Below are 231,807 nucleotides of genomic sequence, written 5' to 3'. Positions count from 1 at the left end.
AGGAGTATTCAAACGACGCACTTTTTTAAATCGTGTTTTCGATTGAAACTTGATTTCAACGCCTTATTTTTAAATCTTATTTGTTGTTGTTGTAAAAATTTATTGTTATCTGAATTATTTTTTAATTGTCTTACATGCTGTAGAAGGGATCGTGTATTAGATCGAACTTTAAAGTAGAGTCCGAGATTGTTAACAAACTGTCTCAAAATAAAGAGAAAATTTAAGGCAAGGTGATTTAGCTCTGAGAACTATTTTAGACTTTTTTTTATGATAGTTGTAACAAAAATGTGTATAATCACAGCGAATTCCGGCTCGATCGTTGTTTTTTTTCTTATCTGATATAGGTACGGTTGTAAAAAATTTTTTATAGAGTGGAAAGATACTACATTGTACTCTTATAAATAGTTACTTATCATTATTACTACATTATTACTACTCTCAAATATTGTATTATTAATTACTGTAATAAACGATAATTAAACTCATAGAGCTGTATTTTTTATCAAAAATTTTTTGTCATTTGTTTAATACAAATTAAATTAAAAAAATTATTTAACCTCTTTCATAGGATATATTGGCTATTATAAACTTGATTGAGGAATGATTGTGATTTGATAGAAGAGTAGGTACATATAATTCAACTATACACTCACCACTTGATGATTCATCAATACCTATAAAATGTCAATACATAACAAAGAAATTTAATTAGATTTTAGAGTCTTTTGAGATAATTTTAAAATTAAAAAGTAATTATTATACACAGTCAAATGATAAAACTTGTCATTTACATATGAATGTTGTTTCACAAACAAATGAAAAAATGACTTTAATGCTTTTCATTTTCACCATTGTAATCAGTGAAAGCCTGTATAAGTCCAAACTGACCTTTATGCATCCATTTGGAATCATCCTTTTTTAATTCCTCTACTTTTCCTGTAGGTAAACCGACGCATATGTCATTCTTTATTGTCTGAAACAAACCAAATTAGTAGGTTGAAATCCTCTAAGAGCTTGTTTGAAATTTGTCACGTATTTCCAATTAATATCACCCATGAGTTTAGAATAGTTGAGATCACCTTTGATTATAACTAAAATAGATACGGATAATTTATTGTAAAGTGATGGCCTTATGCTTTTCATATCTGCATAATCAAACGGCTCAGTCCAGAAAGATTCTTCCTGCAATGGAAAATTTTTTGTTTTTAAGGAGCGAATAAAAATCTTGAGCTTGCAAAAATTTACCTCTATGGCCCACGAGCCATTTTCCAAACACCCATTGCAAAATGTACCAAATGATTGAATATTTTTGTCGTCTGACTTGGTCATAGTATCAATGAGCCAATGAAAATCGCTTGTCAAAACATCACTAATGAACCACGGATAACATTTAACGTAAAATCTTATTTTACTGGCCAATTTTCTCTTAACAAAAAATGCTGCCAAGCAAAAATGTCTGTAAATAATTCATAGCCAGAATTATCTAAAACAACGTCGATCACTATTGATTTGTTTTCACATTTAAATTTCTGAAGAATGAGTTTCCAAACTCTTTTACTGACATCGATTGAAATATTTTTATTCAATGACTCCAATAAGTCTTTTGCACTACCATGAGAAGTTAAACCTCTGGCCAACAGATATAAGTCACTCCTTAAAAAATTATTAGTTTTACAATTCATTTGATAAAAACAAAGGAACGTACGATTTACTTGTATACCTGTTGCCCCATAGATTCAGTCTTAGTAAATTAATAAAGTCGCACTCTAGATCTACGACATCACAGTTTTTACTAAGTAGTAGCATCATATGCTCACACAACAGACTGATATTTTGTAGTGCTTCAAAGTACATCTCATGCTTTAGCAGTGAAAATGGATCATAGTTTTTTAAACGTTTTCTGAAATTTAAGATACCCTAATATTCTAAAAAAGTTTTTATTTAAATTTAAATACTTTGATTATTAATATAAATGCCTGACGTTAGAAAAAATTCCTGTGCTAGTCTTCTGTACAAGTAACTTTCACTAATAAAGAAAATAGCATTGAACCAAGTTAGTTTTTCATTCTGAACTTTTGACAAATTTTCCAATTGAGTATTCCAAAGTTTTGCATCATCATATTTTCTATCATTGATTGGTTTTAGTGGAACAAGGGGTTTATTTGCTAGCAATTGCTAGCTATCAATTCAGTTTTCAAGTTTTTGATACCTTCAACAACCTGCTTGATATCATCAATGACTTCCTAACAAAAATTGTTTAGCAATATGAAATATGTTTTCTAATGGATTTGTATTTCATTTCATTTTTTATCGTACCACACTATGAGCTTTTAAAATTTCGTCTTTATTTTGGTTCAATGAGTCTATTATTTGATCAAGTAAAACTGGAATCTTATGTTTAAATATTCTATATGCAAGGCTCCTATAAACATTGAAAAAACAATAGCTCGAATTACATGTGCACACTGGTTGTTACATTGGTTGATTTGTTGCAAAATGAAGTTTAAATTTAAAACAAATTTTAGGTTAAAAACAATTACTTTTTGTATTTTGGACGTAGAAAAGTATCAAAAGGTGTTTCTATATCTTCTACACCGTCAGTCTCTTCACAATCAAGTTCTTGAAAAACTTTTGACATTTTAACAGTTGTTTAATGCTTCAAAGAACATAAAACTCTTAAGTTTGAAAATTTATAAAAGTTTTTCAAAAAGTTTAAGTGCATACTGTGAGAGATAACACAGTCGTACAGTTTTTATCTATAAGGTTAAAGTTTTTGGTGTAAAAAGTGGGATACAATTTAAATAAATACAATTTATTTGTCCGCACTTTGGCATTTATTAGTTTTCACATTTTATCACAACTTGACAATCGTTCTATGTGAAAACTTAATTATTTATATGTATACTTTATGTAAATAAAAAGTATAGCCAACAATAAAAAATAACAGTCTTCTGATTCACTGTATTTCAATAGAAGCTTGTATCAGACCAAATTTTCCAATCTCCATCCAATTCGGGATTTCTTTTTTTAATTCCTCTGCTTTTCCTGCAGGCAATCCTACGCAAACATCAGCTTTTACAGTCCTTAAACTCAATAAATTTGTAGGTCTAAATCCTCTCAGAGCTTCACGAAAGTCTGTTGTGTATTTCCAATTCACATCACCCATGAGTTTTCTATAATTTAGATCACCTTTGAATATAACTAAAACTGCCTCAGATAGCTTGTTATAGAGAGATGGATTTGAGCTTTTCATTTCCGAATAATCAAATGGTTCTGTCCAAAATGACTCTTCCTGAAAATATAATATTTGATACTGAAAACTCGAAAACTTGAAAGACAAACATAATTTCTACTGTTTAATAGCTCAATACCTCAATGGTCCACGATTTATCTTTTAAATATTTATCACAAACTTGACCAAATCTTTGAATATTTTCATCATCTGATTTTGTCATCATTTCAACCAGCCAGTGAAAATCACAAGTTGTAACATCACTAACGAACCATGGATATCGTTTGACATAAAATCTTATTTTATTTGCCAATTTATTTTCCATAAGAAATATCGCTAGACACAAATCAGTAAACAGTTCATAGCCTGCATTATCCAAGACTATATCTACAATTGAGTTGTTGTTAGTTTTGCACTGCACGTTTTTACAGAGAAGTCTCCAAACTTCGTTGCTATTGTCGATAAGAATGTCGCTATCTAAAGATTCTAACAAGTTTAATGGATTATCATTTTGGGAATCAACGTTTCCGGTAGATAATGATAAATCACATCTGAAAAGTTAAATTTTATTGCTATGTGCTGTAGTATTAAATGGCATAATTTACAATAGTCATACTTGTTGCCCCACAAATTTAATTTGATCAAATTTATAAGAAATTTCTCCTGCTCTGCTATGTTGTGATCGTTTTTTGTGTCAATTAGATTCAGAATGTATTTTGATAAATGACTGAAACTTCCTTTTGCCTTGAAAAAACTTTCTTCCTTCTGAATGGCAAAAGGATCATACGCTTTCAAGTGTTCTCTAGAATAAATATGAAGGTGACATGGATTAGTTCTACAAATAATGTATGAATATTGCATCAAGCCTCAATGACTTACGTGAGGAAAAACTCTTGAGCTATCCTCCGGTACATGTAACACTCACAAATAAGCCATATAGTATTGAACCACAATTGCGTTTCTTGTCGTTCTTCCGTGAGTTTTTCAATTTTATCATTCCATATTTGTGCATCGTCATTATCTCTGTTTGACATAACGATCAGGGGGAGAATCGCTTTGTTCGTCACCAATTCATTTTTCAATTTACTAATACCTCCGACAACTTGTTTTATTTCTTCTACAGCTTGCTGCGAACATTACTTGACATTTGTTGATTCAAACTCAATAAGTGAAATTTAACACTTTCAACTCACCGCTCCATGGGTTTTAAAAATTTCGTCTTTGTTCCTACTTAATGTGTCTATCACTTTGGTTAATATTACTGGAAGTCGATCTTTAATCGTTGCGTATGCAAAACTCCTAAAGAAACGATTTTCATTAATACAATTTCATGGATCCAAAGTGCTCGTCCCATTAAAATCACTGCATATTTACTTTTTGTATTTTCCTCTCAAGTAAGTGTCAAAGGGAGGCTCGATGTCCTCCAGATCACTTATATCCGCGGAATCTGATCTCTGCGTTATTTTTGCCATTTTTGCAGAATCAAAATTACTAACGAAGAAAAAAAAGGTGTATGTCAAAACAACACAAAGGTCACCTCTGTACAGGAAAACACAACCTGTTTATAAAAACTGTTTCACCGACTCATCGCTCCGTAAAAGATGCACTGAGAATATCAGTAGAATTTTTCCCTTTGCTCTAAAAATTACGTAACGCGATAAGCGTTTTTTTTTTTTTTTTTTGGTGACAATATACACTTTTACGATTTAAATTTTTCGAGATATAAAAAAGCGCATCCCTAAAAAATTGTTGTCTGCTGCAGCGCTTGACTGCAGCATCGTCTGCTTGCCAAGTGTTGACACACCTATATATATATATACGTATAACAGGGGCGGATCGTGCGAAAGGAGGGCCCGTTCCATAAGGTTGAGTGGTACTTAGAAATCGCTTCAAATGCTCGAAAATGTTCTAAAACATTCAAATACAAATCTGTAGGTTCCGAAAACATGCAATTCTTTACGTGCATACAAAAGAATGTAGAATTTCTTTTGTCTTAGGTAAATGAAGTCTTTTGTTTATAAATTTTTTTATTATTATTTATGCAGTACTTACCTTATAGTAGGTAGAATTATCAGCTAAAAAAGTTAAAAAGAAGAATCATTTGTTGAAAAATAGAATTATTTATTTTTCAAAATAACTTAATAAATTAGGCTTTCACAAAATGATTTATATTAATAACTAACGATAAGTAATTCGAATCAACATTCAACAGTAACAAAAAAGTCCCGATTTGAGACTGAAAATAAAATATGATAAATGTTATAATTAGTTGTCATTAGATTATATTTTTTTTTTTAATTTTCGTTCTGAATGACATCTCAAAAAGTAAAAAAAAAAAAAATAAATAAATAAACAAAAACTGACATAAATTATTACTAAATGTAACTAATACCCTTCATTAATTATTAATTGTTATTTATTACTTTGAAATTTCCGAGTCATGGGTCAATGGTAAATATTTTAGGTCTCAAATCTAGATTTTATTCATTGTTATTATTTATAAGTTTTGATTTGTAACTTTTTTTCAAAAATAAATGAGTACTCGAAAAAAACAACCGTCTTATGATGCAAGTACTCGTTAGTTAAAGAAATAAATCTTAATCGGAAACAGAAGGGTACATTAATTTTTATTCAACTATGCTCGTAAATAAAAAAAATATCCAAACATGCAACAATATTTGAAAAGTAACTCTATTCCATGTAGATTTGTCATAAATGTGTAAAAAATAAACATTCTCTTGTTAACGTAAATATATACATATAAATAAATAAAAATGTTAACAGCAACAATTTAAATGTTGGAACGCGCTTGAAAATGCAATAGAGAGAGAAAAAAAAGAAATTCAAAGTGACGAAATATCGGATCACCAGGTCGTGCCCAGGTTGACCAAATCCTCGGTCCTGAGATAAGCAAGAATCTTATTGACAACGAGCTCCGGCATAACAATGGGCCTGACGAGCAGAGCCAAATTCACACCTCCGTGAACTGGGCACCCGTAATTAACAAATTAATTGATTGAATTGAGCAAAAAAATTGTGCTTCTTTTGCGCGTTCTAAATATGTTTGTAGTTTAATTGTGCGTCATTTAGTTTTTATTTTATTATGAAAAATTGTTTCGGGTGCTACTCAAAATTAAAATTCAATTTACACAAAAACTAATTGAGCTACATTCATTTTTTGGACGCCAATCGATTGCGCGTTAAATGTGGCTTGAGACTAAATACTTACTGCATCAATTGGGCTTATATTTATTATGAAAATTATAAAATATCGTATTTCTATTATTTGCATATAGTCATATATTTTGTATGGGCTGCGCAGGGTGCCCAACTTGCAGACTTGCACCCATTTTCAAACTGTCTGCTCAGCTATATTAGCGCGAAATTTAAACATAATAAGACCACAAATAATATAACGCAAGCTCTTTTTTTAATCTCCCACCACAATAACCTAATCGTTTAAATGCCATATTTCCATAGCTCAAGCATTTTAATCTCACAACTATTTAAGCTGTTAAAACCTGTAAATAAAAGTTGAATTAGTTAATAAAAAGTTTGTTTGTATCAACAATAATGGTGTTGGTACAAATTTTAAACTTTTGTGAAGAAAAGTCAAACACTATTATTACGAGATAAATTGTTTATTAACTAGTTCAACTTTCATTCCCTTGGCAATTGGGTTTAAAGAACTTGGGTTATATATAATTAGGTTTAGTATATTTGAATTTCCCTCCAAACCTGTAAGGGATAGAGTATGAAATAAATAAAACATATTTGAATTTCCCGCTGTGTACCCTATAGGTGTCTTCTTTTTTTAATCAGTTCCTGACATGTTTATGACATTTTGTACGTGTCGGAAATCGGAGTTATCGGAAACCTCCATTTTATGTCATTTACCCACCCATATTTATTATTTTATGCTGGAGTGCTCCAAAATTTTAGTCACTTTGTAATTGTTTGCGTGTTATTTCGCATATTTTTCTACGAATTATAAATATTTAAAAAAATGTTTAAACAAGAAATACTAGGAAAAACAATCACCATACATTACTTGAATTAAGTTAAATCAAAATTCAATAAAAAAAAACGTACACACACACATTTGATATCCTAACCTTAACCTGTAGACTTTATGGTTATCGTTTTGCAAAGGACAGGATTTATTTGGCTCCAAAATGGTAAGAGATGAGTAAAATTTTATATTTGTAAATAAAATTGTGCATATTATGACAAAAATCCGCATCAATGCATCGGTATAGTCAGTCTCTCAAATTTTTCTCACTTTGCATTGTATTTTTTTCTATGTAAGAATTATTCTGTAAGTTGCTATTTTATGTATTTATTTAATTTAATGCTTCAATATTTTTTTATATTTCATTCGTTGCTGCTAAATTTATTTTTAAATGTAAGTACAATGAATTTCCATTTTCATGCTTAATAACCTTTCTTTAGTTAAGAACAACTACAAAGAAACGAAGAAGGAAAAAGGAGTCCACTGGTGAAGAGATGCTGTGCACCTCAAAAGTATACATGATGATTATTTAAATGCTGTGGCTGCAAAAAATGCTTTCACACACAAATAACAAAAAAGAGGTATGTTAATACTTCAACATTTTAACAACTAATTTATTCTGCTGTATAAGATAAGTGTTTTTTGTAGGTATTATTGCGGGATTAATCATGTAAATTAAGAACATGCTTAAACATTCAGCTTGTTTATGGCCTGTAATAAACTTGGACAAAGTTTAAGCATTGACCACTATCTATTTAAAGATGCATCGAAGCATGTCAAAAGTGGCTAGTGTTGGTGCGTAATAAGTACATGTGTTCTTTTGTTAGAATAAAGTTATTTTTAAATTAGTATGCTTAAAATGATATACTACATGAGTACTCTGTATTAAATAATTTTATTTGAAAAAAAAGTTTACAATGTAAATACTTGATTGCTTATCAGAAAATATGTAAACATTGCACTTACAGGCTATTAGATGAGTAATATTCATATCTTACATAAAACTTTTAATGATATTGATTAATGATAATATTTAAATACATCTTAATTATAATTTAGCGTATACAAACAATGATATTTTTAAATTTTCAGGTAACTTGTCTAAGTAAAGGACGGTACTTTGAAGGTCATCTCTTTTTTCCCATACCCCGTCACTATAAGAGTATGACACATAGTGGGCCAGATCACCAGGTAAGATTTCAACTACTCCAATAATGGAGTAGTGTTTTTCTTTCACCGTTAATATGTATGGAAATTCAGTGTTAATTGAGATTCCTGCATTAGCTGTGAAAATACATTCAACTTCTATAAATAACAGTTCTGCGACATCACAAATTTTTTTCATTTCCCGTTTTTTACACTGAGTACAAACAATAACTTCTGGGTTCTCAAAAATTTCAGTTATACATTTTTGTAAGTTGTTGAATCCCCCTATATCATTGAGTATGTAAGGAGCAACATCAAAAGGAAGAATCAATGTATTGTAGCACCTATACTGTTTTTGAAAAAAACAATTTTCACAACTTTTTTTTGTTTCTATCAGGAAGCAATCTGAATCACCTAGGAGAGTATCAATTAATTGAGCTGCGTTGATTCTACAGTCAACAGTATTTTTGTTTATTTTTCCAATGGGATGTAGTATTTTTGCTCTATTTACATATAATTGTTCCAAACAGAATTCAGAATGCACATATGTATGGATTGAACGTAAATACTGATTTTGGTGGCCACTGTCAATATAACGTCTCAAGTTTTTGTTGTTATTATAACCGTGAGATAAAATTTCAGTTAACGAATCAAAAGCACACGTGTTCGTGTACTTTGTTTTTACTTGCTCAAAAGTTAGAGCGCCAGAAATCGATCCATTTTTTATTAAAGGGGACACGGTGGTCATTAATTCTTCGAATGATCCTTGTTTTTCAAACTGGTTTTGATTGTCAATGTCAGGTTGACCAAAAGCATTGGTCTCTCTCTCAATAAATGGCTGTTTGATGTAGTCGGGCTGATCTTTTATTTCCTCTATTTTTTCAAATACTTGTTTTTGCAAATTGTCTGTTAAACTCATATTGTTTGGACCTTGGCTGCAGACTTGATGCAGCTCGTTATTTTTCAAAGCTGCTTTTAAAAGTTTCATTCTGCCATCTAAGAGATCTAATTGACGAAGAACAAATTTATTGGCGCTTATCGGATAGCTTATATAATCTAATTTTCGAATTTCCCTGAAATGAGCTTCTGATCTTGCTGAAGTAGCTGCTTCAAAAGGGGAATTGTAGTATTCAACCATTATGCTTGTCCATGATGGTATTTGTGAAAAAAGATAAAAAATATTATCTCTAATATCTGGGCAATAAAACGGATTAGGTAATGAAAATAAATTTTCGTTGTTATTGCAAAGAGTCAGAGCCTTTTGATATATGTGTTCTATGTATTCTCTGATGTTATTTCCTGTCAATAGCTCAGCAGTCTCTTCTTCATTTTCAACATCCTCATAGCCAATTACTCTTTCTGTGTCATTTTCTAACATACTGTCCATATATGGTTCGTCGTCAAAATTTTTGAATTTATGTATTAACCATTCTTTTCGTTTTTCAATCTCTGACTCAGGATAATAAGTCGAACTCATAGATATGATGAATATAGCCATCAGCACATTTTCAATTATTTCAATCTTATCAACTTGAATGCAATATCCTATGCATCTCTTATAAAAATCTTTTACTATGTAATTTTTATTTTTAAAACAGTTCCATTTCGTAGTAGCGTGCATTATATGGGCCCTATCAGACCGAATAAAACAAGGTTTAGTTATTGGACATTTCTGAGTTAATACATCAAGACAGGAACATAAATACTCTTTATATGTGCATTTGTTGTAAGCCAAACAGATAGCATTGAGTAAAGCCATCGAACCGTCTGTTGTAACTTCATCTGGAACTGGAGCACAAGCAATCATTGATTCGTTTAAAGCAAATTTAAGAGTGTTTGTATCGTGTTTTTCGCTCAACAGTTGCCAAAGTGGAACAATTTTGCCCAAAGCTTGTGTAACCATGACATACAAAAATATATATCCTGTTTGGTCATCTGAAATTGTGACACTTTTAACAAATTTTCCTGATGCGTCAATTGATACGCACAGCTTATCTTTCTTTTTCAACTCTTGCCACAACATCAACTGTTCATCGGTCCAATACGAAACCACAAAAGGAAATCTACGGATTTCTCTGATGCCTGGGTGACCATTATTTTTTAAAAATAATAATGACTTAAAGACTGCAGTAGGACCTTTCAATTGCAGTGCCTCATCAATTGCTTCCTGTCTTGCTTTTCTAAGAGTCATGGATGTTTGCATAAAAGCTGGTTCAACATCAGAGTAATTTAATTGTTTGCCTTCTTCCTTTCTGTAACAGCTAGACTTTACGTATAATAATTTTTTTCCTGCGGCTTTCCTGGCTTGACCTCTTAATTTCCTTTTTTTAGAGTGGTGAATGTTTCTGGTGTCAAATGTACTTATTTTTATAGATACAGTGGTACTGTTCATCGAAAACTGTCTTGGACATTCTCCACAAAAATATGTCAAACATTCAGTGCAATAACCATGAAACTCAAAGAATGGAAGCGTTTCATCAGAAAAGAACTTGTTATTTTTAAAAGCATACTTACAACATAATTTCTGAGATTCCCAAAATTTTTTTACCATTACATCTGTCCATTCATTACTCAGAGTTGTATAAGTTCTATTATCTGCATAAACTACACTAACTGGTTTAATACTTTCCCACTCTTTTTCATTCAGATGAATTGAAAATTTTAAAGCCTTGCAACAATGAGGGTTTGGGTCTTGCGTAGTATGTTTAGCAGTGAATTCGGATTCGTCGTACTCATTATTTACTGAACTATCAGACTCGTTTTCTATGTCACTGTCGTTAGGAATAATGTATTTGAAAGGTTTGTTGATGTTGGAATGATTTTGTAATTGCAGCAAAATATTTTGTCTGTTTTGTTGGACAAACAAGTAAAGATTATGCCTTTTGATTTTGTGATCCAACAACTCACATGCTGTTTCCCATACAATATTATTTTCAACAAATAGTTTTCCTGTTTCATCAAAAACTTGTAAATTTTTTAGAACATTAAAAATTTTTTCAGCTTGAACTACAGCTTTTGCAGGCATTTTAGCTTACTTTTGTTAAAAACATTCAGTGTCTTATTCAAATCATATTATCTTGTTATTTTTTTCAACTTCGTGATTTTTTTAACTAGAGTAATAATAAACGTACATAAAATAACTACAGTAGCGATAACTGAAAAAATTGTTAAAAAGCAAGTACAAGTATGTTTAGTTTTCCCACGTGTTATTTACTAGCTCAGATAACATTGACTCTTTATTTTTATTGGCTTAGATATTTGCAAAATAATTTTCAATGGCGCTATTTTTTGAAAAATCAAAAAGTAATTTAATCGGTATAACAGCATTCTCATGTACCCAAAACTTCTTACTTAACTGGAACGGTTCCACTATTTTTATTACTCTATTTAAAAAATATAAACATACTTTTTTTAATAAGACTAAACTTGATAATCTGAAAAATATCACACAGCGTACCATTCCTTTTAACAAAATTTATTGTCTGATTGTACTCTGATTGACAAGGTATTACATTCAAATATTTTCGCCCAATAAAAATGGGATGGCGAGCGCCACCTTGCGGACAAGTAAAAGATTAAATGTAACTAGTTTGCCTGGCAGTCGATAAAAAAGATTATGTCATAGTTTTATTAGTGTGTTATTGTTTTTGTTTTTTTTTTTTAATTCTCAATTTGTAATTTACAGTGCTTCCTCCAAGTAGCATGCATTAGTAGGTAATAATGTAAGTTTAACAATTAACAATAGGAAAACGCCAACAAAATAAGAAAACAGAAAAATTCTGTCTTTAAGCTATAAACTCTAAAGAGTCGTTTTTGCTGTTATTGGTGTGTGTTACGAGAAATAGGTTAACTTATTGAAAAATTTAACATTATTCTTCCTTTTTTTTCTAAACGCTGTGTTACAATTCAGGAAAATACTGTACCTGTATTAAGTTCATTGATTAAAAACTACTTGAGGGATATAATGCTCATGTTACAAATAAAACAAATTCATTGAAACGTTGAATCCGAGGTTGAATCAACTGCTTAATCGATTTCATAATTTAATTTTCATTACAAAGGTGGTCATGTTTAGTAAATTGTAATCAATATTTTTTACTCATTCAGGACTATTGAAATTATTAATTAGTATTTCTATGTTTCAGTAAGATGTAATATTTTAATTTATTCCGGTTCAACTTTTCCCTGTACGATCCCACATAAGTTTTGATAGGGAAATTAGTACTTTGCCCATAATTATGTATGAATTTTCAGGAGGCATATAAATAAAATAAAGATGCTATGAAAATCTCTATGTCCTAAATCTTATACATGACGTCGTACCTGCAAAATATGAATACCAGTTAATTTATAATTTTTAATAGCACCAAATAGATATAAGAAAAATAACCACTTATCAGTATATACTTAATCATCTTTGCATTTTGCTTTTAATTCATCCAAAAGATAAAAGAACTTGGATGCTTGTCTCATCGTAACTCATGGATTTTTTATCCAGCGATAAAACAATAAATCATTAAAGTGTTTTTGATAATTTAATGTACAACATTATTCATTGTTAGTCAGTGATTTAATTATCACCCCCCACAAACAGGTGCCCATAAAAAAACTTAAATAGTGTATAGAATGATAGATAAATACAAATAAAAATAAATAAAAGCTTCTATCTATTCACTGTAAACATTTTATCCTTGCTAATTGCTATGCATGTAATAAATCTAATCAATACTAGAAAGAATTTTGTTAATTGCTAAGTTTGACACTACAGTTATTTTTTGTTTTACAGGTAAGCTGTAGAAGAAAACATTTTGCACGTGCTGCTTCGTATTCCTGGAACAAGATGTGTAGGTCTAATGAATCAAATTTTTAATTATAATGGTAGGACCAAAGCCAGTCGTGTCGCATGAAGATGCATTCAAGATTCTTGAAACTCTTTCCATTTTCGACGAAAATGGAGTCTTAAAAAAAGAAAGAAATCCAGTTTGGAGTACTGCTTGTCAATTATTAGAAAATAAAATAAAGCCAAAAAATCTCTACACGAGAGTTTATGAAAATAGACAAGGATTATTAACTAAACTGAAGTTATCTGCCAAACATAAAAGCAGCGGTAATGTTGAAAAGGACGATGATTCGATTAACGAAAAAGAAAAATATGATGCTAAAAAAAAATGCATCAATTTACATGACTCAATTGATGCACTAGATCTTTTAAGATCTGACATTGTTATTTTTTCAATGATAAAAGAGATCAGTGCAAGTCCGTTCCATTTAATTTATTGGCTACCGGATCAAATTGATATATGGAAACTTATGGTCAAAAATTTGAATCTTCCATTAATTTTTGTTGAATCTGATTATTTTGTAGACAAAACACATATATCTGGTACTGAGAGTGGAGTTCAAATTTTATTAACTTTATTAATGAAATATAATGAAATCATTGTTCCGGTTTCTCAAGTTATCACTGAAAGAAAAAATAAAGAATTTTTCGATTATTTTTTGTGTGAGATATTAAGAGAAGCTATTGTGGCTCCAAAAAAAGTTGTATCTGGGCCTTCCCAAATTATATTGGAATCCACGACTTTAGCATATAATCACTGTAGTTTATTAGATTATAACATTAAGTGTTTCCAATTTTTAAATGGCAGTTCCACTGAACTACCATACTGCACCATAAGTGTTGATATGATGCCTGTAATAAAACACTTACAACTAATGATTGACAAAATTTTCCACTCTAATATTGTAATAAAACAATTTTACTTGAGTTGCATTATAATGATAGCAACCATAACAGAATTTTCTGTGTTTAAAAATGCCATAAAAAGTTTATTGATTCTTTTAAACAGTACATATCAAAATGGTAATACGGAAGAGGCAAGAATGTTTCTATTAACTAAAATTGGAGAAGAGATAACGTATTTGTTACAAAAAAGTGACTCTTTCAGTGATGAATACAACAATGAGTTTTTTAACGACAAAGATGCATTTTACAAGAACTCTCAAGATTGCGATGAAATTTATGGTTTTATTGAAAGTATAAGGCTGGAATCCTTACAGTTGTGTTCCAATTCAAACAATGACTATTTTCATAACATAAATCCATACCAATGTATTGTATTTGTAAAACCTTTCACGCGTTTCTTATATTTTTTTCCTTTATGGACAAATCTAATATTACCTGATGAAACAAGAATTCAGTTTGAAATAGCTGATATTAAAAAAATCCATTTTAATAATTTAAATACTTTTATTAGCCAAAGTAATAGTGATTTGTTACCAATCGAAATTTTTGTCAAAAAACATACACAATTTATTTTGGATTCGGTTCAAATATTTCGAAAAATTGAGGAAATTGAAAAAAATTCAAAAAAAATTGATTTTCATGCTTCAACTCACAGTTATCTGAATTTTAAAGAAAACTGGATGAATAAAGGAGAAAAAAAGACTAAAAATTGGGATGATGTTTATGCTACCGCTGCTGCTGTTGATGATGATGATGATGATTATTATTATGATCATGATTATGATAATAATGGAACAAATGAAAATCAATTCTTTTTTAGTGGAAATAACCAAATTTCTGAAAACATACCAAGTATTCAATCAAGTACTCAAGCAACGGAAGAAAAACTTTCTTGTGAAGCTTTTGATAGTACTCAAAAAAACTTTGACATTAAATCCAAGTCTCTTAGTCACTCGACCCCAAAAAATAATTTAATGACAAAACATGATGGTAGCAACAAAGTTATCCGGCCGTCTCAATCAAGTAATAAGAATAAAAAGTTGTCAAAGTACATCGATCCTTGCGAGCATATTAATATAATGTACAATAAGCCTTCATCAAAAAGCTACAAAGACCCCTTAATAAAAAATGGTAATAGATTTGCTCCTAAAGAAAAAAATAAGATTAAATATACACAAAAAAGTTCATGTTTATTTGACAGTGCAGTAGAAATGTTATCTCAAGCAATAAAAAATTATAAAAATTTTAATAATTTTTGTTTGGACGTCACAAAAAACGAGTTAAGTACACCATTTTTAAAAATAGTACGCGATTATGTAAATAACGGAAAGTTACAAATCTTGTATACAAATAGATTTTATTTTCTTTTAAACTATGGGACGATTGACGGTTATACTATTTACTTGAATGATACGGTTGCGGATTTTTTTAGTACAATAATGGGAAAAAATTTTAGTTTTGAAGAAGTAAGTAATTGTCCTCAGTGTAATACTGAAAAAATAAACAACCACTGTACAGTAAATCTGGCACTTACTAATGATAACATTTGCGATATTCAGGGCGAATTATTTAAAATGATGTCCAAAAAAATAGGCTGCGATGAGTGTTCTAACATACTTGATAAAGTATACATTTATCATCACTACATCGCTGTAATTCCGAATTCAGAAATCATCCAATTTAATATATCCAAGCTTCAAGCGAAAATTAATCTTAACAGTAAGCTTTTTTTTTTGACCAGTATTATAGCTTTTACTCTACCACAACTTGAAACTAGTCCAAAACACTATGTAACTTTGTGTAGATCTATAAATGGTTACTGGCATATGAGAGATGACAAAAAGAACAAAGTTCAAGCTGTTAATAAAAAAAAAAATGTTAACATAGCATGCATTTTATATGTTAGTGACCAAATTTAATCGTAACATTGTATTAAAGGTAATTTTAAGTTAAGTTAAAATATTTTGTATGTATACTCACGCAGTAATTTTATACTTGTATTTATTATTGCTAAAATATCAATACCTATTAAAAGGTAATAAAGTTATCAAGAATAAGTTTATGTGACTTCTCAGTGTATCATTATTACCATTATTGTCATACGTACACGTATTCAATCACATTTAATTATTAAGCTTATAATTCTACAATTTTAATGCATTACTTATTATTTTAAATCTTTCATGAGATAATTTCTGAGTATTCTTATGGTAAATTCCACGTAAATATTAATTTTCTCCTACATAATACTTATTTACTTTTAGCAATCACTTTAAACAACTACGTTGATCAATTTTACAAATTGTGATTACCTCTTTTTTGGTTCATTATTGTGTTTTCATACGAGTTAGATCAATAAAATTTGAAGTACTGCAAATAAGGTCGTTTTTAGTTTCTAATGTTATCCGTATAATAAATAAGAAAGGAGTCTCTTGAGACACTCTTACAGAGAAGTCTAAATTTGAGGACAAAAACTCACAAATTAGCGAGTTTCGATAATTTTTTCTTTTTTTTCCGCCAATACAATTTAAGTTTAAGCGGAAAAAAGAGCGCCATCGAAAACATAAAAAAAAAAAAAAAAAAAAAACATGCAAATTGTCAAGTAATTCATTTTGATATTAAAAATGTGAGGGACGTTAATGGGTAGAGGGTAGAGGGTAGGTAGGCCAAATCGAAGGGCGGTGTCGGTATTTAGCAGTATGGTGCCAGACCTTACCGACGTAGCAGAGCGAACGCGCGCTTATGTATGTAAGCCGTCGTATTTATGTCAGTCTTAAACAAACGATTTATTTACAAATATTGTGGCAATTGATGTCTAATAATATTCGTCGTGTATTTTGGCGTTTACAAATGTGAATACTCAAGTTTTAATCGTCTACATGCAGTGGACCAGGCTCAACAAATAAAAATATTAAAGTATCGGGTCTCTGCTTCTGCTGGGCCTACAATGGGTTTTTTTTTTTTTAATTTATTAAAAAATCGGCGTAATCAAATGCATGTTATTCAAAATATCTATCTTGGAAATTTACGAAATTACGAAGAATAAAAAGTGGGCTCATGTTAACTAAAAAAAAAAAGGTTAAAACTGGTTAAAATTTGGCTTTATTGAGAATAAAATGTTCATAATTACCGATTCCAATTGATTACATTGTGATCCGTTTTCTGTGACAGGATTTACAGCTTTCTAAACTTTCAATTTAACAATTTGACAATGGATCACCATATTGCTTTAGAAAAATTTTTCCTTGTATTGTCGTGGGAGATTAAAGTAAGAGCATCGGTTATGTAGATATTTGTGGTTTTAGTATGTTTAAATTTCGCGCTAATATAGCTGAGCAGACAGTTTGAAAATGGGTGCAAGTCTGCAAGTTGGGCACCCTGCGCAGCCCATACAAAATATATGACTATATGCAAATAATAGAAATACGATATTTTATAATTTTCATAATAAATATAAGCCCAATTGATGCAGTAAGTATTTAGTCTCAAGCCACATTTAACGCGCAATCGATTGGCGTCCAAAAAATGAATGTAGCTCAATTAGTTTTTGTGTAAATTGAATTTTAATTTTGAGTAGCACCCGAAACAATTTTTCATAATAAAATAAAAACTAAATGACGCACAATTAAACTACAAACATATTTAGAACGCGCAAAAGAAGCACAATTTTTTTGCTCAATTCAATCAATTAATTTGTTAATTACGGGTGCCCAGTTCACGGAGGTCAAATTCACCGCCGACGGCTCGAGCATCCTCCTCCTGTGATCGGCCTTGTAAAACCTGTCGCGCAAAACGCGATAGTAAATGGGAAAGTCGAGCTCGCACACGCCCGACTCGAACACCCTCGACAAATTCTCATTCCTCGCGTAACCCACGAGCCCGGTGTTTATGTCCCGCGTGAGCACCCCGTGCATCGATATGTTGTCGCACACCTTGGCCTCCCTCATCCTGCCCATTTCCGTTTGGCAGCGCCTGTAAAACACCGTCAGCTTCTCGTTGCCGCTCATCACCCGAAAGTTCTCCTCGCACACCTGGCCCAGCATAGCTATGTGCTTAATCAGGAGCTCGAAGATGTTGTCGTCGCAGCCGGCTTGGGAGTTTATCGGGTAGAAGCCGTTCCAAGGGTTGTATATGCTCCTCATGTGGGCCACCTCGAAGGCCAGGGACAGAGGCGTCCTGCCGTTCTCGTCGGTCGCGTTGACATCCGCCTCGTACTCGAGCAGCACCTTCACCATGTTCTCATCCTCGACGACCACGGCCACGTGAAGCGCGGTCAGACCCTCGTCGGTCCTGGCCCCGATATCGGCTCCTCTGTCCAACAACAGCTTCACGATGCTCCTGTTGCTGTGCCGGATGGCAAAGTGTAGGCAGCTCTTCCCGTCAAAGTCCGTCGAGTTGACCCGAGCCCCGTGATCCAGGAACAGCCTCACGAGCCTTTCGTTGCCGTCGACTATGGCGCAGTGGAAGGCAGTTTCCCCCGAGTTTGCGCGGTCGTTGACCTCGGCCCCGTTGTTCAAGAGCAACTTCACTATCTTGTCCATCGTCGCTTCATCCAGGTAATTCAGTTCGGCTGCCAAGTGAAGCGGCGTTTTCCCGTCCACGTCCCTTGCGTTTGCCTTGGCGCCGTGGTTCAACAGCAATCTCGCCATCCTTTCGGCCTTTTGCTTCACAGCTTCGTGCAGGGCCGTTGTCCCGCATATCGTTCGCTCGTTCACTTTGGCTTGATTTTTCAACAACAACGCGGCTGCATCGACGTTTTTGTGCTCCACCGATATGTACAAGGAAGTCTTTCCGTCTCTTCTTTTGGCGTTGACGTTTGCCCCGTATTGCAGGTACAACTTGATCAGTTCCTTCTTGTTACTCGTCACTGCCCAGTGAAGGGCCGTTTCTCCCGCGTTCGTGCACTCGTTCAACAAGGACTGAAAGACAAACAGATTTTTTTTTCATTCAAAGTGCATCCTCTGGACCACTTGCATGTACAATTTTCTCAAAGAAACGTGGAAAATAACCGGACAGTCATTACTGTTTAACATTTTCGTACTTTTTTCTCTTTACTAATTTTCAAAAACATCATGGACTTTTGATCAACATGTATCTATAAACAACACGTCAAGTTCTCACTGTAAAGAGTATACATCCCACGTCTCACCACATTGTTCCTCTCAATCAAATTTTACTTTATGTGGAACTGATGGCAGGTTTCTTTATCAGCCTGACTTTTTCAAACAATTTTGTAATTACCTTGGGATCAGATGATTTGTCCAAAAGTAACTTTGCTATTCTTGACATTTTTCTTCTATCCTGACATCCTGGACTAGCAGTACAATGCAAGGGAGTCTTGCCAAAAATATCTTTTATGTCTATTTTCACCCCATAATCCAAGAGCATTTGAACATTTTCCTCATTTTCAAGCTCAATAGCTCTGTAAAGCAGATTAGTCATGTTCACCATAGTACTATTCATCTTAACATCGACTTGTAAAAACAATTTAACGAATCCTTTGTCGATTGGAGCTGTTGGTGCACAATCAAGCCATTGATTGATTTCCTCATTGGCTACATTGTAATCTTCAATCTGAAGAAACTGAGTAGTGTAATTTTCATCGTTCATCATTGATACGCAACATTGACGATTCACATCACCGTTGTCATCATAAAAATCAATTTCAGTCATTTTGTTTTGCTTGACAAAGAGTCATGTGTGCTGAAAAAGTTAGTGATTCTTAATTTTAAAGTAAAAGCAAGTAAATGTAAAAAATTATTTCATTTTCTGCATCAAGTATGCGAATGATAGAGTATTCATCTTTTTACTTTAAATTTTCATAGTCATCCATAAACTTACTGAACGTGCTTCAGGGAAAGAGTTTAGTATACGCCGTAAAAACGCTGCTATATCTTCGAGAAACTCGATGACCAACGAATAAAGTACACATCATGAAAAATATGTTTATTGAAATTCCCAAGTCTTTCTTTGTTCAGGAACATGTAGATGGGTACTGCGAGCAAATTGTTTAATTGTTCTCTTATCTTGAATTGCGACGAGGAATCCGATAAATGTAACAAAAACACTTTGACAGACAGGGATATCTTTTTGGAAGCAGGGCGATCCACAGGTAGTGCTAGGATATAATATAATACGATATGTAGTATAAGTTTAAACGCCAAAGCCCGTAAGTTAGATAAAGACAGATAATTTTGAACGGTCACTCGTGCTGTTGGTTTCCACTCTGGTCGCACGTAAGCAAACCGATCTCGTGCACTTAAAACTATTTGAGATCGAAAAATCTTTGATATCTCGGCTTCTGTGGGTCGAAGAACGACGTTTTTTCCACAAACTGAAATAACTGGTGCATGAAAATATATTACGGTCTGTGCACTTTATGTTACATTCTGAGGGCCTTTACCCACAACCATCACCTAATGGGCCTCTTTCAATGGTTTACTTTCAGTTATAATTTTTTTAAGCGTTTTTTTGCAGTTTTCATTTTACCTTGCCTCAGTTGCAAAAGAAATCTCAAGAGGAGAAAAACAAGCGCTCATTGGATACTGTTAGGCCAAAATTTTCGAGCAACAAATGAATTTAAAAAAAGTCCCGTTTAATGAGCAATGGTATCTATGCGAAATAGGTGGTGAAATATTTTTTTTCTACCATGGACGTTGTTTTTTTTTTTTTAACTTGAGACATTTGTTGCAGCCTTGGTAGGAAAAACAGCATTGGCTATTGGTGCCCATCCATACGGGACATATAGGCCCTGGAGAAGATAGGCACCACGTAAAAAATCTATTATCAGCTCGGGGTTGCGGTTTTCGCCTTAGAACATACTTTGATATGATAAAATGACAATTTTCAGAATAAATTTTTCATTCATACGCACACATTATATTTTTATCTTCACATTTATTGTTATAATAATAAAGAAAAATAGTAACTATGATACATTAAATGGTATAACAGTAAAGATGGTACATGTAGAGGAAAAAATAGTGTTTCATACTATATAGACGATAATATGAAAAACGTTGAGTGTATAATAGCACAAACAATATATTCAATGCCTCACTATCCGATCACTGGAATTTTTTTTATAGCGCTTGAAATAGTGTTTGTTATTTTTTCCTTGAATTTGTCTTTGACATTCGAAATCGTTGAGATAGTTCTCCCAGGGATACTTGTTATGTACTTGAATATGTCGCTCAGCACGCTGGACTTGCAGTCGCTGTAAAGAAAGTCATCAAAACACAATTTTTGGTACACTTCGACGAGTTCGTTTATTGGACGATCGCCTAGAGTAAGAGTCGTGTCGTCATTGATGTCCAAGTGGACTCCCTCGCTACCAGAGTCAGGCCATGTGATCCCCAAGAACATGTCTCTCTCACCAATTGGCGTGGGATTGCTATTTTTTGGAAATTATGTCCGTTATAATAATGGTCCACAGAGAAGTTTGACTTATAAATATCTGCGAAACCACTTACCCGTATTTGGCAAAGTTCGTGAACAATTTCACAAGTTTTTCCCGCATGATTGTGATCTTCGGGTTATTGAGTTCAATTTCCACATTAAGTTTGTAGAAAATGTGGTTCAATATATCTTCATATGCGATTTCTGAAATAAAATTAACAGTAGGATTTCAAATAAACAATTTATGAATTTATACTTAAACGAGATACGTTTATGCATGTTTACCATTCCAATTCTTCCAGTCTCCAGATTTGTCGCTGTATTGTGACGATTTGAACAGATAACGATAATAGTAAATCGGCGCGTCATTGTGTTCGTTGAGCAACTTTTGCTTCATGTCGATTCCCGTTACGAAATAAATGTCCGACAATTCCTGATAAAACAAATTTTATATTCATGTCTCATTCAACGATCACAATTTTATTAAATTTTCTCTTTTGACCCACACACCTCAATCAATTTGTTGAAAGCCATTTTTTCCAATCCTATGGTTTTTTCAAGAGGTGCGGTTATTACCTTCGGGACGAACGAAATAGAATTCAGCATGTCATTGTTGTTTATCGATTTCACAGCCTCTTTGTGGTACTGCATCAAATCGTCCGACGCTGTGGTAAACAATAAATTTTATTTATTGATATATATGGCACCGTTTATCATTGCATGATTAATTTACTTACATTGAACCAGAAGTAATATGTCATTGGGCGTGAAACCCATCATGTGGGGGCCTTTGTTGTAGTGCCCTTCATGGTACAGTTTTGGCGCACACTCTGTTATAAACTTTGGTTCGTCCACAGCAACATCGGCTTTCTCCAACGTCGGTCTGAAGGGAATCTACGTACCGAATATTCGATCATATTTTTCGAAAAGAAACGGTTATAAGAATTAAGGGCAAAAAAATATTACCAGTGGTAATTTACTGGCTTTTTTGACAATTTCGTAAGCAGCAACGTTCTTCAAAAACCCTATCAATTCCTCCTCGTCGTCTGCTTCGATGCCAAGCAGTTTACCCAGTAAGAAAGCTTGCGTGCGGGCCTCGGCGCGATTTTGGAAACCCCAGTATTTGCAAAGAGGAGATGCGCTCAACGAAATTGTTTGCTGGAACAGTCCAGTGGACATGTTCGATATCTTGTGGAGATCGACCGCCACTCCTCCCGCTTGTTGGCCCATGAGCGTTACTTTGTTCGGGTCACCTCCAAAGTGATGGATGTTCTTCTGGACCCATTTTAAAGCCAAGTTTTGATCTTTGAGGCCATTGTTTCCGGAAACGCTTGGGTGATTGATGTTCATGAAGCCTGACAAAAAGCAAAGTGTTGATTGTTAATGAAAATTTTTTTTTTTTTTTTTTTTTCCAACCAATACCATACCTAATGCTCCCAGCCGGTATTGTATGGTAACGACAACGACATCTGCTTCGATGAGGAAATCTGGCCCGTAAAGGGCTTTGCTTGCGTTACCTCGGGCGAAAACTCCACCATGTATCCAAACTATGACCGGTTTTAAGCTCGTCTCAAAAGCTTGATTCTACAAAATAATTGTTATTTGAAACACAGGTACATGCAAATACGTGTCAGCGAATATGAATATGTTACAGGTGTGTAAACGTTGAGGTAGAGGCAGTCCTCGGAACCGGAGATGTTGTTCTCGTTTGACTGGATGCATTGGTCTTTGTCCGAAAATGCGTACAATATTTTTCTCCACGGTTGTTTTGGTTGAGGAGCCTGGAAAATTTTTATTTATCGTCTTTCGTACTTATCAAAAAATATGGAAAAAAATGATGGGCCACATAAATTTGTTATACCTGAAATCTCAAGTCATCGACTGGAGGTTCAGCGTATGGGATTCCTCTGAACGATAGATATGGTACTGATTTTATGGCAGTGTATGATGACTCTCCGAAGATGAGGCCATCCTCCGTGTGTACCAGACGAGATTTGGCATTGACATTAATAGTAAATACAAAAAGTGAAACTAAGATGTATGAAAGTATCATGATGGTTATTTATTTTTTTACACTTATTTATCGGAATTATAATAGAAACTTCATTCGAAAACAAAGTTTCTTGACTCGATTACTTTTTATGAATTTTTCAAGCAACTGTCGGCTTGTGACCAATTATATTAACTGTTCACCGTAACACTGGTGATTTTATTCTCATTCGAGTATTAAATATCAACTTTCTTTTATTTGAACATGCTCCCAAATTTATCAATGTTGATTATGCATTATCTCCTGTTTTCATTAATTCACTTACAAGTTTTTGTGTTGTTTTTCAAAGGTCACAGAATTTTACCAACAAGAGATTACATAGCGAATCAAATTTAAACTGGAAATTCGATTCTTTTTCAAATTACTTTACGAAATACATAGCTCTTGTAGTAACGTATTATAAGACCTGTAGATCAATAATAGGAAAAATCCTGTTAAACACTATATCGTTCGTTTGAGAGCATTTGTAAAAAAAGTGACATTAAAGTACTTAAACTTGTGTAAAAATGGATATTGTCAACGATAATACTTGCAATACTCAGTACGTAAAAGTTTTCGATATTTTTATTATCACATTATCACACTATATTGCATAAACATCCAATATTTTTCTCTCCATCAAAACTGTTATAAAGTATCAAATTTTTATCAGCTTTGCCAATTTCAACCTGTTAAGTACAGCTACAGTTTTTCTCATAGATAATTATGTTGGTGTCATTTTTGGCACCCGTTATCAAATCTTGGATAAAGATCAATTTAATAGGTTCAGTGAATTTTATCCCAGCCTGAATCTAGCCTTATTATTACTCCATTTAATCGTTAGCGTTGGGCACTGGGTAAGGTCAGATTTTTTCAAAACTTTATTTCTTAAATTAATTTTTTTCATACGTACATTGATTTACAAACCTAAGCGCTTCGCGCGTCGTACCAATAGCTAATGGTACATTTGCAAATCTGTTACTACCTACCAATATCATATCTGGCCATACCCATCGTACCAACTAATCACAATCGTTTTTTTTTCGATTTACTTAAAGCAGTTTCGTATTTAAAGGTGTAAATATGTAATGAATGGATTGAATGCAGCTAAATATTATTACCGGTATCCGTCAAAAATTCGTCTACATTCAATTAAATCTATCTGTACTACTTGCGGCCTTCAAAGTCATATGCATATTAGTGGAACATTTGAGGCAGTTTATTTTTCTGTCCTACGTAATTATCAAAATATAATTATAAAATTTTATAATAAGTGAATATGAAAAGCTATTGATTATAATTGGGTTTCATTGTTGTGTATCTTCATTCTTTTGGAATTTTGAGCTAAATTATAGTTCTTCGATTGTTTTAGTAAACGAGAATAACTGATTTGATTGAAAATGACCAAAAATGTATTTAAATCCCTTTACTTACAAATCTGCTCGTTTTGTTAACTAAAAAAAAAAAAGATTAAAACAAAACTTAATCATGTTGTTGAAGAATTATCTTTAGCCGACCGGCGAAATTCATTTTGGCAATCATCTCGAACTTTAGCTTAAGACCTCTGATTAAGTTGGAGGAAAGTTCCAAATTATTTACTGTTTACCGCTACCCTGGGCCATGTTGTTTAATTATCGCTAACTGATTTGCATCAAATGATTGCTCATACTATTTATACCCATGCCTTATGTCTATTGGTCCGGATAAGGACTTGATTTACAAATATTTAACATTTCTCCATCCACTTTCATACCGCACTATGGGACAACACTTTATACACATTAACAAAATCATTTCCAATGACTTTATGCACAATATTTTTTCTGTTCACACATGTACAATTAACAAACTTTTACATTCCTTCCTGCATCTTGTAAATAACTCGGCATGGATTGTCAGAGCCCAATGCCTTCAATCATTTCGATATGGTGTCAGTTAGACAATGGGTATATGTATTAAAATATTTATTATATCAAGTTTCCTCAAGTCTAGATGATTAAAAAAAAAATATTTTGTACAGAAACGAATCCTCAAATCAAGAGAGTCAAAAATACTGCGAAAAAAATTTATGGGGTTCAAAGAACCATTGGTAAATAAAAAACGGCCCATTATCGACGTTCGATCAATAATCGTAAAGTAAAATCTGCCAAGGGTAAGTTTTTTTTTCAACAATTTTTGGTGTACCTAATTGGATCAATATTGCAAAACAAACAGTGATATTAAGCTACAGCTGCTATCGCCGTGAGATAAGATTAGCGTAGCGATAGGAGTCGCAAATTTACATGGCTGTATCTTTTGGAAGGTTTGTTTCTTGTCAACTCAATTTTAATAAAAATAAGTTTTCTGTTTTCTTTGTTATCACACTGATCGATGAAAAACCAGTTGCGTCGCCCAACTAGGGTTTCAGTTGAGATGTGCTAAAAAAACGTCTTGCAGGTTGTCTTGTATACCCGAATACATTCAACATGATGTAATTCAGGCGCAGCTGGCATGGATGTGAAAAAATTCGTCGGCACTTTGTACATAAAACTGTCAAAGCTTTGGATCCTGCACATGATGTGTGTGCAATAGGAGTGTTTTAGTCGACCCCAGAGTTACGGGCAAATTGTCGCAGCGGTACTCAATTAGTCGAGATAATTATACTTGGGTCGGGACAAAGTGGCTGGGGACTGTTTAGGCAACCGATTGGTATAAAGTTGTTTCGAGCTGCGGAGAAACAGTATAGCGTCGGGTAATTAGAGGATATTAAGAGCTGCTCTGTTGTAGCTCTGGCGATGATAATCATAAGAATGGAACTTTACGCTTTTGGACACCAAGTTCTTGCCACGACTGAATAATTGAATCGAAATTTTTTGTTTTTGGTGTTTCAATTATATTTGTTGTAGAGGTTTTTTTTTTTTTTTCATAATCATGTGTCAAAAATGTTATCTCTTAAAGCAGATAAACATTTACGATGTACAATGCATGAGCTTTGCAGGGTTTAACTTTACTTAAAGTAGAAGAGCTATTACAAGAATTCACTTGTCGATTACAATAGTGTAAAAACTAGAAAAACAGCACTTAAATATATTTCATGTGTGAAAAATTGTCAATTTATCATATTTTAGGTTCACATTTGATAATATTAATTAAACAACTTAAATAAAAAAAACAGAACAACTTGCTTCATTTAGTCTTAATGTAAAAAGAGTTTCCTCACTTTATAAATATGTGCAATCGCTTAACAAGAGTTTTCGCGCGTGCCCTGAATGTACTTTTGTCCGAAAAATAACTTTCAAATTGTTCATCATGACCCTGTGTGTAAAACAAGATGTACTAAATGATGATAAAATGTAAAAGAAAAAAAAGTATTAAACTGCGTATCCATCAGTAATCGACAAAATCCAAGCGTATACAGTACGGAGGAGGGAGGACAAAGCTTTCTTTTTCCCAACACAAAAAATAATACTCCGCTTTCGTACTTCATCGATCATTTTTTAAATAGATTCAACAATTAACTTTAGTAGCTATTTTGAAACAAGGCCTCTTCCTTCATGGAACCAGCTAAAAGAAAAAAAAAAAAAAAAAAAAAAAAAGAAGAAAAAAAACAAGAAAACATTAACAACAGCCCCTTACATTCCATTTCTATACAGACGCAGCGGGAATCCGAGGAGCGCGCGCGAGTTATGCGGCGCTCGCTTCGCTGCAATGTTGTAATTAGCCGCTCGTGCACGCGAACTTCATTCACGACGGGTCTCGCGAGGAATCGCACGCCACCACCGACGGGTTTTCCTACCCTCCCTACTGTTACTTCCGTGTTTATGGCGTGTTTATATACGTACATATACATACGACGTACAACGTGCGTGTGTACACTAGCTCAAAACTATAATGCAAACATATACCTCGAGAGCGGCTCTGTCTGTTTTGGCCAGTCCTCCCCGCTGCCGTTGCTTATTACGCCCTCCTTTATGCGTGCTCGTCATTTCCGCTAAAATAATGTCGCTTAACAAAATGCTTGTGACTCAAAAGGCTGGGTGACTCTGGTGGACCAATTAAGTTATAAAAATGGCCATAGTCATTATTATTGTCATTCGTGGGGAAAAAGTTCAGGCTGCCGTTGAACTACGACATGACGTTAAGTTGAATACTAACTATCTCTATGAATCATTAACGAAAATGAAATCAAAAGAACAACTGTTAAATTATTTTGAATTTTTTACAATTTTCACTGGCTATGGCGTATCAGTCTCATTGGGCCAGAATTATGGATAAACTATCAAAATGTACACGTCACTTTACTGGGTGCAAAAACATGATAATCAACATTAATTTCGATACAATAGAAACTACATAAATTATTCTATTTCACTTGTCTGGGAGTCAATTTTCTTCACGAGATTCGAGAATAATACTGACGGCGAGAGGTTACCAAGTGTGGTCACGAAAATTGAAAATTTACTAATATCAGCACTTAACATGCATGTAAAAGAAACTTGACTACTATCTACTTAACACTTTTTTCTCCGTATACACTTTTCTTTCAATTGTAATTTTAATTATTTTACAATAGCCCGGGAAAAAAGTCCATCCACGTGTTCTCCGTTTAAATTAACACGATGAAGTTGTCAGCGAAAATCACGATGATTCGGTATTCAGAATCCATCGATCGGATCAGCATAGCTCGAAATTTTCCGATTCCACAGTTCATTTCGTAACTCAAGTAACGGGTCGAAGCTAAGCGCCCAAAATTCTTCCTATCGTCAGGTTATACACACATTTGGTCGAGCGAGTGCGTAGCAGTCCCGCCGATTCCGTCGGTTGGAGAGCATAGTTTTCGTCCCTTACATTACTCCCCTGGGCTGATGATAATCCCGAGCCCTAATGCATTTGCCCGAAATTTCGGTCTGCGGAAAATCCCGGCTAACAGCACGAAAATTTGTTTCATGAATTCTCGAGATACCCTCAGTCATGGAATTAGTTGCCAATGAGATCAAAAACATCTAGTTTGTTCTCTCTCATCGTGGAAAACCAATTTTTTTTTTTTTTAAACTTATTATTCGTTTATTCAATCCTTGTAGGTGTATCATCTCCAATTCCTTGTTCCTTTTGTTCCTTCTCGGAGTAATACTCGAACGACGGGTACATGTACCTGAGATTCGTGTCAAATCCATCGAGCTTTCCTGAAAAATCTTTCTCCTTTCACGTCCGATAGAACTTGACGAGCGGTCAATTACTACCTCAAACGTGTCCCTTTCAATTACCAATGGCTAATGAAAACAAAACAAAAACAATATTACAATGCCGATACCGATACTTACCCTACTCCCTCCCTTTCTTCCAATGAGAAGATGCTCCACGTAACCAAATCCCTGGTTCGATCTTCTTGTCGGTTGGGCCAAATGAGCGCTCTAAATCCTGCTTCTCAGCATCGAGTTGAAGCGATTATGCAAATCGTCAAAATTTGGCGCTCCTCCTATGCTACATCTGCGGTTGAGCAAAACTTTCTCGCGCCGAGCAGCAGCGAGAGGCAAATTTGCAAGACGTTGTTTAGCGTTTCGCGGGCCAAAAAACGACGGAGCTGCGGCAAAAGAGAGCCGCCGTCGAAACTTTTGGCCGAAACTTCGTTGGGGCGTCGCGAAGGAAAAGGCGCATTGTACGCAAGGGAGACTATACGAGTCAGCGCTCGAGAGAGAGAGAGAAGCCGGTGGACAATGAAAAATTAATTATAATTAGGTTCCATTCACCAGAGCTCCCCCCCCCACCCGTGCAGCTCCGCTAATTAACTGAAAACTCCCTGGGGTTGTCTGAACTTGAAGCCTCGCGCCAAAAATGCGTCGATTTTCGGCAGCTTGACTTTTCATATGGGAAATCCGACACGTGTCCCGAGGTTTACTGGTGCTCGGTGCGAAATACGACGGTGATGTTACATTGTAGAAAAAAATCATTTGCGGTTCTCGGGGGAGGGAATTGAAGCTAATTAAAATTTTTCTTTTCAGTTAAACGTAGGATCTCTTTTCAGCCAAAGTTCGGAGGGAATTTTGGTGTGTCTACCGTAAAATAACTTGTGGCTGAGGGAGGGAGGGGAAAAAAAAAAGAAAAGTTTCCGAGTGAAAATCTTGGGCTGTACGTAATGGAGTAGAAAGTACGTAATTGAGGAGCTGGAAACGAAAAGGGCGCATAAGTTGAGAAACACGTAAAAGTATTGTCCAAGGAGTAAATTTTTCAAACTCACCATATCGATTTTTAAAAAATACTAGCTTGTATAGAATGAAAATCCACACCTTTTTTACATTTACAACTTTTTGAATCAAGTCGTACTTTTTTAAATAAGAAATAAAAACCGCATTTCTTGAAAACTCAAATTCAATCACTTTTAAAAACATAAATTGCTGTTTCTCAGTCAATTATGATCGAAATCGTTTGAAATTTAGTACGGGTACGTGAAATGCCTCAGCGCTGGCGATGAATTAATCAGATTTAGTTAAATTTTTTTTAATTAATTAATATTTAATTAGAAGTAGGTAGTGCACGGATTACGAAGGTTGTCAACTTCAATGAAATAAAGTGTGCGGGAAAGTTTCAGCTTGACAAAACTTTCAGCGACAAAGTTGTTCCTCAATATTCGAAGAAGTTTTCCTAAAAGTTTCAAATCGATTTATCAAAAAACAGCCGAGATAGAGAACTTTTTGTAACAACGTGCACGGATGGTAGGCAATAAGCTGTCATCGGCATGCAGCAGACGGCCTAACCTGATGGTGTTGTTGAGCTGGGCGACCGCCGTGGCTCAGTTATTGTCAGCTGTGCACGTTCTATTTATACAAAGTTCTCTATCTCGGCTGTTTTTTGATAAATCGATTTGAAACTTTTAGGAAAACTTCTTCGAATATTGAGGAACAACTTTGTCGCTGAAAGTTTTGTCAAGCTGAAACTTTCCCGCACACTTTATTTCATTGAAGTTGACAACCTTCGTAATCCGTGCACTACCTACTTCTAATTAAATATTAATTAATTAAAAAAAATTTAACTAAATCTGATTAATTCATCGCCAGCGCTGAGGCATTTCACGTACCCGTACTAAATTTCAAACGATTTCGATCATAATTGACTGAGAAACAGCAATTTATGTTTTTAAAAGTGATTGAATTTGAGTTTTCAAGAAATGCGGTTTTTATTTCTTATTTAAAAAAGTACGACTTGATTCAAAAAGTTGTAAATGTAAAAAAGGTGTGGATTTTCATTCTATACAAGCTAGTATTTTTTAAAAATCGATATGGTGAGTTTGAAAAATTTACTCCTTGGACAATACTTTTACGTGTTTCTCAACTTATGCGCCCTTTTCGTTTCCAGCTCCTCAATTTGATTCTGAAAAAGTTAATATGTTCGTCGGGTCGGATTCCCCATAAATAAGTTTTCGAGTCAAATTATTCATGAAATTGTATTACGGCGGGGGTCGAACGAGTTACAACAACTCAGTTGTGCGCGATCAGCATACTGCGAAACGTATACTTTGAAAGGCAACGGGATATACATGTATACGAATTTATAGATTTTGTGAACTCGCGATGTTTAATTTATACTTTCACCCGATACATCTGCGTAACGATAACTTTGGTCGAGCGTCGTTGTCGTGGATTCCATTCTTCTTTACTTGTGCGCTTTCAATCCACGTCCATCCGGGACGTCAGTTTTAATTTAAAAAAACGTATAGGCCGGAGCGCACGTGAGGAAAAACGCATTCCTCTCTCCCCCCTTTTTTTCCTCCCAACTTGGTTTTTTTTTTTTTCCCCCTACATCCGTAGAAGGGTGTTACCTCGGGTGTTTGGAGAGGAGAGGTTTTCAGTATTCTCAGCGCGAGTCCATCGAGTTCGGAGTACTTCTTAACCGATTCCCGGAAAACTTTTAGCTTCGACCTTTCTCTTGTCTGCTTCTTCTTCTTCTCTTTTTTTTATCTCTCTCTCTCTCTCTCTCCACCCTCTTTTTGTCTTTGCCATCTCTGCGTGCCACTGTCCTCCCTCCTTCGCCGATCGAAGTAAAACTTGGACCAAGGCTTTCGTAAAGTTTCTGCTCTCCTCCGCGACTGTGTCCGACTCTATCTCTCCTCCTCCCGGTTTTACCCCTCTTCCGCGACTTCGGACCCTCCCCCCGAGGCTAAGGGACGTGTCGGAGCCCATGACTACTTCTAATTCCGCACTTAATTCCAGCGAATTAAGGCCTTGGCGAGCTGTTTTAGGCCTCGTACCTTCGAAGAGCCTCATCGCCATCGACCAAGGACGCGTTGAAACTGAATTCGAGTGAGAATAGTAGTGGCACGTGCGAGAGCCACTGGTTTTCTGAGAAGGTGCTGCTTCCCCAAAGTCTTGGGGGTTTCAATTCTGTCGGGGAAGATTTGGACTTTGGATCCAAGCCGAGTGAAAGCTGTGGTGAAGGCCTATCACTATGTAAAAAGAGGGTCTTCGATGGTGATTGGAAATATTTTCCTTCGGATGATGTACTCCACACAGTCACGTGAGAACCAGTTGAAGGAATTGCTCAATTGTGTAAAAATATCGATACTACGGAACAATTACGTATGTCCAAAAAATATAAATGAAAATGATAAAGACTGCCCTCGATGCTCCCGAAATATGACCGAGCAAATATTTTCTTTTCATGACGAGCTCATACCCCCAATCTGTTCCTCATACGAAATAAACACGTCTCACCTACTTCGCGACTTTGGAGCCAAGAAATATTCCAATGGCACCAGAGACACGAAGAAATGTTTCGGATGAGTGTAATTTACGAAAAAAGAGCCATATTGCAAAAATGTCAAAATCTTTTTTTCTAGACGCTATACGATTATCGCATTGAAGAACAATTACATTCAGTGTTTTAAATTCACTTACCCTCCTCCGCTGTACAAGTACCCGACGTAAGAGACACAGAGCGTCACGTGCAGTCCTACAGATCTTTTATTTACCAGAGGTAAATTCGTCCATCGGATACGTGGACCCGCTGCTCGTGAATTCCGCGAAAGCAAGCCGCTTCACCTCGGCGTACGTGCAGTTTCATCCGGCCGTATTATAGCTCTTTGTAAAAACGAAAGAAAGAGGAAAAAAAAACAAAACAAATAACAGACCCTCCACGTCCATGACTGTAATATCATTTGCATACACCGTGCGAGAAAACCCCCCCGACGTCTTTTTTTTTTTTTTTTTTTTTTTTTTTTTACGTAGCCGCGTAAATAGGTCGAAAAAAATGGTACACGTAAATGAGGTACAAAGAAAAACAGAAAAGAGCCGGATACGGCTTGAGAGGCACACATGGAGATATATATGTATAGAGGGGTGGGGTGGGGGGAAGGGAGATGGGACGAGTGAGATAATAGCCGCGCGTGGAAGGAAATAGCGGGGCCACCCCGTGTATAGGCTGGCAAATGCCCGACGACTTATGCACATAGGTATATATATATGTTGTATATGTTTAACGCTGCGTATATATACACAATGGGCAGGGGGATAATGGGGTAATTGTTATGCCGGGGCACGGTGGTAGCCCCGTCACTTCGCGGGAGAGGATCGGGAACCGCTTATCACTGATAAGACACGGTTCGGCCCCGGACATACTTAGCGGCCCTAAGTCTTCCGAGCGGAGCTATACAGATATGTATGTATATAAACCTTACCTCACTGCTGTTCTCTATACCCCTCCTGTTGTGCGGGTGTATGTATGTATGTAAGTGCGCGAGTGAGTGTACAGCGTTTAATCCGATTTCGAAATTCAAAGCTTTGCATCAGCAAAAGCTCAATGGTACGCGCGCACGAGTGTCCCTCTAGTTTTTTTTTTTTTTTTCTGGTTGAATTTCCCTCTATTTTCGTGCGCGTTCTTTTCGGGGGTTTAAGCTGACGCTGTTTGTCGCGTTAATTATCAAGGGAGATAAACTAAGTAGTGCGCAGTGCCTCGTTTGCTCGGGGATTAATTTTGGGAGCATTTTGTTTTTTTCTTTGGCTCCTGGTTTGAGGCCAAAAGTGCTTTACCGTAATCGAAATGCTAATTGCATTGACTCACGGCTTACCCCCAGCCATTTTAGCGTGTTTCTTCGGACTATTAGAATCTGGACTCTTGCTTGCTTTATTTTTCTATTCACATCAACAGAAGTTCTAGTTGAGTCCATTGTTTAATCAATTAGGATAAAATCCTTAACAACGATGCGATTTATTTACTGGGCAGAGTTGACCAAACATCGAAAGATTATTGAAAATTGGTTCTTTTTTTCATGCATATTATACCAAAAACCGGCAAAGATAAAAAATCATAAAAAAAGTTTCTACTTAATTTTATAGCTTTGTGACGTTAAGCGTATGATCCGTTGAACCATTTTTTAAAAATAAAAACACCAAACTGGATGTTCACAAAATAAGTCATTCAAGATAGGTACACGTGCACGCGTAATTTCGGGGAATTAGAAGGGTACTCTTGCCTTTCACCCGACCCCCTTGTCCTCCCCCACCTCCCGTGAAGTAAATCGCGAGGTTAGCGTAATGGCGACTATTTGTAAAGGGCGCGACGCTGAAATTCCCTCTCTCTCTCCGTGGGAGTCTCCCCGTGGCATTTTCGAATCTGCGAGGGGACGGGAAAATTGCGTCTTTAAAGGTCGGGCTGGCCTTTACTGCCTCGCAATTACTCTCTCTCTCTCTCTCTCTCTCTCTGTGCAGACTAATGCCGCGTGTTTTGAGGAGAGCTGGAGAGATGCGTCTCGAGTGTCTTTGGCTATACATGTATATTGTAATTGGGCTCTCGAGGATTCGACAGTTTTGGGAAATAACTACTTATATGATGTGCTCGAACTGCAGATGTGATAAAAAAAAAAAGTATGCATGTTAATTGACCAATAACGTGTTTCAGCGCTAAAACCCATTGCTGTAACACAAGTGTTACTTTTAATTATAATTTAAAGGCTCAATAAACTGCTTTTTATGAAAAAATATAGCACAAGTAGCAAAGCGTCCAAAATGATGAGTATATTTTAGGCACTCGGACCGACTTAACTTACCATTGGTTGGCGACAAAGTTTTTTACAAAAAATACAGATTACTCGTAACATTGAATATAAATAACAACACAAGCGCATTTAATGAAAAAATCTTATGTACAGCCCTTTATGAAAATTAATATGATTAATGAAGCAGTTGCCATTTATTGTGCGATTTTATAAATAACATTTGTACGATATGCTGTCTCAGTGATTCCAAGTATATTTCTGCACTCAGTCGTCTTTCTCTACCGCTACTCGCATCTAATCTTTTCAACGAATAGGTAAGTTTTGACGTTTTGAGCCGATCATGAAAGGGAGGCTCACGTTTGCAGTGAAAATGCTCATTAAATGTACTTGGAAAACTATACTTTTTTTAAAACCTACACAAAATGTTTCATTCGGTCATAACATCTCGATACCTTGAAATATAAACTAATAAGCCGCAATTAAAATTTCGAACGAATCCGGTGGTAGTTGTCCAACAAGTAATCGATAAAAAGCGCGCAAGTATTTGGGGGTTGAAAATCGGGTGGGCGCGTGTTTGGAGTTAACTCCACGGCGATCGGCAGCCGCGTATCGATTTCCCGCGGAAATTAATTAAAATGGAATCCGAGGCGCGAGAAAGGGAGACCCCTGGACTCGGACGAGCCACGTTTACAATCCGAGAATGCGGATGTTCCGCACGCGCGTTTGGAAGGTCGATGGGCCGTGGTGGCCGGCGACAGAGGGATAGAGAGAGGATACGTAGGCGAGTGAAGGCTATACCCCACTGCTGTCGGACCGTTGGAATTCGAATTGTAATTTCCGACCGCGAAACTCGGAAAGTGCCTCCCACCCCCCACCCCTATGGCCCTTTTCACGTGATGCTCTCAACCTGTACCCACTATCAAACGATTGGTTGACTGGCTGATGGTGGCTAAGCTATGTAGTATTAGAAGTCTCTTATTGTAATAGTATGGTTGCACGGGCCATGCTTGTGGACAGATCATAATTGAGGTTCGGGGGGAGAAAGTCTTCGGACAAGGCAGAGTATTTTTTGGTCATTTAAAGGCAATGGAAATCTCTCCACTGAATAAACTCTGAGCTCCAAGAATAACGATGGTACTGGAAAACTAGTATGTAAAGACGAATAATATATCCTAATATAAATACATTGAGCTCTATAACTACAGTTTAAAAAAAAAAAAAAAAAATTATTTTAGTATTTTATTTTATTTTTCTTACAGCAAGCCAGGCTTGCGATAGTTCTGCTTTTTTTCTCTACATATTATAGCCAAGTACCATATTATAACGTCATTTATAACTGGTATCAATTCATATATGGTTACCATGAATTAAAGCATATATATTTTGAACTATGATTTAATCGACAATTTCGATAAATTATCAATGATTGTATTTAAAAATTTTTTTAAATAATTTACTCACCATTTCTTATTCTGTCTTTACTTTTTTAAACCATTTTTTCTCTGTATTTCAATTTCATATACTATACTTTTTCACTACTCTCTTGCCATTGTTTTTTAATTTATTATCCTTCTATTTCCTTTCAAATCTATTTAATTCCTTTAAATTCTTATTCAACACTATTTCTTACTCATCCGCTTGTCACTCTATGTGCATAGTCCACATTCTTATTTATCATTGCATTTACATTATTCTAACACAACATCAACACATCCTGGAAAATCTGGTGGTAATAGAATAGTCGATATATTTAATCTATTGTTATGTGATTAAAACATTTTGCCTTTTTGTTGATTGCTCTCCATACTTACGAACACCTGTGGTATATATACATTATGCTATACACGTCACACAATACTAAACTAGTAAACTAGTTACTTACTTAGTAAACTCTAGCCTTTTACAATGTAACGTTTTGTGCTATGGTAGTGATTTGAGTTATTGTATCGTTTCTTCCCTCCACCCCACTTTTCTGTCTTTTTACACATGTCAAAGCTCCTCCTATAGTGTACTACATTTCCCTAGATGTAAAGACAATAGATCGACACACGATAATTGTCATGTCCATTGTATAGAAAGAAGAAACGAAATGTGGAGGGAAGTTAAAAAGACGAGGACGACGACGATTCCGCGGCCAATGGGCGATCGCACATTGTGCGAAATCAGCGAAGCTTCACGCGGCAAAGCTCCTCGCTCCCTATAACTAGCGGACCGCTGATGAAAAATCGACCAGGCGTGCACACCAGCTCGGCTGTGGACGAGTGCTCTTCATTACGTCCGGTTGTATTTCATTTTTCCCTTCTCCGTATTTTTTAATATTTCTGATTCTGACTTTTCTCTTTTTTTCTCTTTATTTAGACTGGAAAAAATAAAGGGCAATGTTTCGGGGGTATGCACATTAACGGGGCGAAAGAGCAGTGCTGGAAACATCATTTCCGATCTTCGCACTCCGTGGTGCGAGGGAGCGTCGGAGGAATATTGCGGCACGAACCTCCGCCGCAGATTTCTTGATGGCTGGCTTTTTGCTCCCGCTTTTTTTCTGCCGAATTGAAAAATCGTTTGCTGCGTGGATCGTTTGATAAAGGCAGATGATGATGAGCCTCCTTTGTTTACGAACAAAACGAAAAATTAATGAGATTGGAATGTTTTACCTACAAATTAATAAAGTATAAGGATATCGTTACCGATTTTATGAGTATATATTTGAAAATCAAGAAGTACGGTCTGATCGTCAAAATATCTGAATTAAAAAACATGTGAATCTGTAATAACGTACATTACGTATCTTCCATTTTTTCTACATAGAAAAAAAAAAAAAAATTTGTTATTTTGGTACATTGTCACGTGAACGTAATAAAATATATTTTCTGAACCATAATGTTTAGTTTAGTTTGAAGTCATAATGCTTTATGATGCTGATTGCAGTCGGACGTATTCACCTTGAGGTATCAAATGATGATATTTCCTCCAACCATATAAATATAAAGTTTGACAGTTTTCTGAATAAATTTACAAAACTGCGTATACGAAAGCAACTTGGATTTTCATTTTCATTTTCAGCTGGCAAGTTACGTGATGATTCAAACGAGATTATGAACTCCATTTTTTCCCACCGGTTCACTTCTCTTCTAACCCACTGCTTAAAAAAAATAAATAAAACACATGGCACGCAGCATAAGCAATCGTATGAAAAAAAAAAAAAAAAAAAAAAAAAGAATAACAGAGCATCATAAAAAGTGTCACCCTATACGCTTGGCCGAGGATCTCCTTTCGCTCAACGATTGACAAAATTCTTAGGTACTCTATCGCTTAATCTTCACTGAGCTGAGTTCGACAAACCGCGGACTACACGCTGAGCTTTCAATTGGCTGCAAAGCTGCGAGGAAAAAGAACCAGCTGGAAAAACAATGAAAAAAAAAGAAAAAAAAAAAAAAAAAAGAAATCTAAAAGCCCTGTGGCAGTACGGCAGACTTCACTTTGAATGCTCAATGAAGAGAGGTAAAGGGAAGGAAAAAGAAAGAGATCGCGTGGCGCACTGTGACGCATTACAAATTAAATCCGACCGCGTTTACCGGCCTGTTGCCGCTGGCGCTGGCTAATACCCGTACATACATGTATACCCCCTGACGAAATCTGGCGGTGCCTCGGGGCGAGAAACCACCCTCCCCCAGCCGCATACCTTCGCAGAAAAGCTCGTCCAAGTATGCGCACGTATACACACAACTGCCCACCTTCGTGATGCGCTTTTGCTCGGTTTATTGAGTCTCGGTACGTGGTGCCGGGGCCGTATTTATATATACGTGACTGATGTACGTGTGCTGTTGTGGTTTCTGGAGCATCTGCGGCTGCACGGCTGCTGAGCTCCTCGGCTTCTTAGTGATGCGTTATGAAGGGTGTAAGCAAACAACCGCTGCCTCGGTTGCTCCTTTTCGGCAAATACTCGGCTCAAGGGTTTTTTTTAAGAGCTTCATTGTTGCAGGTCCTGAGAGAGACTTACTGTGCGATGTTTGGCTGTGGTACAGGGCACTTGGGATTGGCAGGCACGAATAGAGTAAATCTTTTTGCTGAATGTGTACTGCAGACGAGGGTCCTTAAATATTTAACTCTCCGCAATTGAAGGATTACAATTGAAGTTTACGCCACAACTGAAAGTTTCGTTGATTAACGAGGGAAAAATTATTTGATTCAACTATTAAATTTATTTTGCAAAATATGTCACAAATGATACCTTTTCTTTACTTATCATTTATAGAATCAAAAGAAAATATTATAAATCCCAATAAAATGTTACTGTTATCAACAATTAAATTTTTAGTTTTTAGTTTCTTGGATCAAGAACTAAATTGGGATTGTTGATTACTATGTAAATCAATTAAATAATTAATTTTAATTACTAATTCAACTGTAATCAAAAAACAAAATTATCAAAGTTTAGTTAAATTATTTTTAATAATCATTTTTAAACTTCAAATTTATTTACAAAGATGTTAGTGCACGTAGTTTTAAAGGAATATACTTATTCGAAAGCATTTTTTTAAACATTAACTGAATGAAAGTTGTTCGAATTTTTGGTTCTGCATTTGTTACTACAGTACTAAAAAACATTAATGTACTAAATGACCATGAATTACTAAAAAAAAAAAACACGTATGGTCCACTAAGTTATTTTCTATTATTTCGATATTATTTAAGCGATTTTAGCTGGTAAAATTTGTCAGAAGTATCATGTGCCCTCGGAATGAAGAAAAGGTAACCGGGTTCCCCAGCACTAAAGTATGAACTCATGGAAATTTGCTCGTCCAAATTAAATCCTCTTCCCCTGTAAGCAGACTTCCACGTATATATATAATCACCACCTAATCGCTCAACGTATTCTCGAGCACGCGTTGCGAGAAAATCCATCAAAAGTCAGCGGTGTCAATACTTTTATACTTTTGTTAATATCCCGCATACACTTGGGCGTACAAATGCACGCGCAGGTGCGATGCGAGTATAACCGATTGGAATTCCACGCAGAGTGGGCGAAGGGGGTTTCTCGAGGATCGGCCGAGTTCGCTCGTCATCCATTATTCGTGGCTGCCGTCAAACAGTCGGGAGGCATTATTTTCCCCCCTCCGTACTTTTCCATCTTCGCCGCTGGAGCTTTCAGGCGCGCGGGCTGCTGTACACCGAGGAGAGCTTTAACGCGTGAGCCAAAGTTCCAAGCTGCCAGCCTGTGGTGAACCGTAAGAGATTTGACGGGAGGAAAAGTTTTCCGCTGGCTCCGAAAATTTTGTCTCCTGCTTTTATTTGGTTTTCAACAATTTTTTCGTTACATGTCGGATGAATTTCCTATTTGTACGTATTTTGAATTCCTATATGAAGCTGGGTATGAATTCATCAACGAGGAGTCCAATTACAACGGATGGTTCATAGTTAGCGGTTAATCAAACTTATTAGTCAAGGTATGCGGGCGTACATTAAATTATGAAACATACAATGTCAACCTAGGAATGGTTAGGGTAAGGTATTTCACGGATTGTTGGATAATATTCCTTAGTAAATTTTGTTGTCAAAATATACAAACTTATCGTAAAACTTCTATTTGGTTACTTTATACAATTGATTTACTTGTAAGTAAATAAGACAACATTTATGCATTTTGAACACATTTAAGCTATAATCATTGCTTTATTTTATATGTGTACTAAATACATTATACAAAAAACAATTTTCTTGGATTTATTTTAAGCGTACGATTACTGCCAGTACGTGTCATTGTCTTTTAAAATGTATGTCTGACCATACTCGATTTGAACTACTTAATAAGACATAAAAATCTATCGTTTTCCCCTAAACCACACAAAATAATTAATTATTCATGAAAAAAATGTCGAGTTGGTATGTAAATTCCAACGAGTCATTCAATACAGTTAAATATAGAATTAAAAAAATTATGTGTATTTTTTGCACTTCCAAATGTTTTTTTTTTTTTTTAGTTTTTCATTGGGATTTTCTACTTTTGTCCTCGATGCTCGTATACCTAGCGATATTGAGGTTTTGGGTGGAGCGTCGAATCCTATAAAAATCCATATAAAAATCCCCGACGGGGCAACGTTTGACGACATAATGACGAGAGTCGTAAAAGATGTCGTGGCTCATGTACCTCCCGTATCTTCCATCCCCTCGGTAGACGCACAGCTTCCTCTCCCGGACCCGATCAAATTCGCGTGTACATGTATATTCTCGCACACGCGAGTCCGTCGGGTAACAACGAAACTTTACCCGATATAGAATATCACAAGGGAGCCGACAAGGCGCGGCATACCAATGTTCCACTAACAAGAGGGAGGGGGAGAAAAAAAAAAGGAAACAAAGGTGCGAGGGTTTCAAGAGCTTTGGAAATATTCGCAGTAGGGGGCGAAATTTGTCCTTTGATGGAGAAATAGATTAAGGGCCTATTGTAATGGCGGAAGGCTTGCTCGTCCTTAATAAGCGGTGGAGGGGGAGGGGGCTCTTGATGCGACGTCCTCCGCCGTAAAAGAAAATACGACTGCAACGTTGAGCTGCGAAAAAAAGACGTTAACCTCGCCCTCACGTCTGCGTACTAAGAATTTTATGGTTCTGTTATTAAAAACGTTGCTCAACATTGTTGGGCTACAGCTCTGTTAAAGTTAATGGTGCACATATTTTACAAAAGACACTTTCCGATTATTAGCGAAGCAACGATTTTTTCACTAAGATCAAATCAAACTTTATTACAGTTTTAAATACAAGCTAGAAGACCAACAGGTGACTTGGATCAAAAATATAGTATCTTTTGATTTTACGTTTCATAAAAGTTCTTGGTAGAAAAAAGGTAAGTACTGCTTTGATTTTTGCCGAAAAAAGATGCTTCATGTTCATTCGATACTAATAGTTTAATATTTTTCTTTTTAATTGTTTTTTGATTTGATAAAAAATTATTTTAAATCTTACTACTGTACTACAATATTTTTATTGTTGTCATTTTGTTCATCTTAGCAACTGGCTTACTGTTACTTTGGCTCTTCAATTGTGGATCTCACTACTTTTTTAAAAAAGAATTCGAAAAAAAAATTATAGTACTACAACTGGCATTACGTTTTATCAGTATAGATACTAATACCATAAAACATGTATTTTTTATTGTCAACATGGTGTTTTTTTTCTTTTTTTAGATTTAATAGACTATAAAAAAATGTATAAATAAATAAATTATTTTTGTTACAAGAATTTTTTTTTCAATTTTATCACGCTCAGATGACTTTATTTTTATAAACCTAATTTTTTATAGCTTGTAACTAGTTATTGGCTACACGGAGAGGGATTTCCACTGATTTAACTTGGGCTACCTATCGGCCATTTTTTCACCTACTGCATCACGAAATTTACCGATGCCTAGCTATATAAATAAGTGTATTAGTTCATATTATTGATGTACATGTAATGAAAAATTTCATTTTGTATTTTTTTCTCATAATAATCTGCGGTTGGATATTGAACTCACCAATTAAAGTATTTGGGTTCATATTTAAGAAAGTTTTGGCTGTACTTCGAATTGAGACGGACCCGTTTTTACTAATAATCAAAATTGTATCTGCCACAAATCAACAAGTTCAAACTTTAAATAGTACATCTGTCTACTAAGGCATCGAAACAATGCGAATGACTGCAGTGGACGTCGTTTATATAGTTTTAAAAATCGTTTCATATTTTATTCAACAGCTTAACGTATATGAAGTCCTTTTTTTTAATGATTAGATTCACAAATATACACATTGGTTTTAATTAAAAAAACACAATATCCCCGCAAAACTCCGTGGAACTACTTATCAGTCAAATATAACAGTTGATTAACTAATTGAAAAGTTATCAATCGACCTCCACCCTGTTACGAGCGATATCTTATAAATAAGCAACAGAAACACTCGGGGAGAAGTTAGCCACTCAGCGATCTGCATAAACTCGACTCGAAGAAGTGATCGTTACGATTCGGCAATTTACCTAATAGATTTGAGGAACGCTCCAGCGGTGGAGAGTAACGGAATCGCAATTGCTTCTTAAGTTAACAACTTCCTCGAGATGAAAATTCCACGGACCAGAAGGACAGGGCTGAAATGAGAGAGAGAGAGAGAGAGGAGCGGGACAAAGTTAACGATAACTCAATTTTAATCTGTCTATGTACTTTTAGAATTGACAAAATTATTAATTCCGAATGTCTGCAAAGTTGCGTTGTGCCTTCGTCTTTTATTTCTTGCGGAGTAATTCATCAGTGATGTCGCATTATTTTGATTGGCTGAACATTTTATTGAATTATTTTCATTCTAATTTCAGTAATATCAACTCGAGTTGCTGCACCTCTACTTAAATAACTGCTGTATAGCTCGAAAACTAAGCTATACGTTCGATAACCACATAAATCGTCTACCTGCCGAACCATGCCAGCCGAAACTAAATTATGATTGATTTTAAACTCGATATCCTTTGATTCTAATGTGTTGTGTATTGTGATTATTGCCGAGTGTAACATCGCATTACTAACGTATGATGGCAAAATTTTCGCTATTATATGCGATCAAGTGATTTTGAATATTCAAACGATAATTGTATATTTACATATAAACGAAACCACCGCGAGTGTACGCACTCGGTAATATTGAAGTGGATTTTGAGGCAGCTTGGAAATTAATTATCTATTATCCATGATGATTATTCGCTCGTGCGTGGAGTAAATTTGGAAACTGATCACAATAAAATTAATCTGCTCTCGATGCATTTAAAATATAATAAAAACACAGTCACTGTTGCAAAAGTGAGTTTGTCGCATAATCATGTATCATTGCATAATTTTAATCCCGAGTAAGATGGAATTTTGAGAGGTAAGTAAAATTAAAATTATAGAAAAATTAATTATTAAAGAGACTGTTACAGGTTTTGTATCACGAGTTTTGAGAGGAAAATTATTGCTTGAAATGAGATTTAATTTTTTGAATTTTGTAAAATGATTGTTGAAATAAATTATTGTGGGATGTATCTATAGATTAGCAAAGATTTATATGAAGTACGTCATTTGCTGTAAAACTATAATTATTATAAATGTCAATAGTAAATTTTCTTTCAATTTTACATCAGAGAAACTTATGTGTTTGAATTTATTAGTTTGAAAAAAATCCAAGTATCTACTTACACGTACACATTTATTTTGATTTCAAACTATAAGTTTAACATTGCAATCATAATTCCACTCTTTGGCTTAAATTAAATTAATAACAGGTAAACACCTATTTACTCCATGCAACCGCTAACAGATATTTTTTTTATATGCTCATAATAAACATTATTTTATTCGAGCCACTATAATCAAAGTATTAACTGTTTATGTACGCATACCTTTTCATTGGAATCCCCAGTAATTTTGAAAATAAAAAATTCCCTTGTTCGACAATAATATATACAAACAAAAACATAAATAGAATAGTTGCTCAGTGCAATTTACTATTAGCTAAAAATAACGAAAAAACATAATGTTAAAGTGGTACAAAATAGCTGGGTGATATCTTTGAATCATCACTAAGTCATATACATATATTATAATTATGATGATATACTCACACAAAGTAGAATCTGTTAGCAGGAAAATCTTCAAGTAAGTGGGAAACGGACATTCTTGGTGAATATATTAATCCGCAATTGGTATGCGCCGCTGGTATCGTTATTTTATTGGGAAAGAAGAGACACGGGAGGAAAGGTTTGCTTTAAAGGATATAGAGTATTAGTCGGACGGGGAATTCCAAAGGTGAAGGGACCAATCCGTGCGTGGCAGAGATAACGGAAGCTTTTTTGGGTTGATTGGATTATAAGGGGAATAGTGTCAAGATTGATACTTGGGCTTTATTTTTTTTATTTTTTTTTGTTTTTTATTTTTTATTTTTTTAGGGTGACATGTGACTTGAGCGACGTGATAAAGTAACTACGCTGGATTTTGTTGACGAGTTTAAAGCTGCTCTTTACGTTTTAACTGCGGATTTTGTGGAATTTCGTGGACTGGCATTAGGAAAACAATTCAAGGGATGACTTTACCAATCAGTTGATACGTACGAAGTAAAAAAATATAAGTTTTTGTTGATTGGTTATCTTGACAAATAAATTGATGCTGGTACTAGTAATCAAAAAAAAATTACGTGAAATATCTGACAATATTTTTGAACACATTTGAAACAAATCCACTCCTCATTGGAAGTAAAAATGTATTTAAGTAAAAAAATCAATCACTCCTAACAGATTAATTAACAAAGTAAATTCTCAAAATTACCTAAAATACTGGGAACAGGTGGCAGGATAACAGAAAAAAAGAGACAGTGATGTATAATTTTGTGAGAACGGCATTCTCGTATATTTTTTTTTGTTTTTTTTTGTTTTTTTATTATATATCCGATGTCGATTAATCACATATGAACCTCTTGACAAAATCTCACTCTCGGATTTCGGATAACAACATACAACTCAACGTCGCAAAAGCATAGATATACAGTATTTTTTCCCTATTTTTTTTTTCTTCTTTTTTTAATAAATACATCGTATGTAACGTGTAACATGGTGATATTTGTTTATCCAATAGTTTATTTTTTTTCTTCCTTATTCTTTCCCCTGTTAGTCTTAATCGTGTATATTTATTTATATATATTTATATTTCGCCGCTTGTATTTATAATTTATGTATACGTGTATGCATAATTCGTTATTGGGCAAAGTTTCTTATTTCTCGTTTCTTAAATCGCTTTTTACGCGCTTTGTCGTAGAAAATGGGAAATAAGAAGTAACTTGAGGATTAAAAAAAAATGAGATTCCGGACCCAATTCTCGTATCGCTTATAGTTTATAGATTAATTCGTTCTCCCTCTTACAACCTACGATTCAAAATAGCACCCCGCGCACGAGGATTTGTTGTCACCTTTGTTCCTCCTTACGACCTATCAACTTTTCGTGGCTTGTCGTACTACAAACACTACGGCTTTATGTTATACTTATATTTATATTTATTTGTTGTTGCGTTCTTTACCTTCTTTATTTACAAGTTTCTTTTTCGCGTCCTTTGCATTGCCACCATCCAACGTTTCATTTTCTCGACACTGATACTTATTTTTTATTTTTTTTTTTTACGGTACAATATTTTTTTTGTCAAAGTAATAATCAACAGCTTATTTATTTTTTTATGTATTTTTTTTTTTTTTTTTTTTTTTTATCATAAAATAACATCTGTTTGCATGAATTTGGAAAAAAGCTCGCTAGAAACATCCTAATGTCGCGTTTTTTTATGGTTCTGGCATTTTATTTTTCATTGTAATAATATAGTGATTATTTTGAATTTTATGACCATAAATTGTGCATATTGTATGATAAAATTATTTGACATATTAGAGAGTCAAAGTTAACTCTTTTTAACGAACCGGCAGTAGTTTTTTCGATGTTTCATTTACTTGGACATAATACATCGTTAATTATTGTAAAAAATACTATCTTCGTCGGTCACTTGATGCAAAGATTTTGAATTCGTGGAAAGAATGCTTCAACGATGGGAAAAGAAAGAAATCCAAACTAATCAAACACATGGATTTTCCATACTCGCTTTGTAAACCGATAACAGCTAAAATTGACCCTCACAGAGTTCTGAATCGTACACTTTCGTAGCTCATCAATTATTCCTCGATTTTTGATTCTCATTCGGTTCATAAAAAACTGCCATCATCAAACGTCACGTACCATCCGGAGTACCCATGGATTACCCCTTTAAACTCCAAGTGCTCAAATATCAACCACCAACTCTAGTATGTCATCGACGTCCCAATCTCGATCCCCCCTGTCGAGATTCTTCCCCAAAACAATTCCCCCAAAAGCTACACGTAAGACCCAAGCTCCGAGCAAAAAGCCCCCCCGAGCGCGATAAGACAAAGAAAGCATCCAAGCCTACAAATCCCGCGCCCCGGTAAATCTGTGTAAGCCCCGGAAAGAGGAGGCGAGTCCTTAATCCATCGCAAAGCCCCGCTTCCCTCCTTACGTCCCCGAAACCTGTTGCTCGCTCACCCCCGTTCATACGTACACGCGGACGAGGGACTCGCGGAGCGCATAATGCATATTTTCTGCATAAAAGCCGAATCCGTTTGACACCGGTGGCGCCGGGACACGTGTTACCCGCCCCAGTCCCCATAGAGTGGAGAGCCAAAGTTTGGCGGATTAAATTTTTAGCGGGACCTCGCGTTTTACATTGTAATAACGGCGCCCTGATTTGCATGAATTTGCGCGAGCCGGAAAAGCAATTTGTGTAAGCTCGCGTGTCGTCGTATTAAAAAAACAAAAAACAAAAAAAAAAGAGTAGCCGGGATATGAAAAGCAGTGCGGTGCTCTTATCGAAATTTATGCCTCGCGGAGGGCCCAGCAGTCGTCGTATCGAGGTGTAAGGAGTGTTTTCTCATTGTGCGCGCCGCGGGGAAAAAGAAGGTCGGTACGGAAGGGAAAAAAAAAAAAAAATCCCGCAGCCCGTCTCCGAGTTATCGAAACGCGAATCGTCTATCGGCCTCCGAGGGGGAGACTCTCGCCCCGGTTATTCTTACGTCTGAGGCTGTTATTATGCAATTCCGATGCCAACGAGGGCGAAGGAAAAAAAACGAGCCGAACGAGGAAAAGGTTATACCCCCTCTCTCTCTCTCTCTCTCTCTTCGGCACCGGCTGCGATATCTACTTTTTTTTTATCCGTTCGGGGCTATATACCCGGTACCCCGTTTTCCTCCCCCTTCGTTGGGGCTCCGTGTATATCGAGAGGACTTTTGCAAATTATAATATTCGACTTTTTAATATTCGCCGGCGAGACTGTGGCCCTTCTTTTCTTCTCCCGGAGCCTTGGCTCGAAAGATTCGAACAAGGAGTTGTCGCTCGAGTCTGACGTTTTAATCTCAAGTATCCAGATGGGATCTGCTGATTCTCGCTGTGAGTGTGCGTGGGTGAGAATTAAAGGTAAGGGTAGGGGGAGTAGGGGCATCGAAGAAAATGTCCTTTTTTTCTGTCGAGTGTTTGCTATTTTCTTTTTTTGATTCATTTCATTTTTCTCTATCGGACGGTACAGTGAGAAATATTATTATGTACGATCAGCAAATCCGTTTGTAGAGGTTTCTATTGATTTGGAGGACCCGCGAGACTATGACATTTTCAAGGGTTACAGTTTTAGTTGGTGGAGTTGATGATTTTTTTTTTTTACACCCCAAGCTATTTGGTATTACGAAATTTGTGAAATAGGTATCACCGTAGCTTTTAAATCTTGCGGTTGGTGTTGCGTTCAACAATGAAAATCCCTGTCAATGTTGTAGTAAAAATATTTCAAAATGTGTGTTTGGTTTGCTTTGTAAAAATTTAATCCGAACATTGTAAAAATTTTCAATTGAACAAGTATTACTTGGTTCCGTAATTTTTTTTCCGTACAAACATGCAAATGCGATTCACTTAGGCAGTTATTACCCTTAACGTTGGTTGTGGGATTAAAAAAAATTTTTTTCGTCAATGTTGCAACAAAAACTTAAAATGACAATTAAAACGTAAAATAAATTTTTTTTATTCGATCCATGAGACGATGCTTCTCATTTTAATTGTATAATTATTGTTACCATTGATATTATTACTTTTATTATAATAATAACAATTATTACGTCATTATTAGACAAAGAGTCTAATTATTTTCACCCTGTTGTTTATTAAAATAAACATCTTATCATAATAATAAAGTATACAATGAAGGATAAGGCAAAGTATCTAGTATTTGTACACAGCTCAAATACAGATGATTATTTAATACTCAAAATCAGTAACAGTGAGAAAATAATCAATCTGTGCTTTAAAAATTTTAAAAAGGTCCCTAAAAAATGTAATTTTAAATATAAACACAACACGTTAAAAGTTTAGTTTCGGTTAAAATACCTTGCAACAGACGTCCTGATATTGTTATCAAAATAGTTTATCTCAATAACATTTGAAAATAAGTCGAATCATGTACTCATATGAAATATTGGTGTTCAAATCTGGTTATTTCAACAAAATACTCTTTCATTCGGTATCAAACATCTACAACCATTAGCGAAAATATTTCTATGAATTTTTGCAGCTGTGTTGTTTAAAAAAGTACTGGATACTTTACCTTAAAGTGTTTCGAGAAAAACTTCATCTCAAAAGTATGACATACGTTACATGAGTCAGAAAACATCACTAGTCATATTCAGTTTGATGTACAACGAAACTGGTCAACTGTTGGTCGCTGTAAAAACGTCTTATTCATTTATAATTCACGTTTCACGTTCCAGCTCATTTTCAGTACTGGAGAAGTCCAATAAACAAAAAAAAGGGGGGGGGGTGACCTCAAAACACTGATTTTCCATCTCGAACCGTAGAAAAAAAAAAACCCAAGCCTGTATATAAGCGACGCCAAGGACGCGAAGCAAATACCACACATACCATGATATATATATATATAATATTATCGCTTTTATCGCTCGTTGCATAAACGCCTTAATATGTTACATCGAAAGCGACCCGAGAGATGCCCCATCATCACGGGCAAACGCCTGTTCCGCGTTGCACCGCCGACGACCACATCCCCCCCATTGTTCTACTTTAATAAAGGCTTCGTTTTCTCTTTCCCGCGCTCTCTCCTTCCTCTTACATCATACCATTGCCTTGCACCCGCCGGTATCGTTAGCACGACGCTGTTGCTCGTCGTCCCACAAAAACTTGGCACGCGAGCTCGAGTACGCCAACTGTACCCCGTAACGTTGCTAGCTACGTTTAAAAAAGTATTTCATCCCCCGATGACGTGCAACTCCCCTCGACTGTAATCGAGTCACTGGCAACAGCTCCTCGATTCCTCTTGTCTTGTCGTGTCGCTGGTGCTCCCTCGCTCCGTTGGCTCTCGACGCGACTGGGCTTATCGGAGGATCCAGCAGGCGTAGATCACCGGCAGGGATAGCAGTACCACGAGGGTTGTCGTCGCAGTTGTCTGTACCGCTGGAGCTGAAAGTAGAAATTGTGATTGTTTAGAAAAACTTGCGAGTCATTTAGCGTTTCGTGGGAAGTTTTGCAGATTTTTTTTTTTTTGTTTTTTTTTGTTTTTGTTTTTGTTTTTTTTTTTTTTGCAAGAAAAACTAAGGCAAAAATCGTACGAGTGTCGGTACAAGTACATCATAAAGTAGTGAACTTGGTACAATGTAGGTACTCTTATTAATTAATTTGTGGCAATCGCAACGAAAGGTGCTCTTAGAACCCACGATTTCACGCGGTAGGAACGGGTTCACCTTTTAGGTATACGTATTAAATAATAATCCACGTCATTTGAAATGGTATGACGTTAAAAACCTGGAATCTCGAGTTTTGCAGGAATATAATGAGAAACTTGTCAGTAAAGACGACGACGGCGGCTGTAAGCTTTGGGGGGTGGGGGAAGGGGGGTTGTGGATTCTCCTTGCAATTTGATACGTGTTCCGAGTGGTGCTCTTATTTCAAAATGAAAACTCCAGCAAGCGGCTCGTCCGAAAAAGCAAAGATTCTCCATGCGCAAACGGCCGTAGGAAAGAAATGAGAAAGCACCAAGCCCGTGCGCCGCGAGTAACTGCGCCCGGATCATTCTTCCGGCTGGCCTCCTCCTCCTCCTCCTCACGGCCATTACCGGTTGTTGACGAAGCTTTTTTTTTTTTTTTTTTTTTTATACGCTACGTACACTTCTGCTCCTCCCTCGGATCCTCGCTCCTAATTGCAAATAAGAAACAAGCCAGCAAAGCGAATCCCGTCGAGCAACTGCAAACCAAGGAGAGGGATCTGTTTCTCCCTTGCCTCGCTCATGAGCGCGTCGGCTGCCAGGTATGTCACGGTTCTGATTTCTTCGCAATTATTTTTATTTTCCAATTGTTTTCATGATTCAACTACCTAAATGGGGCTTGTTTTCTGCGATCCTCACATCCACAACCGTCCCAAGGATTTTACGGTTTACATTTACGAGATTTATTGCGAACCACAACCATTTACGATGTTTCTCTGTGTTCTCTATTCCATGGCTGTCTACACCAAGTTGGCTTATTGAAAATATTTAATGAGGAAATTTCAATTTCTGGAAAAGCATGTTGATCGTCTCATAAATCTATTTGTTCTTTAATTTTTATGTCCACCCTCTCATTATTCGTAGTTGTTCGTATAATCTAAGTAAACAACAAAAAGCGTTCGATTGAGATTTTTTTTCTTGCTTTTCTCTCTATTACTACCGCCTGCAATTGTTACGGAAAACAGTCGTCTACCAGATGGTTTTTTTATTTTTATTGCAGTATAAAAGTTTGCCTATTTCAACACATGAGCCCAGAAAATATTGGATATAAGCCAACAAAGTGTGCTAGATCCGGAAGAATGACGTACATCGTCTTCGCTCTGATCGGAATATTGGATGGGTGTGAATGAAATCACCGTGTACGTAAATTATAATGTGTAAGACACAGTTAAAACAACAATAAATCTTCATTTAAATCGAATCGAGCGCAAATCGACTTTCGCATTAAAAATACTTCACTGCTCAATCATTCACAAGCATATCGTTTGGCCGGGCTCCCTCGGGCTAGAGTGACTCCCCCTCCTCCCCGTCCGATCCTCCTCCAACTTGGAGCAACAAAAGCACGGAGAGGCAGTGCATTTCTGCTCTCGACGATTAATTTTTCATGGCAATTTCGCCTCCCTCCTCCCGCTCCTCCACCCCCCCCTCCCATATATACCTAGCTCACGTATCAGCCGTCGTCTTTTGCTTTTGTTGCGCGACTTTCCTACCATCGCTTCCTCCCTCCCATAGTGTTTTTTTCGCTCGCGACTTCCCGAATAGGAGCTTTTCTTTCTTCCTCCCGGTTTCCCTTGAATTTTCTCGCACATCCACTTTTCATCGAATGCCCGGGTGATTTATGACGTCCACGTGCCCATGGGCCGAGATGGCCTGCCACGGGCGTCGCGCCACTCCCCCCACCCCCATCTTCCTTCGTCTCTACTTGGAGGAAAAATTTGGCTGTCGGACAGTGAGCTACGTCGTTGAGGATGACGTTCACGCCCCTCCCTGTGGGGAAAGAAAAGCTGAGGCTCGCAGTTTTTCAGCCCAACTTAATTGACGCGTCCGATTTTTGAGGCTGTCGTCGCGCGATACCCCTCCTTCCCGTGTAGGTTTAACTACGAGAACGAGATTGGTTCAAGTCAGTTCATGAAAAAAATCAAGACTAGTGGAGCGAAAATATTCATTGGCCGCGTACTTTATCGAGATTTTCGCTTTGACGATCCATTTCGTTGGACCCACACCGCGAGTACTTTAACCACTGGGTAATATAGATGGTGGTTACTTTCAAAACGATGGGAAAGAACGATAGAAAGGAGAGTCTCTTCCATCAAACAATTGAAAAGCTGGTGGTAAAGCTGCCAGCGACAGTCGAGTTCTTCTCCCGTTTCCTCTTTGCTTGTCCCTTCTTGAAAAGCGTCACGCAATTGTTGGAGATCTCTCCGTTTATTTTGGCAAGAATAAGCCAGTCGATGTGCTCGAGATGTTCGAAAGATGAAAACATTTTCTTAACTGCAATATATCTACACGAGTTCATTAGCCTTCTTACTTGAACGACATTTGATATTTTATTTTATCTATTTTTTTTTTTTTTTTTCAACTCTTTCAAAGTCTAGAAATAAGAAGGAAACAACAATTTTATGCTTTTGAGTTCTAATTTCTTCACATTTCTTCGAACTAATAAAAAGACTGAAATGTTTTTAAAAATTCTAAAAATAAAAAGCTAACGTGTGCACATCACTGCGAGTGTAAAGGTGTTTCCTTCTCTACAAGATGATCTCTAATTTCTACTTGTTTTTGATAAATTATAAGTAATAAAGTAAAAAAGAGCTATTTTACTTGTCGTCTAAGGCTGGATTATCATTTGTCTGATGATCATATTTCCGTCGTGAAGGACGGCATCTCAAGGATCTTGCATACGTACAAATATTATAAAAAAATTAAATTATTAATGTTTTCTTTTCACTTCATTGCCATCGACACGTAATGTACAAAATTACACGTATCAAGCACCCAATAACCTATTCATTGGTCATTCCATTGATAAAATCTAATAAACCCACCCCACCGCATGTACCTAAACAAACTCACCCCGTTCTCCAGGATGGCTCACCTAATACGTATCCATATACCTTCCAGGTACTATATGTATACGTGTAAAATCCACACATACCAGCAAACAGTAGAAAAAAGGAAGGGAAAAAAGTTATCGAGGCAGCCACAACGAAATATCGCAGAGCAAAGCCGAAAGGGAGAAACGAGTGAAATTTTCGACGGGTTTTCCGAGCAGGGACTGTGGATGGACGTGCTGAGGATGTTCAAGTTCTTCCCTCCCGCTAATTTAAAGCTGGACACGGGAGCGTGGAGCAAAAATTCAGCCCATGGGTTTCCTCCTCGTTCGCGGCTGTACTCGTTTTCCCGGGTAGGGGAGCTTTTCTTTTCTTTTTGCTTGCGTTTGGTTTTAAATTTTAACCGAATGTTACGAGATGCGATACGCAGCCCGTAAAATGAGCTTTTCCCGTAAGTTTGAATGACTTTAGAGGTTTCAGCGAATACTGGATATTTCTTTGGAAAGAGCATAGGTGTGTGCTACATCATCCATGCGTTTTGGACAAGGGGAATAAATCCAAGGCTTCATCCAAGATTTCATTTCAAACATTACTTCGGTTGTTGTAAATATACATCCCCGCGACTTTACTATCATAAAATTTGCACCCGAGTGCATATCTATTTTTAAATAGGAAAGGACAATGATAAGGTGGTCGCCCAATTGCCAACAAAACCACAACACCGACCATTTAGTGTTTACATGTAAGTATTTTAGTAAATTTAACAAATTCTTTGAGTGTGGAACCATACCGATCTTTATTGTTCGTTAAAGAAGTTATAAGTTAACAAAAATTTTTTTTTATAGCGTAATCAAAAAAGTGTATCGGAATGAGTTACAATGGCTGGTTAAAAACAGTATTTACTACAAATAAAAGGTATTTTTTTCTAAAGTATAGTTATGTAAGTTAAAGCTGAAATTGTACATAGTCTGCTATACGTGAGGGATAAACATTTGTTTTTGTTTTCAGAAGTACAGTACTTGTATGGTTAGAATTGAATAAAATGAAGGTTTTCGTTGTATCAACTTGTTATGTTAAATAAATATGCTGCAATTAAATTGAATGAAGAAGCTCTACCTGTTCAATAATAATAAGAGTCTGAGCTCTTTCAAAGCAATATGAAAAGGTGTTAAAAAGGTACACTTACTATTGTTTGACCAGTCCCGACTGCGTTTTTTGTCTTGTTCACTGGCTTTCTGCTCTGACTTGCCAATTTCATTCAGATTTGAGTTATTTCCTTTAGTTCCTAAAAAATAAAAGAAAAAAAAAAACATAAATAATACTTTTTTTTAGTTTACATTTAATTGAATTACATTTACATTGAATTTTTAATGCAACCAAAAAATATTATTTGTCAAATGCGTGTAGATAAAATTTTATTAATTTTTACGCCTGTTTATTAGAAACTATTGTGGGGATGAAAACAAACACAGAAACCTATGTACCTATTGTACTTCTCTAAACCAATACGAAATCGATATTAGACTATTAAATGGAAGGTAATCAACAGAATACATTTTTAAGCGCCCTTACTTATTTAAGGGAGCTCTGTAGTTTATTAAAAGTCTTTCTAGCAAGCATGACACTCCTTTTACGCGTCTGGGGGACGTATTTGTTCAGGTCTGAAAATACGTATTCGTATTATCATCAAGACATAGCCGTTGTCATACTATTTTAAACAATTTCGGTTGTTAAATATTCGTAACAGACTTTTCTTTGTCAAAGTCATCACTTTTTTTTCACTTCAACACGAATGTCGATTCAATCATTAAAAAATCCATAAAAAACTTAGTCACCTGAGGAGCATCCCGAATTTTTCATAAACATTTTCACTGGGCAATTATTGAGTAACAATTGTAAATAAACTGTTGCCGTGTATGTTGGTGCAGAGCCCCTTTAGGAGGACAGCTCATGGTCATTAATGACCCGACGACTAAACCAGCCCTGTATGACAAGTCGCGTGACACTATTGGCCCAAAAAACCGAACAAAGAGATACCACGTGCCACATAACTTTCTGTGCAAACCCCAAAACTCCAGGAGCCGCTCTCGTGCGCAGCCTCACGATAACCAAAGGCAAACCTCGCACGAAACTTTTCTCGGAGTCGAGGGGAGGGAGGTTTCGACTCTTAATCCCAAAACGAGATCGTCACTCACGTCACGCGGTGCCTTCCCAGGGGCAAATTAGAAATCAGGCTGTGGTCTCGATACCCCCCTGCTCCTTTGTAGCCTATGTATAGGCTACTAAAAACATCGGCGCCAAGCCAAGGCAGATGTGTCGCGTCCCACCAACAAACGAGTACAAGGTAAAATACAAAGACCAAAGAGACGTGCGATGAAACTGAAGATGTTTACGCTCAGGGCTACCCTCTTGTCGCGTAACTAGTATGCAAATTCTGTTATGCCTGGGCGTGTAGCTTCTTGTGTATGTGTTTGCATGCACTGGAAACTCGGATGGAAACGTTAAAGTACAGAGAGTCATTTAGCTGCTCGATCCCTCTTGTATTTACATGGCTTTAGGCCGACGTACGCATTTGTTTGTTGTCGTTTCCAAAATTTTTTCGCCAAATCTTGGTTCGTCGAAATATGGAGGGTCACCAATGGCAGTTGTTCTTCATTCACTTTCATGAAGCATTTTGAGTACGCGACTTTAGTTGCTACTGCCGTCAACCAACGATGTACCGAGAATTAGATTCGTAAGTAGTATAACCTCGTTTTGGTCAGACGTGAAACATTCAATGAAACGCGTGGTAAGCTCTTCGTGGAGAATCGTGTTATTATTATTAAATATTAATTTGAAATTCACTGAGCGAGAAGGGATTATAAACATGACAGTGGAAAATCGATACAGAACTCATTAGAAATCAATAACTATAGCTTTTCAAACAAAGACAAGGTAATGTGATTACCTTACGAAATCAGCTTCGTATTAATATTCAAATGAAAATTCAATCAATAAAACGATAAAGTTTGTAATATAATTACCCATCAAGTGTACAAGATGTGATTCCATCGGAAGGTTCTTTATTTTCAAAGTAACGCTAGTAATAAATCATGAGTTCGGAATGTATTCTCGCTCAACAACAACGTCGAATTTCGATACTAGCACCTTTGGCATCTATGATTCAGATCCACGGGTCAACAACTAGGAAATAGAGGGGCCTCTCGTCGAATGTTCTCAAAATTAAAACATCGTTTATGTAAACAAAGTTGAGGTAAGAGTTGTTGTAAAACTGCGTGGCAACATCGCGTACACGCCGGAGCAGCCAGAAACAAACCTTAACCCTGCAGCTTTATTATAATGAAACCACGATCTACCACGCTGATTCTCGGCGAAGTGAAACAGCTAGAAGCCTGTGCCAAGGGCTAAAATCCTCACGCCACCCGGAAAACACGAGGCCAATTTCCATGGGGAAGGTAGACAGGGAGATCCAAAAAGTTTCCTAATTGTCGGCGAATCCGCAAATGAGCTCGTCAGTGTTTTGCCGCGCTGTATACATTGCTAAGCTGTTGGAGGGTGAAAAACTGGCTGGGTGGCCGTACCGAGCTAACTGCGTGCGACTGTATTATGTAACCGCGATACACGACAGTGCGAGTACACATAGTTGGGTGGCAAATGCTCGCCCAGAGAAACGGATATACGGGGCAAGAGAAGGGATAGACGTATGCAAATCCTGGCCAAACATTAGGCTGCCTCGTGCTATGGCGTGACGGAGAGCCACTGGCTTCTATTACTGGTACTTCCCGTGGACTGTTTATGCGTGGCTCATACGTACATGTGTACATGTACGCGCGTGTTTGCGGTGTCCCTCTGTCGCTCGAGGAGAACTCTCTATGCCCCGTGTACACACGCCCGGGAGAATCATCCACCTGCACGTCGTTAATTATTTGCTTTTAATCAACGCCTCTACCCCCCCCCCACCTATCCTCTAGTGCGTCGACTTGCTCTCGCCAATCGCTGATTGTTGCATCCGACGTGCGTGGAAGGAAGATCCCGAAGCTTGGATAACACCTCTGTACCTATACTGTACGTACACACATTTACGGTAATCGCTTGCACGCCTCGATTGTGCGCCGAGGGAGTACAGTGTGGATGGGTGTGCTGGGACTTTGTTTGGTGTTGCCTCACTCGTTCAGGGGAAGATGCGTGGACGGAGCTTTTGACGCCTCGATTGTTAATATCGGAAATTCTGGTGGAGCAATCATCCTGCTGATTAAACAATCATCCTACGATGCGGATGCCAACTATATGATGAGTCCTTGATTTCGTTAAACTCCAGCAAAACTCTCACGTTTTTTTGCGCTATAGGTGATTCAAACCAAACGGTTGAAAAAACAAATAACAAAAAAAAAAAAAAAACCATCGCTAATAGTCACGTTAACCGAGCGTAATGTATAATCACGTTCAGTCTGCAGAATGATGATTTATAAGTCGCGAGAAGCACGGAGAGATTCGATCGCATGCACGTGATCACGATAATTAAACTCTCGACCCGCGCAATATTCGATTAAACGGACTAATAGCCCACACCCCTCCTCTGCGCGCATACGGTATCATTAACACACTCTTCGCCAGGTTTACCTTTCGTGTACGGGCACGCACGTGTGCACCACTTATGGGAGGGTTATTACTGATTTTCTGCGTTGAAAGCAAGAGTAAGGAAAGACCTTGCGATAGGATATTGACGTTTGGGCCCTAATGGATGATACGGGGGTGTTCGGAGCTATTGATTTACCATCCCCGGGTCGCTGAGGGGATCCATGATGACGTGAGTGCATGTGTATTCTGTATATAGGTGCCCTGAGGCGAGTAATCGATACAGCAAATGTGTGCAATACAATTATCATGGGATTTCGAAACGAAAATATTATGCAAGGACGGAGAAGATGTGGTGTTTTGGACAACTCCTCCAGGTGAAAATGATCCAATTGTATTTTCATTTCTTTAAGTGACGTGACGTTATGAAGCATTCTCTGGTACACACATACCATATATTTGACTCCTGTGTTATAAATTCATAAAACAATCTCATTTTCAATTAATGTAATATCAATGCAATGAATATTTGTGCATCGTTTATTGTTACAACTGGAAAAAACTCATCAAAAAATTTAAGGTCTTGCTAACACTTACAACAGACAAGTAAATAGACATAAAGGTGCAACAACCCATGAAAGAAAGCCAACACGGCCCAACAGTGACCCAATATTGACACCCATTATTGACAGTACTGCTCTCAAATACTGATCCGTAGTTGTATGGTTGTTGAAATTATCATATCGGTCCAAAACTTACCATGCAGTACTGGTAAAGGATTACCAGCTGATATAACTAAATAGTTTATTACTGGATTAATCTTTGACCATAAACGGTATTCATAACATATATAGCACTATTTTCTCTAATTTTTGTCATATTTTCTTCATCGCTTTTGTGCTGACGTTTTTGTAAATAAGTGTTGAATACGAAAACATTTTTCCGGTTTTACTTAAACAAACTTAGGTTATTTTTTTTACTTTTCTTTCTTCTCGTTGTAAGACGAAGATTGCAATGCACAATCGTATTCAAAACTCACTATAATAAATTCAATCAAATTATTTATTTAAATCACTGGAATATCTTTAAAAATATTTGCTATACACTGAATGTTTATGTCCCGCACGGAGCGTGTGTTTAGACTACAGATAGTTGAAAACAAATGACATGTAGAACCTCTTGAGGTTGGAATCGTTATTTTTTCTTTAAGTATTGACTGAGTATCGGCAACGTATACGGCCAATACTTGGCAGCTACTATTATTTGACAGACCCGGCTAACATTCCTGGACCAATACAGTTTTGGAGAATTCGGTCCAATATGATCATTTCGACATTGGCGGGAGTATTGACCAACGCCTGGCATACAATTATCAGTTTGTCAGTACTTCACCCTAATTCGGCCGTATTGTCAGTCTTGGCAATTCTTTCATGGGAAAAGTATTTTTCCAAGCTTTTTTTGTTTTCATTAAAAAAGTATAACATAATAACCGGAGATTTTCCTGTAGGTTCGAGCAACCAAATCGCATGGACTTTATTTCCAATATGAATAAAAATGATTGCGTATCTACATGACGTAAAATCAATAAAGTAAAGTGAATCGATTGACGTGCCGTAATGAACGAGAAATAATCGTGAGGCATGATGCGTACAGCTGGTAAATAAAACATTTCTATGGATGAAATCTTAATTCCAACATTTAGCAAGATTTCCTGGTGTAGCGCGTCAACTCGAGCAAACGTCCACGAAACATCGAACAGTTGAAAAAAAGCGACCCAAGCGAGCAAAGTTTTTGCATCCCTTAAAAAGACAAGACAGTCCGCTCGCTTGAAACTTTTGTCCCCCCCCCTTCTCTAATGCCGTTCCCTCTAGCTGTGCAAGCATACACGTGTAGGTAAGAAGCTACAAACCTTGAAACAACAAAGAGGAAGGAGACGAGTTTGCTCAAGTACGAGCAACATTAACGCCGACCCGAGGGCCAATTACGAATCTTGGAGCCACCACTGTGGCTGTGGTGGCGACCTGATGGGGTATATATACTGTGTACACTCTCAGATGACCTTATATCGCGAGTAGTAGCAGCAGCGACGAGATCTCAACTTTCGCCTTATAATATATGCGACTAAATATAAGATGAAGAAATTGATGAAAATTAATTACAACTGGGAGCTTAGTATGTAGCACTGGCTGTAAAAAAAAAAATTTTTAGAAATCAAAGGGAACAGTGTCGAAAAAATCTCCAAACAGCCGTTCGATATCAGCCGTGAGATGGACAAATGTAAAGGAGTCACAGAGGTTTCTATTAAGAAAAAACAAATTGTATTACATTATTCGAACATTGTATTCTTAGCATAATTAAAATAACCACTATTTGTAAATGTTATCAAACTGATTTTATTCTTAAACAAAATTATTCCACGTGAAAAAGATCAAACTAGTAAGTTTGACTATTGACCAGTAAAGCAAATTACATCATAAGCTACGGTTCCGTTTTAAGCTCAAATATTAATTTTCTATTAAATTGCAAAGAAATAAATATTTCATTGCTGGTGCCTTTTATCTTGTAATATTGTGCAGTTGTGAGTCTTTGATTCAAGAAATTAATCTAAAATTTTTTCTATGAAATCCATACACTGTAGTACAAAATGTTTTCATCACCACCCACCAAACATCAAAATGTTAACGTGAAAAGAAAACTCCTCCATCCATGGAGCAAATGGCCATGATGCACTTCATCGTAGCCTCGCAGTGGCAAGTGAATTAGCGTGTCCTCGGAAGCATCGGACAAAGGGACGCGCTGGAGCCTAAAACGTGGCATCGCTGCGAGGGAGCGAAATTTCGGAAAAGGCTCTTGTTTTGGGGTGGCGAAAATTTAATAAACGAGAGGGAGCAAACGGAAGCGCAAGTGAGCGCCGCTGCGTGGAAAGACAGAGGCGAGGTTATTTCAGCGCATCATACGCGTCTCTGCGACACCCAACCTCGAGCATTATTGGATCCCTCCTGTTAGCACACCCATGAAATATTAATGCTGCGCGCCCCCCTCTCTCGCATTTGGGAGCAATTTTTATCTCATCAGCCTAATTTGCGATTTAGTCCTCGACTCGGGATATTGGCGAATGCATCCCTCCCGGAGTAAGCAGCAATTCCCAGTCTCCGACCCTCCCGCGTTTGCGGCAGTACCAAAGAGACAAGCGCGCTTTTCCTCTCCCACGGGACTTTTTTGCCCCTCCTCCTTCTCCTATATCGGGTGGTTTAATGAGTTGGAAAATTGCACCTAAACGAATTAACTTTGGCCGAGTCCCGCTGATAAAAAAGTTAATGGCCTGCCCACTCGGCTACTTTTTTCTTTCTCGTGGAGCTTACCTTTTTTCTTGCCGTTGTTGGTCAGCGAGCTCGGGCTCTCGTACACCGAATTGTTCATTTCCGACGAGGTCTCCCACTCTGTAACGAGAACGAGCGATTCATGTGCTTTTTTGTTTGGTGCGTTCAGTCGTGCGGTAACTTTTGCTTGCGTGACTATTTGTGATCATTTTGCATGCTTATGATATCTGTGCGTATGAAGGCACGTAGATTTTTCTTTTCAAAAGTAAGGGTGCAGGTGTTTAAGGCGAGGCAGAGAAATGTTATTGATTTTCGTATTGATTAATTACCAATAAAAGTTACTTGGTATTGGTTCATCCTTATGTTGAATAGTGAGGAGTCGCAAATAGTTGTAAACGTATACAACCAAGAAAGTCGTGAAAGTTAATTATTTATATCGTTTTTTCTAGTCGTATACTTATAACTTTGAATTAACAGTTTTTCGCTGTGTACGACTCGATTGGAATGAAACAGTCTTTAACTTTATTTTTTTAATTTTACTTACTTAAAAACAATGACTAAACAGCATTTCTGGAATCAAACAAAAATTGAAAAGAAAAATTTCTTCGATTTATCGGAGTGAAACCCAATCCAAGTTGGCAAATTAACGCGTATAGTACGCATGTCTGACCATACCGCGCTTTTACTACTTGTCACGCAGTCAAATCAGCATAAGTTTCGTATAACTTGGATTGCGTTTTCTCAGCTCGAAACTTTCTTTATCAAAACTGTATTTCTTTGATCTATACGTATCAAACAGACTGAACATCCGAAAATTGGATGTTTGGAAAAAAAAGCAAAAAAGTTTTTCCGCGAACTTTTTGAAAAAACAGTCCACCTCGATATTTTTAACGCATTTGTCTGTAAAAAACAAAAAAAAAAAAAAAATAAAAAAATAAACGTATATCATACAACTCGTTGAAACTTTATAAAACACATTTAAACGACTCGCTAGTCGAATTCGTGGCTCACAAACGGCTGGTAAATCATTTTTACTGCTGCTGTATTGTTTTGCCAGTATATACCAGAGCCATTAAATTATAAACTACGCACTGACCTGTTTGTCCTGGCACATACATGTGTATACACGCGCGTTCGTTAAATTCAATGAGAATTCAATTATTCAGTAAAATATCGTACTACTACCCGCGCAGCATCGGTACAGTATAGCTTTGCGCAAACATTTACATATGTATGAAAAAAAAAAAAAAAAAAAAACAGGGAAAAATGGAAAAAAAAAGAAAAATCAAAGCAAAACCAAACTGAAGAGCGGAAGCAATACCGAGCACGTGGGTGCAAATTTACCGAACTGCGGGTCAATGGGCACGTGAAAACAATGAATAACAGTGCACGTATACGTGGATACAATAGGACGCTCACCTTTATCGTCGGGAAGTTCCGTCGTCACGGGCCTTGGACTCGTGCTTGCTGGCTCAGACTCTGCAATAAGCCAAACAACAAACACGTTTTTTTTTTTTTTTTTTTTCATATATATATCATGTTTTTTTTACAATTGAACTCGTTCGTCTGCTCGACCTCCTGAGAGTATACTTATTCATTTACATAGTAACACATATAGGTGCGTATACGATTTTAGTCTCGCCAAGTGAATACAACAATTAAAAAAAAAAAAAAAAAAAAAAAAAAAAAAATTGATAAATTGTAGCTGTCTGTGAATCCCAGCACACGCGTGCGCACGTTTGCATAATTGTTAACGAGCGAACACGCGAGGGTGACAGCTACTTATGCATACGTTTGTTATTCGTGAGTGTACATTTACGAACTTGTACATATACATAAACATGTGGTACACAGGTATATACATATATAAATGATATTATAATAATAATAATAATGTGCTTGGGCAGAGCTCGCTATAGTGCGTGTGTTTGGCATCATCTACTTTTCAACGTGTACGTGTGTGTTACACATGACACAAAGTGTTGTTTATGCGACTGGATGAACAGACAAGTCGAGAGGAGAGTACCTTACTTTTCGCTTGAAGATCCGGCCGATTGCTCCAGTTATCGTGTTAACGTTCCACTCGACGTTGTTCTCGTTTTCATTTCTTTTTTACTTTTTCTTTTCAAGATCATCGTTATTGTATGATATTTTTTCCCCAACACAGTCGTACCAGAGTTATTATGTGTCCATATGTTACAGTAGACAAGTGCACGCAGACCCTTTTAATGACTAAAATTTCGAAGGGATGGATAAAAAAAACACGCCAACTTCATTCGTGCTCCTCCTTCGAAAAGAAAAGACCCCGTGGCAATAAGCGAGTAAACTTGAGTACATAGCTGTTGCGTACGTGTGCGCGCGTCTCGCTAAATATGCAAGAGTTTTTGCGTACACGCTGTTACCGGGATATTTCATCTGCATATACGCCTGCATGTACAAGCCGCCCCGAAAGTTTCATCCGGCGTGGGCCCAACTTACCCACGACTTCCACCTTCCCCGCAATTGTTCGACGTCTACACAAGCGCGCGAACACACGTGCATGTACGTACGTACGTAGCAGAGGAAAGGCATCACGCAGGAGCCATTACGGACAGCGCGCCACCTGTTACCATCACCACAGCGCGCCTGTATTAGCCGCGTTTAGGTATATATACGTGGTCTCAGAAGGGTGTGAGGGTTCTGCATGCAAAACCCCACCCCCCGCGAGCATATGCACTCGTGCGAACCATATTTTATCCTCTCTCTCTCGCTCGATTCGCTGCTGTGTATATAGGTACCACTGCTGGGCGTCGTCTAATCCGATTAGCGCTCTTTTGCCCCGCCGCCGTCCTCGTCCCAGTCGTTGGATAATTATTACAAGCTAATCTCGAGACTTAACGACAAGCGGCCCCCACCCTCGTTTCCAAGGGGGTGGGTTTCAATTATTCCGCGAGGAGTCGTGTCGCGCCGAGCCTGGGGAGTCACCGGGTTCGCGAGAAGAAAAGGACAGCGATTATTTTCACGGGGACGCTGACAGTCGGCCGTAGGTCTCAGTTTTCGCGACAGGCCAGCGTGAGCCATCGAGGGTGTAGGGGGTAGGATGTATGGTTTCGCCTCGCGACGTTCCTTCTCTCTGCTCGCTTTTACAGGTACGTATCGTATATTTAAGGGCTGTTTAATTAGCAAAGGTGATTCAGTGCTCGGTGTATTTGGCTTTTCCTTATTGTTTACAATATCGATAATGTAATTTTGGCGGTCGAATGAGAGGGTGGATTTTTTTTTTTTTTTTTTTTTTTTTTTTTTTTTTTTTTCGTGGTGCATTTTGATGATACAGGTGATGGACGGAACATTGGAACGTTATTCGGGTGCATTTCGGTATTTCCGTAAAGCAGAATTTTAATTGCCTATAGCGAGAAATGATCAATGCCAAAGTTAATTAATAATGTACACTTTCGAAAAGTTCAAAGCAAACTCAGTTGAAATAATGTTTTTTTAACCAAAATTTTAACCGCCTCTCTGATAATTGAGTTTACGTTGTATTTCATTTCTCATAAAATTCAATAACGTACATTCTTCTCTTATGTTACCTAATGATAACTGAGTTTACCGTGAAAATGTGAAAAAAAACTTGTGTAAAATGTTTCAAGCATAGTCAAAAATTTTGTTGTTTAATGTTAACACGTAAGACGTAGGTTTGTGTTAAACGTTTCAATAAACCACTTGTTTATTTACATTTTTGTTTGGGCACTGCAAGATTTTTCTCCTTTGATAAAACAAGTAATACCAAAGGTAAGCAATCAAGATTGATTATTGTCCTATGCTCATTCCCAAAATTTAAGCACAAACGAATTATTGTCATTTGAATTAGTCTTAAAAAACAATTATGCTTGCACGTACGTAAATATACTTGCACACACTATAGAACCAGCCTCAAATCCTTTTTTTTTTACGTTCAAAAAAATGTTTCCCAATTGTAATTACACATGACAATTGTCCTAAAAGAAGAAGAAGAAAAAAAAGAATTTGAACACTAAAAAAGTAGAGTGTTACTCAAAAAATCCAATATCAACGCTAATGAATATTACGTCGCGTCCGCCTCAAGTCACGACGGCGTACGCAAATTAGCCGGGTAGCATCTGAGAAAGCGCGCGTCCTTATACCGCTTCCACCGCATTGGCGGATCTATAATGAACGAGCTCTCGCTTCCAAGGCACTTCACTCTCCCTCTCTCTATATATCGCTGGTATCATCATCACAAGAGTACCAGGGGCGGTTATTGCGGTCTCTAGGACTAGATTTCGCGGCTGCATTAGTGGTCTTTCTATACCGTAGTTGTAAATTCTAAGAACAGGTCCAGTGAAACCAGGAAGGGTGAGCGTTCCTGTCGCGTGGGTGTCGAATGAGCCGGTCGATTGATTTCCTGCTAATCCCTTTCGTATGGGTGTACCGATGGAACTTCTCCAAAAGAACCGTATGGGAAATTGGGGGACGAAAACACCTACAGCCAAAGGGTTTTGGCGCGAAGAGCCGAGCGTCGGAGAGAAAAAGGAGCTACACAGCCGCGGACGTCGCGACTTTTCACTTTTGATTTATCGCGTCGACTTTTGTTTCGTCTCATCCCTCTGTCTTTGTCTTCCCTTCCACGCGCGCCTTCGTACTCCCTTTTCATTTCACCCCCGAGCCAAAGAGATATTAAAACTCGCGGCCCGGGTCGTTTAACTTTTGCCTCCCCCCAGCACTGATTGATGATTGGACCCTCGCGCTCCTTCTCGCCCGATCAATTCCCGCTCTTCTCGCCATAGTCTGCCGTGGCACGACACGGATGGGCAATATACTTTTGCGGGCGAGAGAGCACAGGGATGTTTGTGTATAGCCGTTAATTGAACGATTTTGCAATTATGTGTGAGCGACGTGATTTCACGGAACAGAGTCATTGGGGGTTGTTGGGAAATTGTTTCGAAAAAGAAAAAAAGGTTGGTGCATCATTCCGGCTCAATGAGATTTTCTGGTGTACGTAAATACCAAACAAAAGACGATAAGTCGATTCGTTTGGGTAACGTAATTGAGCGATCGAGTCTCAGCCGGGTAATCGTTGAACAATCAAGGGGCTTCGACCTGATCGGGCGTAATTAAAGCAGCAGACCCTCGTCGGGAGACATAACTGGTTGAGAAATTGATTATAGGGACAGGAGGAGGAGGAGGAGGGAGGGAATAGTCGACGATACACCAGCGGTAGCCAGCGTTACTCGCTTCCTCTGCGTTGCATAAGAGGGCGACGATGAGCCGCAGATGTGTGCCGTTCGCATCATGAGCCAAGTCTTTCTCTGGCAAACACGCACCACCCGAACCGCAAACCTGGTTAACCACGCCTGCATCATTTGATAGTGGTCTCCCCTCCATATCTAAATTGGGATGCGGGTTCACGTGAGGGACGACCATTGTTTACGTATATAATTGGTCGCGTTATCTTTGCCGTTTACAATTTTTCGTTTTATAGATATCCACAATTACGTTGTCAATTTTGTTCTTTTACATATTCATCACTAATCTGACTACTGGTTTTGCAACAATGCAGAAAACTATGGTTTTGTAGACAGACACCATGGGTTATGCAATTAATAATCATTATCTTGGGAATTATTTCATAATTAGTTAATTCAAATACGTTATTCAGACAGTTTTTGGTCGAACCATTGTTGGCCGGAAGTACAGGATGTTTTTACTAGAATAAACAGCGATATTTTCGATGCAGGACCTGAATTAGGGATGCCCTGAGTGGTATCTATAGTTATTGCTACTTATTGGCTATATCTGCATTACCGAGGAGAAAAAAATGTATTTATTTTCCCCATTTTCTAGTAAACAACAGTTTTCACTTTTAGGCCACACTGGCACACGAAAGTAAATCTTGTAACGAGAGGAAGAAAGAGAAAAATTTTAACGAGAAAATGTGAGAAACGCTTGATCATCAAAATTTTATACCAAAAATAATCAAACAACTAGGCAAAATACAAGGCTATGGAAATATTTTCTTGTTGGTGGTTATTGAACGCCACACATTGTCTGTTAATTCACTCACGTACGTGCTGGCAGAAACGAGGCTATTCGAAAAATTCCAATAAACATGGCTAGCTCTGTATAGTCCATCATCCAAAACGTCCGGCCCATCTCGGAATAGAACGACGCTGCTTGGGTCAGCGATAAGCTTGAAAAATGAGCGGACGATTGTCAAAGTCATCCATGCGAATTGTCGTCCGGGAACCAGTACCTAAGTCTACTTTGGACGATTTTCACATGCAGGACACAGCTCGCCTCGAAAACGGTAACTTCTTGAGAGAGAAAAAAAAACGATGAGTCGAGAGTTGAAAAAAAATGGCAGGTAGTGAGACAGCCAGCTAGACATATACATATATAGAGTCCAAACGGTGGTAACATACATTATACGTATAGGCTGTGCGCCCCGTTACGTATATACATGTAGACGTACACCCAGTTCTTCGGTGTTTTCTCAAGAAACGGTGTGGGAGGGAAGGGTCGGCGGTGCAGATTAGTATGCGGTGGCTGTCACTCTCTCTCTCTCTCTTTCCCTGCCCCTTTCCCGTCCATCCTCGCGAATACTCCGTCAGCTAGACCGTTAATTTTCCATCTCGTGACTCCAATCAATCTTACAGCCCGTCAGCGGCCCCATCTTTCTCTCTTTTTCGTCTTTTAAAGTCCCTCCTCGTTCTTACTACGCCGGCTTCCTTGATTCTACACCCCTTGGAACTACTTCTCTCCCCTTTTGTTTTCTCATTTCCCGGTGTACGTGTACAGGAAGGGCGCATCTTTTTTTTTGTTTATTTTATTATTATTGTTATCTTTTTTTTTTTTTTTTTTTTTTTCACCTCCCAATCGAGGTTTAAATAAATCCCGACACCGCTGTGTTCATTTTTTTTGGGTATTGGTTCTGCTTGCGAGGGATGAGTTGATGAATCATTAATCAGATCAGGGGAAAATGAGGGGCCGATGCCACGCGTGATGCGGAGCGTGAGTAATGGTATACATCTGTACGTCGAATGTACGCTGCTTGAATACTTTTAGGCCTTTTCCGTTGTTGGGAGCTTTTGTTTTTGTTTTCCATGCACCAATTATGTAAATATGCCCTTCAAGTGTGGTGGGTGTTCCTTTTTGAGGGATTTTCGCCGTTGCTTTTCATGGAGTAAGAGAAAATATTTTGGAGCAGAACATAATCTACGTAGGATTTTTTACTATAAAAAACTAGCTGCGAGTTGGAACGGATGAAAAATATAGGTTTAGTACGTAGCTTACAATTTTTTTTATGTTTATTAAAAGAAAAAAAAAAAAAAAATTGTATCTCATCTTGTAAATTGATTACAATTAATTTCATTGGCTTAGCTTACACGCTATCTTGTACGTTATAAAGGCAAATTTCTACTTTCAAATTTGATTTTTCAGAATTATGAAATCAACAAAACTTCCAAGAGAGTTTGTGGTATTAGAGCGAGGTCATGTGTCCACGAGTATATATATGTATAATTTTTTACTTGCTCTAACTTTTTTATAGTCAACTCAGAGTACTTTTGATCCTTGATTTTGTTTTTAGTGCTATCCATGTCTTAATGCTTGTAAAACTTTTGTAAAAAGACGGATGTTTCTCACTTTAGTGACATGTTTACTTGTACGGGAAGTAACGAAAATTTAAATCGAGATGTGTAAAATAAGTTACGAGCAAACATTTTTTCAGAGCCAATGAAACAAGACAACAAAGTACTTGCTATTCTAAAGACAAATTTCATACTGAAAGAAAATTTTTTTAGAATCAAGAGAAAATATTGACCAGGATAGTTCCTAGTTAATTATCTTTTGAAATAATATTGTACTCCCTTACTTTTTGTACAAATATTTATTTGATGTAAGAAAATATTTTTAATGCAAAACAGTATTGACCACACGTATACTGAGTTAAAATTCCGGTAAATATTTTCCTGCTTCTACGAAATTTTTTTCTTTCGGGGTATATTCAGGATCTACATTTTGTTTTGTGTTGCAAGAGTTACTCTTTTCCCGATTCCATTCTAACCTTGTACTGTTTCTTTGTACCAAACTCGCGGATAGTGCTACTTTTTCTAGACGCAGCGATGCAACTCATCAACTAGAAATTCCTTCGTCTCGAAGACAAATTGATGAAATTTCCATGATAGCACGTAACATACCCTCAGTAATTCTCAATTGAAAGCACAACACCGTACATTTCCACCCACCATTGAGTCTCATCGACGACGACTGTACAGCAAGCTGTTTAATCCTCGGTAGAGACGCTAACCGCACTCGTGTACACACGAACAGTCGAGGACCCCGGGTCGGATCCTTACCTCGTTGCACCGACTTTTGCTCGTTGGCCCAACCCCTAAACGAGCCCATACACACGTCAAGTCCGAACTTCTCATTAAGCGCCCCCCCGCGCGAGTTGTTAGGCGGTCCGAGCGCTAAGCGCTCCAGTTTAGCTGAAATTTCGGGGCCACCCCCGCGCAAGTGCGCGCATCCCCTCTCGAAACTCGCGCTACACAGCCTCTTTCCCGGAGCAAGTTTCAACGTTGGCTCGGCGCTAAAGAGCCGAGCCTCAAATCAAGCCACGGACGGTAGCGCGGGATCGGAGGGGGTGGTTAGTATAGACCCACAACATCTTAGCCAGAGTTAACGGCTCTTGATAAAGCCACGGACGCGTCGCTCAAGGGCGCTGCGAGAGAAGCTTGCCACTGATAACAAGTCGAACTTGACTTGCCGTGCGTTTTCGAGCTCCCAGCCCCTCCCCTTGCCGCGAGAAATTGGCAATGACGGACCCTCGGTTTGATAAAGACAGGGAGGGACTCGGCTTATCCCCCGCCAAGTGCGTCGAGTTGTCGCTCTCGGTGCAGAGTCTTCATCTGTATAATCACCGTGAGATCGTTACGGCGTGTTGCCCGAGCGAGCGGGAATTTGTGGATCTCGCCGGTGGTGCGAACGATGTTTCCGGATTTCGTTCGCATGTTTCGGGAGGGAGTATAATAATTCATCTCGTTGCTGGATTGTTAGCGAGCCGTGACGAGTTTCCAATGGAGTTACGTCTACGTGTTTTAATTAACGAAGGTGACGCTCAACGTAAAATTTCGTTCGCTCTGTTTTCGGGGATGCATATATACATACGACTGTCTGGAGTATTATTCGTTGTGTGGTATTGCGTTTGAATAGTGTAAATGTACAAGTTTAGGGGGGGGGGGGTACGGCACAGTTCGTGATTCGATTGTTCGAATGAGAAAAAAATATGTCTTGGAATGGTATAATGAATCGTTGATTTACATATAATGGAAGTAACATTGTCACTTAGCATGTTAATTTTTTTATTTTGGTTAGTAGACGTGACATCCAATGAACCTTAGAATTAAAAATTTGGACAATACCCGAGCAAATTAATTATCAACTCATAAGTGTTGCTTTTTTTTCATTTCATTGAACTTTTGCATCCCGTGACAATGAGATTACGAGGATTCAAACACATGAGAATTCAAAAGATGCATTCAAGTGGAACCATCAAATACGTGTCTTTTTTCATGTAATCACATGGATCCAAATTTCACCTCGCACCGCAGACATTTCTTGTAAAATTTCGTTCCTCGAAAGAGCAAGCTTATACCCTTGCATATTCCAGCCGATACGCCAATCGCCCCAACAGACAACTGTACTCTCTCTCTCTCTTTTGCTTTTCTTCAAGCTCATTGACACCGTACATACGCACCAACAGCAGCGCACATATTGTGGATTTTCACCTTTGCCTTGTACCCTGCTCATATCGCGACTCACCTATGCCGTACCACCAGACTCGCCCTTCTGCATACGTATTCCACGCGGCAACGCCGGTGAGATTGGCAAATTCGCACGTCTCACGCGCTTCGAAGCCACTCGCGCGCACGGAGATAGAGCCCCTTACCTATATATATGTATATACTGTACGTACACATATTCCCGCAACACCTCCGTATTCCTCTGTAGTATATGTATTCCGAGCGCATTTACTTTTTTCCTCCGTGTCTCGCGAGGGAGCATCCACCTCTCGATCTCACCCCTCCTCGCACGCCCAGACTCTTTCTTCCTCCACCCCCTATATATACGCCTTCGCAACGGTACAGTGGCGTGGTCGCTTGTATAATTCATGGGGCAAGCCAGCGTGGCTCGTGCGGTCCGCGCGGGAACGTCCGCCGAGTCAACGTTTCGTCCGTGGTGGAACCCTCTCGGCATCTCAATGCCGCTGACCGACCCAGGGGGGGGGGCTCGGATTAGCCCTCAGGAAATTGCCAAACTTCTTCGCTCCGGGGGCAGGACCTCGGCCTCGCGGAAGTAAGCGAGAGGAAAGTCTATTCTGCAAAAGTCTTTCTTTGGAGCGAGTTACCCCCCTCCTTGGCTCTGATGATCCGTGCATGCCCACTTCACCGGCCACATTGACTGCTTCCCTTGCCCTTTTTCTGTGGTTTGTCTTTGGTTACCGATTACTTTTTTTGTGTAACGTTGATCACATTTTTGTACAACGAAAATATACCGTACATTGTTTTCTTCCTTTACGCAGCCTTTTGACCTTCTTTTATTGATTACATTGTTTGTACTATATCAAACGTGCTGGGGACAATTTACATTTGATAATTTGACCATTAGTTAAATTGGACGTATGACTTTTATTTGCGTGTCTCTCTACCTTCCCACTCGTTGTTGATAGGTAACCGAGCCCTCACGGATAGGTGATGTACGTTGAAAGAGTATACGTTTCATCCGTACCGTGAAGTATTGTTCTGGAGATTGATCTGAGATTTTTGGCAAAAAGTATAATGGCAAATGATTTATAAATCAATAGTTTTCCATAAAGGGTAGCTATAGGAGGCTTGGCGCATACAGGTGAAAGAGTACTGCTCGTGACTGAGTGGATTCATGTTAGTGACCCAAGAACGAGGTGGCTTGCAATTGAGAAAGCGGCAGAGCCCACAAAACGTGGGATGATAATGATAAGCGTGTATTATAATTGTGACGTGGGTTGCAAAGCGTTTGAGCGCCACAAAATCCAGTAAAAAGCGATACGCGATGGATAAAGACGACGGAAAATGTTTAATGAAAAACATTTGGCTGTTGTGTAAGCATCAATAATAAGTTGCTGGTTATTTTTTTTCTGTAAAACTTGCCGAAATCGTACGAATATTTGGTATGTGCAACAAAACATAGCTAAAGCTATTGGCATTGATAATACTCGACAAAAGCAAGGCCAGACTATTATATACTTGCCGTGCTCTCATATTTGTACACAAAAGTGTAATATTTTACTGGAATTGATCTACTTCTGGTATCTTTCGTATACTTTTCTGTAATACAGTGAATAAATGAACATAACGAGTGCTAAAATTGGCTAATTTCTAACGAGAGAGAATTTATTACACACTCTTCAATAAATGCATGGTAAAGATATACTTACCAGTCTCTCTCATGATGAAAATTCACCAAACTTTGCCTCATAAAAAATTACACGATTAAACGAATTTGCTTTGAAAAAAAAAAAAAAAAAAAAAAAAAAAAACCTTTCAAGTGTCCAATGCTCAGTGCTTCCATCAATCAAACCCTCTGGCTCATTGCTCCGCAAAAGTGTAATTAAAAATTATAACGGTGCTTGACGACGATTAATTGCCTGAATATTTTAATGCGCGCCAGAGCCCATCTAAAATTGTAAAATCTTCCCGGTTCTCGATCAAAACAAACGCTCGGATTATACAAAACAATATCCTTCCATGAAGCATCAAAACAAAATCACCCAATACCGAATCCGCGCCATCATCATCAATCATGCGCGAAAACCTTGATCGATAAGCCAAGCTCTTGTATCATACCACCCCCGCGGAGGCGTGTACGTACTCGTGTCGGAAAGTAATTAGCATATTTGTAGTTAACAAAACTACCGCGCACCAAAAGACGAGAGATGAAGGTAAAAGATGTTTCTTTTTGATAACGAAAACTTTATTTTATTAAAACAACTGATCTGATCTTAACATATATCAAAACTGCAGTTTTGGTATTTTTTCTGAACTGAGGAGGACGCACACTTTTTTTTTGAAAACAAAACAACTTTTTTAAACATGACAACGCTTGTCGTTCGAATGCACTTGTAACTATATGCTCGTTTGATCCGGGGCAGCATACATCGCCCTCATTCTTAATGGTCATCGAATTACCCCTTAACGACGCCTCCTTGACCGAGAGTGTAATATGCTTGCAAGGAGGAGGAGGAGGAAAAGCCCGCACTTTTTAACAAGATTCCTGCTTATAACGAGCCCCTCGAAAAACGCCGAGGTTCCACCCAACTGTGCTTTACACAGCGGGGGGGGGGGGGGTGAGGCCTTTCCCGTCCTTGTTTCTCGAAAGAAAACTCCGTCTTGGGTGGCTAGAGTAGGGAAAAATTCGAGAGAGCGAGGGAAATGAATTCATTTTTCACGAATGAATTCCGCGGGGGGGAGGGGTGGTCATCCGTTCCCTTTCAATTAGCGTTTCTCGCCAAGGCGATCGCGAGCCGCGGCGAGGAGGGCCTTTGTTGGGGGAGTTGGACGGTAATTAGACTTTCACCCTCGGCTCTTCCCCTCTGCCCCCCCCTATCGTTATTCCCTGCGGCGATTCGACCGCATCGTGGCTTCGTACATCCTTTTTTTTTCTACAGCATCTCTGCGTTGGAGTAACTTGAAATTCAGGGGGACGTCCGGGCCTGTATAGGTATCGACTGCATGTATCGGAGTTCATTGTAACGGTTCCTCTGGACTTTCAGAAAAGTGTGCATAAATAAAAGGTATAAATGCTACGTCCTTTTGTGGTGTGACAGAAGGGGAGTTTCTGAGGCAAGGAAGCACCGAGTTCGCGAGTAATTAATAATGGATCGGATTTGGTCCGGAGAGTTTTGCGGTAATGAAGTTTGTTGTCGAGGCTCGGATGAGAGGAGGCTCTTTTGATGTCTGGTGAGACAGTTATTTTCAATGCAAGAGGGCACTTTTGTCCCAGAAGAGCTTTAAAGAATACATTTTATACATTATTGTATCAAGTATTTATCCAACAAAGTATACACCAACTTTTAATCAATATGTATCACATTATACCATTTTATCTGGGCCGTGGTATCCTTTTTTCTTGTTTTTTTTTTTTTTTTTTTTTTATTAATTATAACCCCCTGTTTGTCGTTTAGTTGCTCTGTCAATAGATAGTTCTGCGGATTCATCTCACTGTGTGTCGGGATCAGTCTGACTTTGTCTCACTTTTGAAACACAACTGCTCTACAGGATCAATTTGAATTAATACCTTTGTCTTTGTTACAAAACTTATGATTTTCATTATTGAAGGGAAGAACATTCCTAGTCTTTTTACTGCCGAGGTCAGAGAAAAATTTGCAGATCTCGATGAAGTACAACTTTTGTGTGTGTCGTCCGGAAACAGCTAAATCTGTTACCTGATACATTCCAGAACAAATTACTAAATAAAAAATTCGTAGTAACTTGTTTTTTGTAAAAAGTGACTGTTCATTACAATTAAAAAAAAAAAAAAAATTCCAACGATAAAAGTATATTTCTACTATCGATCAACCCACGATTAACGTTTAACGTGTAAAACCGTTATCAGTTGCAGCCATATACACACAACAAAGTTTAATTAACTCCGTAAGTGAAAATCATTCATAAAAAAAGGCCCAGCCGTCCATATTTTTCTGCGTGATTCTTCAAATGACGAGATCCACTGGTGCAAAACTAATTGCAACCTCGCAAATAAAAAACACAACAAAGCCAAGCCATAGAGAGTTGCTTTGAAAAATTTCAAGTCCTCCTTACAGTAAATTGCCGCAATCAGAGACGACAGCAGTCGCTGCGCAAAGCTGGAGAAAGTCTCACAGCAGCGAGCAAACGTAAACAGCGAGCTTTGCCAGCCTTTCGAGTTGTTTGAGCCTCTCCGTCGATAATTAAATCGTCCAAGTGACAAATGTGCCGTGCAGATACGATACAAATATACATTTAGAGAGAAAGAGAGACCCGAGGATGCTCGGTTGCGTTGTGTTACCCGCAAGAGAGACGACATCTCGAAGCACAAACGGCGGATTGAATGGGATATTGTCGTTGCCGGGCGATGGTGCTCGTTACCAAAGGCACGGGAGGCGGGGGGAGGTGAGCGTTTTGCGTCGCGCTCGGAAAACCAGGATAGCATAAATTAGGCGAGATTTAAGCGGCGAGCGAGATGGACTGCCAACGAGACGGAAAGAGAGGAGACAAAGGGACAAGGGCGTTGTTTGTGGTGGGACGTAATATCGAGAAATAAAAGGGAAGGGGGAAAGGGCCTCAAGCGCTTTCCTTAATCATAAATTCATATCTCCGCGAGCACGCCAGTTTCGTTTCCAACCCCCCGTCTCTCTCACTACTTTCCCCCCACCCCCTCGTGTCCCGTACACAAAACGCGTTTTGGACGCCGAGTGGTGCTTCTACCTCTATTTCTTTCTTTTTTTTCGGGGGTCTTGAATCTACTCTCCCCCACCCCCGTCCGCGGGACGGCCGGCAACGACAAATCTCTTTTTTGTGCCGCTTAATAAAACTCGCCTGACATATCTCTGACTGCTACCACTTAATTCCAGGAGAAAAAGTCACCCCCACCCCGGCGACCCTTTTTCGCTGTCTGATGGGCCACGTACTTTTGTCTCTGCATGGAACCTCCTTCTTTTTACCTTGAGAGAGAGAGAGGGTACACCCTCTCTTGGTGGGGGTGAAGTGAATAAAAAAGGCTTTTTCCACGTCTTATTGCGCTCGTGGTCTCCAGTATCTTATTTGCACAGCGAAGAGGAGTTATTGTACACGGTTCATTGGAATTCCCTTGGATGCGCAAGCAACGCGCGGATTAATTGTTTCGCTTGCGAGTGTTAGGGCTGACTCAGGGTGGGGGGAGAAATTTCCATGTCGATTGGGAGCGGGACGATTTTGCATCACTCGCTTCGGGATCCAACGAAATGCTCCTTCGTCAGTGATTATATAGGAATCGACTTGGTTCTTCCAACTTTTGTTTTTCCAATCGCGGTCGGGATAGGCTTTTGATCATTTAATTGAACGTCCGTAGTGAAAACCAAATCAAGCTCGGAGGTAGCCACTCGACCGTGAACCCCGTAAAATTGTTGAAAAAAGGCACGACTACTTTGAAAATTCTCTTATAAAAAACGCGCAGCAATTGATGTGTGTATGAAAAGGAAAAAAAAATCCTTTCTCGAATGTTGAAGGTACACCCAGTACGTAAAATCGCTCTTTGAAAATTCGCACGCGTCAACGAGAGAGAGAAGGAGAGAGAGAGAGCGCACAAAGATCGGATCGGATGGCTGCTGGCCATTTCCTCGTGTCAAACGTGAGGGACGCGGAAGAGCGTTTTTCCCCTACTCGACAGACATGGACGGACCTTTTTCCTTTTTTTTTTTTTTCTTCGTCCAATGGCGCAGGCCCTTTTATGCTAAACGACCGGTTCATTTGAATGAAGCTAATGCGAAAAACCGATGCGTGCTAATGGACGGCCGGGACGGGAAAAGCAAAGACCGAAGCTTTCCTCTCCACACCCACGTGCCCGTCACACGTTTGCTCGACCAAGTGTCCGTGTGTGCGTTGTTTGTGACTCACAGTGTATACATATATACCTTGGGATCCTTTTATTCTTCTGGCCGGGTCGTCGTGTTGGACGTACCCGTGTGGTCTGCGATCCTTTTTCTTCTTTCATTAAGCCTGTACTAATTAATAGTGGGTCATTGGGAAAACGTTTTCAACGACATTAGTCGCGGTACACCACTTTTGATCGTCATATATACGTGGGAAGACTTTAGAAATCGAGGGACGATCATTTTCGTATACGCACCCATACGTATGTGTAAGCACATCTCACAGTCCTGTTTTCGCGTCACCTTTTTACTTCACCTCGATGAATTCAAAAAAACCTCCACTCCCCCCCCTCCCCCAAAAAAAGTAAGAGATTCATCCCCTTTTGTCACAAAATGCATAGAAAGACAATTGTAAAAATGTACTCACTGTAGAGCCGAATCGTTCCCTCGGTCTCGCCTCTCGGGTTCTTCGCCACGCACTTGTACATTCCGTAATCCGCTTGCTGAAAGAGAGGACAAAAAAGCAGAGGTGCCCAATTAAACTCGCGGCATTCGAAATCGGGGGTGCATGTGTATCGGTGAACTGTCGTTTGAGGGCTTTACCACCACTCCGCCGGGGACGAGCAAAAAAAAAAACAGAGGATGTACGTGGGGTAAAAAAAAAGCCGGGCTTCGGGGAAATCGATAGCAACGTGTGTGTATACGCGGCACGGTGGCTTTACGGCTGGTCGTTAAGCGCCCGCGAGTTCTCGGGGATGCGCGGCAGAGTCGCCGGACAAGTTTTCGCGAATTGCGATCGTTTCGGCGCGCTACATTTATTTCGCCTTTGTGCCCCGGCTGTTGACCCTTTTTTCCCTCGCGGGTTTAAAGTTGCCCGCTTCGCGTCCACCCCCCGAACGTGAATATATTTTTCTCGTGTCGCTACGGAAAGCTACCGGCCCGCGAAGCTATTACGAGTAAAAGCATTCCTGCTGCCGCCGTTTCGTAATTTTTCGCCGTGTTCGAGCAGCGGGGGACTGTAAGACGCACGAGAGGACTTTCAGCATCCATTGTTTCGACCCGATTTTTTTTATTTTATTTTTTTTATTTTGGCATGCGGTCTTGATCAGTAATGGATGCTCGAGTCGTGCTGTTTACATTGAAACCCGATTTTCTCGGTGCGCACTTGCCGGAAAAGTAAATCGATGGTCGACAATATACACGGGATATTTGCATCGGTACGATACGCTTGTGTGGTGAGTTGATGAAAAATTGAGACTAGCGGTGATTAAAATGTTTTTTTACTTTTTAGCGAATATTCACTCATTTTTCGGTAAATCGCAACTGATGCAGAATTTTGATTCTATCGCTGATTTTGAGTGACCGGCATTTTATTGATTTATAGTAACTTAAATTTAACCATGCATTTTAATCAGTGAATATCAACTTGTGAATCAGTGAGATTTCACTTAGAGTAAGCTATGATAATCAATCTCATTACGATAAGCTGTTACAAAACATAATAAAAGCCCAGAAAGTCACTTTTACTGCAAAATCTGCGTATGTACTATTAGCAAATGTATCAGTAATTGATTTTATCAACTGTTGGCCTCGGTAAAATAGTAACTGATTCAGTTTAAGAGGATACTCTTTGTTTCTCTACTCAAATGTGAAAAAAAAAAAAAAAAAAAAAAAAAACTTATTTAATAACAAGAGCAACGGGGCTCACCTGGACATTGACGATCGTTAACGTCATGTTTGTCTTGTACGATGGCTTCTCGGGCGTCGACATGACCCTGTATTGGTCGCTCTGGTGGATCATCACACCGTCGTCCTTCGTCCAGTAATTTAAGGACGTCGGATGAGCCTCCGTGTGACACTCGAGGGTGATGGTATAGCCCAGCGGTACGCCGACCAGCTGATGCGGTATCCACAGCATCGGGGGAACTGAAACCACGAATGCATCGAGGATTAGCCGATATATATGTATAGGGGCTATTGCGGGGACGGGGCCGACGTGCAAGCTTTTGCGCGAGTGGGGGAAAGGTTGAGGGAGTAATTAATGGACTCATGAATGTCACTATCGACGATACCTACGTATAATACGCTGAAGGACAATAAATGTCTTTATTAATTGCCAACCCTTTTGGTCATTGTTCTCCTTACTATAAAGATATCGTGGAAGTACAAATGATGTACTATATGACTCCTGTAAATGATGTTAAAAATATTTTTGTGTCCGTTTCATCGGATAAAGACACAATTTGTGAAGTAGGTAATTCCCAGCTAGACGAGCCATAAAATCGTAACAACACAACTATGCGTGGCCTAACTTGTGTATTGACTTACGCAGGATGATATATTATGTATATGCCGAGGAAAAGAAAAAGAAGAGGAAGGGGACGCAATCGAAAACTTAGCCACTCGCGATTCTTGTTTGGATAAGACGAAACAAACGATCCACGGCGTAACTCGTATTTGCTATTTGGAAAAAGTACCCATATCTCTTTTTCAAATCCGTTATATGGCAGAGTAGTTAATTCCCAGGGATATCGGGATGGTATTATTATTTTTCCGAAACCTCGAGATTTCGAGATTCATGTAAATTCGGGAGGACAAAATAAAGTGGCTTGTCGTTGTTCGTATACCAAATCTGCCTTTTCGTTTTCACAGTCCCGAGGACGATGGGCGTGCACGGCAGCAGAAGAGAAAAAAAGAGAGGAGGGCAGAGCGCCCGTCTCGGATGAAGCAAAGGGGGACCCGACACCTTCTTAAAATGCAAAACAGCCGAGAATGAAGCACGACTCGAGGGAGGGAGAGACGAAAGGAAAGATATCGGGTGACGGAGTTCTTATTGCGAGAACGACTACGACGACGTGCCGGCATTGACTTAGGACCCATCCGAGACGATTTCTCCTCTTTTTTGCAGGATCCTCTTGCCATCTGGGGAAGGAGAATCAATAGAAATCTCGAGAATGGCGCGCGCGTGTGAGGTGTCGAAGCAACCGATCTTTTTTCGATCAACTTGCTCCACCGAAAGAACAAGTAAACCTGGACTTCCAGATTCTTGGAGCAGCTGAGGTGGAGGAAATCAACAGGGTATACAATATGGGAGAATTTGACTTTTTAGACGGCCATATCGTTTGTACCCCCTTGTGGATTCGTAGCAACCTTATCGAAGATAACAAAGCCCAATGCTATGGAGCCGGCTCGGTGGGTCGATCGAGACGAGATTTCTTCCAAACTCAGACCATAGGAGTCAACCCTCTGGAGTAAGACAGAAGCCAATACTAATACATCGTCAGGATGACATCCACAGGGCTGATCTCGTTATCCCGAGCTGCGATTCGATCTTACGCTTCGTTAGCCAACACCCAGTCTGTCAACGATGTACAGCTACTCGTTGCATTTGAACGGAATTTCGTGACGTTACTCGGCTATAATAGTGGCAAGGTACATACATACCTACTAAGAAGTCAAAGGAGAAAAGAAGAAGTGTACCCAATATACCCAGCGGGGCTTTGTTGAAAATTCACCGCAGGACAAAACGGGCGATGACGAAGGTAACCGTTGGCGGGCGACAATTCAGGCGCTGAATTGTGGGAAACAATGGGGGAGGGGTGTGGGGGGGGGGGGCGAAAGTTAATTCAGCCGGATAAGTTAAACACCATGTGGAGGTACAGGTACGCTCTCTTGGGTAATTCCGAGCGAAGTAGAGCCCGCCTCGGCAATTGCTCGCTTTGTGCGCGCGAGACACTTTTGCAGGTGCAGAGTGGTGACATACTGACGACGGGGACTCTTAAATTTATCACGTGTACCTACGGCTCGGGGCGTTTTGATTTGCACGTGAACGCCAGTCGGGGATAGCTCAGCCGTACAATTGCAAATCGACGCTTGAATGGTGATTTTTTCCTTTTCGTCATCCGAACTATCGTAGGGAACATAATGGGTCGAAGAACAGGAGAAAAGCTGAATTTTTGGTTTTACGCTTGAATAAAACTTTTGCAAAGCGCACTTTTACTCGGCTACTAGAACGAGATGGTAATGTGATGTTTGGACGGGAATCGTTTGTAACTGTAGATCATAAAATGGATTTTGGAACACATCGAGGTTACTCGGATTACAATAATAGTTCCATTATAAATAAGAATTTCGCCCATACTAGGTTTCTTGCTCATATTAGTTTTACGAATATGAAAGCACCAAGAGTTGTCTTGAAACATTGATATTGATCCACATGACTATTGATGATTTCATCGGTTTACATACATCGATTTCTCCAGAAAAGAAATGGAAAAACACAAGTGGGAAATCGCTAGCCTCAATAATTTAGTTTACATAGAGGTTTAAATGGATAAATACTGTCTGGGGAACAGTGAAAAGTGAATAAACTATTGATTATAACTGGTTACAACTTGGATCACACTCTTTTTTTCCAAAATGGTTATTTTACAAGGGGTAGCCGTATAAAATAAATTAATTAAACTTCCAATAAATAAAATGGACTTTGACTGGATTTACGAGAAATTGATAACACTTGACAGACGGCAACATACGCAAATAGTATTAAGGTAGTTGTTTCCCAATATATAAGTCAATCGTATACATAGATATACAGTACTAATGTTATGTTCATACATCATCCCGTATTCGTAATATCAGAGAGAAATGTGAATGCCTTTGCATGTAACATAAGCACATAAACATATACATATATCTACTTGTACTCATATGACAATATGCCGTTGCCACATACGCGATACTTACTTGGTTATCTTTAAAAATCAAACGAAGAGCACTTTTTTGATTACTATTGCTTTAAAACTGTGTGGTAAAAAATTCTCAAAAAATTATATGTTACTTTACTGTCTGAGGTAGTTTTCAGTAGTTTTTTAATTATTTATAAATATGGGGTAAGTTATACTTTTTAAAACAATGGGGCTATGTAATATTTACACCATTGCTCCAATGTTGAAAGAGTGATTTTTTGACGAGAATATTTCAATAACGACGTGGTAAATCGGTCTCAAATTTTTTACACACATTTCTCGACGCTTATATTAGTTTTGCTGAAAATTTCGTACCTTTTTAGATACTTTCAATTCATTGAAGTTGAAAGAAATCAGATCGATATCCAAATTTTACGCAAGTCTCTTATAAAGTAAATAAAATAGTTCAAAGCTCAGTGGTAGGTCACCAAAAGTAACTCTGAGCCTTCGATGTATTTATCGGTAATTCAGACATGCTGCACCTACAACACTGATTTCGGTGCTTTCAAAGATTAAGTGATTTCAGTAGCAGACAGCCAGAGCGATCAAATAGTTAATACACTCGCTCGAATTCACCCTCGTATGGGAGGCAGTGTCGAGGTGTATGTATACATACATACTGCCTGCGTGTACCTACGACTACGACGATTAGCTCAAACTTTCAACGTTTCCTGTCTGCCGGGAATTCCGTTGGAATTTTAATACCATCTACCTCTCGCGTTCTCGTGGTGAGAAAATGTACTCTTTTTATACATCCCTCGCACGTGCGTGCCCGTGTGCGAGTATAAGTGAAAAGTTCGACTCTGAAATTCATAAGTCCAAGCCAATTTTTTCAGCGACTCTGAGCTAATATCCAGCCGGGAGGGAAAGAAAAAGTACTGCCGTGAACGTGTCCTTACGACTATAGGGAGTACATCAATGATATTCTGTAATGTACGATTGTCCATTATTTATTCATTCTTTCACGATTGTTTTTCTTTGGACTTCATAGTTGTAAATGCCACGTTCAATATTTTCTCACGAATTTTTTCATTTGTTTTCCTCATCAAAAAATGAAATGACAATGAGTGATAAATATCGACATGGTAAAACTGAAGTATATTGACACGATATGATTTTCAGGGTAAATATTTCTCGAATAAATCATAGTATGGAACACACTTATTTGAAATGTACAAGCACACGAATAAATCAGCAAACAAATGATGTGTACGCTCTCTTACATGCACGTACAGAAGATTTGTAATATTAGATGAGAAATGCGCAAAATGTGTTTCATCGTGCAATTAGGAAAAACCACCCTTCTTTGAAGATACGTTTATATGCATACGAGCACAAGCTTGGACCGTGGCAACAACTGAAAAATAACATTAGAATCACAGAATATGTGAGCCAAACAACCAATCCCGGCTACGTGCACTGTTGCGAGGGCATTAAATGGTTTTTGGAATAGTTCAAAGGCACGAGCAAGTTATTGTTAAAACATGCACGTGCAAGCTCGCTGACCTCCCAGAGCTTGACCCAAACGCTGGCATTGGCGTTTTCATGCAGTGCCCTGGAGCAATGAGCTTTGGGACGATTGGTATTTAAGGCAGCTTTTCGCCACTTTGTAATAGATGAGAAATAATTAGAGGCAACCGATCAAAAGTGCAGGTACGGAATACCATTATGGATTTGACTAATTCCTGTGTATTACGGGAGATTTTTATAAATAAGATATACACTTTTTGATCAACATTCAAGGATACGAGCAATGATTTATTCACACCAATGTAGGGGATGAGCTCCATGTGTTCCAGATTGTGGACGTTGGATTTTGTACTTTGAATAGAAGCGTTGATTTGGTGTTTACTGTAATTTTTCTAATAACAAAATCAAAGTAATTTTCATACAAGTGTTCCGATTAAAAATAACTACAAGACAAACTTGGTTATTGCCGTGGTTAGAGTTTTAGTGCGCCTTGATAGCGAGAGCTCGTTTCTCTGGTAATATAATTATTCCGACGTAACCAATATTGGCCAAAGCTATAAGCGACGTCGCACGAGTGTTATAAGTCATTATTAAGAGCATTCTTGCTTTGTGCCAACCAACTGCTACCTGCTGTCTTTTTTTAATTTGCACGACATTCTGAGGATTCCTCCTTCTTTGGACTATACTCCATCATTTTCTTTTTGTACACCCATTCCACAATTATTATTAATTTTCGAGGGCCGTTTTTGTAACATGCATGCCAAAACAATTTAGCTCTTAAAAGTTATTTCTCTGAATTGAAATTTACATGGTAGAAGAAGTAAGTGTAATAACGAGATATGATTTTCTTTGTAGGTGCAAATTAATTTGAAAAATCTTACTAGAGAAAATTAAAATTGAATTTGCTGTTCTAGTTCTAGACACATCCCATGGGTTACTGAGTAGAGGTGTATTTGAAGGGAACTACCTACATGTGGAAAAAACATCGCGTCGATTATAAATGAAAATAAATATTCAAAGGAAAAAGAGAGGCACGTCAAAATAGAGTTAGCAAAGACATGAAAGGTACACCTACATGGAGTGCTGTAATGCAAAAGAGAGAGAGTGGGTATCCCGAGGGAAGGTGGACGAATATTACCAAGTCGTTTCTTTGCAAGCTTTCAGCTGCTTTGACTTGTTTAGGGCAAGGGCAAGAAAACAGAAAATAAAAGGTAGGCACAAAGCGAAAAGGACGTTGTTGCTTATTACCATTTTTTTTTTTTTTTTTTCTTCTTATAAAAAATGTGGTTAGAGGCGACGCTTTGGATTTGATGACGCGTAAATCCATGTAAAAAATGAGGAAAAAAAAACACATAAGAGCTACCTACGATGCTTCTAAATGTTGAAGGGTTGAAAAAAAGGTAAAAGAGAAGTACGAGAAGAAGGTGATGTAAGCTTAAGAACTAATTTATAGCGGGCAAAGGAAGAGCCACGACTTGATTGAAATAGATTAGCGTTTAATTGCGTTTCAGCTCCACGATTGTTTTGCCATTTTTTTTTTTTGACCCGTGTAATCGAAACGTTAGCTACGTGCTTTGGCAGACTATGCCCAGTGCACACAAGAATCGTGCACATTTTTGTCATGCACAGTTTGTTACCATTTTTGTAATTAAAAATATTCTTTGGGATAGTAATTTATTTGGGTACTTGCAATGCTTGAGAAGCATGATTCGTTTTGTTAAAAACATAATGCGATTAAAGTAATTAGAGCTTTGACTTTTATGGAGATTTTTAAATTTCTCAACGGCACGGATATGCTCCCACGCATGTATGTACATTAAACAGAATTTCACGTAGAATCCAAATGGAGTACAAACTTTGGCAAACGCGAGCTTGGCTCTCAGCTCTCAAGGCTTCGCAAATTTTATCCTCTAATTTCTGACACGCTCACGTGTGTTTATAAACACTTTACTTTCAGCTTGGTATTCCCCACTTTTAATATCAAATTCAATATAAAAAATATCCTCGTTTTGTGATATTGAGATGACGTTCACCATTCACGTATGTGTTCATTCTCAGTAATCTTTACTACTTTAGTACATATACTACCTTATCTATCCTACTTACAACATTTCATACAGTAATTGCGAAGAAAATTGGCTCTTGTGGCCATGTTATTTTTTTCTAAGATGTTTAGTTTGTCTCTTGTCTTGGTTTTCTAATCTTGAAATGATTTTTGCTTATCTGCATCGTGTATCCTCTTTATGCTTGTTTCACATTTTTCTAATTTTTTGCTTTCTTTACTTCGACGTATCGTTGTTAATTTTTCCCACTGTGTATTTTTCCCGTCTTTTCTTTCCCGAATAGAGGGGATGAAGATCTAGAAGAACAGTATTTTTACCAAAATAAGATTGCACTACAAAAAAACTTTAGTATTAATGGATTAACCCTGTGCACCTCGCACTGCAATAAGGTCGATTCCCTCGTACGAGCGGGCCTCCAAGAAAACTGTCCATTCCACAAGCCATTCGGAACTCATCCCTCGTCCAAACTCGTTTTCCCGCAACTTTCTTTAATACGTATACATGTGTGTATATATATATAAAGTTGCAATGATTTCTAATCAGCTCGAATCCGTGCCAGCAGCCAAAGCGATAAACTTTGCCGAACTCGGGTGCAAGGAAAAACCGACGAGAATGAAAAACCGTCTTCGGTGCAGGCCCAAGCCGTTCTCCCCCTCCGAATGTGTACACACGACCACACGTATTACACACATACAGAGATATCGAAAGCACCACGGAAAATTCGCCGATAGCTGCTGCCATTACTATCCAACAGCAGTAGCGGCAGCAGTTGCGAGAGCTAAAAAGATCAAGAAGAGCAATACCACGTATAGGGCGCCGCCCTTCTCCACCACTTCCGTCCCCCATACCTATATATATATATATATAACTCTTTCAGTCAAGTTGTCGCGTAGGGCAGAACGAGAGAGAGGGAGGGAGTCTGTGTGACGACGCTTGACCCTTTGGCTCCATCGTGAAACTGCTATCGGAGCACGTGCGCGTCGATGGCGTAAGGCCAAAACTTTCCCAACAGTGGCAGTATGGGTGATGCTGGTGGTGGTCGTTCATGGTATTTTGAGGAATCAGGGAGGGGGAAATTGGAAGATGAATATCGATCCATAACGCCCGTGGCCTCGCCAGACTCGACGTGGCCGTGTATATATATGTACACACTAATATACCTCCACGTCAAAGCTTTTCATGCTGTCTACCCTATGTGGACACTATCCAAGTTCGCAGGTGGCGTGTGCGTGTGTACCGAGGTGATTGCGCTTCATGTATTGTGCAAACACGACCGCAGGAGTGATCAAATCTTAGAAATCCAAAACTTGTCGCAGTTACGGAATGACCCAAGCCTCTACCTGCATATATATATAAACTCAAATGGAGGCTCGGATCTGTCCAACTTAGTTAACGGGCTATCGGTTTGATGAACCTCATTGTCGTCGATTAGACGATACTGCCTGTGCATCCGTAAACTCAATCTTTGTCTTTTTTTTTTTTTTTTTTTTTTTTTGTTGATTGAGCCATTTTTGGGAAACTAGGCCCATATTGGCATACTTTATTGAGTAAAGTCTTACATTGATTTTAAAGAAAATAATAGTTTACAGTTTGATATTACATTCGTTGAAAAATAAAAACATAAACGTTATATCTTGCACAGAAGGTGCTGAGATAATCATATCGATGCTGCAGGGAGGATACAAGTTAAAGGTACCTGCATTGAAAAGCGCCTGATTCTTCCAGTTCTGCACTGATAAAAATTTCAATTAACCGCTCCGCTTACCCGTTCAACCGTAAAACATGATTCTTATTCTTTCAACTGCATGAAAACAAATTCCAATTTTAAGTGTCGACATTTCAGTCCGTTGATCTCACCCACGCTTGTGCATAAATGCCGTCACAACCGGGTTATTAATACCCTCGATTACAGCAGTTAAAGCCTTTTTTATAGGCTGAAGACTTATTGGTGTACGTGTATACGGTCGAATAAAAGATGGCAAGGGGAAATGGGGAGAATCTATTGCCGGCCGATCGAGCCATTTTGTCACTCGGAATGGGCCGGCGCGCGAGTTATGTCGCACCCGCGGGCAGTACATAGCTCGCGGATGCGTGTGTAGTTGCGCGCACGATCGAGGCCCCCGATGGGTGCGTATATATTCCCTTTAGCCCTCGGTGTACCAAATCGGGCTTCCGAAATGTATTACGGATGATAGTCGTCCGGAGGGAGATAGAATTTGACGCCGATTCAGTATAGCTTCCCGCGATTACGGGTACGAACGGACGGACATGGTATTTCCATTCTCTGTAGTTTACTGATTTCTGTATACCGTTGCGAGCGATCCGCTGGTTACTTGTTTGGTTTTGTTGTGAGGATAAAAGGCCAAAGTGATTCCTTTGAGAGTCTTGATGAGGCAGGTTTCAACATTTATCGACAGTGGCTTTGTTTGGCCAAAATTTATGCTTCACACCGATCGATTTTAACATTGGCGTAAGCTCTCGTGCGGCAAAAAAAATGGAACACCACATTTAGATTTTTGTATCGAATGTTTTAGAAAAACAACAGTCAGGTTTTGACAAATCGTAAAATATTAATGGAATAGAAAAACATGAAAAAATACGTACACCCATTGCTTTCATCATAAAAAGAAAGAAAGGTATAAATTAGTAATGTACACTGTGCCAATTTGACCATTAAACCCACGTTACTCAAAAGTTGAAAAATATTCATGCATACATTGTAGATTTTTAAGAGCAATAGATTAATAAAACTTTCTTTCCCCTACTAGAATTACCTTTCTTTAAAATGATCGCGTTGTCACAAAATTGTCTATACAATATTGCTCTAGCTGAAAAGTTTTGGTTATACCGATCGCAAAATCCATCAGACTCCCAACTCGTGATAACAATTGCATCGATTTCCCAAATCGCAACGAAATGTGCACGCATACATAGTAAACTCCATGTTTTTGTTTGATCAAAAAATTCTCACAAATTATTTGTCACGCAAAAGCTACTAAGCCCCACAGTGAGTCACAAGCCCCAATCGCCGTCGATTACACGTTCCAAACGGGAAACGCACGAAAAGCGTAAGCCGTAATCTCCCAGCCTGCAAACCCGATTCACGAGCACGAGGCGTGAATTACGTACAGAAACGAACTAAAAACGCGTCGCCCCAGTCCTCTGGTCTGCCCATATACTTACTTGCACTACTGAAGTGAATGAAAATTCAAAAGTTCAGCCACGCACGCGCAAAGGAGGGATATAATATGTCACGGGGACGTGCGGGGGCGTAGAAAAATGAAAAAAAAAAGAGGAAAAAAACAAACAGCAGCTGAAAAAGACGGAATAGAGGAAAAAAAGACGAGGAATGGAGGGAAAAGGAAAGACAAGGCCGCGAAGATCGAGGCGCGCGTATTTATTTGAATACCGAACGTGCCGCGTAACGCGCTCCTTTTTCCCGTGTGTATGTAAATATACACTTGTGCGCGCACGTATAAACACAGTTGTATTCGAGTCCCCGGAACGACGTGCCATTACACCGTGGCATCCCCCGAATACCAAATTCCTCGGCGATCCGTGTACGCGTACCAAAACTATCTCGGTTTAGGTGCAGGGTAGACGAGCAGAGAGCAAAAGAGACTCTGTGCTGCCGTTGCGTTCGTATACGTATATATACACATACACACGGAGGCAAGGGAAAAAAAGGAGGTGGGGGGGGGAGGGTATGAAAGAGCACGCGGGTGCTGCATAGGCAAAGAGAGTAGAAATCCCATTGGGCGCGCGAATCACGCGCTGGAGATCGATCTTCCTCCTCTTGTTCTTCTTTTCTTTTGCTCCCGTCTGCGCGAGCTTACATGCTTTCCTCCTTGGCTTGTTCCCTCTGTTTTGCCGTGCGAGGGTCGAACGGCCGGGACAATGGATCGGGGGGGGGGACCATTACCATTTACAATTAGACCTCGCGCCGTTCTCTAATGAGATGATGAAGAACCCGGCGTTGCTGTAGCTCTGTGTGTCTATGTGCACTGCCTACGTCGGCACCTTTCGGTGGGTCTGATGGTGCCGAGGATTGAAGCTGATGCGGTGCTGGACGTGAATTCGAAGGTGAAATTACAGGTCTGGTGAGTGACGATTCGTTCGTTATTTCTTTTTGTATTTTTACGTGACGAGGTGTAGCTGAAACTTACCGTGGTGATTTTTTTTTATTTCAAGCCAATCGTTGGTCGGATGGTGTTTCTTTTGATGTTTGGAATGTTTTTTTTTTTTTTTTTTTTTTTTTTTTTTTTTTTTTTTTTTTTTTTTTTTTGTCAAACATTCCGTTGTGCGATTGCACGTTAAGACAGGTTGGTTTTTTTTTTTCTAGTTTTGTAATGACTCGAAGTGATGATAAACGATTGTTTATTTGTTAAAATATTGTGGCGTGCGTACGGAAAATTATCGTAAAAAACCACTTAAATAAATAATTAGTAGTAAAAAAAAAAATTGCATTTATGAGATAAAAACTCACCTCATCTAAAAATCTTCACAAACTGAAAATTGTAAACTTAAGCCATTGTAATCATTGCCACAAGATCTTTTCAATTACACCGATCGTGTATGCCCGCAAATCCCAATATTATGCTTTCCCTGCTCGTACGCATCAGATATAAAACGGTATTTTTTACTCCTCATTTGTAGCAAACCCTCTTCTTCACACCCCTACTATTATTATATCATAAGCTCGGCTTTTGGGGATAGAATAAAGAAAGAACAAGGGCAGCGCGCAACAAAGGGAGAGAAGAAAAAAAGGGGGAGGATAACGTTATATCAGCCTTATTCGACAGTAATCTCATCACACGCTTCTTTTCATCTCCGGCTGATCCTCTTAGTCTTGCGGGCTGCTAACTCCACGAGGATTATTTACTTTGGCCCGGTCAGGTGCTTTTATTCCCCGATAAGCAAACATTTGTTTACATTTAAGTAAATTATGTTTTCAGCTTGCGTCTATTTTCATCATATATCTCGACCGGCTCGTCCTGGCTTACCTGATACTAAAGCGAAAGTTATGAATTTTGTGAAAAAATGTGTAACAGAAAGTTGTTTCTGATTATTTTCATAGTCATTTCAAGGGACTTCTGCGAGACTCAATTTTTATAAAATTTTCTTACTGTACAACTTTGATTAAACTTTTTCAAGCTAACTAACTAACTAACATAAATTATTTAAAACTAAACAAAGTTATATGTTTGATTTCATAACGTTCGTAGTTTTCTAAATTTTATCAACTTCAGTGTGAATTATAACTAAAATCATTTGTTTTAGATGCTACATAAAACTATTATTATTAACGATAAAAGAAAATACTATTTTTTTATAAACATTATAATATTCGAAATAGTTACAAATTTTTATAAACAAATAAAAAAGTCTACGTTAGTTTGTTTCATGATGGTTTTAAATGTCATTTTTTTTAAAGTTTAGCTTTATTTGCGAAAAAAACTGACGTTTATCAATTATTACGCATCAGTTTATTTCGTACAGGTGCCCGATTACTGTCGTACAAAAATTAACTGAGGGATTATGTTAATATTTCCGTTCTGTTTACAGTCATTTGTAAACATTTCATTTCAATGTGGGGTGAAAGGAGTATTTTTATTATATGTGTTTTGACTGTCCATGTTTTAATGGAGTTTTTGTACACCAAGCTGCAATTTTAAGATTTAATACGCCATGATATTTTATAATGGGCAGATTAACCATTAGTGAAAAAAAAAGGGTTTGAGTCCACGGAAATCTGGCGTACATTTTGCGCTCAAACGAAGTTGGAAAAATGAAAAAGCCGGGATCTATCTCGATACCAGGCCAAAAGTAAATGAAAGAGCTCGATGCAGATAATAAAAATACGTGGCACTAAAAAGGAAAAGAGAAAAAGGGGGGAGGGAGGGAGGATTGCTATTCTCCACCGGAAAAATGTTTTCTGCCTTTTCCTCCGACTTTTTGCCGATTTAAAAATATGCGCCAAAAGGTCGAGAAGAGATGAATGAAGCAACAATGCGCGCGCGACTGTCTTTCACTCGTCCCACTCGTTTTTTTCTCTCCCCTTTTTTCAGTTCGTCTGTTCGTTTGTCTACGTACCTATATATTTATTTGCTTCCCAATTACCTGTGAATTGTTTTTCTTGCGTTGTTTGAGGAGAAAAAACGAGAGCGAGGAAAAAAATTAACCGATAACGAGAAGTCTGGTGGCAATACAAATTATATAAGAAAACAAAAAATAAAACGGTAAAAGAAATAAATCAATTGTGCTGTCAGAAGTTCTATTTTTTGTGTGATTACTTGATTAGCAAAAGCTTCATCAATTTTGTGGTTCTATGTAGGCACTTTGGTAACTCTACGTGATTTTTTTCAAACTTTGTCAGTTCACCAGTAAATTGGAGAAGATTGTTAATTGAAATCACATTTTTTCAGAAATTTCATACCTCAACGAAAATTGCTTTCCACGAAATTTTAAATCTCTGAGCGACGGATTGTTAAAAGAAACTACCAATTCAAAATTTCACCAAAGTAAAAATGTTAACTGGGAATTGTGGGAACAGCTCACCTTGAAAAACTTTTTTTACAATTCTAAAGTGACAGTGTTGCTATATTATTTACAAGATGACTAAACGTTAACTTAACTATTGCATTAGTCTCAGATTCAGATAATTTATTTCTTGTTCTCATGAAAACAGATATATGTTGCAGGATAACACCAATATTGCACATTTTTTCACTTACGTAGATAAAATACTTTCTTCATTTATTATTACTTGTGAAAAAAAAAATTTAGTACACCAAACAGAGTCGAGAAAGGCACAAAAGAATTCCCTCGTCAAAAGGGGCTCTCGAATGATGATTTCAACTCCTTATGATTACTTGCTCTATCGTGCGCCAGCTTTTCTGTAACCTCACATCTGTTCTGGCCATTAGCCTTGGCCGAGGCGCTGCAGGGAAATTTCGCGTGGATGAAGGAATTTGCGGATTAAACGGCACTGACGTTACGTTTGACGTGGCCAACCGGTCACAGACCGCGGATAAGCTACACCACCTCCGGTTATTTGTAAAATTTAGTTCAGCCATCCTCTACCACCTTTCCGGCTCTCTTTTCTGCGTGTGTTATTACAGTCCCTGGGCTGCCGGGCTTGGCACGACCATTTGTTTTCATTCGTCAACGTCGCCGCTCGCTGCTTTTATACATATCGCCGATTTATCGCGTATTATAAGTTTTTGCCGGAAACTTGCTGCTTTGGGCTTTTAGTACGTAGGTACTACGTCAGACTTCACTTTAGCACTTTGCAATATCAAAAAATATCAAAGAATTACAAAAAAGTATTTTTTTTTTTTTTTTTTTTGTGTAGTCATCTTTTTTTCTTGTTTATTTATTCATTTTTTCGATAATACAGACAACTATTTTTCAGATTCGTCGCAAAACTAATAATGTATCAATGTTAATATTGTATCCAGTTTTCTTTGATTCAAGTATTGATGAAATAAACTTCAAAAATAATGAACTTGGTCAAACCACGTGCAAAAATACAAATGTAATAGACTTACATAAAACATGCCAAGGGATATAGTATTAACGAGTCTCGTCGATTTAAGTAGTGTAACTCGGATTTGGTCAGACACGTCATGATAAACTCTATTTAAAAAAAAAAAATAAATGAACGTATTAAAAGAAAATGTAAATCTTTTATTTATTCATTTATTTTTTTGATAATACACTGAAACATTTTTCAAATCTATCGCAAAATTAATATTTGATGTAAATATTGCTATTCCGTTTTCTCTGATTCGAGTACTGATCAAATCAATTCCAAAAATAATCGACGTAAAAAAATCCTGAGGTTAAAACAAAAAAGCTCACTTAAGACATGCCAAGGGATATAGTACTAACGAGTCGCATTGATTTAAGTAGTGTAACTCGGATTTGGTCAGACACGCCACGATAAACTCTATTTTTAAGAAAATAAAGAAACGTATGAAAAAAAATGTAAATCATTTACTTATTTATTTATTTTTTTTTTTTATGAACTTAATTATTTTTCAGATCTGTCGCAAAATTAATATATCAATATAAGTATTGCTATCCCGTTTTCTCTCACTCAAGTACTGATCAAATCAATTTCAAAAATAATAAGCTCAAAGAAATCCTGAATTTTTTTAAAAAAGCTTCTAGTTTTCTTTATATTTTTTTATCTCAAAAATTTTTGATATAAATTTTTATTTACGTTTTTCAAATTGCATATCAAAGCTGAAACATGTGATTGGATTTCTTGATATACAATTTAACGACGCAGGTGGTTAACAAACAAGTAATGGACTAAATAAAATTGTTTGAATCCTGACCATACATTAATGTATAAAATTTTAAGAAAGCTATAGCATTAATGAAATCAATCGAATAATTATCCCAAGGACTTTGAACCCTCGAATCTAGAGAGGAAAAAAAACATCAGCTTTCCTTACAACTGTTTCAATTCTTCAGCTAAGGCTTGACTTTTCTTTTAACTCAATCAGGAGAATGAGAGAAGTCAAGCTCGTACTTCTTCGTCAGTTTGTCACGGAAAATGTTAAATTGAATGTCGCCATTCGCTTTTAAACTACGAAATTGCGTTTGGAACAAAATCCCCAACTCCCGGCAGTTCAAACAAAAAATAGCCAGCACAGGTCAAAACGAGGACCGGACACGTGCGGAGCTCAGTCGGACCGTGACGAGGTGGCAACTCCAAGCCAAACGCACGAGAGCCGGATGGATAAACACGGGAAAAGAGTGAGAGAAAAAATGAGCGAGTTAAATAGAAAAAAAATAGGAGGAAGAAAAAAAATGGAAGATCCAGGCGAAGGTTCGTGGAAGGAAAAGAAAGCAAAAAAAGGATACGAGGAGGGCAAAAGTGATGGGAGGGCCTCGTGGACACCCCCGGGGACTACGTGCCTGGATTACGTAGTCCCCGGTACTTTTCAGGTACCCGGGAGCAGGTTAACTCTGGACTCGTGTCAGAAATTTTGAAATTGGCCCCGGGATCTGAGCATGCTTCCCTCGCGCTGTTCCCTGCATCATCTTCGTCTCTTTTCTCTTGTCTTCCTCTTTTTTTTTTTTTTTTTTTCCGAGGCTTTGCTTTTTATTTCATTCTATTTCCGTGCATTTCACGACGGAATCCTGCTCCTCCTTGGGGACTTTGACTTTCATTTGCGCGATGCGGAACAGTCATGTAACACGTACCACGATGGTCTGGTGTGTAATAAGTCACTCTCAAAATCTTGGGAGCGAAAAGACTTGGAAAATTTTGGCTTGAAGATTTTTGTACATCTGATACTTTCACGTTTTTATGTACGTAGGGATCATAGGATTTCTCTTGTGATACTTGACTTAAATTATATTGTAGACGAAATATCGAGTTACGTACCAATTCTTTGCAAGTGAATTGAAATTCGATTCCAACGCAACTCGTATGCCAAAGTATTTATTTCCATAATGTATTTTCAACTATTCCGTCTTGGATGATGTTTCGATGTAATCCCGTGTAGCCTCGGAAATTTTGAATATGTGGGTTACAAGTTGGTAATTTTATTCCAGCTTGCTCGCAACTTTGGACGAATGAATTAATCACAAAACACGGCATTGTAATGGTTAATAACTTGGTTACCGAGGTGAGTGATGAATTTTTCAGTAAAGTAACGGTTTTGGCATTTTCAATGCATTAGTTTGGTAATTTGAAGGGTCGGAAAAGTTGCTTGATCAAATAAAATAATCAGACTTGGTGAGATAAACTTTTGTAGACGTATAGTTGTACAATAATAGAAGAGAGGAATACCTCGATTGAACACTTAAATTATTACACTAATTCACGAGACATAAATACTTAATGGGAAGACTCATTACTGCATTCTTGTAAAACCAAATCTTTCAAACGCGAAATGTAAGCCCCCAAGGATTTTCTTGCACGCAATAATCAGCTGCAAACCCACCTATCCGTAATTATAGCTTGGCTTGAATTTTTCAAGGCCCCTCTTGGAGTACCCGGGGCCGTACGTGCGCGCACGAGGGTGCGGTGCAATTTTCACGAGGGCTCGTCTTGGGCGGCTCTTTATTGTAAAATATACATCGGGGCCAAGACTCGAGCTCGGGAAGTTCGCGGGCGTATTCATAAACCCTGCGTTGTGGAACATGTGCCAGCCCTGAAATAAGTATGTGACGCGTCGCCGGAACCTGGCGCAAATCAGCGCTTAGCGCGCCTAACGAAAATGTATGTGGTCCGTGAGTATGATTTACTTTTTTTTCTTCTTTTAATATTCCAAACGATGATTAAAATGTGCTTGGACATTTCCAAAATGTTAAAATAAGCTCTCAAGTAGAGTAGATCGAGTTTAGTCGGACAATGCAGTTGTACCTACAAAAAAGGACAACATATTGTGTTTAATTTAATATACACGTATCCATTGTAATAACAAATTAGTAATTTTTGACATTTTTTAATGAACATTTTCACTTTAGTAATTATTGCTTGTACGTTGTGTAGCTTCTTGTATTTTTTAAAAATCTCACACTGTTTCTTTATGTATAAAGTGACGAGAAACAATATAACACGTCATAAGAGATTACTTCACGTTATTAACATGTTAAAACACGTGAAAAAATACAAATGTAATAGATTCACTTGAAACATGCCAAAGAAAGTACTAATGACGAATCTCATTGATTTAAGTAGTGTAACTCGGATTTGGTCAGACATGCCACGATAAACTCTATTTAAAAAAAAAATAAATGAAAGTATTAAAAGAAAATGTAAATCGTTTATTAACTGATTTTTTTTTTTTACATTGCACTTAAATATTTTTCAAATTTATCGCAAAATTAATATTTTGCTGTAAACATTGCTTTTCCGTATTCTCTGATTCGAGTACTGATCAAATCAATTCCAAAAATAATAAGCTTAAAGAAATCCTGAATTAAAGAAAAAAAAAGCTCACTTAAAACATGCCAAAGGATATAGGATTAACGAGTCTAGTCGACTTAAGTAGTATAACTCTAATTTGGTCAGACACGCTGCCGTAAACTCTGTTTAAACAAAAAATGTAAATTATATTTGCAACAGCACGTCAAGTAATAGCACAAAAAGCTTGAAGTGATGAACCACAGACTACGTAGAGCGACGTGTCGCAAATCGAATAACGCCGACAAAAAAAAGAGGGAGACGAGAGAAGATGGGAGCTGATCCTTATCGGCTGTTGTCGAGATTGCGGGTCGAAAGGCCCGTAAAGCGGTTCTCACGGCGCCTTTGACCGACCATGAAACACCTCGACGACGTGCTCAGTGCGCCACTCCACCTTTACAAGCGGTCATTTCCCACCGCAAGTTTACCGCTGATTCAAGAGCGCTCTCTCCTCTTTAACAACCCCTTACCTCACTAGCTCTTCTTTTTTCATCATCTTCTCCGACTTCTCCGAGTACAAGCACTACCCAACAGAGCCTACGACTGTCTCTTTTCGTGCTCCCTCTATGCACACTTACACACACATATATATATATATATATACACATAGAGGGTAGCAGACACTTTTGTTTCGCATTTTTAAATGCACCACGTACGAGTTTCCCTTTTTCTCCTCTCCGCGAGCTGTTGAATTTTTATGAGCTGGCGCACCGCGAATTAGCCGCGACCGACGCCGTCGTTGCACTTCTTTCCACGTTTTTTCGCCTCCTCCACCGTACCCCGTTCCTCTCGACCACTCGGTAGGACGATGGCCACGTTTCCTTTTTTTTTTTTTCACTGCTTAGCGCTACGGTGTTGTACTTTATTTTTTTTTGTCTGCATTCTTCGTGGTATTAATAACTTTTCACTGTGGCTCTAATGAGATCGTTGCAGGAAGCTCTATTGCTCTTTATTCGTTGACATGTTTTTGATTTGAGGAGAAAAAAGTGCCAAAACGATGTGGGGCTCGATTACTCGGGACAGAGATTTCAATTATTATTCAATTTATGATTACACCACAATTTGACTTTCTTTATTATGCTAGTTTTTTTTTTTTTTTTTTTTTTTTTTTTATTCTCCACCCAAAAGAAGGACGATGTAAACGATATGTGATATGCAACACGCATGCAGCTTCCCAATCCACAGATTCACCCGAGACTACCAACCATCGTCCTTTTCCAGGGAGCACGGCTTATCTGGCCGTAGCAGCTGGTCCCCAAAGCAGCCCCTCGCACACTGTCCTTGGCTCATCCACAGGGAGGGAGGTCGCGAAAAATGACGAGGCATTAGTACCACGAAAAACGGCAAAGCTCGGGAGCACCCAGAGAAACCAGGATGGGCCATAAATCATCGAGCCAAGCCGAGATAGAGACGGAGGAGGGTCGCGACGAGTCTCCCGAGACGGTGCACTTCAACCATCCCCCATACATACACCCTGCGTGTTTTCGGGATTGCATGTTTGCGCCGAGCACAAGCGCATGCGTGGCAATAATCATGTCGTAACACGTATGCTCCAGCGCCTCGTATACCTTCTTCCCACGCTCTCTGTAATTATTGCCCCGTGTGTCAAGGACTTTGTGCGTTCTCTCCACAAACGATTTTCCTCCTCGCTCTCTCTTGCAGCGGAGGAGCGAAAGAAGCGTGTTTTTCGAGCACGCGGCTCTCAGAGCGGGTTTTAATTGTCGGCTTTTGTGCGCCGAGTTGTTTTTCCCACCCACGGGGGAGAGGCTGGGGTGGAGGGCGCTCGTTGGGGACGCCCATGGGCTTGGATTGTTTGCCGGGAAGTCTACAAGGGCAAACGACTCGTAAAGCCATTTGTGTCATACAATATAAATGCTGTACTTTTAATCAATTTCATGATTGTTATTACAAGCTTTGCACTGTTAAAAAACCATTGTATTATATACCCTTATATTGGAGACAAAATCGAACATTCGATGTAATAACAGACTTGGAATTGCAAGAGAAAACATAACAATTTATTAGCGAAAGGCGTGTTCTGTATTGCAAACCAAATAGTTGTCCTTGTTTATTCATCCCGATGAAAATTAAATCTAGATAATTGCCTAAAATAGAAATGTGTAAAGTGAGTTGGGTACAAGGAAAAAAAAAAAGACGGGAGGGTGGGAGAGGAGCAAAGGGATATTGAAAGGGAATAAATCAGAATAACGACGCGACGTGAGTGGAAACCTCGGCTGGAGCCGAAAATAAAATCACATCTAAAGAAGAACAGAGTTCGAGTGCCGGCTGGAAGGGAAAGGCGCGAGCAAAAGGAAGCGGAGGAGGGAGAGGATGGGTGCGCGTTAATGAGTTTTTTTCTGGAGGAGATGGGAGGAAGGCTGGAGAGAGGACTGCGTGTACTTACCAGACGCTCTTTTCCAGCACATCTACGTGGGGGGGAGGGAGGGTGGTGCCGAGAGACAGGATCTGGGGGGGGGGGTGTCAATCGGCGCGAGCGTTGAATGCCGAGAGTGAGGATGTTGCCTGCACGGGCGAAGGAGATCGATTCGCAGCTTCAAATTTAAATAAACGTCCTGACTGAGGAACCACTTTCGCCTGTCCATTGATGTGCTATTGCTGGTTGGTGTTCGGTTCTTTAATCGTGAGAATCGGAATCTCTTGTAAGTAGAGTATTAGTGCTTGACGAAAAAAATGGAGAAAATTTTTTGGTTTTTCTTTCTAGTTCTCTTTTTAAGATGAGATTGGACAATCGTATGGATTTTTGAGTACTCGAAAAAATTCATGCTAGCAACCGGGGTGGATCTGAGTATTAGATCTGAGCTATTTCATTGGATGTTGATATTTGAAGCGTTTAGCCGGTTGAGACTCAAGTTTTAAGTTGGTAGAGAAATTTATTAAAAGGATGTCGCTCAAGAAAGAATTTTTATTCGATAGACTGTACCAATCATTTCCAATTGACTTTCAGTCGCTGAATCTGGATATTTCGTTAAAACATGAAGTTGAGCTTTAATTTTTTTTTTTTCAATGGTAAGAAAACTCAGTAAAATTATACTTTATAAATATTAAATCATCTTCTGTTTATTACTTGTACATTAAGCGATCCAAAATACATTGAAAATAATGTATTTACTCCATCGAAACAGTAAATTTTTTTGTACCATCATCCACGGCAAGTGAACCTAAAGTTCGATAGCACACAACTATGAATTTTTCAATTTATTGAATCCTGAAAGAAAATTTCCATTCTTGAATTTTTCATTTCCATTTCCTTAAGGCAACAAGAAAATATAAAAATTTAATTCCTCCAATAATGATATATCGTTGCTTTCTACCAACCAAAAAAGAACCTCACCCATCAGCTTAACAAGTCAAAGTGTTAAAAAAAAATCTTTTTACTTAATCATCAAACAAGCAAAAATAATACACTAGCAAATGGGATTACGGACGCTGCATAAACTTGAAAAAATCTCTTCACTCCGATATTGGGAAATAACAAAATGTTTTTTTTCCACTTTTATGCTGTTCTCTTGGGCTTTTTCATTTCATTCAATTCGGTACACAGATTGCACTCTGCACTACCAACGCTTCCCTGACTCCAATTTCAATTTCCTTGGTATTCAGCAATTAAATCATAACAGAATCAAGGCACCACGACGTACAAGAACCACCAATTATTGCGCATTGGTGCAAACAGACATCACCACACTTTTTCTCATACCAATGAAGGATTATTGCATCGTTTGCTGATTAAGTTTCAATAGAAAAATAACATCTTCAAAAAGTTTTAACAGAATGAAAAAAAGTAGAAAAGTTTTTAAAAAACACCCATCAGTTTAATTTACATCCCAGCCAAAAAACATCGTGGAGCTTGGACAATTACAAAAATGGCCCAGCTTGTGAAAAAAAAGAAAAAATAGATACAGCCGAAGAGAACCGTGGGGGGTGAACGATGTTTTTGGCAAGAGGTGGAAAAAGCAAGAGTATCGCAAAACTTTGGTAATTTCACGAGTCAACGTCACCACTAGCAGCGCGCACCGAAAGAGGGAGGATCTCCTGGAGGTGGCTTAATTTTTGCCGTAACACGTCTGTCGAAAAGCAGGCAAAAGGGAAACAGAACGGAAAAAGGGACGGGAAACTGCTCGCCGAGATACGGCACGGATTTTTCTCGTCGCTGATTTTAATAACAGATTGCCACTGCTAGGAGGTTAAGGAAGAAGAGGAGGGGAAGGGGTCGAGTCCCTGATATAGACGAGAAGGAGGAGGGGGAGTCTGAGTCACTGCCTATACGTGACCCCAAGAAGCCTTGGCTCCCTTGTCTGAAGTCTCGCACTCTTCGGTCCGACACTGGCTCTCCTGGAGAAATAAATTAAAAGGATTCTTTATTGCAGACGCGAAAGGACTGCCGGGCGACGATTTTTCTCGTTTGTTCTCCTTTCCCTCACTTTTCAAGCTTTTCATTTGGCTCACGCGGCGTATTGTAACGCGGATTGGAATTTCCAGTCGGGGATGAATAATTGCATTTGATTTCTCGATGACTCGTTGTTGAGTTAAGCTCCGACTTGCGAGTGCACTGCTACTACAGCGCTGCAGCAGCCGGTGCACTCGAGTTTTCGATATTGAAAATCGACGCGTGACAACTTTGAGCTTGAACGAAACGGGCCTTGAGTGATTTTTTTTTTTTTTTTTTTAAGGTCGGAAAATTAAAAACGGAGGGATTTTTTCATTGGCCGCTCGAGTGATGCGAAGATTGCATTTCGAGAGGATCGTATTTTTGCGTAATACATTGATATTGGTATCGATATTTGATATTTCATTGTAATTTCTGGACCATGTTCCAGTTGGGGAGGGGTATTGTTTAATTTGAACGGTATTATGGAGCACGTGAGCTTGCGAGCTTTTGATTTTTATGTAAAATTAATGAAAATTGAAAGTTTAAGTAAAACATAGCTTTCGCTTTAAGCGAAATTCGATTGAACGTGGAGTCCATTAATATTTTGAATGTTCGATCGTTGTATCGCTGGGTTGGATTACCTTTGGTCATTTGTAGCACGAAATTTTCGTAATTTACATTCAATTAATTTTAATATTTTTTTTCAAAGGACTTTCAATAGATATTCATCATTAGAGCTCAAAATTGATTTACACCAAAAAATTTTCCAAGAAAAAAATTTTTCGTATTTTCAATATCTTACAATTTATTATTCGAAACATAGCTCTCAAATGTCATCCAAAACTTTGCATTCAATGTTTTGGCCTGGAAAGTAGACTCTCTAAAAATCAACCGCTATTAAACCCTTTTTTTGGACAATGAAAAATTATTTTCATCGCAAATGAGACAATGCAGAGGCCCGATACAACAAGATATAATATTGTTTGCGAATTTCTTAATTCAAGATATAATGTTTGCGAAGTTAATCATGCTATTTAAGCAATGACTAGTTTACTTTCAGAGCCACACTATTGTTTCGTACTGTATACTACACAACAATATACTATTGTTTCGTACTGTATAAGGCCCGTAATGTCATTGGCCACACACACACACACACACACACACACGCACACGCACATGCAGCCCGATCGTTCGGCAAACGGATGTAATCTGTCGGCACAAGTTTAATTAATCTCCACGTGTGTTTACACGCTCGTGGCTATTGGTTTTAAAAACACATTGAAAATGCCGTTGTCGTCGGTCGTCAGCGTAAAACGCTCATGTATATATATATATATATATATATATATATATATATATATATATATATATATGTATATGTATACGTGATAACTCGCGTTTGTTTAATTTTTCATCGAATTAATTCCTTTGGAATGGCGCTTTATTTCGTACATCTCGTGCGCGTGTGTCCCCCGTCGATCGTTTTTCGCTTCAATTTATTTTCACTTCACGGCTCTGATTGAAAATTTCCGAATCTCTCCACCTGTCTCCTGCCTATCCGCGAAATTGAATTAACCGAGAAAAGTTTTGTTGTTGTGTTATCCGCTTACCCGCGATTTGGGGTCTGCTGACCGGGAAAAACACAGCGGCAAACAATCGCTCTTGATACTTTACGCTGCTTGAACATTTTTTTTTTCATCCCTGAAAAAGCAAAGTCAGGAAGTTTGGGAAACGAGTTGTGTCACTTGACGCTTTTTTTGTATAATTTGTTGCTATTGTTTTTTTTTTGTTTTGCTACACAACAGCTTGGACTTTAGCCACTTGGAAGATGAAATTTTATTTCACAATTCACCAAAATTCTCCTTAATGCGAATACAATGCTTTGCAGAAGCCACGCGCGTGTATGTGTTTATACTGTACCTCAAATGCACGCATAACTTGATAACCAAGCAAGTCCAATGTTTCGATGAATTCGCACTTTATGGTGACTCCACGAAATATTATCGGAACGTCAAACTTGCTCGGAATGGAGTCATGTATGGATATGTGGATGGGGTATAATTATACACTCGGTCACGTAAGGTATATGATGTACGTAATATATAGAAGTAAATGTGGCAGATCGAATTTCACAACTAATCAATAACGAGAGAGTAAGAATGTGACTAACATTAATCACGGAAAATTGTTTGATAAAAAAAATGCCCTTAGCTCATTATATGACACGAGTTCAATCATTATGTGTAAATTGTTTGAAACCTCAAATCATAAGAGAGTATACAAATACGTGATTTTTTGGAATAGTCGACTGTTGAGAATAACTGTATGAATTAATTTGACGATACCATTTACAGAAATCCCAGTTTATGCACATTTACAAATGATTTAAATTGATTTCTCTGTAAAAGTCGAAACGATTTCATTGACTCACGCCTCAGATACAAAAAGTTACCTCCAACGTGCAGTAACTATTCTTCTGCCCTACAGTTTTGCCACGCTATTGTCGCTCGCCAAATGACACACATAGGATGTAATTGTCGATAAAAAATAAACCTTTCCTAATTCGTGATCATTGCAAGTGCCAACACTGAAAAATAAGCTTCAAAATGAGCATCCACAAGGATAGTGATTAAAAACGAAGCTAAAACGAGAAAAAGGAGAAGCAGCGAAACAATTAAACAAGACAGAAGAAAAAAAGGAGCGTCAAGCCTATGGGAGCTTTCGATGCTCGCGAGAGATAACCACACGAAGGGAAGAGCGGGCAATTGAAAAAAAAGTGGGCTAGCGCGCTTTGTCCCCGTCCTCGTAAAACAGCGAGTAGGTGACAATACGGCCGGGGGGGTTGGCTGGCAGTGAAAACGGTAATGGTGCGTTACAGTTGGCTCGGGCTTACTTTTATGTCTCCAGCGGCTTTTCCACTTTCGCCACCCTCGCCATCAGCTATCCGTCTCTCGGCCCTCTCGCTCTTTCGCCTCCACGAGAGACCGCTCTGGTACATAAAAGCTTGGCCTCGAGTGTGCGCCCGTGTGGAGGGGCGACACTTGGCACGGGACGCTCCGTGTGGGGCTGGAAGAGCAGGAAGCTTGTACCGCCAGTGAAATAGACAATGAGTGTCCCGGATGGTTTTTGTCTTTCCTCCGTCATTCTTTGTCGGAGGTGGAGCGCGCACAAGCGGGAATCATCGTGACGCCGGCTGGTGTTTTTGTGGCCCGTTAAACCACGTGTGTACACGTGTTTCCTCGATTCCTCGCTCGAACTATTATGTCCGTGGATACTTTCACGGGCTCGAGTGTTTGCCTCCTTTTTTATGTCCTTCTAATTGGGACACGCTATATTTTTTCATATCACAAGTATGGGTAATAGTTTGATAATTTGTGGTAAAATGATGGTTCATCAAAGAAAAAGCAAAAATTGAAATGAAACTAGTTAGAGTAGTTCATTATATTTTTATGGAATTGCACTACGTATGTTTCGAACTCTTTATTGATGGATAACAACCATCAACTGTAATTATAGTAGAATAAGTTAAAAAATAGTAATCCAATCTGAAAATTTTTTAGAAGAAAATGTAGGCTCAAAAAACCTCGAGTTAAACTTCTCGTCAATGCACGCAGCCCTTTAAGGTTCGAGATAGTTGTGAGATGTAGAAATAAGGTTTTTTTTAATGTCTCCCATGTAAGCTTTTATATTGGTAGTCTAAGGATTATGGTCAAGGGATCCATTTAAAAATCATAGGAGAGGTGGAGTAATAAAAAGAATAACGATGGATTTTCTCGTTTTCCTAAAAAGTTTCCTCTGATGCTCCAAACTTTCTGGCGATAGAGTTTGAAATACGGTTTTAGAATTTTGTGGTTGAAAAAAAAAAAAAAAAAAAAAAAAAAAAGGTCAGATGAGGTAGAGCACAGTCATGCCACAGCTTGAAAAAGTTGTGAGGGTCGAGGTGAAAAACGATGATTTTTTCATAATCGTAAAAGTTTGTAAAGTTTACAAATTCCCCGTAATGATGGATTGGATGATACCATTTGGAAAATTTTGAGGTATGAAAAATCGCTTTGCATAAAGTAGCAAGTTGTATACCCTGCCTCTGTAAAATCCACGGGTCAATAAAGTGATTAATCCTTTATTTATACTACTAAAATTTGGTACACATATAGTCTAATTGTATTAGAAAACAATAAGCTTTGGACATGTATAATATATTATTGTGGTAGCGAATCTATACACAAACGAATCAACAAACGTGTCGCAAGAGTCTATTGTAAGGAAGTGATGACGGAAGAGTTTAACCCTTTATCCGCACACTTCTTCGTCCCTCCTCTCTTTTTCTCTCTTACCACTCGGAAGCCAAGCCCTCAAGAAGTACTTGGGAAGCCCGTCTCCAATGCCTCGGGGAATATTTGCCGAGAAAGCAAGAAGGAGGTACCAGCAGAGCACGAGGAAGGTAAGGAGGGCGAGGGTATCAAAGCTATCCAGGGGTTTATTTTGCGGAGGAGGATAATCTCGCCAAGGAGCTTCATTCACGCGGTGAGTGTACATACACGTACATCTATACGCGTAGAGAGGTTGGCGGTAAATGATCAACAAGAAGTGGCCTTAGGTTTGTATGTGTGTGTGGGTGTGTGTATACTTACAGTCTACGGACACCTTGATCTGCTTGCTAACCGATGGTGGCACGCCGTTGCTTGCGATGCAGAGGTAATTGCCCATGTCCAGCCTCGAGATCTTCGTCATCTCGAGGGTACTTCCAACCCACTCGCTTACTATAATAAAGATGATGAGCAATTCGTTTGAAAAAAACAATTAACATTCTTTGGCAATAAATGTCTTGGTATAATTGTTGATACTAATGTTTTTCTATGTAACGTTTATTCTTCGGTTCATCGAATGATAAATGATAGTCTCATTTTAACGTGTACGTTTCGACTAAATAATTATGATACTGTATTCATTAGTTCATTGATGAAAAAAAAGACAAAGCCATTAAGCAGTAGGAATATACATTTAACTGTGACAGGTTAATATCAAGTATAATTACTGAAAGCCAGGGATCACGTAAGAAGAAAAAAAAAAAAAAAAAAAAAAAACTCACCAGAGTACGTCCTGTTGATGGAAATCTTATTGTTGTCGTCCCTTTTCCAACGAATGCTGGGTGGTGGGCTGCCAGAAGCCTTGCAAATAAGTGTCACGTTGGCGTTTTCCCTGACTATCACGTCTGACGAGCTCAGCGAGTCGTCAATATTAGGCGGCACTGTAACACACAAACAAAGGGGTTGGGAAAATAAGTACCACCTGTCATCAAAGTGAGCCTGATTAACGACCGTTTTTATTGTTTCGGTCACCCAATAGGTAGTCTCGTTTGTTTATGAACCTTCAAAATTACTAATCGTTGTGTACACGTCGATTGTCATTGGAATACGAGATAGGTGTAATTACACAATTGTGAAATATTGACGATGGTTGTTTAAGCTAAAGATATTTTAACACCAGTGATCAGTGAAAAAATGTACAAACATTTGCGACCTAGTGAGATTTTTTTAAATTACTTTTTTTAATTGTATCTAACAAGATTTTTTTAATGTTCAAAGTTTGTATTATACAAGTATAATTATACTCACAAGCTCTCAGTAAGGATATAAATTAATGCAGCATGTCCTTGACACGTAAAAAATTTTTTTAATTTACTAACTTTACGGTAGGATACAGATTTTTATTTATTATAAACAACGCTTCAAACCTTTTTTGAGTTATTGCACATCTTATTATTACAATGGATATCATTAAATATCATTTTGTTATTATTATTATTTCAACTGTTGCATTTTAAGAATTAGTTTTGGCGTTACTAGATTGGTCATATGCAGACATAAAAGGAGGGTCGTGTGTAGATTATAAACTTACAACAATAGCGTTATCTTGTGAGAAGTTTGATCTATCAAACGTCCCTTGTAATTAGTTAACAATTAATGTTGGCTCACTCCATATAATTTCGTGTACTCCCTTTATTTATTTTTATAATTAGTATCCTTGCAGTACAAAGACTCCACGTCCCGAGATACCAGATTTCACTACTAAATCGTTTGGTAGTCCGGTATACTCTATACGTGTAGTAATTATCCAAGGCAGTGTAACAACAGATCAGGTGTATCAAAGTCTTCTCAGTATTCTTAAATAACAGGTAGTTACTGTGATTATATATGCCTAAAATCCAAGTATAATGCCCTGCCACGCAATAGTCTACGTCAAATGACGCCTACCTGACTTGACTTTTTTTGGCTCAGAGGAGTCTTCGATTCCAATCTGTGAGCCAGAATCTGGAAGGATCATACATCAGTTAATAATAAAATAAACAATCACCGCTCGAAAAAACTGTATTAACACTTTTTTTATACCTGATTTAGTTATTATTAATACGTTGTACTCGTTATCGATAGTCTGTCTACAAATGGTAACCTAATGATTTTAAAAATGAAAGGAATTGTCTCAGACGACGAAACCAGGTAGAAAGCTGGCAAGCGGACAGAAAAGGCGTGTCTAGTAACGAAAAAAAAAAAAAAAAAAAAAAAAAAAGGAAATCAGATGTAAAGGAAAAGAGAGGGATTGAGGGGGAAGAAGAGCGGCAGGGTGGAACGGTTGGAGCGCGGCAGTCGGGGGAGTCAAGTAGAAAGACGAGCACGCATGTCATTATATGTATATCCAGGCTCGTATTCCATAGGGAAGGACTATGATGGAATTTGCATCAGAAAGTGCGATGCTGTAGCAAAAAAAAAAGAAAAGAAGAATACGTGATGCTCACACCTTCGCATCTATTTTTACTCGTGTGTATGAGCGTGTGCGGCTTGGTAATGGCAGTAAGAAGGAGAAACGCGCTCTGCCTCTGGATACGATTTCTTCTTGTTTTCCAACCAGGCTTGCTACCTCAATTTTGCATTGATAAATGACTGAAAAATGCTATGTCCACAATTGCGTTAAATCAAGGATGTTAGAAATTAACATGATTTTGAATGTATAAACAGTTGGCTATTGAATCATAAACGACAACAGTGCTCAAAGTGTGCCTCTGAAGGAATACAATAATTATTATTACAATAACTCCAATCACTGATTTTTACGAACCCCCAGTGATGAGGGAATTCGAGGATGCAAAAGGGATAGGTCAATGCACTTGAAAAACTGTAAAGAGTATTTTTCAAACATTTAGTTACGTATGGATGGTTGATAAAGAATTTGCTTATACAATGAATCCATCACTTGCTCTATATGTCAGCTCGATTCCGTAAAAGAAGGTGGCTGGATGGCGCGAGTACTCTAAATTGAAGTTTGAAATGATTATAAAAAGCAACGTTGATTAACGGACAATGAGTCGATCCATCAGAAATGAGTCTAATGCGGCAGTCGATCAATTACCACTCGTTCTAAAAATACGGTCCGCCGTTGTCCACTCCGAGTGGACTTTTTTTTCGTCCCCCGAATCAAGTGAGCCTTCAACATCCTGAATAAGCAATCTTAATGGGAGAACCTATCGTTTGGTCGGCTAATTATAACGTCCCACGTTCGCCCGCCATACGCTAAATCTACGGTGGGTGGATGAAAAGGCTCGCGAGAGCAGAGAAATTCAACCAAAATCCACTTATCGATACGCGTCGTGTGTATATATTATACCCTTTGAATTAGGGAGTACGTCGGGGAGGGGATTACGCTCGTACGAGAGAGAGAGAACTAGTTGGACGACTGACAGGTGTCGGGTCGATCTCTTTCTCTCATTTCTCTCGTAATACGTCCCCGTCCGTCTCTCGGAACGAAGACTAGGCCGGGAAAAAAGGGCGAACAGGCGAAAAAATTATTTGCCGCTCAGTGGACATTGACGCACGCGCGGGCTGACGCTTGTACACATTCGCTCCCCAGCTTTTTTTTGTCATTCCCTCCCTCTGTCTCCGTTCGTGCTTTGTTTTGTTTTATTTATCTTTTCGGCGAAGGGTATTTTGCGCTTGATGAGACGGATTCCCATTCATAAACACCTGACAGACGTGTGCGTGTGAGCTTGCACGGAAAATCAGGGGACATTTCGGACGAGCTTTTTCCACCCTATCTCGTTGCATTTTTCGATTTCGGTGCCGAAGCTTTTTCTCCTCGCACTTTGGCTCTGGGGTTTTTTTTTTCAAGGTGACATAATTGACAATCGCTCGGATGGAAAAGAGATTCGTGACTTTGATTCATTCCGTCGCGAAAATAAAATACGAGCTTTTTAATTTTCAACCATATACGATCGATAGCTTCAAAGGGGTTTCAAAAACTTTATGGTTATTTTTAATAAACAGTAACTTAAATTATTATTCCATTTAAACGAAGGGCAAACACAATGGTCTGGATTTTTCGCGTCCAACTCTTGGCTGTTACATAAAATATTTTGGTATAGTGATAAATCGATGAATAAAACCACCAAACTCGAGATACCGCAGAGAATAAAGTACAATTTTTATCCAGCTTGAAAAGACCAAGCATAATTCCACCCAAGAGCAAACAATCGCTTGTCCACTTTTCCTCTTTCTTGAATGAAAAAAAAAAAAAGAACCATTCAAACACTTAACATACGCACACACCCCTTCTCACATAAAAATAAAAGGGGTAAGTATGCCTGAACGCCACTCATTGTCACATGTAACATGCACGAGTCCGTGTATAACGATAGCAAAGCGACGAAGAAATCGCCCGCTTCCAGCGAGTCGAGCATCGCGTGAGTTATCGCAGTGCAAACGAAAAGAAAGAGATGCACACACACATACAGGGGCAGAGTTTAGCGATCGCGGAGTCAAGGCGTCTGTTTAACCCCCCCTGCGTGTATGTATCCAAGCGTCACGTGTGTGCAAACAAACAAGAAAGGAGAGCCAACGTCAACTCGTTGCCCACCCGTGCGTCTGCTAATATCGTAGCGTGGAAAACGAGAGCTATTTCAGAACGTGCCTCGGCTCCCTTTTCTCTTCTTCTTCTTCTTCCCTGGCCCACGTTCGCGCAACGGCTGTACCGTCGAGTGTAATATTCCAACTGTCGCGAGGATGCGGTGAAAGGAAGAAGCAGCGAAAGCTCCTTACCCGCGTAGGCCGGCAACTAATAAGTCAAGATTAATTCATACACCGTTTGTTATTCCTTTTCGCCGAAGCCCTTTCCTTCCCTCCTTTTACCTCCGCTGGCACGAAAATCTTTAGTGGGGGAGCTCTTCGCCTCGAAGCAATTTTAGGTGAAATTAAACTCAAAACCCCCTTTTTTTCCCTACCCCGTACCTTATGGATTTATTTTGGTGGCTCTTCAAGTCTTGCTGTACAGCTCGCTGGGTGCTTGGGGAAGGATAATTAAAAAATTACGTTTTCAGGACGATAGCTTGTGACACGATTTTCGGGGCAACGGAAAATAACCGTTGAAACTAACGACTTCGTTGATGAGGTTCGTTGAAAGTTTTCGCACGTTTACGTATCTGTTTCGTAACTGCATGAAACATGGTTGGTTGGAGAGCACTTTTTGAAGCACCAAAGAGTCGAAACGCTGTTGCATTTACAAGAGGAATGGAAAAAAAAAATATATCACGTTTCTTCCTCATAGGGCGTAAGCAAGGGTATCCGATTTTCATTAAAATCTTTCACTGCCATCAACCCACTCATCCGATGCCCTTACGACTGACATTTATAATTTCAAATGACACATTTTCCTCTTGACTTTCGCTCGTTAAAATGGCAAAAACAGTGATATTCCAGTTTCGAAACAAAATCCTACCAACGTGTGTCTTTTCAGTTACGTCTCAATGCTGCAACGACACAGTGTAACTCGAGAGCTTGGCGGAAATACTAGCTTTCCAAGACCAGCCAAATACCATCTGCCTTGCATAGCAACCCCCGGCAACAGCAGCCGAGTCAAAGACACAACACGAGTTGCGAAAAGATTCGTCCGTCTTTTCGGGTGGCAACACCCGAGACCATAGGAGAGGAGGAACAACCCTCTTGGGGGGATGTGGTAGAGAGAAACAGAAAGCTAGATAGAGAGAGAGAGAGAGAGAGAGAGAGAGAGAGAGAGAGTCGTCCTATGAATTACCACAGGTGTTAGCCGATATCCCGTATTAATGCTAATGCCGAGAGGTGTCGCCGAATTGCTTAGCAAGCGCAGATTGAACGGCGAGCCCGTACTGTGGCTCTGTCTTCCTCTGTCTCGCGTTTTCCCCGAGCACGTGACGTTGCCAGGAGTGCGCTGCTGTTAATGCATTATTCAGGCGCAACGCCACGCTGCTCTCTGCGTACACCACACCATAGTGTACGTGTGTGTGTGTGTGTGTGTGTGTGTGTGCATAGTGTCGCGCTAACTTGTGCTAAACTCAGGGCTGTTCTTCCTCCTCTCCCTCTCTTTATATTCTCGCGCGTGTATCCATAAGGAGGGTAGACAGCGGTTTTCCAAGGTGTCGCAACAACGCGTGTACGAGACCCTCTGCCGTGCGAACGTTGGAGTATTGCGTCGCTCGTCACGAGTGATTTGCATCGGCTGTGTATACAGTTGCCACTGTCGGTGGCACGCGCAACTTTTCTCGATCGTCATCTTATTTTCTTCTGTATATTTTTTTTTTTTTTTTTTTTTTTTTTTCCTCCCACGACACGAGTGTGACGAGATTTTTTTGCCCGATGCGGAAGGCGAGCACCGGAGAACTCGATTTTCGCGTTTGATGGGTGTCGGCAGTTGCAACCTCGAGGCAGCTCAGTTTGGGTGGTTGCGCAGTTTGTCAGTAGTCGACAGCAGTGCGTAAATTTGTCGATTTGAATAATGATGCCTTACTTTTTTTTTTATCTCGATATCAGTCCGTTAAGGGATATAAATATTATATACGTAGGAAGGAAATGCGACAAAACCGATCTTCGTTTCGGAGGAAAGGCTGCCCGCCCTGCAAGTCATTGAAAAAGAGAACCTTCATGTTATTTGCGGTCTTTTAATGACTACAAAAGTCTGGAATGGATTTACAACTACTTAATATTAAGACTTTCAAGTGTACAATTCTTCGATTTCGGATTTCGTAAAGCAAGGAAAAGTCTTCTCTTGACGAAGAAAGGCGTCTTTTATTTTCTGAAATCGACGCATAATGAGACATTAAGAACATTAAGACATCGACTGCCTTTACTCTCATTTTCTTCCCTTCCAATTCGACTTAAGAGGATTTACTTTTTTTTGTGGTTTTGCAAGGAAAAAAAAAAAAAAAAAAAAAAAAAACTTCAAATCCTAATTGGCTATTCTAGAAAATACTGTAAAAGGGAGCCTGTGAAAGTCGTGCTTTTATAACAGAGCAGCAGAATTTCATGCCGGAGGATCATTTTAATGCTGCACGCGAATTCCAATGAAGCAAGGTACGCATGACTTTTAATGAGATAAGGTTTCTTCGAAATTTCTCGTTCAAGCACGTTCATAAAGACAAACGTGTTCGCCTTTGCAATGATGCCAACGTGAGCACTAAAGAGAGAGAGAGAGAGAGAGAGAGAGAGAGAGAGAGGAAACAGGTCACCGAAAACATAGGAAACAGGGAAAAGGTGATGCTGTTTCATGAGGTCACTCAATGACTCGTAGTCACACGCTAAGGGTAAGTTTTATTGTCGGAGAAAGAACATACGCGTGTGACGTGAGCTTTTCATCCACGACTGTTTACGCAACAAGAGTGCCAATCGTGCGAGCAAAGTCAGGCTTGGCTTGAAAATCTCTCAAAAAAAAAAAGGGTAAGGTACGACTCTCCCCTTGGATATATTTTTCTCAAATAAAACTGAGCTGATTAAATTATCTCGCGTTTTCTTTCTGCCTTTTCTTTTTCCCTTGCAGCTTTCAAACTACATGAGCCAGCTATATATTTTTCCACCCACCGTAACCAAAAAACCACGGCACAGATGTTAACATCTTCCTTTACGCGAATCTTCAAAGTAGGACACCTGATGGTGCATCCAGGGCGCAACGGCAGACAAAACATGTACAACGCACTACTAATACATCCCCAGTGGCAGGTAAGTGTAGGTGGTGCGGGTGCATTACCTGTCTTGTCTTTTTCCGCGCTCGTACAGCTAAGGAGAAAGCGACGAGAGAAGAAGATAGTGGAAAAGAGTTTGCTGAGTGGCAGTGACAGGCGCGCGCCCGGGTGTGGTGGCTGCTCCTCGTCGCGGCTTATTTTAGAAACACTGTTTGCAGTACGACCCATGCGACTGACAGTTCATCGGGTCTTCAGTGCCGGCGCCTATATATGCACACCCACTGCGGATGTGCCGCGACTTACTCTTTCCCCCATCTCGCCGCGGGTAGACTCCTGTCAGCCGCTCCCTCAGACGCGCTCGCGGAAAAAAACTACTCCGGCTTGTACTTACATTTTCGATGAGGTATCCTCGGCGCTTTTGCCACGGCTGCTTCCCCCCCCCCTTACCTATTTGGATCCTGAAAATCGATGGCATCTGTTCGAAGGACGATGCGTCGTGAAGTTAAATAGAGGCACTGTTTTGAATAACAAGCTGAAACCAATCGAGTGCAGCTTGAAACAAGTGTTCTGATAATCATCGCTGGTATATAAAACAGATGAGATTCCAGACGAAGGTACCATACACTCGGTTGTGAAACAAATCGAATAGAAAAAAAAGCTGGATTCGCAGTTATAACTTCTCCAAACGCATAACTGCAGCACTGAAAAACAGAATAGTACTTAGAAAACGGGGACTAATTGAAAGTAGTTGTGGCACCCCTTTACGGAAAAGAGAAAAAAACCGCCCTTTTTTTCCCGAACTGATAGAGAATTTCTTCAGGGGATTCTTTCTCGGTCGATCGCAGCTGAGCATCGCATTGCTATTCGGCTGATGTACCGCACGCAAGGAGAAAGTAAACCAGTAGGGGACTGGCCATTCGTCATCGACGGAGATATCCGCGTGGATTTGCAAGGCTCTTTGCACCGCTCTTGTGCACAACGTGGGTCCGGTAGTAGCATTATACACGCATGTAAAGCAGTGCGTGCGCCGTGTCGTAAAATGTAAATCGACCCGGCAACAGCAGCGGTGCCACAGCAGTAGCACTAGTAGATAGGTACGAGCTTCTCTCTCGAATAATTGCGCTCTACCCGCTACTGCATGCCAGGGGAGGGTGTGTGTGTGTGTGTATGTATACATATATATACGTGTACGCGTTGGAGGATGAGAGAGAAGGGGAGGGAGGGGGAAAGTGGATAGTGCGAGAAAGGAGGAGCACTATCTCCCTTTGAATTTCATATGCGCAAGCTGATATACCGTGTACACTATTATCCTTGCGCGGATTTGATATTAAGAAAATGATGGTACTCAAGCTCGTAGAGTCGCGTGTGTGTGTGTGTGTGTGTGTGTGTGTGTGTGTGCGTGCATACAAGTGGGTGGATTGTATTTTACAATAGAGGACGGTTTACCGCGTGTAAAGAGGAGAAATGGAAGTTCCGTTCGGTTTCGGGTGTTTCGACCGACCAATTTATGCAGATTTTATTCCGTGACTTATATCTGGTGATTGATATTTTATGATTTTCACGCTGTTGCACGGTTGGGTAAATCATGTGCTTGGGTTCCTGGCACTATTTTCTTGTTCAAATGATTCTTGGAATACGTCAAAACCCTCAAGAGTATCTCAGATCCGGGTACTGAAAATTTTAAGTAGTACAAGTAGCCGAATAGTCAGCCGGACGCTTGTAACAGCTTTGCTTTGCAATAAGTAAGGCAAATTCCATTTTTTTATTGCTTGTACTAGGATTTCAGTATCACAAGCTCATTCGATATGCATTTCGATGATTCGCTTTTACTGTAGAATAAATGATAGTTATACATTAACTTCTTTTTTACGTTTTGATGTCTGAGAAAATAAATCCCGAAATTTCAATCAAATAAGTGACCTGCATTCATAGATTTTTCATGAATAACAATAAATTTCATCAAGATTTCACGTAAATTTGGAGATCATTCATGCTTTCAGCAGATACAATTATTATTTCTAATACTGTATTCAAAAGTACTGGAAAAAATCCAACTCTACGGTATTTGTCTCTCGTTAGCCTGTTACATTAATTTGTAGTAAAGATAGCTAGATTATTACTCGTTAATTACGATTGTGCCTGGATTTATAAATAATAAAATGTTGATTGTTCCTGAAAATATTTGTGTGGCTTTCCACAACCATTAGTATACGAAAAAAAGACAGAGTCAGCAGGTGCGTCTATCTTTTCAGCTTGGAACTCTCAAGAGCAACGTGCGAGGGAGTCCTAGACAAGGGAAGTCCAATGAAAGTGTCATTACCCGAGGTAAACACGATTTCTTGCTCCACACTTTTTAAACCCCAGCTCTGTCAATTGCTCTTCTTTATAATGACGACTTTACGTGCAGGCACGAAAAAGGTGAAAGGGCTGAGTGTATATAACCACGTGTCACTGGAAAATTCGTCGTCGCATCAATAGCTTTTATCGTTTGCAGACGAATTTTTCTCTCTTGGTTCTACCTATACTACATGGATTTATTGCACCCGGATATGCTATAGCACGAGCTCGTGTCAATGGAGAGAGATACTCTTAGTGAGTTTCCTTTGGTCGAATCGAATGAAAGTCATACAGGTATCCTCACTACCAGCACTTTTTTCTCTAGCTACGTTCTCTTCTCGATTTTACTTTGTGTGCCATTAGGAGGCCAGTTTAAGTATCAACTACTACAAAATCTTGTAGATTCCCAAGTGACACAGAATATCTCCAGATATTTCGTAATAGTAATAGTGAATATACAATATTATCTTATGTTTGCTCCAAAGCTCTCATCAAACTTTGACGTTCATATTTTTACATCTTTGAAATAATCACTAGTCACATGCTTGTCGATTGTCCCTTTTTAAGGTATTTTAATCATTCTTTCACTTCGAGCTTATGTAGTATCTGGTTATGATTTGATCTATACTTTATTTTTTACCATATCTACGGTGCTGCATCTTGTTCTCCCTATTAGACTGATATTATTAACCTTTTTTGCTTCAATTTAAATACTTAGAGATTTTTGGTTTTTACAACTTTGTGTTACTTATTATACTTTGCACTTCCTACTTTACTTTCTATATTTTGCTGTTTTCCACCTATTAACAAACATAGACGTTTGATAGCGAATGGTATTATTTATACAAGTATAGATGGATAAAAAAACGTTAGGGTCTACGTACGCGTACGTGTGCTGATGAGGGAGGGAACGAAGGAACCTTTTACTACGTGGCGAGTCCCGTGGAAACAATTAATCTAGACCCCTGATTACTCCTTGCCAAGTCTTCTGCCATTCTCCCCCGACTCCTACTTCTCTGGTTCTCTTAACTTGCGCAGCCCTTTCTCCTACGTCTATATACCCGTCCGTTTGTGTTTGTGTCTCTCCGGGCACTTTCTCCCAACCCCTCTCTTTCGTGGAGACGTCAAAACTCGAGATATTAATATGTTCTGCAGAGTCTCTCTCTTTCTCCCTTTTCTAATTAAATTATTAGTGTCTCTACTCTTCCGAACGTTGTCGGCCTCTTCTGGTAGTGGAAGTGGTAACGGCGCTTTTCACCCAGCAACGAGATGAGTTTGGCTATTCGGCGTCAGTAAAAGCTCGATTCGATTATGTCAGTACCCTTCCGATGTTTTATAACAATCTTCCATTCGTCAATTCATTTTTTAATTAGGTACCTATTTTTTAATAAATTATTAAAATCTCTTTTTATTCCACTGAGAAAATTACATTTTTAATTTGAAAATTAATACTTACGATTCAATCATTCTTTGAGTTAAGATCATTTACGCGATTTCAGTGTTAATTAAGTACTTTATAATACAGTCAATAAATTATGTAAAGATATTCAAGTATTACAAATAATATTGATTATTACGAGGTTTCATTATTTTTATTCCCATTACAATTAACATGAGTTTTTATTTAAAAATCTTAGAATGGCATCATAAATTTAGATTAGAATTTACATCAATCAAGATGTACTGATGCTTAAGATGATTCAGCTACTAGTGTAAGTTTAATTACAAAATGGCTTCGATAATAAGCTACACTTAAATTTTTTCATTGCCTCAAAAGTTTTCATTATTTTTAATGAATCTGTATCACCATACAATAAACATAGCATAAGGTTCTGAGGAAATAATTTAGACTCTCGAACTCACCGACAACATGCAGGTAACCATATTGCGTCTTTGCCGTGGCAGTATTAATTTGGCACATGTACCTGCCCTTGTCCTCCTCTTGCACGTCGTTGATATGCAGATACCAAGTTGTATGCTTGTCATGCGATACGGATATTCGCGGATTTCTCGTTATAACGTGAGATTGCACCGTCAGAATGGCACTTTGGTCGAACAGCATCCACGCGACCTAGAAATCAAACATTTTTCAAATTATCATTACTCGTGATAAACAGGTGAAACGCACAACCAAAAATATTTTCAATGCACTTAAAATATACTTGTACAGAATTGTAAGTGGTTAGATGATAATAAGTGAATATTTTAATTAGTGGAATTAAAAAATCAACCTATGGTTTTTCGAGTAATTAAAAAAATTATTTGCCTCCTTATTTGTTTCGTTAATAAAATATCGCTATTTGAAATTAATTTGGAATGAAAAAATTGAAGTTAAAACAAGAGATCACGTTAAACTCGATGTACTTTCTACAATCAACACAGTCTACAAATGATCAGGGGAAAAAAAAACTTCCCCATAAAACCAAGTTGAGCTCGAATGGGGGTAAAAGCATCGCCGAGAGGGATACCAACTTATCCCCTCGGAAATCAATAAAAGTAATTCAACCCGACAGGCGTGCAGGTGGTATGGCCGGGTGAGGAGCTTTATAGGTGTAGCGGCTCTACTAATTCGACGAAAGATCCACCGAACTTTCTCTCCTAGCCGCCGAAAAAGGCATTATGAAGGTGATACGTATACGAGAAAAAAAAAGGGGGGAGCAGTATCCAGACGCTTCAAGAGATAGATTCAACGGGAAAGAAGACGCGAGCGAATGGGAAATTGCACCGAGAGATGTCAGGGGATCCCATGAGGTACAGCAAAGGAGGAACGAGGAGACGTAGAAATGATCCGCGGAGTCGGAGGAAAGGAGGGCGGCTGTGTAAGCAAATGGAATCCCTTTGTAACGAACGATATCTTCTTAAGGGATTATTGTCGTTACGCCTTCCCATCGGCAGCACGAGTTACCGTGTTTATTTTCCTTTTTCGTTTATTTTGTCTTCTTCTTCTTTTCGTCCGCGCGTGCTTCATTAGACACGAGTGGGGGCGCGCGCGGGCGTCGGGAGGAAGCGGGAGAATGTTCTGTTATTGCTTTTGTCGAAATACTTGAGCCACGCGCACCCACGGCTCGTTGATTGTATTAGCTTTAACGCAAAATAATTTTAATTGAAGCGCACCTGCCCAGCCGCGCGTGCGTTTTCATTATTGGCGGAACAATCAAATTTTAAGTTATTAAGGAGTGTTGTTTTTACGACGCCACTGGCCTTTGTTCGATCACTGGAATTTCAAACTTTCAATTTTGTAAAATTACACCGTTGGTAATAAAATTATTTATTCGTGAGCCAATCGTTGGTTTGTTAGCTGCTGTGTCCCCCTTTTGTTGTGATTTTGCAAGTGTTCGGTCCATAATATTGAAAATTATAATTTTCCTCACTAACGATTCCATTCGATTAGTAATTAAATATTTTCTTTTTATCGCGAAATCCTCATATATATATCGAGTATTGTTCATTCTGCTAAAAGCTTAATGAATTAAAATTCATGTGTCTAATAAATTGTTTTAGCGACAAATCGAAGAAATAATGTCGACAGAAATCTAGTGTAATCGTGAACAATGAAATTTGTAAATTCTGTAGGTGCCAGCTGAAATGAGTTTCCAGTACTGTAACGCTCGCTAATAAACATTGCACTCGTGAAATGTTTCACATCCATCTCTATTGAAAAAAAAAAAAAAAAAAAAAAAAAAAAAAAGACAAAGTTTACTCTCACAGTTAATTATTTTCTCATGAGTTAAAGCCCGAGTATACACAAAACACCTTCAAATCGATCGTAAAGCTCCTGAACATATCCATACCCCGTGCAGTACCCCAATTCATGTTAAGCAGAAAGAAGAGAAGAGACCGACACGACGTAACAGCTATTCATAAGGCTCGTCTGCCGCGCAAAAGTTGGCCCGAGCGCGTATATACACTCGTACAAGCCCGGAAAACAGTTTGGAGCCCCGCAAACTTTCGGATGCGATTCGCGGAGCCATGGAATATTTATGCTTCCCTCGCCAGCGCGAACCGCCGAAACTACCGAGACGCGAGACGGAAGCATTTTAATAACGCGCCACTGCGGATAATCGTCATCCCGCGTGCACGCCTCGCTAATTTTCTTTCCATCAACCATACCCGAGTGCCCGTCCTCACAGATGCAGGACACGGAGAGGTGAAACGATGGGGGAAAAAAAATCCAGGAGTTGTGCACTAATAGTGATGGATACGACGAGGAGTCAATGCCACCACGCGATGGACTCTAATGTGGATTGATGCGGATGTGTTATTTAATTACTCCTCCCAGTTTTGAAATTGTGAAAACTCACCGGAGCAACGATCCCGCGAGTCCTCAATGTCATGTATAAACTGGACTATCGCTCATTTTGAAAACGTAAAAAAACAGTTTGTCCAATAGCGAGGACAAGCGTCTTTTTTCTTGTCAAGTAAATAATTAAAGGAGACACATATATACATGTACTTACGTATTATTTGAAATGACAAAAAACAATAAAGTTTTTAAAACAAAAAAGCCCAACAACTGGAATTACCGTACCTGAAACCCCGTGAATGGATGTTTTTCACGGTAGACGGGGCAATCGGCGCAACTGCCGAATACCTCAAACCACCCTCTTCCCCACGTAATAGCCCGAGCGCGCAAAACATCCCAACCGCGAAATATGAAAAACGACGAGGCATCAGCGTCAGACAAGAATAAGAACAACCGCTGTCGCGCGGTCCCTCCCTCGTGGATATACACACGCGCATACACCTATAAGACGGAAGCACGTCAGAGAGAGAGAGAGAGAGAGAGAGAGAGAGAGAAGAGCGCATGCATGCAAAACTAAAACGGCCTTCCTGAGAATATGGATACGGGAGGGGGGGGGTTGGGGGTGGTAAGATGGATGTCGTGGCGAGGAGTTCGTTTTCTCGTCGCGAGCCAGAGCGGAGGAGGAGCGAGGGGGCGGCGCATTGATTCGTCGTCGTCGCGAGAGTTACAGCTTTGTTTACTACGCTGGAGGGCCCGCGCCGTCCAGTCTGGCTGGCTCTCTCTCTCTCTCCTCGCTTCTGGCTGCATCCCGCTACGCTTATCTCCCTCGCTCCTCCGAGGACGCCGGCAGAGCCTCGCCCTGGGATATCTTTTCCCATCGCTCTCGCTCTTTCCTTCCCTTGCGACTCTCAGCTTTGCTGCTCCTCTGTACCTTACTGTACCCACACACACACACACACACACACACACACACACACACACAAGGTAGACAGGCATAAAATAAAGGCTGGGACTCCCGCTGTACTCGCACGTTTCCGATCTTTCATTCGTATTCTCTTATCGCTTTATGTTTCGCAATAACTTTTTCCTCTGGCCTCTTCTGGTTTTTACTTATTTTTCCCGCTACAACGAGGATTGAGCAACGCAAGAGGAATTCTTTTCGGACGATGGATTCGGTCTCCGTGGTTGATGTGTAGTATGGCCCAAAGTTTTCCGTACGTCGACGATTCTGTAGTAGACCACGTGATGTGATAGTAGAGTAGTGTTGGTTGAGGCTTTGGTTCAATGCAGTGCTACTATTTAGTAAACGTAAGTTTTTTCCGTAGGATGTTTTACTCTAGGATATCGATGGTACACTTCTAGCGAGTCGTGTATAATTAAGTAATGTTGTAGATCTTGTCAAAGTAAATCAGGAAAAATTTATTAAAAAAACAATTTATTCACGCTATACAAATGTCCTTCAACTCTATTTGTAAGAACATATACGTGCTCCACAAGGAAGAAGCTGGCTTGTATACGGTATTCATAAAAAATTTTTTTGTTAAAACGTTTCATTTGTGGTACATCAATCTAAAAAATTTTAGGAAATACATTTTATATTATGTACATAAGTTATAAAAGCAGTTGAGCCTTGACTACGAAACAATTTTACTCACGTACTCGCGATTTAACAGTACACAGTATTCAAAAAACTTTTGTGCTCTCGTGCAGTGGTATGGTTACGTAATTTTGTATTCAAATAACAATGCTGTAACCAACATTCGAAATTCCATGGAATTCTCCACAGCAATATACCTTTTTTGAGGTAATCAAGACCCAAATTTACGAGAACAAGGTGTTGAATGTATATTATGATCGAGTTTTTAAATACAAATAAATGTTCAGCAGCTCTATTAAAACATGTTGATCGAAACGTAAGAACATTTCGTAATATCTTATTAAAAACGGAATCCAGCCCCATTCGAATGGATCGATTTACATTCCTTTTTCACGTCCGTCTGACCATTCATCTACTTTTCCCCTGAATCTCTCTCTCCCTAACTTCATCGCGCTCATTACGCCCGTACGCTTTACTGCACGTTCTCAACTTTCTTGCAAAAAAGAAGGGGTCATAATGTATACTTTGCATCAGCTCCTAAACTGCTTTAAACTTTACTTCTCCTCGGAAAACAAAACGCCGGGCCTCTCCAGCGACTTGGCGGCAAATTGCTTCTGACGGCACTTGCCGGCATTAACATACGGCATTAAGTTCCTAAGATCTGAGAGTATGAAGTTGGGAAACACGAGCGGCGAGCGACAGTGGTCGCGCTCTGATGGGAAATCGTGGGGGGAGAAATCGCCAAAGCCCGATGTATAAATAGAAGCACGGGCGCGTTCGTAAATGTGTCAACGGGTTTATTGATCTGCTTTTATGAGTTGAGTACACATCGGAGGGGTACCCGTTTATCTGATTTACTTAGATATGATTGCACGATCCCCGTTTGGTTAGCTTTGATGAGCTTACCCGAAATATAATATCATCGCTATATTTTTTTGTCCACTTTTCGTTGTGGGTGTACGGATTAACGTGGATTTCATCGTACGAGCGATCTATCCGTTTCTATTTTGGTGCTTTGGATGGAATCTATACTGCTCGTACGCGTAGATTTATGGAGTATTGATCAGTAGGACTTGACTCGTTCCACTTGTTAACTTGTTCATATGATATTTTTGTGCAGTTAATTTGGAATATTAGATTCAGGGATTAACATAAATTTTTGATCCATTAGAAGAGCCATAATGCTAAATGCAAATTCAACGAGCCGCAAATTGTCAGAATTTGTGATGATAAAGGTAACATTAGTTATCGATGCATTGACTGAAAATAATGGACGATTCAGTTTCGTAGGTACATGATTATTTATCAAATTTTCAATTTCATACTATTGTCATCAACTGTCACATTACACAAACACTAAGAAAGTAAAGGAGTCTACCAAATACATAAAAAAATTTTGAGATAATCTCCCCTAAGTGAGTACAACCGTTTTTTTACCATCACAAAGATAATATGAGGTGGAGTATCCATCCATCGATGGGACACTTGAATACACTTGGACACTGTAGTATGTGAATTTATTAGAAAAAATAGAACTATGCCAGGTCAGATAATTATGCCCAGGTAATATGTCAGATCACTTAGATGGACCCTATGATCAGTGAGCGGAAAATTCAATTTTAAATCTGGCATGGTTGAATTATGTGACTGAATAAAAAATAATAAAAAATACTCTGAATCACTGTGTAGCTGCCCGACCTCACTTGTAGTTCTAAATAACATCATCAATTAGGATTCCTTGCATGTATTTCCTGGTGCAAATAACAAGTGTTCATTAGATCTTGAGGATCCACATTCCACCATGCCAATAACATCCGCGTATTATATTAGGGATGGTTACTCCAATCTGTTTCTCTCACGGTACGTATAACACACATCGACACAACGCATTAGCATCGTGAAAGCATTATTGCATGTGTATATAGCATCCGTAGGAGCCACTGAGGAAACAATGCGGGGAAAAGGAGGCGGGGTAGCGTAGGTGGAAGTTTACGGAGAGAACCCGAGTGTTCCCGGCTAAACGCATTACAACCACTTAGCCCACAAGCTGTCGAGTTTCTACCCTACCTTCTCAGATTCTCTCATTCCCGTTGGGCGCACTCTTAATTGGCATACGATGCTCGCATTTCAAGCCGGCACAACTAGCGGCTCGAGGGGCACGCTAACAAATACTTGCTAGTCCCCGTGTAGTGGATGATACAAACCGCGAAAGCGAATAATTTTTGTTCTGGTGTCTCTATTGATACTGGAGTACTTTTTTTTTTTTTTTTTTTTTTTTTTTTCTTTTTTCACTGATTTTGCAGTGTTCAATATTAGAATGAACTTTATTGTACATGGATGTTTTACGAACAATGACAGATAGTTTGTGTACTAATGTACTTCAACACTGGGACATTCAGTATTTGAGGTTCCGTTTCTTATTGCTAGGATGTTAAAATAGCAATAAAAATAATATTTTTTTATTTTTTTAGATGAAATGTTTGTGAATAAACTAGTTATCGACTATTTTATAAGAAGGATACATCAGTTAAATGTGTGTTCCTACAGCGGTAAATAAACCTTAATTAATATGAACTTGTCGATTGTCCTTTGTGTGCTGTGGCATGGTACATCATCAATTTCATTTTGACTCATGTGATTACAACCACAAGCATAAGTTTATGTTTATTGTCTGTAACTAGATTTTTTAAAATAAGGCCAGTATTTTCCTTGGAAAATTAAGTTTATTTATTCAAATGGAGAAATTTTTGGTCCTATCATCGAAATAATTATACATTTGAAACTGATTTAGATTGTTCTTTGGAGCAATCATGACAAATAAAATTGATTGTTTTCAAAAAAAGTATGACACTTTGACAAAAGCTTGACAGTTAATACAATTAAGAACCTAGATGGAGTGCTTGAAATGGATACATCATAATTGTTTTGTCTGCCGATCGAAATAAGGCCAATTGGATTAAACTGATTAGAGATTACGTTGAAGCTATCAGTACAATGTTTTCTTTATTTAACATTCTTGTTTTAGTTCACTGCTAGAAAAAAAAAAAAAAAAAAAAAAAAAAAAAAAAAAATATTGTACCATCATATTTATTTAAAATCCATAGACAAAAGCAGTTTCATTAGTATATATAAACCTCAAAAGTTGCCCACAAAGCCATTGTACGAGTATTAACTTCAAGTATCATGTAATCCTAAACCAAATAATTGCTTATGACTACTTTATCATCCCTTACAATTATTAATCGTAAATTCATGAATGATTGTTATTGCTCATTGTTGTTCATTACGAGTTATGATCCATTTTGTACATCGTTACACAATTACGTGTGTGCAGCCATTAAGAGGGAATACACAAATGCATTGTGTGCACTCGAAAGTACACGACCGATCGTCTGTTTACGAGAGGGAAATAAGTTTTCCAAGGGAGTCGTCGAGTTACTTTCACCACTAAAGTCCGTCTCTGCGAATTTACCTACCGCACGCGAAATCAATTCTCTGCTTCTAGATCGACTTTTTACGCGAAGCAACTAACCGACCGAAAATTGGCCACACTATGGCCTCATTTTTTTTCCCCCCCGACCGTATCCATGTATAGCGAGCGCAACTTTGCGGCTGCCGAAAGTTCAGTCCGTGGATGGGATTGTTTACGCTCGCGTTCTTTTATACATTCGGCTCGAACGAAACGCGGCTATAGTTTTCTCTCTCTCTCTCTCTCTCTCTCTCAAATGGGTAAACTTTCGTCCACCGCGAACTTGATATTTTGATGAACGTGTCTTTGTCCTCCTACAATATCCTTTGGGTATTTTTTCGCGAGTATCTCATGCATGTATCTCGCAAAGTACTTATTTTTCGCGTATAGTTGCTGAAACGTGAGATATGGCTTTGTTTATGCAGTGTCGCGGGCGCGCGTCTTTACAGCAACACGACCCAGGAGAGATTTGTACCTGTTTTGTACCTGTTATTTTCAAGTTGTGTGTTTTATTGTTTTACGCTTGACAAGCAAGATTTTGAGGTAATAGACCAGTTGTTTTGGATTTCATGGTTGCGACTAAATGTCCTTTCAGAAGTGTACCGGAAGAATTGACGAGTCTTTGAAAAGAATCCTTATAAAAGTGTGAAAATTGAGTACGGCAAACTGGACTACTGAAGTCATAGTTATGTAACTCGCAAGTGTTAAGATTTTTTAATTCGCTACAGAGTAACCTAAAAAAATATAAACCAAACTTATGCTGTAGTCTTCTTTGCAATTTAGTAAAAGTATTTACTTTTTCATAAAATGACCATCACTTTTTAAATATTTTTTATTCGTAACATTTAATTGTACTTGTGTTAGGCTTTTTTAAAGAGGCTCTACTCGGAAGTGACATATCAGTCAGCTCTCACGTTGGTACCTACACCCCCTCCCCCTCTCATCTATTTAATTAATCGCACATGTATAAACACACATGATTAGCTGATCGATTTTGTGAGTGCGCGAGGTGGGTCTGGTGACGTAACTTCAAAACACTCCAAAACAACAAACCAGCTGATTAATTATGTTTACTATTCAAACACACACTCGGTTGGTTCAGTAGAGGTGGGGGTAGGTGCAATCCTGAAAGCTAACTGGAACACTATTTCCTAATAGAGACATATATTATATTCGGGGTTTCACGTTAAAAAAAAAGGTAATGCTACAGGTACCCTTATTCTCTTGTATAAGTGATCAAAGGCCAACAATACCCAGATAAATTATTCGATTAGTATTTTGTATGAAGCAGGTTATTTGAAAATGTTTGAACAGCAAATGCATGCATGTTTGAACTGTTGCTGATAAAATAATATTCTTCGAATAATTATATTACAATAAAAAAAGAATACCATCGAGATCTTCGTAAGTCAAATCAACTAGGGTTGCTTCGCTTTGATCGTAAGATTGACGCACACCCGATGATTATTTAACTGTAAAACAAATACGTCGTTTTCCTCTTACTTGACGAACCGAAGCGCAGAGTGATAAAAAAATGGATCTACAATGCAGCAACGAGGACAGAGAGGCGGACGCAACACCCGTCGAACGGAGCAAAGCACCTCGGGCTTGTTTCGTCCTGCTATTTTTTCTATATTTACGCCCCGTCGACGCCCCGTTTGCTCGAACAACGAAACACGAGTCTCAACGGGTGGGCAGCGGTCCTATGGCGAGGAAACTGATTCAATTTAAAAATCATTTGCTAAGTGCTGCCACTACTGTTGTCGACCTTTTTCCGTCGTCGTCGTTGCGCTTTGTCGGCGATTCTCTGCCTTTGGCCGGTCTTGCGTGCGTGGCAGCTCCTCGCCTTTCCATTATTCGCTGCTCTGTTGCTCCCCTCTTTTGTACGCCGCATCTTGACTCTTTTTTTCGTTCGAGAGCTGGGGAAGGACCGAGTGTCTTTCTGTGGTTCTTGTTTTTTCTTGTCCTTTGTCTTGGGATTCTTTCCCCCCCCCTTGCGCTTTTCCGTTTCTTGTTTGTGTATTTCTTTCTTTCCTGCGCATTTTTATTCGCGGTCAGTTTTTCACATATTTTTTTGTCATACTAATTGAGTGTTTGCATAAAAAAAATTCATCAAGTGCCTCCGTACAGAGTATCACAAAGTGGTTTTTTCTTCTTTGATTTGTAAAAAAAACTGAAAAGTAGGTTACGTCCAAATTAGTTACGAGTAGTTGAGATGTATGACGTCAAATAAGGTATGAAAAAATACCTGGTCAACATTTTTCAAAAATCTACTCCAAAGATCTAACAAAGCGATCGTTTTTTTTTTATTTTTTAAACAATTATATCTGGATAATCTGGATTTTCATTGAATTTCTCGTCCATTGTTTTAAAAAACAGAAACTTACAGGAAACCCCTGAATAAACGTCAATTGTGTGATAAAATTAAAAGCAGTGACTTGATGTCCAACCAAGTCCACTGCTTCATAAACGAAGAGTACCATCGACACCTTTTTATCTCTATTTTTGGCGGTGCTGGGTATGATTTTCTGCTTTTTTTTCGTAGTCTCATTTAGCACGTCCACAGTACACCCACGTGCCTCGTCCGGCTCGCATTCGCCGAAACTATTTGTGTACACCTACGCGAGAGCGTTTATTCTTTGTACCACAGGCGTGAAAGCAAACGTGATAAGCACTCGAAAAATACCTCCAATGCTCATGGCACATTTGATAAAAATATAATGAGAGTGCAAAACAATTTTGCGTGGCCGGCTGATGTGATTAAATTCCATTTTCCCAGCAAAGGAGAGCGACAGTTCCTTTGGCGATTTTTGGGAATTAATTTTATTGAAAGTAGCGGGACACGAGTAGATTTACTTGTTTTTCTCTCTCAGTGTGGGTGATTCGACGGGAAACAACTAAATGATTCGTTATTCACTGATAATTTTAAATAAAATTCCGTCTTTGATTTGTTGAATGAGTATTTTTTTTTTTTTTTTTTTCATCAATATAAATTTAACGTTTCTTCCCTATGTATTTAAATTTAATTAATTTAATTATCATTGCGAGAAAATGATGACAAAACATGCGATGAGAGTGAATAATCAGCTACCTATACTCGGTGTATTAAATATGACGCACGTACATTCGGCAATGTATTATTTAAATTTGAAGAAGTATTGATTTTATACGATTTTTTCACACAATTAAATATAACAATATATCACCCTGCTTTCAACGACAGAACGGTATAGGATATAATTATTCAATTTACTCACAAAAATCGGTGGATGGCAGAACGAGTAAAGAAGTAAATTAGTAAAAATAATGATAAGTATACCTATGTATTAATTGTATACGGTACAATATCCACTAGGAGCTTTTATTCAATTCAACTTTCTTGAAACAAATTTGGTGATCGATTTTTGGATCATTGGAGACATCAAATCAAGTTTCAACTTTAGAGTCTCCTTCTAATGGAGTGGAATGTACAAAAATATGCCGAGATAAAAAACATTGAGCTATGACATGAAATAATGGCGATAATAGCTTGTTTTAAAATACTTTTGCCTTGTTTTGATTTACTCAAGAGAAATGAAAATATTCACCGAAACAAATCAAAGTTACTCCTGAATAATGTGTCGAATAGTCAACACAACGAGCTATGTGAACAGCATTTGGTTTAAGTGCACAAATTTTAGTAAATTTAATGGATTTTACGCCCGTGGCTTTAGATGAGCCTAATGTACAGGATTAGCGCGCAGAATGTGAAACGAGCTTTCAGTTTAATGGAAGCTTATTCACATTTTACTCGTTGTTTATAAACGACTCGGTATTAAAGCTGGTGGAAAAATACAAATGGCGAGGGGAGAAGCCCCGTGCAAATATTTCAATACCACAATACGGTAAATCCGAGCACTTGCCGAACGCGGGAACAGTTTGCATACTGTGTTCGGGAAATGACAAAATAATGTAAAACTTGCTTGGAGCATTGAACCTTCAACTAATGTTTTAGCGGCTCAATTAAATACTTAAAAGCGTCTAGTTAACAACCTATATGTAAGTATCATAATAACCCCGCATGGCTCGGAGTAAAGCGATGTTTACTCGCAGTTTTCGAAACGTATCTGACATATAGAGTCACACTAATTCAGCAAACATACAGTTCAAACGTACAAAACTTACATAATCTAGGAATTTTCCACACTTATGTACATACAGCATTCAAAGGTAACTATTCACAGGTGATTGAACTCTAAGAGCTACGGATACAACCACAAAAAACGTAGTTGCGAAGCTAATTGATGAATTAAAAATAGAAACGTTACGCTACAGCAAGTTTTATGAGTACAAAGGAAATTTACACGTGTAGATATTATATATTAGGTAAATACCCAAGTAACAGTATTAAAGTCCTTTGAAACAATACTAGCGTGCATACAAGATATGGACGTTGAAACGAAGCTTTGAAATTTCTTGTTTGGCCCAAGCACCTCCAAGTAAATTTCGTCACGCCAGACTATAGAGTGGCACCAGGAGCTTCGCAACTATCAGTAGCTCATCCATCGAGTCAGCGTTTAGCTATGATTCCCTTGTCGCAGCGATAATCAGACGCGACCAAGAGGACGTACGTATAGAGAGATAGGAACAGGTAGAATCTCACAGGTGTGCGCGAGTGACGGTCGGAGCCCAGCACGTAGCCGAGCGTAATTCAGGCCTGCGTGAGCTTACGCGAGTGTGTACAGACAGTGAGTCTCACCCTCACTTTCCTCCCCCATTCTGGTGTTTGGCAAACATCGACTGGCGGCCAACGATGAAAGTACACGCGATGTGGAACCGGTGATGTTTGATGGCTATAAATGAGGGGAGCTATCGAGCTTGGCTGTGTGGGAAGGCCCGTGAACGGATTGATGCGGAGGAGAGTCAGCCAGGAGCCGTGTAGTGCACACACACGAGGGGGGAACGACGCGCTTGTTTATCCGGAGGATTGCTCCCGCGTGTTTGACCAAGTACTCGTTTCTCGACGATTTTTCAGACCCGGCCCTGCCTGTAGCGCGTATACTCGCGATCTTTTGATTGAAATCCAGCAGTCAATGAGTTTGCACGATATTTTCCTACGCCGCGGTATCAAGCATTGAATATCGCGAGCGAGTCGGTCGGGGAGCATCGACCAGTTTTTTTTATTTGACTCTTCGGTCCGGGAAAATCCATGCATGCTTGATACAATTTTATGGACCCTTCTGGGCAAAATCACGTCAATTCGCCATCAAATACGGAGCGAAGAGATCAACGGAGATTGGTGGGAGGGTACAATCCATCACGGAGTCACATGCAAATTAGCGTGTCATTGAATTAGGAGTTGAGTACGTACATGCAAGGATAAGGGACGAAAAAAAAAAATAATAATGGATTGTACGGAGGATATGCTCCACGATAGATATACATACCTTAACCTCATGAAAATGCATCGATACGTCAAACCGAAAAAGGATAATACAAACGCGGGGGTGCAACACTCCCGTACACGTGAGAGGCAACATTTCAATTTTCTCGTGTACAGGCTGTAGCAACGGAACAAAGGAAGCGGGCGATGACAATGCGGTCGTTCGTTTTAATTCGGTGAAATAAAAGTTCGCGCGCGCGCGCGTTGTTATATTGGACGATTCATCTTTTTCGGGTGGTAGGCGCGCGCGCGCGCGCGTGTACGTACGTGTAAAAAAAATACGTGTATATACACGCGGGCATCGATTGCGGAAACTCATATGGTGGTTATACGCGGATGCGTGTATGCGCGTGTCGACAGCCGCAACGAGAGTAATTGGATACACAGGAGTGCCGCGAGGTGAGAGCGGCGGCGAATGATTTCATTGGTCGAATGGATTTTGCCCGGTTGCGTCATCCCCGGCTGCATTTTTATTTCACTTTTTTTTTTTTTTTTTTTTTTTTGGTCTCCACGTGTGGGTTTTATACGAAATAAAGAGTGGGTTGCTTAATCACTTAATGACGAATTCACACTGAACGGCTCTCTACGCACGAAGACGAGCGACGACCGTGCGACACTTGATCATCCGAGTGGGATTGAGAGACGCACTTGATCCATGTATAATGGGGGTGCTTCTATGCGGAATGCAAACTGACGATAAGAGAATCTTTAATAGAGGGTGCGGATGGAAACCCACACGTGAGAGTGAGTACAATACAAATTTAAGTGTGTAATTCAGATGTAAGTATGTTCTAAGTGAAAAAAAAATCCCTGTAAGTAAAAAAAAAGAAAAAAAAAAACAAAAAAAAAAACAAGATTTTCATGTATAACTGAATCCATCTGTTTAGCTCTACGCCACGTTGTCCTGGAACCTTTTTTTTCCTATTACTTTCCTACCAATTCCTTTCTTGATTCTTACTTCCCGAGTAACCCTAATATGCAAACCGATCAATATGTTTGCACCCCAAAATCCTGAAACTTCAATCAAGTTATTCGCTCCAACTTCTTAAGCTCAGTATTTCTAACCCGAAAACTATTTATGACCTCAAAACACCCAAACTTCGTGACTTTAGAATACTGTAATCCTGAAATGTCACAAGTAAGAGACTGCATAGGTACGCTATCTGACCTCGTATAAACAAATACTGTACTCATTAATTATCGATTCACGAGCGTTTGTTCACATTGGCAGCCATATTCGTTGAACAGTTACCAAGTATGACTTGAATACGCGAGTGGTCTTGTCTATGAATGTGTGGTAACAGCGAGCAACAAAGATGTCCTGACACGTTTGTATTTCTTGACAGAATGGCTCGTACGAACTAGCAATGAAAAAAAATCTCAATCTTACATAAATTGTAGGGTCTCAGGGTTGCATCAGGTATCAAGTATATTGGTAATAAACTGCGACACCCTCCGAGATTTTAACTCTTAACAACGCAGCACGTGAGCAACAAAGGAATCCACAGTATGCTAGACACAAGCTTCGCCAATCCAATCAAAAGCCCACAACTTTCGAAATGAATTTTCAGCCGGCCGTCATTAGGCTTGCCCTGCAGACACCCACACGCGCGCCAGCCTCCGTCGGGCGCATGACAATAAAGGCGGCCAGGGTGGCAGGCGGTTAGCCGTTCGGTTAAGCTCCGCAGCATCTGGCAGCATCGGGCCCGGGAGAAGAAGTACGTGCGGACGTCTGGACGTCGATAGGGACGAGAGGGAGGGGCTATCCTGCGAGCAAAAGCTTCGAGGGAGGAAAGAGGAGGACAGGGAGGGCGGCGTGGGAGGAGGGTAGTTACGGTGTATGTTTCCCGTAGTCGAGGCACGCGCGGCGTAATTGTGAGGGCTGCAGAGGAGGAGGGAGTGCTCTTGCCTAGTCGAAGGAACGCAACTCCCGATGCTCCGTGTGTGTGTGTGTAAGAGAAATAGCGAGAGCGAGCGGCTGGAAAGTTGGGGAAAACCGAGAGGCTCATTAAAGCAGCCCCCGACGACCCACGTGGCATACGGGATCAGCAATAAAATCATCCGCCGATCATCCCCCCTCTAGCTGGCGGGCCGGCTTCTTCGCCGAAAAGCGGGAGCGTTGCTGCGAGAAAGGGAATACAGGAGAAGTGGGAGGGAGGACCGGGAGCGTGCGGGCACTGGGACGATTAGGGTGGTCGATTGAAAATTAAATGCTGTCGTTGGAGTACTGGGTGTATCGAGTGTAAATGTGTGTTGCTGAAATATATATTGGTTGGAAGGGAACGACTGAAGCGATCGAGGAATGTATAGTGCTGTGAGAGGTTTGTTTTTTTTTCTACATTTTCATGTAGGTATCAATCGTCATGGATGTTTACTCTAATATAATGATTGCTTATTACCTGTGTTCAAACAAAGGAGAATTTACGCTTGACAGGTACTATATATCTTGATAGAGTATAAAGAATTGATTGTTATCGAGTAGGTTTGACAATCATGGAATTGTGTACAACTCTTCAATAACGAAGAAAAATGGGATTTAACAATTTTTTGTGAATCTTCATCAAATGATCGTGGTTATCTGTCTCGTAACGATGACAAAAATAGCCGGCGTTTCTTGTGCCGGTCCTGCGCGCTGCTGTCCTGGAACTTTCTTCCCTTGGCTCTACGGCCGCCCTCTTTCTTGTCATTTCCTGAGTAACCCACTTATGCAAACAAAAGCGTCCTTCTTCTCGGTCTCGACCCCGTTGGTGGAACACCGTAGCGTCGAATCCACGAGATGGAACGAGTAACGCAATCGAGTAAGTCTCTTCCTTGTCCCTCGAGCAACCGGGGGCTCCCCCGCCCTAACTTAATTTGAGGATGAAGTGTTGAATAAATAGTGAGCCTGCAGCTCCCACGAAGGAGAAGAAGAAGCGGGGAGAAAAAAAACTCGTCGCTTCGTTAAAGAAGGAAAGGAGCCAACCGGAAGATTTAGAGAATAAGCAAGTCTCTTCTCGCGGGTGAGAAATAAAATCCGATGTGGGGGTAAGAGTCAGCAAAAGTCGGGGAGCGCATTACGCAGCTATCAGAGCAAAATGCGTTAAATAAACCCGGATGGCTGAAATACGAATCCTCTGCAACCTTGTTTGGTAATCACGTAAAAGTGTTCCAGCTAAGCTGGGTAGTTATCGGAAAAGAAAGCAGTGAGACGATTATTTTTTGGAAATTCCTCTGATACTTTGCATGTACATGTTTTATCTATACGTAAATTTGAGTGTACAACAACTTTTATGCATGATTATGTTTTATGAGAAGAAAACAAGTTGGTTCTGCAATTTGGAGAAATAAGTCTTGATACTGCATGAATAAAAATTGATTAATTAGATGTTCTTAATAATCCTTCACACTTGGAAAATCATATGAACCCAATGTTTTTTCATCTACATTAAATAGTTTAACTAGATTAAAAATTACAAAAGTTCTAAAAAATGCCTTTAAACATTGATTTTTATCACGAATCTGTTTCATAACTTTAAAAGCTTTAAATTTTTATAGCAAGTAATAAAATAGGGATAAAATTATTTTTTAACGCCAGTCTAACATTTATTGTGCTGGTTTTTAGCAATATAGATCAGATAAATATTACATTCGTAAAAATTAAATTATAAAACTGATGATAGCTTCCAAGTACCATTTCGTTCCTAAATGTGGTCGGTTTATAATCAGTGATAAAACAAACATATAGCACAATAACGAACTAGATATAATACCGGGCTAACAAAAAAAAAAAGTAATATACAGCAGATACACTGACTCCTCGATCTTTATCAATTTAGAGTCACGTTTAACCGTAAAAAACACGATTTCTCATTTCTCAGCCCGCAGTGTAAGCGTATCGTTCTTTCGGTTGTTTGCCTTCTTTCATATCTCGAAACGCCTAATGGAGCAATTTAGAATAGACAGAGGGACGTAAACGGAAGAAGAGGTCGCACATAAGCGTAGGGCTTTCAATCACTGGCCGAGGACGGGGAGTCGCAATTTGTTTAGCCCAGAAAATTAGGCCTGTCTCTCATAACCAGAGAGAGGAGACTGTCGCCCGGGGTTGTCCTATATACTACAGTACACGTTGTGTTAGCTGCGGCAGTGGGATGATCCTGCCAATTGCCTTTGGCTACCAGAGTCGAAACATTCTCCAGCTGACAGGTGACAAACGATTCGGCTGTTTATGGATGCGTAAGCGTGCGTTTACGTGTGTGTCTGACCAAAGGCTGACTCGTACTACTACTGCTGTGGAAAATAGATGCGTGTGCGGTATTAACACGGTAGTTAGGGTTGGTGGAGGATGAGGTAGGTGTTTGGGTATGTAAAGGAGGTGAGCAACGGGTGAACCGTGCAAGGAATAATTCAGTGATACTTGCGGCGTATATCACGGGAAGGCGATTTTCGAGTAGCTCTTACATATAAATATACTTTTGACGCACCTGCAAAAGCAACGTATACACTCGCTCACAAACATTCACATCAAGGACAACCTTTGCATTAAAATATAATGCAGATTGCAGCGGCTCTTGATTGCTCATTCATTTGCAGCTATACTATAAAATCACACTGTCCTGTATGCACTCAAGGAATCGTAGATTGTATTTGTCCGAGAAAAAGGTCTTGGAAAATTATTGATCACATTAATCCCAGCTATAATTTAAAATTTTAAAAATCATTTTGAGAACGCTGCAAAAGAGACTGAATGGAGTGGAGCACTCGGTGCCAGTGCTTTTTAATAGTATTTTTTATCCATCGTTGTAATAAAAAAATAAAAATAAAAACTATGCAACCTAAGCCAAAATGACAGGCAAGCCATTCTCACGCGTTGGCTTGGTAATATACTTTATTTTTGTGTTTTTCAATTTCCCCAGATATAACAATCGATTTTCTGCTGAAGTCGAGAGCACTGCTAAGTGCATTTGCCTGTCAATTTGTCAGCCATTTTATTTTAGTAGGCAAATTTAGAAGCTGTCTCGGTGATGACACACTGAATGCATTGTTATTTTTAAGCTTATATTCTCGCAATTCAAATTGAAATGTTACTATTGAGTTGGTTTTCTTCACATTTAAGAAAAATGTACCTAACTAATGTTACTTTAAGATACTTTTTGCTAGAACACTTACTACCTACTTGCTAATTAGTTAGGGTGATTAAATTAGCTGGGCGTACACCGTCAAATGCATTGATTTTCGTCTGACTTTTAATTTATCTATACATAAGAATTGATTTGCATACGGTTTTCTTATTCATCGTAAAACCAAAACTAAGTGTAATAGTTGGAATTCGACTCCCTGCTACCAACTCTTTCGTCATTATAAATCTTCTATGATTGTCACACCATCGATTTCGACACAAAGCAAAGTTAGAAACCCATGTGTCAAACATCAGTACGAGATACCGAGAGTTTCCCCATCCATCGTTAAACAAACAAAGACGCAAACGAAAAAAAGAAACCCAATGGTAATACACACCAACAACTCCTTCATTCATCTTTCGCTTACAGCCGAAAAACTTTGTCCGCTGTAAAAAACAACCCACTGTGTTTAATGAAAGACACCACCGGGGGCTGTTAGTAAAAGGCGTCGTCGTCGGTGTCACCCTCTTTTATTCACAGGAGCTAAAACAATACCACGGCAGTTCAAGGGGATGCAGAGACAGGTACAAAGAGTCACGCCGACGACAAGGAGCCGGCGCCTCGTAAGCGAGGCCGGAGATTGTCGAGGTATTTATATTGGCTTCTCGCGGTGTGACAGTGATCTACTGGGAATTCTGCCCTCCGTCACTCCGCCCCTTCCCACGCTCCCACTCTTTCGACAAACAGACACATACTTTTCTCCTGCTCTCCACTTTCATTGCACAGACACGCGCGCGCCCTTTCGCTTGATCATTCTTTCCATGATGGGCTACTACTCGGAGAGCTCCCACCTATATTCCCCTCTTTTTTTTCCTTTTTTTTTTTTTCTTCGTGCAACGGATCTACGAGCAGAGAGAAGCCTCTCGTCGAACTAATAAAAGCTGCAGCGCGCGCCCAATCCTACCGGAACATCTCGGGAAGGGGAGAAACAGTGTGTCGGGGGGTTGCGAGCGGAGCGGGGAAGGACACACACGACCGAAAGAACAACAGACGAGGCGACCAGAGACTCTCTTTTTCTCTCCCTCTCTCTTTAGCTTCACCCTTATTTTTCCGAGAGACCGAAATTAAGAGGAGCCCGTAGACAACGCAAAAATTCGCGGGAGTGTTATTTTTATCCGCTAATTGATCGAGCGCGTTGTTTGGCTCTTTTGCTCGGGATATTGTCGGCGCAATAAGCGCACGCTCTCGAGCCCGGAAAACAGCTAGGAGCTTTTTAACTTCCACCAAAGTGAGTACGGGCTTGTGAAACTCTTACCGATGCCGATCGCTTTTTTCGAATTGGCTTTGAGTTAATCGATCGGGGTGAATGTTTAGCATAATTGAACTGATTGGATGGTTTCTTTTCTTTTTATTTTACTTTTTGTGTGATAAAGTAGCTATGCAACGAGATGAACTGCTGTATCAGCTTGATGTAGTCAGTCCTCAACTTGTATTCCAAAGGAGACAATCATTTCACACTCTATGATTATTTATTGAAAGAAGACCTCTAAATGTACACTGTTTCCATTTACTAACTTTTGAAAAGTATTTTTCCATATAATATTTTTGCACGCTCTACCAAAATAAACTACACAATATAAAGTCGTGCGGCCGTGTCATTGTAAAAGCCAAAAAAACAAGGCGTTGCAGGATCGGCTTTTTTTCACCGTAGCTGCAAAATGCGAACGAGAGCGCACCGATGAAAATATTAAAATCGAAACGAGTGGGGCTTGAAAGGGACACGGGGGAGCTCTGATTAAACAGAAAAGACACATCCAATGCTGGGTTGAAAGGGCGCCACCGAAAAATCTGCTTCGCGGGAGAACGTGATTAAAATATTTAATTGACGTGCACGTGGGTTGCCCATTTTTTTCTCTATTTGTCCCGCAATTGAGGTACGTCGACTTCTTTGGTAGTTAACGACATGCACGGTGTATTTTTTTTTTTTTTTTTTCATATACTACCTGTGATCTTTGATTAATTAAAAATAATTTCAAAGCACGTGAGCAATCGTAGCCCCATTTTTATTTTGTCAAGACCTTGTGTGCTGCCATTTTATTAATTGCATGCCTGTTCGTGTTTACTTTAAATAAATTGATGTATTTTATTGATTCAACAAATCGAAAGCTGTAATTAATAAAGCTTGTAGAAGAGTTGACGCAAATGAAAACGAGGCAATACGCTATATTACCAACCGGCGTAAAAAAAATCAAGTTTTAAAAACTTTAAAAACAGTTTTTTGTTCTTGTTCAGATAAAGTTTTTTAAAAGTTTTTTCTTGAGACAGAGCGAAACTTGGTCAAAACTTGAAACGCAAGTTTAAAAAAAGTTTCTCTGTACTCTGTAAAAAGTTTTTTGCTCAATTTAATAAATTCTTTTTGGCTTTTCGTCAATTAACTTTGTTTAAGTTATAAGTAAATGTATCTAAAAAAAAGTTAAACAAATTTTTTATAAATTTCAAATGGAACATATTAAAGCTCATACTATAACGTTACTTAAAAAAAAAGTTTAAAAAAATTTATTTATAAGTTTATTCAAAGTTTACACTCAAACTGATGAAATAAACAATATATTTATTGCATGTGATATATTTCATTAATACAGTATACAATAATTATTGTGCAAAATGTGAATTTTAACTTTAAGAATTATAAATTACATACATTCAACGAATTTAATTGCGCGATTCATCTGCATTTTTTCGTTTTAGATTATTTTAATTAAATTAATTAAATTTACTTTATTTTAATTATTATTATTATTTTAATTTAATTTAATTCATTAAATTTAGAAAAAAACTTTTCACTAAGTTTGGAGAAACTTTTCTAAAACTTGCGTTTAAAGTTCTGACCAAGTTTCGCTCTGTCTCAAGAAAGAATTAAAAAAAAACTTTTCCTGAACATGAACTAAAAAACTTTTTTTAAAGTTTTTTAAACTTGATTTTGTTTACGCGGGAATATCGTAAATTTATTTACTTTTTAACTTCGGCTTATTCGAATTGATAAAACGTACTGTAAATGTTTGCCTTTCATTCGACAAAAACTGTAAAAATACGATTCGCAAAAAAAAGTAAATTCATACGGACAAATTCATACCAGAATAACAAGACCATAATAGGCTCCAAATATGTCCTTCGCCTCGACATCTTACTTGGCAATAAGCCTAGAGACCAAAACGGTCAAGTCCCTCGTAACACTGAAGAGCAGAATCAGTTTATGGAGGATAGTTAGGAAAAGAGGGAAAGAAACAAAAAGCAAAAAAAAAAAAAAAAAAAAAAAACAGGAAGACCAACCCACCATGTGTGCGCACACAAGGGGTACCCGTGTTATGGAGGGAGCGTCGAATACGTGCGGGATGTCGCACCCCGCAACTTTGGCAATAACCAGACAGGCTTTGTGAACGAAAGACGTTGGATAGTGCTGTAAAACACCAGTCCTGGGCTTTTTAACTTTTTTTTTTCGTACACCACTTGGGATGTTTTCCGATTTTACACGTGTCTTTGTTGGTACTATTATGTAGTCTGTAGTACTCTTGAACGATAAGTTATCCGGTTATAGCTGTTGTTTGTATTTTAAGAAATTTTAGTGCCTTCTAGATATACTGTAGTAGTCACACAGAGTTTTATTTGTTTAACATACATTATTTTCATTAAAAAGGGTCCCGATAAGTCACCGAAGCTACTACCGTGGCGTAAAGACAGGGAAGTAATCAAAACATCGAAAAGTATTAATACTAATAACTTCACAGAGAATTAAATATCTCTGCGTTTGTTTTGAATATTGCCTTATATTTGTGCAGTGAACAATAAAATTACGATTTTGTTGCAGCACCGATACAATCCCGATGTCATGTTTCTTCAATAAAATATTAATAGAGTAAACACTCGTGTGTAAATTTTATTTAATGAAATATTATCCAGCCACCCTAGAGGTTCCAATTCCACCAAATGTACTTTGTGTAAAACGTCAAGTTACTAAAAAAATTCACCACCTATTCCAAACGGAAATTGTAGTGTAACAATAATCTCATGGATCCAGAGGTCGCCGAATCTTAACGGAACAAAAATCTACCCAGCCAGTCCGTAAGCACCAATACATTTACGCAAGACTAGAGTAGTAGCCAAAAGCTCGGAATCGACGTCGCCGCTGCTCGCTGGTAAGTTATACCGTGCGCTCCACCCAACTTCTTTCGAGGACTCGTTTTCCACTCCCCCTCCCCTCTCGTAGTATTTCATCCTTTGTCTTCCGTGGATTTCGATTACTGTGGAGTACAGTGTGCCGAGCTCTGTTGTGTCGACGTAGTTGTTTCGTACATCCGCTTGCCCATTCCCTCTGTCTCCCGAGTCTTTACCCGTGCATGTTCTCTATGTACGCGCTCGCGAGGTTCAAGCGTGGGCTCTTTTCTTTCATTTCCCGTTTTTCTCGATTTCCCAGCACTGTTACGCTCGATTCTCATTTACCATCGCTACTTTCTTTTCCGTGTTGATTTTTTTAAAACTTTTGTAGCACTTTTGGTCGATCAAACTGTTAGGTTTAATGTGGATTGTTTGCGGTACTATTCTTAATCACATGTTACTTGAAGTATATTGCATGTCTGACCAAACATGAGCCAGACTACTTGTTTTTTTCTAAACGTTACAGTGGTGCCTGACTTCATAATGCATACACTGTAATATCAATACGCCTGACAAAACTTGACCTTCACTACTTAAATTCATGACATACTGGCTCATTACATGACCATCTCCTAATTTATCATGGTACGTCATCATTATAGTCAAGCGTGAGCACTTTTCTTTCATTTCCCGTTACTCTTAACTTTACAGCAAGGTTTCTTCCAATTTTCATTTACTGTCGCTACGTCCCTTATAACTTTTTAATTTTTTTCAATTTAGATTTTTTTAAACTTTTAAAGCACGTGTGGTCGATGAAACTATGAGGTGTAATGTAAATTTCGCACGGTAATATTCTCATACGTCACGTATTATTTTAACTGAGTGGTATGGCTGACCAAACACGATCTATACTACTTGTTTTTTTCTAAACGTTACAGTGGTGTCTGACTTTATAAGGTATACACTGTAATATCAACACGTCTGACAAAACTTGACCTCTAATACTTAAATTCATGACACTGGCTCATTAGACAATCCTCTTCTGATTTATTACCTTATCGTTTATTATCATTATCCCTTTTTGTTGTTCACGATGCTATCTGTTTAGATATGCTTGTCATACATTTGTCACGCAGATACGCAGTTGCTTATTGATGTCAAATACATTCACAATTTTCCATGTCCTTGTAAACTATTAAAATAATCTATGACTATGATTTAATCAAGGGTTATTAACTACCAGTAATAGCATCGTTCCAAATATTGGCTTTTCAAAATCTCCCAGAAACAACAACAACCTAAACTCCACGTGAATAGGCCAACCATTACACCGGCAACATCATCACCGCGTCTCTCACCTTTACACGCACCTACAAGGCTAACTTCGCAACGTCAGCAGCAATCGACTGCAGCCCAGCCCTTCTTCCCCCTCCCTCGCAACGTCATCAACGCACCCTCTGTACACACACACTCATGGAGGCTAACATCGTTCTGTGACAATCAGCAGCCTTGATTGATTTCGGTCAGCTCGCGTAAGTACACACGCGCGAGCACACAACAGCGACTCCTGCTCGCAAGGCATCCTCCCGGGGCAAGACAATAACAGAGCCTCCCGATACTCCCCGTCATTCGATATCGTTGTCTCTTGCCCGGCTATAGCTCATATACTGTACGTACCGAACGTCAAGGGAGGGATTCCATCGCTCTTGTTTGCGTGGTACACTTGAGTGCGACTTTCTCTCAATCACTGAACGGAAATCCGCTCGCCGTTGTACACGCGTGAGGAAAAAGGAGCTGCACTTGTTGGTGCCATTGTTTTCTCCCGTGTTATTCATTCTACTGTTTTTTTTTTTTTTTTTTTTTTTTTTTTTTTATACGTATGAGAGACGGAGAGCATCTGTCGTTACTGTACGTGAAAAATATAGAAAAACGGACTCAATTAGAGTGACGGAGAAAGAGGAAAGTCCTGATTGGGCGCTGATATGAGCGTTTCTGCGTGGATTCAAGAAGACAGAGCTAGCGAAACTTTAGCCAGATGTGCTGTATTTTGCTGTGTTTTTTGATGCCTTGCAGGGGCTCAAATTTCATCGTGTCTGATTGCAAGAAATGTGTGATAAAAAGTTGATTTGCACAGCTGAAGGAAATTAAATTTCGTCGAGTTATGAATGATGGTAGGAACAAAGTAGTCGATGAGATTAGAAAGATTTTTCCATTATTGTTTGTTGTTTTATTCGGCTGTAAAGAAAAATAATTTCAGTGCAGACACTAAAAAAAATCCTACCTCAGTGTTGATCGCCAAGTGTCTTCTAACTTTGCATGTACGTACAACACGTGCTATATACTTTAAATTCTAGAGCTCATTTACAACTGCTTTCACAACTTTCGACACATTTGGGATCACTTCGTATGAGATTTCTTTCACAAGTTTATAAAACCCAAAATGGATCATATGAATTTTTACTCAAATACCATGTTTGGACATTGAAAAATACCGTGCGAATCTTGATAATGCTCTGAAATACAATCATTCATCAGTTTTATACCTAGCCGTCTGTGTAAAATAACAACATTCACAAGAATCAAAAAAAGCAATGCTCCTGATTTTTACTCTATGATTGTACTTGTTGGGGACTAACTTTCAACTTCAAAAGGTTATAATTGTCCGTAGCGGAAAAATCTAACAAAACTACATAATCGTCAGGATCCAATGACTTTGGCATAAAAACGCATTCAAATACAACAAGTCTGGTATACACATTCCGCAGACAACAGCACGCGTTGGATCGTGCGAAAAGTCTCCTCTGCAGCCTCTAGTGTAATGAATTGGGCGACAAACGCCCCTACACGCATTCATACACGAGCCTGCACGGTACAGCTCCGACACGCGTAATATCTCCTCTCCCGCGTTTCCGCCTCTTCGTTATGCGGCGCACTTGCCTATTTTTCCGACCCAGCGTGTGCTAAAAGGTTTTTAATGGCCAAAACGCGCTCGATGCACGATCCGATTACTTGGACGAAACGTGTTTGCAGAGGAAAATATCTCCCGGGAAAAATGGATGACAACTGGAAATAAGTTAGACTCGGAGTTTGACTCAATAGCAAAGTTGCCACGGATAACTAACTCCTGATCAGTGGGAGCTAAAAAAGAGATGGGGTCCCGGAAACGATATTTAGAATGGGATTGGTAGGAAGGATAGCAGCGGTACAACGAGACGAGTGGGGTAAGGTGGATATAAATCCAGTCGTTCATACGTGAGGGTGTTTATAAGTAGAATGGATCTTTTCGATGATGCTGTAAGATCACTTTGGCTGAGAGTGGAATAGAGCCTGGATCAATACTGTATTTTAATTCCAGTGCTGTCAGATTGGAAGATTGTCAATTTTTATTGAGCTATGAATCTCTGAATTGGTAAAACGATTTTTGCATTGATTCTAATGGTATGCACTGCTTTTTATTGTCTGGTTTTCTTACGAGTTCTATATTTGTATGATTGTCGATAAACATCAAAATTTTTGGCCTTGCTGCCCTAGCACATGTGGATTTGTATGTCAAATATGTTTCTGACCATTTGTCAAGAAATGGTCAAAGCCTTGAAACAAAACAATGTTATATTATTTAACAAAAGCTAATGGGATACAAGTTATCATACATATTTAGCATTTTACACCAAATAGTTGAACAATTCACTATTTTAATTAGTTTTACATAAAGAATTACAAGAAAAATTTCCAAAGTTACACTTTAAATTAATGTTATTGAAACTTGTCATATGAAATAAAACTATTCATTATACTTTTTTTTGACTGACTCTCACTGTCTTTACAGGGGCTAGTTTGACCTTAAAGACTCATCTATAGTTAATTGATCTTTATGGTCGGGAAATTGAGGATTTGTCAGGTAAGATTTATTATGCATCAATCAACCAATATTCTGATCAACTCACAGCACTATGTTCGAGCAATTTTATCACTCACTCCCCCCTGGAATTTAACAGATTTACATTGGTATGGAGAACAAATAATTGCTGACGAGCAAAAAAAAAATCAGTCGATATTCCAAAACGCCTCTGGCATTAACGCCAAAATTATTCATTCCCACGCACATTAACGTGAATCAAAAAGCTCGGCACACGCGACATTAGCGTCAAATTAGGAAGTCCGTCGAAATTAATTATCCGTCACTGAGTGCTTTTGTCACTTACTCGACGTAAAATCCTTTTTCAACCAACTGACATCCCGTCACAATCTCGATAATAAAAATTTTATTAATCCCAAAAGCTTCGCTTTCGTTTCGCAGTTGGGCGTTACATACCCTCTCGCCCGACCCCTTAACGATGCGTATCTCAAAAAATCAATGTAAGCCCCAGCTTTTCCATTAAAATCCACCATTCACAGAAGTAAAAAAAAAAAAAAAAAAAATCTGAAGGATCAAACACACCAGGACAGAAAACAATGAGAAAAAAGCATTCGCAAACACGCTGGTCGTGATGAGAAAACACTGCCACATGACCGATGAAAAGAAATCTCCCTGGACAGGAACCGTAATAGAACCGACGCCACAGAAGACGCCACATGGACACAGTAATAGCGGGACAGGCGCTATACAGCAATGGAGCAAAAGGACGAGAGAGAGAGAGAGAGAGGAAGGGGAAGAGACATCGCTCGAGGCTACCGCAGCAGGTTAACGCAATCAGCATTCCACATTTAATGAGCCCTCCGTATATCTGGGCTCCCTCTCGCGCTGCTTATCACTTTGCCCGTCCCCTCCCTCCACAAACCGCTACGCTATCCTCCGGCTCTCGAGATCCTTTATGAGCTTTTACGCCCGCGCATCCCCTTTTTCCCCCCAACCCCGCGTCTTCTTCACCTTTTGACTGCACTCGCGCGCGTGCTCATTCTTTCCTTTTATCTTTCGCTCTTGACTTTATACTCTGCTCAATTCTCTCCCCTTCCCCTTTTTTTTTATTCCACTCCAAGTTGGGTCTTCTCGTGTACGTTTGTCTCCAGTTCAACCCCAACTGGTACAACTTTTGCGCAGTTTTTTAAGGCCCAAGCTACGATTGTTCTTTCACCTGGTGTGTCTACCGTTTCCGGCTTCGGCCACGGATTTGTGCTTGTGTTTCCAGTTGGCGATTCCCGTTGGGTTAAATTTCATACGTGCGTGGCACTGATTGGTCAGCTCCGACCGAAGAGAGGCAAAGGTCGGAATAACGAACGGATTGATCTCCCTCCCCTCCTTGAGATCTGAATCCTTCTAATATCGATTCACGTTGATTACGCTAATGGTATAGTTGAGAGGATTCCATTTTCAACTATGTGCAGCTGTGATAATGTACGGAATACCGAGGCAATTTTTGATCCGCTACTTTTTCCTGACATGTTACTCTTCACATCAAGCAGCAAAACATTACTTACTGAAGTACGATAGAATTTTTTTGTGACGATGATTGCCTTGAAAATTTTCAGTAGGCTAATTAGCACTTGTCTTCGTGGCAGTGTTATCAGTTATTACATGCTTAACAATATCTCTCGTTGGTTATCGTTGCCAATCATGATACAATTTATCCTCGTCGTTGCTCATGGTTTTATCATTGGTTTAAAAATTATCATGTACTTCATTTCGGTCATAAATAAAATTACACGAAGAATAATGTCAGCCTTTATGAGATTAAGAGTCAAATTCAATAATATAGATTAGTTATGTGAAAGCAAATTAAAAGGAGATGGGTTCCTAGATTTTTGTTTGTTATCACGTTATGATAATTATACGTAATAATTACATTTTTATCAAATCAGTGTAGCTCTTTGAATAAAAAAAAATCCGAAGTACATATACTTCTGAGAGATTCTACTGAGAGCTACCTCTCTTTTTGTGGAGCCCTTCTCTCCTCGCATTCCTTCATTCCTTTTATTTTCTACACAACTGTATAATTTAAAACATTCACCTAATTAGAAAAACCACGTACAGCATGTAATCGATTAAAAGTATCCTCTTACGTAACAGCCCAACTGACCAAGTTAGTAACAATGTACGAGTAAGCTATTCATCCCTTCCATATCTACAAAATCTTAATTACACTCGTAGGTATTGTATAAGTAACGCAACGCACAGCCAACACTGTCGAAGCAATTCGGGCTTCCATAACGCAGCTTGAGTTACGAAACGGCGAGTACACAGAACAACACACCCAACTGCGGCGGTGGGCGCATTATAAAACGAACCATCGGCTGTAGGTACTATGAGGACGAGGAGGGAGGAGACGCCGGAGGTATCGTTCGGCTTAGCGTGGGAAGCGCCGCGCATCGATTCCGAGGTAATAGCCGTACGCACGGCCTTCCGAGCCCAGTGCAGAGTTCATTGGCGCGCGATAACACTCCGAACACGCTATCCTCCCCCCCCCCCCGATGCAGTGTACACACAGCACAGGTGGCGTTGCGCGTATAAGCCTCGACGGAAAAAAGGTCGAGTGGAGCGCGTTTCGATGGAAAAGCCGAAAGTGCAGAAAAGTGTTTCGACCAGTCGGAGCGTTAAAAAGCCACCACCCCCTCATCCACGCACTCCCTGCAGACTGTTCTCTCTCCATTTTTGCACCACCTTTGGGGCTCTCTTTCTCTAATTTCAAGGATCGGGCGTCCGTGTTTCCTTTCAGACTCGGCTTATCTTGAGATTTCCTGCCTGCGAGAGGCTTTTTTCCCTCCGAGACGCCACGAGGTGAGATTTTACCTCGAACAAAGCGTCGGTGTGTGCAGGGCTGATAATTTTATTTTTCAACGCGCTGAGCATGCTATTACGTTGTATGGGCAGCCGTTCGTGTCCATCGCAATACGAGTGAGCATCAAGATAGCTGGTGGTAGAAAATTATAAGAGGGTTGGTGTAAAAATTTTCCCAGTGTGTATTTTTTCGGGGTTGGAGAGCGTAGAATCAAGCAAAGCCCGGGCGTGAGATTATTTTTCAGGGCCCACTGTAAGCCCGTTACTTTGAGCGGACACTGTGTGGAAAAAAAAGAGAGAGTGAGAGAAAGCGTCGGGGCTTAAATCGGAAATGGCTTCGCACGTGCTGCCAAAGTGCCGGGGAGTGTTTTGCTGCAGCCGGCTCGGACCGGCTAATCAATGCGTTCGTCGCTGATTGTCTGTTTTTTCCTTCAATCGCTTTTTCTCCCTTTCCTCCCTCCCCCCCCCCTTTGAATTTGATTTGCACGGGTATTTTTCTAGGGCCTTTGACTCGCGCTGCTTTCACACCAGGACTTTTCAGAGGTTCGTCGATGCAGTTACTAATTTTTATCGATGCTTGGCCTTCTCGTGTTTTTCGTCACAAGATGCAAGTATTGAGAGCTTGGATTTTCTGAACGAATTTTCTTCTTTTTTTTTTTTGACAGTTTGAGAAAGTCTTTGCATCATTTGGCTCAGTATGTTTACACTTCTTTAGGTTATTGAGTTACGTAATCTTACATCCATCGATCTAAAACATGACAAGGAAAGTGTGTATCAACCATTAAGTATAATATTTACACTTGAAACATCACGTGTGTTATTTCAGATGATGACAAATTCGGGGTATTCTCATGATGCCATCCAACAACAATTCACGACATTTATTGTCGCGAGCAAGGGACAGTTCGTGAAAGGAGGAAGCAGCCAGCGGGGCAGGATTGCACCTATCTCTCGTGATGGAAGCGCGACGCAGGATTTTCGCTACGCCCGGGCTATCGGAGCAAGGACGAGGAGGATGAGAAGAAGGAGGAGAGTGTACCTACGCGCGGTGTGGAACCGAAACTGGCCCACAAGGGAATATACACGAATATATTATATACCTACACGTATACGTACGAGAGAGAGATAGAGGGTGAGAAGGTGGAAGGGAGGGAGAGAGAGAGAGAGAGAGAGCCCGTGCCCGGAGAATCCGGAGTCAACGGCCGGGAAAATGAGTGTCGTCTGTTCCGGAACGCGCGCCTAAGGATTCCGCTCGTCCTCCTTCTCTCGGGGTTCTTCCTCCTTTATCCGCGAAAGGGAGAAAGGGCAGAGTCTGCCGAGGGCTGTGCGCGCAGTTATTGCTCGTGTTTTTTGGCTCCCGTTCGTTACTTGGCTTGTCTCGAGTTGCCAATCATGCATTCAATATGAAAGTATTTTTTTTTTTTTTTTTTTTCCACGGGATCTTACTGCAGAGGCGTCGCTTTTTTCTACAAACTTTTTGGTTCGTTACAAACACCCCCGCTTCTTAATGCCTGGCATAACAAGCTTTGTTATTATGGTAGTTCAGGAGTTTTCACGAGTTATACTGAACTATATATAATAGTTGGAGGATGAAATGATAGAATGGCCCAAAATGGGTTAATAACGAGAAATTTTAGGTTCAAGCCGAGCAATACTTGTTCAATCAATTGTTCGGGAGTTGCTACTGTCAGATATTGGTTTCAGCTACAAAGAGAAGGAAAAACAACGATATGGGCTAACGAGACCGTGAGATGTATGACATTGGACCGGAGAGGAATTACGCAATTGCTTCTTTTTTATTAATTTTAATGAAAAAGTTTATAGGTTTGACACTCATTTATATAATAAGTAGATATAATAGTATGGTATTCTATTTATTTCAAACGATTATGATTTATACCACGTTTCTCCACATTGAGCACCAAACTGTACACTATTTGTCTTGATGTTCTCTATTATTGTACAGTTTTTCTTTTTTAAATAATTTTGGAGACTTGATCAGGACTATACCTATTATACGTAGTCGAAACGTCTTTATTTATTAATAAATAAAGATTCGAATGGTAAGGCTCTCGACTTGTATTACTCATAACTCGACAACTAGCGAAACCAGTGGAAATGCAGAGAGGAAGCATGGCACGCCCGAGAAAGTGAAAAATCGAGAAAGAGAGAGCCTAATTTAATTTCGGTCATTCCGTGTGCTCAGTCGTGCCCCGACGTTCTCGCATTTGTAAGACAAATCAGCGCGAGCGCGCTTGCATTATAGTTCGGAGGGACGTAATCGGCTTCTTGAATTTTATTAAAAAAAGGGAGAGAGGAGATGATAGATGCAGCAGGGCCAAACTATACGTACTACCCGGGTTGGAGCTCACGGCGCGTGAATCAAAATTTTTATGAACCATCTTTGAGTCCACTACAATGTATTGATTAAAATTTTTGCGTAAGTACCCGGATGAAGATACATTTTCCTCTTTGTTGAATCTCAGTCTTTTTTTGTAAATCTAACGTTCGAGGGACCCAAAACAACTTCTGCCGCAGCCTTGTTTACGTCCCCCGAATCATCGATGACGGGGTTGTTTTGGACATGGTCAACTTTTAGGGAAAATTAATTTTTTTCTTTCTCATCCGAATTAAATAAAAACAGAAGAGCAGTGTGGGAGAAAGTTTCCGCGGTCCCGGAGCAAGAAGTAGCACCCCCCTACCCCCGCGTTCATAACTTTGCAATCGGATCGAGAGAGAGAGAGAGAGAGCTCTCTCGCGAAAGCATCGCAATTCAATCCGGTGCTTTTTGCCACCCACCCTTGGCTGTATGGATGTAAACACGGAAAAAGACTCGGGAGCGGCCCCTCCCCCCCTCTTCGCTCTCATCTTCGGTAACTTCGTAAATCCGGGGACGGAGACAGAGCGGAAAAAGAAGAGCGAGCAAGAAACCGGCGGCCGGGGAAAAATAACTTATCCCCCGCCATTAGCAAAGAGGAAGTCGGAGCTTTCATCGGGGAGCGGTGTAGGAGTGGCCGACACTGCGATGGGAATAGGTGAAAGGAAAACAGCTAAAAAGGAGGAAAGGCACGAGAAGGTTCTAATAGGCTCCTCTGGCTGTGCTAACGTAGTTAACGACAAGTCGGCGAAAGAAGAGGATGCTCCGAAACTTGCTGTCATAACAAGTGTAATTTCACGTGTAGGGGACCTTCTTTCTCCAGGGATATGCTAATTGGCGGTGATTGAGGGTCACTGTGGCAAAGATGTATGTTGTCGGGGATGAATTGTGTTTTGAATGCAATTTCTATTTATACATGAGGAAAGGGGAGCTCGTGCTCGCGGTGTGGGTTTCGAAAATAGAAGGGGCTTCGTGCTCGTCGAGTGCAAGTTAACGATAATGTTTTACTCCGTTTTATTTTTATGTTTGGCTTGCTTATTAAAATTTACTTGCAACGTCCGGTGAGTCAGTGCAAAAGAGAACATTACTATTTTAGACGCAGTAACATGAACAATCATAATAGTGCAGTTGACCATATTATTTTCTTTTCCTAAATAAAGCGTACTTTTGCTAACAAAATCTTTTATTTATCACTATTCGCAATACAATATTATTGGAAATTTTTTTTTGGTAAGAAAGTGCAACAAATTTTATACATTATAGTTTATTGTACAGTGTTTGAAATAAAATATTTAAATACTTTTTTAAGTACTTTCACTCTTTTTTCTTCTAATTTCTTTCTTTTTTCAAAATGTGATACACTGTTTTTACTACAAAATTTTTTTCAAGTACTCTATTACAAATTATTAGTGCCTTATTATTGTTCCTAAAAAAATAATTTTATTTTTTAAAAATTCTGCTTAAAAAATTTTCATCTCGTAAGTTAAGAATATGCATCTAATTTTATAACATTCCAGTTTTTAAATAATTTCTTTGGGACTGATTTACAGTTCATGTTGTACAATGAATTTCTTTTTACAATTGTTAAATAATGATTTTTTTTTTTCATTTTAAATGGTATTAAAAAACACCTCAACTCATAACTCTCGATTACACGACGCAAATTCTGGAAGACGATCAGAAATGTTAATTCATTTTTTAACGAGCATCAAAACTCACGCACAAAGAGAAAGTAACAGGGAACGGAAAGGCCAATGAGCCAGAAGGGAAATACTACAGTTGTACCAACACCCGAGGACGCAGACGACTATAACTGCGGAAACTTACCAGCTACGCGAAATTGCTTCCCCTCTCTCTTTTACCTTCTCCCCTACTTTGTTTGGCACGACTCGGCGAGTCTCCTTCCTCTCCCTATCGGGACTTCTGTCTCCTCTCACTTTCTCTCCCGACCCAGCGCCATTAAAATCATAAAATAATGTTTGCGATGTTAAGTGCCACTAAAGCCTCCTGCTACTTATACCTTCCTCTACTTCTTCTTGGTAAGCGTAAGGAGGAGTGGGGTATGGTGAAAAAAAAAAAAAAAAAAAAATAGAGAGAAAAAAAAGAGGGGACGAACGAAATCTGCTAACGTTAAAAATGCTTTTAAAAAGCCAATGAAAGCCACCACGTGGCTCAAGAGATTTTTTTCGAGGGAATCTGATGTTGAATAAAGCAATAGAAGAGTGAAGGATGAGAATATTTTTACCTTTCATCTTTTTTTGCTCTGGATTATTTCAAACGAGTAATTTTTTTTCAAAAGAAATAACGAGCTGATGGTGATGATACATCTGCCGCGTACTTTTGCTTGAGCATTTTTTTGATGGCAAAGTTACCTCACAATACCAAATTTTGCCTTGGATTTTGTTCTTGACATTATGCACTGATATTTGAGCGTACGAATATGTATTGTTCATTTTTACGATATTTTCAAAGCTGCTAAAAATGCTCGAGAAGACGAGTTCACCTTGAGTTTGGAGGAATCATGTTTCTACTATTGTATTCTAAAAAGCTATGATTCACAAAAATGAAAAACATTGAAAAATAGTAGAACAGCCATAAACTGGTAAACTCTTTAGGTTTGTGCTTGGAAAAAAAAAATTAAGTTAACTTGATCTAAACACAGTCTATTTCATCAAACAATAATATTGAGCGATTAAAATTTTGCTGTTTAACGTTGCACAAGAGATAACTGTGATTTCTTTAAATTTCGCAATGTCACTATTTCGTAAATTTTTATGAATCAAAATGACACATTCAAGAAATAATTCCTTAATTTGAAAGTTAAGACACATCCGTAATAATGGAAATTGCTGTAATATGTGTCAATAATCGTTTAATGTGAATAAATGACAAAAAAAAATCATCAAAAACTTTTTGACCATTAGTACTGCTAATTTATCCGGCAAAATCACGAATATCCCTCGATAGGCGAGTGACACGCAAGATTCCGATGTTTTAATCCATATGGACATGGAAGTAATAACGTACGAATGTATGTATGTGTACACTTTTACCTTGAATCCCTAAATGATTTGCCGCGGGAATCCTTTGATTCCAGATCACCTTGGAATGGACAAAGGAATTTCTTCTGGAAACCATCATCCCAAAACTCACCTCGGAACAACTTCGCAAGCTCGCTCGCAACGAGCCATCCCCAAAAGTATCCGCGAGAACTTGCACACAGGAACGCAAAACGGAAGTAGAAACCAAGAAGCCTCCAGGTAAGTACGTATACGTGAGCAAGAAGAGCCGGCGTTCTCAAGCCCGTGTAGAGAAGCGCACGCACACGCTAATTCCAGCCCTCCGCTGTACTGGCTGTTGGCTCTGGTTTTGGGTATACAGATCGAGGAGGGCGGGAGAGGAGGCAAAGTGTCCACGGCAGCGCCAAGCCGCATGTTTGCGGTTTTGCTGTTGGGTGGCACCAGCTCGCTCCCCCGCGCACCACTTGACTTCCGCGCGTGGAAGGAAGGAGCCGCCACCGCAAGAGCGCCCGGACGGAATGGCCTTGGGCCGCTGCGCAAACTTCGACGCCGTGCCTGTGATCGGTTCTCACCGGCGAGATGACTGGGGTTAATGAAATGCGATAGCTCCTCGGTTATGCGCTTCGGCGTCTTGGAAAGTTACTCCGAGCGTCGATGTACAGTCTGTGTGTGTGTGTGTGTGTGTGTGTGTTTTGCGTACTTCGCGGTACGTGTAGGACCGCGGAGTGAGATGGCGATGGTCTCTTGCGCGCCCAGCCACGTACACGTAATTAATACACAAGCAACTGCACCATCGAGCGAGATAATTATAAAAGCTCGCTTTGAACTGTATTTGCCGAGGTAAGGAGTTTTGGCATTGAAGTACAAGCTCTGGGAAAACCAACAAAACCCTTGAAGTGTAACTCAATTAGTGATGTGTTGCAACCGTCATGTACCCTAATATATTTTGTTAAATCAAGTTTAATGCATATATAATTCAACATAATCAGAGCACAATAAGTTTTTTGACCATTTATTCGAACTAGTGCCTCTCCACTTCATACCAATACGAAGATGTAAAAAAAAATGCTTTACGGAAGTAAATGTTAATAGTTAAAAATTATAATCACAATCGACAATCGATAATTTTTTTCGATATTTTTCAAGGACAGTACAACGCTGGTCTGAATCTCGAATTTGTTTTGATAAAACGAAACCCTTAGACAGCAGGAGCCTCAAAAACGCTCTTAACATCGGCAATTTTCCCACCCTGACAAAGAAGCTGGAAAATATGAAAAGGCAAAAGTTGAAAATCAATCCTGCGATCCTCTCCCCTGCCTCGCAGAAAAGTCTTTCAAGGGAAATCTTGGGCAACTCAGCCGAGCTACCGTAGTAGTAGTAGCAGTCAGTAGTTGTTCAGACGAGAGTGAAATTCATAGCCATCGCTGTTGTGGTGGTAGCCGAGCTTTGGCGCACAAGAGAGTGGAAGGGGTCGACTTCGACGGGAAGCGACGTCTTAATAATACAAGCCGCTGTGCGAACTAAGCCTGGCCCTGAGTTCATTACCCATTCCTGTCTGAAGAAGACGAGGATAACGGAGCTTCGTCTTTAACTCGCCCTCTAGCTCCTCTTTTCTTTGCCCTGGCATTGGTGTTTTGTTTTCACTTGTCTTCGAGGTGCGCAATAAGAAAATCGATGCATTCTTCCACGCTGGGAGATCGATTGGAAAAAAAAAATAAAAGAGACTAATTAGCTCAGGGAAAATAATTAGATGAATCGGGAAGAGGGTATCGACTCATTGCCGATGTTGTTGTTTTGGCTTTGTTTCGAGGGAGCTTCTTAGTTTCAATGGTTGGGCTCTTTAGTAAAACATTTTGTTTTGTTTCAAAAGATACAATAGAGATTTAACTCGATGCGATTACCTGTCGTAACTGGAAAGTTGTGAAGTTTGTTTGTTGTTTTTATACAGCTTTGGAACCCAATAGTCGAGTACTTCTTTTTCGACAGGTTGGATCAAAAATAAGCGAAAATAAGCTCACCGAGAAACACTGGGTTGATTTACATTTTATGATTCGTTAATTGAGAATATTACAAAGTTAACGTGGTCCAAGTTTTCGAAGATCAATTTTCAAGTAGGTACAGCGATGTAGTTCAAATAGTGGTGAACAGACACGCGAGTAACATTACAGCACGTGGAAAGTTTCTGCAGTTCTGGCTTTACATGAACTTGAAACTCGTCCGAGACATGGAGGATCCTAACTGTGTTATCGCTGATGGGTTACATTATACCAAAGTTAACGTAACACGTTATTATGCAAATTCGCGGCAGAGTATATGTAACTTTGATACTTAATTTTTCACATTATAATTGTTACCTTGTCCATTAAAGTTCTGCAAAGATCATAAAACGTACAGTATACAAATGAAGAAGCCACATGATACACAAGCCACTTACAGATGAATTAAATAGAATTTCTTCCGACAGCACGTGAATATCTTGATGTAATGATGATCGGCTGTGTATTTAAGTTAAAGTAGCTGTAGAGCTACTATTAAAGATAGGAAGTGAAACAGTTTGCGTGGCTTCGCCTTCCCTGAGTCCCTTTCCTCTCGCAAACTCCCAAGAGGAGAGAAAGGAAGGAAGGGCGCAGAACTCTGGAGGCAAACGCGACAGGGAATCGGTAATGCCGAGCGCACCTCTTCGGCCATCGACCCATTACTTCTCTCGGTACCCCTCCGATGATTACCTTAATTGGTTTCGCTCTGATAGCCCAATAGCTTATGTTTCGAGGTAGTAGAGTTTAGGTTACAGGGTTTTATTATCACTATTTTTATTTTTATTATTATTATTATTTTTTTTTTTTAATTTGTAAAAATATGAAGGTGAATGAAACTAAATCATAGTTTGTCCATAAATAAGTCATTAGTAGAAATGACGATCAAGTATAACTTACCATCTAGTTCTAGTTAAATACGAAATTTTTATCGCAGTGTTCACTAGCTACAGACAAAAAAAGTGTATAAATTTTTTACGTCGGATATTTATATTTTTGATAGCGTTATCAAAAGTGTTGTATTTTATTTTTTTTGTTATTATTGGTGGTCTCCTATTTAAATACCAAACTTTTATAAACTGAAGTACAACAGGCCAAAGCTACCAAAGAATGCGCCAACATTTGCGTTTTTTTTTATTTCAAGAAAATCTGTCAAGCCAGAACGATAACTATGATTTTTTGTTCATCCTCCATACAAAAACATTTTTGTTTGTATACAATGATTAGATCGTTGATTTGTTAAATGATTAGTTTGTTTACGGCAAAATGATTTTTTTCGCGGAAAAAATTGTATTTTTGTCAGTTTGTTGATTTTCTCAATCGTGCACTTTCTTCCGGGAGACAGCAATATTGTTAGATAAGTGAATCGTAAATCACAGTAAGTGAGACTTTTATTCATTGGGTATAGGTGAAGAAACTGAGGCAAAATTATACTTGAAAGTTTTTTACTAGCGACAACATGAGGCTTTCCGTATAACGTTCCTGCCTAAAAATATCATGAGGCTGACTAAACGTACTTTGTACTACGGAATTTCAGTGGTTACTACAGGAAAACACTACATTTTTTTTAAAGAGAGAAACGTAACCACATACGAATAACTACAACTGGAGTTCAACAAATTAAAAACTAATTTGAGAGTTTTTCGAGTGGTAACCACTCTGTGCATTCATGCATGTACACAATAGTCTTTCATATAAACACATCTGAAAATATTTACTTCTGAATGGATATCAATTGGGTGCATCACTTCCACAAGCTGTCCTCCTCCAACTAAAAACTTTAATTTTGAAACTAATTGTATAAAGAGAGTGTAATATTTGAAAAAATGGTATTATTTTTTAAGTTTGTCTGACGAAACTTGAGTTTTACTACTTAACTCTTAAGCTATTGAAAACAGCGGAAATAACTTTGTTTTTTAAGAAGTAATCTGAAATTTCTTATTGTTGCATATATATTACGAATAATACTGTCAATCTTACACTTCTCGTAAATGATACCATCATAATTTAATTGGTAGAGTAACAGTTGCTGTACAGAAAAAAAATCTGTAAATTTAATGCATTTTCGCCTATCGATCAATGACCACAGACAAAAATCACCAGTGATGTATGAGATTCCGTTTTATAGCCAAAGTTATCGAGGCAGTAAAAAATATTCAGTGGGAAAGTTGTGCAGTGACGATTTGATTGTTTGTAAATGGAAATCAAACGCTTCCTCGTTCCGTAAAAGTTCAAACGAAAAATTTCAATTTTTAGTCGATAAAACGTCAAAAAGCCCACCGAGCGTTGAATACCAAGGCAATTTCAATTGTGTCGATTGTTAGTATTTTTTTTTCACGCAAAATTTATTTTACAAATCCTTTTTACGAATAACTTGACGTTCATTCATCCACAATATTTGTACCGCGAATAAAAAACGAAAAAACTCCAGAGTTCGTTAACAAGGCTCCGCACATCATTGGAGCAAACATCAAGACCTACATATTTCCACTCCAGTGGCTCACAGCAAACTACCCTCGAAAGAAACCAAATAGCTCGACCAACACCTGTCCAGCACGGACATCCAAGCAAATTCTCCCGACTCTCCACCACGTCCGACAAACCAAAACCCGACCCAATAAAAGGAGCCTTCGCCTCCCTCCTCCACCTGAAAGGGAAAAAAAAAAATTCCTGCAACTCCCGCTCATCCTCCTCAAGACCTACTTCGACAGGCGAATCCAATCTCGCGTGACTCCTGCATCCCTGTATCTCGGCCCACCAAAAATTTCGCTCTCGAGTCCCAGCCGACCCGGCGAATCCGAACGAGGGAGCGAGAAAAAATGTATCTCCGCATGTAAAGTCCTGCAGAAGCTCGACGTACGTACACACGAGAAGGAGCCAAAAAGGCTCTAGGAGCCAAAAGCCGATAGTAGCATCTCCTGGCATGGGTCCAAGCTCCCTTGCGCGAGCCCGCAAGTGGGCAGGCGGCCCCGATTCAATTTTAGTCGCTCCACGGTGTGTTACGCCTGTGTTCGTGTACCATATGAACATTACGCGGAGCATCCACTTTTTTTGTCGTGAGACTATTATCAATGCGCTTCTCGATTGGTTAAGTCTCAAATCTGCGAATAACCCCGGCGAGCGTGGCAGTAGCGCGTTGTCGTCGTCTGTTTGAAACGCGAGATGCAATGTATTCCCACATCGATCTCGCAAGCACAAGGGCTGTGTGGTAGTCTCTTTTTCGGATAGGGTAGGTGGAACGCAGCGTCCCCTTCAACCCGGCGTGGAATCTCTTTATCCCTACCGCGGGGGCGTTTTAATGAATGCGATTCATTGGAGGGTCTCATTAAAATCAAGCGTCGCCAGCGCGCACGAGCGATTTTCCACTGCTTCGCTTCCTGGAAAAACTTTGAGGCCTCCCCCCATCCTTCCCTGCCTTCATTCCTTCTCGCCACCTCTACGCGGGTGTGTATTTACAAGGGGGCTCTAGGGCTTGCTTTGACACTATCTTTTTTTCTTTTTCCCGTCGTATCTCGAGGTCTCTCTTCTTTCGGGCCGCGCAAAGTATGCGCACGGTTTGCCAGTAGAGGGTCCAAGTGTGTGAACTGACGTTAATGGCACGCTGTAGGGATGATGTTTTTGAGGGACCCCCCGAGTCACGCGTGATTATCAAAGCTTCATCTCGGGATTCGCGTTGATCGGAGTAAAATGGTTTGCACGTGCATTTTTACTCACTTTGTACGTTCCCAAGTCCTTGACGGTGCACGCGAGCTTGATGCTCCGGCCAGCCGGTGCCGTTATGTTGCCGATTTCCTTCACAAATTCGGGCTCCATGGTTGTAGGGGCTGAAAGAATACGTGAATTATCAAATATTTGAAGTTTGAATCTAAGTATTGGAATAAATTTGCTTTTTATCTTTATGTCTTTAGTACATTAAGTTGATGCCGATAGAGTTTTTCTCTGACATGGAAATTTCTGAAAGACAATGCTTATAATAAATGGAATTTAATAATAAACAGAGACAAGTAAAATTTTCTTGAAACCATAATAACAGGTCTTCCAGAATATTCTTTTATTGATTAATTTGCAAAAACTGCGAGCACTAAGTAATTAAGGTGGGAAATCAGTAGTAAAGGTCAACGTATGGGACGGCAGACATGTGGATCGAGCATTAGATGCTCTAAAAATTATTTATGGCTGTTGTTTCAAGTTCTAATAGTCTTTTACCTCCTTGACTAAAGATTTCAAGTCCTAAAAATAACCATTAAAAATTTAAGAAATCCTTCAGTCGTAAGATATTGAAAAACTCAAACACTGAATCAGTAGTATTTCAAAACTCGGGTTGGGGAGTTATTTGGCTCAACAGCACTTTTTTCATATGACTTCTTTACGTTCAGACTTTTCTTATGTAAATTCTAACATCTCTGAGGTTAAAAGATAGAAGATTCTAAATCTAATGGTGAAAAAAAAGGTGAATGACTTTTTTAATGCGGCTTCTTCAAAGTCTTACATTACAGGAATTTCTAGAATTATTTGAGTTGGAGTTCAAAGGTTTTTGAACTAGACAGCTTATGTTAAGCTACTCACCGTATCCAATACAATCCATACACAATTTTTTAAGACGTTTATACATTGCTGATGCGTATTTTTATGTCTGTCGCATCATACGTTGACCTGTACTACTGATTTTTCAGATTTATCTCACTTTAAACCGCTACCATGTGTTTTTTTGAACATGAAACGTAATTTACCCAAGTATATAAATAAATAAGATGTAATCCACACTGATACTTACACATCTACTTTGTTTTAGGAAAAAAATATCAAGTACATTTTTGATGATCAATGCATTAACCAACCAATGATTACTTTAAAATAAATATATTAATATAACATGTAATTTTAACAACTGTTGTGGAGTTTATTGATTTCTTTGATATTTTTAAGTTCAAAAATTTGTTGATTCGACAAACCCAAGGGGTAAGGAACTTCTAAATTTTCTGGAAAAATACATTATTTAGACTTTTTAATGAATAAATATGTAGTAAAAACGTACTAAACCAAAACATGTACAAATAATCTCATTCAACTGTTTAATACATTTAAAATTCAGTTTAAAAAATGTAGAAACGTTCCTTAACTTTTTTTGTTTTTGACAGTTAATATCTTAAATCAAATAACACTATTTTTTTTAAAAGAAAAAATTGTAAACTAGAAATGTTTAAAACGCCAAGCTTCAACAGGTTAAAATCTATTAAAAAATATGTTATTTAAAGTACCAATTGGTCTGTCATGCAAAAAGCTATTATTCTACTAGTCGTTTTCAAATATCCCAAGAAAATTTAATGTTATAACTTGACAGACATTAATGACATAGCACTCAAAATCAGTAAAAATCTCTAGATGTCTTTCAGAGAGAGTCTTAATGTCTTGAAAATTTATCTTTCGTATTTTACCCTGCATTAAACTTTCCAAACTCCAAGATTCCAATTAAACGTAACGATAGAAAGCATACACATGACACCAGCAACGAAAAAAGCACGATCCCTGTAACCAGCGATGCCAAACCAAGCAAGAGACTTGCACCTCGAATAAAAATCACTCGCATACATATTTATGCCAGATCAACGCCCTCCTTGTTTCAACCCTCTTCCCACTCAATGGTACGTACAACAGCGGCTGTCTGCTTTCGATGCACGACAAGATGCGAACGAAACAAAGTGCACGTGGTGCCTCCATCGTACATACGTACACGGGGAGCATAGAGCCGTATAAAAGGGTCCAAAGAGCATAAAAGAGTCAAACTGGAGAGAAAGAAATTCGATGGTATAGGGAAGAAGATGGAAGGAAGGAAAAAGAGATGCAACTGGTGTAGCTTCTCTGCGAGTCACTTTAAATCCTTTCTCAGTTACATGTATATGTGTTTATAGGAAGGTGTATAAGTACGCACGTATACGAGTGGTTCCAGTAACGCCTGCCACTGAGCTAAGTCGGTGCGCGTCGGCCGTGACTTTTGAGGCGGATATGAAGTAGAGGGAGAGCGAGTGGGTCTAAGGCTGACGACTGCTATGCTACTCCGGTTGGCAAGCTGACTCCCTACCTACTCGGAAATTCTCTTTGGGACACTGCCATCGACTTTACTATCCCATGCCAGCCCGCCGCTGCTCGCCCTCTCCTCAAAAGAAACTGTTGGAGGTGCTCGAATACCAAGGGTCTTACCCCTCGACTTGCACGGGTGTGTTTAATACTCGGAAGGAGCGCAGAAAGGGACTTTTACGGTGGAGGAAGGATGTGTGCGCGGGAACGTTGGTATGTGATTGGCATTCTTTTGTGCGAGTGATGACGGTGGGCAACCCGCGGAGCATCAAGAGCAAATCTCCGCGGAAGTGGTGAATTAATAGTGCGCGTGGTGTGCCTGTGCACGTTGATAGCGCTAGCTCTGATTTTTCAGGGTCTCGGATGAAATTTTTGAGAGCTATTAGATTTATATTTTTTTTTTTTTTTTTTTTTTTTTTTACTTTTATTTCACGTGCTTTTGTGCCTGACAGTGGTGAGATGATTAAAACTTTGACAAAAAATTTTTAACCTACTTTCATAATAAGTACAGATCAGATGAAGTTATTTTTTTTACACTTTGTCTGCCCATGGCTTGTCTTGCCTTAATCGCCTGTTTCTACTTAATGTTTGCTGGCTATTAAATTTTGCAGGTCAGATAGAAAGGTATCAGTTATCATCCAAAACATGCAATCTTATGAATGTTTACGAAATTTTATATAAAAAAAAAAAAAAATTAAAAAATTAAAAAAAAATCATAATAATACACTCTTGTAAATGAACTAAGAAAAAGAAAATAATTATTCATTGTACGGTTAATAGTAAATATGGCCAAACAGAAAAATATGATATTGATATCATTTCAATACAAAAATAGAATGCAGGACAACGAAATCCTGAAATACAAAGATTTTCCATGCTTCGCCAATGCAATTATGCTTGTTAATTTACGAGACAGTCGATACGGTCGTTTTTACGTCACTCACCAGTAACACTATTCTAATCGTTTTCATCCGTTTTAACCATTACGACGTATAAATAAAGAAATTGGGCCAGAAGGAAGCGCTGACTCAATCATAAACCAAACAGCACACTCGACATTCGCTGATGAATTGATGAAATTTTCAATCGTAAAAAAAAAAAATAAATAAGTACATTTCTCGAGAAAAAGATAATTAATTAGACGAAATCTCTCGCGCATGTACCCACTCTAAGTACACTAAATTCCTCTCGCGGGAATGTAGAGCATGACCCTCGAGCGCACAAGTTTGAAGCAGCGGACAGAGTTAATGATATACACCGATCTCGAAGCCGACTCGGCACCTCTCAATATCCAGCTTCTTTAGTCTTCTTCGCGCAGTTTCAAGAACTCCGGGAGAGAACCCTCGACCGGCCCCACGCCTTTGGCTCTCGTTTCCGAATTAACAAGCAGTGAGGAAGCGCTGGGTATAAGAAGAGGCCTCGGATCGAAAGAGTTCTCGTAAGTGCACACGATTCACCCCCTTTTTCCCCAAGGCGCGCGTTTCACGTTGAGCGCGAGTCTCGTAATTATATGGTACAGACGAACGGGCACAAAAATGTATGTAACACGCGACGAGGAAGCATACGCAGGGCTGGTGATTAGAGGGAGAGACAGGAGGATGGGTGGATGATTCTCTTGGAACAGCGGCAGGTTCTTCATTAAGTGACGAGACGATGAGTGTGCGTCGAGCGCGCGAATTTTAATTACTACGCGCTGCAGCTGCAGAGAGGGCCGTGGCTAGCACTCGCGGGGACGCGACTCGAATTCAAAGATTCCGAGCCAACGCAATTAAGATACCGTCTGCCCCTTCCCCCATGGCAACCTCATTTAAGTATTAATATTACGTTTTTTTTTCCTACTCTGCTATTTCTTTTTTACACTTCAAGAGGTTCCCTCAGCCTTGCTCGAGCACCGAGATGGTTATCTCCGATTTTTTTTTCAAGTTTTTTTTTTCCTTGGTACACGTGAGAGCTTGTTGCGCGTGAAACGAGGATGCACGCGAGAAGGTGATTATTGAGTTTTACGGGTCGATGGGTTGCTTATTCCTCTTTTTACTAGGTCAGACAATTCTTTTTAACGATACGTCGAGATCTCCCGAGACTTCTACGTGTTTTGTATTATCTTATCTTTGCGTGTGTGAAAAAAAAGGAACGTCACTCAAATGAGTTCAGCTTTGGATGCGGGAAGCGTGTTTCGTACGGATTTTTTTACTTGGAAATCTAGATTTTGTTCAGGACTATCTTAAACTTGTCCGATTGAATTAAGAACAACGTTGTATTTGTTAATTTTTTGAAAATCACATAAATTACTTTAAGGAAAATTTTCCAATGATTTTTTCGTAGACATCAAAAATACGTGTAAATATGGGAAACAAAAGGTTTTCTTTAAAAACTTTATATTTCAAAGAATATGTTGTCTATTACCGCTTTTGTAAAACCTGTAATAATTGAACCACGATGATTATATAAGCTTAAAAGAGTTTTAAGGGTATGTTTTTGTAATAAAAACGTCCACCACCCGTATTCTAAGAAAACGAATTACCGCAAAACGTAGACATCATCTCCCGTGATTCTGACGTGTAAGTGACCAAAAAGAAAGATTCGTAAGACTTCGCAACATGCAACTCCCGGTGAATAATTACTTGGATGTAATATTGAAAAAATTACGAAAAATCTAAAAATGAAGTAACCCACGATCCACTTGCGCAACGTGAGATAAGGACACTGTCGAATTCCAGAGCTCATCCCCTTTGTCCGTGGTAACAACTTTATAATAACCACCCCCTCCCCCAAAAGTGAAAAAAGAAAAGTCGAAGGAAGAAATCCCCGACGAGGTGGGGTAATCCCCAGCCGCAGCTCTGTCACCGTATTAACTCGTTATTAATGCAACGTCGATTGTTATTCTCTTTCCGAGCCCGGAGAGAAAAGACGCCCAATCATGTTGTTGGGAGCTCGTGGGCGAGAAAATCGCCGAAGGGATCTCGAGGCCCCGGAGAAAAAGGCTCCTCAGCGCAGTCAAGGGGCGGCGAACTTTTTTACAGAGACGTGTATTAAGGCGTTATAATTCCCGAGAAGAGCATGCAACGTTATCCCTCCATCCTGCTCCTCCATAAATAATAAATCTCCCGAGAGTCCCCAAGAGTGGCTCTCCGCGCGCGGGAAAGGAGACGGGCAGCAGTACCGCGGCGCCAGTCGTCGACAGGCAGCGTCAGCGATATTCCTTATGCACGGCGTTGGAAGCAAAAAAACAACGCCTCGATCCTCCTATTCTTCTTTCTCCTCCTCCTCCTCCTCGCGACGGATGATGCTGGACGAGCATTTTTCGCGGAGCGATATTCTCTTGAGTAGGCACATGGACCGGTGCTCGTGTAATTAGGGATGCATTAACTGCACTGAAGGCCCAGAGATACGTATATACCCAGGAGGTTCTTCTGTTTTCAGAAGAAGAACGAGATTTTGAACGGCAAGCTTATGAATAGTAACGCAAGCCCCAAGATCCTTGAGCTTCCTTTCTCTCCTTCCAGCACTATTCGATTTTTTTTTTTTTTTTTTTTTTTTTTAAGGATTAGACGGCCAAGGGAAAATATTTATGTGCATACTTAACATGATAAATACACAAAGGATAGAAAAAAAAATATATTTCACGTCTATTCGGTATTCTTTGATCTTCAGAATATACTTTATTAGTAGGTGTGTCTGACGGTTTTAACGCAATCAATGTTTTACTATCAATGAAATATTTTTTATTTTCTCATATAGGCTTTTTGATGCATTACACTTGGAAGCCCTAACATAATCACGAATCAGTCTTTGGTTGGGATTTGATGGAGTAATCGATATCAAACGTCTCCGTACTTAAAAGTTTATTGGTTTAACCAAGTACCAAATAGTTTTTAAAAATACCGCTTATCACTTGCCTCAATATTACCTAGGATTTTATTTTTCTGCTTTTGCTTGAAAAAATACTAAATATTGTTTCCTTGCGTTTTTAATTATCACCATCAACACTAAATCTCCCTCTGCTCTCTCCCAATCATCGAGGGTTCCACTTACCATTATGCAACATTAATTATTATAATGTAATTTGTAAGTGAATTTTAGTTTTTACAAAAGTTAAAGTTTTCAACGACTCGATTGATTTTTACAGAAAGGCTTAATAATTACACTAGCTTCATTCATATAATTATAACTGAGACCCTCGATAATAGGGACAGGGCTCGATAATTAGTCACCTACTTTACTGAATAGTGCCATTTAAAATTTTTTTTTACATTACAAATATACAAAGAATAATCAAAAGGGTTTTATTCTGTCTGTAAATTCGTTTTTACGCGCCTTGACAAGACAGCATCATACCACTAAGTCCTTAAAAATCTGGTTGTGGAATTGTCACAGGTAGAGAAACATCCTTGTCACACTAAATTAAAAAAAATTTTTGTACATAGTTGACCAATTTTCAAAGAGACATTTTAATTTTTCAGTTAACAATTTAATAAAAAAAAATGTGTCATGGGTGACTAACTTACGAATGGTCAACATTCCGAAAAGTTATGACTGTATACGTGTGAGTGTAGTGTATGTATGTGTGTTTTTCTTATATTCAAGCGTACTAACCGAAACGTTTATACATTACCTCTATGCACTGTAGATATATTAAACCTATTATCGCTGTAAAGTCATTTTGATATTTCGACGTATCTTAAATGAGCCACTAATGATAAAATGTACTCGTAAAAAAACAATTCTATTTATCTCAAGTCGTTAACAAGTCGTTAACATGTGATAATTTACATTCTATTCGGAATCTTTACTTTTCTTTAAAAAAGTACTCACCCACATTGAACATTGTTCAAAATACCTTTAACTTCCTTTATGTATTTTGTTTTATTGAGACATTTTTTGTTTGTCACTTCCAGCACTCCTAGTGACTATCAATTCATTATAAGTTTGCAAAAAGTTTCTAGTTAAATTCAGATTATTTTTACAAATGTGGTCAAAACATAAGATTGTATGTATAAGTATAAAGATATTAAAAAATAAAAGATTAAAATATAAAAATTACAAGCTACTTAAATATTTATTGTTAGTTAAATCGTAGAAAATATTTAAAAATTCGGTATTAATATTATAACTTGATGCTTTACTAAAAGCTTTATTATTATTTCAATGCTACTATTTTTAAAATTTATTCTTTCAAATAAGGTTCAGTACAGTATAATTACAAAAATTATCATAATTCTTCTTGTAACGTAAATTTCAAAAACGACTGAAAACTTCTTCATTTTCATATTAACAGCATTGATATGAATGTACCTCCCACTGACATCTTTTCACAAAGCTTTTCTGGCACATAAAGCACTGAAATCCACCCTCGTGTATGGAAGTATATCTGCCTTTAGTTGAGTAGCTGCTTGGGTTGGAACAAAGTGGAGACGTTGAACAACGGGATGGCTTTTCCTCATCTGTTTGATGCTGTATCAGTTCATGCTTAACAAGATCACTCTTGTCACTAAAAACTTGATCGTGAGGCTTTTCACCATGTGATTTCCGCTCATGGGAATTGAGGTAGCATTTTCGGGTAAAACTTTTGGAGCATTTGGAGCAGTGGAACGGCTTCTCCCCTGTGTGGGTGAGCTCATGAGTCCTGAGATTGATTTTTTGGGTAAAATTTTGAGAGCATCTAGAACATTGGAATGGCTTTTTCTGTGTATGAATACGCTCATGCATTGTGAGACAGTCTTTTCTAGAAAAACTTTTGGAACATATGGAGCAGTTGAAGGGCTTCACTCCAGTGTGGGTCATCTCATGCTTTATTAGATAGCCTTTTTTGGCAAAACTTTTAGAGCATCTGGAACAGTGGAACGGCTTCTCCCCTGTATGGATATTCTCATGCGATATGAGATTATCCTTTCTGGTAAAGCTTTTGGAACATATGGAGCAGTTGAAGGGCTTCACTCCAGTGTGGGTTATCTCATGCTTTATTAGATAGTCTTTTTTAACAAAACTTTTAGAGCATCTGGAGCAGTGGAAGGACTTCTCTAGGTGGATGTACTCATGCGATGCAAGGTAGACTTTTCTTGCAAAATTTTTCGAACATTTAGAGCAGTGGAAAGGTTTTTTTTGTGTATTACTGCATATGTGTTTCATAAGCGTACACACAGAAGAAAAAGTTTTTTTACACACTTCGCAGAGGTAAGTATTAGGCTGGTGCTGTTCGTGATAGTCGTCCATATTATCACTGATTTATCGTGGAAACCACAGATAAGTTGCACTTGTGACTTTTTATTTTAATTCAACAACATTTTTCTTTGTCATTGATCTTCAATTTTGTCAGACGTATAATGATACACTGGATATTCTACAAAACATAGGCAAATTTGATGTGATAGATTTTTCGTTTTTAAAACAATTAATTATTAAGGACCTCAAAGTTAATTAAGAAATTTTTAAAATTGTATCAAATACATATTTAATTTGAATCTACGAAACTTACCTCATGGTTTCTAGGATCAGTACTAGTTACTTTTATATGTACAGTTAAGATTTGTTGTTCAGCAGTACTATTTATCTTGTTTACTGATAAAAATAACAATCTGATTTTTAGTTTTAGTTTTATAAAAATATGTTACATTGAACTGAAACACTTTTCCATCTACTATTCGAAAATGTGAACAATCAGCTACCGCCTGTGAGTTAAAACTGACAAAGAGCAGATACTTTCCAAATAAAATCGACCACATATTCGTTATCAGTAAGTTAGTCACAAATCTTCAATAGATATTTAATAGATGTTCTTCACTGGTTAGCTTTATTCAATGTGTGCAACTTTACTTCAATATTCTCAAAAAAGTTGAGTGTTCCCAAAGATGTCCGTTTGGACAAGTTGAAAATTAAAAAGCGATTTTATTCGTTCACATTATATTTGTTTTAGGAAAAAAAAAATTTTTGAACTATTAAGTAAAATTCGTTAGAAGTATACAGCGGTTTCTTTAACACGTCTTGTTGCGTAGAATTGCAGAAGATTCTAATTAATATTTAAACGAAAAACCTGTATATTTTATTTCGTAAGTATCCAATGGATTAGATAAGCTCATGCTTTTCGTTCCTGATGATGACTACGTCGACTATTCTAAGACAGTGTTAACTGCAAGACATTCGTGCGTACATGTCTTTTGAAGCACAACGAAAAGCGTCAACTTGTTACGATAACCCACGTTTAAGCTCCGAGCCTGATTTCTGCGTGGATAAAAAAGTCATTAGGTAAGAAATACTGTGAAATTCTCACGTCTACTGAGTTGATGAATCCCACTGCTTTTATACACTAATATTTTTATTCATCAATAACCTTAGTAACCCACGTTGACTTATTTATAAATTATTCCCGGTCAATTCTATTTTGTATGATAACCGTAACTCTAGACATATTCAACCAGATTTTCACCGTATACTTTCAAAACTGAATGTCAAACTCTGGATACGAATCTCTTGAACGTGTCATGTCTTGGCCTTTAAGAATTTCAACCATGTATCCATGGTATTATTCATGATACAGCTAAAAACTATTCTGACTCAGGCTCTCTTAAAAGTATATTCCTCAAAGAAAATAGGCAATATTTATGTTGCCAACCGATGTAGCAAATTTGGACACTCAAGCTGAGTAATTCAATGCATCACTTTATCTCCAGGAAACAACTACTGTATTCTGGTTAAGTGCAGCACATGATATTGTACAATCACTGAAATACAATAGCTTTTATATTTCAATCAATCATACAGATGATGTATTGATATATAGAGTTGGCATCATCCTACGTGAACAATAATATAATTGTATCTACCAAAGTAGTATAGAAAACCAAATTGAGAACAAACTCAGCGTTTTCTTAATTAAAATCGATAATTTTTTATTTTATCAAAACCTGCACTCGAAAGTAAAATTCAATCGAAAGATCCACGCACGAAGAACCACGGAGGAGGAGACAAGTTCCATCTCTGGAAAAAAAAAAAAAAAGGATTTATTAATCGGCCGAAATATTCTCCCTCGAATCCAGCTCGAAACTTTCACCGGCAATAAACGGTAAATCACCAAACAGCTCTCGGGAAAACAATTCCCGTGCCCATCTCCTTCCTCCCCTGCCATCGAAGCCGCTGGTCACGGCCATTAAAAACCGAGAAGTCCAAGAATCTGGAGGAGAAAAAAAGCGAAACGATTTCCAATCATTCGGGGGCACGGTGAGCGGAAAAAGAGCCCCCAGACTCGGATTGTTTCAAAACAGAGTGAGTCCAAGGGGGAGGGAATCTGAAAAACGAGGAAAAAAGAGTCGAAAGCAAAAGAAGTTCGGGGCGTCTAAAACAAACCGGAAGACCGGTCTATAAAAGCGAGAGGGAGGGGGTGCGTACAACGTCGGCGTTTTCATTAAATTGCGATGGTTATCGCGTGGGAATGCGGAAAAAAAAATAGAGAGAGATCCTCGGCAAGATGGCGGGAAAGCGTTTTGGCGAGCGTTCATCAGAAATGCATGGGCTTCTCATTCCGTCGTCGCTACCCCGAGCGGCAATCCCCGGAAAGGCCGCCGTCTTCGATAGAGAGCCCGGCTCCGTCGCCGCCGAATCCGAACGAAAAATCCCAGATAAGAGCGCCGGCCACCCGTGTATACTTTATCTAGATCCGCGCGCCAAGAGAACCTTTTCCGATCCCGCGGTTTCTCTGGCTTTATTTTTCGGGAGGGGCAGCTCGACGGCGGAGCAATCGCCGTCCCCCGAAATGCGATCCGGAGCCAAAATACCTTTGCTGAATCTCGATGTGTGGATATATCGTGTTGGAGGAGGAGAATCTTCAATGTACCACGACGACTATGGCGCGAGCCGCGATTTATCGGCACTGCTGTCGCATTCAAATTCCCCCGTTTCGTTAGGAATTTCTGCTCTCGCTGCCCTTACCTCCAGCTTTGAATTTTCCGTGCCACAGCGGTGACGTCAGTCTTCTTTTGTTAAGGATATTTTTCCCTCGCTCTCTCCCTCTTTTTTTGGGTGTATAGGTGTCACCCACGCGTCATCTTCGTCTTTCTATCAAAGGGTTGAAAATAAAATTTTTTATCATGTATCGTGTACTACAAAACTCTATATCTGAATTTACCTTATTATACAATTTTTTCTCGAAATAATTGTACCTACAATTCCATAATATCTGTACAAGGGTGGAGGTTACTGAGAAACTGTAAGATTTTCTATTGCCATCCATACAAATGTAGCGTAATTTTATTATTAGATAATAGATGGCTATTGTTTTAATAGAATAAAACTTTTAGTGTACTTCTAGTGTTTGATTGAGTTGTACGCTAATATTTTCCGAATAGTTTTTCACTTTTTCAAATTATGGTTTATCATTGTCCATTACAAGTTCTCCGATTATAACTCGTCATTGTTCATTCACATGAATAAAAAAAAGATTGATGATGGCAAAAAACGACACTACGTACTCTTACACTGTTTATTATTACATTTTTTATTACAACGTATTACATTTTTTTTGGTTGCTAAACACGTATTTTAATCATCTTTCTCCCATCAAATCATGATTTTTTTTCAATAAACTAAAACGAGTCTGTAAGCGATGAAATTGTGACGAGATGCAGAGATTCAAACTTTATCATGGAGTTTAATAGCCCAAAAACGTACAGAACATCCTCGCATACCACACTAATACGAGTGTTTTTCCACATCCATTGAGGGTCGAGTTCTATTAGAAAAATTATTACAAGACAGAAGAGAAAAATTCTATTTCCCGCTCTAATTGATAAAATCATCCGCACCCATCTGTAACTTTATTAATTTCGACGAAGGGGGGAGCGCATCGAGCGTGAAATGGCCTGTTGAACAGCGCCACCGATCTCACTCATTTACCCATTGTCGCGTGCGTAAGGGCCCTTTTCTCTCGCTTTGATGCCTTTTTTCCTCCTGGAAATAAAAAGAACCGGCTGACAAACGACGCCAGTCCGTCAATTCGGAGGGCAATAAGGTGCTGCGTGCCTTATCACCCTCGGACCCTCACTTCTCCCCCCCCCCTTTTTTGTCCTACCCTTCGGTAGAGACACTGAATAGAAAAAAATGAAGGCTGATGCAGCACCAACTTCGTGTCCATCGTTTATATCTCCTTTTTTTGCCGAGTTACGGTTGCACAGGATCGTTGGCGGAAAAATAAAGGTAAATAAGTGACGGTCTGATAAACACATCAGTTGCCAGTTAAGGGGCCAGTTTGACAGGGTTAGAACATCATTTTGTATCTATTTTATGTGCACGTGGGTGTGTGATGCGTAAATTAAAAAAAAAAAAAATTAAATTAGGTTATTGTGCTACCAAGTTAAACGAATCGGGCGATCCATAAGATATGACAAAGTGTATTTGCCCTATTGTTTAGCGTTGATTAATTAATCACGCAGTGTTCATTGAAGACACTATCACCAACGGTATTCAATAAAGTCACCGAGCCGTGCATTGTATTTGTGACATAAATTACCTCCTTAATAACTTGGATGGATAAAATTTCATCGCAAAATACCCTCCCGTTTGACAAATTATCCGGTACGTAATTTACCTTGGTAACTCGCATTTTCCTTTGCAACTATACATTAATGCCCTTATCGCAACGTAATTACCTTGCAAGAGCGCGAACGCTAACAAAAAAAAAAAAAAAAAAAAAAAAAAAAAACAAAGGGAAAAGATAAAAGTGAAAAGCCCGCCTCCACTTGAAAAGGCAGTGGTCCCAGACTGAAGGAGCTGGCTAAGCCAGCAAGCCCATTCCAGCCAGCCGTGGATGATGAGCCCCCTTTTCTTCTCACGAAGCTCTAGAGGGAGTGAGGGAGTGCGCGAGTCAAGTGACTCTCGTAAGGTGATGGCGGCACCAGCAACGTTGTCGTCTCCTCGAGAAGGGACGAATGTAATTTTACCTGCACGAAAGCCAACGCAAACACTTGCCATTGTTGGCGCCCAACTCGCTTAAGCTCACGAGTGACTGCGGCCTTTAAACTTGCCAAGGACCTCACGCACGCTTTCCCTTTTTTTTTGCTGCGCGCTCCTTTTTTCATTAGCCTTTTTTTTTTTCTTCATTTTTTTCAGCGCATACATAATGCGTGCTCCAGAAACCAGCTACTTCAAACGCACTTGTGGTACGCTTTTGTGGCCAAGTCGAGTTGAAGTATATCAAAGTGTTATGGGTAAAAAAACAATGTAACTATTTATTGCCACCAAAGAACATATTTTTTACATCCATTTACACAAAAAAAAATCTTGTTACTTTATTTATTCATATAGATTGATAAAGGAAGTATACGTTGTTTTTGTTTCGTAGCTATAAGACTTGCAAAGTTTTTGCCCTTGAACTCTATCGATCTATTTTTAACAATGTGTTCTAATCTGAAAAAAACCATCTTTGTGAAAGTTTTACACATACTTGTTTAAAAAACATCCATTTTATGAAATTTTATTCGGAAAACCTTTGTTCTCATGTACCCACTTATTTATCCTAAAATTCATGTTCACAAATCAAAAAAGCAGATGGTAAGCTCTTCCAAAAAAGCTCCCCTCAAATAAAGACACTTTTTCCCTCGCACATTAATGCAAGTTGACTACCGTTAAACCTCACAACGGATAATGCCTTGGTATCAGAAAAATCTCCCGTTCCATCATCACGGCAAATCGCTCCAACATTTAAACGATAAAAATCTCCCGTGATGTTGCTGCCGATTCAGTGGAGACTACTAAATTTATCCTCTATTAAAAAAAAAAAAAAAAAAAAAAAAAAAACTCCAAAATTGCCCCATCCCAAACCGAGACGAGATATTCATGGTTGTATCTATATCTGTTACACTTGACATTATCATTAACCACCAGATTTTATTTTAGTATCGAAATTCTTTAACCTTGTGACACATCGGAGCTCGGAAAAAAGAAGAGAAAAACCTCAAGGTATCAACTCTCACCTTCGTACGCCCAAGCTTATCTGTCCCACGTGATCTCATAAATTAAGCAAAAAAACGCGATTAACCGAGCCTCCATCCCCCACCGTTTTCTTCCACACTCCACGTTCAATCTAAGTATTCAAATGAGCGCTCACCTTGGTCCCCTTCGAGTTTTTCTCTCTGTTGGTTTTTTTTTTTTTTTTTTTTTTTTTTTACAGCCAGTACCACCAAGGCGATTGTTACGCTCGCGCCTCACAAAGAGGCGTCATGGGAGTGAATCAACGAGAGAGCGAATTTTCCTTTTGCTGGTTCGCAGCTAGAAGTGGTAAAATGCTTTCCTCGCAGGGGTAAGACTCTCGCCGCGATCGGATCGTTTGATTTTTAAGAAACGGCGCTTTCAAGGTTATGGGGCCGAGAGAGAGAGAGATATCTCGCGTTTCTCTTTTCTTTATTTCAGAGCCGATAATTCTTTTTTTTTTTCTCCTTCCTTCGAGCGCTTTTGCATTTCGTTTACTTTTTCTTTTGAAGCTCGCATGCAAAATGAATACAGAAATGGTATTCATACGGGATCGGAATACGATATCCGGTCTCTTTGTATTTGACTTGAATATTTGTTGAAATTTTTCCGACGAACATTGACACGAATCGTCCAACAAGAATTCATCGCGAATGTCGTCAAAGAGTAAGATTCTTGAGATAACTACTGATGCACTGTCCTTTGATAAAAAATTTAAACATGTGCTTGACAGCCTTCTTGAAAAAAACGATAGTTTAATTTTTTTTTCTTTTTTTTTTTTTTTTTTTTTTTATACCACAAGACAAGTCGACAGTTCGCTAAAAGTAAATTCTTTGGCTCTCCTTGTGGGCAGTCATGAATAACAGCCGAAGGCTGTATCTCGGAGATGAAATAGTCGACTATGCACGAGAAAATCAGTCTCCAAGGGAAGGGCATGAAGTGAGTCATATACAAGAGATAAACCAGTAATAATCCTCCACCTTTGTAGGAACGACTAAGCCATGATTAGGGTGTGCCGGAAAGAAGATAGGCTCATTATTGCTCCAAAATATGAAAATAACAAAAAGGTAATTAGGCTGTTGGGAGGTACAATACTTTTATGTCCTGTGTCGCAGACAAAATCTGTTGCGCGGAGCAGTTATTTATTTTGGAAAGATAGCCTATCCAAATTATCAATACTAACGTAAAAATTATAAATTTTGCAAAAACAGTTAAAGAGAAACTAATTATATACTCGCAATTTATCAAGATAGCGTACGTACGTGACTATTTCTGATCATTATAATTATTTTATGAACAGATTTAAATAATATATTAGTTTCTTAACGCTCATGCAGTGAATTTGATAGAGGTCTTATTTTAGAAATCATAAAATCGGAGTAAACTCTCAAGAATATAAAAATCACAAGCCAGAAATTCTATAAAAAATGCAACAAGAATGAAAAGAATCATACAACAAATGTGCCATTATCCAGTTCTGAGGCAACGGTCATTCTTATACATGGTTTAGGTAATATAAAATGATGTTGCATTTTGCAAAAAATTATTTGAGACAAAACTCTAAAAAATAGGCTAAACTTAAAATTGAAGTTAAAGCTCGTTTAAAGGCAAACCGTCAGATACAGAACCATGAATTCATTAATTATAAAATCACTGCAGTAGATGAAATTCATGGTTATAGTAGACTTTTAAATTTCCGTCAGCGATCACGTGCGCAATCACATGACCCATCGTCGACGTTAACGATACGTCGTATCTTTTTTATGATGAACATAATCTCCGGTTTGTAAGAGAATTGCATCCCCACTTGGCTCTACTGAATTGATCGTTAAGTAAAGAAATCTTGATGGAATTAATATCCAAAGCAACAATATTTTATTTGCATCTAGGAAATCAGGATGAAAATCAAATAATTACTTTGTATTTAGTAAATCAGGATAAAAATCAATCACATCACTTTTGTATTTATAATTATCATCGAGACGCTAACAATCATTTTAGTTCAAGAAAAAAACACGTACAGAAACTTTCATCGGTCACACAATGCAAAAGTCAAACAAAGATACAGCGTATTTGATTAAACAATAGTTTAAACTCTACAAAAGCGTCGCTTTGCCATTGAATCACAACTGTGTCAAGGTCTGCTGGAAAAACTCTCGAGTGGTAGAAAAATCCAGCGAATGAAAAAAAGTTCTGTAAAGAAAGAAGCGTCATAAAAAACTCATGACTCAGTCGTTGGTGGGTACTTGACAGGTTCTCGCAGCCCATTGTCATAGTTCAATCCTCCATGAATAACATCTTAAGCCTCCTTTTCCGCTCCTTCGTCCTTTCCGTGGGTCTCGCGATAAGAGGAGCCAGCGCGTTGTCGTCGGTGGTACAACCCGTGAAACATCCCCCTCCTCTTCACCATTGGAAGGACTACAGGACTTTGTTTCGCATGTTGATGGAATCTGAGAATATCCTTTTTTTTTCTTTCGCTCAAACGAACCAGTCGCTTAACTCTGTATGTGAAATCTCCAAAAAATCACGACATAGAGGAAACGAAAATTTTCTCATTGCACACTCTGCAGATTGGAAATCTCATATCGTCTTTGCCTGAGTCATGCTGCTTCGATGCTGGATCTGGTTAAAGGTATTACGTAATTTAAATTCTATATTGGCAGTAACAAAAGATTTTAAAGTGTACTCAACAATCGATCAAATAACTGGGTTTCAATTTCAATTGTCCGAGATTTACTATTAACATTTTTATTTCATCAGAGCTCAATTCGAATTATCGCCTTCCAATCGCGTTTGATTGCTTTTCGAGGGAAACCTCTAATTTTTCGGTTATCCAGCAATAACTTTACGCAAATTCAATTATTCTTGTGTGGTCGCTTTGGTTCTAATATTGACTTTCTCTGTCTCGTAATTTTTGTAGACCTCAACGTGTATGGTACACGCAGAGGAAACGAAACAGGAAAGGACCAAAATGGAAGTAGAATCTTATCTTAATGAACTGTCGGGACTTGGCTCCGTAATTTGGAAAACGCCGGTGCTAAGTGGCCGATGGAGCGGCTTTTCCACCCTTTTGTTCTTCTTTTTCTCATGTATTCGTACAGTTGGAGTGAAAATACGCCAATGCATTTCTAGATCTGAATTATTGCGCCAGTACACACAGTTGTTTAAGGCTTCCTTTTCATTGATTTATTCCTAGTGATATTTGTTATCGTCTCAATTTTTCTCTCACCTTTTTTAGGATTGGTAACAAGTTTTTTGAAAAAACAACATCTGTTTTCTCAATGATTTTCCAAACGATGTATGTCTGCTTTTTATTACTTAATTTGAAAAAAATACAAAGATTGGCGCTGGAGCCATCGATTATAGGGACGCCATAACTAAATTAACGTGAGTGATGTTTTGAGTATTGGCTAGACGAATGTCTTTTTTTCATGAAATTAAGAATAAACATCAAACATCAATGCTTATTTCAATTATTCCTACGAAAAAAGAAAAGGTTACTTGTAGAAAGTACAATAAAAAATATCTATGCAAAAACCAAAACTTGTACCAAATATGCATGGGAAGAATCGCAGCGATTTTAAGTTCCATTGCGGCATCTCGAGAATTTCACCACTTGTATGTAAAGCATGCGAAAGGACGATAAGAGGAACGAGGTGACGAGGAAAAAGGAAAAAAAAGGTACAACGAGCGAGAGAGACAGAGAAATAGACCGGGAGAGGCGTGAAAATAAACTGCATGCGCGCAATCACGTCGAACATCGGGGGAATGCAAGTGCGAGAAAAATAAGTGGAATCAGAATGAGAGGAACGGAATTTCCAACTGCCGGCAATAGCTCTCACGCACGCCCACAATCCCCCCCTTTTATTTTCCGTAAGGCTCGTGCACCACTTCGATATCCCGAGGATTTTCCTTGCCGCGCTAATATTAGCGTGGACTTTTCCCCCGGAGCGACCGCCCCTGTGCCGCCGTTCAATGCGATATATTGCCGCAGTGATGGAATTCTCAAATTGGAATTGTAAATTTTTAGATTGGAAACATCGGTATTTTTCTATTCGTTTATGCAGATTGGCTGCACGTATAAATTGCGGCTGCCCCAGAATACGATGCATCTCTCTCTCTCTCTTTTTTTTTTGCTTTTAATCCGTACAATATTGGCGCTCTTCCTGTCGTTATAATCGATATGACATTGCGAGCTTGATAGGATTTTCAACTTATGAGCAATTTGTAGCTCACCTTTTCTTTCGAGTTAACAAGTTTATCCCTTGAATATAATATCTGATTTCATCGGGACATTTTTCGATTTTTTTTTTAAAAGTGCGATATTCCTCTGTACGGTATAACATGAGTATTCAAATATTGTTCGAAAAATGAAGATCAGTCATGAGTTATAACATTTTTCAATGATTTTATAACGATTTTGTATCACTTTTTCGTAGTTTTAAATCGTCGGTCTTAAAAACAAAAAACCATAAAAGTACTCTTTACATTAAAGTTAAGAAAAGAGAAACTTTGATGCTGTACCTAATATGTTTCATACAAATAAAACTGTATACTGAAGCAAACATAATTTAATCACAAAACGCGTTTGTTTTCTTTCATTGAGGCACAGGTCATTAAAATTAGATGAGGAGGAAAAACATTTGCTGAATATTCCCTACTTAATTTAAATGCGCCAAGCTTTTCCCTGGGCATTTTTCATGAGTTTGCGGGTTCAGGAATGCGAGAGGATGTAAAGTTATTGCGCGCGCGTGAAATGACTTTCTCTCGCTGTTTCGTCTTTTTCGAAGCAAATGCTCTAGAAATACAAGCGTATATATTTCCATGCGTGTCTGCTCTGTAAAGTTAAGGCATTCTTTCATCGTTTTAATGATGTACACATGAAACAGCATCACAACAAAAGTAATACAGAATTAATTTTTCGGTTGTAGAAATTCGCATATCCCTGAAACGCAACACGCTAAACATATTTTTTCGAAAATCGCAGAGTCATGAATTCAGTACGCTGCAATCGTAAAAGTCCACATGTACCGTGGGGCAGAAAATTTTTGCATCGCTCGAATTTATTGCAAAAAAGTTTCCTCCTCTCTTTCGCAAGAATAACATCTGCAGAGCCAAACAAGCCGGGGCAAACGAAAGACGAACGATCAGCAACAAACACCCTCCCTCCCTCTCTCTCTCGCTCTATTCCAAGAGAATCAGAGATGCGCAGGGGCTTTTACATCTCCGTAAATTGTCGTGAGCCCCCCGTAGCCAAGCGTGTGCGTTTTCTCTTAAGTGTCACCGTAGCTGGATAGAGGAAGAGAACGGCCGGCACGTCGTAAATCCCGGAGCCTTAAATCCCATCCAGCTTCCTCGCTACAACCTTTCCACTCGTTTCGTACGCAGAAATAGAATTTCTGTGGAGCTCTTTCGAAAACTATCCTCTCCGTGGGTCCATGGGTAAATGATTCAGGTGTACATCAATGTACGAAAAAGTTTTAAACGCGAGTCGATTGATTTTAATTTTCTGTACATATGTTTCCGGCAATTATTACGTGGACTGGTATCTTTATTCTACCATAGATACATCTGACATGTTTTCGAGATGTAAATGAGATACTTTCATCGAGGACATTTTTGTACAAGAATAATTAACAAATCGATCGTCTTGTGTTAGTTATGTTCAATTATCAATACTGATGAATTTAGTGTCTTTATGTACCATAAATAACATTTTTATTTTTTATTTCTTTATTTTCTTTTTTTTTTTTGGACATCGATCACATCTTTTCTAAAAATTAACTGTAGTACTAATGCACAAACTGAAAAAAATGTACCCACTTTTATTTTTTCCTCTAGCTAACAGTAATATTATAATTTCAGTAGTGCAAGTCGCCTTTAGTCAGACATTTCACTTACGACACACATGGAAAGCCATGCTTTGTAAATGAACAAAAAAAATAAGCAAAGGCTCTTTTAAACTACAATTTTTTTAACAATACTTATTTAGTTACTCTGTAAAAAAGAAACAGTTACAAAAACAATTTTCTTTTTTATTTATAAAATTATTTATTTATTTTTTTTTTTTTTTTGGAGATCGATCCCATCATTTCTAAAAATTAACCGTAGTACTAATGAACAAACTATCACAAATGTGCCCATTTTTTTTTTTTTTTTTCCCTCAAAGTAATATTAGAATTTCAGTAGTGCAAATCGCCTTTAGTCAGACATTTCACTTACGACACTTGTGGGAAGTCACGCTTTGTAAATGAGCAAAAAAAATAGGCAAAGGCACTTTTAAACTACAATGTTTTAAACAATAGTTATTTAGTTCCTTTGTAAAAAAACAATTTATTTTTTATTCATGAGACAATGTATTTTTTTTTTTTTTTTTTTTTTTAGATCCACCTCATAATTTATAAAAATAAACTGTAGTACTAATGTACAAAGTGAAAAAAAATGTACCCACTTTTAATTTTTTCCTCTACCAAAAAATAACATTAGAATTTCAGTAGTGCAAATCGCCTTCAGTCAGACATTTCACTTACGACACTTGTGGGGAGTCATGCTTTGTAAATGGACAAAAAAAGAGGCACTTTTAAACAACTATTATTTAAACAGCGATTACTTAAACAATAACTATTTAGTTTTTCTGTAAAAAAGTGAAGTGTATTATATTTTTTAGCGAATAAAATATAAAACACTCTTCATACTCATACATAAATCGTGTTTTTTTTGTAAGCTGAGAACAATCAAAGTAATTGTCACTATGTATTCAACTAAAAGAATTTAGTTTTTCGTGTGCAATACTTTAAGTAAATATTTAAAGTCCATTACCAGTCCAGAAACACTTTTAACCTTTTTTAATGGACCAAAAAAGTGATTTTTATACCCTGAAAGTTAAAAAAGAGGTGTTAAAGAAATTGTAAACATTTAATCTGAAGTAAAAATTCGTAGATCTTAAATAATCGTGTTTCCTGTTGTTTAGTTGATTGTGCTACTCCTATGATTTGCTACCACAATTAACGTTAGTTTATTATTTTTATACTTTGAATATGACAGACATGCAGTTTCTGTTACGTGTACCAAGTAAAGTATACAAACGAAATATTTGACACGAAAGAAATAAAAGAATTAAATATTTTCGTAAATATAAAAGTATTCTGACAAAATAACACATTTCTTTCTAAATTATCACTCCAAACAAGTATATTTACGGTGTTATTGAGGAAGAGCCCAGTCAGAGTCTACAGAAAACAATGGTCATTTCAGTCACGCCTTAAATCTATTTATCCAACCGAAACAGCAGCAACAACGACCAATAGAAAAATTCACCAGTGCAATTGAAATCCGACGAGATAAGTGATCAGTAAATTACGAAAACGATCCCTTATTCCGAGCTGGGGAAGATTCCAAGCGGCACGAAAACAGCAGGAGCAGACGTCAGACGGAAAACTAGCCTCGGCAGAGGGGCACACCACCAGCCAGCACTCGAGCGGCAAAAAGAAAAATAGCAAGGAAAGAAAAGAAGCGAGCAAGGGGAATCCGGTTTGTTTTCTGGTCACATATTTGTAAAGTAGCCACTGGCTGCGGGGGCCTCCCCGGCTCTATTCATTCCCCTCCGCCCCGGGGCCTCCGTATTGCCTTGGCTCCCGCCTTCGCGTTTTTCCCATCCTTGATGTTAGCGCGCCCCTGTAGGAGAGCAGTCCCACGGGGGGATCCGCAACTCGAAGCATTGCTCGTCGCATAAATTCCGGTCACGCTCTTTCTCTTTCTACCGTCGTGTCGCCTGTGTCTGTGCTTCGGGGGGGAAAAAGGATGGGAAAAGAAAAAGAGGCAGCGAGTGGGGTAAGAACAAGGAAGCGCCGCGCTTTCTTTGTCTCTGTTCCTCGAATCAACGGGATGTATGATAATAAGGAGAAATTTTATTTGCCCATTTAGTAACTGAGGCTGCTTGTAGATCTTTTTTCCGTCATCTCTTTTTTTTCTCTTGTTTGAGTGTCTTGAACAACAGGAACCGTTTAAATGCCTTTTTACCATTCATTTTTTTGCAATTTGCACTCCGTAAATGTAGAAACGATTGTCATCGTAGTGCGAGTTTTTCATTTTTAATGAGTTTTTCAAGATTGAAGTGTTTTATTAAAATGTAACCCGCTTTTTTTATTGACTTCTGCCTCTTACTATAAAAAAATTTCAAAGAATTTTAAGTTGCATTTATTTCAACTTGAACGAGTAAGTAAGTTATTTAAATTAATCTGTTTGGTATTGATTTTAGTGAAAAAAAAAAATTGATTATTGATTTACATGCTTTATATGCTACGATTCTACCTAAGTAAACGATACATCGTCAAATCAAAATTTTTTTTGATAGTTTTCAGGAAGCACATGTGCTGCAATTAATCTTTTAATAACTACAGTTTCATAAAGCTTTGGAATTAATAAAAAAAATATCTGGGTCAATAAAAAAATTTTTTAGAACAATAATATCAGCCCTTATACTTGAGATATTGCTCTCTTCAGTTGATGTATTTTTTTATATTATACGTATATAATATGAAGATATTATTCATGTGGACAGTTGAGCTACAGTAAGTAATGAAATTTTTTCAATTGGATTTAAGTGAAAAGCTTTTACAACGGCTGTTCTTAGAAAAGTCATGGGATTAAAGTATGTGGTGGTGGTAATTTTTACACATTGATAAAATTCAATAAAATTCATTTCTTTAAATTCATAATATACTCTCCTTGTAATCTAATAGTTATGAAAAATCCACACCTGTTCATACGACATATTTTTAATTTTACAATAATTTACAGAAATACCTTGCAATATCTGCTATGATGATAACTCGGGACTTACCTGTAAAAGAAAAACAAGGTTAAATTAAATTATTGTTCAACATAATTTACAATAAAATATTTAAAATATGCTTAACTAAAAAAAAAGTATTAATCGATATTTATGCTATTTGATATTAAATGATTTAACACAAAATAACAGTAAACTAAACATCTCCTGAGCATTAAGAAATAGCAGTATCAAATGCAGAGAAACACTCAATTATAAAACACGAGGTTGATTTTCATTGTATCAAAAAAAAAAAAAAAAAAAAAAACTCTATTCGTATACATGTACACAGCTTCGAAAAATAGACAATCTCGTCGGCGTGGCAGTTCTCCGGGTATAAAACGCATCCCCTCACGACAGCAGAGAGTGGAAATATAATGACGTGCGTGCACTCGCAGTAGCAGCCGGTGGCAGTGGAGCGCCAGTGGACGATCGGATATACCAATTTGCGACAACTAATCTAAATTCAAATTGCCTCGAACAAAACTAATCTAGCCCGTCGAAGCGCGACGGTCTTTTCCCTCGTCCCGGTTTTCATTGCCTCGTATGTGCATGTGAGAATCCACGTGTGTACCTTTCTCTCTCTCTCTCTCTAATTCTCTCTCTTGGTTTTCTCTGCCTTGTGTGCACTGGTAAACCCATGCTGGCGACCATTTCACTTAAACTCGTCACAGATTGATTCTTTTAAATGCGCTTCACATGAGTTTTTTTTAATTCTGCATGTGCGATAGTTCATTTAAAACTACGTAATTATTATTTTTTGTAATTCAGTACCAACTGAGAGTGCGATTTTTAAATAATCGTCTATTCGTGTGTTTTTGTAGCTCAATGAAGAGGATACAAATAAATTTTATTAAAGTGTACTCAATTGCACCGTAGGTGCACTTTGGACTAATTTTATTGAGTAAATAAATAACGTATTGAGATTACATCAGATATTTGATGTAAAATTAGTTTGAGCCATTGATAAATCATTTACGTAATTTATTTATTCAAAAACTGCTATGTCGTGAAAGTACACAAGCGCGCGTTGAATAAGATGTCAAAAAAATATCGTGTCATGCTTGTACCACAAAAACATCTTTCTATACAATTCATTAGCGTTTCGCTATCGATTTCAAATCTTTTGTGTGGTTATTCCATTCTCTGTTAAAACCGAATCTCATCTCGTCATCATTATCATCGATTTTCTCAGTCGAGTGGAAAAATAGCTGTTTGTTACTTATAAGAACTTGTTTATCAAACTTAAAATATTTAATAAATTGTATTGTTTAAGGCAAAAATAAATAGATTTATAAAATGTTAATTATTTTATTCGGCTTTTTTTAGAGAAAGAGCTTTTTAATGTTAAAAAAAAAATCTAATGTTCTGATAATACGTAGCACATGTGTTTTCCTTGCGTTATTATCATCGTATATTACTCTATACAAATTTCTATATCTTCATCGATTTTTTACTAACTAGTTCAATTTTTTTTAATTGATGCTTTTTTAATACGTCAATGTTGCCATGGTATGATCAATGTATTATTTACGTCAGTTTACAGTGGGATTTAAATTTGGATTTAAAAGAAAACAAGCGTTTCTTTTCTCATTTACATGGATTGGACTCGTTTCAAAAAACGGTGAAGATGTAATATAATTTTCATAATTTTAATATTAGAATCAAAAATGAAGTTATAATGTATCAATATCATACAAGAAAATCTTAATTGTTGCCTAGCCTATCAGTTGATGATGAATGAGGGTTCTAGTACGAAATAATTAATTCTTGATTTTCATTTTGATGGAAATCCATAAAAAAATTTTTTCTAAGTTTGATTAAATTATCCATTATTAAAAAAAAAAAAAAAAGAAGCTAAAACGGTACGTCTCTGCGTACGAAAGCTTTAGCTAAGACTGAGAAAACGATGTCTACATGTACGTGGAAAAACTGCTTCTCCCTCGCATTAGCTTCGTATAATGGCAGCGTCAACGTAACCACATATTTTGCATACTTTGCAGATTCCAGCACCGAAGGAGCTACCCGGATTTAACGCATGGCTCTTCCCAACGCTGTCGTGATTTTCATCCTTCTCACCTTCTTCAACTTTTTTCTCCACCTTCATGCTCTGTACCCTTTTTTTATCTTTTTTTTTTTTTTTTTTTTTTTTTCTAAATGTATATCCATGTCACACGCGAAAAAAAATTTCACCTCTGTTGCAAGTTTAACAGTGATTTATTTGAAATATGAAAATTACGTTGTGGTCTCGTAGTTTTTATCACACAGTTCAAGTGTTCACTATTCATATGAGAAGTAGCAAGTAAAAGACAGGAATTTGAAAATGACGACATCAAACTCAAAAATTCATCATACTTCATTCTTGTTAAAGCAAAAACAAAATTCAAATGTCCAAGTGAACCGAAAATTCTATTTTACGTACCCAGTAATACGTAAAATTAGCCTCTGAAGCTCTTAAATCAAAAAATTTTTACAAAACAAACAAAGTGAAGTCCTCAAAGTACAGTTAACTAGTCATGAAAGAATCTTAAGTATCAAGTAACTATTTATTCATTGAATAAACATAATCAAGGTTACTGCAAATTAGTACCTTTTTGCAATTAGTAGTATTTTTGCTTTTTAAATTAAAAGCAAAACAAAAGTAATACAAATATAAATTCTGCTATCGTACGTAACATAATAGTATAAATGTAAAAAATATAAATAACAAAAAAAACCAATTCAGAGGTAAGACTAAAAATGAATGTTGTAAAAAAAATCACAACAGAACAAGATATACGCTTAAATGTTGAAAAACTTTTTTTTTGTCAGCATCTATTGTATCAAAAACCTTTAAAAGCTCATCCCTACTATATAGGCTACGGCTTCGTTAAGCTTTTACTCTTGCCAGTCGTACTTTTATTTTTATTAAATTTTTTTCCCCACTATTTTTGCAAGGGGCATACAAAGTTGTGGGTGCGAGTATCTCGTTAGGGTCCCCTCCGAGGGTAGTTGTATACAAAAGCTCGCAAAAAGCAGTAGCTGGCGCGTCACGCGTGCTCCTTGCTTTTTTTTTCATTCCACCCTCGTGACGTGTACCGTTAAAATGGAAAAACATAACGGCATCGTTACCAACGAATTCAATCGCTCCGTAGTCGCTTCTGTAATCTGATCACGATGTGATCAGTTTCATACGACTTTAATGATCCTAATACAATTGATACGTATATCAAAACAACTGCAACGATTTTTTATTGATGTATCTCATTGTACAATGATCAATTAAGATTAAGGAATCGCATTGAACTTGATTCATATTATTTTTAATTGCATCATAATTTTTTTATCTTTAAATTTTCGGGATGTTTCATTATTAATTTCGAAAGGTTACCATCCTTGTGACAGAAAATATCTGCGTCTAAAAGCCGTGCATGGAAGAATGAAGAATTCTTGAAAAATTATCATAGCCAAATTTAATTGTTAGTTCCAGTACTTGAAGTACTTACTACTTTTCTTATTTTACAATTTTTATTTTAAATAAAAATTTAAAAATATTTGGTGTTTGTTTAAGTTTTTTACCATCATTTTACATATTTAAAGAAAAAAAGAAATTTACTGCCGTTTTAATTTGTTAGCTCCTCGATCTTATAATGTAAATACGTGAATAAAGTTTTTTTTTTTTTAACCAAGAGGAAAACATAGCAATAACGCAGCCTTTGAGCCCCTCTTCCGTTTGAGACTGAACTTGTTGAAATTACCTAGCTGAAACCAAAACTTAAACACAATTCTTCCCCTTCTCCTCCTTCAAAGGGCGAAACTCGGGGATCTAATAACACCATCGTCATTTTGCTCTTCAAAAATGTAATTTCTCATAAACGTGAGCTCACAGCTGATTCTCCGGTCGGTAAAAACATCGAGGAAAACCTGACAGAGCTCTCTCCTCACCGGATTATTAAAGCCCTCGCACTAATCAGACAAGAATTTCACCCCCCGGATCAGGGCAGCTTTTCTCCAGGAGGGGCAAAAAACAAAGTCAAATTTACCTTTACCACGCCCAACCCACCTCTGGGCCCAGCTTCCACACCCTCTAATCATACACACTCGCTTGCCCAAAAAGTATGTATATGCGAATGAAGACAAACGCTGAAGGGAGGAAGCGAGAATGGTCCTCAAGCGCATCTTTTATTCATCCCCAGGGGCGCTTATTGAAGGTAAACCCTTGGTCTCTACGCGGCCACGTTGCGCGTGATACAAGTCAGCCATCGCTGTTTCGCCGTGTAGGTACTACCTGTGATGCAGTTTTGAATCGCCGAGAGGTACACTGCGCCGATCCCTTCGCTTGTTATCCTGTGGATGCAATCCTAGACACGTGTATCATATGTATATTATGTGAGGGTCCATTGTGCTTGCACGAGGGGTGAAAGCTTCTTACAAATTAGCCGTGAATATTCATACGTCGACGGCACGTGAAATCGTCCAGGTGTGCATCGGCTTTCCCTCTTCCTCCCATGCTCTCGAATTCTTACCTTCGCGCGGAGAAAGGCGACTCTGGGAGGAAGGAGACATCACTGCCTTGGCTCTGGGAGGAGCCATTACGCCGACCAAGTCGAATTTTCTCCGGGTACACACTCTATAGGTAACGGAAACTCTCTTTGTCGAACAAGTTAAGGACTCTTGATTTTTATAGGATGGAGGGGGGGGAGGCTTCTACGACAGGGTACGTAATGTTGGAGTTGCTGGTCGGTTCACGTGGAGCGTATAAAGAGCGTTCAATGGTTTAATAATGTATTGAGTTGGATAGGAGTTCGTGATTGAGAACAATGTATAGGGAGACGTCGAATAATGAAAAAAGCAGAAGCTAATTTAAAATATCAAGCTAACAAGTTGAAAATGAATTTTTTTCTTTTTCTAGAGTCACCTACGTACGACTATTCGTCCAAGTTTGTGAAGTTAAGTAGCATAATTTTTTATTTTGTAGTAAATGCATTGCGTGTTGTCTTTCAAATTTTTTCAGTAAGTAGAGCCGAGAAAATCGTTGCACATTAATACCACGTAACTGTTTTTGATATATCTTTTGAAATACACGTTACTCGCTTTTGAATAATGTAGCATTTTTTAAAAATGACAATTGTTTCTGAATATCAATTTACGTACATTTGTAATATGTAAATATACATCTATGTATTCTTTCAAGATTTTCTCTTAATCGGAGCAGACGAGCACGCAAATTATTGAAGCGCTCAAATTTTCATGAAAATCCAACTTCTTCTCAAGTTGCGTCTACTATCCTTGATTTGGTATGGTTTGTTAAAATCATTTTATAAATAACTTTCAGTCCAGGATCTGCAAGGACACTATTCTCTGCTAGTAATCAAAATTTAAAACATATAAAAAAAGTGGTAGTCCTATTACTTATCCACTTTTTTATTAATCTAAAACTAAATTTGTTGCAGGCATCCTCTAAAAATCTTGATAAATTCCGTACAATAGAAATTAAAAAATGTAACAAAATACTTATTCTTTTTTTTTACACTAAATTTCGGAAAAATCTTTATTTAATCCTCTGTAAAATTTATTAAATTAACTACCCTTTTTTTGTCACTGCTACATTGCTTGCAACTATTTATTAAGTAAAATACCTGAATTACTACTCCAATAAATAATTCCAATACTCTAGAGTATGAATAATCATATTGTGCCTATAGAACCTCGTAGCACTACCTCGATGCACAATGATTTCACAATACCTATCTATGTATAACGACGATAATTCACGGTACAATGACTTTTTGTCGCGAAAATGTGAAAAAAAAAAAAAAAAAAAAAAAAAAAAAAAAAAAAAAAATCAAGTATGGTCAGATTCAAAGAAAAGAATGTACGGGCGCATCGCTGGATCTTCTCACCCATAAACACCGCACGAGTACAAAACATTTGTTGGAGCAAAACTAGTGATGCAAGTTGTGATGCGCACGAGAGGAGGATCAAAATAGCAACCAGTCAGTCGAATCGAAAGAATTTTGCGCCGAAATTCTATGTCATATATGTATGGTGATACGTGACACAAAAAACTGGGAGAAAGCTAGTCAAGCTTTTCAGCGTTTTAAAACAAAAAGGGGCTTTACGAGCACAATGAAATTGACAACGGAAATCAAAGGACAGACGCAGAAATTCATCTAAAATCTGGTGGAAGTAGCATTTAGAACACAGGTTGATTTTGGGATTCGTGGAGTGACAATATCAGCTTCTGGTTAATAATTGACATCGGAGGAAAATTCTTATTAAAAAAATAATGAACATAAAGTAAGATAAACTTGCATGTTACTTTGAATAATGTATTTACCAGACGTGATGTATTTATTAAAAAAATAAAAACAAATAAATAAAACAATGAAAATTTGGAAGTACAAGTTGATTGCGCATGTGTGCATCGTTTCAATAAACTTTAAATACCAATAGAAAATTGACTTAAACAGTAAAAGGAAAAATTTTAAGCTACAAATGAAGTTTAAAAGCACGAATGGACTAGCAAGCCGTTGCAATAGCCATGTAAAACAATTGACTGGACGACGTGACGGACATGAAGCGTAAAATGTAATGTAGGTATGATGTAGGCATTCTAAAGTGATATGTTTTACCTACACTCCGACGCACGGTAGGGATAATGGATTGACGTTATTACGGAAATGCGCTGTTTTACGAGAACAAGCTTTTTTCATTGTACCCTTCTGCCTAGCTCGTAAATTTACGTTTTGACGGAAAATGTGCAATTTTTGAAAATACGTGTCATGTCTGCACTGTATGAAATATAGCTTTCAAAGTGCAGCAATGTACTGCACATGTGATGAATCAAGTAAACTTTTCAATAAGTATTACGTTCGGTGAAACATAAAAATGGTTGAACATTCAATTGACAACTTTTTGGCCCGTTGAGAATGTCTGGTTGTGACACGGCCCTTCTACTGCGACAAAGACTCCCATCCTCAATTCTCATTAGTGACAATGTCACATAGACGTCGGATGTACCGCGTACGGGCATTCCGTTTTCGTCGATTGCTCGCCTTCAATTGGTGTGCCTCCCAACTGATCTCCGAACGAGCTTTCTAATGAATTCCAATCTTCGACGCAGGAAATATCGATAGGAAAAAGAGCCTTGGATTATGGCGACGTGTTGGATCAACTACGGGTTGAACGTTTATGATAGCGTTTACAGGTGTTAGCTTTTGTTGGCAGATAATAGTGAGTCGTCGCTTACGTTTGGTTGGTGCTGGGTTTGACTTTTCAAAGATTTTTTTTATTTAACCAAACTAACACTAAATTCGTTGAAAACATGACCTATTGAATCATACCTATAGATTACTATAATTCACAGTGACACAGTCGGGTGTCATTATCCTGGGAACGAATTTCCCAGAGGAATGAGAATCTTCGATTAATTAAATTTTTTTTTTTCTTTTTACGTGGAAACAGGAACGTCTCGCAGGTTTTCATCGGACCTGTTTTTCTTAATCTCTTAGAAATAATAAAAACTATTAATTGTACAGAAATACGTCTACAATGACCTTTTGCAATTCCGAACAGATACACCAGTTTTTAAACAATCCGGCATTTGTAAGGGAATAGAAAAACTCGATTCCGATCTCTGCCTCGTAGCAATTTAAAAGGCACATACTTACATAGTTCGACGTCGAAATGAAGAAGCGCCAGAGCCTCTAGATGAAAGGGGAAAAAACGATTGACTCGTAAGAGGAGTAAACCGATGGCGAATTTTCGAGTCTATTGGTACAACATAAAGGAATAAAGAGTAGTCGGGGTTGAGAAGAGACAAAGGCTCAGCTGAGACCGGACGATGGATGGATAGATAGGTAGATCGCGAATGGATCCGAGCACGTGCGAGATGAGGTAACCTCTGGTGTCCAATGACCGGGGATCCAATCAGCCGCTCGGCAGAATCGATTTCCGTATAATTAATCGGGACTCTTCTATACCGTTTCCTCAGCTCCCACTGCCATCGAACTCCGTCGCGTCTGTCGACTACATGTAGTGAGGGCTTTTGTAACTTCTCTTGATGTTTTGTTTTTCGTCGTTTTATTCATTTAATAACCAGAAAAAAAATTTTTTCAGAAAAAAATGTCCTCTCGTATCGATATCGATACCATAAAATTAATAATCGAAGAGGATGCAATCAAATAATATTTAAGACAATAGCTGTGGCAAACGAGTGTTAGAAACAGTCAACTAAATATTGCAAGAAAGAAGAATACTATTTAAAATGAAAAATTTGTTACGTTGCAGGAATTTTTTATTTTAAAATTTTGTTGTAGCAGTACTGCTATTTTATTTATGAGCCAAGTAAATTCAGACGTGGAAACAGCGAAATTGGTTTATGCTCTTCTACAGTAGAAAGTGCCAGACTGTTAACCACGTGGCCGTACAGTACGAATTTTAATATTTTTTTTGTTCATATTCCACAAAATTCAAACTTTTCGTCAAAAAAAGTGATATTAAAATAATTTATTTCATTAATACCAGAGAAAATCGTCTAAAAAACTGAAAATTACCCCGGTGTACCTGCCTTCACCTTATTTCTTTGACCGACCCATCGGTAGGTAAAGATCACAAAATTAATCACTGACGGAATCACCAAAACACACTGTAAAATTCAGAGTGAACGAGCAAAATTTCAAGTAACGAGACACCCACCTCAATAGTCATCCTCTCTTCCATACATTTCGGCCCAATAAATAAGTACAATCAAATCCATTTGAGCCAAAACTGCGCACCATTCAGTGCTCTCTCTGAGTCCAGCATTGTCTTGCAACCGTACAGCTTACACATCACAATGACCCGCTGCTCGCACTTTCCGCTTCGGACTCATCCCTCGCACTAGGTACAGTAGCTCCGCGTGATGGGCGGTGGTATCGACTTTTTTTCGTCCTCCCGAGCCTGGTACACAGGCGCCAAATGTTGGACTGTTGTGAGAAATCCAGTCATGGTGTCAGGATTAAAAGCGATTCAATCGTGGGAGAGCGAGCGCGAAGAAATAAAAACACGTCCAGAGGCTTTGCTTTTCCTCTAGTCCTGTTTGAGCTTTGTTCGGTCGAACGTGCGGGCTTTGTTAAGCCCCCAGGGTTTCACGGCGAGGTTTTAAACGCTTTCAAAATGGTAAACCCAGAATTTGTTTAACCAATTCGCCAATTTGGGATTCCACGTCGATCAGGAGAATGTTTACGCCAATTTTCAAAAATACGTCCAAAAAAGGACACGTGGGACGATTCCTCGATTGGTACGTTCATCACGTTCGACGTGCCGATAAGCAGATCTAAATATTTTTACCGATCATCCGAATACGTGCCCGCATTACGAACGAAAGTCAAATTTTGAAATCCTCGTCTGCCCCACCCCCCACGAGTAATAAAAGCCGTAAGAGCGAATCATGCGATTCGAGGGTGCGGGGGACTTATCAATGCTCCGTAAACAACGTGTTCCAACTGCCAATCGAAGAGCCTGACAGACGCGTTCGAGGGTCCCTTTACAAAACCGTCGTATCTCCGATCTGAGTCGGATACCCAAGCGCCCCGAGGCCGACTCAAAAGTGCCGACTCCTCTCGCTCGCGTTCTCCGCGGTGTGTGTACTTTTATCGGATCACGCGCTCCTTCGAGCAGATAAGGGGCGCATCGTTACGGCCACGACCCTTGTTTAGGCCGGGATCTCGATCTGGTCCCTCTGGCCCGAGTGCCTCTTTCGAGGTGATTGGAGCAGCGGTGGTGAAATGCTAATACAGTCTTGTAGCGAAATTTCAGGTGAGGCTTAGTTTGCTGGGGTTTGTGATTTTTTTTTTTTTCATCCTGCCTCGTAGTGACCGTCGGTGAAAGTTTCAAGTGCCATTTGTAGGCCATTTTCAGGCTGATTGCACTTGCAAAACTCAGATGTCTAAGGCCAATGTGTACTTCCAGCAGTAATGGAATTTATATATATCTTTGCATCTTACATTATCCAGGCTACTCGTAAAGTTACTATAGTGAAATTACCTGGCAGTAGGTACCTACTTTTTCCAGCGAAATTTGAAGCTGGGTGTTTTGTGCAAAGTACATATTTACGATAGAAATCTAAGAAAATTGCAGCTGCTAGCGTTTCTTTGAGATTTGCTTACAAATATGAGGAGATCTAATTTTTTTTTTTTTGTTCCTTTCTCCACTCGTTTTTCCCCAGTACATATCGTTATTGTATCAATGGTTACCGAATTTTTAACCTTCGTGTAAAATTTATTGACACTTTTAATGCATGGCGAGTAGAGACAATTACTGGATAATTGATTTATACTTTATTGTGCTTGGCAATATCAGGTCTATCTAGAATCAGTACGTGATTATTGAAATCTTTTCAAGGTGTAATACAATTTTTCTCCAGTGAAGACATACCATAGTCCACGAAGGGACCCAATCACCAATTAATCCATTTAGTTTATACCTGTATTAATAATGATAAGAAATGAAAACACAATTATTTTCAAGAAATTTCTTCAATTTGCAATTTATTATCATTTTGTTAATTGTCATTATTCTTTGAGCCATAGTCAACAGTTTTATAAAATATTGAACGTCTTCGTTATGGAGTTTCATTTTGATGAATCTGTTTGTTACCCAATTTCAAGAGAATTTCCAATACTTCCCATTACGTATGATTTTCATTTCGTTACACCTATACTCATTAACAGTATTCATTTTCATTTGTAATATTTTGGATGCTTTTAAAATGCTACCACTTTACAGGTACATACGAAAAGTGTTTGATCCCTTCTTGCCCCCACGCTCCTCCTCCATGAAATCCCCCCAAACTGTGCCAAACGTATGCACAAACCAGGAGTACTTGCTAATCATCGTGTGCAAACAGAAAAGCAGCCAACAACAGTGGTCCCAGGCCTCGCACTAAAATCCCAGTGCCAGCGTCGTAAATCCGAGTATATAGATTCGTTACGCGACACCACCGGAATCCCAATACACGTATCCACATTGTGCTACGTTTCGCAATCTCCCACCTCGTGGCCCTTTGAAAGCCCGTACACGCGTATACAAACGTACATGCGCGCGTATTACTTACGGACAGGGGGATGCAAACTCGCCGGGGCCCAGTGTCTTGGTCGTATCGAGTGAACATGCATATGTACCCTCTCAACGATGCAGGTGACCGGGTAATGTCGAAAGCTGCCCCGGCGAGACTACTCAGTATGCATTGCGGCCCTCCGCCGCAGGCTAAAGAAACGGGGGAGGGGGCTCGTACCGCAGCCGGTGTATGATGCGCTCCGTCTGCGGCCGCGATCCGAGTGTACATATGTACGTAGCGCCGAGGTTTTGGGTGTACATGTGTTCTTTCCCCCCACCCCTTGTTCAAACCGATGCTCGGGCTCACACGCGGTATGGTACGGAAACGCCCCATACGAGGCGAGCATACGAAGATGCATTATTCGAAGCTGGGAGGGGATGCTGCAATTTTGGGGGTGGATTGCAGCTGGGGGAGCTATTTTTATACGGTGATGAGTTTTTTTTGCAGAGAAGCATGGATGGTACATTAATTGCTGACTTCGAAACGGAAAAGTATCAAAGTACTTTTGTGTACCGTACTTTTTTTTTTTTTTTTCTTGCTGATACAAACCGTTACCTACTACTGCTTGTTGAATTTTTTGATTTGTCGATATTAGAAATCTCATCGATGTTACTTGTGGCGTACGCAGAAAGTCAGGCGAAACATTTTTACGGAGCAGTGATGAATAAATTATTTACAATAAAACAGTCGATATATACAATAAGGCAATACTTTCATTACTTGGAATCCAAATTTAAAACATGCAAGTACGAGTTTCAGTGGAGCAACTAAGACATATTATGTATTGTTTCTTCACCAAAAAAAAAAACAAAAAAAAAAAAAAACGTATTTTTATGTAAAGGATCATTCCATAAGATGTCGAATCATTTGGAACTTGTACAATCATATGGATGTAAATGGCTATTTATTTTCGTTTCGTTTAGAGAAGCAGCTCTTTAGAACTAATCAGAACTACGGTACTGCTTCAATTCAATCATTTAGCTTTTGATGAACAAGAGATCTTGTGTTAAAGTATCTGTTTCAGGGTCCCTCCTTTTCCTTTTTTTTTTTGTCATTCGAAACCAATACATCGTTATTCTAAAGTACAATTAAAATCCTTGACAGAACTGATGTAGTGGTTGCGTTTTGCAGAAATACATTGGTACAAAACGAAACATTTTGTTTTCCTCATCGCCGATTCCACGAAAAAATTCATGTCCCTCCACACCCTCTTTCTTTTTTTTTTTTTTTTTTTTTTTTTTGCCTCCTTCCCCTCGCAGCAGCAGCAACAGCAGTCACGTCGCTCACTTAATTTTATTGTTTCACCACCAAGCTCGTTCACCCGTCGACCAAGTCGAGAGCACACGGAAAGGGGAAGCCGAAACAAAGATTTCTCACCCAACGCGTCGCGCGCGTGTGTCATAAGTGCGCATGCGAGTCGTACTTAATGAAGCCGCGTAGATTTTCGTTATTTTGGGTGTCACGGGCCGAAATTTATGGGAACCGGCTGGCACGCGCTTTCTCCCATTCTTCTCGGGGTGGGTAGCATTTTTCGGGGCTTACGAGATATTTCACGCGGAGTTCATAAGGGGCCTTGAAATAGAAAGCTGCCGAGGGTTCGTTCGGTCGGAGCGATACCTGATCGGGGAATACATGTTTGCTGGGATGAAAATATGCGTTTGTTCGACGAGTATCGGGAGCCCACATTTTCAGGTCTAACTTATGAACGATAACGAAATTCGTTCCAAACTACGGATTACTCATTCGGAATTTTTAACATAAATGTCATTTTACAGGCCTTCCAAGAAAAAACTTTGGACTATACATCAAGATCTTCTAGTGCACGGTCTCTAGGTTTCAAAATTTTAATCCTATATATAACTTACTACCGGTATCCTCATCAACCAAATTAATTTGATAAAATTATTGTCTAAAAATGCTCCTCACCAACGACTGCAATGAGAAAATGTGCAATACTTGTATCCTGAGGTGTATGTCACAGTTGCAAGATAGAACTAAGTTACAGGTAAGCTCACATCATCGGGCATCATCGAAACATCGAAGCAACGAATTTCCAAAACAATCGTGAGTTTGGCATAACACACAACCACGTGAACTAGAATCACCTCGTAGTCGCAGTAAAGCATCAGATTACCCAGTCAGAGCTAATCCGCAAAGCAATCAAAATCTCTCTTCTACGGTGTACAGGTGTATATGGTACGGTATAGCAGCAGTCGTATCGATGGTCCGTGTATATATATATATATGTTTCTTCGGGAAAGGATACCAGAGCCATGCTCCTGCGAAAAGCCTCCAAGCGAACGAGGGTAAGAGATAATGGGAGGAAGAGGAGGTGATATAGGGAGACGAGTCGGCAAATTCTATGGTCGGACCGTTTAATTCGATTTGATCCATTAATGCGTATTGTCCGGATAATGGACGTGGCTCCTGTACTGCGAACTCCTCCCTCTAGTTCCACCACCACCCGTAAGACTTGATGTCTACATGTTGGGGTTCCTCTGGTCCTTCCCCCCTATCTCTCGAGGTATTGGTATAACGCTATACGGCATTTCCATGCCAACAACTCTTACAATTACCTGGTGGATTTTTCCATTTAAATGTGGTCAATCGTGACTCTAAAGCCACCTATTTTCATTTGCCAGACTGAAGAATTCATTACTACGTGGATTCTTTGACCTATCCTGCATCAGCGGGGATACTTTGTCCAAAAGGAATTAAAATTTCCTCTTGGACTTGCAAAAATCGAAATCTCTCCATCAGCGTCGACGAGAGGACTCTCGGGATCTCTTTTTGCCGCGTCGTCCTCGAAAAACATCCGAGACAAGCACGCCGGCAATAAACGCCGTTTTCGAGATCCTTGGCGTAATTTTAAGTAATTAGCGGTGCTCTCTCGGAATAGTCGGGATCAAAGGACTCCAGCCCTGCGTTGTAATTCTCGCGAACATTGCTTTCGCAACAATAAAAATCATACCGAGGATTTACACCGGTACGAGGGAGCCAAAGGAAATCGGTTGGAGGGCACGCTCGTCTTTGAAGCTCTTCTTTTATCCTCCCTCTTTCTTCAAACGAGCCACTTTTTCATCTCGCCCCTTCCTGTATACGCGTTGGCTACTTTCTTTCTGTGTGCCGGGCATAACCGAGCAAAAAATGTTATATTAATTGCAAGTCGCGTTGCTACACGATGTTATTAAATTCTTATGGAAATGGAGAAGGACCGAGATGGCTGGAAACAACTTCAAAGGGGGGTGAGTGGGGTCTCATGATACATACACACACATGTATATATACATGCAGGGTACGATGGTAGTGTACAGGTACATGATGGCGGTGAGAGCAGAGGTGAGGGAGAAAGAAAAGCCCGAAAAGGGGGAGGAAGCGGCGGGAGCGGCCTGACTCTCGTAAAGTTGGCTATTGTGTTATAAAATCTAAATAATTTCAAGTTCTCGGCAGGAAACCGCAGCTACGCGCTTTCTCTACCCTTCTTTCCTTCCTTATCTTTTTTTTTTCTTTTTAGCTTCGGGGCTTCCGTGGTTGTACGTCGAAGACAAGCTCGGGAAAAAGAGATGGACGGAGTACAGAAGTAAAGATGACGTGGAAAAAAGAAAAATGGCTCGTCCGGCTGCTGGTATACCTGTGTGTAGGTATATGCATAACGAGAGGGAGCTAGGGGGGGAACTTAAGCGGGACGGAAGAGAGCCGGGCAATCAGATATTCAAATTATGTTTACTAAATCAATGCCCCACTCCCCTCCCCCCCCTCTTTCTGTATCTTCCGCTCTAATCCCTTACTGCAAGCTCTAGATTTCATGGATGTGTATTCACATTATATGTAAAAAGGACGAGTTTTTCCATTTGTAGAAAAAGTTATATGAGTGAAATACTAAAAAATGAATCATTAAATACATTGCAACGTTTTATTTCTAACAAAATAATGCATCACAGTTTACAAACGTTTTCAAACAAAGTTTTTTGTGATCATAATGTGACTGCAGGTTCTGATTAACCAGGGAATATCCGAAAGATATAAAAAAAAAAGTATATTTACTGTTTTTTTATGAACATTTATTCATGATGATGCTCCATCCGAAGTGACTACCACGTTGGTTTATATAGTTAACCAAATACAATGTCATTTTGGTAGTTTGGAACGCTATTTGGAACTACTTAGAAGAGACAAAAAGGATGTTTATGCGTTGAGTGATGATGGATGAGGTATAGATGTACGATTATACTCTATAGAGTCAAATTTTATGTTATTTGAGTGAACATACACTAGCAAAAGCTGTCTAAATCGATCAAAAATCGAAAAAAAAACTACTGGAAAAGGTATTTTGGTATGCGTAGGGTGTGACATCAATTGACTATATCTTCAATAGGTAAGAATAATCGCTGGTTCGTAGAACTTAGCAATAGCAGTGTACATAAGGGTTTAACTACTTGAAAACTTGAATACTTCTATACAACAGAAGCCCAAGGACAATTTTTACCAATAACTACGATCTCACAATTGACAGCTAGGGCGATGTTCCAAGAGTGTAGTAAGCAAGCGGGTGAACTCGGAATCCCTAGGCATTTCATTTTCTTGAGGAAAGAGGAGGAAAGGAGTCGGAAAAGGAAGCTGCAAAGAAACGGATCAGTGGCGCACCTAACTCTCGGACCTATAAATATGATAATGCGAACGAGGGCGAGAAGAGCGACACATGCACTCCAGATCGTCGTCCTGTTCCTTGCTCTCTGTGATCTTTTTTTTTTTTTTTTTCTGGCATCAATCGCTGGGCTCGTTCGCAAGCTCCTTCCGCTTGATATTGGAAATCCAAAAAAAAGCACACTAAACCATCGAACTTTGGAAGGAGTGGGAGGAAAGAGACCCCTTTATTCCCGCACAAGTCGAGAGGAGAGAGCACGAAGGCGGAGAAGAAGGTATTCATGGAATTTATAAAAACGAATATCTCTCGGATGTCGGACTCGTTTTCTAAAAGGAAGCTAACAGCGCGCCCCGCAACGCTCAACGCCCCTCTTCATCCCTCTTATGTGCTTCTGCAAATACAATGCCTCTCTAATGTCAAGAAAAGATATATCATAAAGGTCGCAAGGTGATTCCAAAGATTCGATGATTTTTTTGTTCCTTGTAGCTGCACAGTATGAAAAAAAAAAAAAAAAAAGTAAGGAAGCTCACGATGGTACGTGATTGAATGGCACATTTGGTGGATGACTTGACTAGAAGCTTAGCTCCTCGTTGGGCAATTAACCAATGACAGAGTTAATGTCATGGAACCATCTAGTAGATGAATATTTGCTGACTGAGAGGGAATCGAGTACACGGTGTGTAACACGCAAGATGTCGGAGCGCATTTTGCACAGAGGAAAGCCCGAGTTGCGTGTTTCTTAGTCAACATTTGCGAGAAAACACATTATAGCTAGTTGCGCATTCGGTTTGTTTGTCAATACTGATCAATCGACATGATTAACTGGTAGGACCAAGCCTACTGCTTCTTGGTTTTTTTTTTTTTTTTTTTTTTTTCTTTTAACTTGGTTTGGTGGTACAATAATGACACGATCCGTAGCTCCATGGCAATCGTTAAAGGATGAAAACCGTATGAAAGAAAGTATGGCAAACCCTTGTGACGCGAGCCAATGACCGGCACTTTTTCTGACCCGTGGGGGGATGGATTGTCATTGACCATCGCGCGACTGTGCGACGCATCGTCCCCCGACGTTCTCTTTGAAGTGCAGTCGGAGGGCAACAGAAAGATAGAGATCGAGCCAGTGCAACTGCGGAGATCATAATTTTCTCGATCCTTTGAGGGAACCTGGGACGTGTGATGCAAACGAAACCCACGTCGGTGCTCCATTAGGGTAATTAGCCGCATCGATGAAATCGCCGAGGTGGTCCCCCCCTACCGCGAATACAGTAATTATGCCGAGTGGAAACACGGAAAGCGCACCTGTGTCTATAATAATATAGTTACACTCGACTCTGAGTAAACAGCTTACGCGTTGACCGATCACCTTTCTGTGGGTGTACAAATGCGAATTAATCATAACAAAACTAATGTCTACATGGAAAAAACCATTTTGACGCTTTCGTGGTAATTGATGAGGCTTCAACGACCATTGATTTTTTCCAAGGCTAGCAAAAATCTGTACTTTGAAAGACATTGGGTACACAAAGCCGGGGACATTAGGGCTCCAATCAGTGCTGTGGAAATCCCTTGAATATGTTTTCAGGATTATTTGAATGGAAGGAAAGTTCAAAAAAAAAAGAAATCTTCAAAGCACACTGTACGACAAACTGAAATAAAGAGTGAAAGAAAAGAAGAAAAAAACTACACCGAATTTTGCCAACGTCCAGGCTAATTGCGACAATTATCCCGAAGGACTTTTGCAAAACCCTGTCTCTTCCTTTCGAGTTCGCAGGCGCTTTCCCTTGAAAAATTTGGAGACGAGAAGTAAAAAAAAAAAAAAAAAAATCAACCAAAGTCAAATGAGGCTCTCATATATACGAGTCTTTTTCCCCTTTGGCCGCGCACACGTGAGCACGGAAAAACGGTGGGTGCGCACGTGGTACGCCGCTAATCCTTCCTTTCGCCGCGAGGCTCGCGCGCATTTCAATTTCATTAGTCCGGCTTACGGTCCCTGCCTTAATATTCCCTCGCTCTCCACCTGCACAGATGTACCCTCGCCCCCCCCCCGCACACACGTTCATTTATGAAGTCCTCCTATCTCTGTTTCCCTCTTCTCTCTTGCCCGAATATCTAGCCAACTGTGTACGTGTATATAGGTGCCCTCCGCTTATTCAAGCGTGTAATGCACAACCGGAAGCTGCTCACCGACCGGAAACGCATACAACCACCTCCTTGCCGCACCCCCAGGAGCCATTGTTACGACAGGCTGTAGCAACAGACCTTGCGGCAGCCAGTGCCAGGTTTTCGCGCGCCAGCTCTTAATATTGTTCGCCGCTTCTCATGCGCTTGTTTTACCACCCCGTACACACTTTTTTCTCTCTCCCCCCCCCCCTTCTCTCTTTTCTCTCATTGCTCCTCAGCTTCCTCTCTCTTCTTTTTTCTTGTATATATACTTGCTTCTTATCTTTTGGTTGTTTTTTTTTTTTTCTCTTTTTGTTGGGGTGGTTGGGTTGATGTTCACGTGCTCGTTTTTTCTTTAATCTTTTACTTCGTGCCTTTTCGGGCTTTACTTTATCGTCCCTTCGCCAGGTACTGCTGCCCCTGCATGCCGATACAAGCAACGTCTTTTCCGAGTTTTTCCCGAGTTTTTTACCTTCCCCCTTGGCTGGATCGATCTGTTGCACTCGCATGTGTGTGTATGCGTTTTGCACTTTCGCGCGGAGCTGTACATACCTCGGATGGATCACCTATTTTGTATCTTTGTTGATTTCATTGGGAAAATTACAAAAGTTTTACATGTAAAAATGAATGCCTTGTAATTACCACTGCTGTTATAAAAACTAGTGAATGTAATCTTTGATACTGGCCAGTTAGGGTTTTACCTCATGGCCCGATAAATGTAATCTAATTTAACCTAGCTGTCCGTCTATAAGTCGCATGCCTGTCTGTCTGTGTATCAATGTGTCTGTTTATGTATATATCCTTTCAATTTCCTTTAAACCTAAGAACCTCGACTAATAGTTATGTATAAAATACCCAAATTGATATTATAAGACATATGAGAGTCATTAAGGATTGCAAATAATTGTAGGTATTATTTTTTTTTTTTTCACTAGACTATTTCTAAAATAGAGACGTAAGCACGACCCATCGGGAAGTACACACTTGACAACTCTTTGATCAGCAAGAAACTACTTTAATTAACTTTTTCCATCCCCTTTTTTTCCTCAAAACATGAAAAAAAAAAGAAAAGAAATAAAAAACATACGCGTGACATACGCGTGTCTCCCAAGATTCGCGGAATCTCCAAAGTAGCTGCGGATATTTCCGTCTTGCCGGAGGGTACGTCCGACCAGAGTAATCTGGCCCGCAGCTGTTTTAACCAACACTCGGCGCGCCGATGTAGTCTTGGTGCATTTTATTGCTTCTTTTATTGAGACACTCGCACGCGGCGCCACATCGCTCCCCTCCTTGGATATAACGTATGCCGATGAACACACCAACGGACAACCAACGAAGGTTCTTACACGCCCGTACATTAGCGCGAGAAGTCGAGGGGACAATCAAGTGAGGGACTCTTAATTTTTTGCCCCTTGACGGTGTACATATGAGGGATGGCTTTACTCCACCAACTTGTCAAGTCGAATCGTCTTTAATGAATCGAATCATTTGCAATGATCCAAATGGATGAAAACGTTCAAGATTTTATAGACAGGCATGTTGGTCCCGAAAGCTTTCAAGCTCTATACTTAATAGATTGTGGGCCTTTAAATTACTGTAACAAGATATGACACGTGTAAATAAAAAGTAACGAGTATCACATACGTTAACTTGACTCGCAATTAATTGAATCGCGTAAATTATCCAAGCATCTTTTGTTCCGCGAAAAGGAGAGGGGTAGAATTGCCTTTCTGGAAGCAATTTCTTCTCGTCGCCTGGCGATGCACGCGCTAAAGATGCGAATCGCTCGCCAAGATCGATTTAGGTTGGAGAAGCCTAATGCACGGTGGAAACGGTATTTGGATCGCGAAGAGAAGGCGCTGTGCTTCGGTGACGGGAATAGAATATGCACTACCTTTGGGGCACCGCGAGCGCGGCCGGACAGAGATGCGCTCGCACTCTCTTTTTGCTCTCTCTACTATCTTGGTAAAATTAGTTTGACGGAAATAGTACTCGGACCATTTGTCTGAACGTTGGAGCTCGCGTGTGGATCGTCATTTTTTATTCCAAGTAATCGTGGAGCTGTGTCGTGTTTTTTTAAAATAAGTTTTGACCAATAACTAATTGAAACGTGTTTTGGTTACTATATATACTCTGTGAATAATTACTCAGGAATGTACGAAGCTTTTGAAAATTCTCTGGAATCGGGTACTTGATTATATACGTTATAAATCCAAGCAAACTTTAACTTAAACTTTACTCAATAATTCCGTTGCTAATTGTAACTGAAAATTGTTGAAATCACATGTGCGTTTGAGGTCGTTCATTTATTAACAAGATCATATTTGCCATTAGAAGAAAACAAAAAACTAAGTTTATTGATTCTGTATGGAGCAAGTGTTTCAAATTATACGTTGTTCAATATTCTTGATGCAAAATGGATATTTAAAATGTTAGCTCCATGTAGAACAATCATTCTAGACCTTATTTACATTATAGAGTTAAGTGAATGTCATACCTTGCATCTACACTTGGTGAGTTAATTGAGTTCAATCTGTCAAATAACATCCCTTTGAGGTCTAAAATTTTTCGATGATTTTGAATTCGGAAATCATGTAAAACATCATTTGATGATGCAAACTATATAATCACGTGTTGTCGTATTTGAAATATCTAGATAGCACTGACTCCTCCACAATTTTTGTTAAAATCATTGAAATATACACGTATCAAACTTACAGTAACACGTTGAAAGTTACTACATATTCGTGTACGTAAAACACAAGGTTTGAATAAAGATATTTTGCACTTGTGTGTTTTTTACGAGCTGGACCAAAGATAAAATTTTTACGGAGTTGATGCATTTTAAAGATATTTTACTATTAATCATCATTATTATTATATAATTCCATATTGGGTCGATTGTTCTAGTGCCTTTTTTTGTTTCGAAAACAATTATTTCTCCTGGAATCCTATGAGAAACAGCGGGAAGTTAACAGAGAATTAAAAAAAAGACACCTTGCTCCTCATCACGAAATCAATCAACAAATAAAAATGAAAACCCGAGTTCCACGTCAATGGCATTCTTCGTCTTTCATCGCCGGCGAACGTCAAAGCCTCGTCTTGAAACGTACCTCCACCAAAACAATGGGTGGGGGGGGGGAAAGGATACATCTCTCTACCAGCACACCCCAACTCTGATGCACACAATGCCCTCGCCCCGCGAAAGTTTGTGCTCGGCTGGCCACGCACACTCGGCTCTCCCAAGCATATTTCTTAGCGAGCTCCGGCAGACGTCGAGTTCAAGGTACCAGCCCTCGGGGCCCTTCCCTCTCAAAGCTCGAAAGCACAAGCGACTTTCGAAAAACACAGAGAAAAAGTATGGTAACGGAGCGTTTTGCGCCCACAACGAGAAGGGAAAAAAAAAAAAAAGGAAAGTCAAACGTCACGAGCTCTTGGTAGCAGTGGCTGACCCCCGCGTTGGAATGAACTCTCCATAATTAAACGGCGGACACGGGGAATTAAAACGATAAATACAACCGAGCCCGAGCGCCGTGGTGCCTAACGTAGCGCTACAACGAGACAAGGGGGTACGCGTGGTTGTGTTTTTGTGTGTGCGCGAGCGGGGCAACCATAGGCGTTATTTTCCCCCGAGTACGTTGCAAAGAGGGTTGGGAGGGCATCGCCCTTTGTTTGGCCTTTTGAATTTATTAGTATCGCGCTGCACCGCTGCTGCTGTCGAGGATCGGCGCTGTGTTTACTTGCGCGAGACTTTCTCGGTTATTTTACATGGTTGTGCTCTTCGAACACACGCCTGGTTCGGTGCTCGGGTTTTGGGTCTAAATTTTATTTTGAACCGGACGAACGTTTCAGGGTTCCGATGAATCAAAAATTCGAACGGCTGAGGGAAAATTACGGGCCAATTTTTGGATGCTTCGTTCGGTTGGCTTCTTTTTTCTACCCCTCAATCGCATTGATATTACGATGGTATTCGCTATACTTTTAAAATAATTAGAAACCCGTATCGATGTACATCATTAATAAACCCTTCGTCGGAAACAAAACAGATTTCAAATTGATCGGGTGTAGGACATGAGTTTGAATGAAATTTTTGAACATGGTTTTTTTTGTTAAAACGTGAAAAAGTCACAGTTCAAGATTCAAAAATTCAACTTGAATATTTATAAATTTGGAACTGGATCGTATCCAATTTTTTTTCAATTTCCAAGGATTCTGAGCTTTCATTTTTGCCTCTCAAACAAAAATAAAATAATTGCACATAGCCGAGCTAAAACTCTGGAAGTTCACTCGAAATATTTCGTCGTATTCCATATGAGTAATCTACCCAAGTGTCATATTTAAACACGCAACGAATAAGCTCTGTAGGTAAACCCATTTGTGAGATCATTTGTAGTATCTGACAAAGCTTTTTATCACGAACTAATGTTGTCGGTATGATTATTACTTGAACAGCAACTTACTTACAACACGACTTCAATGCTCTCCATTTCCCGAGTAATATTTGGATGTCGCAGCGAACGGTATCCCCCGATGCTTGGGCAAATGATAGCCAGCCTCTATCAGAGGCTCAACTTTAGGTCATTAATTGCTGCTCCCCATTCAATTATCGATCGCCACTCTCTACCCTCGCGACGCGCACGGCCGGCACATTGAATACAAGCGCGCCTAGAAAAGCCAACCAGCCACGTACAGTCGTACTGCCTCGTGTGTATACATTCCCTCGGCATCTCGCCCGGTACACAATGCGAATCGCAACCGGAGAACGAGGAGTACAGGAGCCCAGAGAGGGGGGGATTTGGAATTCCAGAGCAGGTTACTCATTGTCAGCAAATCCCCCAATGTTCATACGCGGGAGCTCAGGGTACCCCTATCACATTTGTGGAGGAGCGGAGCTTTCAACGGAGGAGGTGGTATCCCCGCGAGTGGGAGGACGGATCGGAACCGCTATTAGGTACCATTACGGACTTAAGGACAACAACGCCCTGGTCCACCACTGAACGATCATCTCCTTTTTGATATTCTCTGCCAGTTCCTGATTAACAGAGGCTGTTGTCCGTTCGTGGGAAGCTTTTTTGTACCTCAGTAGTGGATACGCGCTGATTCGAGGTGTCGCTTTCAGTTTTATGAGACGTGAGTTCAACGCAATCATTCAATACATGATTGTGAGTATACGATATTACGGACTTTGGACCAGTAAAATATGCTATTACACTGGAGAATGATTAATCCTTCCTTTAAACGAAATTTCATGTTGCGCCAAATTGGTCAAAATCAATCCGTCAAGTTAATGTTTGTTCCTTATAAATACTCGATAAAGGCAGTTATCGATCACCGAAACTGGTGCTAATTGAATCCGAAGAGCGTTAAAAATATCGAAAAACTGGTATCGACTGGTATATAGCGTATTATCCGAACGGATGCTGTTCCCAAGGATTCCTTTGAAAAATCAGGTCAAACGAATATCGAATGGCTTAGCACGGAAATAAATTCAACCCGACTGTACTCCTTGCACCTGTTTCCTCTGTAGGATGTGCGTGTACTCCATTATCGACTCCTACATTATCCCCATCGTGTACCGTAAATAGGTGCAACCGGGGAGAATCATTTGGAATTTATTGAAGATTTTCGATACTTATTTAAAACAACTGATTTAACGTATGTCTTTGTAATTTTTTTAAAACGATATTCGTTTAAGAAGCAGCTGGAATTAATTTGTAAGCCGAACAACAACAATCAACTGATTCATACAAATTTTGAAAAGCGTCTAAAGGTTTTGTTCCATATAATGATAATGTGTGTGCACATAACTCTATTTTTTTTTTTTTTGTCATTATCGAGTGGCAATAAGGCCGAAACCAATGATACCAATACCAATCAAAAGGTCTTACTGATACCGGTCGATATGAAAAAATTTCTGCACTCCTTTGTTAGGCATAAATAAATTATACACCAAACGTAATATTTGGATTAAAATACCAAATGTTTTTAACTATTCATTAAATGACTTTAATTAAAAAAAAAAACTCCAATTAGCGGAACTGGTTTGAATCCTCGGTTGTATACAGGTAAACACTAACAACGGAATAGGGTCCTGTGTATCTGTATATGCATAGCATCCTCTGTCGTGCCCCTGCGATCGAGACGTTGGGCACATGTACGTACACACTCGCCCCATCCTGCCTTACGTCCCATGTCGCGTGCACGAATTCCTAGCGTTAGAATTCGCGTGGTCCCTTTCACATCATCCCTCGTGGTCACACCGACCCAGGAATTTCGAGATGAAGGGCAGGCCGCAGCTTCCGTCACCACCACTCCCCCCCCCCCCCCTCTTGACGCTCCCAGCCGGGCGACACAATTAATAATTACCAACCTCGCGCCCGGCAGGCAGCTCATGATATCCTCCCCCGGCTGGAATCCATTTTGCACGTGCTCTTCTCTGATGGCTCGTTCGCGCGCGCGTTGACGTGTCACGTTGGGGAGAGGCAGCGAGTTTCACCGGAGGATGTCGCGTATTACGCGATTTTGTCGGGAGAGGTGTGAGTGTGTTTCACGAGGGACGATACGTGTATCAACGCACGGGTGAAGATAACGGGTTATCGATCTCGCGCACCCCTCCGATACACGCGCAAAGTTAATAGTCCTGCCGGGCGCATTGTCGCGTTAACACTCGCCTACTCTTCGTCTTCTCTTCCGTGGACGCGTGTTACCCATGTATATGTGGCGTATTCGTAAATAAGTGGGTTGTTCGCGTTGCGTCACTGCTTGGCTGCCATTGGACACGTTATTGTTACATCAGCTATGCCGCCAAAGTGGTTTTGTTCTATAAGATTTGGTGACGAAGTTTTCTGGGATGTTTATTCGTGTAGTAGGATATGGGACTTTTCGTTGAATCGGCGGACAATGCTTTTGTCTCGTGGTGTCGTAATCGATGCGAACTCGAAGTAAACAATCACTGATAGATTTGTCAACGATGCAAGAAACAGTGTTCCAGGTGCCTTTGAAAATATTTGGGACATTGAGACGTGATTTCAATTTTTTGTGAAGAAAATCGGTAGGTGGGACGAGTTTTATAGCATAGAGAATGGCGAAGCATCATCGTGAAATTGAGAAAGGAAAAAAAAAAAAAGAAAAAGTTGCAAAAGCATTTAACGATTGAACAGCTCATCTCGATGAAAAAAAAAAAAAAAAAAAAAAAAAATCGGCGTCGTTTTCCACTCGGCGCGCACACGTATGGGGTCCTCTCGGCTCTTTTCCATCTTCTTTTTGTTTGCGAAAATTTTTTCAATTTGTTTTTAAACGTGTTCCCCGGCTGTGCACTCAAGCTTTATTTCCAGCGAGCTTGATCGATTGGATTAACGATTTAGCAATTTAAAGCTTAGGGCCAAGAGATGGACTGCGTTGGCCAGCCGGTAAATGCAGTTAACGAAGGCTTCGATCGAGTTTGCACCGACTGCGTTTTCCCACCTCATCCTCTCTGAACGCCGGTACATTTTTTTCGCTCTGCTGAAATCCTTTCGCGCGCAAGTCCTTTTCATACTCTGCCCCTCCTTTTTTTTGGTCCGTTGAATGCAATTTGCGTGTCTATACCCTACATTAGGACTTTTTGGCACCAAGTATTATTAAATTAACAAAGTACAAATGTACACATCACTGTCTAATTACGTACTGTTATACCCAAGATTATCCGTACAATATTTTGAATACTTGCCCCAATTTAACCTGTATACTATAGCCACTGTGACGTACGACTTCAAAAGTAGATACTCGAAATCATTTTTACATTTAAATACTGTCGAACACTGATACTTACTTTTTTTTTTTAAGGAATCAATAATTGGCTGATGGTCGGATCAACATGCTTTTCGAAAGATTCCTAGACGTCGCTCTTGTCCTCGGCAGTGGGAGGGATAATCAAGGACAGGCAGACCAAGAATTTGAACTGCTCTGTGAAATCAATTCACATCCCGTGACTTATGAAAGTTTGTACTGCAATACTAAAGGGACTGGAATTTCTATAATACCTGGAAATCAAAAACTTGATTGCGCACAACGTTTATGCCTCAACAATAGTCCAAGTTTCCAGGGCACCATCGAGAAGGAGATCAATCAATAGAACAATGGGATGGGGTTTTAGATTCACGCATATCTTATGAGTTTGCCATGTTGAGTCACAATTGTATCCTCTTGGATACTATGTAAGAGAATCGGACTGCTAATAAGTGGGTAATAAAGCAAAAAAGTAATAAGGGATGCTATCCAAAGAAGATTTGTCGAAACAAAAGCGGCTTTTACCAAGGGACAAGCAAAAACGTGATATAATAGAATGCCAGTCTGGAGTTAGTTATTTATCTATGCTTCATTAAACCCTTACGTCATGTGTATTTTTTTTTTTTTTTTTTTTTTTTCATCCAAACAGGGTTTTGTACGAGTCGAAGTAAAACAATACCAAACAGGTATCGTGTTGGCACTGCACAGTGCATCAGTTCAAATTGCTAGAAGTGCGTTAGCGGATTGCGAAAAGGTGTCGTTGAAAGAGATAGATGTTAATAATTCATAACTCGGTCTTGACACTTCAACGTACATCGGAAAATGGGTTTTTCAGCCGCGTGTGATATGGGGTTGAAATTTGTCCTGTAGAGAGATGAAATTCTTGCGACCCGACAACACCACATTACAGATCGATACTCGCGATGCTATGATATTTTCTGGCATGAAGCTGATGTGTACCAACGCGAGCCGCTGTTTTTTTTTTTTTTTTTTTTTTTTTGATACAAAGTTTTTTTTTCCATATTTTTTATATTTCGATACCACGAAAAACAGGCTTACCTTACCCCGTGTACCCGACCATCACCGATACGTTTTTGTTTACTCACCGAGATTTTTCTTCGTATTGGCGTTTCAAAAAAATAAGTTTTTCACGCAGAATTCAAACATTTACCTCCACGCCCTTCATTACAAAAATCTCTTCCAACCAACGTTACCCCACAAATCTCATCCAAATAGTCAAAAGCCGTTCACTCGAACTCCCAGTGCAAACCATCGGTCAAAGGCTCGCTTCCGCGAAACAAATAATTGCGTGTACATTTGTACACAAAGCTCCGGAGTTACACGCAACACCCGTCGAAGGAAGGGAAGAAAAAGCCAGGTTGCTGCGTGTACTCACCCGCTTGCACGTACATACACACACACACACACACACACCCCTCGGATCGGGAGGACTTCGCGGAGCGTAAGAAAATTCCAAGTGGATACCCGGGGAAGCAAAACGACGGGGGCCCTCGTCGCGACAGCCTCAACCCACCTACTCTTCTTCTTCCACCGAGGGAAAGTCGTGTTTCATTTCCAAAAGGGGGGGGGGAGAAAAAAAATTGTCTCCGACTCTTCTCCAAACTCCGTCGCACGGATGTAAGGAGTCCGCGGCCCTCCTACAGCTCTACGAGATTAAGAGAATCTCCCAAGTGACCCCAGACTCTCTTTCCTGCCTCCCTCCGGTGCGAGCAAAGAGAATACACACCGACTCGCAAACGAAAAAAATACGGAGGGGTGGTGGAAAAGACTACCAGCAATGAGCGAGCGCTGATCAAAGATAATTCCCAATATCGGAGATTAGAGGGATTCGTCCCCGGAGGAAAAAAAAAAAAAAAAGGGCCGCACCCCTAGCCGGTTTCGGAACCAAAGCCGAATATAAAATGCATGAAAAGCCCGGGTCGCCGGAGGGGTGGCGGCGCGTGCCTTGCACCCCTCGGGTCTTTCCTTGGCGCGCGTGCGTGTCCCATCCTTTTTTCCACGGCTCGTTCGTGCGTGATTACTTGCCCTTGAAATTCCAATGACACGCGAGTGACACTCCACTAGTGGACCGTCATCCGCGTCGGCAGAGACCTGGAGTGTACGGCCTCGCATCTCGGACCAAGAGTTGTTTGGAAAAAAAAAAAAAAAATCCCCGACGCGCTCCCGCGACGTTGTACATGCGTGCCACTCCTCTTGGAAGAGCCTATACGTGCGCGGTGGGAAGGGTCACGGCTTATGGAGGAATTTTCGGGTGAAATGGAAGGGGTCGCGTCGATGAATTGCCAACGAGGAGATGCATCGTGGAAGGGGAGAACGGAAAGGGGGAGGATGCAGGGTGATTTGTCATTTCGAGACGTCGTCGTTTCGGCTCTGCCGTGCTTAATTGTCCAGATGGGCTCCTCGCACACCGCGTGTTTGATTTCTTTTTGATTTCGCCCCGTTTCTTGCGTTGCTCTCCTGCGATCGTAATACGCGTTTGTGGGGGCTTTGTTGGAGAGCGACTGATGCGTTGCTCGGGGCTGATTCGGGTATTAAAGTTTGATAAAGCTCGGGAGAGACGGAGATCAGATACGACTGGGGGAGGGGGGAGCTTGGTGTCTCGTAAAGGACGTGAATAATTGATCAGAAATGCTTTTTTTGTTGTCTTTGGATGAAGGGGTATCGTGAATTATGACTAAATACCATGACTTGGCTTCTACGATGGATCAAACGATGGTTTTCTCGTCGAACGTCGCAGATTAATTTTTAGTTGACCTTTTCTTGATCCTCCTTTGAAAGACCTCGTTGCTCATGCACACCGCGTTTTTTACTCATGTAAACATGTAAAAATGACTCTTTGAAATAACCCTCGTTTTTCTTGCTTATCTCGTTGTCATCTGAACGGAAGAAATCATCATTTCATTTTTAAATTTCATAGTCGTATTGTCTCGTTTTTCGAGTTTAACAATACACCATCTCATTTCTAAAGTGTAAAAACTGTCTGGTTTTTCAATCTTACAAAGATACATCTCATTTTTGATTTTCAAATACGTTTCTTCTACCTAAGTTAATGTAAGAAGATACGTGTTGAAAATTTACAAACAAGATGCTACGTTTAAAAAATTCAATAGTTTGATGGTACATTTTTCAACTTCAGACATAAGATGACACGCTTTTGAAATTGAAAAACCAATACGTTTTGAAAATTCAGAAGTAATATCAAAACATTAGTTGTACAAAGAACTGTATTTCCATGGATTTTTTTGTTATTAAACAAAAATTGTTTTGGCTCGAAATTACGATAAACAACTCATTATTATTACTCGTTAAACTATTCACAAATAGAATTACTTTTTATTATATACATGTAACACCACACACTCACACCTCAAACCCTCTGATAAAAAAACACCACGTAAACGAATTCAAGAAATTAAATCTCGATAGCAAGCCAAAGAAAGAGGAAAAAAAAAAAAAACGTGCGAAAGTTTTCTCCTTGCTCAGGGCAAATTTCCTGGCTATTACGGCGTAAACACCCACAATACAACGGTGGCCCGCAGAAACAGCAACGCGGGTAATTTTTAAACAAACAGACCCCAGCCAATGTTTGCCGTGGCTGCTGCATGCGCGCACACAATGCTGGCCTCTTTAGCTCATCTCACCCCGTCCCCCACTTGCACCCCATCCACCCTTCGACGGAGGGAAAAGTTAAAGTTGCACATGGCACGGATAGCCGCGGGCGTGTTGTGGCTCCTCGAAGTTTATACATACATATCGGCACAGCCAAGCAGGAACAAGAGAGCAGTGCCGTGGGGCGATTTACGACACGGTATATAAGGTATACGTATACGATTTTACGACTCACAGGCGCCACCGCCTTCTTTCGACGCCCGCGCGCACCATAAGCTCCTCGCCGGCGCGTGAAAATTAGACGTAATACCCCCAGCCACTTCGCCGTACAACTGTCGTCGGATTTCCCCCCCCCACCCCTCGTGACCCTTATTTCTAGGCGTTGCTCTGAACGCTGCAGCCCTTGGGGCTGTCGCTACAAAGTCAGGGTCCCCTCGGCTGATGCCTAGTGTGTGCGTGCAACTTTTCCCGCCTCCTTCGCCCCCAAAAGTGACACGCGCTTTTGTGTCCTCGTATTGCACGGGTGATGCGTGCAGATGCTCGGCGGATCGATTATTGACGTGAATTATACAGCCAAGGCCCAGGCGATTACACCCTGCATGGTAATGACTGCTGTCGCGCGGTCGAAGTTTCGGGCGTGTATTGTTCATGGGAATACGTTGGGATGCATTCGCTGTTTGTACACGTCACTTGTAAATGTCACGACAATGATATGCTTTTTTGAAAACTTTCGACGTAGTCTTTTGTATTATCTAATTAAAAGTATATGATATTTGCAGGTACGAGAGTCAGATAATCTGGAAGCTTCTTTGAACTGGCGAAATTAGTTTGTTGCTCTGGAAAAATAATGATTATTATTTCGCTTTACTACGAAAAACTTTCAAACACATTTTTCTTTCCAGTTAAAGAACAAAACGAGACGGGGTAGTTGTTTGCCACACACTGCTTTTTCAACTTTCACAGATTGTAATCGAATTTCTGATAAACGTGCGTGTATGTATACATCCATAAAAACTTTATTGCATATTTTAAACTCGTAACAACTCCCGGTATTGTTTCTTTTGGTGTTATTGTAAAAGTTTTTGTAATTGAATGTTTTACATGCATTCCTGCCTTTCTAGTCGTACAAGCTAAAATAAAAGGTGAGTTCTTATGATGCAAACTTTTCCACGTTTCCTGATAATCGACAGATAAAAATATTTTTATCACCAAATTCAGATACTTGCCCCATCACTTGCCAAAGTAATCTCCAGACCATCGTAGGACCGATCGTTTTATTGTTACAACAAAATCCAAGATTCCAAAAAAAAACTACAGCATCGTCAAGAAAAATCACGGCGTAGGTATACAAGCGCCCCGTAATCAAGAACGAATAATTCACAGAAAGCGCTAATCCGCTGAAAATCTCCCCACGACGACGCTCGAAACAATACTCCCTGGGCTTGGATGGTAATCGCAGTACCTATACACATACACGGAATACCCCGTAGTGCACTGTACTTGCTGAGATGGGCAAAGTGTGTCCCGGCACGACTCCGCTTCGCGTATATTCCTCCGACTCCCAGTTGTAAGCCAACGACGACGACAGTACACGTATACATATGTACAAGCAAGGGCGCTTCCCTCCAATCCCAGCGCCATAAACATTTATGAGGGCACGTTTCTGGCTCTTTCCCCACACCCCAATAACCCATTCGTTCGTGTACACGTGTTGGCTGCTCGTTCTCGCTCTCTTTATACATACATTATCTGGTGCGAAGCTGTGGGTTGTTGCGCTTGTATGCAGAAATAGCGTATACGCACGAGCGATAAGTGCAGGCTGCGCGTGCGGGGGTCTACAGGTACAAGTTGATCGCAGCTCTTTTATTGGCTGGTCGATCGCTCATGCCCCCCCCCCACTCTCACACCTCACTGCTCGAGTCCTTACTTTGCCACCCTCGTGGTAACTGTACTCGAGGGGGTTCCATCCTTGCAGCGTACTTTATAGTTTGGTGTTGTATTTGGTCCGTTACATGAGCAACAATGACTGGCAACGAGTGTGAAAAATAAAGGCTTGGAAATAAAAAAATAAATAGAAATATACATTTAAGCCATCGGACCTTTAGTCGCAAGACATAGGCACATGTTACAAAGATAAAGGGATGGTCACCGCGATACTGCGACTGAAACACAAGGATATGGAAGTTGAAGGACAGAGGCAGATAAAAGTGTAAGGATGTTCCTAAAAGGAAGAGCAATAAACAAATTTGAGAGTCGATCGTCATAAAGTATTCCTTGGGTTTATCAAAACTTAACGACTTCAGCCACCTTATTTTCAACATATCACCTGACACTTGAAACCAACCACGGGGGTGAGGATGAATACGTCTCGTATTGATAAATTTCGACACCATAGGAGACGACTAAACATCATGTCTTGGTATCAAAAGTCCCTTGCACTCGTCCCGGGTCGTCACTACACTCCCTTCGACACCGTCCGACTCTCCCTTTTCGCACCCACGCGTATACTAGCAGCGTGTATACGCCGCACGAGAGGACGCATTAAGCGTCGTATTAGATTTGTTCTCCGACAACTGTCGCCTCTCCGGCGGCTTAATTAAGGGGGTCCGACTCTCTTCTTCCCGACGAAACAGATGGCGGCAGCCTTCGGGCCATAATACGCGCAGATAATGCCTTTTTGTGGCCGCCCTCGGCGATGATCTCCCTCGTCGAGTTCTGGAGCTTTCGCAGCGAGGGATGGAGACTCCCAAAGTTACGAAACGTCACTCTCCTCCATCCTCCGAAGGATTCATTCCCATATCGAACGTGGAACCGGCATATCGTTTTAATCGGTACGGCTCTCTGGCTTCATATTTCTATTGTTTTCCCACGTACGTCTGAAACCCATCCCCCGCTTCCCCATTTACATCCTCCATTGTCTGCCAGGGTCCGTCTCCCCCGGCCCAGTGCTATCTCTTTATCTCTCATCTGGTTCCTATTTTATTTACTTCTGCTGTATCCCATTTTCTTTCCTCGGCATTCAGCGTCTCCGTTCGCGAGGGTACCCCCCCCCCCCAGCGACCCCCTCGAAAAAGGCAATCGTCGGAAACCAGCTAAATGGTTTTATTTCCCCTTTTCGACTCGATACCCGATAACGCTAGACAATGAGACGTCCGCGGGCTGTGTATGGGCGTTCTTCCTCTCTTTTCCCTGCTCGCCTTCGTATTTCGTATTTTATATTCCGAGATTCGTTTCGATTACAAAGGCTTTCGACCTTTTCCTTTATTACGGATATGGGCTCTGGTGTGCGTGAAGTCGAGAGGGTTCGGAGTACGGGAAGGGGACGGCATTCGGTGGAAAAAACTTGTACATCATATGATATGTGCATATCCGAGGATGCGATTAAACAATGTGGTCATCAAAAATGGGTGTCCTTAAATCTCAAACAGTATAGTTTTGATTGGAGTGTTTGGGTGTTAATTTGATTAAAGAAAATAGCCAATGGTTTTGCTTGGAGTGTACGGCAGCCAGTGAAAAGAATCTTAGTCTTGTTTCCATGACTAATTTGCTCCCTCGAAGAGACACGTTTAATTTTAAGCCATTCATAAGAATTTTTGAAAAAAAAATACGAGTTTTGTCCTGTAGAACATTAGGTTTCATCGGAAATCCATCTGTCCAATAAAAAGTAACCATTTGTATGGGTGAGATGTGAGGATTTTAATTTTTCTTATTTTTTTAACTGCTTTTGAAAAGAATTTCTGCTTATTCAATACATACTTGCTTAATATGTATAACTTTTGAAGTGCAACTAAAAAGTGCATGAAAAATTGTAGAAAATTGTGTCAAAATTTTCCAATAACCAGGTGTCATTCAATGAATTACAATAAAAGTGTTTAAAGTAGCTGTCAGATCATGTATAACCTTTTTTTCAAAAAATGAAACGTGTTCATAAAAGTCTCAAAAATTTTTAATAAATGTCAGTTTTTTGCACACGTGGTAAGGGTTCTTCTTGCTAATACCTGAAACTTTTTCTACACTTCTCATGTTAAAAAAATCAAAACTCAGACTCCAATATCTATAAAATGGTATAATTCGGCCCCAGATATGTTATCCGTATAAAAGTACTAAAAATGGTACTTTTAAAAACATACATGCGTATGGAAAATCATTAAGTTGTCACCTTATTTTGTTTAAAATTTTAATCACTACTCTATAAAACTATAAGGACAACACCTAATACAAATTTTTATTAAAAAAATAATTAACCTCTAGTAAAGGCACAAAAAAATTGTCGTTTAACATGACACTTTTATAGTAAAGCATTTGGTTTAGTAAAAAAATAGCCACCGTCGAGCGCATAAATGAGAACGAGTTGGAATAATTTTACCAAAAGCACATCCTACTATAGATATATACCAGAGAGAAATATAGGCTAACCGTACGATGCTAGATATCCGCCAAACGTTATATTAAACATTTTATCGTAAATTTGCGAGGTATAACTATAAATTTGACTCTCTATTTATTTTGACAGGTCTATCAACTATGTCCATTCAGTTCCCACTTCAAAGTGCAGCTGAATGTTTTGGCGAGCACACGAGTGGTAGAGTCCGGCAGCTCGTGTGTCGACTCATAATTGATTAAACTCCGGGTTGAAGTTTAATGCATGCGCGGTCGATGGGACTGTGCTGGATACCAAAACAAATGGACAAATCGATTCGGTCAATTTGCGGAGGGAAAAAAAACGAAACCCCCCCTAAAGCTAAAACGATACTAGATCGACAATGACGCTCACTCTCGTTTCATCGAGCATCAGAGAGTGGAGCTATGATGTACTTCAAATTGACTTCCCGCAGCTTACATGCCAAAATATCGAAAACACCTCCTTTGTACGCGGCTCAAACAATCAAAGGCACCCCCCCAAAACGTGATCCAAACCACTCGGCTAATATACACACCCGCTATTAAATTTCGGATCGTTCATTCGCGCGTTAGGTATGCAATATATCGCGTGTAATCACACGAACGAATGAAAACAGCGATGCGGCAGCGGAAGGTAAATTAATTAGCCAACCGATGTACGGATTCTAAATGATGACCGGGCAAGGGTTGGAGAAAAAGATAATAACCAAACGAGGGCTTATTTTCGGACCCTAAAGATGCACACATCACTCACAGGCGCGTTGTCACGGTGGAGGTTTATTCTCATTTCCCGAACCCAAATATACCCACGATAGTGTACAGTGTATGGGTGAAGAGGGGGAGGGAATCCTAGTTCGCCGATGCAATTACCAGCCATTATTCGCACGACTACGCCTGAAAGTGGCTCTCGGGGCAATTATAACAAAAGGCTCGGGTGTATTACCGCACTCACACACTAGGTAGCTCCTATAATACGTGTCAATTTTTATCGTTTTCGGGTGCAAAAGAGTCCGGTGGTGGGGGGGGGGAAGAAAGAGAAGGAAAAAAGAGGTTGTACAAGGGATAATACGCGCCGGCAATTATACGCGGGTAAGTAGGCGGAGGAGAGGAGCAGCTCCTGCGCCGGCACTCCATTAAGGACGATTCATTTGCATTCGTTTATGTGCTCCACCGAGTCGAAAAAATATGTTCCCCGAGCAACGTCGCCGTCGTCGTCCCCGTGAACTTATGAATTATGCATGCCGAAGGAGAACACCTTCCATACTCCCCGCTTTTTTTTTACAACCGGAGATGAAATGAGGCAAAAGCGCGCGGCTTGTTTCCTCCCACCCCTACCATCCTTGTTCTAGTTTGCCGGCGTTGTCGTGGCAATAAATATTATAATTACATATTGTTGGGGGTGAGAGGGAGCGGCTGGTTAATTCCACGCTTCCATCTCCATCCGCCGGGTTGTGCGTGGAGGAGGAGAACTCTGCTCGTGAGGGCGACCGCTGATTTATCGAGGACTGGAATGGACCGAACGAGTGCGTTTGTACGCGCGAGCTCGCGTTATCATACGGATGAGTTGCAAGTGTTTTGGTAGAAGGGGAGGCGGGTTAGTGCGGTGGACTAGGTGTACCGATGACACCGCGGGCTCTCTAAATTCCCCCGGACCTTTGTTTCTCCGTTTTGTCACTCGTGTTCGCGGTTATGTTAGTTGCTTTGGCCATACATACACCTAATTTTGCGTTTGCGGTGTTTGTTTTTTTTTTTTTTTTTTTTTTTTTCCACAGACAATGTTTGCATGCGTCGTATGTCTTATACCAATCACCGTCAATCGTTTAAACATGCGGTTGGGGTACAATAATTTTATTTACGCGTGTTTAATAAACAAGCTCGAATAAATAATGCAAGAATATGTTGTATGTTCCACCAGTGTATTTTGTGATGTAGAGTGTTGTTGTACTCTATTTAAATACACCACATCTGATAGATAACACCGATCGTGCATTGATTGCAAACAGCGTTGGGAAATTTACTGTAAATAAAGTTTGCTCGCGTTATTGTTTAGTATATAAACCAATATTTTATATGTTAGTATGATGATTGGTAAGAAAAAAAAACATTGAATTGTACAGGTGACAGTTTCTGTTTGGTTATTATATGGATGGGGATGAAGGATGGGTAGCAGTTACTGTGTGGTAAACTATGATACTTTTAGCTAGTACAAGGTTCACCAGAAGCGAATCAATGAGTTTCTTTTCTATACTTTTAACATCGTCTAACATTACGTTGTTTAATACGAAAGTCATCGTTGGGATATCATAACATGAATTGATCACAAGATATGAGTTGTTGATGAATGCACCATTCGCGTGAGATTTTCGTGATTTATTCCAATCGCCGAATCAATCACGAAGATTTTCGATCTCGATGCTTTTAGTTTGGTTGACGATTCGATCGCTTTCAAGCATTAGAAAGTGTTTTTTTTTTTTTTTAATTCTTCCCTCTCCTACCACCGAGATGTCCACTGATTACATTTTACATAAAAAATAAGTGAATTGGCACCCCCAGAGAAATGAACAATATCAAGCCTCAAAAAAAAAATCAGTTGGCTATGATATGAATTTCAACTTATCCGTCCATTTATCTAGAGCCCAAACTGCCGAGTCATCAGCAAGACTTTCGGAGCCTTCCCTTACATCCGACTGAAACGCACACGAAACAGCACGCTCGTTCTTTAAAAGAATGAATAAAAAAAAAAAAAATAAAAAAAAAATTGTTAAAACGAACACAACACTCCCCGCGTACCATCGCTCGCAACACTCACGAATCCTATCGCACTCCTCCTTGTTGAAAAATCCAATCGAAAATTTAAATCGAACGCGCGTCCATCCCCTCCCCACCCGCGAATCGGCTGATTTAACGAGACCGAAATTAAAGCCGGAGATTACCTGTCCATGGCTCGCGCGTTAAATCTTCGGGGACGTCACTTCACCTGCGTCACGTTAAACGCGCCTACACACACCCCCTGCCACCCTTCGGTCGAAGAATTATTATACGCACAATCGAGCCCTCACCCCCTCCTCGTGTCCGTCATACAGCCGAACAAGAGCAAGGGTATACATACATACATACATACGTGTGCAAACAGCCCCGGCTATAATGGAGCGCCAGAACGGACGCTTCGAATTCACATGCTACCACCACCCTAAAAGCTCCTGATACCGATAGGATAAAGAGAGAGCCTTCGCCTATCGTAATGCCGATCGCGATACAACGGGTGTGTGCGTGCGAGGGTAAACTTCCCTCTCCCCGGGTGTAATACATATGCGTACGCTTGTACGCGTGGCAATTGACCGGCTCGAAGTACACGAAGGCGATCCGGAGTACGATACACGAGTTTATAGTGCTGTGTGTACAGGGTGGTATGGAAATGGGCCGTGAAATTTTCGGTGCGGTGCAGTAGATGGTTTTTCATATGAATACACGAGATTGGCATGTTTTTAAAGTGGATCACATATCTCACGATGGGCTGCGCAAAGTAACAGATTGGCAGATAAAGGTTGCACAAACATTACTTTATTCAGTTTTAGCACTAATTACATACGTTGTTGCATTTGAGGGGATTTCTTTCGTAAGTCCTAGCTCTTAAGTGTTGTAGAAGCTATTTAACTTTCAAAGGGATCTAAAACTATAGATGTAGGGTAATAATTTTGTATGCGGATACCCTTTAAATTTGTCAAATAGAGTCTTGCTGACGATGGAAAGCAGGGATTCAAGATGAAATTCGCCAAAGAAATTGACGACTACGAGGAACCTTTTGTTGTCACGTAGGCTATAGATATGTTTTTATAATTAAATAGACAAGTTGGACGTAGAACCAAGTGCTTCGTTCTAATAATCAGTCGAAATAGATATGTAATCCATGTTTAGTGGATGACACAAAGGCGATCCATACCAGGTATAAATTTTTTTTATTTTCTATATTAAATATGGAATAAATTGGCGTACTGACAGTTTGCGAGAGCAACTCCCAGTTTTGCATAAGACTTCTATGACAAGACTTTAATTTTTTGATCTCATTTTTATGAGAGTAAAAGGAATTACATAGTCCCTGCGCGATGGAAATTAATGCGTAGTGATTCCCTATTTGAATCATCGTTTAGGATGAAAAAATTATACAACTTGAAAAACGTACAAATGAGTTGTAAGTATCGTCGATATTGGTGCTAAAAATGGTTATTTAAAGGGTATTATGTTGAAAAAAATAAAATCATAATAAAGCTTTATGGGTCACAAAGAATATTTTTCTGGTTTAATTTTCCAATCCAAAACCTTGAATCGAAAATCACCGCCAACCCACTCACGAGTTATTATATAACACTTGGCTCTCTCTACCAAGGACTCATCAACAACCCATCCAACGCAACGAATCCACAGTAAAAACCAAAAAATCACTTGCCAGTCGTGAAAGCAGCCGATACGTCGTTCACCGCAGCGGCGAACACCGCGACGAGCCACGTGCCGGTGAGCAGTGCCATTATCGCGGCGGGCAACCCCCGCCTCCGGCCCACCGTCGTCGACATCCCCGTTTTTGGCATCCGTGGATCACCGACGTCCTCGCAACACACGGACATCGGCTCTGGTACAAACTTCTCGTTCACCCCTATGACGTTCCGGTTGTGGTCGAATCGGCGCCGATCCATATTTCAACCCCCAACTCTGCCTTTTTTTGTTCCCTTCAAATTTCTATCGGCACCTTGCGACGCCTGGACTCTGCCGACGAAGGAACATCCTTTACTCAATTCCTCAACGAAGACTTTGATTCGCGAATGCGTCTAAAAACCGATATCAACGCACTCGGACGCGGTTCATCCTAGAAATGGTAAAAAAATGGCTCACAAGTGATTCGTAGCCGATCGTCCATCGGCAAACAACTCGCGTGGACCACGACGGAGACACTCCCTCGAGACAGTCATGGCGAAATCGCGAAAAATCGTCCCTCAAACCGCATGAAAGTCAGAAGGGCGCGTGGTCCCGTGCGCTCATCGGCGGACGCTCGGCGTCGACTGAGGAGCTTCACCGGCGCGGGCCACCGGCTCGCACTCGCGGCAGCCGCGCACCGGCGGCGCGCGCAAAAATCGCGGCCCCTACCCACGCCTGGCTAGTCCAATGGACTCGCAAGGGAGCCGCCCCTCCGAGCCGAGGGCGGTACCCTCCTTGCGCCGTGGATTAAGATTTTCGACTTTGGACCCGGCAAACACCTTCCTGCGGGAGTACGGCTACCCTCTCCCTCGCTCAGTGTTGACTCGGGGAGGCTATCCGCGAACACACGCGGACGGATATAGACGCACGGAGGTACTCGATGGCTCTAATTTTAATCCCGAGGCAAGGAGCGTTCGCGGGGTGGAGAGGCAGTTGGCGATTGATTCTGGTGTGCCGCCACCAACGCCCCATCGGACGCCTCGGTGGTGTCGAAAAATGGGAAGGGAGCAGGGTGATGCGCCGCGGAGGTTTATTGAGTCGTTTTCTGGGACAGTCTATCGTCCAGCGAGGATTTCGCAGGGGCTCTACTGCTTTTGCTGGGGGCCTTTTTCCAGATTTGGTTAATAGGACTATGGGTTGTTGGGGAACAAAATGTACATGTTTGTTGGGGACAATCGTCTCTTGGAGTCTATTGTTAAGAAGGTATTCGGATATACTCTTGATTCAACAATTTTACAGTGACAAGCTCGACTGCGTTGGGATAAATTGGATTACACGTATTGCAGAAGCGTACAAAGTTTGTCATTGTACTAAATTATACGAGTTGGCAATTAATTGCAAATTACGAACTCGCTTGGGTAAATCCGAAATCGCGACTGTGGTACTTTTTAAGGGCCATAAAAGCGAATCGAAACAAGTTTGTCCCAACTTTTTGGTTCCTTGTTATCTCCAACATACCGAAAAGAGTTACGCGCTTGTTTACGAACATAAAAGAACCAGACTACAATACTGGATTGTCTTACTCTCGTAAAAAGGAAAATATATATGCATGTGGGTGGGCTATCGAGATGAAGTTAAAGAATAGACGCAAGCTTTTATTTATACGCGTACGTAATGTGTACTCGATATTTAAGGAGCTGAAATTACCTCGTTAATTTTAAAAGCCAATACGTGAGTGGAAAATATTATATTTGGATTTTAATTTTTACCAGTTAATTATTTAGTTGTTCACTACAGTGGATGAGACACTTCTTTTGTATGATAAACTGACGGTAATCAGTAACTTAGTGTACTGTAATAATATATTGGTTAAGGTTAAATTAATCATAATTAACAAAAAAAAAAACATGTTGCAAGAGAGTAAAAAATGCCAATATATTTTTCTTGGTGAAAAATAAAACAAATGACAAAAGTTATGCCATTCTACAAAAAATGATATCATACCACAGAGGAGACAAAGAGAACTGAGTGACACAGGGTTAAGAATGCAAAATAAATTCCCTAGCGAAATTGTTCGCAGAAATCACATCTGAACTCAAAAGCGAGTCAATTAATGTCACACAATGAGCTACACTTTAATGGAAATAAATAACGTTTTAATACTAAACACAACACGAATTGCAAGCCTTAAAATATACAAAATATATACGAAAAATATTTTTGCAAAAATTGATAATTTAACCAGTAGAAGATGTATGGGAATAAAAGCTCAACGCCATTTAAGTACGCCATCGAGTAGATCATTTATTTAAATACATTTTAATATGCGGAAAAAATTTTATAAAAATATTAATACATAAATGTGTGTAAATTTACTAAAAAACATAATTTTTAACGTAATTACGGAATTGTTTTAATTGAAACAAGCTACTGTTTATTATTTAAGTTAAGAAATTAAGCAAGATTGTCAAGGCAACGCCTTTATGGTCTTACAACGGCTTATTCAATCTCCTATGATTATCTAAATGAATCATTAAATAAAACAGTGTTCAGATATTATGTAACCTAGTTCATTGTTTAAAATACTTTCAACAACAACAAAAATGACTTTGTTTTTTGACTAAATTAATTTTTATTAACAAACTTTGACTTTTTCTATTTAATTTACAAACGAATTTTAATATTCCTCTAAAATATCTAAGATCGTAGTTAAACCGTAAAAGACCGTTCTTAAATTACGTATAAGGGCTTTTTCAAAGATTTTCGACTCCCACCATTCCCTCTTTATAAGAAAGAGTGAGATTTTTTTAGACCCCTTCTTACACTTTCTTACGTAATTAAATATAGTATAGAAAAATTCCATAAATACTTTATAACGTTATTTTTAAATGCATTTATTTAAATTAATATAACAATTTAAGAATTTATATCTTTACTTTACATAAAAAGTTAACTATTATTTTATTATAGTTACATGATGATTAAAAATGTTTTTAAAAATCGCAAATGTCGAATTGCGGATGGAAAGAGAAAAGTGTCGAGTTGCCGCTGAACGATGAGTTTCGTTTTCTAATGTATGTCGAATTGCGACTGGGCCTTTTCTTATCTACTGTCGAATTGCGGCTAAGTAACGTTCCCATTACTAATTGATATATAACGATATTTTTCCGTAAAAAAATAACATTTAAAACCAAGAATTTCAAGTTATAATTTAAATTATGTCCAAATATTTTAATTCTTCTGTGAATGGTAGTGCAGAGTCATCGCGTATTCTTTAATTTTTTTCCTTAAACCCATTGCACATTGACTTTTTCAGTGTGCTCATCTTAAAATACACAAAAAAACTTCTTCAGATGTAGCAAGGTTAAATAGTAACACGCAAGCTTTGCTGAGAGTATCAGCGTTATAACCTATACTCTGGCATATTATGTGTAACAGCTGCAAAATAATAGTTTATTGAACTGTTTTTTTTTTTTTTTTTTTTTTTTTTTTTTTAAATTGCTTTAACTAAGATATAGTTCTTGTGTATCTGTTTTACCTCAAATATGAGGTAAATGTGGATTTTTCATGGTTATTATCTGGTAAGTTAATATAGTAGTTGATTAAAATTATTTCAACAATTTTCACATCACTACTATTAATCATCATATTATATACGTGCAAGTACAAATAGTTGTGCGCTAGTTATCTTTATGTGAACAGCAGATAAATGTATGATAACGATAAGCGATAAAGCAATCATAATTTGTCGTCAAAATTTTGGTTTCAAAATTACGAAAGAACTTTTACTTCTAAAATAAAAGTCCAGTGATAGTACAAACTGACAGAAGAACAGTGCAGTGGTCAGTGGTAGAGATTTTTGTATACGAGCCTCACGTACCATCTTTTGAACTACTTTAAAATCTCAGGTAAGTACTCCTCAAACATATTATTATTACTATATATCTGCATCATCATTGAGTAAAGTCATTAAAAAGCCCTTTAGAGCTTTTTTTTTGCTTCGATTTATATCTACGATCCGACTATTTTTACGTACCTACCTGTATACTTATTTGAACTAGAACAATTAAAATCCAGATACTGATTTCACCTCTCTTTCATTTCTCAGGAAAGTACATTGGAAAATGCCGATTTTTAAAGCAGCCCTCGTGGCCGTCGGTCTTCTGTGCGTCACCACGCAGCCGGTTGAGAAGCAGACTTTTGCCAAAATTTTTTCCGAGGACTATTTTCCCAACTTCTTCTACAGAATATCCGAAAACATCGAGGGAAGTCTTTCTTACGTAGTCTGCTACATCAACGAAGATCAGCACGGGGCTGATTGCCGATTCCAGACAAAGATGGTGAACAACACCAAAACTAGTTGCAACGTCATGCTCACGGTACCAAAGACCCACGACATCAATCTACACACGGGCATCAACTTGAAACACAACGCTGGTGTCAAGAGTATGCTTGCGGGAAAAAAAGTCCTTTTCGAGTGGTCCTCGAAGACCCGCGGGGATAATGTCACGTACAGGTGGGTCAGCCTCATCGACATGGTCAACTGCACCACCATCCATTACGTATTTCGGACCGACTACTACATTCTCCTGGCTTACCGTCATTACTTCTACATTTGCGTGGATGACGACGGGTCGTGCGGCGCCCAGCCTAAAACGTGCATTCTCCAATACAACGAACATGGTAATATAATTATATTCGTGTTATGTATTATGCCTGAATTTGCTAATGCCACGTTTTTCGATTATTTCCAGGTCAACTAGTCGGCAAAGTCCCCTTCCCCTCGAAGCGTTACACGAAAGCGTTGGTCGTGGATCGGCTGAATGAAAAAAGTGGAGCATTTTTAGTCAACTTCGAGAATGAAAACAAGTGTAGCGTCATCATGAACGTCAGTCACGTGAGCTTCGACGGCTCAGAAACCATTTTGGTCCAAGATTATTACGTACGTAATATTTGGGGACTGGTTTTGTCCGCTAAGGCGTCAAACAGCTACGGCTACTACTCGTTCTGCCACTGGGACAACTCGAAAAGCTTGGAGATCCGTTGTATACAATTGAATACCAGTGGCCACATTATGCTAAACACCACGTTCTCGTGGGGTACAAAGTACACGGATATGTTGTTCAACCAGCGCCAAGGGGGCATCTTTCTTATGACGTTTGATGTCATAATGGCGGATTCAAGTGGCGTGAGAATTATAGTCGGTTTGATTGAGGTGAAAATTAATGGAAGCGTCACCGAGACCGTCAATCTAACCGAACTTGACATCAAGAATGTGACGTCGAAGGATCTGCATCTTAGAATAAACTACTCGGAAACGGACACCAAGCACTGTTTTTACTTTGTCCTCGTCGAAACGGTCCTGAAATTTGTTGTCTTTGAGTACTTTAACGAATGCATAAGCAAGTAAGACGGCTGATGGGTCGTTTTGGGGCAGATTTTTTTCAAATAAGGGTGATGTAATAATCTTTTTATTATTAATAAAAAATTTTTCTTCACAAACAAAATTATTTTTCAAACTTCATTTCTAATAAATAACAATTACTCAAGTCCTAAGAATTTATGTGTACACACAGACACAGTAAATACTGCTCATATGGTACTTGTTTTCGGCAGACAATTAATCTCAATTCCGAAATAGTTGTTCTTACGAGATAAAACTCTATGACAAAAGTACGAGTCAGTTCTACTTTACTCTTTACAGCTTACGATTTTTCGAACGTGAGGATTAAATACAAAATCTAAAATGGACAACATGCACTACTAAAATAACTAAATCGATAAAAATTTGGTCCCTAATTATTAGATTAAGCTGCTAAGTCAGTGAGCATCCGCTGACTCGGATTAAGAAAACAATATGATTTTCGTACGAACGCACGTTCAATAACAATGTCTCGTACATACACCTCAAACCCCAAATGTAAGGAGGCGAGGGTGGAGAGTATAGCAAAGTATGAGGTCAGGCGATGGGCTAGGCTTTCATTTGAAGATAAGTTTGAAGATTCGACGGACCTCACCGACTGTTCCTCCCACCCTTGGCTTGCCTCGCCCCCGTTGGTACCGCCAAGCGGAAGTAAAGCAAATCCGACAACTCCAGCTGTGGCGCGCATCCATCTGCCAGCTCGGGAAACTTCCGCTGTACTTCGCCAGTCGCGGGAAGATGTTGGGATTACATGTTGGCAGGATAATAATACTTTGGGGAGTGTGAAAAACTTTAGGTTTCAAAAATTAAAAGCTAGTGAAAAGCTTGTATTGTACCACGTCGAATTTAATAACGCTAGTGATTAAAACTGTATCCCTAGAGATGTGACCTGAATTGGAAAGACTAAAATTACAAACATCAGTACGAAAAAGAGATAAACTTGCTCATAAACTACCATTTGGTTTTTTAATGCCTTATGTGTGTTTGATAATGACTTGTCTCACTAAAACGCTTACTCCAGTTTTTTACATCACGAATTTATCCAACCCAAAAGAACTTTGATAAGTAAAATCTTATAAAATTTGAGTAAGTATTGTCATATTGAAGAAAACTTATACTCGTATATGTACGTATGACTGTGAATTTGATAACGTAATTCATTTTTAACGCATGAAGCGACCTACTTTTAAACAACGTGTGCTCAATTTGTTGTTGAATGTTATCGAGTAATTAAAAAAGCATTCAAGAAACAGATCCTTGTCGTTATAATAAGAGTTTTTATAAAATTTAATCAACACTTCGCCCACAAAACAACTTTGTTTCACGGGTTCGGATTTTCCATTCAATAAACAAACCTGGACCGTATCAGAACTATCTTGATTCTAACATTTACGAAAATTACACTCCAAGGTCTACAAATTCCTTTTTATCAGAGAATTCGTGCCAAGCTACTATTTTATAAAGTTCGAGGGCTCAGAGTTACAAGAGCGTAGGAAACGGTACACTTGCGCGAACTCCGATTACGTAGAGAGCGCCTTATCGCTGGGAAAATTTCACCTGACCTTAATTAAGTCACATCTCCCATCTCCCACCGATGTTGAATCAATATAGTACTTATATGCTCCGGAATTTATTACAACGCGATAAGGGTTGGTTTTTACGAGCTAGTTAATAGGGGAGATCAAACGATGATTGTACCTACGACAAAGTGCAAATCATCGAGAAACCGACGTTTTTTGATTGAACGAACGGGGGGTAGGTACTGCATATTTTAATAAGAAACAGTTATAGAATTCGTGTGTCACTTAAATTTCGATAAACTAACTGAATTCATGACGAAAGTATACATTTTAATCTACAATTAAATCGATCTATTGTGTACTACCAACTACCATCCCAGCTATACGTACAAATAGATTCGGTCCGGCTGTTGCAATTGGAACATCTTGTCGTGCATTTCATAAGCACGACTATCAAATATCTTTGTTAGCCATTTTAAACCCACGCTGGACATGTTAAATTTTTTCAAAATGAAAATTTCATAAGTTAAGGAACTAATGCTGGAGATCTTTAATTGTAATCTCGAGTACGATCTTCCATTGTAGCAAACAGACAAAAAAGAGCCTATACAAACCATTGCGAATTAGCAATTAAATTTAATTTCGATTAAAACAAAAGTCTCATTGCGATCCGAAAAGTAATTAAATCGACGGAGAGTCTCGTCCGCCATATAGAACCAAGAGGTGAGGGGGTGGAGGCAAGCCAAACCCTTGTCACCCCGTTTTCCAATAAAAACCAAAATTGTTCACCGAAACGTGTGTACTCGAAAGACAAATTTTCACACCTCACGGAGATCCTTCTCAAGGAGAAAAACTCACACCACCCGCGGAAAGGACAATCGGCTCTCTCGCGCGAGCAAAGGCTATACAGTCGATAACCAATGGGGGGAAGTGACGAATTGCGTTGAAAAGAGAACTTTGAGTCAGTCACACTCAAGAGGCCACGGTCAGTTGACGAGTCGACGACTGATGTCTGTGGGTAATACGGTGCTTTAGCAGAAAGGAAAAACAAAGGGGGTGGCGAAAAGAGATGCATAAGAAAGAACGAGACAATCGGTATGTGTAATTGCACCTGCCCGCTCTACTGTCGATTCATTTCGTCGAGGAGCGCCATTGTTTCTTGCTCCGCTCTGCTTTCAAAAGGGCCAAGTCAGAGGAGAAAAACTTCTTTGCGGTATATATTGTTGCTTTGTTGTCCTCGCACCGACGTTCCCCGCTTCGTGGTGCATGTACAAAGGCGCTTATGAAATTTGCATTAGCGAACTGCCAGGCGTTAGGTGCTTCTTTAGGTTGAGGGGTCCCAATGATTTTACGGTTGCCGAGAAGAGTGGCACCTCCCTGGGGTCTCGGATCTCGAGTGTTTCGCTTCAACGTTACATCCAAATTTTCTATGCCTTCCAACATTTGATGAATTGTTCCCAGAATCATAATTGCGAAGACTTACCGATACGCTGTCAGTGTTAGTTTCCAGCGGTAATTTCAATTGTACTGCGATCGCCTCTCCGCAGCAACGATAATATTCATGATTTCGTTTTTTGCCATTTCAAAGGGAAACTCCATGATTGCAAGGTAATATATAGTTTCGCGAGTTCTATCGCGATCCGAGAAATGGATATTGCGAAAGCTTGCAAGTGTCGTTATTTAAAAATATACGTACACACGCGCAGGATCTCTAGTACCCATCAGCAATAGCGATGCCCCTCATTGTTCATCGCATCTCGGATTTCGTGTGATTTTATACCTTATTTTTAATTACTTTTCAACGAGGCCAAATCATTTCGATTTGATAACATGAAATCTTTTAAAATCCTACTCGTGAACATTGCAATTACTGATGGTTAGGTGATAACAAAATGGCTCGCATTTCAAATTTCACTGCTCGAGCACCTCTGAGACAACATTGTTGCCTTTTGATTAATCAACATTGATTAATCATAAATTCGATACGATAAATTCATGGTAGCGCAAAGGATGAGTGATGAATTACCCCGGGTGTAACCCAAAACTCCAGAGTTACGAAACGCAAGAGAAAAAGCATACGTATTAACATCATATGGCCGATGTTTGGGTTACAAATAGCGAAGCAATGACGAAAAACACGTTGGGATCTCGAGTGAGACGTGTAATCCGCGCAACGGGGAGGGGGATTGCCGCACATTGCGGGGCAAACCACTTCTTTCCCCGTATGCAAAGCAGATGTCTTCGTCCTGTGCAAGGGTGGTAACCCCCAACCCCTATTGGCGTGTACGAGCATCCATAAACGCACTCGCTTTGTAGGTACGTATTTTTGTTTTCGTTTGCGGGCGCGCGTGTGGAGGCGGGTGCAATTGTAATTGCGGATTTACAAGTGGGGCCGACACGCGAATGATTAACGAGATTTTTTCTGGTGGGGTTGGGGGAAACTCTTGGAAAAGTTCGCTCTTTCCCTCCCCGTGGAGCTGAACGCGGATGTGCGTGCATACGTTGGTGAGCGAAAAGAGGAATTATGATAATGCGCGTCGCAAGTATACGGACGAGGGGGGCGTCAACGGCTAATTCGGGGCGCGACTGGAGGTTTTTCGGTTTCACTCGTAGATTTGTTTTTAACCGCCTGTTTCTTCGTTCTTGGAAAATGCGCGCCGTTTATCATTTCACGGCGATCGACAGAGGCTTCTCCCCTCTTGTTGGGTACCGACAAACGTATGTCATGCATTTTTGTAGTGTTGCTTAAAAAAATACGTGATGAACAGAAATATCTCATGCGTGGTGTTGAGTCACGAATAAAATAATATCCCAAAAAAAAAAATCATGTTTGTGTAAAATAGTTAGATATGGATAAAGGGGTGGAAATATTTCAACTTCCTGAAAATACAATGAAAACAAAAGACACTGAGAGGCAAAAGTGAACAAAGACTCAAAAGTAAAAATTATTAGTGAGCTAAAAAAGTATGGAATCATGAAAAATCCAAATGTAAGAGCCACAAAAATATTACTATTTGAAAATGGACACGAAAACATAAATCTCCATTTGATTGTCAAGTCAAAGGTTTTCCGTATAGAAAACAAGGGCGTGGATTCAAACATACACTGACATCTGATTTTAGTTGAAAATAATGTATATGTAGTGGCCTAGTACACGCAAAAATTGTTTACATTACAAATATATGCAGAAGCTAGATGATGGTTCTGAAGGTTTGGGGTTGAAAAAACTTTTATAGTAGTACATCTTGCAATTCCTCGAGGAAAAGATGCTTCGAGAAATCATGTGACGGTTATTCCTCCGACAAATTGAATCCTCCAAAGACCCTCAACTCAATCACCGGTTGATGAATTCCCAATCCCCTGAACCACCGTTGCAGACCACAGCGGCTGCAAGTCGAAAGAAAAAGTCCCACCTAAACGGTCCCTCGCTGCCACGCTGCTCGAAATCGAATTATCGACTGGGGAAGAAAAACGAAGGCACCAGTGGTAGTTATGCGCGGACGTAATCGCAAGAAAATCCGATTCCGGAGTTTTTGCCGGGCAGAATAGCGCAAATCGCTACTTCCGATTACTACACGGCGAGCGTTTACGCGAACGGGTCACGAATCGGAAGGCCAATTTGGTGCGTGTACTACATAAAGACAGCGCCGACTGCCCCCTGAGTGGCAGATGTGGTGATAGAAGAAGAAGAAGAAGAAGAAAAAAAAAAGACGAGGATGATGATGAAAGCGGAGGAGGAAAACCCGAGCGAGAAGCAAGGATTATTTTATGTGGCCGGCTCGGGCGACTCTATTTCCACGGAGCACGCGCCTGTCGCTCGCTATACTGCGCTACTGCCGTGGCAGTTTATTGGATTTTGTAATTTTGCTTGCAGAGGTCGGAAAGATTTTTCGATTTCAAAGCCTGTCTTTGATTCTTGCGTTTTCATCTCGTCTATTGCGGTTCTTTCAACGTTGATTGGTTTTTTTGATAAGTGAATTCGGTCAGTTCGGAAAATCAAGTAAAGTTAATACACCCAAGTGGTTTTTCTTCGTCATTAATGTCTATTTTGGACTTGGGTCTCTATCTAAATGTTAATACACCTGCTGTCAAAGTGGATTTGGCTATGTGTACACGTCCTTAATTTAAAATCCTTTTTCTAACCCATGTTTCTGTGTCATAACTTGGTTCTCACTTTGGTCTTTGTTTTTCGGTTTTAAGCTCGGTTTCCCTTTGTTCACCGTCAAATCTTTGTATTTATGATCGTGTTTCTTTACATTTATATCTCCATTCGAGTATCTTTTTATTGTTCATCCAGTCTTTGCCAATTTGTATTATTTTCTTCTTATGATATTCGTTAAACCTCTCGAATGACGAAGAAATTGAAATTTTTCACCTGCTGCTTACTCGTTAACAGCAGCTTCGTATATATATCAAAAAAATTAGACAATGAATAGGGTCGAATGAACCAGTTATGAAAAATAAAAGTTATAAGAACCTTGCTCATCCCAACTGGTCCTTAAACTTGAAGGATTCATGAATACATGATTCAACATGTTCTGATAGTCCTCAAAATGATTGCTTTATTACAAGCCACTCACATAACTGTCGTTCGGTCTCACAAAACCGTGCAGTCATTACAAGTAGTCAGTCACTTAGTTTGTTTTGCACACGTCTCTTGCACAATATTCGACAACAAATAAGTGTACTAGAGTTTTCCCGACATCGATTCGATTAAACCAATGCAAGCGAGCATACAGATCGACGGATGGAATGATTGTTCGGCCGATGAATACCATAGCTACGGCTATCCGTAAACGTCTCCCCATATATACTCCCTCGCCCCACGACTGCTGCTGTGCTCGTAAATCAGATCTCAGATTGCTGCTAATCGTACGTGTGTGTGCCCCTTTCATTTTACTGAAAATTTTGGGTACAAGGATACCTTTACCGACATCAAATTGTATAGTATATTTTTTAATTGATCGGTCATGATAACGGATAATTCCTTCACGTCTCAGTTTATATATTTCATTCAGATATACTATGTACTATTTGAAGATTATTCTTTTTTTGTCTTGCATGAACATTGTCAGATGGTTTGATTCTTGACAATTATAGGATCAGTACATATATAACTAAGCGTGGCTTGAAAAAAAAAAAAAAAAAAAAAAAAAAAGAAATACTGTACAACAATCAAGTTGCGGCATTGTACTCCCTTCCTTATGAAATGGTTAATTTTGATGTGATACCACTCGATGCGATTTGGCCTGTAAAAATTACAACTTGCACCAAGTGGCTCATATTTTTCATGACTCACGCAAATAGCCCCTACAAGAGAAGAAGCTCGCACAAACACTCCATCAAAGACAAGATGAAGAAAAAAAAAATGATCCGTGGAATGTTAGCAGCAAAGGAAAAATAAATGTAAAACGAAAAAGAGATAGGCGGCCCGGGGAAGTATAGTCGCGAAAAAGCCAAAGGTACGTGGAGACGTCCTGTCGCTGACAGATCCTGTCTCGGGAGGCAAATTTCACTTTTTCGTTGGGAAAAGAGCGAGAGAGCGAGAGCAGCTGTAGGGGTGACTGCTGGTAGCAGGGAGCCGCTGAAAAGAACGAATATTGGATTCGGTTATTACTTCGACGACTACGCACGCCTCCGATGTCATATTTTCGATACTCCCTCTGTCTATGTATGTGTGCACCACCCCTTACCGACACTACCCACGTACCTATATACTACCTCCGCAGCTCAATGTCGCAGGAGAAGGAAAGCAGATGATATTACACGGCACGCAAAAAGCAAAAGCTGATCGTCCGTGGGTGTGTAAAAAAGAGTCGCTGCTCTCCCGGAATCCTTCACGAGCCGTCGTCGTTGTCTCGGACCCGAATCGTGCAATAAGCTCGACACTATTTTTGGTGATTAATTATCCAGATGCCGCTTGCGCCGTTGCGAGGAGCTTAATTGGGTTCATGAAGAGCGACAGGAAGCCGAGACGGGAAGTCGAGGCAGGGCGCAAAAATCGATGCAATCCGCGGCTTTTTCCCCTTCGTTGTTTCACAAAAATAGACGTCGGTTTCATACACGACGCTCGCAATTATTCACGATGATGCTAATGCGACGTATGTGATAAATTTTTACCCGGCGTTAGTGAAGATGAAGGGACGCCGGGAAATCAGTTGTAAGCGAGCGCTGCATTACGCTTAATTTGATTGTGCCCTTGTTAAAGGGTTTTGTTGGTAATTAAACAACGACTTTACAAAGTATTCCGAAATTTTCTTTTTTCTCCCTGTAAAACAAAGTATTCTCGCATAATTTGATGAAAATTAATTTGAATGGGCTCGTTATTTGATAGTTGGCCAAGTATACCAGTTATTCGTTGTTGAGAGTAACAAAGTTTCGTTACACTTTTATTCACAAGTCACACGATGACTACTGCATTTGTCACCAGAGCCAAAATTGTAATCGTAACTAACACAATATCTTTAATATTTTATATAATTTTAATTCCTGTACTTTTTTAAATAACATTTTGTCGTTTTTTTTTTTTTACAATTTTTAACGACTTGCTTCATAACGACTTTTATTACAACTGTAAAGAAAAATCACACAAAAGATTAAATTTTTAAAGATTTACCACACAAGTAAAGTAGATGTAGAGTTGTTCCAATGCATGTACAGAAAAATATTCGGGAAATAACAGTTTCTTGATTAACAATTTTTTCCACATTCATGATAGTCATCGAATACGCTATTACTCGTTTTTGATATTTCAAATACATAAGAAACTACTGTGGAGCTGATTTGCCTGAAAATAAAACAACTACTGATAACTTTTTATAGATAACAAAAAACATTTAAAGTATATTACTAAAATTTACTCGTACCTCGAGCCAAACAATTGTATACCTTCACATTTACATCAACGTCTGACGAAACGTAGTTTTTACTACTTGTCTGAAAAAAAAGAACAAGAAAACGTAATAATAAAAACTTATGTTGTCTCAGTCGCATCAACTTTAAACATCATAAAAACATCGTAAACTTTGTTATTAAATTCTTCGACACACAAGCAGGAATATGAGCCATCCTACGTCGTCAATAGCAAACCCCAGGCGGTTCACAGCTCGGACGTCAGGTAATCTCGTTCACATTTAAAACCTTTATAGGTGACAAAAATAAAAACGAAAATAAAAGAATGAAAAAGTAGAAGCAAGGGAGATATCGTGGCATGCCTCTTTAATATCGGCGATCGAGGAGATTAGCTGGCGCCTAAGCCGCGCTGGCATGTCCACGAAAAGAGGGGGAAATTGGCGTTAGTTTCCTGGCAGGATATTAGCTGTCACGCGGCTCACTGGACAGCTGCATGCCCAGATAATGTGCGTGCACGTATATAAATGTCTATACGTGGGCGCCAATGCTTTGGTGTGAAAAGAAACGTATAGCCCCCCCCCCCGATTCTCGGGGTACATGCCACTTTTTTGTATGTACACAAGCGCGCGTGGATCTTTAAGGGAAGAAAAGTTGAATTAGGAAAGTGCACAAAAGTTTCGCTTAGTTTTTGCTGCTTCTACTTCTACTGTTTCTGTTTGTTTCGGTGTACATGTACGGCATTCTAAGGTTTTTCTTGGAATAAAGGGAAAAGGTGCAAATGAATCTACATGGGATAC

At 39.1% G+C, this 231,807-nt stretch overlaps 6 protein-coding genes and 1 long non-coding RNA gene across 8 annotated transcripts; 2 read left to right on the top strand and 5 right to left on the bottom strand.

Annotated features, from left to right (window-relative positions):
- Window positions 1-966: 966 nt before the first annotated feature.
- LOC149374491 (damage-control phosphatase 1-like) lies at window positions 967-1,350 on the bottom strand. Its single transcript, XM_089593609.1, has 2 exons — window positions 1,246-1,350; window positions 967-1,182 (listed from the first exon to the last, which is right to left on the bottom strand). Exons 1-2 carry the CDS (start codon window positions 1,327-1,329, stop codon window positions 967-969), a joined length of 300 nt encoding a protein of 99 aa, XP_089449735.1. The 5' UTR covers window positions 1,330-1,350.
- Window positions 1,351-2,804: 1,454 nt separating this feature from the next.
- LOC106636941 (damage-control phosphatase 1) lies at window positions 2,805-4,897 on the bottom strand. The gene is made up of 6 exons (XM_014349501.2): window positions 4,607-4,897; window positions 4,426-4,531; window positions 4,112-4,359; window positions 3,849-4,034; window positions 3,372-3,783; window positions 2,805-3,292 (listed from the first exon to the last, which is right to left on the bottom strand). The coding sequence occupies exons 1-6, from the start codon at window positions 4,702-4,704 to the stop codon at window positions 2,957-2,959; spliced, it is 1,386 nt and encodes a 461-aa protein (XP_014204987.2). The 5' UTR covers window positions 4,705-4,897; the 3' UTR covers window positions 2,805-2,956.
- Window positions 4,898-7,318: 2,421 nt separating this feature from the next.
- Window positions 7,319-14,261, top strand: LOC149374490 (uncharacterized). 2 transcript variants are annotated; one of them, XR_016293073.1, is made up of 5 exons: window positions 7,319-7,410; window positions 7,685-7,825; window positions 7,893-8,039; window positions 8,337-8,435; window positions 13,177-14,261. It is a non-coding gene; the product is annotated as an uncharacterized LOC149374490 (long non-coding RNA). The 2 variants fall into 2 exon arrangements; XR_016293072.1 differs by lacking the exon at window positions 7,893-8,039.
- Window positions 14,262-17,816: 3,555 nt separating this feature from the next.
- On the bottom strand, window positions 17,817-20,241 carry LOC106636931 (uncharacterized). The gene is made up of 3 exons (XM_014349489.2): window positions 19,978-20,241; window positions 19,378-19,839; window positions 17,817-19,055 (listed from the first exon to the last, which is right to left on the bottom strand). Exons 2-3 carry the CDS (start codon window positions 19,807-19,809, stop codon window positions 17,817-17,819), a joined length of 1,671 nt encoding a protein of 556 aa, XP_014204975.2. The 5' UTR covers window positions 19,810-19,839; window positions 19,978-20,241.
- A 954-nt stretch (window positions 20,242-21,195) lies between these two features.
- On the bottom strand, window positions 21,196-23,587 carry LOC106636885 (juvenile hormone esterase-like). The gene is made up of 9 exons (XM_014349433.2): window positions 23,396-23,587; window positions 23,187-23,315; window positions 22,962-23,118; window positions 22,501-22,889; window positions 22,272-22,428; window positions 22,045-22,199; window positions 21,820-21,967; window positions 21,609-21,738; window positions 21,196-21,529 (listed from the first exon to the last, which is right to left on the bottom strand). Exons 1-9 carry the CDS (start codon window positions 23,585-23,587, stop codon window positions 21,196-21,198), a joined length of 1,791 nt encoding a protein of 596 aa, XP_014204919.2.
- A 25,748-nt stretch (window positions 23,588-49,335) lies between these two features.
- Window positions 49,336-217,688, bottom strand: LOC106636937 (lachesin). The gene is made up of 11 exons (XM_089593077.1): window positions 217,254-217,688; window positions 155,984-156,093; window positions 116,012-116,219; window positions 104,927-105,085; window positions 104,469-104,597; window positions 77,942-78,159; window positions 76,661-76,736; window positions 62,016-62,075; window positions 60,639-60,716; window positions 53,882-53,986; window positions 49,336-49,566 (listed from the first exon to the last, which is right to left on the bottom strand). The coding sequence occupies exons 1-11, from the start codon at window positions 217,495-217,497 to the stop codon at window positions 49,487-49,489; spliced, it is 1,467 nt and encodes a 488-aa protein (XP_089449203.1). The 5' UTR covers window positions 217,498-217,688; the 3' UTR covers window positions 49,336-49,486.
- A 3,385-nt stretch (window positions 217,689-221,073) lies between these two features.
- Window positions 221,074-222,664, top strand: LOC149374489 (uncharacterized). The gene is made up of 3 exons (XM_089593251.1): window positions 221,074-221,124; window positions 221,325-221,899; window positions 221,971-222,664. Exons 2-3 carry the CDS (start codon window positions 221,341-221,343, stop codon window positions 222,624-222,626), a joined length of 1,215 nt encoding a protein of 404 aa, XP_089449377.1. The 5' UTR covers window positions 221,074-221,124; window positions 221,325-221,340; the 3' UTR covers window positions 222,627-222,664.
- The last annotated feature ends 9,143 nt before the right edge of the window (window positions 222,665-231,807 follow it).

The sequence above is a fragment of the Copidosoma floridanum genome, unplaced genomic scaffold (assembly GCF_036245765.1).
Source record: "Copidosoma floridanum isolate Cflo_tuat_1 unplaced genomic scaffold, Cflo_Japanese_pri ptg000019l, whole genome shotgun sequence".
In the NCBI taxonomy this organism is placed as follows: Eukaryota; Metazoa; Arthropoda; class Insecta; order Hymenoptera; family Encyrtidae; genus Copidosoma; species Copidosoma floridanum.
Note: the sequence above shows the minus strand (reverse complement) of the source record. Positions and strands in the feature narration are given on the sequence as shown.

Coding starts and splice junctions, on each gene's coding strand:
- LOC149374491 (XM_089593609.1), bottom strand. CDS start 1,329: ATGACCAAGTCAGACGACAAAAATATTCAATCATTTGGTACATTTTGC. Junction 1,183..1,245: donor ATGGCTCGTGGGCCATAGAG/GTAAATTTTTGC, acceptor TTTCCATTGCAG/GAAGAATCTTTCTGGACTGA.
- LOC106636941 (XM_014349501.2), bottom strand. CDS start 4,704: ATGGCAAAAATAACGCAGAGATCAGATTCCGCGGATATAAGTGATCTG. Junction 4,360..4,425: donor TTTTTAAAACCCATGGAGCG/GTGAGTTGAAAG, acceptor TAATGTTCGCAG/CAAGCTGTAGAAGAAATAAA. Junction 3,293..3,371: donor ATAAATCGTGGACCATTGAG/GTATTGAGCTAT, acceptor TTATATTTTCAG/GAAGAGTCATTTTGGACAGA.
- LOC106636931 (XM_014349489.2), bottom strand. CDS start 19,809: ATGACTGAAATTGATTTTTATGATGACAACGGTGATGTGAATCGTCAA. Junction 19,056..19,377: donor ACAAATCATCTGATCCCAAG/GTAATTACAAAA, acceptor TTTGTCTTTCAG/TCCTTGTTGAACGAGTGCAC.
- LOC106636885 (XM_014349433.2), bottom strand. CDS start 23,587: ATGATACTTTCATACATCTTAGTTTCACTTTTTGTATTTACTATTAAT. Junction 21,739..21,819: donor AGACTGGAAGAATTGGAATG/GTAAACATGCAT, acceptor ATTTTATTTCAG/AAATCGCATATGAAGATATA. Junction 21,530..21,608: donor ACGAACTTTGCCAAATACGG/GTAAGTGGTTTC, acceptor TCCAAAAAATAG/CAATCCCACGCCAATTGGTG.
- LOC106636937 (XM_089593077.1), bottom strand. CDS start 217,497: ATGGATCGGCGCCGATTCGACCACAACCGGAACGTCATAGGGGTGAAC. Junction 156,094..217,253: donor ATCGGCTGCTTTCACGACTG/GCAAGTGATTTT, acceptor GTATTCTTTCAG/CCCCTACAACCATGGAGCCC. Junction 53,987..60,638: donor CAACAACGGCAAGAAAAAAG/GTAAGCTCCACG, acceptor TTTATTTTTTAG/GAACTAAAGGAAATAACTCA.
- LOC149374489 (XM_089593251.1), top strand. CDS start 221,341: ATGCCGATTTTTAAAGCAGCCCTCGTGGCCGTCGGTCTTCTGTGCGTC. Junction 221,900..221,970: donor TCTCCAATACAACGAACATG/GTAATATAATTA, acceptor GATTATTTCCAG/GTCAACTAGTCGGCAAAGTC.